We start from the raw sequence: 263829 nt of genomic DNA, 5'->3' as shown, positions 1-263829 counted from the left end.
GGAGATGTGCAGAGGATGATTTCTAAAGGGAGGTCGCTGTGTTTTTCAGGCCGGGCAGTGACAGGGACCAGACCCAGGTGGACGCCGTGTGCACCTACAGCAAGGAGCCCTGGGCTGCGCCTTTGGACAGGGTGGGGCTGTACCACCAAGTGAGCAACAAGACCAGAGGCATCACCCAGCTGGGCCCCTACAGCCTGGACAAGGACAGCCTCTACGTCAACGGTGACCGCCGCTCCTCCCTCGGCCTCCTCTGCTCTCCCATGGCAGCCCTGCCCCAGTGCTGCCCCTTGCCCAGCCCCAGCTCCTGACCCTCTGTCTCTCTCTTTCCCCAGGATACAACGAGCAGCCAGTGCCGACCAGTGAGTACCTTGCAGGAGTAGGATGGGATTAGAAGGTCACAAGTTCTCTGCTAGGGTCTTCCCTCAAACAGTGGGCCTGTGGCTTTGTCATCCTTGGGGAAAAATTGGGATCATGGCAGCCATTCCCATGGACAACAGGGCTGGCATGGAGACCTCTGTGGTTTTCAATCCAGAGCCCTGGCACTGAGTCTCTTGCCCCTTGTCATTCCTTATTTCTACTTCTTCCAGCTCCCACCCACCCAACAACGACGACAGCGGCCGCCCTTGAGCGTTTCACCGTCAACTTCACCATCACCAACCTGCCCTACACTTCTGACCTGGAGAATCCTGACTCGGCCAGGTTCAAAGCTTCACAAAGGGTTATGAACATGCTGGTAGGTGAACCACCACTAGGACATTGCTGCACCTACTCTGACCTCATCAGCTTGGAGAGAGCACAGAGAGATGGTCATGGATTAACTGGGAAACATCTTCCCTTGGCAGCTTGACCGCCTGCTGAAGGACAGCAGCATTGGCCCTGTTTTCCAAGGATGTGAAACAACAGATTTCAGGTATGGGTCATGGTCAACTGTCCCTGCAGGACCTCTGGTCAGATCCATAGGCTGTCTGAGATCCTCTGTCTCTTGCTGCCCACCCTATGGGCTGGGAGCTCCCACTTGATGCCCTTCTTCCTCAGAGTATCCCCTCTCTTCCAATACTCCACCTCCCAGATGATTGTATTGTTAGTCTAGAAGTTGACTCTCAAGTATTCCCTGGAAAACCAGAAAAGCTCAGAAATCCAGTCATGAAGGGAGAATTTGCAGAAGTGGGTGCTCAGGGAGGTCGCTGTGTTTTTCAGGCCAGGCAGTGACAGGGACCAGACCCGGGTGGACGCCGTGTGCACCTACAGCAAGGAGCCCTGGGCTGCGCCTTTGGACAGGGTGGGGCTGTACCACCAAGTGAGCAACAAGACCAGAGGCATCACCCAGCTGGGCCCCTACAGCCTGGACAAGGACAGCCTCTACGTCAACGGTGACCGCCGCTCCTCCCTCGGCCTCCTCTGCTCTCCCATGGCAGCCCTGCCCCAGTGCTGCCCCTTGCCCAGCCCCAGCTCCTGACCCTCTGTCTCTCTCTTTCCCCAGGATACAACGAGCAGCCAGTGCCGACCAGTGAGTACCTTGCAGGAGTAGGATGGGATTAGAAGGTCACAAGTTCTCTGCTAGGGTCTTCCCTCAAACAGTGGGCCTGTGGCTTTGTCATCCTTGGGGAAAAATTGGGATCATGGCAGCCATTCCCATGGACAACAGGGCTGGCATGGAGACCTCTGTGGTTTTCAATCCAGAGCCCTGGCACTGAGTCTCTTGCCCTTGTCATTCCTTATTTCTACTTCTTCCAGCTCCCACCCACCCAACAACGACGACAGCGGCCGCCCTTGAGCGTTTCACCGTCAACTTCACCATCACCAACCTGCCCTACACTTCTGACCTGGAGAATCCTGACTCGGCCAGGTTCAAAGCTTCACAAAGGGTTATGATCATGCTGGTAGGTGAACCACCACTAGGACATTGCTGCACCTACTCTGACCTCATCAGCTTGGAGAAAGCACAGAGAGATGGTCATGGATTAACTGGGAAACATCTTCCCTTGGCAGCTTGACCGCCTGCTGAAGGACAGCAGCATTGGCCCTGTTTTCCAAGGATGTGAAACAACAGATTTCAGGTATGGGTCATGGTCAACTGTCCCTGCAGGACCTCTGGTCAGATCCATAGGCTGTCTGAGATCCTCTGTCTCTTGCTGCCCACCCTATGGGCTGGGAGCTCCCACTTGATGCCCTTCTTCCTCAGAGTATCCCCTCTCTTCCAATACTCCACCTCCCAGATGATTGTATTGTTAGTCTAGAAGTTGACTCTCAAGTATTCCCTGGAAAACCAGAAAAGCTCAGAAATCCAGTCATGAAGGGAGAATTTGCAGAAGTGGGTGCTCAGGGAGGTCGCTGTGTTTTTCAGGCCAGGCAGTGACAGGGACCAGACCCAGGTGGACGCCGTGTGCACCTACAGCAAGGAGCCCTGGGCTGCGCCTTTGGACAGGGTGGGGCTGTACCACCAAGTGAGCAACAAGACCAGAGGCATCACCCAGCTGGGCCCCTACAGCCTGGACAAGGACAGCCTCTACGTCAACGGTGACCGCCGCTCCTCCCTCGGCCTCCTCTGCTCTCCCATGGCAGCCCTGCCCCAGTGCTGCCCCTTGCCCAGCCCCAGCTCCTGACCCTCTGTCTCTCTCTTTCCCCAGGATACAACGAGCAGCCAGTGCCGACCAGTGAGTACCTTGCAAGAGCAGGAAGGGATCACAAGACATCAAGTACCTCAAATTGGTCTTCTCTATGATGGTCTTGGCTGGGGGCTGGGGCATGAAATTCTTGGGGCATGGGGAGCCTCCCGGCCATCACCACTGAGAATAAATCTGGCAGGGCCCGTTGTCTTTGTCCAAAGATATGCTGGGCATACCAGCTCTTGACTTTTCTTATTCCCCATCTGTGCTTCTTCCAGCTCCCACCCAGCCACCAACAACGACAGCTGCTAGCCTCGAGCATTTCACTGTCAACTTCACCATCACCAACCTGCCCTACACTTCTGACCTGGAGAATCCTGACTCGGCCAAGTTCAGAGCTACTCGAAGGGTTATGAACACCCTGGTAGGTGAACCACCACTGGGACATTGTCTTACCATCCCAGTGCCCTCTATACTTGGAGAGTGTGCAGTGAGATTGCTGTGCCCTAATTGGTAAACCTCTTCCCTCGCCAGCTCGACCGCCTGCTGAAGGACAGCAGCATTGGCCCGTCTTTCCAAGGATGTGAAGCAACAGACTTCAGGTATGAGTGGCCCTCCAGTGTGCCCTTGCAGGGCCCTCACTTATGTAAGAGAACCAGTCATGGGCATGTTTTCCACCTTTATGAAGCAAGGGCATTCTCTGTCCTTCCCAGGAGCTTTCTCCTGTTGTAACTCTCTCAAATTTCCCCCTCATCTGCTATATTCTACTGTTTGGGTAGTGAAGACTCAATGCCAAGGTGACTCAAAAGTTCATCCAGGCCCTCTCTTTCATAAACATGTCCAGACTGATATTGAAGCTGGAGAAGGGTTTACTGAAACCAAGAACACACTTGACTATTTTGGGAAGGCAATTCTTGCATTTCAACTCAGAAATGACACCATGGCAGTTTCAAGCCCAGCCTTGAGAGGAGATGTGCAGAGGATGATTTCTAAAGGGAGGTCGCTGTGTTTTTCAGGCCGGGCAGTGACAGGGACCAGACCCAGGTGGATGCCGTGTGCACCTACAGCAAGGAGCCCTGGGCTGCGCCTTTGGACAGGGTGGGGCTGTACCACCAAGTGAGCAACAAGACCAGAGGCATCACCCAGCTGGGCCCCTACAGCCTGGACAAGGACAGCCTCTACGTCAACGGTGACCGCCGCTCCTCCCTCGGCCTCCTCTGCTCTCCCATGGCAGCCCTGCCCCAGTGCTGCCCCTTGCCCAGCCCCAGCTCCTGACCCTCTGTCTCTCTCTTTCCCCAGGATACAACGAGCAGCCAGTGCCGACCAGTGAGTACCTTGCAGGAGTAGGATGGGATTAGAAGGTCACAAGTTCTCTGCTAGGGTCTTCCCTCAAACAGTGGGCCTGTGGCTTTGTCATCCTTGGGGAAAAATTGGGATCATGGCAGCCATTCCCATGGACAACAGGGCTGGCATGGAGACCTCTGTGGTTTTCAATCCAGAGCCCTGGCACTGAGTCTCTTGCCCCTTGTCATTCCTTATTTCTACTTCTTCCAGCTCCCACCCACCCAACAACGACGACAGCGGCCGCCCTTGAGCGTTTCACCGTCAACTTCACCATCACCAACCTGCCCTACACTTCTGACCTGGAGAATCCTGACTCGGCCAGGTTCAAAGCTTCACAAAGGGTTATGAACATGCTGGTAGGTGAACCACCACTAGGACATTGCTGCACCTACTCTGACCTCATCAGCTTGGAGAAAGCACAGAGAGATGGTCATGGATTAACTGGGATACATCTTCCCTTGGCAGCTTGACCGCCTGCTGAAGGACAGCAGCATTGGCCCTGTTTTCCAAGGATGTGAAACAACAGATTTCAGGTATGGGTCATGGTCAACTGTCCCTGCAGGACCTCTGGTCAGATCCATAGGCTGTCTGAGATCCTCTGTCTCTTGCTGCCCACCCTATGGGCTGGGAGCTCCCACTTGATGCCCTTCTTCCTCAGAGTATCCCCTCTCTTCCAATACTCCACCTCCCAGATGATTGTATTGTTAGTCTAGAAGTTGACTCTCAAGTATTCCCTGGAAAACCAGAAAAGCTCAGTAATCCAGTCATGAAGGGAGAATTTGCAGAAGTGGGTGCTCAGGGAGGTCGCTGTGTTTTTCAGGCCAGGCAGTGACAGGGACCAGACCCGGGTGGACGCCGTGTGCACCTACAGCAAGGAGCCCTGGGCTGCGCCTTTGGACAGGGTGGGGCTGTACCACCAAGTGAGCAACAAGACCAGAGGCATCACCCAGCTGGGCCCCTACAGCCTGGACAAGGACAGCCTCTACGTCAACGGTGACCGCCGCTCCTCCCTCGGCCTCCTCTGCTCTCCCATGGCAGCCCTGCCCCAGTGCTGCCCCTTGCCCAGCCCCAGCTCCTGACCCTCTGTCTCTCTCTTTCCCCAGGATACAACGAGCAGCCAGTGCCGACCAGTGAGTACCTTGCAAGAGCAGGAAGGGATCACAAGACATCAAGTACCTCAAATTGGTCTTCTCTATGATGGTCTTGGCTGGGGGCTGGGGCATGAAATTCTTGGGGCATGGGGAGCCTCCCGGCCATCACCACTGAGAATAAATCTGGCAGGGCCCGTTGTCTTTGTCCAAAGATATGCTGGGCATACCAGCTCTTGACTTTTCTTATTCCCCATCTGTGCTTCTTCCAGCTCCCACCCAGCCACCAACAACGACAGCTGCTAGCCTCGAGCATTTCACTGTCAACTTCACCATCACCAACCTGCCCTACACTTCTGACCTGGAGAATCCTGACTCGGCCAAGTTCAGAGCTACTCGAAGGGTTATGAACACCCTGGTAGGTGAACCACCACTGGGACATTGTCTTACCATCCCAGTGCCCTCTATACTTGGAGAGTGTGCAGTGAGATTGCTGTGCCCTAATTGGTAAACCTCTTCCCTCGCCAGCTCGACCGCCTGCTGAAGGACAGCAGCATTGGCCCGTCTTTCCAAGGATGTGAAGCAACAGACTTCAGGTATGAGTGGCCCTCCAGTGTGCCCTTGCAGGGCCCTCACTTATGTAAGAGAACCAGTCATGGGCATGTTTTCCACCTTTATGAAGCAAGGGCATTCTCTGTCCTTCCCAGGAGCTTTCTCCTGTTGTAACTCTCTCAAATTTCCCCCTCATCTGCTATATTCTACTGTTTGGGTAGTGAAGACTCAATGCCAAGGTGACTCAAAAGTTCATCCAGGCCCTCTCTTTAATAAACGTGTCCAGACTGATATTGAAGCTGGAGAAGGGTTTACTGAAACCAAGAACACACTTGACTATTTTGGGAAGGCAATTCTTGCATTTCAACTCAGAAATGACACCATGGCAGTTTCAAGTCCAGCCTTGAGAGGAGATGTGCAGAGGATGATTTCTAAAGGGAGGTCGCTGTGTTTTTCAGGCCGGGCAGTGACAGGGACCAGACCCAGGTGGATGCCGTGTGCACCTACAGCAAGGAGCCCGGGGCTGCGCCTTTGGACAGGGTGGGGCTGTACCGCCAAGTGAGCAACAAGACCAGAGGCATCACCCAGCTGGGCCCCTACAGCCTGGACAAGGACAGCCTCTACGTCAACGGTGACCGCCGCTCCTCCCTCGGCCTCCTCTGCTCTCCCATGGCAGCCCTGCCCCAGTGCTGCCCCTTGCCCAGCCCCAGCTCCTGACCCTCTGTCTCTCTCTTTCCCCAGGATACAACGAGCAGCCAGTGCCGACCAGTGAGTACCTTGCAGGAGTAGGATGGGATTAGAAGGTCAGCAAGTTCTCTGCTAGGGTCTTCCCTCAAACAGTGGGCTGTGGCTTGGTCATCCTTGGGGAAAACATGGGATCCTGGCAGCCATTTCCCATGGACAACAGGGCTGGCATGGAGACCTCTGTGGTTGTCAATCCAGAGCCCTGGCACTGAGTCTCTTGCCCATTGTCATTCCTAATTTCTACTTCTTCCAGCTCCCACCCACCCAACAACGACGACAGCGGCCGCCCTTGAGCGTTTCACCGTCAACTTCACCATCACCAACCTGCCCTACACTTCTGACCTGGAGAATCCTGACTCGGCCAGGTTCAAAGCTTCACAAAGGGTTATGAACATGCTGGTAGGTGAACCACCACTAGGACATTGCTGCACCACCTCTGACCTCATCAGCTTGGAGGAAGCACAGAGAGATGGTCATGGATTAACTGGGAAACATCTTCCCTTGGCAGCTTGACCGCCTGCTGAAGGACAGCAGCATTGGCCCTGTTTTCCAAGGATGTGAAACAACAGATTTCAGGTATGGGTCATGGTCAACTGTCCCTGCAGGACCTCTGGTCAGATCCATAGGCTGTCTGAGATCCTCTGTCTCTTGCTGCCCACCCTATGGGCTGGGAGCTCCCACTTGATGCCCTTCTTCCTCAGAGTATCCCCTCTCTTCCAATACTCCACCTCCCAGATGATTGTATTGTTAGTCTAGAAGTTGACTCTCAAGTATTCCCTGGAAAACCAGAAAAGCTCAGAAATCCAGTCATGAAGGGAGAATTTGCAGAAGTGGGTGCTCAGGGAGGTCGCTGTGTTTTTCAGGCAGGGCAGTGACAGGGACCAGACCCGGGTGGACGCCGTGTGCACCTACAGCAAGGAGCCCTGGGCTGCGCCTTTGGACAGGGTGGGGCTGTACCACCAAGTGAGCAACAAGACCAGAGGCATCACCCAGCTGGGCCCCTACAGCCTGGACAAGGACAGCCTCTACGTCAACGGTGACCGCCGCTCCTCCCTCGGCCTCCTCTGCTCTCCCATGGCAGCCCTGCCCCAGTGCTGCCCCTTGCCCAGCCCCAGCTCCTGACCCTCTGTCTCTCTCTTTCCCCAGGATACAACGAGCAGCCAGTGCTGACCAGTGAGTACCTTGCAGGAGTAGGATGGGATTAGAAGTTCACAAGTTCTCTGCTAGGGTTTTCCCTCAAATAGTGGGCCTGTGGCTTTGTCATCCTTGGGGAAAAATTGGGATCATGGCAGCCATTCCCATGGACAACAGGGCTGGCATGGAGACCTCTGTGGTTTTCAATCCAGAGCCCTGGCACTGAGTCTCTTGCCCCTTGTCATTCCTTATTTCTACTTCTTCCAGCTCCCACCCACCCAACAACGACGACAGCGGCCGCCCTTGAGCGTTTCACCGTCAACTTCACCATCACCAACCTGCCCTACACTTCTGACCTGGAGAATCCTGACTCGGCCAGGTTCAAAGCTTCACAAAGGGTTATGAACATGCTGGTAGGTGAACCACCACTAGGACATTGCTGCACCTACTCTGACCTCATCAGCTTGGAGAAAGCACAGAGAGATGGTCATGGATTAACTGGGATACATCTTCCCTTGGCAGCTTGACCGCCTGCTGAAGGACAGCAGCATTGGCCCTGTTTTCCAAGGATGTGAAACAACAGATTTCAGGTATGGGTCATGGTCAACTGTCCCTGCAGGACCTCTGGTCAGATCCATAGGCTGTCTGAGATCCTCTGTCTCTTGCTGCCCACCGTATGGGCTGGGAGCTCCCACTTGATGCCCTTCTTCCTCAGAGTATCCCCTCTCTTCCAATACTCCACCTCCCAGATGATTGTATTGTTAGTCTAGAAGTTGACTCTCAAGTATTCCCTGGAAAACCAGAAAAGCTCAGTAATCCAGTCATGAAGGGAGAATTTGCACAAGTGGGTGCTCAGGGAGGTCGCTGTGTTTTTCAGGCCGGGCAGTGACAGGGACCAGACCCGGGTGGACGCCGTGTGCACCTACAGCAAGGAGCCCGGGGCTGCGCCTTTGGACAGGGTGGGGCTGTACCACCAAGTGAGCAACAAGACCAGAGGCATCACCCAGCTGGGCCCCTACAGCCTGGACAAGGACAGCCTCTACGTCAACGGTGACCGCCGCTCCTCCCTCGGCCTCCTCTGCTCTCCCATGGCAGCCCTGCCCCAGTGCTGCCCCTTGCCCAGCCCCAGCTCCTGACCCTCTGTCTCTCTCTTTCCCCAGGATACAACGAGCAGCCAGTGCCGACCAGTGAGTACCTTGAGGGAGCAGGATGGGATCTGAAGGCAGGAACTGCTGTCTTGGGAACTTTCCTCTTAAAATAGAAGTTGAGGGCCTGGGATCCTAGATAAAGGCATGGATCCTGCCAGTCTTTGTCCAAGGAGACAGGGGCTATCAGGAGACCTCTGCACTTGATCAGGCAGATCCCTGTCACCTTGGGCCATTCCCATTTTCACTTCAAAATTGTCCTTTTTTCCAGCTCCCACAAGCCCACCAACGACGACAGCGGCCGCCCTTGAGCGTTTCACTGTCAACTTCACCATCACCAACCTGCCCTACACTTCTGACCTGGAGAATCCTGACTCGGCCAGGTTCAAAGCTTCACAAAGGGTTATGAACATGCTGGTAGGTGAACCACCACTGGGACATTGCTGCACCCCCTCTGACCTCATCAGCTTGGAGGGAGCACAGAGAGATGGTCATGGATTAACTGGGAAACATCTTCCCTCTGGCAGCTTGACCGCCTGCTGAAGGACAGCAGCATTGGCCCTGTTTTCCAAGGATGTGGGACAACAGGCTTCAGGTATGGGTCATGATTAGCTGTCCCTATAGCACCTCTGGTCAGATCCATAGGCTGTCTGAGATCTCTTGTCGGGTGGTGCCCACCCTATGGGCTGGCACGTCCCCCTTGTTGCCCTCCTTCCTCAGAGTATCCCCGTCTGCTGATATTCTTCCTTCCACATTGTTTTGTTAGCTGACTCTCTAGTCCTCCCTGAAAAGACCATAAAATCCTCCAGAATCTAGCCTTGACGGGAGCCTGAATAGAGGAGGATTTCTGAGGGAGGTCTCTGTGTTTTTCAGGCCGGGCAGTGACAGGGACCAGACCCAGGTGGACGCCGTGTGCACCTACAGCAAGGAGCCCGGGGCTGCGCCTTTGGACAGGGTGGGGCTGTACCACCAAGTGAGCAACAAGACCAGAGGCATCACCCAGCTGGGCCCCTACAGCCTGGACAAGGACAGCCTCTACGTCAACGGTGACCGCCGCTCCTCCCTCGGCCTGCCTCTGCTCTCCCATGGCAGCCCTGCCCCAGTGCTGCCCCTTGCCCAGCCCCAGCTCCTGACCCTCTGTCTCTCTCTTTCCCCAGGATACAACGAGCAGCCAGTGCTGACCAGTGAGTACCTTGCAGGAATGGGAGGAGATCTGAGGGAAGCAAGTGCCACACTGGGGTTTTCTTGAGGACAGTGGCAGTTGGGGGCTGGCACTTGAAATCCTGGGGACATGGGGTGTTTCCGTGCTTTTGCCTTGGAGAGGAGACTTGCCTGGAGACCTCTATACTCGTCCAGCCAGAGCTGTACCAATCAAGATTTTCCCATTTGTAATTTCCCAACTGTGCTTCCTCCAGCTCCATCCCATCCAACAACGACGGCTGCAGCTCTTGAGCATTTCACCATCAACTTCACCATCACCAACCTGCCCTACACTTCTGACCTGAAGAATCCTGACTCGGCCAGGTTCAAAGCTTCCCGGAGGGTTATGAACATGCTGGTAAGTTGACTATCACTGGGAAATGGTCGTGCCCTCCCTGATATCCATAACTTGGAGCATGGGCTGTGAGAGTGCCATGCCCTAAAACTGCTAAATCTCTTCCCTTGTCAGCTTGACCGGCTGCTAAAGAAAAGCAGCATTGGCCCTGCTTTCCATGGATGTGAAGCAACAGACTTCAGGTATGAGTGGCCCGCCAGTGTCCCTTTGCAGAGTCTTTGCTTACATAAGGGAATTATTCGGGGTCGTGTTCGTGCTTTTTTCAGGAGCAAGGACATTTTCTCTTCTTCCCAGGGTCTTTCTCCTGTTTTAGCTCTCTCCTATATCACCCCCTAATTTCCTGTACGCTTCGCTTTGGCTGCAGAAGGCACAGTCCCAAGCTGACTCAAAAGTCCTTCTAAGCCCTCTCTTTCATTAACATGTCCAGACTGATATTGAAGCTGGAGAACAGTGTCCAAAAGAAACGGAAATATTGGGAAGGCAAAGCTTGCATTCCAACTGCAAATTGACCATGGCAGTTTCAAGCCCAGCCTTAAGAGCAAATTCGGCAGAGGAGGGTACTCAGGGAGGTCGCTGTGTTTCTCAGGCCGGGCAGTGACAGGGACCAGACCCGGGTGGACGCCGTGTGCACCTACAGCAAGGAGCCCGGGGCTGCGCCTTTGGACAGGGTGGGGCTGTACCACCAAGTGAGCAACAAGACCAGAGGCATCACCCAGCTGGGCCCCTACAGCCTGGACAAGGACAGCCTCTACGTCAACGGTGACCGCCGCTCCTCCCTCGGCCTCCTCTGCTCTCCCATGGCAGCCCTGCCCCAGTGCTGCCCCTTGCCCAGCCCCAGCTCCTGACCCTCTGTCTCTCTCTTTCCCCAGGATACAACGAGCAGCCAGTGCCGACCAGTGAGTACCTTGCCAGAGCAGGAAGGGATCACAAGACATCAAGTACCTCAAATTGGTCTTCTCTATGATGGTCTTGGCTGGGGGCTGGGACATGAGATTCTTGGGGCATGGGGAGCCTCCCGGCCATCACCACTTAGAATAAATCTGGCAGGGCCCGTTGTCTTTGTCCAAAGATATGCTGGGCATACCAGCTCTTGACTTTTCTTATTCCCCATCTGTGCTTCTTCCAGCTCCCACCCAGCCACCAACAACGACAGCTGCTGCCCTCGAGCATTTCACTGTCAACTTCACCATCACCAACCTGCCCTACACTTCTGACCTGGAGAATCCTGACTCGGCCAAGTTCAGAGCTACTCGAAGGGTTATGAACACCCTGGTATGTGAACCATCACTTGGACATTGTCTTACCATCCCAGTGCCCTCTATACCTGGAGAGTGTGCAGTGAGATTGCTGTGCCCTAATTGGTAAACCTCTTCCCTCGCCAGCTCGACCGCCTGCTGAAGGACAGCAGCATTGGCCCGTCTTTCCACGGATGTGAAGCAACAGACTTCAGGTATGAGTGGCCCTCCAGTGTGCCCTTGCAGGGCCCTCACTTATGTAAGAGAACCAGTCATGGGCATGTTTTCCACCTTTATGAAGCAAGGGCATTCTCTGTCCTTCCCAGGAGCTTTCTCCTGTTGTAACTCTCTCAAATTTCCCCCTCATCTGCTATATTCTACTGTTTGGGTAGTGAAGACTCAATGCCAAGGTGACTGAAAAGTTCATCCAGGCCCTCTCTTTCATGAACATGTCCAAACTGATATTGAAGGTGGAGAAGGGTTTACTGAAACCAAGAACACACTTGACTATTTTGGGAAGGCAATTCTTGCATTTCAACTCAGAAATGACACCATGGCAGTTTCAAGCCCAGCCTTGAGAGGAGATGTGCAGAGGATGATTTCTAAAGGGAGGTCGCTGTGTTTTTCAGGCCAGGCAGTGACAGGGACCAGACCCGGGTGGACGCCGTGTGCACCTACAGCAAGGAGCCCTGGGCTGCGCCTTTGGACAGGGTGGGGCTGTACCACCAAGTGAGCAACAAGACCAGAGGCATCACCCAGCTGGGCCCCTACAGCCTGGACAAGGACAGCCTCTACGTCAACGGGTGACAATTCTTTTGGATTTCTTTAGTTTTAATATTCTCCATTATCTATACCTAAATAATTTTCCTACATTTTCATATTCAGTCACTAAATAATTTCTTTTTTTTTTGAGTATTTTTCATCCTTCACTCAGTTCTATCTCTCATTCTTTTTGCTGGGTTTACAGTTTTTTTCTCATACGCTCTGCATAACATTATAGTTTTTATCTCCTTCAATTGTTTTTTTAATATAGTAACAATTAACCTTTTTCAAGTATTCTTTTTCTGTTACAACACTAATTCTAGGTAATTCTATTTATGAACATCTTGGAATATATAGGGATTGATCATCTCAATATCAAGGAAGAGCACTACAACTTAGCACCACTTGATAAAATTATGCATAAATTTTCCATGTAGAAGTTAAATGATTCCTTGACCATGACACTGTGGTTAGAACTTGATCATCTCTAAGTTCCCTTCCACCCCAAAGTATTCTGTGGTTCTAAAACTGTGTTTATGGAATAAATTCCCATCTAAATATCCCTTGTAAAGGGAGAATTCAGTGCCCTGCTATGAAAAGCAGCAGCTTGCCAAACAAGTGTAATTTGCATTTATGCCTGGACAGTCACCAAATCAATCTTTCCTAGGAATGTTTACACACGAGCTCTCAGACATGTTCTGTATTCTAGTCTGTGCCACACCTTCCCAACTGTAAGGCACTTCTTCAAATCCTGTCCCTTTTCTTTCACCCCCCACAGGTCATCCATGAAGTGCAGCCTGAACTATGTAGTACTGTTAAAGAGAAATTGAGGGGCAGGGAGATTTTGCTAATTTCGCAACAGCCAAAACAGCAAGTTTGGATTAATCAAGCCAGAAGAGCACTGCGCTGTGTTTTTCAGGCCGGCAGTGACAGGGACCAGACCCAGGTGGACGCCGTGTGCACCTACAGCAAGGAGCCCGGGGCTGCGCCTTTGGACAGGGTGGGGCTGTACCACCAAGTGAGCAACAAGACCAGAGGCATCACCCAGCTGGGCCCCTACAGCCTGGACAAGGACAGCCTCTACGTCAACGGTGACCGCCGCTCCTCCCTCGGCCTCCTCTGCTCTCCCATGGCAGCCCTGCCCCAGTGCTGCCCCTTGCCCAGCCCCAGCTCCTGACCCTCTGTCTCTCTCTTTCCCCAGGATACAACAAGCAGCCAGTGCCGACCAGTGAGTACCTTGCAAGAGCAGGAAGGGATCACAAGACATCAAGTACCTCAAATTGGTCTTCTCTATGATGGTCTTGGCTGGGGGCTGGGGCATGAAATTCTTGGGGCATGGGGAGCCTCCCGGCCATCACCACTGAGAATAAATCTGGCAGGGCCCGTTGTCTTTGTCCAAAGATATGCTGGGCATACCAGCTCTTGACTTTTCTTATTCCCCATCTGTGCTTCTTCCAGCTCCCACCCAGCCACCAACAACGACGGCTGCTAGCCTCGAGCATTTCACTGTCAACTTCACCATCACCAACCTGCCCTACACTTCTGACCTGGAGAATCCTGACTCGGCCAAGTTCAGAGCTACTCGAAGGGTTATGAACACCCTGGTAGGTGAACCACCACTGGGACATTGTCTTACCATCCCAGTGCCCTCTATACTTGGAGAGTGTGCAGTGAGATTGCTGTGCCCTAATTGGTAAACCTCTTCCCTCGCCAGCTCGACCGCCTGCTGAAGGACAGCAGCATTGGCCCGTCTTTCCAAGGATGTGAAGCAACAGACTTCAGGTATGAGTGGCCCTCCAGTGTGCCCTTGCAGGGCCCTCACTTATGTAAGAGAACCAGTCATGGGCATGTTTTCCACCTTTATGAAGCAAGGGCATTCTCTGTCCTTCCCAGGAGCTTTCTCCTGTTGTAACTCTCTCAAATTTCCCCCTCATCTGCTATATTCTACTGTTTGGGTAGTGAAGACTCAATGCCAAGGTGACTCAAAAGTTCATCCAGGCCCTCTCTTTCATAAACATGTCCAGACTGATATTGAAGCTGGAGAAGGGTTTACTGAAACCAAGAACACACTTGACTATTTTGGGAAGGCAATTCTTGCATTTCAACTCAGAAATGACACCATGGCAGTTTCAAGCCCAGCCTTGAGAGGAGATGTGCAGAGGATGATTTCTAAAGGGAGGTCGCTGTGTTTTTCAGGCCGGGCAGTGACAGGGACCAGACCCAGGTGGACGCCGTGTGCACCTACAGCAAGGAGCCCTGGGCTGCGCCTTTGGACAGGGTGGGGCTGTACCACCAAGTGAGCAACAAGACCAGAGGCATCACCCAGCTGGGCCCCTACAGCCTGGACAAGGACAGCCTCTACGTCAACGGTGACCGCCGCTCCTCCCTCGGCCTCCTCTGCTCTCCCATGGCAGCCCTGCCCCAGTGCTGCCCCTTGCCCAGCCCCAGCTCCTGACCCTCTGTCTCTCTCTTTCCCCAGGATACAACGATCAGCCAGTGCTGACCAGTGAGTACCTTGCAGGAGTAGGATGGGATTAGAAGGCAGCAAGTGCTGTCTTGGGACCTTTCCTCATCAAATAGAGGTTGAGGGCCTGGGATCCTAGATAAAGGCAGGAATCCTGCCAGTCTTTTTCTAAGGAGACAGGGGCTATCAGGAGACCTCTGCACTTGATCAGGCAGATCCCTGTCACCTTGGGCCATTCCCATTTTCACTTCAAAATTGTCCTTTTTTCCAGCTCCCACAAGCCCACCAACGACGACAGCGGCCGCCCTTGAGCGTTTCACTGTCAACTTCACCATCACCAACCTGCCCTACACTTCTGACCTCGAGAATCCTGACTCGGCCAGGTTCAAAGCTTCACAAAGGGTTATGAACATGCTGGTAGGTGAACCACGACTGGGACATTGCTGCACCCCCTCTGACCTCATCAGCTTGGAGGGAGCACAGAGAGATGGTCATGGATTAACTGGGAAACATCTTCCCTTGGCAGCTTGACCGCCTGCTGAAGGACAGCAGCATTGGCCCTGTTTTCCAAGGATGTGAAACAACAGATTTCAGGTATGGGTCATGGTCAACTGTCCCTGCAGGACCTCTGGTCAGATCCATAGGCTGTCTGAGATCCTCTGTCTCTTGCTGCCCACCGTATGGGCTGGGAGCTCCCACTTGATGCCCTTCTTCCTCAGAGTATCCCCTCTCTTCCAATACTCCACCTCCCAGATGATTGTATTGTTAGTCTAGAAGTTGACTCTCAAGTATCCCTGGAAAACCAGAAAAGCTCAGAAATCCAGTCATGAAGGGAGAATTTGCAGAAGTGGGTGCTCAGGGAGGTCGCTGTGTTTTTCAGGCCGGGCAGTGACAGGGACCAGACCCAGGTGGACGCCGTGTGCACCTACAGCAAGGAGCCCTGGGCTGCGCCTTTGGACAGGGTGGGGCTGTACCACCAAGTGAGCAACAAGACCAGAGGCATCACCCAGCTGGGCCCCTACAGCCTGGACAAGGACAGCCTCTACGTCAACGGTGACAATTCTTTTGGATTTCTTTAGTTTTAATATTCTCCATTATCTATACCTAAATAATTTCCTACATTTTCATATTCATTCACTAAATAATTCTTTTTTTTTTGAGTATTTTTTCATCTTTCACTCAGTTCTATCTCTCATTCTTTTTGCTGGGTTTACAGTTTTTTCTCATACGCTCTGCATACATTTATAATTTTATCTCCTTCAATTGTTTTTTTAATATAGTAAAATTAACCTTTTTCAAGTATTCTTTTTCTGTTACACTAATTCTAAGTATTCTATTTATGAACATCTTGGAATATATAGGGATTGATCTCTCAATATCAAGGAAGAGCACTACAACTTAGCACCACTTGATAAAATTATGCATAAATTTTCCATGTAGAAGTTAAATGATTCCTTGACCATGACACTGTGGTTAGAACTTGATCATCTCTAAGTTCCCTTCCACCCCAAAGTATTCTGTGGTTCTAAACTGTGTTTATGGAATAAATTCCCTCTAAATATCCCTTGTAAAGGGAGAATTCAGTGCACTGCTATGAAAAGCAGCAGCTTGCCAACAAGGTAATTTGCATTTATGCCTGGACAGTCACCAAATCAATCTTTCCTAGGAAATGTTTACACACGAGCTCTCAGACATGTTCTGTATTCTAGTCTGTGCCACACCTTCCCAACTGTAAGGCACTTCTTCAAATCCTGTCCCTTTTCTTCCCCCCACAGGTCATCATGAAGTGCAGCCTGAACTATGTGAGTACTGTTAAAGAGAAATTGAGGGGCAGGGAGATTTTGCTAATTAGCAACAGCCAAAACAGCAAGTTGGATTAATCAAGCAAGAGCACTGCTGGCCTATAAAACAGTGTTAAGAGAATTTGTGAGCCTGTTAGGGAACAACAGCTTACATTGCCTTGAAGCCACCTAAAATATATGGGAATTTTACCCAGAGTGTTTCCTCTTGGGATGTTGAACATAAATTGTATTTTCAAGCAATAACTTTCCCTGCTCACTACAGCTGCTGATCAAAGCACCCAACCTCTGGCACCAGCAGTAAAGAACTTCACCCTGAACTTCACAATAACCAACCTCCAGTTCACTGCAGACCTGCAGAAACCCAGTTCCAGGAGATTCAAGTCGACAGAAAAAGTCATGTACCACTACGTGAGTCTTGCAAACAATGCCCTGCTGGGGCACTGTTCTCTCAGCATCTCTTATCTCTTACCTTCACCAGGATATTTTGCTTACTTCCATGTTGTTATTCCATTTCCAGGTTGATTCTTTACTCCAAAGGAGCAGCATTGGCCCAGCTTACATCGGCTGCAAAGTAATGGCATTCAGGTGAGAGCACGTCTGGAAAAGTCCCCACTCCCTGCTTCTTAAAATTCCCATTTCTCAGCATCCAACTCATCTCTGGGTATTTTCTTACATGGTAGCAATGTCTGAGGGGTTTTTCTGGTCCCTCTCTTTGTTTATTACTAGAAGTTGAGATAGATTTCTCAAAAATAACTAAACCAATGGCTCATTTCCTAGGTCCACGAAGAACAGGGATGACACAGGAGTAGATGCCATGTGCAGCCGTAGGGATGAGCCTTCAGATCCCAAATTCAACAGCACAACTGTTTACCACGAGCTGAGCAAAATGACCAATGGCATCACCAAGATGGGGCACTACAGCCTCAACAGCCAGAGCCTCTATGTCAATGGTAATGAGACCTTCCCAAGGCATTTTTCCTAATGAAAGTTGAATTCCCTGTTCCTGGAGGTGTTTAAGGCCATGTGGGATGGAGCTCTGAGCATCCTGGTCTAGTTAAAGTTGTTCCTGTCCAGGGCAGAGAGGTGGAACTGGAGGGTGTTTAAGGTCCTTTCTGTTTCAAACCATTCTGGGATTCTGTGTTGGAATTATGGAATCATTATGGCTGGAGAAGACCTCTGAGATCAAGCCCAACCTTCAAGGTCGACACAGACTAATTTGAAATCAGAATGAAGAAGATTTCATTTACCTCTCAAAACAGTGAACAAAAATTAGTGGGCAAAACCCTGTTAGTCACCCAGTTAAAAGTCCTGAATTCAGGAACCACAATCTTGTAATAAAATCCTGTGTATTTTGTCCTGCTGAGACTTTCTTGGAATATTTTCCTAATAATTTTCCACTTGTTTTTCAGGTTACAATGAACCTCCTTACAGTCCATCCTGTAAGTATATTTAAAACCAATTACAGGTTAAGGCTACTTAAAGGCATAACTTGATTTTCTGTCCTTCTGATTTGGCAATGTTAGTGACACTGCAAAATGTCTGAAGGGTGGGATCTTGTTCACGTGGGTTTTTTCTCTAAGAAACCCACTAACAGCAACGTCTCATGAAGATCCTGTTCTTATTTCAGCATTGTCATTTCTGTTCTCTCTTGCAGCAGTAAAATCAACCACCACACAAAGCCCAGGAGCAATCACAGAACACTTCACCCTGAACTTCACCATAACCAACCTCATGTTCACCACAGACCTGCAGACACCAAATTCCCGCAAATTCCGGTCCGCTGAGAAAATCATGAAACACTACGTGAGCCAAAATTCTGTTGTTTTTCACTGAAATCACCCAGGATTTTGGGGTTCCTGTATTCACAAAGACTTTTCCTTGCCAGACTGACTCCCTGCTTCAGAAGAGCAGCATTGGTCCCCATTTCACTGGCTGCAAAGTGACGGGATTCAGGTGAGCAATAACCACAGGGATCCACTTGGAGCTGCAGCAAATTAATTTCCTCACATTTGACTGACACTTTAATAACTGTTCTCCTTTTTCAAGTCGTTGCTTTCATTATAATAAATGATGCCACTTTGTGTGGTCTTTATCTTACAAAGCCTTTTTCTTTGTAAGGTCATTTCTTGGTGATTTCTGCAGCTTCTCTGAGAACTGTGGGCAGATTTATTTGGAGGGGTTTTTAATATACATCAAAACAAACAAACAAATAAACAAACACACCCAAAATATTTTAATAACTAACAGAAGCTCCATGATATTAAATTCCTCAGGCCTGGGAAGAACAGGGATAGCACAGGAGTGGACACCCTCTGCAGCTACAGAAAGGGGCCCAAGTTTAGCCCAGCTGAGGTTTACCAGGAGCTGAAGCCAATGACAAGTGGCATCACCCAGCTGGGAGTCTACAGCCTGGACAACAAGAGCCTCTATGTCAATGGTGAGTGTTTGATTTTCCCACTCCTCCAGGCACTGGAGCAGTCTGGGACCACCTTGGCTCTCAGGGAACCTCTCCTTGTTAAAAAAGTCACCTTAAGGAGAAGGTTGAGAGTTTTCTGCATAATTTTTCTGTGTAAGATTTAAAATCTTTCCATGTCAACATTTTTTGAAGATTTTAATTTTTATATTACATTGAAAAGTGAACTTAATTTTAGTCTTGACCTCAATCATTCACCTGCCTGTGAACATTTCACCTCATTCCTGTCCCACAGTGCTTAATTAAACCTTGGCACACACATTTTCTCATTGTAGCTGCTCCCCCAAAGCACCTTGTTCTGGCTGAGCTTTGTTTATTTAATACACTCACACCCTTGGGGCCTGGTTCTGATGATTCATTCCCAAATCATCCTTTTAATCACCTCCTCTCCACTTCCATTCTCCAAAGCTGATGCTCTTTTACATAACTTTTTCTCTTGCATTTCCTTTCCAGGTTACAACGAACCCCTTGAGAGATCCCGTAAGTATTTTGCCAAATTCATTTTTGCCACGTTCATTTCAAGGGAAGCTCTCACAGGAGAAATTCCCTGAGAAAATCAGAGGGGAAGAGATTATTTAGAGTAGCCTTGAGGTGTGCTGGGATTAGGAATATTTTGAATGTGAAAACAGCTTTTTTTTTTTGGGTAGGAAATTCCTAATCTTTCTCCCCTTTGGTTACAGCCCGGAGCCCCACAGCTGCACCAAAACCAACATCCAGGAATTTCACTCTGAACTTCACCTTGACCAACCTCCGCTACACGGCGGATCTGGAAGCCCCAAATTCCCGCAGGTTCCTCTCCACAGTGAAAGTGATGAACCACTATGTGAGTCTGGCTCTGCTTGTGCCCCTTTTGGGTCTTGGTGGTGACCTAAATCCACCTGCTTAAACTCAGGGTGTGAGTCCCAGCTCTCACTTGTCCTTTTTTTTTTGACAGCTCGACCCTCTTTTCAAGAGGAGCAGCATAAGCTCTGCCTACACAGGATGTAAAGCCATGAGATTCAGGTAAGATTTGGAATTCCAGAATCACAGGATGGGTCAGGTTTGAAGGGACCACAGCGGGTCAGCTGGTCCCACCTCCCTGCTCCAGCAGGGTCATCCCAGAGAGCACATGGATTGTGTCCAGATGGCTCTGGAATATCTCCAGTGAGGACTTTCCACAACTTTTCTGGACAATTTGTTCCAGTGCCTGGCCACTGCACAAGGAAGAAGTTCTTCCTCGTGCTCATCAACTTCCTGGGCATCAATTCCTGCCTTTTTCCTCTTGTCCATTCCTCAGCACCAAAGAGCAGATCCTGGTCCCTGCTCTGAGCCCTCCCTGCAGACACCAAAAATACACTGAAAAACTGAAAGAATACTAAAAGTGGTCTGAAATACTAAAGCACCTAAATATAAACCACCAAAAATACTCCTAAAATTGCAATGAACCATTTCTTTACCCACTCTCACACACCTTCAATTCCTGGCTGTTCTGAGGCCAGGAAACAGCAGCCAGTGACACCTCCCTGCCCAGCCTGGATTTTTTTTTTAGCTGGTAAAATCATTTTGCTATCTAAATATCATCACCCCAATTCTGGAGAGCCTGGTGAAGGATGCAGGAGCCCATTGGCTCTGGGGGTTTGGTGTCTGCCCTTAAAACCCCTCCAGAAATTCTGCCAGCAGAGCAGTGTCCCAAAGAACGTGTGTGGCATTTGTCCCCAGGTCTGGAAGGCACAGGGATGACACCAAAGTGGACGCCGTGTGCAGCTACAAGGACAATGCCAGCCTGGCCAGGTTTGACAGGGAAAAGCTTTACCAGGAGCTGAGCACCATGACAGACAGTGTCACCACACTGGGCCCCTACAGCCTGGACAGGAGCAGCCTGTATGTTGATGGTAAGCATCCATGGGAGAACAGGATTTTGGGATCTCCTGGAGATCATTCCTCATCCCTGGGGCCTGAGCACTGATGAACCCTTTAGCTGGTTGGTTTTCTTTAAGTTTGACAATACCAATCCTACAGGACATTGTCACTGTCATCCAATGATTTCAGCATTCACATGCCTGAAATCAGACAAATTCCTGGTGAATTGCACTGTTACAGTGTATGATCTAAGCAGGGATGTATCTTATTGCTTTTATGATGTGAACAGATGTAAAAAGGAATTAACTGCACCCTTTTTATTTAGGTTTCACCCTCACAGACACCGCTGCCACCAAAAAGCCCCTCTCAGCTCCAGTCAAAGTTGGCTACAGACTGAGCTTTAGAATAGTCAATGAAAACCTCAGCAACCCTGACTCCCAGTCTCCAGAATACAGAGCAGCAGTAGAAAGCATCACCAACAAGGTAAGGAGCTGTTTGAGACTATGTCTGGCTGGTCAGTTTTTGAAGCAGCTACCAAAGATTTACATCTGAATTTAAAAAAAACCCCAAAAAATTTAAAAATCAACATTTGGAAGCAAAATTTCTAGAATCTGAAAGATAAGATTGGCCTTTTTCAGTGTTGGTTTTAAGTTGTACCTGGTGGCTGTGATCCCTGCCCATGGCAGGGAACTGGGACTGGAGGATCTTTAAGGTCCCTTCCAACCCAAACCATTCAATGATTCCATGTGGTTTGATGAAATTCTCTCCAGCCAAAGACATGGACTGCAAAATGCCAGAACTGATCTGTTAAATGAACACACCCCCAGCACTTCACTCCCAGCTCCAGAAGTGCATCCAAGGCCAGTCCCTGCTGGCCAATCCATGCCCAGCACATCCATGATTCTTTCTAGAATCCAACATTTTCTCTTCAGCACCAATCCAATTTATCAACCTGATAAGGCCCTGGCTGGGTGGGTTTTGCTCTCTTTGAGCTCAGGGTCTGTGAGGCTGGGATGTCACTCAGGACACTGCTCTCCCACACTGGCATCCTGGAAGGAATTTCAGGAAGGAAACATTCCTAAGGCAGGAATGTTTGCCAGGCTGGGAGTCAGAACCCACCACCAGAAGGTGCCTATTCCAGAGTAAAATCCAACCCCCATGAAATCCAACCTGCACAAAATAACCCAGAGCTCAAGTCCCTCCTGCTGACCCAAAGCCTCCAGCACATTAATCACCATTAATGAGTTGCCCAAAGTCACTAATATTTAATGTGACATTTTAATTTCAGATGAATCACTTGTACCGCCAGAGCGACCTGCGGGAGCAGTTCCTGACCTGCAGGATCACCGGGCTGAGGTCTGGGATAAAATTCTGATTTTGGTTCAAGATTGCTTCACCCTGGCACTGCTCCCCCACGGCTGAGTGCCACTGGCCCCACTGGAATTCCTCCCTTCTGTTCTCCTGTTGGACACTGATTTCCTAAGGAGGCATTTCCAGGCCTCCCAGAATTTGTCCGTTTGAATTTTTTTTGGACCAGGGTTTCTGTAAGGCACTCTGAGGTCTCTGAGTATCCCAGGAATTACAGATCCCATCCCTTTACTGGGAGCTGGTGACCCTGTGACCTCTGCACTCCTCTCAACCTGAACTCCACTAGATTTTAAAAGTGAGCCGTGGGGTCCTGCTCAGGATGGAATGAGGCTTGGACAAGGGACCCTCCCACACAATGAAAGCTTTAAAAAAACAAAAAATACTGCTCTTTCCTTGAATTCAAACAAAACAACCTAAATTTTTCCAGAGAAGAGGTAAAATTTTAATTCCTGTCCCTGTCCAAAGGAAAAGCCCCACCCAGCCCATTCCACCACGTTACTTTAAACCATCCAACCTTCAGACCAGCAGGGACCCTTCAGGAAACTCCTTCCCACACGGAGCTTCCAGCCCATCCTGTTCATCTCCAAACCTCTGTCCCTCTGCCCACAGGCCTGGATCCATAGTGGTCGACTGCCAGTGCTTCTTCCAGCCTGACCCCAAAATCAGCAGGGCTGTGGTGGAAAGGACTTTCCAGGACAGGAGCTCCAACAGCACGGGGCTGTGGCTGGGGAGCAGCTACCGACTGCAGGAATTCTCAGTGGACAGTACGTGGATCAAATCCCTTCCCAGTGTCCCCAGGGACAGCTCACTTTGCCATAGCACACTCAGAATCGCCCAAATTCTGCTCTGTCAGAGCACAAATAAATCTCTCATTAAGTTGGGTCACTGGGCTTTGAGTCAGGCCATTCAGACATTCAGTCCTCTAGTCATCGATGGCTTAAGGGGTTGTTCAATATTAAGATGTTCTGAAATATTAAGGTGTTCTTCAAAATTAAATTGTTATTCAAAATTAAGGTTTTTTCAGTATTAAAAAAATCAGAAAATGAAGTGTGAACTGCTCACCACAACTTCAACCATCTAGAGCTAAACAGACCTTCAGCTTTTTTTCCCAATGTGCAGCATCCCAAAGAAATGAATGGCCTGGAACATTTGGAGTTTCCTGTCAGACCCCAGTGAAACTCAAGTTCTGCCAATTTAAGACTTCAGGTTAAAAAGCTGCAGCTCAGTGCTACTTGATAGGAAAGCCTCAGTTTCTCTCTGCTAGAATTTAATTTCCCTCTCCATTTCCAGCCTTGGAGCTCTCAGTTGAGGCAGCAACTCAGAAGACACCCCTGGAGTCTGGCAAAGAAAAATTTGGATTAAATTTCCAAATCACCAACCTTCCCTACTCTCCTGAGCTGCAGGACTCCAGCTCCCAGATGTACCAAGAGACCAAAGAGAAGATTGAGAAAGAGGTGAAATGAACAGCAATGGCTTGAGCTCCCTGTCCAAAGGATGTGTTAAATTAACTCAGCTTTCCTCAACTCTTTTGTTTCTCCCCATCAGCTCGAGGTATTCAGGAGCAGCCACCTGAAGGACCAATTTGTTGGCTGCACTGTGGAGAGCTTTGGGTATGTCCAGTGCTTCCTGAAGCCCCAAAAGAGCAGCTGAGGAAGACATTTAGGGTGTCCACCCCTCCCGGCCAGCCTCTGTGCCCCCAGTGACACATCAGAGTCACCTCATTGTCCCTCAGTCACTTTTTGCCTTTACCACAAAAGGTTTCTGTCCAAACAGAGCTGGTTTTGTTTTGGGGCTTGCAGGGCTGTTTTCATGCATGAACAACCTCAGGGTAGAGCAAACACGTTCATTCTCTCTTTTAACGTGTTCAAATAAGCTCAGATTCCACTGACACACAGCCCTGACCACACAGCTGACCAGCCTGAGGACAAACCCTGCCTGTGTGAGGGTCCTCCTCTTCGGAGGAACAAAGCAGCAGAGTAGATTTAACTTTGAGAAACAGAGCTGATTTGACTCTTTGAAATAGAGTTGATTTTCCTCTTAGAGCTGATTTACCTCTTAAAAACGGGGATTAAATCAGTGGATGGATTTCACAAGGCTGCAGGAGTTCCTGTCTCACCCAGACCAAGCTGCTAAAAGTGATCCCACCCCAATAAAACATCTCTGGGACATCTGCAGACCTGAGGCTCCAAATCCCTCTCCCTGCTCTGCTCAGCTCTGTTCCATTTTCTCTCCTCCATCCAGGCCTGTCCATGGCAAAGGACACACAGAGGTTGCCTCAACCTGCAAGTTCACCCTGGATCCCCTCTCAGGGACTTTACAAGAGCAGGAGGTGTTTGAGGAGCTGAAACTCCTGACCCAGGGCTTCACCAGGCTGGGCCCCAGCTATGAGCTGGAGGAGCAGAGTCTGGTGGTGGAAGGTGAGAGCTCCTGGAGGGACATTTTGGGGAATTCTTCCTAATTTTGTTTAAATCAGCTCCAGGGTTGCATTCCTCATCTGTCCCACTCCTCATTTCCAGGTTACTCTCCACTCAAGACAGAAGAACCAGAGTCCAAAAGATCTGGTAGGTGGTTTTTTTTTGGCAGGGATTGACCTGACAGCCACTGAATACTTGAGCTCTAATCAATAACTGAACCCAGATAAATACTTCAGCTGTAATAAATTAGCATCAGATATCTTGGAATGGGACTAAACCCATGGAAAAGACCAAAAATCCAAGCTCTTGGTATCAAACAGCAGGTGCCATCAGCCTGAGGGGAATGGAATTGAAGGACAGGCAAAAGCAGCAGTTTGGGAACTGTTTGAAAACTCTGGCACCAATAAATTTTGATAACTGCAATATTTTTAAAAAAAGGCCAGACCAGATATGGTTTAGCTTAGCTACAACCCCAGAACAAACAGGAGAGAGAAGAAAAACACCCTGAACTGTTCCTTTCCCATGCACCACACACACTCTGGAGAAACAGCCACAGCTTTTGCTGACACCCTGAGCCCTGTCCCTGTCCCCAAAAGAGACCAGAAGCAGTTAAGACAGAACTTTATCACTGTCACATCCCAGAACTTTGTCACTCTGAACATCCCTGGAATCAGCTGGGGGCATTTAAGGACATGGATCCCTGAACCCTCACCCCATTTCCCCAAATTTCTGTAATTTGCCCTCACCTACAGAGTGCTCAGCACCTCTGAACTTGGCCAGGGTGAGATCTCCCTCTCCCAATCCCACCTGGAAGAGTCTGTAAACCTGACATGCTCCTTTTTCTCCCTTTTCAGAGCTTCAGTTCTGGGCCATCATCCTCATCTGCCTTTTCACCCTGCTGGGCTTCATCCTCCTCCTCTTGTTGTGCTTCCTGGTGAGTGTCCCCTTTGCTGGCCCACCTGTCCCTTGACTCCTGCAGAGCCCCAGGAGGGACATCCAGACACATTCCCAAGGATCCCAGTGGGAGCAGTGCCTGAAAACAGCAAAAACCACCCCAAATCCTTCACTCCCTTCCAGCTCTTCCAAGCACTGGGGATGGGGAAGGGAATTTAGACTCAGCTGAGCAGATTTTTAGAAAAGGGAGCAGAATTTCCCTTCTAGAAAAGCAGCAGGATCGTGGCTGGCACAGGGTTTTTACAGAGGGAAAAACACAAACCCAAAGGTGAGGCCAACACCAAGAGGAGGAGCAGGAATTAGGGAATCCCCAGGTGGAAACAGGGAATCCTCTGCAGCATTTCCTAAACCTCTTCCCTGCCCAAACACCTGCAGGATGGGCAGGTTCCAGGTGAGGAAGTGCCAAACCCAACATTTTTAACAGCCTGTGGGAGCCACACGGAGAATTTTGTGCTCTTTAACTACAATAAATATAAATTATGAATTATTTCAGTGCTTTTAGCCTACAGATTGCTACAGCCTGGCAGGGTTAAAGTTAGGGATAGGCCATGCTCCAGCTGCAAATCCCTGGAAAAGGCAGAGCAGATCCTCTCCCACCTCTGGTGGTGTTTTGATGGGGAACAACACCTTAAAAGCACTGCTTGAAAACATTGCTTTGCACCAGCTGAGGAGAGCAGATAAATCTGCAGAGAGGTTCAGGAGACAAAATTACAGAGGAAATCCCTCTGCTGCAGAGCTGCCTCACAGCTTCAGGCATTTGGGGGTTTTTATTCCCAAAATCCCTCCCTTCCCACCTGGCAACACCTGGGGACACCTAATGGTGGGCAGAGCATGGATTCAACATTTTTTTGCCATTAATTTTAGTCTTTTTGTCATTAATTTTGGTCTTTTTTGTCACTAATTTTGGTTCTTTTTCCCATTAATTTTTGTTCTTGTCCCACCAGGTCCTCTCCTGCCTGAGGAGGAAGTCCCACTTGTACCAGGTGCAGCAGGACCTCTGTGGGTTGTACTTCCCCCACCCCAGCACAGGGAAGGTTCACTGACACCTCAGCTTGGTCTTCCCAGACCTTTTCGTCCACTGATGAAGGAAAAATAGTTATAAACCCTAGAAAATATTTCTTTTATAAATTATTTCAACATTTTCTCTCGCCTTGAGACAAATCTTTGCACTATTGCCATGATTCTTTTCATACTCCAGGAAACTGCCAACAGTGCAGGTGCTGAGGAAAATATATATATTTTTTTAAGCACTGCAGTGTTTTATAGAAATGTAAATTTTATACAAATATTACACAACCAAAGGAAAATAAAAACTACCAGGAGCTGCAGTTTGCAAAGCCCTTCAGTGTTAACGTCAGTTTTCTGAAAAATAATTATACTAATTTAGAGATTTTTGGGGACTGACTGCTGTAGAGTTAGAAATCCCACCTGGATTTTAGCTTTTTCACCACTGAGCTTGAAAAATGTAAATACCTTAAATTAATTGAAATATTTAATCTATTTATAATGATGACATTTTGATGTAAAGAGACCTTGTTAAATCTGAGTGTGACACAGCCAGGCTGTGTTTTTTGAGATTTCTGCTGATTTCAGTTCAATAAATGCCATGTTTTACTGCCATGAAGTTGTGTTTCCTCTGTAGCAGCATTTTTATCATCCCAGATCAGAAACTCTGCAGAAATCCTGGAGGTTTTGCTCCTCAGCTCCCATTTCACAGCACAGGATCTGTTTTTAGAGTTCAGCACCTTTTCCTGCCCCTCTCACCCAACCAGAATTGCCCAAAAACCCCCAATTCATGCCCCAGTTTCCATGGAGCACAAGACTCAGGGCTGTTTCTCTGCAATTATTTGATCCTACCGTTGAAAGAACTCCCTGAAAGTGAAAGCATTCAATTAGAATTACCAAAGCCACGATTAGTCATTAATCCTCCCACTGCAGGCAACGTTTCCACGCAACCCAAGTGGGTTTTGCTTTCAAAGCCAAGCTCCTCCAGGGCAGGTCCAACCAGTTCACCCCCAGCTCAGGGCTCCCTGCAGAGGATTAGGATCTGTTTGCTCGCTCCAACAAAGGGCTTGGAGCACCGATTATGTCAGCAAACATCGATTAAAAGCTCTCAGAGCTCTTGCAAAACACCTCTGCAGTGTCCCTGTCACCCTGAGTGTCCTGAGTGTGGCTGCCACCCTGTGACAGGGACGTGGGGAGGGGGAAGGAATTCCCAGCTCCCCAGTCTGACCTAGAAAAGCTGAGTGACCAAGCAGGGCTGAGAATCATCAAATCCTGGAAGATTTTATGAGAAAATAATGAGAATCATAAAATCTAGGAAGGGACTCTCAGGGATGATCAGCCCAGCCCCTGTCCCTGCACAGCCACCCCAACACCCCCACCCTGAGCAGCCCTGAGAGCTGTCCCCTGCAGGGTTTGGTGCCACCTGCAGGGTTTGGTGTCACCCCCACGATGCCAAACATCCCAAGGGACACCTACCTGTGCTCAGCCAGGGCAGCTCAGCCATGCCAATCCCCAGCAAGGTGACACCTGTGGCTCAGGCAGGGCCACTTGGTGGCAGCGGGTGGCCAGCGCAGCCCCGGGCAGTGCCCAGCAGGGTCTCACAGGACGTGCTGCTCCCTGCAGGGACTGTGACACCTCTGGGGCAGGGCTGAGGTGCCCAGGGACCCCCAACACCGGGGTTGCCAGGGCAGGGCTTCCACTGACCTCAGCCAGACCCCAGTGATGTCACAGGGCCCTTGGGGACACCCAGTGCCAGGGGATTCCATGGGGGTTCCTGCCCCAGGGAATTGTGCTGCCCCAGCCCTGCAGGGACACTGCCATGGGGCTCCCCAGTCCCTGCCCTGCCCCAACGGCCCCAGGAGCTCACAGGCTCTGGCATCACCCTGGCAGCACCACAGCAGCAGGACACCCCTCCCAGAGCATGGGGAACATTCCCAGAGCTGGCCCAGGAGCCAGGAAAGGCCCTGGGCACTGCAGGGAATGTGGCAGGGCCGTGGGATGGGGCAGGGGTGTCCCAGGGACAGGGCAGGGGCAGAGGGGAGGCTGCAGGAATGAGGGAGGGATGCAGCCTGTCACCCTGAGTGTCCTGAGTGTGGCTGCCACCCTGTGACAGGGATGTTGGAAGGAGGAAGGAATTCCCAGCTCCCAGTCTGACCTAGAAAAGCTGAGTGACCAAGCAGGGCTGAGAATCATCAAATCCTGGAAGATTTTATGAGAAAATAATGAGAATCATAAAATCTAGGAAGGGACTCTCAGGGATGATCAGCCCAGCCCCTGTCCCTGCACAGCCACCCCAACACCCCCACCCTGAGCAGCCCTGAGAGCTCCTGCAGCTCTGGCAGCCTTGGGACCATTCCCTGGGGAGCCTGGGCAGTGCCCAGCACCCTCGGGGGGAAGAACCTTGCCCTGAGCTCCATGCCAAGCCCTGGCCCAGCTTTGTGCCCTCAGAGCAGCAGCTCCTGCCTTGGCAGCCCTGGATCTTCAGCTGACTGTCCCTGCTGTGCCTCAGTTTCCTTCCCCAATTCCCCTCTCCCCTGGGGAATCTCTCACTCCCAAAAAGCCACGAGTGAAGCCCACAGTGGAGATGAGAAGCTGACTTGCACTGGGAGAGCTGGAAGGGCCTCAGCACCTGCCCCCCTTCAGGGAGTCTCACACTCAGACCCCTCGGCCACCTCCTGCTCTCAGCACCAGCCCAGCCCCACTTCCCAGGGCCACAATTCCACCCTGACCCACCTCTCATGGAGAGAACAGGGGCAACCTGAGCTGCTGGCCCAGAGCAGGCTCCAGAGCACCCAGCCCCAGCTGGGATTTACAGCTCTGGGGGCAAGAGCTCATCCTTCCTGCTCCTCCCCTCAGTCCTTCCTCTAAAGAGTTAATTATTCTAATTGCATCTCATTAGCATTTCTCCACTGGAGCCTCATCCTGGGACAGCCAGGAGATCTCCACCAGGCCCAGCCAGGAATTTAATTTGGGAACTTCTTGTTGTAGCAGCAAATGCATCATTTGTTCAGTGGCAGTCATTGAATTTACTGGCAAGCTTGGGTGTCACCTGAAGAGTTTGGTGTCACCTGCACATCTTGGTGTCACCTGAAGAGTTTGGTGTCACCTGCACATCTTGGTGTCACCTGAAGGGATTGGTGCCACCTCCATAGCTTGGTGTCACCTGCAGGATTTGCTGTCCCCTGCATGGCCTGGTACCACCTCCATGGCTTGGTGTCACCTGCAGGGTTTGGTGCCACCTGCACATTTTGGTATCACCTGCATGGCTTGTGTCCCCTGCAGGGTTTGCTGTCCCCTACAGGTTTTGGTGTTACCTGAACATCTTGCTGTCCCCTCCATGGCTTGGTGTGCCCTGCAGGGTTTGGTGCCACCTGCACATCTTGGTGTCCCCTGCAGGATTTGCTGTCCCCTGCAGGGTTTGGTGTCACCCCCACGATGCCAAACATCCCAAGGGACACCTACCTGTGCTCAGCCAGGGCAGCTCAGCCATGCCAATCCCCAGCAAGGTGACACCTGTGGCTCAGGCAGGGCCACTTGGTGGCAGCGGGTGGCCAGCGCAGCCCCGGGCAGTGCCCAGCAGGGTCTCACAGGACGTGCTGCTCCCTGCAGGGACTGTGACACCTCTGGGGCAGGGCTGAGGTGCCCAGGGACCCCCAACACCGGGGTTGCCAGGGCAGGGCTTCCACTGACCTCAGCCAGACCCCAGTGATGTCACAGGGCCCTTGGGGACACCCAGTGCCAGGGGATTCCATGGGGGTTCCTGCCCCAGGGAATTGTGCTGCCCCAGCCCTGCAGGGACACTGCCATGGGGCTCCCCAGTCCCTGCCCTACCCCAACGGCCCCAGGAGCTCACAGGCTCTGGCATCACCCTGGCAGCACCACAGCAGCAGGACACCCCTCCCAGAGCATGGGGAACATTCCCAGAGCTGGCCCAGGAGCCAGGAAAGGCCCTGGGCACTGCAGGGAATGTGGCAGGGCCGTGGGATGGGGCAGGGGTGTCCCAGGGACAGGGCAGGGGCAGAGGGGAGGCTGCAGGAATGAGGGAGGGATGCATGACAGAGGCCGGAGGGATGCAGGGAGGAGGGGTCAGGGATGCTGGAGGAATCTGGCAGGACACTTTCCCAGGGATTTCTGACCAGCAAATAGTGTTTCATTCTCAAATAGACTCCAAGTGATCACTTCATTCCCCCTGAAACTTCCAGAGAAAAGCAGTTCATTCTCCTTACAAACACAGCCCCAGTCTGAGCTCTCTGGGGGAAGGGGGTGTTCCTGGGAGCCCCCAGAGCCACTGCCTGCCCTGTGGGATTTTCTGAGACCCCTGTTGTTTCAAGGAAAGGAAGGAATCTGACTCCACGTTTGTAGAAGGCTCATTTATTATTTTATGATCTATATTATATTAAAGAATGCTATACTAAACTATACTAAAGAATAGAGAAAGGATACAGACAGAAGGCTAAAAGATAATAATGAAAAACTCGTGACTCTTTCCAGAACCTCGACACAGCCTGGCACTGATTGGCCATTAAATAAAAACAATTCACATGAAACCAATGAAACAATCACGTGTTGGTAAACAATGCCCAAACCACATTCCAAAGCAGCAAACCACAGGAGCAGCAATCAGATAATTATTGTTTTCATTTTTCTCTGAGGCTTCTCAGCTTCCCAGGGGAGAAATCCTGGCGAAGGGATTTTTCCATAAGATATGACAGTGGCACAGCCCCCACAGCCCCTGGTGCTGCCTGCCCAGGGCTGTCCCTGTGGCTGAGCTGTGGCACTGTGTCACACAAACCACGGCCCGAGGAGCAAAGAGCTGCAATTCATTTCCTGTGGGCTGCAGGGGAGCCACGGGGTGGGACCAGGGATGTTGTTGTGCATCACTGGTACCAGCTGAGGAATCACACCTTTGTTTTTCAGACCGTTCCTTTTTCTGGTAAAGGTTTATCAGGGTCAGGGCTCTTCTTGTGCCGTGGTCACCCCTGCCATGACCACAGCCCTGAGCTGGCACAGCTGCAGCCACAGCACAGCTGGCACAGCTGCACTGATGCATTTACACCACAGCTGCAGCCCTGCAAATCCCCTTTTTCCTTCTGCTGCTGCTGTAGCAGCTCCTTTCCCTGGATCCACCCCATGGGGATGGAGGCAGGGGCAGGGATTTCACCTCTGCTTTCCCCTCTCCACCCCCACGAGCTGGGAGTGCCCTTGGAGCAGCTGCTCTGCCCACTGTGCCCCATCCCCTGCGGCTGCCTGGGCACTGCCAGCACTGCAGGTGATCAAACACCTCCACCACCTCTTTATCTTCCCTTTCCCAGGGAGGAGGATGGCTCCTCTGAGTATTTGGGAAGAGGTTTCATGGCTGCAGTGATTGTCACAGAGCTTTTGGGGACTGTCAATTAAAGCAGAGACAGAGCCCCCCCAGACCTCTGTGCCCTGTCCCCTGTGCTCTGTGCCAGCACTGGGGCAGCTCCTGTGGTAGAACCTGCACAGAAACACCCACCTGGTGCTCTGCTGAGCCTTAACTTCTCTTTGCCAGGGTTAAATGCACGGGATGGTATTTCTTCTTGGGACTCAGATGTTTATTAGTTCTTATCCATGTCACAGCCTCACAAACCCTGAGTTCTGCAGCACTTTAACAAACTAAAAATGGAGCCCCATCTCTCTCTCTACAAGGCCTTCTAAGGATTAACTGCCCAATTCAGAAATGACACCGAAATTATTTTTACTTTTAACCCAATAACCAACCACCCATGGCCTGCAAGGGGGACGTTTTATCCAATTACACAAAACCACCCAAACCATGGAGAAGAAGGTGAAGAAAGAGGAGAAGAAGATGAAGAAAAAGATGATGAAGAAGAAGAAGAAGGAGAAGAAGAAGAAGAAGAAGCAGAAGAAGAAGAAAGAAGAAGGAGCAGCCTCCACCCTAAAACCTCCATCTTGCTTTATATCCATCACTGTATTCTAAACCCTCCAGCTCTGAGTTTCCCACCCTGTGCTATCACACACTTCAATCCAAACTCCACACCCACAATCCCAGTTCTGTCATTCCATTCTGGAAGCTTCTCCACATCCCCAGGTCAATGCAGTGTTCTCTTGGGGGTCAGTGCCTGCCAGCACAGAAAGTCTGAAATTCCCAGCAGCCAGGGCTCCAACAGTGCTCTGCATCCCTGCACATCAATGTGCAGATGGGAATTTGAGGACAAGGGCAGAGCACAGCAGGATGACAGGGGCTGGGGGAGATGGGCACAGCCCAGCAGGATGGCAGGGGCTGGGGGTGACGGGCACAGCCCAGCAGGATGGCAGGGGCTGGGGGTGACGGGCACAGCCCAGCAGGATGGCAGGGGCTGGGGGTGACGGGCACAGCCCAGCAAGATGGCAGGGGCTGGGGGTGACGGGCACAGCCCAGCAGGATGGCAGGGGCTGGCGGAGATGGGCACAGCCCAGCAGGATGGCAGGGGCTGGGGGAGATGGGCACAGCCCAGCAGGATGGCAGGGGCTGGGGGTGACGGGCACAGCCCAGCAGGATGGCAGGGGCTGGGGGGAGATGGCACAGCCCAGCAGGATGGCAGGGGCTGGCGGAGATGGGCACAGCCCAGCCGGATGGCAGGGGCTGGGGGAGATGGGCACAGCCCAGCAGGATGGCAGGGGCTGGGGGTGACGGGCACAGCCCAGCAGGATGGCAGGGGCTGGTGCTCAGGTTCCCATCAGGGACAGCAGCACCTTTGTGCTGCAGGGACTGCTCCGGCTCCGAGCTCACAGCAGCTCCCAGGTCACCCCGAGTCCTTTTTGCTGATAAAAAGCAAACACCCCCTAAACACACCCCCTGCAGCTCCTCCTGGCTCAGAGCCTGCAGGGCCCAGGGCACTTTTGGTGCTCAGAGCCCTTCACTCCTCACTCACAGAAACACTGGGTGTGTTTTCAGTGGGATGCAAAACCCCCGATGCAACAGGGACGGGAGAGAGTGGGGAGAAAGGCATGGTGTGATTTTTGAGGTCACTCAAAACATTGAGGTAATTCAATGGAAAGTCTTTTTCTGCTGTAATCTTGCTCTCCATGCCAGGTTGTTGCTGCTGTATTAGAGAAAGGCAGTGTGTGTGGGAGGTGTGAATTAATGTTACCACACTGGGAAGGTGGTGAGCTCACAATGATGCACATCAGGCTCCCTCCTCAACAGGGCTTTGAGCGAGTGCAGTGGAAAAAAAGGGACATAATTGGTCTTTTAAGAAAGACTTGTGAGACACCAGCGTCAGCAGATGCTATTTCAGAGCACAGACACTCACCTCCTCTCTCCCAGGACAAGTGTTAACCTTTAAATGCACCCTTTCCACTCTCTTCCCTTTCACTCATGGGCTCTGGGGCTCTTTTTTCTGTTCCTGTGAACTTGTGCAGAATTTCGGGGCTCATACACAAGTCTTCCACTTCTCTTCCACGCTGAAATTTTGGATTTCACAGTGGTGCTCACCAAAAAGGATTATATTGCCCCTGTTCCTTCAAGGCATGGCATAAATAATGCAACAGCATTTCCATTCCCTTCTGGATTTGTGTTTTGCTCTTTCTTTTTCTTCTCATTTTCAAGCTTTTTTCCTCCCCCTGCTCCCCACTTGCCAAAATCACTCCAGTTTCCCCACTGAGAGCTCGTGGCTGTCGTGTGCTGGGAGCTGCTCCATCCACACCCCCCACACCCAATCCCTGTGCTGCCACAAGCTTTTCCAGCAGCAAAATCTCCCTGTGGCACCCAGGACTTGCACATCAGCCTCATTTCTTGTCCTTCCTGGGCCAATTCTCCTGGGATGTGGCTGGAGCTGAAGCTCCCCAGCTCTGGTGCCAAGGGGAGATGGCCAGGAGCAGCTCTGATCTCTGTGGTGAGCAGGGACAGGAGCCCAGACACAGCTGGAGCTGGGCCAGGGCTTGGCATGGAGCTCAGGGCAAGGTTCTTCCCCCCGAGGGTGCTGGGCACTGCCCAGGCTCCCCAGGGAATGGTCCCAAGGCTGCCAGAGCTCCAGGAGCCTTTGGACACAGAATTCACAGGATTCACAGAATTCCAGAATCACTGGGTTGGAAGAGACCTCCAAGCTCATCGAGTCCAGCCCAGCCCCAACACCCCAACTGACCCCTGGCACCCAGTGCCACATCCAGGCTGTGTTAAACACCCCCAGGGATGGGGACTGCACCCCCTCCTCAGCAGCCATTCCAGAACTTCATCACCTTTCTGGAAAAAACTTTTCCCTGATACCCAACCTGAATTTCCCTTGGCCCAGCTGGAGGCTGTGTGCTCTGGTTCTGTCAGTGCTGCTGGAGACAGAGCCCAGCCCCAGCTGAGCACAGGCACCTTTCAGGAGCTGCAGAGTGATCAGGGCACCCCTGAGTCTCCTTTTCTCCAGGCTGAGCACCCCCAGCTCCCTCAGGGGTTCCTCTCAGGGTTTGTGTTCCCAGCCCCTCCCTGACAGAGCTCCCAGGGGGGCTCAGGGTGGGGGTGTTGGGGTGGCTGGGCAGGGCCAGGGCTGCACTGATCATCCCTGAGGGTCCTTTCCCACTCAGGATATTCTGGGATTCTGTGGATTATTTTAACTCTCCTGGCATCCCATCCTCCCCGATGTTTCCAGTTCAGGTGCTGAGGCAGGTCTGGAGAACAAGGGCTCTGTGACCCACAGGCTCTCCTGTCCAGGAAATGTTACTCATTTCTTCAGTGCTCTTAACACCCCACAAAATATCACATTTGGGTACCTCTAGGGTTTAATCTCCCGGGGCTGAATCACTGGGTCACAGGGTTCTTCCAGTCAGGCTCCAGCACCAGCTGGGGGTGGCTACTGGGAGCCCCTGCCCCAATTTTCCACCCCACCACGGCATCCCTTTTTAGGGGAAATGAAAGTTCCTGTGCACATCCTGTGCCCAACCTGCAGCAACTCAGGAGAAGTGGGATGAGGCTGAGCCTCCTCCTGCAGCCAGCAGCTTCCAGGGGCCAGGCAGGACCAGGGCTGAGCCTGGGGAAGGACAAGAGGTGCTTGGGGAAGGTGGAGAAAACCCCAGGTGAGGATCCCTGTGTGATAGCTGAGTAATACAATATTTGACTTTCACAATTAAAAGGCAAACATCCTATATATGTATTAAGAGAAGTTTATAGATTTATAGTTGTTTTTCACCTCCATTTGTGCTGTTCTCAGGGGGACCTGGGTTTGGGACATTTGGGAGGGTGGGACTGTTACTGTGGCAATAAAAACCTGACCTCCAATCGAGATTCAAGGAAGTGAACTCCACCACTGGACAGCAAAGAAGGAGCCAATGGACAGAACTTTGGGAGGGGCTAAAGGGTTAAAAGGCAAAACCTCCATTGTGTGGGTGAGCACGTGGGGGAAAAATCCTCTGCTCCAGGTGCTGCAATATTCTCTCTATTCAGTCTCCTGTTGTATTTTTGATAAGGTTTTAATAAACATTTTACGTTTTTGGAAGTGAGTATCATTTCTCATACCCAGGATGCCAAAGGGAATTGTGCACAATCCCAACTCTGCTTCCCGAGGGAGGAGCAGGGGTGGAGGGGAATGTGCAAACCCCCCAGGCCTGGAGGAATCTCCGTGCTGCTCCTCATCCTCCCACTGCCACTCTCTGGGCATCCAGCTCCCTGTTAATTTGGAATAAGAGTGTTTAGTGATCAAATTGCTTTTTAATGCTGAAGTTGCAGCCTCTGCTTCAAAGGCATTAAGAACAAAAATAGGTTTTTTTCTGATGAAAGTGCCTGACTCACTGGGAGTTCTCAACTGCTGCTTTAGGGCCAAGAGTCTCAGAAAATGAGAGGAAGCTGCTGTGAGAGATTCAGCTCTCAGCACTTGTCACCAAACGTCCCCAAAGACTCCCCTGTTCCATCCAATGGAGCAATCCCTAGCTCTTCAGGATTTGGGTCAAAAAGCTTATTAAAAATTAAATAATTTCAATCTTACAGTGTTTGGTTTCATAGCCCCAGGCAGGGCAGAGTATCAATATTTGCCCCTAAATCCAGCTCAGATTCTGAACTTGGGCAGCAAAGGCTGAAGAGCAGCACCCAGCAAGGGGCACCTGGGCTTAGACTGAGACTCAGAAATGAAATAATAATAGATAATAAATGGTACTAAATTAAACCCAAGCCCAGAGTGTTAACAAGAGGCAAATCCCATCTCTCAGGTGCCATCCAAGCTGCGGGGATGTGGTCAGTGAGGTGCTGTGACAGGTCCCACCTCAGCCCCTCCCCAGGGCAGCCACACTCAACATCCTCTGAGCACCACCAGCATCCTCCAGCCACTGAGAAAACAACACCTTTTAACTGAAATCTCCCAAATTCAGCCCAGTTTGGCAGGCAGAGTCCTTGTTCCCACAGTGAGGGGCTCAGGAGCTCCAGCCCTGTGGTTGTGCTGCTCCCACAATGAATCATTGAGGGACAGACCTGTGGCCACAGGGACTCTTTTTCTGTTCCTGTGAAGTTGTGCAGAATTTTAGGGCTCAAACTCAACCCCCCCACATCTCTTCCATGCTGAAATTTTAGATTTCTCAGTGGTGCTCACCCAAAAGGATTATTTTGCTGCTGTTTCTTCAAGGCATGGCATAAATAATGCAACAGCACTTCCATTCCCTCCTGGATTCTGTGTTATGCTCTTCCTTTTTCTTCTCATTTTCAAGCTTTTTTTTTACCCTCTCAAACACTGAGGAATTCAGGAAGGTTGTTTATGCCACAGGGAAATGCAGAAACAAGTAGGAAAATTAATTGGGTTACATTAAAACTTTCTAATTTTGTCCAATTTGTGGGACCAGGTCAGATTGGGGATGAGTCCTGGTGCCCCTCAGCTCTGTCTCCCATGGATGCATTTCCATTTTCTCCAAGGGCATTAGGGAATTAATAAAATCATGCCAGCCAGCTCCAAACATTTCCTAGAAAGGTTATTTTATCTTGAAAAAAAGCCCCCAGTTTTTTTTCAAGTAAATTCCAATGCAGAGATTCCTCTCCTTTCATTTTGGTCACAGAAATAAGACCCAAAAGTGCAACTTAAAATCTAAACCTTTGACATTCAGTGGGGTGGAGGGAGGGAAATGCTGACAATAAAAAAAGCAAGATCAGGTCATGCCTCTCTCACCTGCCAGGGAGGAAAAAAGGAATTCCCTGAGCTGCTGTAATAATTGCTGAGGAGCAGGAAAACTTCCTGGGAAGGATTTTCCTGACCTTCAGCTGGGGAGCAAAGAGAGCAGAGGCAGCACATCTGGAGCTGGGGGTGACCAGGAGGCCACATCTGGATGGCTGCTCTGACATCCTGTGGCTGCATTCCGGAGGAAATCTGGGGGGATCAATAAAAGCCTTAATTTTTTTCCTCTGATCTCTTCCAGAAGAGGAACCTCTGGCAGCTGAAGCAGCGATTTTGTGTCAGCAGAAAATACTCAGAATTTCTGACATGGGAACCAAACAGAGATGGCAGAGCAGGGAGAGGCTCAGGACATCCCACCCATGGGAAGGGACAATCCTGGAGCTCAAAGTCTTGACCAGCAGAGGCTCCTCTGCAGGGTTTGGTGGCTGTGGGGAACATGGAGGGGTCTCAGAGATGTAACAAACTCCTCACACCTCTTGTCACTGCTTCATCTGCAAGGAAAAATCTTCCCCTCTGCCTGGGCAGCACTTTCCTCTCTCCCAGGGCACAGAGAATAAAGCTGGACTTCCCAAAAGCTGGGCTTTGTTGGGCCAGAGCAGCACTTGCACAGAGAAAAAAGTTGGAAGGGACCTTAAAGTTCATCCAGATCCAACCCTCAAGCATCCAATATTGTCCCCCACACCTCTGTGACCCTTCCAGCTGTGCGCCAGATGTGTGGGGGGTGTTGATCTCTGCATGCACCAGGGCTGAGCCAGCCCCGGTGCTCGGGGTCTGTGCAAAGGGAGGGATAAACCAGCAGGAAGAGCAAACAATTCCCAGGCTTAAACACAGTAAACCAAGAATTCTGGGGAGACTGGGGGGATTTTTACCCAGAAAAGTGACATTTGGGGGTGTAGGTAGATTTGGTTCACATTTCAGGCCAAGCCATGGATAATTGAGGGAGTTTGGGCAGAAAAAAACCAGAAATAAAGACCACACAATGCTGAGTGAGGTCTGGGGAGTTCAGCACAGCTCCACCTCAGCCTCCTGCAAAACAGAGAGGGGGAAAGTCAGGGAAAAACCAGTCCTGAGCTGGGCACTGGGGCTGTGCCTGCTCCAGCAAGGCAGGGCTGCACCAGGCCTGAGGAGAAACTGGGTGGAGACACTTGGGCCACTTGGTGAGAGGTCTGGGGACCGAGGTCGAGCTGGGAGCAGTTTTTAGCTGTTCCTTTGCCCCACCCAGCCCGAACAGCTCCCAGCTGTGACGATTTTCAATACCTGAAAAGAACAAAATCAGAACCAGGCCAGCTCAATTCAGCCTGGAGTGCTGCTCTCTGAACAGCTTTGAGGTCAGGGAGTTGCCAAAGCTCCCCTGCTCCCTCTGATGTTTTAACACTTGCCAGGTTTGAGTAAAGCTGTGAGAAATGAGAGCTTGTGGTCTTCAGGAGAATTGAGACCACAAACCTGGCCTGGGATGAGCAACTTGGCTGTAGCATTCAGAAGGTTCCTGGAGTGATCTCTCTGTTTCTCTTTGTTTTCTGCAACAGGAAATTGAAGATGTGATAAGAGAAAGATGGAAGCTGGAAGACAGCTCCATAAATCTGAGTGTCCTGAGCCCAAAGAATCCCTTCATCCCAACACCTTGCTGTGAATGACTGCACATGGACAAGGATTTGGGGGGGAATAAGGAATTTAGGCAGCAACTCCCAGCTTTTTGCACCACATTGAAAGATTGGCTTTTTCCTTTTGGCAAGCCAAAGGACAGAGCTGCAGTTGAGGGGACAAGGGGGGCTGAGGTCACCCCAGGGGATGGTCAAGGGGTGACCTCAGCTCTGTCCCAGCCTGACCCTGCTGTGGAAGGACAGATGGACCTCACAGACACTTTGAGGTTAATCATCACAAAATCCCCGTTGGATAAATCAGGCTGAGAATTCCATGGTTGAGCACATCTCCAGCCCTGGAAGTCCAACAGGCACCAGAACATTGTCCTGTGCAGTTTCCTCTGCACCCAGCAGCTCCTGAGGTGCTGATCCTCAAGTTCTGTCCCTTCCAAAACCAGGGATGTGGGTGGGATCATAAAAATCCTCCACTACCCTTAAACCCCCCTCCAAATCCCTTTAAAATACTTTCCAAAGCCCAGCTTTTCCCAGCACTTTTCCAAGTTTGCCCAGACAGTGCCTGAACAGCCCTGGGGTGGCTGAGCCAGGCAGGAAACTGGGACCAGTTTGCACAAAAGAGGGGATTTTCAAATGGGGAGGGTGTGAAGGAGAATATATATAACATTTCCCCCTCTTGTTTGAATTATGATTGAAATATATATATATATATATGTATCATATCTCACCCTCTTGTTTGAATTATGATTGAAATACACACACACACACCACACACACACACACATACATATATATATATATATATTATATATATATATATTATATATATATATATATATGTAATAACTCCCCCTCTTGTTTGAATTATGAATACTGGTTTGACTGTTTTGTTGAACTTCTGCTGGATACACTGAAGTAGATAAAGTATAAATACTATGATAACTATGATGACAATTAGTACATGGATGTTTATTTTTAAAAAGTTTTCTTTAAATTGTTGTAAGGTTTAGTTAATCAAATAGATTATTGTTAATCAATAGGTTAATTAATCAAATAGATTATTGTAATCAAATTATTATTATTATTATTATTAACTATGATCTTATTTTGACTTTGAGTTTGGTTCTATTTCCTTGTAATTGTTGTGTGTTCTTATGTATAGATATTAATGGTTTGAGAGATTCATACAATGCATTTTATCAAAGTGTTTATATTTATGTCTGTGTACTAACAAAAGAAAACTCATAGTTTTGTTTTGTAGAGTTGTGTGCCTTACACTTTGAACATTAGTTAACAAATTGTTCAGTGTAAGAGAAATAGCACAAATTGCTTACTTAGTTAACAACTTAGTTTATTAAATTCCTTCAAGGGAGACATGGGGGGACAAGGCTCAGCAGGGAAGGGGACAGGTCCAACAGAGCTGGCCCAGCAGGCAGGGAGCAGCTGGTAAGGCCAGCAGAGATAAGGAGCAGAAAAGCTGCCTGTGGGCAGCACTCAGCCAATCTCCACAGCATCTCTGTGTAGGAAACAGCAAAGCCCAGCCTAAACCCCAGTCCAGAGGCTGTGACTCACCCCAGGGTCAGAGCAGGTTCACCAAGAGCTCAGAGAAGGGATGCTGCATTTCCTCCCCACTGCTGCCCAACCAGCCCCTTCCCTGTGCAAACCCCCAGGCTGGGATTTGGGAAGAACCCCAGCCCTGTGTCCTGCAGGGACCCCAGCAGCTCCCCCTGAGCTGCAGCTCAGGCCTGACCCTGCCGAGCTCCCCTGGGATTTGATGGTGCAAACACCAACCCAGGGCATGATGATTATTTTCTGTTCCACAAAAAGATCAATCCACTTCTCTAGAAATGCTTCTAGGAGTGGGGAAACTTTAAATGGAAAGGATTCTGTGGGGTGGGAATGGGGAAATTCAGTTTGATGTGAGCAGTGTCTGATCTCCTGGCTGAGAGGGGCCAGGATGCAATGCAGGGTGCAGCTCATTTTCAGATGGTTCATGCTGCTTGTGCTGCATGGTTTGGAATTTTCCCTTCTGATTATTTTATAATGCTAGAAATAGAAGCCAAATTGAATTACAAACTGATTTTAGAATTAGCATTGCCCTCCCAGGGATTCCCCAGTGTGTGAGCAGGGCACTGTGAGGGCAGCACCTCTTTCCAGAAGTCATTGTTGACTTTTTGTGCCTCAGCAATGATTCAGTCTGAGGCCTGAGCCTAAGCTAAAGGTCAGGATTAACTCATGCTCTGAAGGGAAGGCTCTGTTCTCCTCTCTTAGCCCAGCTCTGCAGTGTGTGACACACAGACACACAGTGCCTGAAATGGGTGGGATTTGTTGAGTGTTTTTGGAGTTCACTGTGTCTGGCATCAGGGAAATTCCCCTTTCTGAGGCTCGGGCATGGAGAAGATTTTGGATGAGGCTTTGGCTCCAGCCAGGCTTCTCCCCAAAGCTGGGGGGTGCTCAGTGAACCCCAGGGAGAGCAGCAGCAGCATCATCCACCCCCAGCTCCCCTGAGCCAGTCTCCCTCCAGCTCAGTCTCCAATTCCTCCCAGCAGATTCATCCTTCCTGAAATCTTCTCCTTGTTTTTTGACCCCTGTGGTTCCTTGCTGCAGGGTTTAGTCACGAGCTGCATGAAAAAAACCCATCCTGCAGCTTTTGCAGAGCCTCTGCCAGCTTTCCCTGGGTGCCAGCTCGTTCTGAGGTGTGGAAAGCACTGAGCAATTTTCCCCTGCTCCCATTCTCCAAGTCCCTTGTGGTATATTTAGGTGTCTGCAGCGTGTCCCTCTCAGGTACCTCCTGCCAGCTCAAAAGCAAAACCTCCCTGTCCTGGCAGACAGATACAGAATACTGGAATAGTTTACCCAAGAGGAAATATCTCCCTTGTCTCCCCCTCTTAAGACACACAGAGGAATTTTTATTCTATAATGCACAGCCCAGTAATTACTCAGCTTGAAAACTGCCTGAAATTACTTTGGAACAAAGACTAATTAAAGAATGAACTAAGCCTAAGCAGAGGCAGGAACAGCTCAGCTCACTTCCAGCCCAGCCTCACAATTGGTGCAACAATGGATCTTTCATGGGGGTGTTACTGGATGTGGAACTTGGGATAGTGGATAGGGATGGATGGATGGATGGAGATGGATGGATGGATGGATGGATGGATGGATGGATGGATGGATGGATGGATGGATGGACGGAGGGATGGACGGAGGGATGGATGGATGGATGGATGGATGGATGGATGGATGGATGGATGGAGCTGGGATGGATGGGGGAAGTATGGATGGATGGAGCTGGGATGGATGGATGGAGGGAGGGAGGGATAGATGGAGGGAGGGATGGATGGATGGATGGATGGATGGATGGATGGATGGATGGATGGATGGATGGATGGATGGATGGATGGATGGAGCTGGGATGGATGGAGGGAGGGAGGGAGGGAGGGAGGGAGGGAGGGAGGGAGGGAGGGAGGGAGGGATAGATGGATGGATAAAGTATGGATGGATGGATGGATGGATGGATGGATGGATGGATGGATGGATGGATGGACAGATGAAGCTGGGATGGATGGGGGAAGAATGGATGGATGGAGCTGGGATGGATGGATGGAGGGAGGGAGGGATAGATGGATGGAGGGAGGGATGGATGGATGGATGGATGGATGGATGGATGGATGGATGGATGGATGGATGGATGGATGGATGGATGGATGGATGGATGGATGGATGGATGGATGGATGGATGGATGGATGGATAAAGGATAGATGGATGGATGGATGGATGGATGGATGGATGGATGGATGGATGGATGGATGGATGGATGGATGGATGGATGGATGGATGGATGGATGGATGGATGGATGGATGGATGGATGGATGGATGGATGGATGGATATTCCCCACACAGGATATTTTCTAGGACAAAGCAGCAAAGGAGCAGTGAAGATGTGGAAGGAGGGGAAGAACCATCTCCACCTGAATCTCCTCCAGGTGAGTGACCCTGGAGGGGAGGAAAGGAAAACCTGGAGCAGGGGAAAGAGGGCAGCAGGTGTGGGAGCAACTGTGAGGTGAGGCAGGTGTGGGACAAAGGCTGGCTCACTGTACATCCTGTCCCCATCTCCTCCTGCTTTTCCTGCTGCTGTCCCACCCTCCCACTCCCTCCACAGGCACCCAACAGCTCCCAGGGCCACCAGCCCTGGCTCCAAACCAGGTTTGGCCCCTGGTTTGTGTGAGAGCAGGGACACAGCAAACAGGAAATGTTACTCATTTCTTCAGCGTTTTCAACACCTCACAAAGAATCACCTTTGGGCACTTGCAGGGTTAAATTTCTCGGGGTTGAATCACTGGGCCACAGGCAGAGGGATGGGGGGGACAGGAGGGTTAGGAGGGACAGCAGGATTAGGAGAGACAGGAGGATTAGGGGGTGCAGCAGGGTTAGGATGGAGAGCAGGGTTAGGATGGACAGCAGGATTAGGGGCTGCAGCAGGGTTAGGAGGGACAGCAGGGTTAGGATGGACAGCAGGATTAGGGAGTGCAGCAGGGTCAGGAGGGACAGCAGGGTTAGGATGGACAGCAGGATTAGGGGCTGCAGCAGGGTTAGGATGGACAGGAGGGTTAGGATGGACAGCAGGATTAGGGGGTGCAGCAGGGTTAGGAGGGACAGCAGGGTTAGGATGGACAGCAGGATTAGGGGGGGCAGCAGGGTTAGGAGGGACAGCAGGATTAAGGGGTGCAGCAGGGTTAGGAGGGAGAGCAGGGTTAGGATGGACAGCAGGATTAGGGGCTGCAGCAGGGTTAGGATGGACAGCAGGATTAGGGGGGGCAGCAGGGTTAGGAGGGACAGCAGGGTTAGGAAGGACAGCAGGATTAGGGGGTGCAGCAGGGTTAGGATGGACAGCAGGATTAGGGGGTGCAGCAGGGTCAGGAGGGACAGCAGGTCCTGGAGGCCACATGTGAACCTCAAACCCATCCTACAGACTAAACTGAGCTCCCTCCCACCCCCTCGCTGCATCCCAAATTCTTGGCAAGCACAGCAGGGGGAAAAAGCTGATCCCGCAGGGACTGAGAACAGCAGGAATGGGAGGGAGGTGATTTCTTTCAGTAAAATCATTTCTGTGCCTCCTCCTTGCCGTGGGCTGTCCCTGCCCCTTGTGAGGGGAAGAGGGGACAGCCGGAATGGGGCAGGAAATGGAACCACGTGTGGTTTCCTTTAATCTGCAGAGCATCACTGCCTCTGGTTTCACCCTGAGCAGCGACTGCAGCTCTGGTTTCCCCTCATGCCAGGGGTACAGGAGAGCCCCCCTTGTGCCCTGGCAGCTGTGCCAGGAAGCTCTGCCCATTTCTCTGCACTGATCCTGGCCCAGAACAGGAGGACAAGGCCAGTTTGGGCTGATCCTTGTGGGGTGTCCCCAGAAACAGTGGTGAGCCAGGACAGAGCCCCACAGCCCAGTGCTGGAGGGTCTGTGCTGGGAGCTGGGGTCCTGCTGTGGGAACAGAGGCACAGACAGAAGGAAAACACCTTCGTGGACAGAGGAATGGGTGCCCACAGCTCCCTGCTTGTTCCCACTTGCTCTGACTGGATGGATTCATCATGCTGGCTGTTCCTGAGGGGGAGAGATGCAGATCCAGTTCCAACAATCAAACCAAGACACCTTTTGCAGCTCCTGCAAACAGAGTTTTATTGAGCACCTCTTGGTCCCTCCCCAGTTCAGATCCCTTGTACAGCTCCCACTCAGGGCCCTCTTTTCCAAACCAGTTTGAAGGATTGTTCCATCCTCTGTCAGGCAGTGTGGGATGTCCTTCTGCATGGTCCTATTATTGCTGCATTCCTTTATTGGCTATGAAATGATTCCTAGAAAAACACTCTTGTCAATTGTCCTTATTCTCCAGAGCCTGAAGTTTTCATGCATCATGGGATGGTTTGGGTTGGAAGGGAACTTAAAGCTCACCCAGTGCCACCCCTGCCATGGCAGGGACACCTCCCACTGTCCCAGGCTGCTGCCAGCCCTGTCCAGCCTGGCCTTGGGCACTGCCAGGGATCCAGGGGCAGCCCCAGCTGCTCTGGGCACCCTGTGCCAGGGCCTGCCCACCCTGCCAGGGAACAATTCCTGCCCAAAATCCCATCCAGCCCTGCCCTCTGGCAGTGGGAGCCATTCCCCTTGTCCTTGTGAATTGTCTCTTTCCATGTTTCCTGCAGCTCCTTCAGGCCCTGGAAGGCCACCATGAGCTCATCCCAGAGTTTTTTCTTCATCAGGTGAACAATCCCAGCTCTCCCAGCCTTTCCTCCCAGCAGAGCTGCTCCATCTCTCTGATGGTGCCTCCTCTGGATTTTCTGCAGCAGCTCCAGGTCCTCCCTGTGGTGGGCCCAGGGCTGGAGCAGCTCTGCAGATGGGGTCTCACCTGAGGGGACAGAGGGACAGACACACAAAGGAACAGGGGAATCCCTTGAGCTGGAACTGAGGAGGGGAGACTCCCAGGGGATCTGAGCCAGGATGTTGAGTTTCACTGTCAGCTCTGGCTCCCAGCAGGGCCCTGCAGCTCTTTTGTCTTTTGGGACATAGGACACAAATGTCCCAAAATGTGTGGTTGGGGCAGAGGAGATCAGCTTGAAGTTGTTTATTCACTTTGAGATCTTCTTCCATCAGATTGGGGCTGATGGAATCATCAGATTGGGGTGGTCTTGTCCAACATGTCAAAAAATGTTTTGGACTAACAGACACAGCAACATCAGAACTGCAGGATCATCCTTTTCTTGGGAAAAGAGACAAAGCAGGAAAGATCTGAGGAGAGGAAGTCACAGCTGTACCTGGAGTGCATCCCTGAGAATTCTCTTTGGCTTGAAAACTGAGGAACAGCTCCAAGCAGGCTCCAGAGCCCTGCAGGAGGCTGCTCTCCCTGAGGCTTTCCCAAAGGAAAAGAGGCAGAAGTCAGGATGGACAGGGACTGGGTCCCAGCAGATGCAGGAATACAAACACCATGTGCAGGTGTTTGATAATGAGTTCCCAAATACACAAAGTTCAGGCATTGTCAAGCCTTTTTAAAAAGAAATAAGCAAAACTAAAATATGTTTTTGCATTTCAATAATAATAATAAAAAAATATTTAGTCTTCCATAATAACAGTAGCAAAGATAAATGAAATCTTCTGGACCACAGCATGTCTGGTCACAGAGAAAGACTTTTTTCTCTCTGGAGGTAAATTATGGTAAACTGGAATAAAGCGCAGGAGGTCCTGCTTTCATTTCATGTCAGTGTAAATCCACACTCCCAGAGTCACAAGCCCTTTTTATTTTCTCCAGACAGCTGAGAGCTCTGAAACTGGTTCCTTCAACAGTTTCCTGTGTCAAGTAATTCTGACTTCAGGCACATTGGTGAGGATGAAGGTGGTGATGAAGCAAAGGTGACTACAGGAGTTGATAATCCCACCAGCTGTAGTGGTGTCACACTGTGTGACCATCTCCCTGTCTTGGCCCCTTCCTGCTCCTTCACACCTCCAGTCTGAGCTTGCTGTGGTAGCAGAGCCACCAGTGAGACCAGGGGGTGACCACAGGGTGCTGGCCAGCTGCAGTTGTGCTGTAGTGATGCAGCCCCAGAAACTCCCTCAACCTCTACACAGAGCAGGGAAAATCATGTCCATCTTTGGAGGAAAAGACATTTCCCTCTCTCCTTGTCCTTCCAAACCCTTCATTTCCTTGGAATGTCTCACCCTGGCCCTACAGCAGCCGTTCCTGTGCTGCCTCAGTGTGAGTCCAGCCCAGTCTCCTCCAGAGTGCCCAGGGCTTTGCTCTTAATCCGGAGCTTGTGTGGGAGGGCAGCAAAGCTCCGTCCCTTCAGCTGCTCTTCTGAGGGGCAGGGCAGGCTGCAGGAGGGCACAGGAGAAGTTTTGGGCACTTGTTGCTCGTCATCTTCATCTGACACCACGGTGCTGCTCTCCTTCCTGGCCTCGGCCATGCCGGGCGATGGGCACAAGAAGCAGGCACTGCCCAGCCAAGGGCAGGGGAAGGGGTGTTTGTCTGGGCAGGGGTAGCTGAGGAATGGAGAGCAAGCTGTGGGGCTGAAGGGTGCATCAAACCTTTTGGGGCTGAAGGATTCCTCAAACCTTTTGGAGCTGAAGGATTCCTCAAACCTTTTGGAGCTGAACGATTCCTCAAACCTTTTGGAGCTGAAGGATTCCTCAAATCTTTTGGGGCTGAAGGATTCTTCAAACCTTTTGGAGCTGAAGGATTCCTCAAACTTTTTGGGTTGCTGGAGGCCACGTTTGTCCATGGCAATGGGTTTGGAGTCGCAGCCCAGGATGTTTGTGGAGGGGTTGAAGGTTTTGCAAGGAAACTCAGTCGGTTCCAGCACCTTGGGCACAAAACTCTTCTGGGCAGGGCAGCAGGAGTCACCAGCAAAGGGCTCCACACCCAGCAGGGGTGAGGCTGCCCGGTGGCCCCTGAGGTAGAGCCCGAGGGGGCGGCCCTGGTAGGGGCTGGGCACGGGGCTGAGGAGCCCGAAGTGCAGCTTGAGGGAGAGCAGCTCGGTCCTGAGCACGGCGTTCTCACGGCTCAGCGCTGCCAGCTGGCTCTCCATGGCCACGTCGTTGAGGCGCCTCTTCTCCCGCGAGCGCTTGGCGGCCTCGTTGTTCTTGCGCCTCTTCTCCCAGTACATGGTGTCCTTCTTGTCATCAGGCATGAATTCCCTCTTCCGCCGGGAGTGTCCGCCTGCCTTCCCCAGCAGCAGCTGGGCCTGGCCCCGCTGCAGCACCAGCTCGCTCGGAGTGGCCAGGAAGTGCTCCATGGTGGTGGGGAAGGCAGCTGGGGTTCTGTTGGAATGAAAGAGCTCGTTAGTTGCCTCTAATGGTGCTGTTAATTAGTGCCATTGGGTAGATTCATATCAGAATGGGGTTGGTTTTTGTCTCTGTGTCTTAGGCTGGAAGTGGGGTTGTGTGTTCTATTCCCATCTGTCAGAGCTGGGCAGTTCTCCTCTGTTCACTGGGCAGTTTTCTTTGTCTCTCCCACAGCCAATCCTCCCTCCAGGAGATCTCTGCTGTCCATGGCCACTGAGTGTCCCTGCAGGGCTGATCAAATTCCACCATCCCATGGGAGATGCTCTGCCCAGGGGAGGAGCCAAGCATTCCTACCTGGATCCAATCTGCCCTGGGAACAGCCCAGCAGCCTTTGCCCACTGCATTCCCAGAGGAGCAGCTTTCTGCTGCCCTGCATTCCCAGAGGGAGAGCAGGCCCATCTCCAGCAGCCCTGGAGCTGCAGAGGAAAACTCCCCCCTTGTGCAGGATCCCTGCTCCAGCAGAGCCACAGCTGGCACTGCAGGAGGGCTGAGACCCCTGGGATGGGACTGTGCCACCACCCTGAGCCCCCCTGGGATGGGACTGTGCCACCACCCTGAGCCCCCCTGGCATGGGACTGTGCCACCACCCTGAGCCCCTGGGATGGGACTGTGCCACCACCCTGAGCCCCTGGGATGGGACTGTGCCACCACCCGAGCCCCCTGGGATGGGACTGTGCCACCACCCTGAGCCCCCTGGGATGGGACTGTGCCCCCCTGGCATGGGACTGTGCCACCACCCTGAGCCCCCCTGGGATGGGACTGTGCCACCACCCTGAGCCCCCCTGGGATGGGACTGTGCCACCACCCTGACACACAGGGGGACAGGGCCTGCTCTGACTCTGGCAGGGTTGTTTTGTATTACTGCATTTTTATCTTTTTAAAATTTTCTTCCCTAATAAAGAATTGTTATTTCTATTCCCATATCTTTGTCTGAGAACCCCTTAATTTCAAAATCATAATAATTCAGAGGGAGGGGTTTTACATTTTCCATTTCAGGGGAGGCTCCTCTTGCCTTCCTTAGCTGACACCTGTCTTTTCAAACCAAGACACTCTGCTACACACACATGAATGAGGACAGTTTCTCCTGCTTATTCCTGTCATCTTGGAGCTACCTTGGAGCCCTCTGTAACGTTTTCAAGATATCCAGGTTGTGATGTGTCAGTACATCAATCAATCAATCAATCAATCAATCAATCAATCAATCAATCAATCACATCTCACCCAGGATATCCAAAAAAAGTGCACGACTGAGCAAACCCACACATTTCATCAGTGAACTGTCACACTTTATCTAAGTAGCTTCAATCCAGATGATAAAAATTGGTAGTGATCTCCTACTCATCTCAAGCTGCCTTACAGCGGAATAAGAGTCATTAGCTCTGTTTGGGAGATAAGGAAGGCACAGGGAGAAGAACTGATTTACCTCAGTCACGGATTCTGGGTAGGAGCTGAAGCAGGTTACAAAACAGCTTTGCTGTCATGGAATGGTTTGGGTTGGAAGGGACCTTAAATCCCATCCAGGGCCACCCCTGCCATGGCAGGGACACCTCCCACTGTCCCAGGCTGCTCCCAGCCCTGTCCAGCCTGGCCTTGGGCACTGCCAGGGATCCAGGGGCAGCCCCAGCTGCTCTGGGCACCCTGGGCCAGGGCCTGCCCACCCTCACAGGGAGAAATCCCTGCCCAAGATCCCATCTAAACCTACTCAGTGTCCATTTAAAGGTATTTCAGAAAATCTGATCCCTTTTTAAGGTATCCCAAGCACCCAACAAATGAAGCAGGAAAGATCTCTGGAGGATTTTGAGAATCAAGCAATGTGAGAATGGATTAAATTAACTCCATCATACATACACAGAGTTACACAAATATTGTACGGCAGGAAGGTGAGCCCTAAAATGCTGTTCAAGGCCTTTGATTCAGTGTTCCACTGCTTGTAGATGAAATCTTTATTTATGCAGATAAATAAAGTTTATGGTTAGGTTTAGAAACCTTCAGTACTGGCTAGTTGTAATCACCAGTGACCTCTGCACAACTCAGACCTACAAACCTGACCAATTCACATCTATTCCCTCTCCCAGTTTGCCTAGTGGGACCAGAGTTTTTTTCAGGTTTAAACAGGACAAGTCCCACCAAAGTGCTCTCTGCACAAATCAGTGAGATTTTTTAAATTAAATACATTTGGAATGCATTTATTTTAATTTCTCCCTAAGCCCTGGAGATGTCAAAGAGTACACAAAGGTTACAAGCATAACTCAGAATGAACAAAACCAAACCAAAACAAAGAACGTCCTTTAGCATGAATAAGTTTGGGGTAATTCCTCCAGCTTGTGATCAAAATTACTGCTGACCTAAAAGCATCAAAAGGAGACTTTCAGCAAGTGGATTTGTGGTTTTTCACAGTGTCAAGAGGCAGAAATGCAGTTTTTTCAGGGCTTAGTCACTTAGCAGGAATGTTTCAGGTTTGGAGGTGACGTGAGTTGTTTGTTGAATGAGTCAAAGATGTACAGGTGGCTTTTTCACTGAGTAAACCCCTCTCCCACAGTGGGCAGAGCAGGTTGTTCTCTCACCATCCTTCCCTTGCTCCTGGTGCCCATCACAAGGAGATCCCATGGGAAATTCCAGGATTACTGTTCCAAATATTCCCTGTTCAGTCAGCCTGGGAAGCATGGGGGGGAAAGGAACCCAAACCAGGCATTTGTGAGACAGAACCTGAGCAATGAACCTTCCTGAAAACCAATTTTGTTGAGCTTTTCCCACATGAATCCAACCCCTCACACTCCAAGTGACAGTGCCACGGTGGGAATTTCCTTCAGAACTCAACACTTGAAGCACATGGACATGAAATGGTGAGAAGTGAGGGTTGAACCCGGGGTGAAAGGGAAGAATCAAACATTTCCACTTCCTCGGAGGTGGGGAAGGCCGGGAAGGAGGCCGGGTGTGAAGTGGGAGGCAGGGGAAGAAGCTCTTATCAGAGGCAGGATCTGGCCTTTTAAGGTCAAGGAATGAAGCCTGAGCTGGGCCAGTGTGTGAAAGCATCAAGGTTTAGGCCACAGAGTCTCAGCCCTACCTGTTATTTTTATCTGCAGCCCACAAAGTCACACCTGTGCCCACACGAGCCTCGGGGCTCCTGGCGAGCGCGGCCTCAGCAGCGGAGAGCGCAAAGCAAGGCCGGGCCCGTCCCCACAGGGCCCCGTGGAAATATTGATATTTACAGTGACATCGGAGCGACCTGGTCAGGGGAATTATGCAACCAAGAGTTTCTAAGGTGCTTTGGTGTCTGTTGTTCCCGCAGCTGGAAGTGTAAAAGAGATTTACCAGCGTCTTGCTTGAATGTAGGCCGAGCTCTGTGTTATCTGCATCCCGGTCAGAAAGCACCAAAATATTTGTAAAATGATGCTTTTTCTTTGGTTTTCACCTCTATGTTGAACTAAATCTGCTGGTTCTGTTCAGGCAGAGCATCTCTCAGAAGCTGTTTCTCTAGAGAACAGCCTTTGAGCTTTACTCTGAGCAAGCCGAAAGCAAGGCACGTTTTTATATAAAGATTGTTAAATGCATGAAGATAAGCAGTAAAACCCATCCTAATCACTTCTATGATGCCTCTGATCAGCTGGGAAGGGCTGAATGTGCAGTGCCCTGGTTTAATGTGCAGCCCTGTGAGGGCTGGGCCGTGCTGTACTCAGGGGTTTGCATTTGCTCTGCACCGCCCTGCTCAAAAGATCCTCATTTTTGGTAAAAAACTTCTCCTCGCACTAAAAGAAGGCCCTTGTAGGGTTCAGCACTATCTCCCCTCCTTTCCCTTATCTCCCCCCTGAGCCACAGATCAGAGGGGACTCTGATGAGTTGGACTTTCCAGCAGAGTGTGCAAAACCCTCCAGGAAAAACTCGATATCTCAGCGGAACTGATTCAGTGCTGAGCCCTGCGCTGATACACAACCAAACCACCCCGAAATCAGCTGCTCCATCTCCCTTTGCTTCAAGCCCAAGGCAAGCCCTCGACCCTCAGATTATTCTTTTTGTTTCAAGGGTGCAGTAAAAAAAAATAAATCCTGCGAAGGGCAACCAGAACAGTTTCTCCAAACAGAAATTTTAACTCATTATTTGTCAGGAGTAAAGAAAATAAACTGGGATTATCACGGTGTGGATTTCAAAGGAACAAAGGGAACCTTCACACAGCACAACTAAAATTTGGAGTTCTTTGCCTCAGGAGAATGTAGTCAGCAAAAAAGGGACAAAGATCAGGCCTTGTTCAGCAGCAAGTGGTTATTGATACAGAATTGAACAGTCATGGTTTTACCGTGGACTTAGAAAAGATGACATGGATTAAATACAAAATTCAGTCCCTGTAATATCATATCTGCATTTTATTATTCTCAGTTTCCTCCATTTTTAATGTGTGACCCTAAATTTTGCTACGTCTCTCAATGGCTTCTCTAAATTGCAAAATTTTTCTTAAATCTTCACACCTGTTTGTCTTTATATAAAAAAATTTATATCTACAACAGTCAATAAAAATTTGGTGTTTGAAGTCTCATTTAAAAGCACAGCTGAGAGAAGCATTCATCACTAAAACATCAAAAATAAAAATCCAAGCCTTAGTCTACATATATTTTAATTAAATCGGACAATCAGTTTAATATAAAAGGGCACAGCGGGACTCAACAGAACTTCCCTGTGTTGGAGATTTCTGTTCATGGCTCTGAAGTGAAAATGGTCGATTTTAAACAAGCAGAGGGAAGGAAACCTCCAATTGTTTTTCATGAAACAGCCAATTCCATTATGAAATGCACTGCCCCACAGACAACCTTTGGATCAAATTTTCATTCCCGATTTCCTGGTCCCACTGGCTTCATCACCCAGATATATAAACACCAATCCATGGGATCATCACTGGAATTTACCTTTGTTAAACTGGGCTCAGAATCCAGAATCTGGAATTTGGAGTTTAAATCACACAGTTTGAGCCAAGATCCCCTTGCTTCTCATCAACATAAAGGAGCTTGAGAGCTGCCTATTTTTTATCTCGTAAATTATCTCATCCTAAAGTAAATCAAAATTCAGCTCTTAATCTCAAGCCACTCCAGCACATCAATATCAAACCCGTAGGAGTTATTGAGAATTTGCTCTGATAAAATGAGATAACTCTGATATTTTTCACTGATATGAGAACTTACAGTGATAAGATGAGGCCCAGGTGCTGATTTACATCAGAAAACTTCTGATGTAAACTTCTCTGAAAACTTCTCCCAGGGACACTGTGCTGTACAAACCCTGCAAGCAGCAAGCAATTTTTGATCCCTGCTGCTGCTGCTTCTTCACCTGAGTAGTAAGAAAAAAATTAACCCTGTGGTTTGGTGGTATCTCAGGGTGCTCTTTAAAGCTCCCAGCCTGTTTAAGATAAAAGGGCTCCACTCTAATTACTCATATTCCTGAGTATTTGACATTCACACGGCACAGTGGTTAACAGGAGCTGTTGAGGAACACCTATTACTCACTTCTTATGTCTCAGTGGGAAATAACGTGGTCTGGTGATGAAAAGAGGCACAAAAGGAGCAAAAAACAGAACCCAATGACCTGTGGCAGCCACTGCCGGAGGACTGGAAGCTTTAAACTCAAACTCAAACCAAAGCTGACTCAGAAACAACCCCAGTGTCCAAAGCCCCAATTTGCTGCATGTCTATTTTGAAAACAGAAAAATTCTTGTTGGCTCCAAGTGTTAAATATTGCTGCAGGTCTGGCAATGGATTGCAGGGCATTTAATTTCCAAAATAAGGCATTTTCACCTTCAGCTTTTCTAAAATCATTTAAGCTTTGCATTCCTTTCTTGGAAGTTTAGATTTCAAGATCCCAGAAGGATTCTCTGGATCAGATTACTATTAGTATTCATTGTTGTTGTTGTTGTTATTATTATTATTATTATTATTATTATTATTATTATTATTATTATTATTATTATTATTATTATTATTATTATTATTATTATTATTATTATCATCATTATCATCATCATTATCATTATTATCATTATTATTATTACCATTACAACCATGGATGCTGAAATCCCCCAAATCACCATCTCCTCTACAGATTCCAGGTCAGAAGGACAAGCTGATGTGCTAAATTTTAAGCTCTGAGCTATTAAATGGCCATCTCCACATCCTAATCACAACATGTGGTTTGTTGGAAGCTCAGTAGAATTAATTTTGTCTTTTTGGTCTTGAGGTAAGAGATTTTAAAGCCTGGGAACCCCCCATGAGTTACCAAAGCAGCTGCTTCCTTGATTCCTCAGGCCCTGTGGTCCAACCCACAGCTCTGAGGCTGCTCTGCTTGGGGTCAGAAGCCTCAAAAGCAGCTCAGGTATTCCTCAGGTTGGAACAATCTGACCTCTAAATTTGACTGTGGGTCTGTGACAGACCATGAGGCTGCAAAACGCCGAAAAGCCCTGAGGTGCTGCTGAACATTTACGAATGGCAAAGTTTTGCATTTCTTGGTCTGCAAATGCCTCAGTGAGAGCTGCTGAATAATCACAGAATCAGAAAATAATGAAGTTTTCACAGTGTTTGCTCCTTTTCAGTTGCTTCTGCACCCCGAGAAATCTGACCTGGCCCACCCTGATTCAATGCAAGATATTCAAAAACGTGGGTGGTGGATTTTCTTCTGGGAAAGGGCTTTCAAGAAATCCTTTTTATTCCCCTGTTTTATTTCATAGTTTGGATGGATAGCATTGACTCTGGGACAGTTTAGAAATAGTAGATTCAGAGATTTGAGTATTTCAGCCAAAAACTGAAATCAGCCCTGGAGTCCTCAGGATGGGATGGACCTGGAGCTGCTGGAGTGAGTCCAGAGAAGGTACCAGGATGGTCAGAGGGGTGGAGCAGCTCTGGGAGGAAAGGCTGAGAGAAATGGGAATGTTCAGCCTGGAGAGAAGGTAAACTAATAGTATCCTTCCAGGACCTGAAGGAGCTCCAAGAAAGATGGAGAGATAATATTTCCAAGGCCTGGAGGGACAGGAGCCAGGGAATGGCTCCCACTGCCAGAGGACAGGGCTGGATGGGATCTTGGGCAGGAATTGTTCCCTGGCAGGGTGGGCAGGCCCTGGCACAGGGTGCCCAGAGCAGCTGGGGCTGCCCCTGGATCCCTGGCAGTGCCCAAGGCCAGGCTGGACAGGGCTGGGAGCACCTGGGACAGTGGGAGGTGTCCCTGCCATGGCAGGGGATGGAATGAGGTGGAGTTTAAGGTCCCTTCCTGCCCAAACCATTCCATCTTTCAGTGGTTCTATGAAAACTCAAAACAATTCAGATCTCGGTACTTTCATACAATTTCTGCTTATTTTTTTAAAGAACTAAAATTCTCCTTGGAAGTCAATTATGTCAGGAAAATCAACATGGACACTAAGGAGCACTTTACAAACATCTTTAGTTGTTCCTTCAGCTTCAGCACCCATTTGTTGGACCCTGCCCCAGGAACACAGAACATGAATAACAGAATTATTCTTTTTCCCCTGGCCATTTCTTCAAGATATCTGAGCTCTTTCATTCACATCAAATGCTGCTGAGAGAGGCTGGAATTCCCCTGAGCTGACTGATGCCAACCAACCCAACCTGGCCAAGAACTCCTGACACTGCCCCTCACTGAGATCAGCCTCGAGCACCATCACAGGGACCAGATTGCAGGAGCAGCCCCTCCATATCAGACCTTCTCATTGAAAATATCATCTATAATATCATCTCTGATATCACCCATGAGAAAGGAAAGAAGACACAAAGCCTTTGTGCCCCTCACAGAGGGCAGGGCTGAACCTGGCAATTCCTGGGATATTTCCAGCAGCTGCTCTGGGGCTGCAGAAGGGACCTGCAGGGTGTGGCTGCATTTACCTTGATGGGACTGCAGGAAAGCTTTTCCTGGCACTGGATCTTCACTCTCACGATGGAAGGAGAAGAGAAGGAGCCCAGGAGCTGAAGGAGCTCCTTGGAGGAGCAGTTGGATGCCCACGAGCGACGTGCAGCGAGTGCAGCCCGGCTTCCGCCCTCCTCCCCTCTCTGCCTACCCAGAGGGATGGAAAATTCCATCTGCTTCATGCTGAATGTGACCAAAACTGCTGTCACAAAAGGGTTTTTTATAAAAGTGGAGATCGATGGGCAGAGATAAAGCTCATTATTGTCTGAAGGTTACCCCACAGGTTACGGCGATGCCTCGGCAGGAGGAAGAAGAGAGAGGCCAAGGTAAGTCCCTTCCTCCCCACAGAACGTCACTGCAGGCCCTGAAATCCAGGAGGCCTAAACTGAAAGCTAAAATTAAGCACAGCCTAAGAGGTTTTCTTTCTGAGACAAGGCCAGAAATGCTGGCTCAAGCAAGAGCTGCCATCAGCCTTAACAAGTCAGGGGAGTCTATCTTGGAATTCCTAAGAACTCCAATTCAGAAGTCAAGACCCACCAGGAAACAACTGACCACATTTCTACTCTTTTGGAGGTGCCAGCAGGTCTTGAGGGCACAAGAAATCCCTGTTTTAAAAGCAGACTGGAATTCTGTCATTTTGGTCATTTTTCTTATTATTTGCAAATGACAAAATCCCCAGCTCTGCAGCAGCTGAAAAGGTGCCACTGTCACCAAGTCCATGACAACTCTTCCAAAGGAAAAGCAGAACAAATCCTTATAAAAACAAGGACTTCCCCTCATTTCCAAACCTATCCAGCAAACACCAGCCAGGAAAGAACCTTCTCCTATATTTGATATTCCCAATTTCTTCTTTCATTTTCCATTAATCTCTTTCACAATGCCCAACCCAAAATATTTTGTATGGCCCATAAAACTTGCAGGATCCCCATCCTCCTGCTCCTTGTGTGGTTCCTCACAGCAGCAGCTGCAAATTACTCCTGATTTACCAAACTGAACCAGGCCCTGACCTTATCCCTGAGCCCCACAGACACACAGGCAGTGGATCCCATGGGATTTACAAACCCAGCCAGATTCCAGCCCTAAGAAATTATTTAGCTTTAAGCAGACAAGATGAAACCAAGTCCAGCTCTCCCTCTCTTTCTCCCAGGCTTTTCCTGTGCCTAAGCCTGCACAAGCACTTCCAGAACTCAGGGCTAGAGGGTCCCATTTACAAGAGTTTCTGCAGGACCTAAATGAAAACTCCCTTCATTGCTTCCCTGTCTGCTCCAGACCATTCCCACTGAGATGTGCAGAATATTCAGCAGATTGGGACTGGAGCATCTCAAGGACCACGAATTTCTGCACATGGCACCTTTGTCATTGTCTCCTTAAAGTTACAAACTGGGGCTGCCCCTGGATCCCTGGCAGTGCCCAAGGCCAGGCTGGGCAGGGCTTGGAGCAACCTGGGATGGTGAAGGTGTCCCTGCCATGGCAGGGGTGGCACTGGGTGGGCTTTAAGTTCCCTTCCTACCCAAACCAGTCTGAGTTTCTGTGATTTTATGATAATTTCCCAGCAGGAACACTCCAATCCTTGAGTTCTTTTGCAGAAATCCTATCACAGGACCTGAAATGCTCTAAAAACTTTCTTTTTCTTTTTGGAAGGAAGCAAATCATCCCCAGCAGCCTGGCCTGGAGGCTGCCAGGCCTCCTCCACTCCCACACGTGCCAAAAGCGCTCTCAACCCAGCCTGATCACATCTCTCACTCATTAATTGCTAATATCAAGATTTTCTCTCAGAGGTTTCCCTTTCACTCTGCTATCACAGGAAATAAATGAAACTTCTGAAGATTTTTCAGGCACAGTCAGTGCTGCTGAGTTTCCGTAACACACAGAGCTGCTGGCAACCCACGAAAGCTGAAACCGCTCACTTCAACCCCAAATCTTGGTTCCTCTGTGCCCAAGGCAGCAGGGGCCTTATCAGGGCTTTATCAGTCTCAAATTGCTGGCTAAATAAAGTCAAGGCTTTAAATTAGTATTTGGGTTTTGTCTGAAAGTGCACTCGAGCTAAATCTGGAGTGTTTCCACTAAAGCTGCTCAACTCCTTCCAGGTTTGCACTCAAACAGCAGAAATAAACAGCCAGGCCATGAGGGAAAAAAGCAAAAACCAATGAACTCTCTCCTCCATCCCCTGCTTATCCCAATCTCTGCAATATCCCAATTATTGCAATATTAAGAATTACAGTAAAAATGCACAAGGTGGAAGCAGGAGGAGTTTCTTGACTCCACAAGACAAAAAAATACTTTTCCTTTTCAAGACACAAAGGCAAAATCTGCTCTTAACTCCACCTTACCTGATTTTCTGCTCTTAATTACACCTCACCTGGCTCATTTTAATTACCTGAATTAGTGCACAGCTTTGGAAAAGGAGGGAGCTGTGGCCTGGCACCAATTTCAGCAGACTCAGGGCAGGTTACTCCCCAAAAAGGTTTCACCCACCCCATCTTTTAGGTCTGAGGGACCCCCAGGAGATGGGATGAGTCCCCAACTCCCCAAAATCCAAATTTAAGGGGACACTTCAGCCCCATTTGCTGAGGCCACACTGATGTGGTAGCACAGTAAGAGTCCCCATCAAACAAATCCAGTGAAAACACCCCTGAAACCAGGGCAAGCTGCAAGATCAATTATGAATTAATTAATTAGAGTGAGAAACAGAAACAGTTTGTGAATAGCAGAACTTCTAGAGGTTTCTGCCCCAGGAAAAATCAGGGCAGGGACCCCAAGGGCAGGGCTGGGACCTGGTCTTGCTGCTTCCAAGAAGTTTTACAGCTGCTCAGGAAAAAAAATGTGGAATTTATAAGATTTTCCCAATATCTGCTGTTTCTCTGGAAGCCTCTGTGAGCTAAAGGTGCCTCATTATAGAAGTCTCAACTTTTAATTAAAGAAAAATGTGGGGACTTAAAAACCTGACAGGCAGAAAACAACAGAAAAAGCTGACCCCACAAACAAAAAAAAAACAAAACCAAAAGTTCTTCACATTTGACTTCCTACCCCAGTATCATGTGAATTTAACTTTTAAGGGCACACCATAAAGAAATTCAAATTGGATTGGAATATTTTCTGGGTACAGTTGGTGGTTTAGACTCTTTATAAGAGAACTGAAGTTCTGAGGCACCCTAAATTCACCTGAATTTTGAAAGAGGTGGCTTTGAAGTGAAACCTTCTGCATTTGGCAACCAGAAATGCCAGAAATTTGAGGAATTCATATTTTCTGCCTCAGATCTGCAGGTTCTTCCACTTGTGCTGGCATGGAAGTCACCCTATAATTAATTAGTGCAATAATTAGCATGAGCAGGGCTCTAATATGGGATAACTGGCACGTAGGACCCTTAAGAAATGTATTTCCTTCATCCCAACAAATCCTTGGCTGCCCCAAGAAATCCAGCCAGTGACAAGCCAGAGAACAATCAAATTCTATTTTAGAATGGCCAAAATTAATAAAACTTAAATATTTTTTAAAATTTAAGTCTTTTATTCCCTCTGCTCCAACCAAGGGCTTTTGTCACCTGTGGAACTGGGGGTTCCAACCTTTGGGTGGGTGCCCAGTTAAGATTTTTTACTCTGGGAGAACCCAAGAAATGTCATTTTTTGGAAGGTTTTTTTATCAACAGAGTAATTATTTAACCTCCAACTTCCTTGAAATCCAAAGCAATGCTGGCTGCTCAAATAAGCACAGTGGAAAGTAGAGGCAGCAAAAGTGTCCGACTTTTACAATGAGGAAAATAAAGTGGAATAATACAAAAAAATCAACAAATATCAGCATTTCCATCTGAGGATGGGAAAAGGAATTAGGGAGGGAGATATTGGCCATGGCAGAACAGGGAATATTTGTGCATCCAGGTGTCAGCAGGGAGGGAGGGTGCTGGGTGCCAGTTTAGAGACAGAAATTCAGGGACAGGTGGGAGAAAGCAGAGAATGCAGAGAGGTATAAAAAGAGGGGGGAGAGAGAAAAAAGGAGGGTGGAAAAAGTGAAGAGAAAAAGGGAAAGAGTAAAAAAAGAAGTGAGAAAGAAGAAAAGAAAAAAAAGAGAGGTTAGAAAAAGACTTCAGAATATGGAAATGGAAAAGCGCGGGGAAAATAGAAAAACTATTTTAAAAGAAAGAAAAATATGAAAAATATGAAAAATATGAAAAATATTTAAATATTGAATAAAATATAAAATATATACAATATAAAATGTATACAACATAAAATATATAAAATATAAAATATATGGATATAAAATATATACAATATAAAATGTATACAACATAAAATATATACAATATAAAATATATGGATGTAAAATAGAAAATGGGAAATATGAAAATATATAAAATAAATAGAAAATAGAAAAATAGAAAATACGAAATAGAAAATATAAAAATAAGAATATTTTCAATATTTTCAAATATTTTTTAAAAATTTGAAATTTAAAAAGCAGCGATTTTCCTGCCACGAGCCAGCCCCATGCCAGCAGAGCCCCGGCGCTCTGGGGACAATCCCAGCCGTGGTTTCCTCCTTTGCCCCCCAACACCTGGCCAAGCCCCAGTCCCTGGGGTTCCCCAGCCCCACCTGGCAGGACTTACCTTGAGGATGGCACCCAAGCCCTGCAACCACCCGGGCAGGGCGACAGGGGGACGTGTCCCCAAGTGTCCCTCACCTCCCGCCCCTGTGACAGCCCCGCACCCCCACACATGGCCCTGGGTCCTTTTTTGGCTTTTTTTTTTTTTTTTCACTTTTTTTTTTTTTTTTGTTTGTTTGTTTCTGTTCGAGCAGCCCCGGGGAAGCTGCAGCGATGTCGCGATTACGTAAGAGGCGGTGACACGCGGGGACAGAGGGGGGGTGGCAGGTGGCTCCTGCAGCAGCGCCGCTGCATTCGAGCTCCAACATCTGCAGGCAGCCAGGGGAGGATTCTGTGCGGAACTGGGGCCACCCAGGAGAGAGCGAGGAGCCCCAGAGAGGGGACCCCCGTGGGCTGGGACACTGTCTGTCTGTCTGTCTGTCTGTCTCTCTGTCTGTCTCTCTGTCTGTCTGTCTGTCTGTCTGTCTGTCTGTCACAGAGGCATTTCTGAAAAATGCTCTCGCTAGGAGAGGAACGGTGGATTTGTCTTTCCAAACCAAGCTGTGGGGCTGCTGGTGGATAAAACCAGCGCTGGGAGAGAAAAGAAATAATGGGAAGGAGTCCACTGAGTGATGAATGGAAAAAGAGATTTGCCTTTACAAATAAACTTCAGGTTTGCTGATAAATGAAATTAGACATTGAAAGGTGAAAGAAACAATGGGGGAGAAAAACCCCTAAATTCAGTAAGAATTAAAAATGAAAAGGGAGGGTTGTACATTAGAGGGGAATCTCTGGGATCAGGCACATCAGGAATTCTGTGCCTCTCAAGTACCTCAGAAATGGGGAAAGAGAGAAGGGAAATTGGGATAACAAGGAGGCTGCATCCTCCAAAAATCAGAGAGATCCCAGGGGAATGTCCCATGGCCTTTCCTTTATTGGAATAAAGCAGAAAGAACTCCTCTGTCTCCTTTTTGGACATAAACCTCTGGTGTTTGGGGATTAATTTTCCTAACAGTTAGGATCTTTTCTCCTGAGAAGCTGGGAAGTTTCAGCTTCTCCACGTTTTGCTGCTTTGGAATGTGATTTGGAGAATTGTTTACCCAGCTTGTGAATTGTTTTTGCTTGATGACCAATGACAGCCAGCTGTGTTGAGGCTGTGAGCAGCCACAAGATTTTATTATCATTGAAATCCATTTCTTCTATTCCTTTGGCATAGTTTTAATATATCATTTTTTTTTAATATAATACATATCATAAAATAACAAATCAGCCTGCTGAAACATGGAGTCAAGATTCTCATCTCTTCCCTCGTCCTTGGACACCGGTGAATACCCCCACATCTGTCACCCTGATTTTTTAAGTTTTTCTAAGCCTTCTGATGTTTACATTCTTGTAGCAAACTTTCTCACACACTTTCTATAAATAAATTATTGTTTGCATTCTTTTATGGAGGAGGAGAAATCTGATGGACTGTTGGTTTGTCCAGTGTCGTGGCACTGTCACCCTCCAATCCACTGTCACTTTTGGAAATCTGTAAATATTGGAGTCAAAAATTAAACTTCTCTTTTTTACCTTAGAAAGCTGCATGTCCACGTTGTTTTATTTCGTGTCCTATAGCAACAGGACATGGAAAGGAAGAGGAGGAAGGGGAGAAGGGCTTGGTGGAAACAGCTATAAAAATAAAATAAATCTCAATTTAAGTCTTAATTTAAGGAAGATTAGCAACACAGAGTGGCACGAACAAATAGTTGAAGTTTTGAGATGTTTCATTGTTGACAAATCAACCGTTGGGACACAGCAAAATCTGTGCTAAGGACAGCCCCACTTGATGAATTGATTCCAATTAATTAAATTCCTGCTCTGAATTCCCCAGCTCAGAGGGTCACAGCACCTCTCCCTGGTCCAGAGCAGCTGGGGCTGCCCCTGGATCCCTGGCAGTGCCCAAGGCCAGGCTGGACAGGGCTGGGAGCAGCCTGGGACAGTGGGAGGTGTCCCTGCCATGGCAGGGGTGGCACTGGATGATCCCTAAGTTCCCTCCCAGCCCAAACCATTGAATAAAAACTTCCTCTGCAACTGGGATGATTCAAACCCAAGTATGAAATATTCCACTTTTTTTTCCAGCCCAGGTGCAGCCCAGGTCCTGTTTGGTGTCCAGCAGGTGTCAGAGGGTCCTGGCAGGGGCACAAAGAGGGAAAGGGGAAGCAAAGCCCAGAGGGAATTTCTTCTTCTCTGCTCTGCACCCAGCCCTCAGCAGAGCCAGCTCCTTGTCCTCAGGTGGGCACAGGTTTTACACTCCTGGCAGCTCCTCCATCCCTGCATTCCTGCAGGATGGAAAAGAGCCGAGAAGATCCCAGTGCTGCCAAGGCAGGAGCAGCAAGGAAAAATCTGCCAGGTAATAATGATCAGCTTCACTGGATTGGTCATGGAATCATGGAATGGTTTGGGTTGGAAGGGAACTTAAAGCTCATCCAGTGCCACCCCTGCCATGGCAGGGACACCTCCCACTGTCCCAGGCTGCTCCCAGCCCTGTCCAGCCTGGCCTTGGGCACTGCCAGGGATCCAGGTGATGCCTCAGGTTTGAGCTTTTCTATTTTTCACACTCTGTGCTGCTTTAGTGTTTGGGTCTGGGTTCACATTATGGGATGGTGAGCTCTGTGCACAGAGCAGGGAGACAAAACAATTCCTGCTCCAGCTGGGCACCAAGGACAAATGATCCAAATCTCAGCCCAGGAGCACAAACCCCGTGGGCTGGAGAGAGAAAAACAAGGGTGGGACTGGATGGGCTGGGGCTGGAATGGGACAATGAACTGCAAGGTGCAAATGGAGCAGAGCTGATCCCAGGGAGAGACCCTGTGACCTGGTGTCCATTTTGGGACCATTTTGGTTCATCCTGGGTGCAGCCCTGGCTGGGCTCTGGTGCTGCCCAAGGTGGGTCCACTGAGGCCTTTTAATAAATCCCTGCTTCATTCTTTAGCTCTGTTTAGTCTCTGTTCTAGCTCAGCCTTCACAAGGCATCACAGGGCAGCCCCAGCTGCTCTGGGCACCCTGTGCCAGGGCCTGCCCCCCCTGCCAGGGAACAATTCCTGCCCAATACCTGATCCAAATCTCTGCAGAGATTCCAGTTTCATTCACAGCATTGAGAGTCAACTGATTCTTTGTTATTTTACTTTATTCTGTTTTATTTTACACAGGTTCTGACAGGATGAGTGTGAGCAAGGAAGAGAGAGAATCCTTTTTCCCAGGAAATCAGGGCTGGGCTCTCGAGGTAACTCTTCTCTCTTACTGCTCCCAAAAGTGGGAATTGGGAGACTCCTGGTTGCACTGAACTTTAGATATCTGCTCTTGAAAAGCTTCTCCATATGGAAAGATCCTGTAAGATTGGCCTTCTAGTGAATGGAGAGAAACAGACTTCTGCAAGGTTCTGATCTATTTTAGATTTTTATCTTGAGAAGAAGAAACACATCCTGTCATCTCTTTATTGGTAATATAATACAATATGATATGATATGATATGATATGATATGATATGATATGATATGATATGATATGATATGATACGATACAATATAATACAATACAATATAATACAATACAATATAATACAATACAATATAATGTAATGCTTTAAGGGTGTGTTGGGCTTTAGTTTTGTTTGTTTGTGGGCTTTTTTTTTTGGTTTGGGTTTTTTTTTTTTTTTGTCTGGCAATATAGAAATTTTCCTTCAGAAAATGCCAATTTTGCAAGAAATGGTTTTTATCTGTGAAGGAATGAGATTGTGACATAAAGATCCTTGCTAGCTCCAAAAACTGGAGTTGAAATTCAACATTTAGAATGGATTGCTGTGAAAAGAGGAATAAAAAGCATTTTTAAGGAAATACAGTGATTTTAAGAAAGTGAAGGGAACAGGGATGAGCCCATGACATCCAGCTGTAAAAGGAGATTCCCTGCATTTCAGATATTCAGGGATCAGGTAACTTCATCACTGGGCAGTCTGTCATGAAAAAGAAAACATTTTGTTCAAAACGGGTTTTCCACAGAAATGTGAATTTTCACCAAGGAGAATTTTCCACAGCAACCCTCAATTTTCAATTCAAACTGAATTTCATAACAGCAGTTGGGGAACCACCCTCAGTTGTTCTCCCTCTCCCCAGTGGTTTCCAGCTTGGACAATCAAAACATCACAGCCAAAAAAAAAAAAAAAAAAACCCAAATAGCCTTTACTTCCCAGATGTATTGTTTGAAGAAACCCTCCAAATGTTGCAAAGAAAAATTCTCCAAACCCAAAACAGTTCTTCTGTTTTCTGTTGACAAAATCATTGCCAGGAGCTGAGAATTTCAAAGCAGCTCCACAAAGTTGTGGCACCCCCAAGACTTTTCTCTGCAGAAATATTTCCCACCTCCCCCAGGGGATTTTTGTGGTTCAGGTCATGTGGCCCTGCTCTGTTTCCCCTCCTAACTTAAGGCAGGCTGAGATGCTCCTTTTCAAGGTCAGGTCTTGTGGAAGAGGTTTTACAGCCACATCTGGGAGCCAGGGAGAAGTTTGATCAGAGGATCCCTGAAAGAATTTCCTACCAAGGTCGTTGACACAGAAACCAAGGAAAAAAGAAGGAGAAATAAGAGAAACCTGCACCTATTCCAATAAACACTTTGCAATAAACACTTTGTTTGTCTTTCCTGACCAATGAGTAAAGTGTAAACTTGTGAGTTTTGTAAGAATGTATAAAAAGCATGGAGGCTAGAATAAAAACAGTTTGAAGCCTTCTGGAAATGGAGTGCTGCTTTGTACTGTGTCCGTGGCAAGGTCTCACCTTTCCTGCTGAGATGTTGCATCTGAATCTCAGCCTCAAACCCTCACCCAATGTCCCCAGTGGCTCACCCAGTGTCCCCAGTGGCTCACCCAGTGTCCCCAGGAGCTCACCCAGTGTCCCCAGTGGCTCACCCAGTGCCCACAGGAGCTCACCCAGTGTCCCCAGGAGCTCACCCAGTGTCCCCAGTGGCTCACCCAGTGCCCACAGGAGCTCACCCAGTGCCCCCAGGAGCTCACCCAGTGCCCACAGGAGCTCACCCAGTGTCCCCAGGAGCTCACCCAGTGCCCACAGGAGCTCACCCAATGTCCCCAGTGGCTGACCAATGTGTCCCCAGGAGCTCACCCAGTGTCCCCAGTGGCTCACCCAGTGCCCACAGGAGCTCACCCAGTGTCCCCAGGAGCTCACCCAGTGTCCCCAGTGGCTCACCCAGTGTCCCCAGTGGCTCACCCAGTGTCCCCAGGAGCTCACCCAGTGTCCCCAGTGGCTCCCCCAGTGCCCACAGGAGCTCACCCAGTGTCCCCAGGAGCTCACCCAGTGTCCCCAGGGCTCACCCAGTGTCCCCAGTGGCTCACCCAGTGCCCACAGGAGCTCACCCAGTGCCCACAGGAGCTCACCCAGTGTCCCCAGTGGCTCCCCCAGTGCCCACAGGAGCCACCACAGCCCAGCACCTGGGGCTTTCCTCCCTCTGCCCTTCTTCACCCTCTTGCCCTGAACCCTCAAAACCAAATCACTGCTCTGCCACCACCCTGAGTCCAGCTCAGCTGGGGTTTATCATTTTTTACCTTTCTTTTAATGTTTCACTGGGTTAAGAAGGCATTATTTGTGTTTTGGGAGGGACTGGGAAGTGCCACGATGGCATTTTCAGTGCTCACCCACCCCAGCTGCCCAGAAGAATAGAGCCTGTCTGCAACTCCTCAGCCCATCCTGCCAATTCCTGCAGGGCTTTAATAACATTTTATCCCAAATGAAGCCAAGCCTGTCCTGCAGGAAACAGCTCTGGAAGTTGCTGCCATAGGAGAAAAAGAAACTCAGCCAGAACTGGAGAGGGACCTTCAACATCCACCCAGCTGGGGAAGGTGATTTGGGTCTGGGCAGCAGGGATGATCCAGCACTGAGCTGGGCTCCCACTCCTGTGCTCCTGGAGTGTCGTGGTTGAGACAGAGACAGTACAAAGCAGCACTCCATTTTCAGAAGGCTTCAAACTGATTTTATTCTAGCATCCATGCCTTTTGTACATTCTTACAAAACTCATCAGTTTACACTTTACTCATTGGTCAGAAAGACAAATAAAGTGTTTATTGGAATAGTTGCAGGTTTCTCTTATTTCTCCTTCTTTCTTTCTTGGTTTCTGTGTCAATGACCTTGGTAGGAAATTCTTTCAGGGTAAACATGGATCCTCTGATCAAACCTCTCTCTGGCTCCCAGAAGTGGCTGTAAAACCTCTTCTCCCTCGGAGGGGTTTGGAATTGGGATGGATTTGCTGGCATGCACAGTGTGCTGAGCATTTTGGCAGGACCCATCCCTGGGGAATCGCTGGCCTGAGGGGCTGGAAAGCTCCCTGGTCCCTTCTGTCACGCCTGAGCCATTGTTTGAGGGCTGGCAGCTGTTCCTGGGATGAAACCACTGTGACATCTGTGGTGTCACCCTGGGCCTGGGCCGGGCCAGCACTTTACTCCCTGGTTACTCACTGGAGGATGATTCCCTTCCACCCCTGGACAGGGAATGGGGCAGCACAAGAGCCCCGTGGCTCCCTGACTGCAGCAGCTTTGGGAGCAGAGGGGATTTCACTGGGTTATTCCAGAGAGTCCCCTTGGCCATTCCCCAGCAGAAGGGATGCTGTGGATCTGGGGATTCAGGAATGAAGGTGCTGCAGGAAGGAGCACAAACAATGTGAGGGTGGGCAGGCCCTGGCCCAGGGTGCCCAGAGCAGCTGGGGCTGCCCCTGGATCCCTGGCAGTGCCCAAGGCCAGGCTGGACAGGGCTGGGAGCAGCCTGGGACAGTGGGAGGTGTCCCTGCCATGGCAGGGGTGGAGTGGGATGAACTTTAAGATCCCTTCCAACCCAAACCATTCCAGGATTCCATAATAACACCTCGTGCCAGCAGAGTCCCAGCTCTGTCCCTGTGTGCAGGACACTCAGCCCTGGGTGACTTTGGACCCACAAAACCTTTCCTACACACACCAGGACACACCAGGACACACCTGACAGTTCCCAGGTGCCCCGGGGATGTCATTCCTTGCTCTCAAGGCTCCAACTCAAAAATACCAGAAGGGAAAATGAGGATTAAATCTGGCCTAAGTGCCATTGTCCTTTGGAAACTGCTCCAAGGGAACACTGACATCCTCCTTCCAATGACTTGCTGGGAAGAATGACCTCCACAAATTCCCATCACTTCATTCCCTCTTCATTTCACTCTGCCTGTGGATCTGATTTTCCCTTCCATTGGTTTTCCTGAGCCTGGGGCTGTGCTGAGGCATCTTGTTCCATCTTGGTCCCAGGGACAAAGGGACAGCTGTGGTAGGAGTGTCCTTCTCCAGCAGTGAGCTCCCATTTCCATCCTGTCCAGCTGGATTTCTCCATCCTCTCATAGGCAAAAGCAGGTTGGATGTGGAGGCAAATGTGACCCATTTCAGGGAAATGGCCTTTGCCTGTTCTACTGCCAGAGAAAAAAGGTAAAAAATCCCTAAATCCTAATGAAGAACTCTTGATTAGGGGCTACAATCAAACCTTGATTTAGAAGAGCCAATTGAGAAAACCTAGAGGAGAGGTTTTTGGTTGATTCCTAAAGTTAAAATAACAGATTAACCAGATAATTTGACATGAAATCAGAATTAAACACAGCAAACTAAAATTCAATATTTCCTTTAAAACCTGCTTCCTGTAGTTTATATTTGGAACAACCTCTGAGATATTCCCTGTGCTGAGGCTCCTCTGCCCTTTGCTCAATTCCCTGCTCTGTCTGTGAGCAGATTTTTATATTCCACCCCAAGAATTCCTCCCTTTGCTCCACTTTCAGTACCTGAGCCCGTGTCATTATTTCTGCTCTTTCTCAGCAGCTGCTCTGCCCCTTTTCCACCTTTGCTGTGTCTTTGCAGCTCCTCCCAGTGTCAGCTCAGTTGTGATTTTTCTGACTGTGCCAGCACAGCCCTGGGGTGTTAAACAGGCTGCCCTAAATAGCAGCTCTCAGCCTTCTGTACAGAATTTTTTCCTCTTTGCTGAGTCTTTGCTGCCTCACATTTGGGAAAATGGGTGCTGGATTTGGGGATCTGCTGGCAGGATTCAAAATCTGCCTTCCTGTCTCTGTTTTTAACCCAGTTTTGGTGCATCAGACACTTTTTCCATCCTTTTTTTCTCTTCTCTGTAGAAGCAAAAACACATGAAAGAAAATACTTTCCCCTTTTCCACTGGCTGGAGGAGATGTTTTATCTTTTAATTAATCATTGCAACAGCTTTTTTTTCCAATCAGTATTTTTATTTTTCCTTTTAATTTGGTGAGTATCTACCAGTTAAATTTTCAATTTAAAAAGCTGGAGCAAGACAGGGGATTTTGTGATTCCCTTATTTCTGTGATTCCCTTGTTTTGGTGATTCCCTTACATTTTTACCACAGACACCTTGAGTTCCTTCCTGAAGGTGTCTCTTGCACAGGCGCTTCTTACTAGCAAATAAAATCATAATTTTCTGTGGGATTTGCTACAGTAGAGCAAAATGTGCTAAAACCTGCAAATTGATGAATTTATTTATTAATTTATTAACGTTTATTAATGTAAATGTTTCTTTTATGTTGAGGCATTGCTGTGCAACAAAGAGGCCAATTCCCAAAGGATCAACTGTGAATTTCTGGAATCACAGCTCTGGGAGCAAGGAAGGCAGAGGGATAAATCAGAGGGCCACAGAATTCCACAGAGAATCATGGAATTAAGGTTGGAAAAGACTTTCAAGATCATCAAATCCAAGCATCAACCCAACAGCACCATGGTCACCACTAATCTGTGTCCCCAGGTGCCACACTCAAAGGTTTTTTGAGCACTTCCAGGGATGGTGACCCCACCACTGCCCTGGGCAGCCCCTTCCAGTGCCTGACCACCCTTTCCATGAAGAAATTCCACCTAATATCTAACCTAAACCTCCCCTGGAGCAGCCTGAGGCTGTTTCCTCTCCTCCCATCCCTGGGAGAAGATAAGGAGGTACCAACTCTCACCTTGATGATTCTCACCTCAATGGAATTTTTTATTCTTTTTTAGGTCAAGGGCCGTTGACTATTTGTCATTCCAGCCCATTGCCCAAAATTCACATGGCCAAAATTGTGCCCAGGATGATGTGGCATGTGGATTTTGTAGATCTGGGGAAAGATCTGGCCCACCACATCCCTGTTTCCATCACGTCAAAGGATGTGGGGAGTGCCACAGCCCTGCCAGGACCATGCTCTACACCCACTCGCTGACCCCAGCAATAAATTACTTGGGTTGGATGGGAATTTTCCAACAGAAGAGTTTTCCACCTGAGAACGTTGACAGGGCCCAACCAAAGAGTTCTGGGGAAGGTTTTTGTTTCATCAGAGCTTTCAGTGGAAACAAAGCAAGGCCTGGCCAGGTCCTCAGGTGGGCCTCAAACCCTGCCAGCTCAACCCCCTCCCCACACACCCTGGAGCTGTGGCCGCAGCATTTCCCAGCTGATGGATGGCCAGGGCACCAAAGAGAAGCAGTTCCGTCAGCAATGACTTTGTAGATCAATTAATTAATTAATTCAACAACAAAATGTGTTTTTTGAAGGCGTTTTTTAACCTGTTGGCACACAATTGTTTCTACGCCCAGTTTGAGGATCCCTCTGGCTGGGCCAGAGCCACAAGCCCAGGCTGGGGGTCACAGGAGGGAGAGTTGGAGGTCACAGGGTGGAGAGCTGAAGGTCACAGGGCACAGAGCTGGAGGTCACAAGAGAAAGAGTTGGAGGTCACAGGGGGGAGAGTTGGAGGTCACAAACAGGGAGAGTTGGAGGTCACAGGAGGGAGATCCCAGAAATGGAGGAGAGAAGTAGGATGGGACCCAAGTGGACCTCAGATCAAGAGCCAAATTCCTGGGTACCCACAAATCCTCCAGGCTGTAAGAACAAGGCCCCAAAAGTGCCACCTCAGCAGAGCAGAGGCTTTGAGCGGGCCAGGGGGACACCAGGCACTGTCCCCTGGGCACATCTCCCAGTGACCAAAGCTCGTTGGTGATGGTGCCAAAAACCAGTGCAGAGAATCAGCTGCTGGAACCACTGTCACTGCCTCTGCTGGCTGGTGGCACTTAGGGACACAGTCCCTTTGTGCCATGGGTGTCATCGATGCTCTCTGCACCTCCTGGCTCGCTGCAGGACCTGCCAGCAGTGTCCCAGTGTGTCCCCACGCGCCAGAGGTGCTGCAGTGCCCTTGTCAGCTTCGTGGCTTCCTCTGGCCTTGTTCCAAGGACAGTCTGTGTCCTTCTCATGCTGGGAGCACCAGAACCATGCAGAGAATTCCAGGTGGGACCTCCTGGGAGCACAGCAGAGGTGGCCATGGCTCAGTCCATGGATGCACTGGTTGTGCTGGCCGTGGTTTGGCTGCTCTGAGCTAGGAAAGCCTTGGAATAGAAAAAGGAGGGGGGCAAAGCAGGAAAAAAAACAAAGGTGGGTGGGAGGTTTTCTTCCAGGCCACTGACACCCCCTGAGAAGTCAGACCCTTCCCTCCCTCACGTCCTTCTCATGGATTTAGGAACAAGATGATCTCCTGTCCTGCAGGGAGAGGAGGGAGCAGTGCAGGGTCAGAGGTTCACCTGAATTCCATGGAGAAATGAGAGATTTGGAGGTCTATTTTTGGCAGGCCCAAAGCTCTCTGTGCCTTCATGGTCACCAGACATTTCACTGCTGGCCAAGGAGGGAACAGCCCAGTGAGTGAAGGGAAAATAGCTTGGAAAATCTCCTTTTCTGTGAGTTCAGGGAATTCCTCAGGGCTCTGAAACAGAAGTCAGGGAGCCCAGAGCTGGGTTTGGTCCCATTTTTGTGCTGCTGAACAAAACCTGAGAGGGATGGAGAGGTCACTTTGTGCTTGTGCTGTGTACAACTGATAACCAGCATGTCCTGGTGATAGGATAGGGGTCCTGGTGATAAGAGAGGTGTGCTGGTGATAAGATACGTGTGCTGGTGATCAGATGGGTTGGGATGAGCTAGATCAGGCTGGAGGATGTGATGAGGTGTCACAGTGATGATCAGATGGGTGCCAACACTGTCACGTTAGTGCTGTGGGTGCTCAGGAGGTGAAGTTCAACCTCACAACACAGAGAGTGGAAAATTCCAAAGATTTGGGTGAAACAGAGGGAGATGGACAAGTGCAGGGAAGGAGGGAAGGAAGAAAAGAGCATTTGGGGAAGTTTCTGGAAGAGCAGCAGCTCTGAGTCTGTGCTCTCCAACTGCTGCCTTTATCAGTGACACAGCCCTTATCTACCCCAGATCCCTGGGGTCACACAGGGAAGGGGCTGCAGGTCCAGCAGGGCGCTCCACCTGCAGCAGGGAGAGAGGCAGGGCTGGATAAATCCCTGCTGAGGATGGCAGAGAGAGGCTGCAGGGCCTGGAGACCTGGAGATGTCCCCACTGATTGTGCTGACGTTTTGTTACTGAGTCAGGTGGTCCTCCCATTCCAGTGAGAAATATCCTCTCCTTTAATTCATCATTTGTTGAGTATCGGAGTTCAGGTGGCTTCTCAATTCCAAGGAAATTCCTCTCTGGAATGGCAGAGTGGGGATGATCAGGGCCTCAATTCCAAGGAAATTCCTCTCTGGAATGGCAGAGTGGGGATGATCAGGGCCTCAGTTCCCAGGAAATTCCCCTCAGGGGTGCCTGCCAGACCCTGCACATCCTAAAAGCAGGAATCACAAACATTCACAGGAGCCCTGTGACTTCAGGTCCTGCTTCTCTCACTCTTTTTTCCTCTTCCAGCAACTTCTGGTATTTTCCAATGCTCTTGGAACAGCTTCCAACCCAAACCATCCCCAGCCCAGGAAGGATAAACCCTTTCCCTTGGTCCTCTGGAATAATCCCAAGGGATTTATGTCCTGTCTGTCAGGGTGTGGATAAACTCAAAACTGTCTCCAGCTAAAGCAGAAGTTTCTCTGGGAATACTTCTCTGGTGCTTTCCTTCCCTGTTTGAAAAAAAAAAAAAATAAAATAAAATAGCAGCATCCAGTGAACTGAAAATTTATTGCAAGAAACCATTTCAAACCAGAAAATGGATTTGCTTGGAAAACAAAGTCTAAACAAAATGCTTTGGCAGTGGCTTTCAAGTAGTAAACACATTGAGCCTTCTCTTTTCCAGCTGAAGAGCTGCTCTCTCTGGGAGGAAAACATGACAGAGAGGAGAATTTTCTCCTGTCTCTGCACTGAGCAAACAGGAACAAGGCAGGTTCTCCTGGATCCCTGTTTGCCTCTCCAGAGTTCAACATTCTGGGCAAAGGGATGGGCTTGAGAGATAAAATGCCACCTGAAGAGTTGGTGGCTCTGGAGGCTTCTGTGTAAGCAAGGAAATTTAGGATTTTTTTATACCAAACCTGGTTCAGTGACTGCTGGGACAGAGGTTAATTCTGATGATAAGGTTAATCATCTAAATGCTCCTCAGAACTTTGTTTTCAGCCCAAATCCCACCCTCACCAAGGCTTTTGGCCATGCCCTGGCCTGAGGCTGTTTGTTTTCCCCAGGACAAGGTGCTGGGGGAGAGCTGCTCTGTGGCTTTAACTACCAGGAGATGGTGAGAGATAAATTCTTGTGTTCACAGCATCGCAGGGCTCCCACCTCCTCCTTCCTCCCTGTCCCAGCCTTCTCAGCCTCTCTGTCCTCTGCAGCACAGCCCCCACCACGGCCCATCCCCTGCACTGGGGATCCACAGCACACCCAGCTGAGCAATTTTTTTTGCAAGAAAACATGCCAAAAACCTCCCAGCTGTGCAGCAAAACCAGCCCAAAGAGTGCCAGGTTGGGCAAGGGGAGCATCAAGGAGGGAAATCCTGCTTTCATAGAGGGAAATTGCATTTATTCTCTTGTCAGCCTGTTGGAAATGATAAAAGTATTAAAATAAGTTTTAGTTAGCTAATCATAACCAATATATTAATTACAGACAATGTGTTTTTCTTAAATTACTCTTAGCATACAGCAAAGCTCCTTTTGTGGGAACACAGCCTGGATAAATGACTAAAACTGTAAAGTTTGTTGAGCTAACCTTGCTATGCTGCAATGAACATTCACTGCTTTGTTTGCTAAAAATGGATGAAAAGGTGAGGAGGTTTTGGATCGGGGGCTGTGTGGAGGCTGGGATTTTGTCAGCCTCATCCACACCCCGAGCTGAGAATAAAGCCATTTTCTAACACTAAAAATGCAGCACTGGAGGGTTCTCTAATCCTGATGGGTTTGGGGGGTTTTGGGAACAAGCCTGCAGCAGTTGCCAGCATTTCTCAAAGTTCAGTGATCCAAGCCATGGGATGTCAGGACATGGAATAGTTTATTTATAGGGTGACCAGTTTTTAAGCTTGAAAAACAACATTTCATCAGCACAGAGGGGCCAGGTGGGATCCAGGAGCTGAGGGATTGGTCCTGGAACTGTTTGGGAGCCACCTTGGAGGGCTGGGTGACACCTGCTCTGTGCTGGCAGGGCGTGCAGGGGTACAAACCAGTGGGACCAGCTCCTCCACATCCCAGTTGCAAACCAGCTGCTTCTTGCCCTAATCCAAGGGGAAAAGGCCACCACAGGTGGCTCCCTGTGCTGTGTCCCACCCCCTGCAAACCCCACCAGAAATGTGCACTTGGTGGTTTCCTAGGAAAGCATTGTTTGTTAGAGAATCTGGAAAAATCCAGATTTTCTGGAGCCAACACAGTTCAACCTCAGCAAGCCTGGGAGGCACAAAGCTCTGGGGCCTTGGGACAGCTTTGGAATTGGGTGGGAAGGAGCTCTGGCAGTCTGTGCTCCTGGGCTGGGTCAGGCTGGAGGAGCTGGGGGGCACAGCTGGTGTCCCTGTCTGGGGGGACACCAACAGCCTCCTCATCCTCAGTTCTGCAGCTGCTGAGGAGCGTTGGAGAGATTAAAGCAAAACTTCACAAAGAGCCTTTCCAGGTCCATTCAGGGCAGGTGGAGAGAGGAGAAGGAGTCTCAAGGAAGAGCTGCCTTGGGCCTGTCCCCTGTGTCTGGCCCGTTTTCGGGCTTGGCAGCAATGCTGTAGTAGTAGGAGCGGATGGTGTTTTCCACAGCCACAAACCCTGGACGTTCTTCCCATCTGCAGGGGCAGAGAGGAACAAATAAAGTCAGAGAGGAATAAATAAAGTAATCAGAGAGGACAAAGCTGGCCTGATGCACTGAGAGGACACAGAGACCCCGGGGGAGAACAGCAGCCTGGCTGCCAGGGCTCAGGAGGCAGCTGAGACTTTTCAGGGACAGAGAGGGTTAAAGACACAGAGCCTTGGGGATCTTCCAGGATTGGCACAGGCAAATAGAGAGGTCTGATAGCAAAAAATTCATTTTGGGCTGGGGAATCATCACAAACAAAGGCAGGAGTCACCATTTGCTTTGTGTTGCCAGCATGCAAACTGTATGGTGAAGGTGTCCCTGCCCATGGCAGGGGGTTGGACTGGATGGGCTTTAAGGTCCTTTCCAACCCAAATTTCCAACCCCATTCTGGGATTTGGTGACTCTGGTGGAGCTGACACCGTGGTGAAAAGCTCACCTGTATGTCCAGCACTGCTGCATCAGGGAGTACATCTCTGCTGGGCACTCCTGGGGACAGTCCATGCGCTTGCCCTGCTCTATGAAGCTGATCACCTCAGGGCCCTTCATTTTCTGGGATGGGAGCAAGGGGAAAGGCATTAATGTGCTCAGAGCTGGCAGCAGGGCTACAGGAGACAGGTTAGAGCTGGGCCTGGGGTGGAGCTTTGGTCCCAAACCCCCCACACAGAGCAGTCACTGTTCCCACCCCAGCAGCCAGAACTGGTGTCCCATGCTGGGGCCAGGCTGTCCTGCAGACCCCATCCCACAGACCCCATCCCAGCCATCCTGCAGACCCCATCCCACAGACCCCATCCCATCCCATCCTGCAGATCCCATCTTGTCCACCTTGTCAATTCCATCCTACCCAGCCTGCAGACCCCATCCTGTCAATCCTGCAGACCCCATCCCACCCACCCTACTCATCCCATCCCTCCTGTCCTACCAACTCCATCCCACTCAGCCTGCCCACCCTACCCCACCCACCCTCCAGCTCCCACCACAAGTACAGGTCCAGCAGTGGATGTGACTTTTTTATCTCCCAAGTGAGCAGAAGGATCAAAAACCTCTGCTTCGATTCAAACCCAAATTAATTCTGTTTGATTTCTATTTCTTCTCTCTCAAAACGAGCACAAAGTTGCAGGATCCACCCTCGTTTGTGCCTTTCCCAAAGGGGAGTGGGGCTGTGACACCCATGGGTGACAGAGCCAGCTCTGCTTTACCTTGTAGGGTTTCCACTTCACCTTGTAGGGTTCCTGCCCCGGCTTGTAGGGCCCTGACTCACTTTGTAGGACCCTTCCTCAACTTGTAGGATTTATGCCTCACTTTGTAGGGTTCCTGCCTCACCTTGTAGGGTTTCTGCCCAAAGCTGAAGGCCTCCCACATGGTCACACCATAGCTCCAGACGTCACTCTTGCTGGAGAACTTGTGGAAGAGGATGCACTCGGGGGCGTACCACTTCAAGGGCCACTTCCCTGCTGTCCTGGCCTGCAGCAGAGCAAGGAGGGGCATTTGCAGCCTGAGATTGCTGGGAGCTGCACCTGGATTCTGCTTGGTGTTTGTGTCAAATCTCACATTGCTGAAAATGTCACCTAAAATGGGAGCTCCAAAGCCCAGTCCAGGCCCTGGTGTCCTGTTGTGCAGGTGCTGAATGCCCGTGGTGCCACCCTCCTCCTGCCACCTGCCCCCAGGGCTCGGTTAAACCATGGTATCATGGGATGGTTTGGGTTGGAAGGGACCTCAGAGCCCATCCAGTGCCACCCCTGCCATGGCAGGGACACCTCCCACTGTCCCAGGCTGCTCCCAGCCCTGTCCAGCCTGGCCTTGGGCTGCCAGGGATCCAGGGGCAGCCCCAGCTGCTCTGGGCACCCTGGGCCAGGGCCTGCCCACCCTCCCAGCCAACAATTCCTGCCCAAGATCCCATCCAGCCCTGCCCTCTGGCAGTGGGAGCCATTCCCTGGGTCCTGGCACTCCAGGCCTTGTCCCCAGTCCCTCTCCAGCTCTCCTGGAGCCCCTTCAGGCCCTGCCAGGGGCTCTGAGCTCTGCCTGGAGCCTTCTCTTGTCCAGGTGAGCACCCCCAGCTCTCCCAGCCTGGCTCCAGAGCAGGGGGGCTCCAGCCCTGTGACCAATTTAGTGGCCTTGCCTGGACTCATTCCAACTGGCCCTCATCGTTCTTGTGCTGGGGGCCCCAGAGCTGGACACAGAATTCCAGGCTGGGTCTGTCCTTTAGTTGAGCACCGCTGGGAAGGTCAGCCCTGGCTCACTCTTCATCACCTTCTCTCATCTCTGGCTCCTCTTATCACCTTGTCCCACACCCCCCTGGCTGCCTCTGTATCCTCCTTGTCACCAGAGCCCCTTTTGATGCCACAGCAGTGAGGCACAGCCTGATGTGCAGAGGGGTCTGTGAACAGCCCAGATCTCAGTCTCTGGGGGTCTCATCCTCCAACCAGGAGGGCTCCTGCTCCAGAGCTTTTGCTGTGCTCACACCCACCTTGTAGTAGCTGTCATCAGCTCCCAGAGCCTTGGAGAGCCCAAAGTCACTGATCTTGGCGTAGTGCTGGTTGACCAGCAGGACATTCCTGGCTGCCAGGTCCCTGTGGACAAAGTTCTTCTCCTCCAGGTACTTCATCCCCATGGACACCTGGTGCATCAGCTCCACGATGTTGCTCGTTGTAATCTCATCCCTGGGGAGGGTGAAAGGAGATCTCAGTCATAAAGGACCTGCTGTGGTCCCCTCTGACTTTTCCAGCTGCAAAGGGAAAGGAGCATGGAAATCTCTGCTCCAGAAGCATCAGCCCCTGGAGCCTCACATGAAAGATTTCTTTCTGCTTGTTTCAGTTTTCCTGCACCTACAAGGGTGTGGATGTGACAGCCTGGGCAGAGAGAGAGAAAGCAAGATAAGTGTCCTGGATCTCCAAGAAAATTGTATTCTATTTACCATCTGTATGGCTAATTGCATTCTATTTACCATCTGGGTGCCAAATTGTATTCTATTTACCACCTGGATGGCAGTTGTCTTCTGTTCATTGGGCAGTTTTCCTTATCTCTTCCACAACTGGGCAGACACCTGCTGATAAGAGGCTGTGGAATGTCCCTGCATGGCTGATAAGAGCTACAGCATCCCATGGGAGATGGGAGCCCAGAGGGAGGAGCCAGGCATTCCTACCTGGATAGAATCTGGAGATTCTGGAACACCAGCACGGCTTCTGCACTGGATTTCCCAGAGGAGCAGCAGCTGCCTCTTCCCCTGGATCTCCAGAGGCAGAGTGCACCCTTCTCCAGGATCCCTGCTCCAGCAGAACCAGCCCTGGCACTGCAGGAGGGCTGAGCCACAATTCCAGTGGCACTGCTGCCAGCCCCCTGACCCACAGGGTGTCAGGCTGTGCTCTGCCTCTGGCAGGGTTTCAGTTCACTGCATTGTTTATTTTATCCTTTTATTTCTTCCCTATTAAAGAACTGTTATTCCTTGCTCCCATATTTTTTGCCTGAGAGCCCCTAATTTAAAATTTATGGCAATTTGGAAAGGGGGGATGGGGGGGTGTTTTACATTTTCCATTTCAGGGGAGGCTCCTGCCTTCCTTAGCAGGCACCTGTCCGTCCAAACCAAGACAATAAGTTTTCCCAGAATCGGCCTGGGAAGCTTTAGGGAACTGGAGATAAACAATGAGAGCCAAATGATAAAAACAACCCGCAGGTGGTGTTTCTCTAATAATCTGTTTTTCTGTTTTTTCATAAGATTGTTTACAAATGGGTGCCTTGTTAATTAGCCAATCATGTGAAATGCATTGATTAAATGACCAATCAGGTCCACCTGTAGAGAACTAAGCTATAAAAGAAGGGAGGATAAAATTAATGAGGCTTTTTGCCATTTTGCCTTCTGATCCAACTACGTGTCATCTCTCAATGGTGACACAAGGCTTTTGTGGGGCTTTTGAACTAGATTTTGAGAAGAAACACAGAAAATCAGCCACGCTTTATCCAACACTCACTTCTTGGAAGCCAAGAACCTGTTGAGGGGCCCTCCAGAAGCCATTTCCATCACGAGCATCAGCGACTCGGCCTCGCACACCCCAATCATTCTCACAATGTAGGGGTTGTCCAGCTGGTGCATGATCTGTGCTTCCTTCATCATCTCATCCTTCACTGTCTTCTCGTTGTTGCTCTTCAGCACCTTGATGGCCACGTCAATCTGCTTCCTGCATGGGGGAACAGCCGTGGTGTCACTGCCATATTTTCTGACAAATCCCCTCACCAGGATTTCTTCTCCTGGGAAGATGAGAAGCCTCAGCTTCTCCTGTGTTTGCTGCTCCGGAATGTGGTCTGGAGATTGTTTAGCCAACCATGTGAACTGTCTTTATTTAATGACCAATCACAGCCAGCTGTGTCAGACTCTGAGGAGTCAGCCATGAGTTTTTTATCATTCTTGTTAAGCCTTCTGTCTGTATCCTTTTTCTTTAGTATAGTTTTAGTATGGCATTCTTTAATGTAATATAATATCATATCATAAAATAATAAATCAGCCTTGTGAGAACATGGAGTCAGATTTCTCATCTCTCACCTCGTCCTGGGGACCTCTCAAACACCACACCGTGGGATGGGCTGAGCACAGGTGGAATCAGGAGTCACAGCCAGGAATGGAAACCCCTTCTCCTGGGACACTGTTTGACCTCTCAATAGCCTGTTCTGGCAGGGCCCTGCACCATCCTGGTGTCCCAGCATGGAGAGGAAAGGTCACCTCACCCTTGTGGGTGTAGCCAGAATTTGCCATCCCTGATCTGGAGGCACCTCCCCTCCCACACTGGGCCCTCAGTGCCGTTTTTCCAGGAGGAAACTGAGGCACAAGTGGGTAAAGACCACCACAGACAGCCAGCAACAGAGCCAAGGGTGGCACAACTCCTCAGTGCCACTGCTTTGGCCTGACACGGACAGAGGTGGCCTCAGGAATGTGGAGCTGTTCCTCTGGGCCCAGCAAGTCCCTTTGGAAGTGGCAGCAGCCTGCCTGGGAATGTGGAAATTACACACCCAGGGCAATGCAGCTGTCAGTGAAAATCCATGGGAAGCCATGGAATTACAGCGTCATATTAGAATATCCAGGGATGGTTGGGGTTGGAGAAGACCTGCAAGACCATCAAGTCCAACCCCTGGCTGAACATCACCGTCCTCACTAAACCCCACCACAAAACCTGCTCATTTTCTGAACACTTCCAGGGCTGGTGCCTCAGCCATCACATCCATCACCCCTGACCTTCCAGATCATTTCCAATCCCCTCCATTGTCACTTTGGGGCCCACCTAGTGACCAACAGGACAGCTGGGGACACCTCAAGCCCAGCCAGGTCCCTCTCCTCCCCCCTCCCCAGCACCCTCACTCACTTCCTCATTTTGTACACTCCCTTCTTGACACAGCCAAAGTTTCCTGCGCCCAGCTCCACCTCATCAATCATCAGGTGGTCCCTCTTCAGGAACAGCTTCTTGTCCTTCAGCTCCTCGGGGTCGCTGTAGGGGCTCTCGTAGACGCTGGTGTCCATGGGCAGCAGCCGGGATTTTCCTGCCCCTTCCCAAGAGGAGCACTTGGTTATGAACCTGCCCTTCCCCATCCCCCTGTCTCTCATGGATTGGGAAGGGTTTCTCTGCTCTTTTGGCCAATTCACCTTCACCTCCAGCACTTCTGGTCCCTCCTGGGCATCTCCCTTCCTTTCCCAACCCAGGGCCCCTCCCAGTCCTGTCTCTTCACAGAGAGCATCAGGCACAACCCTCCCAGGATTTCACCTGGGGAAGGCAGGGAGAATGCTCAGAGAAAGAAGAGAAAACAATTCTTATCTCCACTTGCTGCTCCTGTTGTTTGGCACATGTGGAATGGGTTATGGAGATTGTTTACCAAGATTGCTTTGTTAATTGGACTCTGCTGATGGTTGTTTGGATTGATTGACCAATTAGGTCAGAGCTGTGTCGTCACTGTCTGCTAAGGGTCAAGGGGTTTTTTTTAGTATAATATGTATAATGTAATGTAATGTAATGTAATATAATATAATATAATATAATATCTAATATAATATAATATAATATAATATCATATAATATAATATAATATAATATAATATAATATAATATAATATAATATACTATAATGTGTCATATAAGATAATATAATGTGTCATATAAGATAATATAGATTAATAAAGCAATATTATATTATATTACACTTACTAAGATATTATTATTAAGATATTGTCCAGCCTTCTGAATCTTGGAGCCATTGAAATTATTTCTCTGGCTGAGGGTTGTCCTGCATTGATACAGTCCTGGCTGCTGAAAGAGGAGGGATGTAGAGAGGGGTCTGAGCATTCCCACTCCATGTATCTGCCCTGCCAGGCCTGGGCAGGGCTTTACCCCTCTGAAATGCAACTGAATCCACTGAAAAATGTAAATTTTGGTGAAAAATGTAAATTTTAGTTTAAAAATGTCAATTTTAGTGAAAAATGGGGATAGGACAGGGTTTCACTTCCTGGCTAAGGCAAGGAAAGGGAGCTTGATTTCCTGGGAGCCCAGTGTGGGTGCAAGGCCCCAAAATGTCTGGGGTGCTCCTGATGCTTTTGTAAGGCAGGGGCTTTGTAGCAGGGCTCCAGGGAAGCCCTGGGCTCCTGGGACATCCCCAGTCCTGTCCCCAGTGGGGAGGAGAGGGCTCTGGAGGTGCTCACCAACAGGGTCTGGGGTGTATCCATCTGCATTGAGAGGGCCCAGGTTTCTCTGGAAAAGAAACGAGGAGAAAGTGGAAAAAGGAGAAATTGCTTCATTTGCAAATAGAGGGGAAAGGGACAGGGAAATGCACCCCAGCACAGCCCCAGCTGGGGATCCCTCTGAAAGGTGAGACTGGAGTGGTCTGGAGCCAACACTCCTGTTCCAGTCCAATTCCAGCAGGGATTGGGGCCAGGCACCCTGAGCACAGCACCCTCCTCCAGGGCTGGGCAAGGTGAGGGCTCTCTGTCCCCTCTGCTGTCCCCATCCCAGCCAGGACTCACGTCTGCAGTGAGGCAGGGAGGGGAGGGAAGCCTGGAGGCAGCTCAGGTCACAGCCAGCACAGGAGAAGTGGCCTTGTGAGCACACAGGGACACTGTGCAGCCACTGTCCCCAGAGCAGAGAGACACAGGGTGGCACAGCTTGGAATGGCAGAGCCACAGAATCCCAGAGCTGGAAGAAGAGCTTGGGAAGAACTGGGTCTGCCAGAGCTGGGAAGAGCTTGGGAAATTCAGTAAGGCCCCAGAAAAGGCCAAATCTGCAGTGTGAGCAGGAGGGCAGTGGCATTGCTGGGCCAGCCAGGAAGGAGTTTAGGCCCTGATGTGTGAGATCAGTCCTGAGAGAAAGCAGATCCTATTCCCAGAGGAACTCTGGGGTTTGTTCCATGGATCACAGGCAGGTTGGGATGGCAGCACCACTGGATGCAGCACAGAGGGGACATCACTCAGCCTGGGGACAGCCAGCCCAGCCCAGGGACACCAGGCTTTCCCTTCCCCTCCTGCCTGGCTCAGATTTCAGCTGCAATCGGGAGCCTGGCACAGTTTGGGCCATAAAAATGCCCCCAAACCTGATGGCAGCACCACTGGATGCAGCACAGAGGGGACACAATCAGCCTCACAATATCCTGAGCTGGGAGGGACCCTCAGGGATGATCAGCCCAGCCCCTGTCCCTGCCCAGCCACCCCAACACCCCCACCCTGAGCAGCCCTGAGAGCTCCTGCAGCTCTGGCAGCCTTGGGACCATTCCCTGGGGAGCCTGGGCAGTGCCCAGCACCCTTGGGGGGAAGAACCTTGCCCTGAGCTCCATGCCAAGCCCTGGCCCAGCTCCAGCCCTTCCTGGCCTCCTGTCCCTGTCCCAGAGCTCAGCCCCTGCCCCTGTGCCTCCCCTGGGGAGGAGCTGCAGCCCCCAGGAGCCTCCCCTCAGTCTCCTGTGCTCCAGCTGAAGGAGCCAAGTGCCCTCAGCTGCTCCTCAGCCCCTTCCCCAGCTCTGTGTCCCTCCTTTGGGCACTCTCCAACACCTTTGGATCCTGGGCAGTGCCCACCTCCCCGGAGAGGTGATGGGTGAGCCCCCAGGCCTCGCTGAGCCCCCCGGGATCCCCAAACCTGCTGCTTTCAGCCCAGCCCAGCACTCAGGGCCGAGCAGGGACATTCCCCAGGGCAGGGTGAGCACAAAGCCCTGGCTGGGGGCCAGTGGGAGCAGCAGGGCTGAGCATTCCCAGAATCCCAGCACGGCTTCCTCGCTGCTGCCTGGCCAGCAGGGCAGGGATGGAGGGCTCTCCAAGGACAGCCCCCCGTGTGGCAAGGAGCTCTGGATGAATGGGAACCCTTCTCAGCTCGACCAGGGGCTGTGCCCAGCCATTCCCCACCCCCATCCAAGCTGGGAAGGGAACAACATCCCAGCTGGGCTTAATAAAGTCCAGTGCAGTTGCTGAGCTTTTAGACAGAGCAGGGTTGGACCAGCCAAGCTTGAATTGCAGCAACATTAAACCCTCAGAGTTCCCAATGAAACAAAGCCTCCCCCAAACTCACGCTCACGGAGGGGTGGGTGGGTGGAACTGGTGCTGCAGAGGCTGCAAAACGAGGGAGAGGATTTGTTATCAATCAGGATTTGTTATCAGGATTTGTTATTAGGATTTGTTATCAGGATTTGTTATTAGGATTTGTTATCAGGATTTGTTATCAGCAGTCTGCTATCAGGAGTTTGCCCCAAGCAGGGCCAGAGCATGGGCCCTTGACGGACCCTGTGGGTCTGATCCCATCCCCTCCCACCCCCAAAGGAAAATTTCCCCAGCTTTAGCCTGAAAAGGTGTGGAAATGGGTCTGGATGTGTCTGTTATTCCCAAATTTTGTCATGGAAAGTGCCACCACTGGAGCAAGCCATAGGCAGAGAGGGGCTGGGCTGTGCCCCCGGACAGGGCAGGCCCTCAAGTGACATTTGTGACATGTGCAGCCAAAGGGGCCCCTGGAAGGAAGGGAGATGTGGGCTGGCACTGCTCCAGCTGGCACCAGGGGGTGGCAAACCGAGGCCAGGGGTGGCACTGGGAGGTGTCAGCTCACCTGGCATGTTGGGGTTGGGGCAGGCTTCCCTCAGGTAGAAAATCAGCCCGTCTGGTTTGAGTTTTAGGTACTCCACCAACTGGGAAAGGGATGGGAGGAAAAAGAGATTATTGTGAGGAGAAAAAAAAAAATTATAATATAGAATAGAGTTTCTAGAATAATTAGTATATAGTATATATTTATATTCTAATATATATGTATATCTTTATATATTGTATATAATATATACTCCTATATTTATAATATGAATTTAATTTAATTATATAAATATAATTCTATATAAATTAATTCTATATTTTATATATTTATATATTGTATATGATATATAAACTTATATTTTATATTATTATTAAATTTAATTATATTAATATAACTAATATGATTTTATAGAATCTAATAAAAATAATTATGCATTATATATAAATATATTATATCTTTATATATAATTTTATATATTATATATTGTGCATTTTACATTATATATTATATATTAAAGTAATACCATATTATTATATTATGATATTATTTCATAATATCATAATATGTTATATTATTAATATTTATTATTAGTATTACTATTTTTTTTTAATTTTTATTTTTATTAACTTCTGTGGCTTAGGACAATGAATCCTCTCAGATTTATGGCAGTCAGGGACCAGACTCTTTCTGTCTTTTATGTGTGTCCTTAGGGATGTCCCGGGGTGTGATTTCATCCCTGGATATCTGCCAGAGCTGGGAAGAGCTTGGGAAATTCAGTAAGGCCCCAGGAAAGGCCAAATCTGCAGTGTGAGCAGGAGGGCAGTGGCATTGCTGGGCCAGCCAGGAAGGAGTTTAGGCCCTGATGTGTGAGATCAATCCTAGGAGAAAGCAGATCCTATTCCCAGAGGAACTCCAGGGTTTGTTCCGTGGATCACAGGCAGGTTGGGATGGCAGCACCACTGGATGCAGCACAGAGGGGACATCACTCAGCCTGGGGACAGCCAGCCCAGCCCAGGGACACCAGGCTTTCCCTTCCCCTCCTGCCTGGCTCAGATTTCAGCTGCAATCGGGAGCCTGGCACAGTTTGGGCCATAAAAATGCCCCAAAATCTTTGTTTTCAATACAATTCTGAGTGAAAACAGCCCTGGGAATTCACAAAATTCAGCAAAATGGGGTTGTCGTCCCTCAGACAGCCCGAGCCAGGAGGAAGCTCTGGCATCCACTCCCTTAGTTAATGGTTTAACTCTTCAATGACTTGTTTTAATTAATTAACCCCAACCAATACATGTATCAATTATAAATAGTGTGTAAGTGCACATGTATCAATTATAAATAGTGTGTAAATGCACAAGTATCAATTATAAATAGTGTGAAAATGCTCGTGTATCAATTATAAATAATGTGAAAATGCTCGTGTATCAATTATAAATAGTGTGTAAGTGCACATGTATCAATTATAAATAGTGTGTAAGTGCACATGTATCAATTATAAATAGTGTGTAAATGCTCGTGTATCAATTATAAATAGTGTGAAAATGCTCATGTATCAATTATAAATAGTGTGTAAGTGCACATGTATCAATTATAAATAGTGTGAAAGTGCTCATGTATCAATTATAAATAGTGTGTAAGTGCACATGTATCAATTATAAATAGTGTGAAAATGCTCGTGTATCAATTATAAATAGTGTGTAAATGCACATGTATCAATTATAAATAGTGTGTAAATGCTCATGTATCAATTATAAATAGTGTGTAAGTGCACATGTATCAATTATAAATAGTGTGTAAATGCACATGTATCAATTATAATAGTGTGTAAATGCTCATGTATCAATTATCATAGTGTGTAAGTGCACATGTATCAATTATAAATAGTGTGAAAATGCTCGTGTATCAATATAAATAGTGTGTAAATGCTCATGTATCAATTATAAATAGTAAACAGAAATTTATATTGTATGACATGATATTATATGATGTTATGTTATGTTATATAATATTATGTTATATTATATTATATATTTTATCATATTTATATATTAAATAATATTATAAAATAAATATTAAATATACTATTAAATTATGCTGTTAAATATCATAATATTATGTTATACTGTAATAATATTAAATTAAAATATATCATATTATTTTATAATATTACAATACTGTAATATAATATTGCATTATTATATTTATTATAAATATTAAATTTATTATATTATCTATAAATATTTATTTATTATATAATTTTATATAAATATAAATGTCCAATCAAGTAACCACCTTTTGGATCAGAGTCTGTGTGGAGGCCAGAATTTTGTCAGCCACACACACAACCCCTGGCCAGGAATAAAATAATTCCCAAGTTGCTGACACTAAAAATTGGTGCTAGAGGGGTTTATTTATCCTGATGGTTTTGAGGGACTTGGCAAGGAAAAGGTGCCTCATTTCCTTGGTACCTGCCAGAGTGTGTCGAATTTGGTGCCCTCAGGAATGGAATATTTCCCGGATTTATCGTGCTCCACCCGGTAGTGGTACACGGTCTTGCCATAGACGAGGGACAGGGCGTAGGCGCGGTTCTCCTTCTTCTCTCGCAGCCTGGCACGGAGCAAATGAGTCACAAATTAGGAAAGCAGCTCTTGGTTTTACTCTGAGGATTGTCACTGCCAGTGCTGAGTGGGCACCTTTGTGTGGAGAGGTGTCCCTGCATCCCTGGATAAAATTATACATATTATATTAAAAACTGTACATGAATATTTACTATATACTATCTACTACATTATAGATATTATATAATAAATATATAATATATAATAAATATATAATGTATAATATATATTTTTAATATAATATGTATTATATATTATTTATATCTTGTATATTATATATTATATATTATATATAATCTATAATGTATAATGTATAATAGATAATGTATAATGTCTAATATATAGTATATACTATATACTATATATTTTGTATTATACATTATACAGTATAATATATATCATATATTCTATATTTTAAATAATATATATTACATATAAAATTTTATGAATTATATAGAGTAAATTATATTATATTGTATGATATGATATGTTCTATGATATGATATGTTCTATGATATGATATGATATGATATGATATGATATGATATGTAATGATATGTAATGATATTATTTGTTATAAAACTATATCATATCTATTTTTAAATTATATAAATATTAATATAATATTGTATATTATATATTAATATAGTTATATATAATATATAATTCTAACATTATATATAATATTATAATATTATATCATAATATTTATAATATATTATATAAATATTCATATATTTTCTATATAAAATGTTATATATTCCAGTCCAAAATAAAATGCAGGAGGCTGTCGGGAGCTATTTTTAAGTTTAAATAACAGATCTAAACCTGTACTTGCTACCTCAGGCAAAAATCTCCTCCCTGAATGCAAAAACCCCCACAGAGGCCAAAACCCCACTGCAAAGATTGAGGCAGGCCTGACCTTTAGGCTTTTGCCTGCAGCTGGGTTCTCTGGAATTGTCACCCTGCCAAGGGCCTCTGCAGGGCTGAGGAGGGACCCTTCACCTCCAGCTTTTTGCCCCTCTCACAATAATTCTCAGAGAGTCTCAGAATCATTTCGATTTGAAAAGACTTTAAAGGTCACCCAGTTCCAGTTCCTCCCACTGTCCCAGGCTGCTCCCAGCCCTGTCCAGCCTGGCCTTGGGCACTGCCAGGGATCCAGGGGCAGCCCCAGCTGCTCTGGGCACCCTGGGCCAGGGCCTGCCCACCCTGCCAGGGAACAATTCCAAGATCCCATCTAAACCTACTCTTAGTTTCAAACCATTCCCCCTTGTCCTGTCGTTCCAGCTCCTGATGAACTGTTCTCCAGCTAATTCTTTCTTTCCCTAACTCATCTGGGAGAGAATGAAATTGTTTTAATTTAAAATAATTCATCTCACCAGGGCAGAGAGGCAGAGCAAAACTCTCTCCTGTGTTTTCTGAGCCTTGCATTGCCAGCCTGGCAGTGTTTAATATCTTCCCCCTCATCCTCTGCAGCAGCAACCAAACTTTACAGAGATATTGAAACATGAGAACCAAATAAAACTCCAGACTGGCTCTTCATGGTGGGGCAGCTCTTGGAGCCCTGGCTGCTGAGAATTTCAGATTTCTGTGCTGGCAGGCACTGACCCCCAAGAGAACACTGCATTGACCTGGGGATGTGGAGAAGCTTCCAGAATGGAATGACAGAACTGGGATTGTGGGTGTGGAGTTTGGATAGAAGTGTGTGATAGCACAGGGTGGGAAACTTAGAGCTGGAGGGTTTAGAATACAGTGATAGATATAAAGCAAGATGGAGGTTTTAGGGTGGAGGCTGATCCTTCTTCTCCACCTTCTTCTTCGTGAGTTTGATCACTATTATGTAATTAAATAAATAAGTCCACATTACAAGTCATGAGTAGTTAGTTATTAAGTTGAAAGTAAAAATAATTTAGGTGTCATTTCTTAATTGGGCAGTTTATCCTTAAAAGGCCTTGCAGAGAGAGAGAGAGGGCCCCATTTTTAGCTTGTTAAAGTTAAGTACTATAAAACTCAGTTTACAGAATCCCAGAATCCCAGAATCCCAGAATCCCAGAATCCCAGAATAATGAGGTTGGAAGAGACCTCTAAGATCATCAAGTCCGACCTGTGCCCTGACACCTCAACTAGACCATAGCACCAAGTGCCATGTCCAGCCTTTTTATAAACACACCCAGAGATGGTGATTACAGCACCTCCCTGGGAAGAGCATTCCAGTACTTTATTATTCTTTTGGTGCAAAATTTCTTCCTAAACTATATTTTTATGAAACTATAATATAGATAAGAACTAATAAACATCTAAGTCCAAACAAAAAACCATCTCACACACTTAGTCCACACCTTAACAATAAAAAAACCCCAAAGAATCCACATAGTGGTGCCCTGTGTGAGGAGGAAGAGATTTGGGGCTCAGCCCATCTTTGAAAGATCTGTAACCACTCTGAGAAAATTCAGCTACACCTCCTCTGTGACATGAAGCCAGTGGCAGCAGGGCAGAGGGGGTGGGAAATGGTCAGAAATCCAGGGATGCCAGCACTGGATACTCACAGGAATTTCCCATCAGGCTGTGCCCCCGAGTAGAGTCTCCGCTCCGCCTCCTCCCTGCTGATGTTGCCGTGGTACCAGGGCATCCTCTCGTGGGCTGTGGTGGCCACCAGCTTCTCCACCTGGGGAGCCTGGCTGATGATGGCCTGTTCCAGGGCATCTCCCTGGGAAAGAGCAGGAAAAGAGACCTCCTGCCATCCTGCTGCTCTGCTGATGGCTTCAGCACAGCTCACTGGGGACACATGGCACAGGAAACCTGGAAAGTCTCCTGATTAATCGAGACCCAATAGGAGATAAATTCTGTTCTGCTGCAGAGCAGAATTCCTGGCTTATCTCAGCTGACCTAACCCTTTAAATCCAGCTGAAGTCCTTTGACTTTGCTGAGGGAAGAGAGAAGGCACCATGTTTATGTGGAGAATCTTAATGCTGGGCTTGTGGGGTGTCATTCAGCCTCGTGTTCCTGGCTGGTGGCAGGTTGGATCTGAGTCACTGCTGTGTCCTGGCAGCTCAAAGGGCCACCCTGTCCTGGGGGCACCAGGCCCAGGGAGGGATTGGATTGTCCCACTCTGCTCTGCCCTGGGGCAGCCTCACCTCCAGGGCTGGGGGCACTTTGGGCACCACAAGATCAGAAGGATCCAAAGCTGTTGGAGAGTGCCCAAAGGAGGGACACAGAGCTGGGGAAGGGGCTGAGGAGCAGCTGAGGGCACTTGGCTCCTTCAGCTGGAGCACAGGAGACTGAGGGGAGGCTCCTGGGGGGCTGCAGCTCCTCTCCAGGGGAGGCACAGGGACAGGGGCTGAGCTCTGGGACAGGGACAGGGGGCCAGGAAGGGCTGGAGCTGGGCCAGGGCTTGGCATGGAGCTCAGGGCAAGGTTCTTCCCCCCGAGGGTGCTGGGCACTGCCCAGGCTCCCCAGGGAATGGTCCCGGCCCCAAGGCTGCCAGAGCTGCAGGAGTGTTTGGACACAGAATTCTAGAATTCCAGAATCACTGGGTTGGAAGAGACCTCCAAGCTCATCGAGTCCAGCCCAGCCCCAACACCCCAACTGAACCCTGGCACCCAGTGCCACATCCAGGCTGTGTTAAACACCCCCAGGGATGGGGACTGCACCCCCTCCCCAGCAGCCATTCCAGAACTTCATCACCTTTCTGGAAAAAACTTTTCCCTGATATCCAACCTGAATTTTTTCCTAATATCCTAATTAGTTTTTCCTAATATCCTACCTATAGGATAGGATCTCACCAGCTTCCTAATATCCAACCTGTATTTTTTCCTGATATCCAACGTGAATTTCCCTTGGCCCAGCTGGAGGCTGTGTGCTCTGGTTCTGTCAGTGCTGCTGCAGACAGAGCCCAGCCCCAGCTGAGCACAGGCACCTTTCAGGAGCTGCAGAGTGATCAGGGCACCCCTGAGTCTCCTTTTCTCCAGGCTGAGCACCCCCAGCTCCCTCAGGGGTTCCTCTCAGGGTTTGTGCTCCCAGCCCCTCCCTGACAGAGCTCCCAGGGGGCTCAGGGTGGGGGTGTTGGGGTGGCTGTGCAGAGACAGGAGCTGCACTGATCATCCCTGAGGGTCCTTTCCCACTCAGGATATTCCATCTCTCCATGATTTTCTCGGTGTCCCTGCCCTCCTGGCTGCCCACCACCCACCGGCACCAGGATCTGGCAGGGTCGGTGCTGTCTGGCAGTCACGGGGGAAGGACCCCGAGTTCCTTTCCCCGGGGCTCACGCCGGTGTTAAACCGCTACTGTCCCTTTGCCAGGAGGTGGCGATGTCCTTTGTGCCATCTGCAGGTGGCCACGGATCTGCTCTGGGGGAAAACCTACAGAAATCCTACAGAAAACCTACAGAATCCCCGGTTCTGGGGGAGAATTCTGCTACAAAATACCTCATTTCAGCACAAAACACCTCATTCGGCTACAGAAACCCTAAAAACACCTCGTTCACCCTATTAGATGCCTCATTCTGTCAAACACATTTGGTGTAAATAGGCCAAATTCAGGAAGCTTCTGTGGAAAGGCTCCATACGGGCACTGCCTGGGCCATATTTCTGTGAGGACTTAAAAGAAAATATAAAATCCCAGAATGATTTAGGTTGGAAAAGACCTCCAAGGTCACTGAAGCCAAGTTGTGCCCCTCCCCAGTTTGTCACCAGCCCAGAGCACTGAGTGCCACGTCCAGACCTTCCTTGGACACCTCCAGGGATGGAGACTCCAAACCTCCCTGGGCAGCCCCTTCCAAGGAAACAGCAAAATGACCCCTGGAAGTGTCTGAGGAGCCAAGCTGGCAGCAGGCAGAAAGAAATTAAGTCCATGGCTGCCAGTGGGACCGTTTAGAGTTCTGATTTTATGCAGATATTGTAGGTATTCCAGTCTGCAATAAAATGCAGAAACCTGTTTGTGGCTATTTTTAATTTTAAATAACACACAGAACTCATCCAGCACCCCTTGCCTTGGTCTCATGGGTAAAACCTTCACTGGCAAAAAAAAACCCTCCCAAGAGGCAAAAATACCACTCCAAAGAATGAAAAAGACCAGAGCAAAAGCCTAGGTCTGGTTTCATTTCATCTTCAGCACAGTGTTTGGAGGCACAAGGCACCTCACGTATGGAGAGATGTGCCCAGAAATCACAAATATTCTGAGCTGGAAGGGACCCATAAGGCTCATCAAGCCCAATTATTAAGTAAATGGGCCCATTTGGGGATGGAACCCAAAACCTTGGCATTATTAGCACCATGCTCTGACCAACTGAGCCAGTCCCAGGATTGGGATGGACAATCTGCTGCCAGCAGTGCCAGGGACACATCCATGGCATGGGGGTCATGTCTTTATGTGCCCCTGGAGCTCTGAGGTTGGGTTTTGGGATGGGTGGGTTTCGGGATGGGTGTGTTTAGATCTGCGATGAGTCATTGGGTCTTGGGATGAGTTGGTTTAGTTCTGGGATGGGTTTGCTAGGTTTTGGGATGGGTTTGTTGGGGTTTGGGATGGGTTTGTTGGGGTTTAGGTTGGGTTTGTTGGGGTTTAGGTTGGGTTTGTTGGGGTTTAGGTTGGGTTTGTTGGGTTTTGGGTTGGGTTTGTTGGGGTTTAGGTTGGGTTTGCTAGGTTTTGGGATGGGTTTGTTGGGGTTTGGGATGCGTTTGTTGGGGTTTGGGATGGGTTTACTGGGTTTTGGGATGGGTTTGTTGGCATTTGGGATGGGTTTGCTGGGTTTTGGGATGGGTTTGTTGGGGTTTAGGATGGGTGGTTGGCATTTGGGATGGGTTGTTGGGGTTTGGGATCAGAGCTCTGGTCTAAGGCAGGGAGCATCCCATGGGCTGCAGAGGAGAATGACACTTGGGAGAAGGCCTGCAAAGTGAGCTCCAGCTGTTCCAAGGATGGCTCTGGAGGCTCGGGAAGATGTTTAGACCAGTGTGTGGAGAAGAAACTGAGAAAGAGGAGGATTCAGAACCCTCACAGTGCCAGCACCCTCCAAGGAGAGGAACCTCACTCTGCTGTGCTGCAAATGGGACACAACAGTGCCCCAGGGATCACATCTTCCCACCCTGTGGGAGCCCTGGCTGCTGGGAATTCCAGACTTTCTGTGCTGGCAGGCACTGACCCCCAAGAGAACACTGCATTGACCTGAGGCTGTGGAGAAGCTTCCAGAATGGAATGACAGAACTGGGATTGTGGGTGTGGAGTTTGGATAGAAGTGTGTGATAGCACAGGGGGGGAAACTTAGAGCTGGAGGGTTTAGAATACAGTGATGGATATAAAGCAAGATGGAGGTTTTAGGGAAGAGGTTGGTCCTTCTTCTTCACCTTCTCCTCCACGGCTCTGGGTGGTTTTGTGTAACTGGATAAAAATGTCTGCATTGTGGCCATGGGTGGTTGGTTACTGGGTTAAAATTAAAAATATCTTAGGTGTCATTTCTTAATTGGGCAGTTTCTCCTTAAAAGGCCTTGTAGAGAGAGAGATGGGGCTCCATTTTTGAGTTTGTTAGAGTGAAGTGCTGTAGAACTCATGGTTTGTGAGTCTGTAACATAGATAAGAACTAAAAACATCTGAATCTGAACAACAAATACCGCAATCAATCCTGACCCTGACAAAAAAAAAAAAAAAAACAAAGAGAAGCAAAAAAAAGAAAAGCAAAAAAAAGAAAATAAGAAAATCAAACAAAGAAGAATCCACACTGCCCCACGCCTGGAGAGCACCGGTACCTCCAGTTTCCAGGTCTGCCGCACGTATTCCCGCACCATGTTGTCCCTCATGCTGTCGAAGACGCCGGGCTGGGGCTCCACGCCGCTGGGGCGGTTGCAGGGCTTGCGCAGGGGGCAGCAGAGCCCGTCGGCGTCCTTGGAGTAGAACTCGCAGAGCTCCTCGGGGCCGCAGTGCGCCTTGCCCCCCAGGATGGCGTAGGTGCCGTTGAGCTGGCGCTCGATGGGGTAGTGGTAGAACTGCAGGTCGCACACCATGGAGAGCACGTAGCCGCCCAGGCTGCGCAGGCACTGCCGCAGCAGGAACAGCCCGTCCGCCATCCCGCCCAGCTTCAGGTGCTCCTCGGCCTCCGAGCGCGCGATGCTGCCGTAGTAGAAGGGCAGGTGGGCGGCCGCGTCCGGCATCTCCCCCTCCGCTCGATGGCTCCCGCGCTGGGGAGGCTGCTGGGCCAGCAGGGAAGAAGGTGACAGCGCTCCCCAGGAGGGAAAAGCCTTCAAGTTATAGCCACCTATGTTAGAACGAGGAAAAAGGCTTCTCCCAGCACACCTTGCTGTGGTATGCAGATTCAGTGTGTCCCATTGGCCCTTCCTCCTCGCTCCACCCCTCTGCCCTCATCCCATTGGGCCTGGTGTTGTGTCCCACCCCTTGAGATCCCCATATGAACCCCTGCTTTCCCTACTGGAGCGTTTCTTTGTCCCTGGATCCCTTTGAGGAAGGAGCTCAATAAAAGCTCTTCTTGGAACCCCACACCAAACCCCGTCTCTCATTCTGCATCACCTGGATCTACTGGAGCGTTTCTTTGTCCCTGGATCCCTTTGAGGAAGGAGCTCAATAAAGGCTCTCCTTGGAACCCCACACCAAGACCCCATCTCTCATTCTGCATCACCTGGATCTACTGGAGCGTTTCTTTGTCCCTGGATCCCTTTGAGGAAGGAGCTCAATAAAAGCTCTCCTTGGAACCCCCACACCAAGACCCCGTCTCTCCTTCTGCATCGCCTGGATCACAGAGGAGCTGAAATCACTCAGCGTGAGACCAGATGTGCTGTGCCCCCGAGGTGATTTTTCAAGACACTTCTGAGCAATACCTGCTGCAAGAACGCACGCCTGGGGCCCAGCCTGGCAGGGAAAATTGGTCCCTGAATCATCATTTGGCAAAATGTTTTAATTGGGGTTCAGACTTCCATGTCTAGAGGTTCTCCTGCTGGCTCTCTGTGGGGTCATTTCAAACTCACAGCATCCCACATCCCTCTATTCTGCCCTTACTGGAGCTGGGAAGTATAAATAAAAACCCACCTGATTTTGATTAAAGATCCCAAGCAACAGAGCAACCCCTCAATCTTGATTTATAGATGCCAAGGAATAGAGAAACCACCTGAACCTGATTTAAAGATCCCAAGCAAGAGAGAATGCCCCAAATCCTATAGTGAGTTCCTCCAGTCCTTGATTGCCTTCACTATTAAAAATGTGCTCCTTAAATCCGTCCTGATGTTTTTAGCCTTGACTTCCTACCATTTTCTCTCCAGCTCTATTCACAATAAAAGGAAATTCTTTGGCCTCTCTGAATAAATGAGCTTTGCCATGGAGGTCTAGAAGGCCAAAACCTTAAATGCATTGAGATTAAAACATGAGATGGGTGTGAAACATCTAAAACAACATTTAGATAAACTGCACCAAGCACAGCGAAAAGGAGAGAAACCCAAGTGCTTCTGGGCAGACATCAACCATCAGTCAGCAGAAACAAGAAGACACCTTCCTTGAATTGTTTTTTAAACAATCTGTGGGATTTTTCCCTACAATACCTGGCTCTGGCTGGTTCCTGGTGCTCTAAACCCTTTGGCAGAGAGGGCCCTTCGTTGACCAAGTTCCTGCAGAGCCCCTGGAGCTGAAGAGCTTTAGGGCTTGTCTCTGTACAGGGCTTGTATCTCTATCTGGAATCACCTAAAATCCCACCCAGAGGGTGTTGGCAGAGCCCAGTTTGCTGTAATCAAAGGAAACATTATCATGACCGAAGGTCTCATTTGTTCTTGGAGCCTGATTTTTGGGGCTGCTCCTGTGCAGACGATGACCCCAAAAAGATCAGAGAGATTTTCTCCACCCGCACCTCCTGCAAACTCGTCACTCATGTAAGGAGCAAAGAAACACCAGATTTTGGGGCAGCACATTGGGTATTTGCCCTGATTCTTCCCAATCTGACTCTTCTGGACGTGGTGGGAGAAGTTGTTTCCCCATGGGCTGAGCACACTGCTGTGGTCTCTGCTCCCAGGCAGTGGCTGGAGCTGTGCCTGGGCATGTGGTCAGCCCTGCCCTGGTGGTCAGCCCTGCTCTGGCTCATGCCAGCCTGGTTCCTCCCTCCCAGCAGCACAGGGCCCTCCTGCCACCCCCTGGCATCACTGGAGCTGGGAAGGGCTCGGCTGGATCTCTGTGTTGGAAGGGCTCAGGTGGAACCGTTCTGCCCTGTGCACCCTGCCCTGCTCAGCCTCAGCAGCAAAGGGCTGCCAGGAGCTGCATTTATGGCCACCAGAGCCTCCTCTACCTATCTGCTGTCCCCATGAAGCTCTGAAATGGCCCTGATGAGAACAGGAAGGGAGAGCAGAGAGGAGGCGTCTCAGCTGAGGCAGGAAACCACAACAGGAAGCGTCAGTGGTTCGCAGCCAGGGTGAGGGACCAGCAGAAACCATCCCAGGCTCAGCTCAAATCAGCCCAAAGGCCCCGTCACCAAATTCACCAAATGGAGCAAAGTGGGGTCTGGGCACCGCTGCCAATCTGGAACGTGGAGGTGAATGGGAACACCCTGAGGCTCAAACCCAAACTGGAGTTGGTGCTTGGGACCAAAGCAAAGCATCCAAGTCCTGTGATGCCTCCAGACATCGAAGCCCTGACTGGTTCCCTGAGCTGATTGCCCAGGTTCAGCCCCTGAGACCAGCTGGCTGCCAGCTCTGCCTGACCTCAGCCTGCTCCCAAGAGGGCAGCTCCCAGGAAAACGGGCTGAAGGAGATGGGCAGTGAGGACTGCAGCTCTTGGGTTTAGCTGCAATCAGGTTCATGAGTCACGTTCTTGAGGAACAGGAAACACTGAGTGGGCAGAGGGACGTCAGTGGCCTCCTCTGTGAGCTGCTGCTTTGCACTGGCACAAACAGCCATGACATCTGCACCCAAACCTGCTGAATCCCTTCTCTGGAAAGTCCAGGAGCAGAACATCACAGCAAGTGGAGCACCTGTGTCAGTAGCTCAGCCAGGTGAAAGTGAGAGGGCAGAAGTTATTGATGACATGTGAGCCCTCACAGAATTTCCAGCTGCCCACACAGGGTGCTCTGTTATAAACAGGATGTTTTTCCGCTCCAAACACCGAGCTGGGAGTGAAGAAACCCTCACAGAGATAGGAGAGGGACCCAGGTTCAGAGGTTGGGTCAGGCAGTGCCACCCAAGCCTTGCTGACACAGATCAACCCTGTAGGAAATTACTCTGCTGAGAAAAACCTTCCCAGTCCTGAGACACGAGGGAAAGTCACCCCCTGAAGCCTGAGAGCAGATTGGAACTGGAAGATTTATATTAAAAATATTTTGATTTATATATATATATGTAAAGATTTATATAATCCCTGTAAAGCTCTTACTTTTAAATATTTGTCCTGGCTGGTTTTATTGCCCACCCACCAGCTCAGGGTCTCCTCTAATTCCTCTTCCAAACTCCAGCTCTGTTCCTTGGCACCAGCTCTGCATGGACCTGAGCAACCCTGAACAACCTCAACAGACCTGCACAAATCTCCTTCAGCTTTGTTCTCCCACGCTGCCAAATGCAGCCAAAAACGAGCACCAATTTCATGGACCAGCACCTGAAAGAACCTGTGCAAGGGACCCTCCACCATTATTCATTTCAATTAACAGGACCTCGTTTTTCCAGTTTAATCTGTGTCCCTGGGGCTGCAGGTGCTGGGCATTCCCTTGGGTTTGGGTGGTCCCACAGGTTGGGCACAGAATTCCCAGAATCACAGAATTCACAGAATTCCAGAATCACTGGGTTGGAAGAGACCTCCAAGCTCATCGAGTCCAGCCCAGCCCCAACACCCCAACTGAACCCTGGCACCCAGTGCCACATCCAGGCTGTGTTAAACACCCCCAGGGATGGGGACTGCACCCCCTCCCCAGCAGCCATTCCAGAACTTTATCACCCTTCCCATGAAAAACTAAAGGAATAATAAATTTTTCCTAATATCCAATCTATATTTTTTCTAATATCCTAATTAGGTTTTTCCTAATATCATACCTATAGGATAGGATCTCACCAACTTCCTAATATCCAACCTACATTTTTTTCCTGATATCCAACCTGAATTTCCCTTGGCCCAGCTGGAGGCTGTGTGCTCTGGTTCTGTCAGTGCTGCTGGAGACAGAGCCCAGCCCCAGCTGAGCACAGGCACCTTTCAGGAGCTGCAGAGTGATCAGGGCACCCCTGAGTCTCCTTTTCTCCAGGAAGGGCTGGAAGCCCAGGGCTCCTCTGGTGATGACCACGTTGGCAAGCTGCTGTGATGACACGAAGATGCACCCAAAAAAACAACTCCCACATGAAATCAGTTGGGTCTGTGCCCCAAGGCACAGGAAAGGCAGACAGGAAGCCCTGGAGATGTCACTCAATCTCATCTATTTATAGCTGGCCACTCGTTTTAACTCAGATCAGACAAGAACCAACAGGAACTGGTTTGATTTGATAATTTCCCAGAAGAGCACTTGGTGCCAATCCAGACCAGTTCCTGAGAGCAGGCAGTTGTACTGGTGAGACTGGAGGCAGCACTGGAAGGTTCAGCATCGTGTTAGGACCATGTTTTGTGTCTCCTTGTCCTGGCAGCAATAACCCCACACAGCACAAATAATCCCTGATAACACAGCCGCAACAGGGTGGCTGGGACAGTCTGGGGGGAGCAGGTGGGAAAGGGCTGAAGGATGGGAATTGTGATGGGGAACCAGCCTAGCGACGGAAAAAGGGGGGTTTGGGGGGCTTCTCTCCTGTGGGTGTGGTGTAGTTTGTGTTGCCAGTGTGGGGTGGTTTTAACAAATCCCTAAAAGGAGTTTAACTGGAGAGGGCAGCTCAAAGGAAGTGCCAGGAAAGTGTGCCTGGGGATGGCCCAGAGGGGAATTCAGCCTGGCCTGGGGCCTGGGGGCTCTGAACTGCTCCAGGGGTTCCTTGTGCTGCTCCTCAGAGCTGGGGTGTCCTGTGGAGAGGCTCTGGGGTGGGTTCTGATGGGCACGGGGATGGACCAGGTTGGGATTGCTCCAGAGTGGGATCCTGATGGGCAGGGGACAGCCTGGGTTTGGGATTGCTGATGGGCAGGGGGACAGGGTGGGTTCCTGCTGAGTAGGGAACAGCCCAGGGTTTGAGATTGCTGATGGGCAGGGGGACAGCCCAGTTTGGGATTGCTCTGGGGTCATTCCCAATGGACAGGGGACAGCCCAGTTTGGGATTGCTCTGGGGTCATTCCCAATGGACAGGGGACAGCCCAGGTCGGGATTGCTCTGGGGTCATTCCCAATGGACAGGGGACAGCCCAGTTTGGGATTGCTCTGGGGTCATTCCCAATGGACAGGGGACAGCTCAGGTCAGGGATTGTTCCAAGGTCATTCCCAATGGACAGGGGACAGCCCAGGTCAGGGATGTCCAGGTCTTCCATGGACAGGGAGCCCAGGTCAGGGATGTTCCAAGGCATCCATGGACAGGGACAGCCAGTCAGGATGTCAAGTCATTCCCAATGGACAGGGGACAGCCCAGGTCAGGGATTGTTCCAAGGTCATTCCCAATGGACAGGGGACAGCCCAGGTCAGGGATTGCTCTGGGGTCATTCCCAATGGACAGGGGACAGCTCGGGTCAGGGGTTGTTCTGAGGTCATTCCCAATGGACAGGGGACAGCCCAGGTCAGGGATTGCTCTGGGGTCATTCCCAATGGACAGGGGACAGCCCAGGTCAGGGATTGTTCCAAGGTCATTCCCAATGGACAGGGGACAGCCCAGTTTGGGACTGCCCATCCTGCAGCAGCACCCCAGGTGGAGGCACAGGGTGGGTGTGGGGCACCAGCTCTGCCCTGAGCTCCCCCAGCCTCTGCTGCCACCTTGTCCCCTCCTGGTGCCAAATGGCCACAAAGCTGCTCCTGGCAGTGCCTTGCCTGGACCCACCTGCATTTAATGCAGAATAAATGCACTTTGTTCTGGTGCTGCTTGCTGCAGAGGTGGTGGCCCAGCCAGGGACCTCCTGCCTGTCCCCAACCCTTCCCTGCATTTCATTCTCTCATTTCTGACTTGTGGTTGAAGATAAGAAAAAGGCTGGAAAACACCTGCAGTGTCCAAGTTGCTTTTGCAGATTGTTCATCCCAGGACTGGCTGGGACCGTGCAAGAGGAGGAACTGAGGACCTGATTCCTGGAGGATTGCTGGGGTTTTGTTTGGTTTTTAAATCTTAAATATTTTAATCTTTAAAAAATAAGATTTTTTTTATTCTTAAAAGAAAATGTGCAATAATTTTGATTTAACTTGCAGTAACTTTGATTCAATGCAATGTTCCTAAGTTCAAAGAAAAAACCTGAAAAACTTCACTTTGCCTTGACCTGGCTGCATTCTTCTAATTACTAATGTTTAATTATTTATGCACTCCATGGCGGCTCTTCCCAACATTTAGGAGCACTCAGATTCCTGGCTGGAGCTGCTGTTCTGCCCTCCCTGCTGGCTGCTAATTAAAGCCAAAGCTGCTCAGCTCTTGATTAACACTTGAGCTGTGTGGGAGTTTGTGAGAGCCTGTCTGTGTTTGTGCTCACAAACACGGGCTGTGTGCAGATAACGATCTGCTCCCCTGCTCGGGGAGCTCTCTGACTCACAGCTGCCTGAGATGGGTGAGTTTACAGCAAATCTGCAGGTCCTGATTCCCACCAAGGACCTGCTCTGCTCCTGCTGCCCCTGAACAAGCGGAGTCCTCACTGCCCCAGCGCTGCCTGATGCAGAAATGCTCCAGAAAAAATCTCCAGGGGTGGAAGAGACCTCCAAGGTCAAGCCCAGCCTTTGACCAACACCCAACCCCAGCACTGAGTGCCACATCCAGTTGTTTCTTCAGCACCTCCAGGGTGTCTCACTGCTGCCCAGGGCAGCCTCTTCCAGTGCTTGACACCTTTTCCGTGAAGAAACCCTCCCTGATATCCTCCTCCCCCTCTGAAGTGGAATGTGGGAGCCACCTGGGCCCCAGGACCATCCCCAGTCCTTTTCAGAAGGAAAAATATTGAATTCCACAGCACTGGCAAGGCCCATGGAGGGACCTGGTGATGTGGGAGAGCTCCTGGCAGTGGCAGGACTGGGGAAAAGCTGGACCTGGGGAGCTCAGTGTCCCTCTACCCCTTCTAAATCCCTTCCAGAGACCTCGTGTCCCTCCAGCCCTTTCTTAAATCCTTTCCAGACACCCATCCCAGTGTTAGTGGAGCTCCAAAGGAGAGGGGATGGTTCTGTTCAAGTGCTTGTGAGAATAATAATAATGATCATCATCATCATCATTATCACCATAAGTATAATATATATAATATAATATAATATAATATAATATAATCTATATCTATATATATAATCTAATATAATATAATCTAATATCATACTATCTACTACTATCTAATATCATATAATCTCCTATATATCCTATAATCATATCACTCTACTATCCTACTACCTATACTCTCCTATATCTACATCTTACCTCTATCATCACTAATTCCCATACCTCCTACTATATTTGTCTATCTCTTACTCCTCTCTTATCGTCTCGTCTCACTCTATCTTCTCTCTCTCTCCTCTCTACTCTATCTCTATTCTCATCTCTTCTCTGTCTGCTCCTTCTACCTCTCATTCTCTATCCTCATCTTCTCTCCTCTGTATTGCTCATCCTTCTTCCTCGTCCTTCTTCCTCCTCCTTCTTCCTCCTATCCTCCTCTCTTACTCGTCTCGTATCTCTCTCTTCTCTTCTCTTCTCTCTATCTCTATTCTCTTCTACCTCTCTATTCTGTTCTCATCCTTCATACCCTATCATCTTCTCTTCCCTTCCCTTCCCTTACTCTTCTCTTCTATTCTCTATCTCTTTTCATCTGTCGCTATTATCTAGATGTATCGAATATCTATCAATGTTGTTGTAAAATGTCATCTCATACTCATCTTTCCCTCCCCCCCTTGTAACAGACTTGCTAGTCCAGACATTTAGAGGAGCTGGTTGTAACCAGAGTGTGGCATAACCACCCTGACCTCCAGTCAAGGTGTAAGAAGTCATTTCCATCAGTGGCTGGCACATAAAGAGTTAACTGACAGACCTTTCAGCGGGCTGAGGGTACAGAAGGCAGAGCATCCATTTGTAGATGAGCACATGGCTGGCAGTCACAGGGGCTCCCAGGGCTGTCATTTTTCCTTCTTCCATCCTTTGTTGCTGTGTTTGTTAAAGTTTAATAAATGTTTGAAAGTGAGCAGTCATTTCTCACATGTTGGAGGGGTCAGAGCGCTCACAGAGCCCTTCCTGACACCTCTGCCCTGTGCCACCTCTGCCCTGTGCCACCTCTGCCCTGTGCCACCACTGCCCTGCGCCATCACTGCCCGGTGCCACCTCTGCCCTGTGCCACCTCTGCCCAGTGCCACCACTGCCCTGTGCCACCTCTGCCCTGTGCCACCTCTGCCCTGTGCCGCCTCTGCCCAGTGCCACCACTGCCCTGTGCCACCACTGCCCTGTGCCGCCTCTGCCCAGTGCCACCACTGCCCTGTGCCACCACTGCCCTGTGCCACCACTGCCCTGTGCCACCAGTGCCCTGTGCCACCTCTGCCCTGTGCCACCACTGCCCTGTGCCGCCTCTGCCCTGTGCCATCACTGCCCTGTGCCGCCTCTGCCCGGTGCCACCTCTGCCCTGTGCCACCTCTGCCCTGTGCCATCACTGCCCAGTGCCACCTCTGCCCTGTGCCACCTCTGCCCTGTGCCACCACTGCCCTGTGCCACCTCTGCCCTGTGCCACCTCTGCCCAGTGCCACGTCTGCCCTGTGTCGCCTCTGCCCTGTGCCACCTCTGCCCTGTGCCGCCTCTGCCCTGTGCCACCTCTGCCCTGTGCCACCTCTGCCCTGTGCCATCACTGCCCAGTGCCACCGCTGCCCTGTGCCACCTCTGCCCTGTGCCACCTCTGCCCTGTGCCACCACTGCCCTGTGCCGCCTCTGCCCGGTGCCACCACTGCCCTGTGCCACCTCTGCCCTGTGCCACCTCTGCCCAGTGCCACCACTGCCCTGTGCCACCTCTGCCCTGTGCCGCCTCTGCCCGGTGCCACCTCTGCCCTGTGCCACCTCTGCAGATCCTCCTGCTGCCCTGCTCTGACTCTCCTGTGCTGAGGATGCTCCTCCTCCCCCAAAGGCAGAGCAGCTGTGGCTGCCCCTGGATCCATGGAATGTTCCAGGCCAAGCTGGACAGGGATGGGATGGGATGGGATGGGATGGGATGGGATGGGATGGGATGGGATGGGATGGGATGGGATGGGATGGGATGGGATGGGATGGGATGGGATGGGATGGGATGGGATGGGATGGGATGGGGTCGGGATGGGATTTAAGGTCCCTCCCAACCCAAAGCATTCCAGGATTCCCTGAGCTCACAGCCTGGGAGGGCCAGGCCCAGGGACAGCTCTGCCCCTGCAGAAATGGGATTAATGTTCCCTTTCAAGGTGGTTCTTGCTGTGTGTGAACAGCTGCCTTGGTTCCAGACAGTTTTAAGAGCTGGACATCCTAAAATTACTTCCCTTAAAATTTTAACCCATTCCTTTAAGGTCCCTCCAACCCAAACCATTCCATGGTTCTGGGACTCCCTGTTCCAACGCTCCTCTCCAGGAGGGACCTGTGGATGATCCCTGCCAGGTGGGCCTGGTGCCCTCAGATGGCCCCAAAGGCCTGGGCTCCCCTGATCCTGCAGGGATTTTTTTCTCTCAGGGTTATTTGTTAACAGAAGGAAGCTCCAGAAGAATTGGGGCAGGGGAGAGGAGGGACGGGGCCACCTGCACGGGGGCTGCTGGGGACACCTCTGTGCCTGCTCCCTTCAGGCTGGGCTTCTGTAACGGCTGGCACTGCAGAAAGCAGTGGTTGGTTCCCAGAAAGCAATTTTTTGGTTTCACCCTGCTTCCTCTGGGTTTTCTCAGGTGCCTCCCCACAGAGGCTGGGACAGGAATTTCTGTGAGGTCACAGCCACCAGAGGAGGTTGATGCCTCACAGCTTTAGTTTTTCTATTTTTCAGGCTCTGTGCTGCTTTAGTGGGTGGGTCTGGGTTCACATTATGGGATGGTGAGCTCTGTGCACAGAGCAGGGAGACAAAACAATTCCTGCTCCAGCTGGGCACCAAGGACAAATGACCCAAATCTCAGCCCAGGAGCACAAACCCCGTGGGCTGGAGAGAGAAAAACAAGGGTGGGACTGGATGGGCTGGGGCTGGAATGGGACAATGAACTGCAAGGTGGGAATGGAGCAGAGCTGATCCCAGGGAGAGACCCTGTGACCTGGTGTCCATTTTGGGACCATTTTGGTTCATCCTGGGTGCAGCCCTGGCTGGGCTCTTGTGCTGCCCAAGGTGGATCCAACAGGTTACAGCAGGGACAGAAACCCTTGGAGCTGTCCCTGGTTTGTGGAAGCATCTTCTCTCATGTCCCTGGTGAGCAGCTTCCCCCTGGAGCAGGAGTGTGCTGGGCCAGGGTGGCACTGCTGGGACACTTCTGTGTGAAGCCAAGTCACTGTGCTGTCCTGAGGCAGCCTGGGCTCCTCTGCTGGCCGTGGACTGAGCTGTGAAAACAGCCTGCTGAGCCTTTGTGGGGCCACTGGAAACACTCCTGGTTGCAGAGCCATTGATCCTGAACAGTTTTTAATGAGGGGCTGGGGCACAGAGTTAAACACAACCCCCCCTTTCCTGCCTGGCATCCCCTGTGCTCCTGTGAGCTCAGAGCTCAGCCCTGGCACCCAGCAAATGATGCCAGGAGCTTTGTCCTGGGGCTGGAGGAGCACAGAGCTCATCCCTGCCACCCAGGAGCTGACAAGAAATGGAGAGCAGTCAGAAATGCTGCAGCTCCTCTGGCTCTGGGGTCAAGCAGGAAACTGCAGCAGTTTGTGCACAAGTTGGAGGGAGAAGGGCTCTGGTTTTTCCTTGGCTTCTCCCTGGCCTCCCTGCACCACCTTTTGCTGAAATTACAATTTATACACAACATCAGGGGCCTGGAGACTGACCCCTGCCAGTGCAGAGGATCTGGGGAGTGTCAGAGTGCAGGAAGATTAAATGAGATATTTATGCGAGGGAATTGTGGCTGAGCCCATTCCTTGGCTGCTTTACTCCCTCCTTACTCCTGCTAGTAGCACAGCCCTGAGCAGGCTGTAGGAAAGGGGGAGGGGGCACAGAGGGCTTTGAGAGCACTGAAAATAAATTTACCCTGGCCTGGTTTGGGTGCTGAGCAGGTTCTGAGCTGCCCTGAGCACCAGATCCTTCTCTCCCTGCCTCAGGTGCTGCAGGGCTCACGGCTCTATTTCCAACCACAAGTGACAGTGGCTTTGGTGCATGCACAGCTGTGCTCTCGCCTTGCCTCTGCTGTTTGAAAATAAAGGTGATGCATGTGTGAAGCTATCAGCATGGCTGGGCTTCCTTCCTTCCTTCCTTCAGCAATTCTGCCTTCATTTGCTTCTCTTTTAATGTTACTTAAGTTTGCTAAAATTTAATTTTAATTCCTATTAAATTCCTCTTTAATTTACTTTCAAGTAATATGTAAATACTTCCATTTACTTCCATTCTTCTTTAATTTACTTCCAATTTGCTTCCAAGTAGAAGTAATTTACTTACACTTTGAACTGGTGGCTGTGTCTCCCTGAGTGACACCTCCCTGCTGAGCACAGCCTCTGCTCTGGCTCTGGGTGCTGCCAGACACGGGTGGCTCTGCCCAAAGCCACCTCCCTTCTCCTCTCTCTGCTTCCCAAGGTGGGATTTTAAGGAATTCTCACTCTGGGCAGCACCTCTGTGCAGATGTGGACATTTCTGGTCCACAGTTCTCCACTGGAGCCACCCTCACAGGTCCCCCCTGGAGAGGAGGATTGGAACAGGGAGACATGGATGGAATGACAGAACCATGGAATGGAACCATGGAATGGAACCATGGAATGGAACCATGGAATGGAACCATGGTGTGGTTTGGGTTGGAGGGACCTTAAAGGAATGGCTTAAAATGGGAAGGGAAGGGAAGGGAAGGGAAGGGAAGGAAGGGGAAGGGAAGGGAAGGGAAGGGGAAGGGAAGGGAAGGGAGAAGGAGGGAAGGGAAGGGAAGGGAAGGGAAGGGAAGGGAAGGGAAGGGAAGGGAAGGGAAGGGCAAGGGAAGGGAAGGGAAGGGAAGGAAGGGAGGGAAGGGAAGGGAAGGGAAGGGAAGGGAAGGGAAGGGAAGGGAAGGGAAGGGAAGGGAAGGGAAGGGGAAGGGAAGGGAAGGGAAGGGAAGGGAAGGGAAGGGAAGGGAAGGGAAGGGAAGGGAAGGGAAGGGAAGGGAAGGGAAGGGAAGGGAAGGGAAGGGAAGGGAAGGGAAGGGAAGGGAAGGGAAGGGAAGGGAAGGGAAGGGAAGTCATTTTAGGATGTCCAGCTCTTAAATGTGTCTGGAACCAAGGCAGCTGTTCACACACAGCAAAAACCACCTCAAAAGGGACCATTAATCCCATTTCTGCAGGGGCAGAGCTGTCCCTGGGTCTGATCCTCCCAGGCTGTGAGCTCAGGGAATCCTGGAATGCTTTGGGTTGGGAGGGACCTTAAATCCATCCATTCCACCCATGCCATGGCAGGGACACCTCCCACTGTCCCAAGGCTGCTCCCAGCCCTGTCCAGCCTGGCCTTGGGCACTGCCAGGGATCCAGGGGCAGCCCCAGCTGCTCTGGGCACCCTGTGCCAGGGCCTGCCCACCCTCTGAGTAAGGAATTCACCCATTATCCATCCCAAACCCAGCAGCTGCCACCCAGACCAGCACTGAGCTCGTTGTGCTGCTGCTGTGTCAGTGCCACACGTTGGTCACCTCAGCTTGGACAGCACAGAGGTTTCCCTGAGCCCTGAGTTACCCCAAAACTGCCCACGGCCATTGGACAGGGGGTGGCACTCACACTCTCTGGAAAAACCCCTTCACCCAGGATTTCTCTCCTGGGAAGCTGAAAAGCCTCAGAGAAAAGGAAAACAATTCTGATCTCATTTGCTTCTCCTGTGCTGTGCTCATGTGGAATGTGTTTGGAGATTGTTCACCCACAGGTGATTGTTCCATTGCATTCTGCTGGGAGTTGTTTTGGCTCTTTGGCCACTCAGGGCTGAGCTGTGTCAGGGCTCTGGAGAGAGCCTTGAGTTTTCATTGTTATCTTTGTAGCATTCTGTCTGTATCCTTTCTGTATTCTTTAGTATAATATAGTATAGTATCCTTAGTATTCTTAGTATTCTACATTCTAAATAGTATTCTTTAGTATAATATAGTATTCTTTAGTACAATATGGTATTATAAAGTAATAAATGAGCCTTCTGAGAACATGGAGTCAGATCCATCATTCCTGCCTCCAACAGGGCATTCCCTGTCAGTGCAATGCCAGGGGTTCTGCCTGGGGCAGTGCCACGTGGAAGTTCCAGCTCCCCCAGACCACTTTGTACATCTCTGAACATCTGCAGCAGATGTTGGAGCTGCTTCACCCTCACCTTCCAGCGGGGCACAGCAGCTGCTGTGCTCCAGGAGTGGCTGGAACAGGGACACAGCCTCCTGTAGCCCTGCTGGAGGGGCTTTGGGCAGGTTAGAAATATAAAAATACAGAAATATGCAGCTCTGGAGTTGGCTGAGACACCAAAGTGAATTCCCTGTGCCTGCAGTGCTGGGGGCTCTGCTGTCTGTGAGTCACAGTCTGAAATCTCAGGTGAAGGGCCCACAGCAGCTCCCAGCACCACAAAATGAACGTGTCGGGTTCATTTTACAGCCAGAATATTGCTGTGGGCACAGAGGGTGAAAGCTGCTGCCAGGTGGGCAAGAGCTGGAGGAGCCCTGGGTGCTCTCACTGCTCCTCAGACACACCACGAGGAGCTCAGGCTGCACAGACCAGACCTAAACATTCCCTGTGGTTTGAAAATTAAGGAATAAAGCAAATACCACCCCTGGGGCTCAGTCCCATGATCCCAGCACGGTGGGGAGGTGGAAATGAGTTATTTTGGGGGGTGATTTGAGCCTCAAAGGGTTGGAAATGTGACAAGTTCAGGAAAGAGCAGTGGAGGAGATGAAGGGCCTGGCTGGGCTGATTGATGGGCTCAGCCCTGGGGGATGGAGACAAACATTAATTGTTAGGCCAGGAGTGATGGGGGAACATCTGAGAGCAAAGGAGAAGCATCTGAGGAGCACAAGTTTCCTTCAGAGAGGAAAAACTGGTTTTGGATGTGCTGCTAAAATGGAACAGGGGGAAGGCAGAAGAAATTAATCAGTGGAAAGGAAGTCTGGGTATCAAGGAACGTTTCCAGGCAAGAAGATTCATCAGGATGTGGGGCAGGGGGAGGTGGAAGTGCCATTGGCAGGCCCTCAGCACTGGGTCAGGAAATGGGAACAATCCTCCCCAGGCAGGAAGAACCCCCAGGGATGAGCTCACAGGACTTTCCCATTGCTAATTCCTGCAATCCTGAGTTCCACTAGGGAAAATCCTGCTTGCAGTTTCTTTCTGGGGCCAATGTGATTTCCAGTTCTGTCAGTCTTTTGTGGAAAACTGAAAACCCCCGAGCACGGGAGGATTTTGTGACATTTTTGGTGGTGTTTTTGTGTGAAAGGAGAGTGAAACCCTCCCTGTGCACAGTGAATACTCCCTGGCACAGATTTGTAACTCAGTGATCAGGACTGAGGTGAGAAAACAACTCATTCTCCATGGTCTGGTGAGTTCCTGGTGTTTGTCCTTCCTGTGCTCTCGAGGGGAGGCTGCATTAATCAATAACTGCCCATGCTCAGGCTGTTCCCACATGGGCACTCTTCACCTCTCCCTTCACTTTTCCACCCAGGAAAAAATATCTCTGGGGTGACCTTGCAGCTGAGCACCCAGAGCAGGCAGAACCCAGCATTTCCCTCCTGGAAGGGACCCGAGAAGGAGCAGAAGGGGGAAATGCTGCCCCACAGAAAACCTTTGGGGCCCTCGTGGTCTGCTCCCCCCAGCTGGACCTGGGGGACAAGAAGAGCCCGTGGATGTCAGAACCCAGGACATTCCTCTGGCTGCCCTGGAGGACTCCAGACCCTGGCAAGGGGCTCAGAGACCTTGGCGTGGAGTCAAACACACCTGTGCCTTTGATTTTAGCTCATGGAAACAATTCCAAAGCTGTGTGAGGAGTTACAAGGCACAAGAGTTCAAGTAGAATGACAGTGAATTTGTCACAGGGTGAAAAAGTAGAATTTTGGGGATTTAGAATGGGGGTTCAGGAGGCAAAATGGAGGAATCTGGGTGTGTCCTGTCCTTCTTGTCCTCCATCTTCTGCTGGGATGGTGGCACTTCTGGATTGGTTTAGAGTAGAGACTGTCTAACAAAGGTGATAGGGATTGGAAAATTATTGTCAATAAAGTACACACAGTTCTTAGCATAAAAAGCCAACACCACCCCAAGGGCAGGGACTGTGCCACAACCCGACCTGCTGGACTGACCTCAGCAGGTCAGAGACAGAATGGAATAGATAAGAAAAAATAACCTTAAAAAGCAGAACCAACAAATCTCAACTTCTTCTTCAGCCATAAGGCTAAGAAAAAAGAGACTTTCTAACACCATGGGGGTAATCTCAGCCACAGAAACCCAAGACACAGACACAGATCTCACTGGACACAAATTTCCCTGTGCTCACAGGAGTGGGGATTGGTGCTGGAGGTCCCTCTCAGCTCTGGGGGATGTTCCTGGCTGTGTTTTGGGGCACTGAGAGCAGAGTTATTATTTCCCCCACAGCCTCTTCACAAGGCCAGCAGATTTTATTCAGCACTTCCAGCAGAGCCAGGGTGGAAATGCCTCCACATCCCAGGGAATGGCAGCTGAGCTGGGCCTGTCCTGCCCTGCCCAGAAAGGCCTGGTTTAAACCCTGGGAGTTGATTTTGGGAAGGTGCAGACAGCACTGACAGCACTGAGCACCTCTAAACCTTCTGCTCATCCCTCTGGCTTCCCTCACCCTGCTCTGCTGTGCCTGTGGGGCTTTCCTGCACCCTCTGGTCTGCCTCCCCATCCCAACAATGTTCCTTGGGGCAGGATGTGGGAATGTGCCCCCTGTTCACAGAGTGACCAAATTATTCTTTGTCTGCTTAAAAAAGCAAAAAAGCCCCCAGGTTTCTCTCCCAGACTGGCACAAAGACACCTCACAGGACCTTTGGGATTCACCTCAGACCTGGGGCTGTCCCCTGGACAGAGGCCAAGAGGTCCCACCAGGGTAATTCACTGAAAAAGGAAGAGAACAAAATAAATAATTGCTTTTGTGGGGTGTTTAGCAGGAGCAAGAACCCCTCACCCCTAGCTCAGTTTTTCTCTGCAAGAGCTTTGTTATTTTGCCTTTCATTAAACCTTTTTCTGTTTCCAGCACTAGCTCAGCAGCCATCCTGCTCATTTGATGCCATGCTGGGCTATCTCAGGTGTGATGGGTTCTCTGAGAGCTCAGAAAACCTGGCTCAAAGAGAAACACATCAGCAGGATTTGCAGGATTTGCAGGATTTGCTGGACGCTTTCCAAGCTCAGCCCCAGCTCTGGGGTCTGTGCCCAGTTTGCCCAGTTTGGGTCTGGCAGAACCCTCCTCCATCCCCCCCCCTCTGTACTGGAGGTGACAACAGGACCTTGAGCATCTGACACAGGAATTGGGAGATGCTTTCCCACTGGTTTGTGCTCAGTCTCACCTTCCTCCTTGGGGCTGCATCAATAAAACAGAGTTTTGTTGGCTGTGATATTTTATTTCTGGGGGTGCTCCCACCTCTGCCTCTGTGTGTGAAAGATCAGAAGCCCAGATAAAAACTGAGGGGCAAAACAGATGTGGATGTACTCACAGATAATCTGCTGGATCTGCACAAACAACTGACAGGAAAAAAGTTGTGATTTTCACTAAAAAAACCCAGCACTTTCCACTTGCCCTGCAGATCTCAGCAGCAGATCCGGGTGTGAGCTGCCTCAGGGTGCTCAGTGCTGACTGCACCTTTCCAAAATGAAATTAGAAGGGTTCACTCTGCTTCAGAAACTAAAACTGGGAGTTTTCTGGTGAGGTGGAGAGCAGGAGAGCCAAAATCCTGAAGGATCTGCCCTTCCCTGGCCCAACCTGTCCCACCTGAGTGACTTCAGAGGCTCTGGCTGGGGAAGGTGTTTGGAAATTCTCAGAGGCACAACACAGTTGGTTTTCTAAGAGACTTTTAAGGTTTGAAATACGCATCCCCTGGGGGGTTTTGACCAGAAGAAGAGAGAACCTGGGCAGAATGTGGCTGTGTTGGGCACCTTGGAGGCAGAAGGATTTTCTGTGAGATCTGAGCTGGGGTTGGAGTCAGTCACTGGGAGATGCTGGGGCTGGGGTCTCCTCCAGCCCTGCCCCTGCCTGTGTTTCCTGTCCAGTTAACTCCTGACAGGCAGAAACATCCCTGAAGTGCTGGGAGAGAGTGCCTGGCTTGGTGAAATCATCATAGAAGAAGATTTGAGACTTCACTTATTGCAGGTGCTGGAGTACTCCTGGTGTAGTTGGTGGATAAAATAACCAAAAATGCTGGGTTTTGCTGCTTTTTGCTGCTTTTTGCTGCTTTTTGCTGCTTAGTGATTTCTGCTTTGCAGTTTTGCTCACCCAGTGCTGCCCACCCCAGCCCTGGGCAGAACCCAGAGTGTCCCATTTCCTCCACCCCATCCACTCCAGACCGTGCCGAAGCTCCTGGTGGATGAACTGGGAGGCTCAAGGTTCTGCTTTGGGATTTAACTCTTGAAACAGAAGTTCTCTGAGCATCCCAGAATATCCTGAGCTGGGAGGGACCCTCAGGGATCAAATCCAGCCCCTGGCCCTGCACAGCCACCCCAACACCCCCACCCTGAGCCCCCCTGAGAGCTCTGTCAGGGAGGGGCTGGGAGCACAAACCCTGAGAGGAACCCCTGAGGGAGCTGGGGGTGCTCAGCCTGGAGAAAAGGAGACTCAGGGGTGCCCTGATCACTCTGCAGCTCCTGAAAGGTGCCTGTGCTCAGCTGGGGCTGGGCTCTGTCTCCAGCAGCACTGATAGAACCAGAGCACACAGCCTCCAGCTGGGCCAAGGGAAATTCAGGTTGGATATCAGGGAAAAGTTTTTTCCAGAAAGGTGATGAAGTTCTGGAATAGCTGCTGGGGAGGGGGTGCAGTCCCCATCCCTGGGGGTGTTTAACACAGCCTGGATGTGGCACTGGGTGCCAGGGCTCAGTTGGGGTGTTGGGGCTGGGCTGGACTCGATGAGCTTGGAGGTCTCTTCCAACCCAGTGATTCTGGAATTCTGTGAATCCTGTGAATTCTGTGTCCAAAGGCTCCTGGAGCTCTGGCAGCCTTGGGACCATTCCCTGGGGAGCCTGGGCAGTGCCCAGCACCCTCAGGGGGAAGAACCTTGCCCTGAGCTCCATGCCAGCAGAAAGTTGAAGAGCAGGAAGGTTTTTTGAGCATCAGATGCTCTGGTTGGAGTTTTAAAAGAGGAAAGATGAACATAAGGCTGAAATCAAAACTGCAGCAAGGAAAGGAATTCTGCAGGATCCAGCTGAGGGGCCAAAATCCCATGTGTGGAATGTCCTGTGGTGGGTGATGCTCTGGAAGGGTCTCCATGGGACTGGGAGCTCCAGCTTTGCCTGAGCATTGCTGGAACATTATTTCAAAGCAGACAGGAACCATCCCTCTATTAATCTGAGTTCTGGGGATCAAACAGAAAATTGAACTGGGCATGGTTACAGGGTGGCCAGAGGAAATTCCTGAAGAGGAAATTCTGAGGAGAAAAATGAAGACAACTGGGAAGTGAAAGTGTTGGACATCAGCTCTGAGGGGTCAGGACAGCCCTGCATGAGAGCAGTGATTGTGAGGGACAATGGGAATTTGTTCCCACGTTCCCTGAGTGTGGAAATGCTCCACTCACAGGCAGCTTGGGATCCCTCTTCTCCAAGTATGAAACTGAGCCAGGATTTTCTGAGGCAGAAATAAAGGGTCAGATGTGCCCAGGGCATTTTGTTTCTTTTTAATTACAGCAGCAAAGGGGTTTTGTTCCAATGATGTGGAGATGTGGGGAAATGGAGTTATTTCGGGCTGGTTCATGTTTTATCCTTGCTGCCTCCCTCACTGGGGCTGGAATTTGATTCCTGGCTCTGTGTGGAGTTTGTGGGAGCTGCCCATGGTCCCCATGGCCCCCTGGGATCTGTGCCATCCTCTGGGCTCTCTCTGCTGTGCCCATTCAATTCCACACCCAGCAGAGCCTTTCCTGGCACCTCTGGGATATTGCAAGGCTAAATCAGCACATTCAGGGGTCAGAGCTGTGTTTAAAAATGCACATTCCTGCACAAAGCACTGAGCAAGGGTTACACTTCAAGCTTATCTTTAATTATGTTAAACATTCTATTGTTATATTTCATTCTATTCAATATTAATGTATTTCTTGTGTGTACTTACAGTCTGTTTTATATTAGCCAGCATTAAACACTGGTGATGTTCACCTGGACAAGAGAAGGCTCCAGGGAGAGCTCAGAGCTCCTTGCAGGGCCTGAAGGGGCTCCAGGAGAGCGGGAGAGGGACTGGGGACAAGGCCTGGAGGGACAGGAGCCAGGGAATGGCTCCCACTGCCAGAGGGCAGGGCTGGATGGGATCTTGGGCAGGAATTGTTCCCTGGCAGGGTGGGCAGGCCCTGGCACAGGGTGCCCAGAGCAGCTGGGGCTGCCCCTGGATCCCTGGCAGTGCCCAAGGCCAGGCTGGACAGGGCTGGGAGCAGCCTGGGACAGTGGGAGGTGTCCCTGCCATGGCAGGGGTGGCACTGGGTGTGCTCTGAGGTCCTTTCCAACCCAAACCATTCTGGGATTCCATGGCTTTAATTCCCAACCCACCCACTTGCAGTTACCACCTAATTCTCCCTAGGAACCCACAGAGATTCCCAAGAAATCAAGCACTCAATAGACTGTGTGAGCCTTTCAATCACCTGATTACAATTATTTGCACTTTTGAGTATTTCCAGCCCTCCAGAACGTGCTTGGCCCCACAAGGAGCTGCTCCCTGCTCGTTACCCAGCTCAACCCCAAACGTTGTCAGAGGTGAAAAAAACCCTTTCAGTGCCACTCTTTGCCTCGAGCCTCTCTGGTTTTGTGCCTCCAGTCCCACCTGCCTGGGGTTTGTGAGAGGAAAAGCTCGGCTTAACTGACACCTTTGTCCTTCCTGACCTTGGCTGCTCAAGCCCAGCTCTCTGTGCTTGGCTGGGTGGGTTTGGAGCATGGAGGGAACCTGGGCGTTCCCAGAATTTCTGCTTTTCGTGGAGGTGGCTGCTTTACAGACAGACTATAGACTGTCCTGGTTACCTGGGAGTTTCCAGAGAGCCTCTTCCCTAACACCTTAGTGGGAATTCACTTTTAAAGTTGTATATGAATAGGTGCAAATTCAAAATCCTGCCATGGCAGCACCCAGGTTTCTTTAGGAAATCCTGTTCCCAGCAGCATAACCAAACCTTTCAGAGAACTGGGTCCCTTTTCCCAAGAGGAAAAAAGGAGGATGAGGGGCTGAAATCAGCAGAATCCTAAATAAATCAGGAAGCAGAGCATCACAGATCCCTTTGTTCATCCCCTGCCACCGAGGAGTCTGATCCCTTCTCCTGTTCCTCCCTGGGATGGCTTTCCCTGCTGTTCCTGTGGGGTTTATTCCAAGTCTAATGGATAAGAAAGGTTTTCTGAGGTTCAAACCCACGTCTCCTTAGTGCCAGGTTCTTCCCTACCACCCCAGACTGTGTTTGGAACTCGCCTGTCCTCACCCAGTGTCAGCAGAGGAGATGCTAAAGAAACCCAAGGAAATAAAAGTGAGTTTGCCTCTGGATTCCAGCCTGTTTATCGCTGTGATGGCCAGCAGCAAACCCCTGAAGTTCTTCTGGAGTGTTTGGAGCATTGTCCAGCAGGTGCCAGGTACCCTAAACCTTCCACAGTGCCACTGAGATCCTAAACCTCCCCACGGTGCCACTGAGATCCTAAATCTCCCCACGGTGCCACTGAGATCCTAAATCTCCTCACATTGCCCCTGAGATCCTAAATCTCCTTACATTGCCCCTGAGATCCTAAACCTTCCCAAAGAGCCCCTGACATCCTAAATCTCCCCACGGTGCCACTGAGATCCTAAATCTCCTCACGGTGTCACTGAGATCCTAAATCTCCTCATGGTGCCCCTGAGATCCTAAATCTCCTCACGGTGCCACTGAGATCCTAAATCTCCTCATGGTGCCCCTGAGATCCTAAATCTCCTCACATTGCCCCTGAGATCCTAAATCTCCTCACATTGCCCCTGAGATCCTAAATCTCCTCACATTGCCCCTGAGATCCTAAATCTCCTCACGGTGCCACTGAGGCTCACAGGAAATGTAAAGAGAAACTTCCAGAGCTTTGATGCCGTCTCCAGAGCCGAAGGGAAGGGGATGTCTGGCCAGGAGTGCTGGACCACAAGCCATCATCTCGTTGTCTTCTGACCTGTCTAAACCCCCTCAGCTTCAAAAGGAACGTCATGGCCCCAACTCAACCCCGTTTTTCTCCAACGGAGCGATCAGTAAGAAAACCAAGGTCGAATGAGGAATCAGTCTGGAATCTTGACACCAACATTTCACAGGATCTTCCCTGTGAACGCCCTGGTGCTGCAGGAAGGCACCAGGCAGGAACAAAGCAGCCATGATGCACCCGCCACCCAAAACAGCAGCAGCCAACAAAAGGAGCCTCTTACCTGCTCTGCCGAGGAGCACGGCAGCTTTGGGGCTTCCCTACAGCAGCTGGGGAGCAGGAAGGGAAAAAAGAGGGAAAATGATCCCTGTGGAGTGAGGGTTGTGTCGATTTTGGGAAAGAAGAGGCCGCAGCATCCAGCGAGAGCTCTGGCATTCGCAAACCACCACCGGCGGGGTTTCTCTGAAATGTGACCCCGTTTCCTTGTTGCACAGGAAAGGAAAGGAGAGCAAACAAAAGCTGTGCAGCTCTGAAGAGTGAGAGAGCTCAGAGATCTTCTCCGTGTCAGGGCAGGGGTCTGCTGTGGGAGGGAAGGGGTCAGAGGGAGCTGGTGAGGAGCTGTGGTTATTTAAATGGATGTTTTAGGGGAGACCAAGCAAAGTTCTCTCCTTGGACAGCTCCCACAGAGCAGATGTTGGTGGGAAAGGGAATCTCTGTGCATGGGGGTCTTTGCCACAGGATCACAGAATCAGCTGGGCTGGAAAAGCCCTCTGAGGTCATCGAGTCCATCCTGTGGCCAATGCCCACCTTGTCCCCTGCCCAGAGCACCGAGTGCCACCTCCAGGCCTTCCTTGGACACCTCCAGGGATGGGGACTCCAAACTTCCCTGGGCAGCCCCTTTTGATTCCTGACCACCGTTTCCATGGAGAAATTCCTGATGTCCTCCAAATTCCTCCTGGAGCAGCTTGAGGCCATTTCCTCCACCCTGTCCCTGTTCCCTGGCAGCAGATCCCGACCCCCCTGGCTCCCCCCTCCTGTCAGAGCCGTTGCCATGCCAGGCTGGGCAGCCAGAGGAGAAAGGAAAACTGGATTTCTTTGGATTTTCCACATCCAAGCCAGGAGTTACTGAGAAAGGCCCTCTGTGAGAGGCTGCCTGGGAGTTGTGGTTTGTGATGGGCCGGAGCAGGCTCAGGAGCCCAAGAAGCCTCTCCTGGCCTGGTTCTGATCAGGGATCAGCTCTTTGTGGTGCCAGAGTGGCCAGAATGTTGTCATTGAGCTGGGGACCTTCCATCCGCAGTGCCACCACTGCCAGCAGGGCTGGGGACATTCCTCCTGCAGTGCCACCACTGCCAGCAGGGCTGGGGACATTCCTCCTCAGTGCCACCACTGCCAGCAGGGCTGGGGACATTCCATCCGCAGTGCCACCACTGCCAGCAGGGCTGGGGACATTCCATCCGCAGTGCCACCACTGCCAGCAGGGCTGGGGACATTCCAGCTCCAGTGCCACCACTGCCAGCAGGGCTGGGGACATTCCTCCTGCAGTGCCACCACTGCCAGCAGGGCTGGGGACATTCCATCCGCAGTGCCACCACTGCCAGCAGGGCTGGGGACATTCCACCTGCAGTGCCACCACTGCCAGCAGGGCTGGGGACATTCCACCTGCAGTGCCACCACTGCCAGCAGGGCTGGGGACATTCCAGCTCCAGTGCCACCACTGCCAGCAGGGCTGGGGACATTCCTCCTGCAGTGCCACCACTGCCAGCAGGGCTGGGGACATTCCACCTGCAGTGCCACCACTGCCAGCAGGGCTGGGGACATTCCAGCTCCAGTGCCACCACTGCCAGCAGGGCTGGGGACATTCCACCTGCAGTGCCACCACTGCCAGCAGGGCTGGGGACATTCCAGCTCCAGTGCCACCAAAGGGTGCTGATGTTTTGCAGGATTTCCAGCTGCTCCTCAGGGCCAGGTCTCCCTTTCCAGGAGGAAAAATTTCCATGTTTCACCCCCAGCTCGCTGCCACCCATCCTGGAATTGTTGGGTACAGGGACAAGGCTGTGGCACCACGGAATCATGGAGTGTTTTGGGTTGGAAAGGAGCCTTAAATCCCATCTTTCCAACTCCCCCACGACAGGGATACCTCCCTCTGGATCAGCCCCATCCACAACTGATTCCTGCTGGTGCAGAGGTGTCCCAAGGAGATGGATGGACAATCCCAAATTTTCTGAACTTTAGCTGGCAGAAAATTGTGCTGTAGAAGGGGGGACTAAAGCCCTGTGATAAGCAGGATGAGCTTAATGATGTTCAGGACTGATTGAAATTTTAAAAAAATGGGAATAGGTTGGATTGGCAGAGTGGAAGGTACCCCTGAGCATCCCTCAGCCCCGTGGGATGTTCCCTCAGGAGCTCTTTGTTTCAATTTTTTCATGGAGTTCTTCATGGCCTTTACCCAAAAATCCACAACAAAACTTTTTCCAAGAACAAGGTGAGATCCTGAGGTGAAAATGCAGCACCCCACTGCAGTGCCCTCAGCAAAACCCACCTGAGTATTTGTCCTTTGCCCCAAAATCCCCCCAAAATTCTGGGATCAGGCACGAGGATCTTGATAATCACTTCTTGATGGCTCTGCTCTCCAAGGAGCCTGTGCCTCCTTCAAGCCAGAGTTACACTTTTGGGAAACACCAACCCCATTCTATTTAACACCTGGGACTAATTAAGCCTGGCTTTACTGTTGGGCAATTAGTTTACACGTCTGTGCCCCTGTGGAAAAACAAACCCGTTTGTTTCCAGCTGGTTTCACTCGCAGGTTCTCAACCTGCAGCCTCTGGGCTGCAAACAAAGCCCAGCACTTTGTTTATTGCTGCAGTAGCTGCAGGGCTGAATGGAGCTTTGTTGTGTTGGGTGCTGAACAGCCATAAAAAGGGTGAGTCTGTGGCCAAGGAGCTTGTCCCAGCACGGACTTGGGGCCAGGCTGTGATGTAGAGCCAGAGCTGGGAACTCTGCCCAGGCCTTGCAGTCCAGACATAGCAAGGCAGGGAGAATATTTCATTTTATGTACAAAATGCTTACACAGAATTACCCCGTCAGGCCTCAGCAGCCTTCCCTGCGTGTCCTGATGGCAACCAGGACAGAGGCTGCAGCCTTGTCAAGCCTTCAGACGAGCCCTGGCCTTGGTGTGGTGCAGGTTGGATGTGCTGGGCACCATCCAGCACCCCCAGAAAGTGCCAAATCAGCCTGGAAGTGTTGGGCTTTGTGCTTCCCTGGGGTTCAGGCCAGCATCCCGTGGAGGTTCCAGCATCCTGGGGGAGTTCCATCATCCTGAGGGGTTCAGTCCCTCATCCCAGGGGGGTTCCATCATCCCAGCAGGGTTTCAGTCTATCATTCCAGCAGGATTTCCATCATCCTGAGGGGATCTCCATCATCCTGGAAGTGTTTCCATCATCCTGGAAGAGTTTCCATCCTGCTCCCAGTGTTTCCATCATTCTGGCAGGGTTTGCAGCATCCCAGTGGGATTTCCATCATCCTGGGGGGTGTCAATTATCCAGAGGGGTTTCAGGATCCTGCCGTTGCTTCCAAGATCCCGGTGGGGTTTCCATCCTGAGGGGGTTTCCATCATCCTGGAAGTAGTTCCATCATCCTGGCAGAGTTTCCATCATCCCAAGGTAGTTTCCATCATCCCAAGGTAGTTTCCATCATCCTGGAAGTAGCTCCATCATCCTGGCAGGGTTTGCAGCATCCCAGGGGTTCCAGGATCCTGTGGGGTTTCCACCATCCTGCCGTTGTTTCCAGCATCCCAAGGGTGTTCAGGATCCCAGCAGGGTTTCCATCATCCTGGAAGTGTTTCCATCACCCCGTGGGGTTTCCATCATCCCAGGGGGTTCCAGGATCCCACTGTTGTTTCCATCACCCCAGGGGGTTCCAGGATCCTGTGGGGTTTCCAGCAATCCAAGGGGTTTCAGGATCCCAGCAGGGTTTCCATCATCCTGGAAGTGTTTCCATCACCCCAGGGGGTTCCAGGATCCCGCCGTTGTTCCCATCATCCCGGGTCGTTCCCATCCTCCCGGGGTGTTCCCGTTCCTCCCGGCGGCCCCGGCCGCTCCGAGCAGCCACAGGAGGGTGCAGTGACACCGGGCTGCTCCCGGCTCCTCTCCATCCCCCCGCACAGCGAGGATTTCAAATCTCTGCTGCAAATTCAGCCTCCTCTCCTCATCCTAGGGAGAGGAAGCATCCGGGTGATTTTGGAGATTTAATCTGGGTTTGTTGGTTGCCCCACGAAATCATTTTTTTCAGGCAGTTTTTCAGATTTTTCAGGTATCAGATTTTTCTGATACTGAACCCATCTGAAAAATTAACTTTCTAGCAATGTCAGGGACTGAAAATTTCTCTTCTTTTCACCATTTATCACCACCTCCTCTTTGCTGTGAGCCTCTGGCCATTCCCTGTGTTGCAGGATTTGTGCAGGGGGTGGAGAAGACCTCCAGGCTTGTCAGGGTGGTGCTGCTCCATCCCCTCCTCAGAGGCAGGCCAGGACTGGAGTAAAGCTCATTTTTGGAGCTGGTCTGGTACAAACCTGAGGGTGCTCAGAGCACTGCTGGGTTGGGGTGCAGGGCTGGGGGTATTTGCTTTGTAAGGGAGGAGTGTCTGACTCTGCATTTACCACCCAGGAGGGACTGGAAACCCTGGGAATCAGGGAAAAACGAGTTTTCCAAAGGGTCTGGCAGGACAGAGCCATTCTCTGGGGAAGGAAATCTGCCCCTCCATCCCGTTTATTCCACACTGAGTGTGTTTGAGACAAGCCCCAGCAGACAGAACACCCCTGGAATGGCACCAGGCCACACTTGCAGCAATTAATTTTTCCTTGGCCGGCAGCAGCACCATTCAATTAAACCCCAAATATTTTGTTCAGTTGCTCTTTTCTGGGTGTGCTCTGGGGGCTCAGACAATGGCCAGCGTGGCCTGGGGAGGAAGGAAACCACTCTGTCCACCCAGCCAGGGAACTGGCCCAAAATCCAGCCCAGCAATCAATCCCAGTCCCTTTTGAACTCTTTTTTCCAGTGCAGAGCCAGCCCTTCCCAGTCTGCACAGGGAGAGTGGCTGGAGTGGAGCTGGGGGCTGTGACCTCCCACCCTCAGCCAGCTCCTCCTGGGAGCAAAGGATGTTTTCCCTGGTTTTTCTGGGCTATTTGGATGAGCAAACCTTCCAGGCAGCTCAGGGGGACTCAGGTGGTCCCTCCTGGGAATCTCCTGCTGCTCCATCCCTGGAGGGGAGTTCAGAGGGGTCCAAAAAATCAAATTTATGGCAGAACATGAATTAGGGCTGGTCAAGCTCCAGCCAGGTTCATCCTGCTTTGCTTACAGCAGAGGATTTAGGGGCACCCACCACAAAAATGCCACAGCTTCTTGCTTTTTCCTTCTTCCCTTTTCTTTTTTTTTAGCCAGCATGCCATCAGGACGTGGGGCTGGCCAGGCCTTTGAGGCTTTTTTCTTTCTGCAAGCCTATCTCATGGTCTGGTGGCTGCTGGGGCAGCCTGGGTGGCACCAGGGACCGTGGCCAGCAGCTCTGGCTGCCCAGGGCTGTGTCCCGTGGCCTTGGCACCGGCTGTGCCTGCAAGGGTCAGGGCAGGACACGAGGCTGCCAGGGCTGTCCTGCCCTTGGCATCCTCACCAACTGCCCAGGGAAGGAAACCCTGTCCTGCTCTCCCAGGATTGCCCCCCTGCAATCCCCTCCTGGGGTCTCAGGTTCAGGGAGTTTGCTTTAATGCATATAAAGTATGTTTTAATCTATATTTGATATACTATGTAATTCACTTATTTAATATATATTTGTGTTTAATTTATTTAATATTTAATATATAATTTTTTTTGCATTTTAGTACATTTTAATGTAATAGTTAATATATGTATTTACTACCTGTTTAATTTTTTATTTTATTTAACACTTAATATATATTTGGTTTCTATTTTAATATATATTCATATATATTAAAATAGAATACATATAGTATTATATAATATATATTATATTATATACTATATAGTATTATATAATATAATATATATATTATATTATATTTTATATATATAATTATATATATATTATATATATTTATGCTATTAATTAAATATATAATATATATAGAATATATGTATGTGCATGTATACATACACATATATACATGCACATACACATATATATAATTAAATAGAATATATATAGTATTATGTAATATATATTATATTATATATAATATTCTATATAATATATAATTATATTATATATTATATAATATTTTTGATATTAATTAAATATATTATATATATATGTATGTGCATGTATATATATACATGTATTCGTGTATGTATGTGTGTGGGTGTGTATATGTGTGCATATATATATATATATACTTATATATATGTGTGTATATATATATATATATTTATATATACGTGTGTGTGTGTGTGTGTGTGTGCGTGTATAAAATATTTTTTATATGTTACGTGTCCCCCTGGCAACTTTCCACCCCTCAGCTCTTCATTCAAGCCCTCCTGGAATGAAAAGCACCTCCAGGGTGGCTTTGGGCTCGCTCTGCCCCACCGAGGGCTCAGCCTGGGGGTCCATCCTCACCTGGTGCTCCCCTCCTTCCCCCGTGTCCTTCCCCAGGGCCCCTCTCCCTTCCCAGGCAAGGGCAGCTCGGAACTGGCTCATTTTTCCAGCCTTTGCAGCCCTGCCAGGTAATTCTCCCTCCACCAAGGCTCACAAATTCAGCTCTGAAACCCCAGAGCCGCCTTCAGAAGGAAGGAGGAAATGAGCTCCTGCCTTTCATTGTGGAGGTGTCCTGCGAGGGGGTTGGTTGGAGAAGGCAGACTTTGGTTATTTTGGTTATTCCCAGGGGTTTTTCTTTGCTCGGGAGGGGGATTGTCCTGAGTGGGACCGTCCACGGTGGCACGGGCAGGAGAACGCAGCGATCCCCGCAGCCAGCGGGGCAGGAATGATGTAACTGCAGAGGGAAGGGACTGCTGAAAACACTGGCGAGTTCTTGAGGGCTTTTTTTCGGTTCACAGCCAGTCCCTGCCATCGCTGTGGAGCCTTTCAGGCCATTTCCTCACACTCTCCCTGAGTTTTTAACAGCACAGGTTAAAAAGCTCCGGTTAAAATGCACGATGGTGTTTGTTGTTTGTTGGTGGGGGGGAGAAAACCATCGAACCAAACCCAAGGCAGGTTTGTTTTATCTGCTTTGTGTGCCGCTGCCAGCACGGCCTCTGTCCCTCCTGGCTTTTCCTGGGATGTTTGATCCACAGGGGAGCCCCAGCATCGCCTCCAGGGCTGCCCCGAGCTCCCTCCCTGCCCCTCCGCAGAAAGGCTGAGTAGTTTTATACCGCTTCAGCCAAGACCTGCCTTCTGCACTGATGTCAGCAGCCAGGGAGGGACTTTTCCAGCCTTGTGGCTTTGGGGATTTTCTTTTTTTTTTTCTTTTTTTTTTTTTTTTCTTTTGGATAATCCTGGCAAAATTCCTGAGCAAAGTTTTTTTTTTTTTTTCTTCTCCCTTCTTTTTTTTTTTTTTTTTCTCTCTCTCGAGCAGCCCCTATCCATGTGCTGCCTCCGAGCCGCTCTCTTATTACTCCTCACTTCCTGAAAGTAGACTTTTTAGCAAAGCCTCCAACTCCAGCTCTGCCTGGGTCTGACAGAAGAAGTTTCTTAAGGAAGGCGACACAAACCCTCAGCCTGGAAACTTTCTGACACACGCAGGGCTGAGGGGGAGAGAGGAGCTTTTGGCTGCTGCTGGGAAAAAGAAGAGGAAAAAAAAAAAAAGAGAAGCTGAAGGAATTAAAAGGGGAAAAAAAAAAAAAAGAAGAAAGAAGGGAAAGCACTCGAAAAGGTAAAACGCTCTTTAAAATAATTTTTCCAGAGGAGACTCTTTGAGGTTGGAGTGGGGTGGTCTGGGGTGGAGGGAATGCGAATGTTCTTTGAAATCAGAACCGTCTCCCTGGAGAAGGAATGAGCCCGGAGAGCCTTGCACGCTGGAAAAACATTTATGAGAATGAAAACCATGTTCACCCTTCTCCAACATTCAGAGTTTCCATAAAAATGCAGGCTTGTGTTTCAAAGTGGCTGCAGGCAGCGGGAGCTGGGCTCTGCTGCTGCCTCCCTCACCTCCCCCAGCCCCTCTTTTTAATTGCATTAACCCCAGGATGGAATGTTTGCCTCTCTAAACCCCAAATCTGCTCTGCTGAGCTGCCCGGGGCCAAGCTCTCAATTACAGAGAGCAGCAGCTCCAAGCCCTGCTGCAGAATGAAACGTCCCTTGCTGCCTTCATTCCTGAGAATAAACACAGCCCGCGCTCCCTCTCCCTCTTTCCCTGTCTCTCTCTCCATCTTCAGGAGCTGCCAATGCCTCTCTCCCTCCTGATGTGCTCAGAGGATTATAAAGAGTCTGCCCTGAAAAAGTTGCAGTGTCACTGACTCCGTGTGCATCCCCGGGAGCTCGGCCCCACTGCTCTGCTCAGTTCTTTCTTTGCTTTGATTATGCTTTAAAGGTGGTTTTTTTATTATTTCTTTTTTAAAAATCAATCCCTCAGAAGATGTTATTTTAAACATCAAAGTAAATATTAGTGGTGGTGAGATGCCAGAAGATTATCTCATTAGAGCTGAAGGAGCTGGGCTATAAATAGAAAGGAGTTTATAAAATAACCTTGGCAAATATCTTCCAGAGGGGAAGAACCAACCAAGAGGGAAGTGTGGAGCGGTGCTGGGGGCAGGTAAATGTAAAATTTCACAGCGAGGCCCATTTTTGGGGACTTTTTGTGGCAGAGATGCAAAGCTCAGGAGGCATTTGTGTTCCTGCTGCCATCCCTGCCAACATCCCCGGGGCTGGAGACCAGCAGAGCTCTGGTTCTGCTCGTGCTGGGTTTTATCCTCCTTAGCAGCACCCAGTGGTGCCAGGACGGGATGCTGGGCATGGCAGGGAGGGTTTGGGGAGCCTTTGTTCCCCAAAGTGAAAGGGGAATGGTTCTGTGGGACACCCAGGTGATTCCCAGCACCGGGATGTTCCCCGAGCTGGGACCAGCCTTGCCTCCATCCCTGAGGCTCCCCGCAGTCCTGGGGAGGTTGTTCCCGAAGTTTCTCCATATATGGAACGTGCTGAGTGCTCCAGTTGCTCCATCCTCAGCCTCCCACTGTTCCTGCTTCGCCCCAGGGCAGCACCCTGTGCTCCCCCTCCTCCTCCCGACATCCCAAAAACCTCCCGGCGCCTCTTTGGGGCGGCTCCAGCCGCATTCCCCACGCGGGGAATGGGAAAGGTGCTGTCATCTCCTGCAAATCAGCTCTGCCCGGATAAGGCTGGGGGGGCTGAGCTGTTTCCTTTGGCACCGGGAGGCCCCGATAAGCCGGGCCTGAGCAGCCGCCGAGAGGCTGAAGAGGAGCCCCGAGGGGAGGAAGGTGGTGCTGCTCAGCATAAACAGTGTCTGTTCCTCCAACCTGAAACATGAGAGCCTCTCTTATCACCCGTGGCTCCAGGCCACCCAGGGACTGCTGGGGAGGAGCTGCTGCTCTCACCATTCCATGGAATCCTGGTGCAGGGACAGCCTGGGCTCCTCTTCCCTAAGGAGCAGCTCCATGGAGGGTCCTCAGCACCATAAGATAAGGAGATTCCCTTATCTCCAGCTTATCTGAAACCTCGGACCCCAAACCCCACTTTTCTTGCCAAGTTTCCAGCAATGAATTCCTTCTGAGCTGGGAGCAGGGCAGGATGTGTTTGTCACGTCCTGCCCTGCCTCGATCTTGGGTTAACACAAGATGAGCTTAGAACAAACAGGATTGGGACCAAACCCGTCACGTTTCCAGCAACGCTTGGCTGGGTGATGTCAGCTCAGAGGTGCTGAAGACACCCAAGGCAGAGAGGTCTTTCTGACCCCACCACTGTAGGAAATGTTTGCAGGGGGAGGAGTTACAAAGATTTCCCAGGAATCTGTGAGCAGGTTGGATCCCATGTGGGAGAGACACGTGGAAAACCACCAGCCTGGATGCAGCCCTCTTTTGCAGCACTGAGGGAGGTTTAAAGGGACACCATCCACCCCAACTTTCCCATCTTGATTATTGTGAGGGCCTTCAAGGAAGTCTGCAGGCAGCTGAAGGGTTGGGAGTCTCCACTGGGAAACTGCTGGAATATTTTAGCTCTGTCTGACTTCAGTGGAGCAACATCAGTGCAGGGTCTCCATCCAGCTGCTCCATTGCTGTTCCTCTCCCACCTTCTGCATCCTCCCAGGCTGGGAAATGCTTGGGATATTCCATGTCTGACTACTCAGAGTCTTTCATGGAATCATGGAATGGTTTGGGTTGGAAGGAACCTTAAAGTTCATCCAGTCCCACCCCTGCCTTGGCCAGGGACTCCTTCCACTGTCCCAGGCTGCTCCTAGCCCTGTCCAGCCTGGCCTTGGGCACTGCCAGGGATGGGACATCCACAGCTTTACACTTCTGCTTATCACCCATTATCAATATTGTGTTTCCTACTCTTACATCATTGCTTAATTTAAAAGGAAAAATTACTTAAAATTAATCTACTCCTGCGCAGTCCTGCAAATTTTTCTGAACTCAAAGACTCCTAAATGTTGGTCCCAAATGAGCTAAACTGGCAGGTGAAGTCCTGGCCTCCTGCTGTGGGATTTGTGCCCTTGGTGGGAAGTGGCTTTGACCAAAATGTAAATGCAGAGGATGAGTCAGTCCTGTCAGGGTTAGGGACTCTTCATGCCCTGGCTGTGGAGGAAGGAGCTGCATCTGGGCCACTTTTCCCTGAGTAAAGAACCTACAGGGAGGGGAAGAGGGCCCAGAATCTCATCCCAGCAGATCTCCTGGAGCTCCGGAGGAGCCAGAGCCTGGACATGACCTGCAGGTCTGTAAGGGCTGGAAGGATCCCACAGCTGAAGTGTTCTGCAAGGCTTCATCCCACAGGAGGCATCCCTGCTCCTGCAGGGCTCCCCTGGCACGGGGGTGATGCCTTGAGGAGCTGCAACAGAGGCTGGACAGAGTTCAGAGGAATAAAGTGGATATTTACTGCAGTGCCACAGCCACAGCCCTGGCTCTGCCCGGATGGCTCCAAGATGGAACCAAAAAGGGCTTGGCCACGAGGTCTCACATTTGTATAAGTTTTAGTCCATTTGCATAGAGGAGTTAACTGTCCAATTAACAACTTCAAATGATGAAGTTTCATCCTCCTTGCTTGCCTGCCCACCCTTCTCTTTTCACGTTGTTTGTGTTTTGGGCCTGAAGTTTGGAGGGATTGTCCTTGAGCCCAGCTGGAACAGGATTGTTTTGAACTCACCAGCCTGTGAAAAGATCCCAGTATAAATCCTATATCCTATATATATATCCTATATATATACCCTATAGATAGGATATAGGATATATAGAGATATACATATATATATATATATATATATATATATATATATATATATATACACACCTATATATATATATATGATAGAGGGTATATATATGTAGGATATATATAAGATATATAGAGATATACATATATATACATGATAGAGGATATATAGAGAGGATATAGGGTATATATAGAGAGAGGATATATATAGGACATAGGATATATAGGATATGGTGTGTATATACATAGCGGAGATATATATGCGTATATATTATATATATAGGTTATAGGATATATAGATATATATATGATAGAGGAGATATATATATAGGATATATATAGGATATAGGATATATAAGAGGATATAGGGTATATAGAGAGGATATATATAGAGAGAAGAGATATATATATAGCGGATATAAGATATATGTATGTATATATTATATATATATAGGTTATAGGAGATGATAGATGATAGATAGATAGATTAGATAGATAGATTGATAGATAGACAGATAGATAGATAGATAGATAGATAGATAGATAGATAGATAGATAGATAGATAGATAGATAGATAGATGTCCTATATATATCCTTAATATAAAGCTAAAAGCTGCACACCAAAACAGAACAGAAAAACTTAAACCCAGGGTATCAGGGTGACCTGTCCTGGGGTCTGTGGGTGCCTCTGCCATGGTCACTGCCCTGGGGATGGTGCCATGGCCTTGCACCCACTGTCACCTTGGCTGTCACCAAATCTCTCCCTGGTTTGTCCTGCTCTGGAAGGACACTTCCCCTGTGTCGTCCCTTCTCTGACTGGTTCTGGTTTCCTGGGGTGGACAGGCAGGTCCAAACTGGCTTTGCTGCTTTAGAGTGCCACTCTCAGCTCCCTGCATTTCCTCCTGTGTCCCTCTGGACAGGCTGGGCTGGGAGGTCCTGATCTGACACGAAGGGAACTCAGTTCTGAGGGGGGGATGGGACCAGAGGCCTCCTCATGTCCCTTCCAACCTCACTTATTCTTTAATTCAGCCTGGCAGGACCAGCTCAGCCTGAGGGGAGCTGGAGCTGAGCCATGCTGTGGATCCACCCCCCTGGGCAGGACTGGGCCATTGCTGGGGCAGTGCTGGATGAGGCTGTGCTGTGACAGTGACAGAAGGAGCTGCTGAGCCCTGCAGGTCCCTCTGTGCTTCTCCCAGCTCTGCTGGAGTCACCGCAGAGACTGTTCTTGGGAAGCTCAGCAGAGTTCTCCTGTCTCTCCAGCTGCAGCCTGAGACTGTGGGTGCACGAGGCGTGGCACCTGGTGACAGGGGCTGGAGGGGGACTGTGCCCTCCCCTGTAGCACGTCCAGCCTGATAACCAGACATGCCTTTGTTCCCTGGGAGGGCAGTAAGACCCTGGCCCAGGGTGCCCAGAGCAGCTGTGGCTGCCCCTGGATCCCTGGCAGTGCCCAAGGCCAGGCTGGACAGGGCTGGGAGCAGCTGGGACAGTGGGAGGTGTCTCTGCCATGGCAGGGGAATGGAACTAAATGAGCTTTGAGATCTCTTCTCACCCAAACCATTGTGTAGCTGGTGTATGGCCCTGTCCTACAGCCTGGCTGACAAAGAGCCAAATTTCGGGTGTGACACTCGGTGTGAGAGCTGTGACAGCTGGAGCTGCACCAGCCACGTAACCCTGCCTCAGCTGGGGCTCACAGCACAGAGCAGCTCCTTCCTGGAGACGGCCGGGCTGGTTATGCAGGTGAGCCCAGCTCGCTGCTGGCACACGAGGGTGTTTGTCTCAGTGCAAGCCCAGGGCTCGGTGCCCTGCGGGGATGGGTTGTGTAAGCACCGGCAGGGCTGGAGGGGAGCTGCGGGAGCCAGCACCGCCGGGATGGAGAGAGGAGCCAGCAGTGCCGGGATGGAGAGAGGAGCCAGCAGTGCCGGGATGGAGAGAGGAGCCAGCAGTGCCGGGATGGAGAGAGGAGCCAGCAGTGCCGGGATGGAGAGAGGAGCCAGCAGTGCCGGGATGGAGAGAGGAGCCAGCAGTGCCGGGATGGAGAGAGGAGCCAGCAGTGCCGGGATGGAGAGAGGAGCCAGCAGTGCCGGGATGGAGAGAGGAGCCAGCAGTGCCGGGATGGAGAGAGGAGCCAGCAGTGCCGGGATGGGGATGAGAGCCAGCCCTGCCAGGATGGAGAGATGAGAACCAGCCCTGCCGGGATGGGGATGAGAGCCAGCCCTGCTGGAATGGAGAGAGAAGGCAGCCCTGCCGCCCTGCCAGGATGGGGCTGAGCCAGCCCTGCCGGGATGGAGAGAGGAGCCAGCCCTGCCGGGATGGAGAGGAGCCAGCAGTGCCAATGGAGAGATGAGAACCAGCCCTGCCGGGATGGGGATGAGCCAGCCCTGCCGGGATGGAGAGAGGAGCCAGCCCTGCCAGGGTGGAGAAGAGCTGGCAGTGCAGGGATGGAAAGATGAGAACCAGTCCTGCCGGGATGGAGATGAACCAGCCCTGCTGGAATGGAGAGGAGCTGGCAGTGCCAGGATGGAGATGAACCAGCCATGCCGAGATGGAAAGAGGAGCCAGCCCTGCCGGGATGGGGATGAACCAGCCGTGCTGGGGTGGAGGTGCCCAGGTCTGGCTCTGCTTCCCTGCCTGCTCCGAGGTGGGAGCAGCCCTGGCCTTCCCCGGAGCCCTTTCCTGGCAGGGCCCTGGTGCTGCTCCGTGCCAGGAGGAGCAGCAGGAGCACAGGGAGAGCTGCCTGTACACAGGCCCAGGAGGTCTGGATTCTGTCCTGGCTGTGCTGAACCCCACACAGAGGGAGCATTTCATGGGGGCAGAGGTGGCCACGGAGATGCAGGGTATAAAAATGGCATTTGTGCATGGAATATCTGTATTCCATGGATGGCAGGGCACAGGGAGGTGGGCACCAGGCCTGTCTGCAGGTAGTGTGTGCCGACAAAGTGTTATCAACGTGTATCCATGTGCAGATAACATCTGTCCCCACGCAGATAATGTGTATTTCCATGCAGATAGCATGTATCTTCATGTTGGTAACACATTATCACATGCAGATAACTTGTATCCATGCCCAGATAATGTCTGTACCATGCAGATAAGTTCTATTCCATGCAGACAGCGTGTGTATCCTCATGCTGATAACATGGCATCACATGAAGATAATGAGTATCCATATCCAGATAACATCTATGCCCATGCAGATAAGATCTATTCCATGACCTATACCATAAAATCTATTCCATTATCTATTCCATAAGATCTATTCCATGAGATTTATTCCATGATCTAGTCCATAAGATTTATTCCACCATCATGGAGATGACGTGTTATCCCTGTGCAGATGACATCTATCCTCATGCAGATAACATGTATCCTCATGCAGATAACGTGTTATCACATGCAGATAACGTGTATCCATGTGCAAATAGCGTTTAATCCGCATTAAAACTCCACCTATCCCCATCCCCTTGTGCCCAAGCAGCCGCAGCTGTGCCCTGGGTGCATGTGGGTGACACGAGTGTCCCTTCATTCGTGGGACATGAGTGTCCCTGTGTGCTGGGGAATGCACTCCGTTAATGACTAACACGCCGTTAATGACTGGCACGCCGCCGTTGTTAATGACTGGCACGCCGTTAATGACTGCCCGGCCTCTCTCTAATCCCGCCGCTCTGTGCCTGGCTGCAGCCAGCGAGGAGAGCGGTGGCAGAGCGCCAGCAAGTCTGGGTCACATGGAGAGACTCCAAACTATTGCATAAGTCCCGTCTGAGAGTGGACCTGCCTGGTGGAGTCCTCTCCCGAAAGCAGGAGGAGTCCCGGGTTGGGAGCGCTGGGACGCTCGGTGCCCGCCTTCCCCCGGGCTGGAATTGTGGCACTGCTCTGGCAGCTCCAGCCCTGCCCCGGGCCCAGCTCCCCGTCCCGAGCAGGATCCGAGCTGGCACTTCCCTCCCGCTTTCCTGCTGAGGACCTCCGAGCATTTTACCACACTTGGAGAAGTGCAATGACCCCGGCGTTCCAGATAGGGCCAGGTCCTTATGTAACGCAGGGATAGGATTTCCAGAGAGCCAAGCAGGCGGTGTCAGAGCGAGGTCGCTGCTCCCAGCTCTCCTCCCCCTGCCCTGGCTTTGGCACAAGCTCCCTTTGCCCCTTTGCTGGCAAAATTAAAGATTTTGGAGAGGAGTGAGAAGGGGGGTTTGGCCCTTTCCTCACCAGGATTGCACTGAATAGATTTGACTGTAAAATAATTATCGTGTTTTTGAAAAAAAAAAAAAAAAAAAAACCAAGAAAAAACCCAACCAACCCTCCTCCCACACACAGTGCTGGAGTGAGCCCAAAGCCCCGTGAAGCTGCTGTACAAAGGGATGCAGGGTGTGCCCGGCCAGAGCGCAGCAGGGCCGGCTGTGGAGCACCACAGAGAGCCTGGAAGAGGGATCTGGTTCTGCAAAGGCAGGGAGACTGTGCCCCTGGCACCCAGGCTGGCACCAGGGTGCTGGCAGGGGGACAGAGATATTGGAATATTACCAATAGAGCTGGACAGGACATGCCTGAGCTTGTCTGGCCCTGCTGCTGAACCAAACAGTGGCACTGTGGTGTTTCACCCCACAGACACTTTTGGCCATGGCTGGGTGGTGTTTCACCCCACAGACACTTTTGGCCATGGCTGGGTGGTGTTTCACCCCACAGACACTTTTGGCCATGGCTGGGTGGTGTTTCACCCCAGGGACACTTTTGGCCATGGCTGTGTGGTGTTTCACCCCAGGGACACTTTTGGCCATGGCTGGGTGGTGTTTCACCCCAGGGACACTTTTGGCCATGGCTGGGTGGTGTTTCACCCCAGGGACACTTTTGGCTGGCTGGGTGCTCCAGCTGGGCACGTGGGGACAAGTCCAGGCCTGCAGGAGCTCAGGTGGTGCTGGGATGGAGCTTCCCCCTGTATCAGGATCTGCTCCTCAGGTTTCCCTCTGTGGAGAAGCTTTAGGGCAATGGGGAAGGGAAGGAGTCGGTTCTGATGGAGGGTTTGGGTCCAGAGCTTTGTTCTGGCCCACAGCCTCTGAACCCAGCCCCAGCTCCAGCAGAACTCCTGAGCCCGTGGGTGCTGCTCCTTTTAACCCCGGGGAGAGGGCAGGAAAGGGACAGGGAGCCACCAGCCAGGGACAGGAGGGGAGGTCTCAAGGGACAGAGGACACCTGGATGGCCCAGTGCCCCCGGGGGTAGAGGGCATCCTTTGGATCTGCCAGTCACTGATGCCCTTCTGGAATGCCAGGACTGACAGACAGTGCTGGGAGGGGAAAGGAGAGGTGAGTGACACACCTGGGAGGGAATTATCAGGGGAGGGACCCGAGGTATCTGAGGCAAACCACGACATCACACCCCAACACAGAGACCCGGCTCAGAGCCCTCAGCTCTCAGGGTCCCGCTGGCAGTGTGGGTCTGCATTTCCCACATTGCTGGGGAGCACCTTTGGATGGGGCTGGATCTGATTTTACTGGTGTGAAAACAGCACCTGCCTCCTGGGAAGCTGAAATGGGACCCGCAGTCACTGGGGTGTGCTAAGAGCAGCTCTCAGGAGGAGGTGAATCAGCCCTGGAAAGGAGAGGGGCTGCACTGAGCATCCCGGGCCCCCTCCCTGCCCCGAGAGGGTCAGCAGGGAAGGGACAGGCTGAGTTGGCATTGCACCAGCTGGGACTGGTGGCGGGGCTGAGCAGAGGGGGTGCAGGGCAGCCAAAGGGTGGCTGTGCAGGCAGGAGCCACCCCGGGGCTGGAGGCTGCAGTGTTCTGGGAACGGGGATAACTCCATGTTTCTAATTCCTCACTCGCCGTGGCCTCAGGGAGGCCACACTTGGAGCAGCAAAGCAGATTATGGCTCAAGTTCTTATTCTGTGTTCTGCAGACCTGTGACTTTAACCCTTTTCTTGCAGTTTGCAGATGCTCCTGGCAGCAAAAACACAGATTTCTGTGGGTTTAACCCCTAGTGCTGCCCTAGAGCTGAGAAATGACTTCCCAGTGGAAGTCCTGTCATGCTGGCAAGATGACTGCAGGGAGACTTCTGCCATCTGCAGCTCAGCATGTTTTCCACTTGGCAGCCCGGCCAAATATTTTGTCGGGACTCTCAGGACGTTCTCCTGCTGGGAGCCAGGGAGGTCTCCGGGACAGTTTTGCATCCCCCACGTGCTCAGCCCGTGCCGGGAGCAGCCTGCGGGAGGAGCGGGGCTGAGTGTTCCATCCCCGGGAACGTGCAGGGACCTGCCCGGAGCTGCCAGCTGGGAGCTGGGAGGTGCCTGAGCAGGCAGGGAACACCCGGAGCCCCGGGGAGTGCAGGGGCTGAGACCCCCGCAGAAAACACAGAAATGCAGCAGCAGCTGCGAGGGACCTGCCCTGCCAGGCCCTGGGGGTGCAGAGAGAGGGTGAGGAGGAGCAGGGATGGAGGGATGATGAGAAGGTTTTGGACATTGCTGGTTGGGCCAGGGAGGGATTGTCCCACTCTGCTCTGTCCTGGGGCAGCCTCACCTCCATGGCTGGGGCCACTTTGGGCACCACAAAATCAGAAGGATCCAAAGCTGTTGGAGAGTGCCCAAAGGAGGGACACAGAGCTGGGGAAGGGGCTGAGGAGCAGCTGAGGGCACTTGGCTCCTTCAGCTGGAGCACAGGAGACTGAGGGGAGGCTCCTGGGGGCTGCAGCTCCTCCCCAGGGGAGGCACAGGGGCAGGGGCTGAGCTCTGGGACAGGGACAGGGGGCCAGGAAGGGCTGGAGCTGGGCCAGGGCTTGGCATGGAGCTCAGGGCAAGGTTCTTCCCCCCGAGGGTGCTGGGCACTGCCCAGGCTCCCCAGGGAATGGTCCCGAGGCTGCCAGAGCTGCAGGAGCTCTCAGGGCTGCTCAGGGTGGGGGTGTTGGGGTGCCTGTGCAGGGACAGGGGCTGGGCTGATCATCCCTGAGGGTCTCCCCCAGCTCAGGATGTTCCATGATCTTTGATTTGATAATTCTAGAGCACCAGGAGAGGCTGAGGGAGCTGGAAAGGGGCTCAGCTGGAGAAAAGGAGGCTCAGGCAGGACCTTGTGGCTCTGCAGAACTCCCTGACAGGAGGGGACAGCCGGGGGGGTTGAGCTCTGCTCCCAGGGAGCAAGCAATGGGACACAGCCTCAAATTGCCCCAGGAGATGTTCAGATTGGATATGAGGAAAAATATCTTCACTGGGAGGGTGAAAGTTGATTCCAGCTGAGGCTTTACAGCAAAAACCTGTGGCCCTCTGATGCCTTGTAAAGGCTGACCTAGAACAGAGAATAGACAGAGCTAAAGAATGAAGCAGGATTTATTAGAGGCCTCAATGGATCCACCTTGGGCAGCACAAGAGCCCAGCCAGGGCTGCACCCAAGATGAACCAAAATGGTCCCAAAATGGACACCAGGTCACAGGGTCTCTCCCTGGGATCAGCTCTGCTCCATTTGCACCTTGCAGTTCATTGTCCCATTCCAGCCCCGGCCCATCCAGTCCCACCCTTGTTTTTCTCTCTCCAGCCCACGGGGTTTGTGCTCCTGGGCTGAGATTTGGGTCATTTGTCCTTGGTGCCCAGCTGGAGCAGGAATTGTTTTGTCTCCCTGCTCTGGGCACAGAGCTCACCATCCCATAATGTGAACCCAGACCCAAACACTAAAGCAGCACAGAGTGTGAAAAATAGAAAAGCTCAAAGCTGAGGTGTCACCTCCACAGAGCAGCGATGGCAGGTGACAGGGACACTGTTCTTCAGGTGACTTTAGGAGCAGCACCCAGGAGCTACAGGCACTCAGGGGCTGTTGTGTGTGCTGGAGGGCAGCTGGGAGCCCAGCAGAAGGAGAGACCCCACCGTGGGTAGCAGGGGACCCATGTGGGTGGTGGGAAAGCCTAAAAAACCTCCTCCTGCTGCTGCTGCTGCTGCTGCTGCCAAGTGCCCTCGCTGCCCTGGCACAGCTCTGAGCCCAAATGCCAGTCCCCTGCAGGACTATTTCCTTTCCATTTCCCTAGAATTTCTATTTCCATGGAAAATGAGGCCATTGGGGCCAGCCTGGGGCTCACAGCTCTTCCCCCAGAGATAAACTTTGACCTGGTGGAACAACTCCCAGGCTGGAGCAGCTGGAGGAGCAGAAACCCCTGTGGTGCTGTTTGTAGGGGCTGCCAGGGCTGCTGTGGGGCTGGGCAGCCCCTTGGAAGGGTCAGGGGGCACCTGGGGCCAAAAGGGACCAAGCTGTGAGATGTGGCACCATGATAACCCCAATAGCCCCGGTGTGGTTATAGGGTGGTGTCAATTCCCCAGTTTACACAAGAATAAAAGAACGTTGAGGCTTTCCTTCCTTAAAATAACTCAGCCCAGAAATGCTGTTGGGGTGGTGCAGCTGTGGGGTCCTGCTCCCACTGTTTTCCCACTGTTTTCCTATTGCTTTCTCACTGTTCCCAGCGCTCCCCCTGAGGTGCTGCTCTCACTTCTCCCAGTGCTCCCATGTCTGAAAGACGTCAGTGGAAGGCCTGGCAGGGGGTGCACTAAAAGTATTTCCTCTCCCCCGGGGTAAGTTGGAAGCAGAAATCTGTGTTTGTATTTATTTCTCCGTCAGAAAAAAAAAAAAAAAAAAAAAAGGAAAAGGACACCTGAGCTCATAATTTGCAAAAGTTGGATGAGAAACCTGGAAGCTGCCGGGCCCTGCATCTTTAAAAGCAGTTAAATTCCTCTTCCCTGCACTAGGAGGCACCTTGAACCTTCCTCTTGGCCCCGAGCATCGCCCATCTGCTTCCTATTACCTTCCCCTGCGCTGCTGGAGCCGGCCCAGCAGCCGGGGAGTTCTGTCTGCAGCTGCGAGCAGCTCTCATCTGCCCCGCTCCTTCTGCTCTTCTCGCTTCATCCCAGCTGGAATGTCACCCCCTGTCCCAGCCCCTTCCTTCCCGGCGGTGTTCGGGGTGGCAGGAGGTGAGCTGGCCGCTGTGGTGGCCTTGTCCCCCGGTGTCGCTCGGGTTCACGCGGCCAAAGCCACCCTTGGCACCGGCAGCCGGGAGCGTCAGCCCGAGCCGAGCCTGCCAAGGACAGCGAATTCCTTGGGAAGGAGCAGATCGGAAGCGGCCCAAGCGAGGCAGGCACGGGACCGGAGAGGTCACGCCGTGTCCCTGAGCTGTCCCCGAGCTGTCCCAGCCCGGCCCGTGGCACCCCCGTGTCCCGCCGGGGCTCCGCCATCCTGCAAAACGAAGTTATGGAAAACTTGATCGGGATGGAAGCACCAGAGCTCCTCCGGCTCCTGGTCCTTCCTCCGGGTGCTCCTTCTACTCCTCGGAGCTGGATCCACCTGTGAGGAGAACACATTTCTCTAGGTGCTACTCCTGCTGCTCGGAGCTGGATCCACCCATGGGGAGAGCTGCAAGTTTCACCTGTGAGGAGAACACCTTCCTCCAGGTGCTCCAGGTGCTCCTCAGAGATGGATCCACCCATGAGGAGAACACCTTCCTCCAGGTGCTCCAGGTGCTCCTCAGAGCTGGATCCACCCGTGAGGAGAACACCTTCCTCTGGGTGCTCCTCAGAGCTGGATCCACCGGTGGGGAGAGAACCTTCCTCCAGGTGCTCCTCCTGCTCCTTAGAGCCTGATCCACCCATCGGAGCAGGATCCACCTGTGAGGACGACACCTTCCTCTGGGTGCTCCTTGGAGCTGGATCCACCCATGAGGGGATGAGCAGGATTCACCTGTGAGGAGAGCACCTTCTTCCTGCTCTTCCTGCTCATTGGAGCCTGATCCACCCATGGGGAGAGGAGCAGGATTCACCTGTGAGGAGAACGCCTTCCTCTAGATGTTTTTCCTGCTGCCCAGAGCTGGATCCACCTATGAGGAGAACACCTTCTTTCAGGTGCTCCTTGGAGCCTGATCCCCCCATGGGGAGAGGAGCAGGATTCACCCATGGGGAGAAAATCTTCCTCCAGGTGCTCCTCCTGCTCCTCGGAGCTGGATCCACCCGTGGGGAGAGAACCAGGATCCAGCTGTGAGGAGAAGGTGGATCCTTCCTCACCTTCCTCCAGGTGCTCCTCCTGCTCCTCGGGCTTTGAGAATGCAGCCCCGCCGGGAAGGGGCCGTGTTTTCCCCGCTGCCTGCAGGGAGGGATCGCAGCCGGGCCCTTCCCCCAGCCCGGCCCGCAGGAATTTTGCAGCTGTAATTCCTGCCTTGCGCTGCTCCCAGCGCGTCTCCTTCCCCCAAGGTCAAGGCTGTGGGCTCCTGGCGCCGGGGCTCCTTCCCGGCCGGTTCCGGGGGATGCTGAGCGGCCGGGAAGGGCAGGGGGGACACGGGGAGAGTCAGGGAGAGGAGGGGGGAAGACGGAAAGCCTGGAGGAAAAGGGTTTGACAGCTGGAAAACAAGGGAGATCAGTCGTGTGAAGCCCAGGAGAAAACACACTTTAGTTGGCTCCGTGGGTTTTGGAGCCGTGACAGGATTGAAAAGTTGGAATTGTGAGCTTTGGGACATGCTGAAAAATGCTGGCTTGGGAGAGGGCTTTGCTTTCAACTTCTTGCTTTTCCAGTCCAATTCCCACAGCTGGAGCAGGCACAGAGCAACCCCCAGGTGCCTTTCCTGGCCCTGGCTGTGCCCTCTCTGTGCCACAGCCCCTCTCTGTGGCACCACGGGGGATGCTGTCACCGGGTCTCAGCATCATCTTTTGGGGGTGGAATGGGGCAGAATTCCTGCCCCAACCCTCTTCCCCCCACTCCCTGATTCCCCTTACCTGTCCCAGGGAAAAGGAGCAGCCCAAGGTGGGAGCTGCCCCTCTATTCTCAGGGCCACTCACAGGATGCTCAGTTTTGGAGGCCACCTCGTGTTGTGTCCGGACTTTGCAGAGGAAAACCTGGCAAGTGGCCCCAGATGGGACTGGGGAGTCCAGGCCGAGGCCTCACTGAGGATCTTTGGCCATTCTTAACTGTAAATAAGCAGTGAAAAATCTTAAAGTTATGCAACTCTGAATTGTGTTTAAAGCTGAGTGTTTCATCTCCCACTGTTTCTGCCTAGTAGGGGAAAAAAGCATTAATTTAGGTTACTGGCTTGAAGCTGGAGGAGGGGGGATTTAGATGAGATTTTAGGAAGAAATCCTTCCCTGTGAGGTTGCCCAGAGCAGCTGTGGCTGCCCCTGGATCTCTGGAAGTGTCCCAGGCCAGGCTGGATGGGCTTGGAGCACCCTGGATTTGTGGAAGGTGTCCCTGCCCCTGTAAAATGAGATAAGCTTTAAGGTCCTTCCCAACCCAAACCATTCTGTAACTTCCAAGATAAATTTGGGCAGGAATCATCTCCTGGATTTCCCTTTGTGCCTCCCCTACACCACCTCTGGGCTGTGCCAGGTGTCATTCCTGCAGCACAAATACCATTCATGGCACAGTAAAGATGGGAAAACAGGAGCAGAAATTCACTTCCAGGGATTCAGATTCCCATAAGGACACGGAGGGGAGTGGGGCAGACCCCAGGAGGACCCAGCTCCCCTGCCCTGGGCAGTTCAAACCAGCCCAGAGCACAGCAAGGTGAGGGTTAAGCGTTTCCTTACTGGATGAGGACCACACACGGGCCCTGGCTGCTGACACCTTTGCAAAGAGAACCCTCCTCCTGTCTCCAGCCTCTTCCCATGCTTGGGAGCTCTTCCTGCTTTTCCCAGGGAGCTCATTCTGGGGAGCTCATCCCTCCTTTCCCAGGGAGATCATCCCACCGTTCCCAGGAGTTCATCCTGCCATTCCTGGGGAACTCATCCTGCCTTTCCCGGGAGTTCACCCCGCCATTCATGGGGGGATGCTCCCCGTTTCATGAGGAGCTCATCCCATCTTTTTCTGGGACCTCATCCTGCCATTCCCTGGGAGTTCATCCTGCCTTTCCTGGGACCTCATCCCCAAGGAACTCATCCCGCTGTTCCTGAGATCTCATACTGCCTTTTCCAGGATCTAGTCCTGGGGACCCCATCCTGCATTTCCCAGGAGCTCATCCTGCCTTTCCCAGCCCTGCTCCAGCCCGTGGGATCTGTCCTTCTGCTGCAGGTCTTTATCTGCCACCCCTGCAGGGAGGTTTGCGTTTGCCCAATGGGTCGTGCCCTGCAGCGTCACCGCTGGGATATTTGGGATTTTCTAGGATGTGCTGCACTCCTCCCCTACTCATGGAGTGGGTGGGCAAGAAGAAAACCCCACAGGCTTTGTGCAAGTCCCCAGCTCGATTCGAGCTTGATGTAATCGCCTCAGACTGAGTGGAAATTCTCAGCAAGCCAGGAATCTTTCACCAGAGCAATTAGCAGAGGGCTTTAAAGAACAAATGCGATTGGAATCTCGGGATCCATTTGTGGATGGGGTTGAGGGTGAGTTTCTTGAATGGGTTCTTTGTTTTCCATCACTTTTTTAGGTTCAGCCAGTACACTTTGAGAGCAAGTGCTCTTCCCTCAGTGCAGTGACAGTCCTTAAAGTATGTTTGAAATCCAGGGAAGCCTCAGAGAGGATTTCTGGGTTGCTGCTCACCACCACCCTGCCAGTGCCGTTATTTCCTGCTCGCTTTAAGGGATCAGGTGACCCTGGGCACTCTTGGGGCTGCTCTTCCCAGAGGGTGCTGCCACAGGATAAAGGATTCCCATTGATCCTGAGCTCCTTTCCGCAGGTACCAGCTGGGAGAACCCACACGAGTGCAGTGCAGAACTGATGGGATTAATCCATCCTCAAACCCTTCCCATCCTCTTCTCCTCTTTTCCTCTCCTCAATCCCACTCCTGCCTTCTCCAGCACCCCGCTTTCCTCATTCCCCTGCCCACCTCGAGTCCTTCTCCATCCCATTGCTCACCCCCCTCTCCCCCGCAGGGGCGATGCCGGGGCTGGGGACGAGCCCGTGCTGACCCCGCGGTGCTGGCCTGGCACTGCCCACCCCCACCGGCCTCGGGAGAGCACGGAGCGGCCGAGGATGCCTGCGGAGGGACCCGGGACTCCTCTCTGGACATAAGGGGTGGCCGAGGGAGAGACATGTGGGGACAGCGCCCTCCCAGCCGGCACAGATCTCCCTGCTCCGACACGAGCGGCGCTGACCATGGCCACAGCCTGGAGGCTCCTCACCTGGACCGTCACCCTCGGCCTGGCCGGGGGCACCTTCCCTGGCTTCCCCTTCCAGTCACAAGGTAGGGATGGGGTGGGGTGGGACGGGATCGGACGGGACGGGATGGGATGGGATGGGATCGGATCGGACGGGACTGGATGGGATTGGATGGGACGGGACGGGGTGGGGTGGGATGGGACGGGACAGGACGGGACGGGATGAGATGGGATGGGATGGGATGGGATGGGATGGGACGGGATGGGGTGGGGTGGGGTGGGACGGGACAGGGTGGGATGGTGTAGTGTTTAAGAGCCTCAAAGAGAGATTCGGGACTCCAGGCAGCTCTTCTAAATGCAGTTTCTTGTATCCAAGACCTTACAGCAGTCCAGGGTTGTGGGTGACAGAGCCTGTGCCCTCAGCTGTCAGCTCCAGCTGCAGGCAGGACTGGAGACCTGTATCCCTCATTCAGGCTCTGACTAATGGTGCCTCACGTTGGGCGCCGCTGTAAGAGCCTGAATGAGGGATGTGGGACTCCAAGCAGCTCTTCTAAATGCAATTTATTGTATACAAAATGCAGTTTATTCCATCCAAAAGTTACAGCAGTCCAGGGTCATGGGTGACAGAGCCTGTGCCCACAGCTGCCAGCTCCATCTCCAGCAGGCCTGGAGACCCTTTGGTTTTTGTTCCAATGCATTATCTACTTTTCTTTGCTGAGCATCTTCATCCAGTAGAACCAATCTATCCCTTAACTATTATCTATAGCCTATCATAACTGCTGTAATTACCACATTCATGTCACTGTTCTCCAGTCACTAAAAGTCAGTACATTACAGTTTAAGCTAGAAGTTGTTTTTCAGTTTTCTTGCAGTGGAAAATTCTGAGACCTTTTTTTCTACTTGCAACATTTGCTGACTTCTTTGCCCGTGCTCTCTTTCTGCTTGGTAAAAACATCTTCTTGTTTGGGGTGGGTTTATCCTTTGCTCTAAGCCATAAAACCCCTTCTAAGTCACACACCCTTTGCCTCCTTGGTTATCCACTAAGACTGGCTCAGCAATTCTTTTCTTCTCGATCAAAACTTGCTTCCATCTTTATTCCTTCGTCAAACTCTACATCCAAAAATCTTTCTGCCAGGCCTAAGTATCTGTGAGACTTTCTCATCAAAGTTTCATCCTTCCCAGCAGCAGTGGTTTTGGTTGTGTCCAGAGTGACATCCCTGAGGAGATGCAGTGTCCAGCCCACAGCACCACCAGCTTCTCACACACCACCCCACCCTCAGCTCTGGACATGTTTTTCCTCCTGAAGAGCCTTTCAGATCAGGATCAGAGCCTGCAGCCCGAGTCCCAGGTGTTTTGTAGGCACAGTGGGCACAAACCACCCTCTGATTCACTCTTTTCCAAGCCCACGTGGACTGCAAAGAGGCAAAAAGGAAAAAAAAACACTTCCGACAGCAAATTTTTCCAAGCCCGAAGTCATTTCTGAGTGCAAAAAGTCACCCTTGTTTGCCCAGCCCCATCACAGGGAGGTGCTGGGATGGAGCAAAAGCTGGAGCATGGGAAGTTAAAACCCTAATAATTAATTCTGGCAACTCAGAGGTGCCAGGAGGGTTTATGGTGGGGAAGGATGGGAGCTCAGCCCTAATTCCAGAGGGTGGAAGGGCCATCCCATTCCTGGTGGCCAAGAAAACCACTCTGTCAGGCTCCCACACTGGAAAACAGAGGAAAAGGAAACTTCCCAGTGCTGCCCTGTGGTGAGAGTGCAGTTTGGAGCTGGCTGAGTTTCTAATGGCCGGGAAGGCTCCGTAGGTGGGGGCTGGCAAAATTCAGCCACCCTGGAGCAGCCAGGCCTCTCCTGCTGGCTTAGGAAACAACAACAAGTGGGATGCAGAAAGCACAAGAAGACTTTTCCAGAGGGAACAGAGGGAAAATCTCCTGTGAGGGCTCAGGAGGCTCAAACCCCCCCAGGCAGGAGGGGTTCAGGAGGACACTCAGTGAGGAGGAGCTGTCCTGCTCCAGCACATGGATATTTCCCATTTCAGCTCCAGCCTCTGGGGCTGAGGGCTGTCAGACAGAGCCAGATTGTCAGTTCCTTTGCTTCTTTTCTGCCTCTCAGGGTTGGGAAAGAAAGCACTCAAGAGAGTATTTCTTGTTGGGACTCAGGTGTTTATCAGTTCTTATCCATGTCAAAGCCTCACAAACCCTGAGTTCTGCAGCACTTTAACAAACTAAAAATGGAGCCCCATCTCTCTCTCTACAAGGCCTTCTAAGGATTAACTGCCCAATTCAGAAATGACACCGAAATTATTTTTACTTTTAACCCAATAACCAACCACCCATGGCCTGCAAGGGGGACGTTTTATCCAATTACACAAAACCACCCAAACCATGGAGAAGAAGGTGAAGGAGAAGTAGAAAAAGGAGAAGAGAAAAAAGGAGAAGAAGAAGATGGAGAAGAAGAATGTGAAGAAGAAGAAGAAGAAGGTGGAGAAGAAGGTGAAGAAGAAGAAGAAGAAGGTGGAGAAGAAGGTGAAGAAGGAGAAGAAGAAGACGGACCAGCCTTCACCTTAGAACCTCCATCTTGCTTTATATCCATCACTGCATTCTAAACCCTCCAGCTCTGAGTTTCCTACCCTGTGCTATCACACACTTCTATCCAAACTCCACACCCACAATCCCAGTTCTGTCATTCCATTCTGGAAGCTTCTCCACAGCCCCAGGTCAATGCAGTGTTCCCTTGGGGGTCAGTGCCTCCCAGCACAGAAATCTGAAATTCTCAGCAGCCAGGGCTCCAACACCAGATCTCTGCTCAGATCCAATCTGGCAGTCTCTGGGACATTTTCCTTTAAAAAGGAGGAGTTTCTGCTGAGGTTGTTCCAGTTTGTTTGGCAGCCTGCAGAGCTGTGTTGCTGTGCCAGCACAGGTGGAGGGGCTGGGGACAGTACCCTTGTCACAGCACAGCCTGGATGGCACCACCTGGGCTCAGCTCAAGGGCCCTGCTTAGCCAGGCTGGGGTGATAAAACCAATCCAGGGAGCTGGGGGGGCAGGTTGGGGTCACAGAGAGAGACCTGGCTGGGGAATTGGGACATCTGACTTCTCCTCCTGCTCATTTTCTGCACCACTGGAGGAATTCTGCTTTTCCTCTCTCTTATTTTGATGTCAGGATTGGCATTTCAAGGACCCTGTGCCCCTGCAGCCCTTGCAGCTCTGACTGCAGAGGAGGTTGGGGTGGGGCTGTTGTTTTGTGTTCTCAGAGCCAGCAGCTCCCTGTAGCAGCTGCAGATGTCCTGAGGAACTCACAGGGAGAAAAATTAAATAAAATTTTCCCCTGAGTCATTGTCACCCCAAGGCTCCTTCTGCCTCCTTTTGAAGAAACCTCACTGCTGGGTCTGTTCCTGGAGGGATTCAGGTTAAAATAACCCTGCAAAGCTCAGAGCTGGACTCTGCAAAACTGGGATTCCCTCTGCCCAGTGGAGATGAAAGGACCTGGGACACTCCAGGTCCAGAGCCACAACTGGGGTGTCCTGAAGGGCCCTTTGGGCCAGGCTCTTCCTCTCCATCACCTGCAGAGGAAAAAGTTGCATTCCATAAGCTGCTAACCCAAGGTTCTGCAGGCTGCAGCGTTTGGGGAATTTCCCAGGATTCTGCAGGCTGGGCAGAGCCTTGGGATCCCAATTGTTGGAATGCTGTGGCAGGACCATCACCCTCCACTTGCAGTGCACTCGGGCTGGCATTGCTGGGTGTCCAACTCCCTTTGCAGGCTGTGCTTGGTTTGGACAGACAGGTGTCTGCTAAGGAAGGCAGGAGCCTCCCCTGAAATGGAAAATGTAACCCCCCTCCCTTCGAATTGCTAAAAAATTTAAATTAAGGGGCTCTCAGGCAACAAATATTGGAGCAGGAATAACAGTTCTTTACTAGGGAAGAAAATAAAAGGATAAAATAAACAATGCAGGAAACAACCAAAACCCTGCCAGAGGCAGAGCACAGCCTGACACCCTGTGGGTCAGGGGGCTGGCAGCAGTGCCACTGGAATTGTGGCTCAGCCCTCCTGCAGTGCCAGGGCTGGTTCTGCTGGAGCAGGGATCCTGGAGAAGGGTGCACTCTGCCTCTGGAGATCCAGGGGAAGAGGCAGCTGCTGCTCCTCTGGGAAATCCAGTGCAGAAGCTGTGCTGGTGTTCCAGAATCTCCAGATTCTATCCAGGTAGGAATGCCTGGCTCCTCCCCCTGGGCTCCCATCTCCCATGGGATGCTGTAGCTCTTATCAGCCATGCAGGGACATTCCACAGCCTCTTATCAGCAGGGGTCTGCCCAGAGGGAGGAGTGGGTGTGGAAGAGAAAAGGAAAACTGCCCACTGAGCAGGATACAGCTGCCATCCAGGTGGCAAATAGAATAGAATTTGCTTGACACTCCTGGACACGCAGGATCCTGCAGGCTGGGCAGAGCCCTGGGATCACAATTGTTGGAATGCCGTGGCAGGACCTTGACCCTCCCCCTGCACTGCGCTCGGGCTGGCATTGCTGGGTGTCCAACTCCCTCTGCAGGCTGCCATTCCCATGCGTGTCCTTCCCTCCCCAGAGGAATTCCTCTCCAGCTTGGATCACTATGAGATCGCCTTCCCCATCCAAGTGGACCAGAACGGCGATTTCCTCACCTTCGACATGCGCCGCCAGCTGAAGCCGCGGCCGCGGCGCTCGCTGCCCTACGAGCCCTCGCAGCAGCAGGTCTTCTACAAAGTCTCTGCCCACCACACCCAGTTCCTGCTCAACCTCACCCTGCACTCCAACCTGCTGGCCGAGCACTTCACCGTGGAGTACTGGAAGCGGGATGGCATGGACTGGCAGCACGACTTCCACGAGGACTGCCACTACGCCGGCCACCTGCAGGACCAGTACCTCAGCTCCAAGGTGGCCATCAGCAACTGCAACGGGCTGGTGAGTCTGCCTTGCCTTGGCTCGGCTTGATGGGGGCAGTGCCAGCTGCTTTGGTCCTCCAGCAGGTGGATCCATGTGGTGGCAAAAGCTTGGGGTTGGTGGCAAGCTTTAGATTTAATATATTAATAACATTTTTATATATCTATCTATATATATAGAGATATATATACTTATTTATTTATTTATAATTTTATATCTTAATATTTTATCTATTTATACATTCATTTTAATATTTTATATTTATATATTTTATATATTTATATATAGCATATTTTATAGAATTATAGATTTATATTATATTATATCATTATATATTATATATTATATTTATTTATTTTATATATTTATATATACATTATATTTGTATTTTTATACAGACTGCATATTCTTTATATTATATATTTTATATAATACTATATACAAAATTTATATAATATATTTATTAAATATTATAATATACTATATTTATATGTCAATATATTTCATATTATTTATATATATTATATATTATGATATATTATATATTTAATATTTTAGATGTATAAAATATACAAATAGTCTAAAATATTATATATAATATATTAATATATTGATATAATATTAATATATCATTTTACCTATCAATACAATATATTATTAAAATATAGTATATTTTAAATCTATAAAATACATATAATATTTTTCTATTATATATAGTCTATTTAGAGAGAGAGAGAAATTATATTTAATATATTTTATATTTAATATTCCACACTGGCATTGTGATTGGTAGAGGTGCAGACATCCCTCAGACATCCATGGGTGTTCCCATGGGGGATCTCTGTGTTACTCCAGTCCAGTTTCTGGGCATTTCCCATTGACTTTGGTGGGAATGGGATAATCCTGGCTCTCTGGGGATACCCACACCTGGCTCTCACCAGGTTTTTCCAACAGCAACAGCAAAGAATGTTTGGCTGAGCTGGTGAGGAAGAAGTGAGGGAGGGCAGGGATTTCACAGGGCCACAAATGCACCCAGATCCTTCCAGCTGCAGATGCACTCCTGGGGATCTCATTGCTTCTGCCCCTGTTTCAGGAGATAAAAAATGCCACCTCTGAGGGAAAAAACACCTGAAATAATCAGTCTTTAAACATGAAAAATAGAACACCAAAAGGGGGCAAGGTGGCATTTCCTTGAAGCCAGCAAGGCTGCAGGAAGGAGGGTGGGAATGTTGATTTTCCAAGTCCTAAATATCAGCAAGGAATCTCAGTGGTGGACATCAGCTGAGCTCTGGACTAGATTGCTTGGAGAGAGCGAGATCTTGGAAGGTCTTTAGAACAGGCCAGACAAAAACCTCTCAAAACCTTTCAGGTATGATTCATTAGCTCTCCCAGCCCTGGGAATTGACTGAGGACTTACATCCCTATTTCTCTGTGATTTTCTGATATTTCTGGCTCGCACAGCTCACTTCCTGAGCTGCCAGATGGAGGGATGGAGCAAACATACCCCGTGAGTGGATCCCAAGGCTGATGGCTCCCTTGGAGGGGTAGAAAAAGCCTCTCCAGGCCAGGTTCATATTTCTGCTCCAGCCCCACCTCCTTGCAGCATTCTGGCAGCGTGGAGAAGCTTCCAAAGGGGAATGAATTCCCATTTGATTTATTGCGGGGTGACCCTGCCAGAACAGTGCTGTTGGTTATTAACAGAAATGAGAATCTGACTCATTAGATCACAGAGTCTAAAGTTTCCAGCTCACAGCCAACGACCCGAGCTGCACAACCTCCTGAGCTGCACAACCTCCTGAGCTGCACAAACTCCTGAGCTGCACAAACTCCTGCTTCCCGAGCCCTTTGTTTGGACACGGGAGCTCTGCTCTAGTCCCAGGGAATTTCGTGGTGCTCACAAGAGCTGAGCTGGGTGCTGCTGGCTCTGGAGGAATGTGGCATCCCCCTGCCCTCCCACTGCTCAGGGCAGCAAGGCCAGGGCAAGCACTGGCCCAGCAGCCCTTGGAACTGGGAGAGTTCCATCCCCAGGCCGTGTTTAGCTCTGGAGAGGCACCAAGGGCTGTCTGGAGGAGAATGCAGCCAGGCACAGAGAGGGACAGAGGGTCATCCAACGAGCTCCCCTCTGCCTGAACTCTGTCCTTCTGCCCTCCAGAGCTACGGACACAGCGAGGATGGGGGAGGAAGGCTTCGAGGTCACTGAGGACAGTGGGGCTGGGGATTGGGGCAAGAGGAGCCTGGAATGTTCTCAGCTGGATTGGGGCAGGAGGAGTCTGGAATGTTCTTAGCTGGAATGGGGCAGGAGGAGTCTGGAATGTTCTCAGCTGGATTGGGGCAGGAGGAGTCTGGAATGTTCTTAGCTGGAATGGGGCAGGAGGAGTCTGGAATGTTCTCAGCTGGATTGGGGCAGGAGGAGTCTGGAATGTTCTCAGCTGGATTGGGGCAGGAGGAGTCTGGAATGTTCTTAGCTGGGGCTGGACTTGCCATGGGAGGTGTTTTTTAGTGCTCTGGGTGACCAGGAGCTTCTCGTGCCACCCCTCATCCCCAGCAGGCTCCGTTCCATCCCCCATCCTGGAAGGGACAGAAGAGGGCCCCAGGTGCAGGGTCCTGCTGAGGGGACACCGCACTGCCCCACCTCTGCCCAGGTGGTGCTGCACGGGCACCTGGCACTGTGCTGGTGACTGGGCACAAACTGGGACCTGAGCTGCTTACGGGGTGAGCTGAGCATGAGGAGGAGGGAAGGGGTGACTGTGAACATGGTAACGAGCTCCAGGCCATTCTGCTCTCCAGCTCCCACATCCCTCAGGAACTCCTGTGCCTGCAAGGTTTAGTTTTGAACCCCTTTGTGTCCGAGGAGCAGCCAAAAGGCCAAATCTCCATCAGAGAATCCCAGAATGGTTTGGGTTGGGATGGACCTTAAAATTCATCTCATCCCACCCCTCCCATGGGCAGGGACACCTCCACTGTCCCAGGCTGCTCCAAGCTCTGTCCAGCCTGGCCTTGGGCACTGCCTGGGAACCAGGGGCAGCTTTCCTGGGGAGTCCCTGAGCCCAGCACAAACAGGAGTGCCCGGAGGGACCCAGGCACCACGTTCCTTGATGTGGACACCACATTCCTTGGAGAAACAGTGCTAGGAGCTGGTGTTGGGCTCCCAGAAACTTCTGGTACTGCTCAGACCTTTCAGGTAGAGGGCATGTTGCTGTGAGGGTGGAGAGGAGGGACCCTGCAAGTACCTGGTGGGTTTGGTGACGATCCCACGGGGATCTGCTCCTCCTGGCTGCCACTGGACAGATGACAGATGTCCTGCCTCACAGGACAGATGAGGAGGCAGGGAGGAGGATGGACCCAGATGGGCAGGATGGACACAGATGGGGAAGATGGACCCAGACGGGCAGGATGGACCCAGATGAGGAGGATGGACACAGATGAGGAGGATGGACACAGATGAGGAAGAGGATGGACACAGATGAGGAAGAGGATGGACACAGATGGGCAGGATGGACCCAGATGAGGAGGATGGACCCAGATGTCCCCTCTGTCACACAGCTCCGGCCCCAGGCCATGGCTGTGCCTTTGCCAAGTGTGGTATGAGCTGACAGTGCAAACCCTCCTGGCTCTGCAGCTGACCTGTGTGAATCACACACAGGATATCCAGTGCAGCTCCCCCACAAACCACAGAGCTCTCTCAGGACCTCTCACCACCCCCTTCGCCAGCCCTGCCCCGCAGAGCTCAGTCCTTGGGGTCAGCGATGGGACAATTCCCAGACTCCTGTGACATTGCCCTCGCTGCTGGAAGGTGCCAGGCAGGCGTGGAGGCTCTGCGAGGCTGCAGTGAGAACATCCCTTTGGCAGCGGGATGGATTTGGGGCAGGACTCGCTCTGCCCCCGGGCTGGGGGTGACCTCCTTCCCCCCATCCCACAAAGCCTTTCCAGCTGGCTCTGCCGGAGCCTGGCCACGGGAACCTCACAGTACCTCGCTTGTGCTTGGAAAGGTGGAGCCGAGCCAAGAGAAGCAGAGCCCGAGGCAGGAGGAAATCCCCCGGCACTCGGGCACTGCTCACACACTGCCCCATTGAGCTCGGCCGGGGAGGGGACAGCGACAGCCGGGAAGGGAGGGACAGTCCCCGGAGAGGGGACAGGGACAGCCCAGCAGGGAGTGACAGACCCCGGAGAAGGGACAGGGACAGCCCAGCAGGGAGGGACAGACCCCGGAGAGGGGACAGGGACAGCCCGGCAGGGAGGGACAGACCCCGGAGAGGGGACAGGGACAGCCCAGCAGGGAGGGACAGACCCCGGAGAGGGGACAGGGACAGCCCGGCAGGGAGTGACAGACCCCGGAGAGGGGACAGGAACAGCCCGGCAGGGAGTGACAGACCCGGAGAGGGGACAGGGACAGGCCAGCAGGGAGGGACAGACCCCGGAGAGGGGACAGGGACAGCCCGGCAGGGAGTGACAGACCCCGGAGAGGGGACAGGGACAGCCCGGCAGGGAGTGACAGACCCCGGAGAGGGGACAGGGACAGTCGGGAAGGGAGGGACAGTCCCCAAAGAGGGTGTCCCACCCACAGCCAGCACAGAAGCTGCTCCAGGGGGTACCTCCGTGGAGGAGCCTCGGGATGTTTGCCATGGACAGAATTCCCTGCTGCCCACCCGGGCAGGGCTCCTGGGGCACAGAGGGAGCTGGACAAGGGTGGTGTTTTCTGGGACCCCCGTCGAAGGGAGGAAAGGATGAATCCGACTCCACTAGAAGGCTAATTTATTGTTTTATGATCTATATTATATTAAAGAACACTGAACTAAACTATACTAAAAAGTAGAGAAAGGAAACAGACAGAAGGCTAAAAGACAATAATGAGAAACTCATGACTCTCTCCTCGGAGTCAGACACAGCCTGACTGTGATTGATCATTAAGTAAAAACAATTCACATGAAACCAATGAAACATTCACCAGTTGGTAAACAATGTCCTAACACATTCCAGAGCAGCAAAACACTGGAGAGGCAAATCAGATAATTATTGTTTTCATTTTTCTCTGAGGCTTCTCAGCTTCCCAGGAGAAAATCCTGGGCAAAGAGATTGTTCAGAAAACATGACAGTGACAGACAAACGCTGTCACATCCAAAGGACACTGCTGGTGGCAGGGCAGGGGTGTGCCTGCACCCAGCGCTGGGCTGGACTTTTGGGACTGGAGCTCAGCTGATGGGACACCACATTCCTTGGAGAAGCTCAGTGCCAGGAGCTGGGATGGAGCTGGTGTTGGGCTCCCAGAAACTTCTGGTGTTGCTCAGGCTGAGGGAATGTTGCTGTGAGGGTGGAGAGGAGGGACCCTGCAAGTACCTGGTGGGTTTGGTGACAACCAGCAAAGCCTGGGCTCACAGCTGAGGCTGAGTCAGGCAAAGAATAAAAACCTAAAGCAACTCAGGGAGCAAACCCGAGGTGATCTCACTGAAGTGGCCAGTCTGAGGCGTACAAGGGGCTGGGATGCCTCCTCCAGGCTCCAGAGAAGGGGTTTGGCTCTGCTGGTGGCCTCTGCCTAATCAGCCCTCAGATTTTAAACGTTTGGGTGTTTCCCAAAGCCTCTGGGGATTTACCCCTCCCTGCAGCTCCGAGTTCCCAGCTGCTGGGGATGGTCCTGAGCTGCTTTTTGGCTTTTTGGGGAGGCCGAGCTCACAGCTGAGTGCTGCCGTGTTTGAAGGGGTTTTGGGATCCCACAGGGATCCCACTGAGGCCGAGTGGGTGGAATAGGAAACAGCTCATTCATAACTCAGCAAGGCAAGGCAGTGATTTCCAGAGGACTTTAGTGAACACAGATGTCCCAAGGCATCCACCACCATCTGGCTGGGTTTGCTCTGCTCTGTGGCTTCCTGTAGCTCAGTGTTTGGGCAGGATTCCCCCTCAGCTTTTGTCAGTCCCCAGAAATTCGGGGCTGATCAGCAAAACCTCACCAGGAGAAGCCACCAGGTTCTCTGTGCACCTCTGTCATTGCCTCCCCTCTTGCTGTAGTTGAGACAGAGACAATGCAATGCAACACTCCATTTTCAGCAGGCTTCAAACCTGGTTTTGTTCTAGCATGCCTGCTTTTTATACATTTTACAAAGCTCATAAGTTTACACTTATTGGTGATGAGAGACAAACAAAGTGTTTATTGGAATAGCTGCAGGTTTTTCTTGTTTTTCCTTATTTCTTTCTTGTCACCAACCTTGGTAGGAAATTCTTTCAGGGGTAAACAGGGATCCTCTGATCAAACTTCTCCCTGGCTCCCAGAAGTGGCTGTAAAACCTCTTGCACACCCTCTGTTCCCTCCTGCAGCACGGGGTGATCGTGGCAGATGAGGAGGAATATTTCATCGAGCCCCTGAGCCCTGGAGCCAACGTCAGCATGGGGGGAGAGGGCAAGGGCAGCCCCCACGTGGTGTACAAGCGCTCGTCCCTGCAGTACCCTCACATGGATGCAGCCTGTGGAGTGCTGGGTAGGTGCCCCCACCTCCCCCTCCTCAAATCCAGCCCAAAACCCCCTGGGGAAATCCTGGCAGAAGAGGCTCCCTCTCTTCCGTGTGGCAAAGAACCAAATTTATCTCCTGAATTTGGGATTTTCTTGGGTTTGGTTTCACCCATTTCTGGTGGCCTGGGCTTTGGGAAGCTCCCGTGCTCTCCTCCTCGCAGCAGGGCTTGAGAATTTGTAAACAGAGCATGGAATAGAAGAGGGAAAAAAACCCACCTCTTGTTTTTCTTCAGAAGAATCCTCCCAGATTTGGCCAATTTGCAGAGGATTGGAAATCACAGCTCATGTGTGCTCAGCACAGCCTGGGCTTTGGGGTTTGTGTCCATGTTGGGATAACTCTGCTGCTGGTGGGGACCAGGTGGAAAAAGCCCTCGGAGGGGGGGATGTGGGGCCTGGCCCGTCACAGGGGATGTTTAGGGACAATGGTGACAGCTCACCAGCCCCATTGCTGCACCTACAGGGCTTTGACCTCCAAAAGGACCCACAAATACCAGCCCTGGCCTCTCCCCATGAGACCTCCAGGTCCTTCCTCTTCCCACCAGTCTGTCCCAGGGCCTGGCTGGAATCCCTCGTGGGCAGGCAGAGTTTCTCCATCTCCCCAAAACGTGGCAGGCCCAGAGGATGCCCCTCCCTCAGTCCAGGGAGGCTCTGCAGGGCTGAGGGGACGTGCCCTCCCTGCTCAAGGGCTTTCCATGGATCAGTTTGTGGCAGCAGAGCAGGGCTGGCCCTGACTGCTCCTGTTTGGGGGTCACTTCAGGGTGTCCATCCACTGCCCCAGCAGTGACACTTGGCCAGATGAGGAGTCACTGCTGGAAGGCACTGTCACCTTCTCTGAGTGTCCCCAGAGCCACCAGCACCTCTGGAGGCACCCTGTGCTTCCCTGGCCCTGCCCATCCCGGCTCCCAAAGCCACGCTGGATGCAGACTCCCCTCCTGCTGACTCTTTGCCACATTCCCCAGCTTCCAGAAATAATTTCGCCCTCTCCTAATTGCTTCTTGGAAAACAGAGATGTGCAGGGGGAGCCAAAGTTTAGAACAACCACAGCACAACAGCTCCAGCAAGGCCACCCTGTCCCCTCACCCCGCTGGCTGGACGTGCCCTGCCCTGCCCTGCCCAGCACCCCTGGGCCCTGAACACCCCAGGAGCTCCCCTGGATCCCTGCAGGAGCTGGAGCTGGCAGGTTTGGGGGCTGCCTGAGGCTTTGGGGCTGCCTGAGGTCTGTCCCAGGACTGGCTGTGATGAACCTCAGAGCAGGGGAAAGGATCCAGCTGGATCTGCTGGCAGGGCAGGAGCAGGGCTGGAGTCCCCCAGTCACTCCCCTGTCCTCTTGTGGTCTCCAGGCAGGGAATTGGGAGCTGATGGCTCTGCTGGGGCCATCCCCAGGCTCGGCTCAGCAGCACTTGGAGCAAAGTCCCACAAAGCTGCTGCAGAGACTGAGCCCTTCCTGTGGTGGAAAAGCCAAGTCCTAAATCCAGGTCCTTTCCTGGAGAAAGGAAAGAGGAATTTCCAGGAAAAGGAAAGAGGAAAGAGTCTGCAAGGGGTTCCTTTTCAGGCTGTGGCTGTGCAGTCTCTGAGCCCAGCCTGGGGCAGAGCTGAGGGCAGGGCTGTGCAGCCCAGAGGGTTTGGGGCTGAGGTGGGCTGGGCACAGATCTGCTGGGCAGGAGGGGACAGGAGGGGACAGGAGGGCAGGGGAGAGGCCAGGAGGGCTGGCAGGAGCCTGGGGACAGCCCTGGGCTGCCTTTGGGACATTTTCTGGGTCCCCCCAGAAATCACAGAACCACAGAATGAGCGAGGCTGGAAAAGACCTTTGGGGTCAGCCAGTCCAAGGTGTGACCAGCACTGCCCATCAGCTGAGCCCTGGCACTGGGTGCCACCCCCAGGCTCCCCTGGGGCACCCCAGCACCGCCCTGGGCACACAGCTCCACTGCCCAAATGCTCCTGCAGGGAAGAATCCTGTTCTGACATCCTGCCTCAGCTTCCCCTGGGGCAGCTGAAGAGCTCCTCCATGGCCTCCCCCACTGGGAGGGACTGGGACAGACTGGGGGGGACTGGGGCAGAGTGGCTTTGTACTGGGGGGGACTGGGAGGGACTGGGAGTGACTAGGGGGGACTGGGAGGGATTGGGACAGATGGGCTTGTACTGGGAGAGACTGGGAGTGACTGGGGGGACTGGAAGGGACTGGGATAGAGCAACTTTGTACTGGGAGCTGGCAGCTCCTGCCCAAGGGCATCCCAGCCATCCCGAGGGCATCCCAACCATCCCGAGGGCATCCCAACCATCCCGAGGGCATCACAGCCATCCCAAGGGCATCCCAGCCATCCCGAGGGCATCCCAACCATCCCGAGGGCATTCCAGCCATCCCAAGGGCATCCCAGCCATCCCGAGGGCATCCCAACCATCCCGAGGGCATCCCAGCCATCCCGAGGGCATCCCAACCATCCCGAGGGCATCCCAGCCATCCCGAGGGCATCACAGCCATCGCATTCCCTCCCCAGACGAGAAGCCCTGGAAGGGGAGGCACTGGTGGCTCAGGACACTGAAGCCCTCCCCCCTGAAGCCATCGGGCAACCACAGCCAGCGGGGCCAGCTGCCCCTGAAGAGGTCGGTGAGCACCGAGCGCTACGTGGAGACCCTGGTGGTGGCTGACAAGATGATGGTGGGCTACCACGGCCGCAGGGACATCGAGCAGTACATCCTGGCCATCATGAATATTGTAAGTGTTACACCCACACCAGGAGCCTCAAGGGCTGCCAGAGAATTCTTGTTCATCACCCTGTCAGGAAAATCAATCCACAAACACCAGAGGTTAATGTCCAAAAAGGAGACAGAGGAGTCCTTTCTGCTTTATTCGAATAAAGGGAGAGGCCATGGGGCATTCCCCTGGGATGCAGCCTCCTTTTTATCCCAATTTCCCTTCTCTCTTTCCCTGTTTCTGAGGTTCTTGAGAGGTTCAGACTTCCCAGAACCCCTGATACCAAAGATTCCCCTCTAATGTAGAACTCTCCCTTTTCATTTTTAATTCTTACGGAATTTAGGGGTTTTTCCACATTTCTGAGGTACTTGAGAGGCTCAAACTTCCCAGAACCCGATACCAAAGATTCCTCTCTAATGTAGAACTCTCCCTTTTAATTTTTAATTCTTATGGAATTTAGGGGTTTTCCCCCATTGTTTCTTTCATCTTTAAATATCCAGTTTCATTTATCAGCAAGCCTACAGTTTGTTTGTGAAAGTCAATATCTTTTTCCACTCATCAATCAGTAGAATCCCTTCCCATTGTTTCTTTTACCTCCCAGCACTGGTTTTATCCACCAGCAGCCCCACAGCTGGTTTGTAAAGACAAACCTGTCATTCCTCTCAACCCCAAAAGTCCATGGTGGGAAAAGGAGATTTTCCTCCATGAAGCAGGATGGGGAAATGGCATCTGTCCCAGCCTGGCAGTGGCTTCTGCCCAGGCTCAGAGCAAGGCTTTGGGGTCAGAAATCCTGCCGGGCTGGCAGTGGCTTCTGCCCAGGCTCAGAGCAAGGCTTTGGGGTCAGAAATCCTGCCGGGCTGGCAGTGGCTTCTGCCCAGGCTCAGAGCAAGGCTTTGGGGTCAGAAATCCTGCTGGGCTGGCAGGCTTGCCAGGCTCAGAGCAAGGCTTTGGGGTCAGAAATCTGCTGGCTGGCAGTGGTCTGCCAGCTCAAGCAAGCTTTGGGGTCAGAATCCGCCAGGCTGGCAGTGGCTTCTGCCAGGCTCAGAGCAAGGCTTTGGGGTCAGAAATCCTGTGGGCGGCAGTGGCTTCTGCCCAGGCTCAGAGCAAGGCTTTGGGGTCAGAAATCCTGCCGGGCTGCTGCTGCTGAGCAGAGGGACCCCGGAGCCTGCAGAGGTAATCTCTGGCCAGTCTGACCCCGGGCTGGGAGAACAAAAGCCTTTCTTAGAGCAGCATCTCTCAGCTCAAATTAGCATTTCAAAGGCGGCCAAGGCAAGCTGAGAACCACATGGGAAAGCAGAAGGACCCGCAGCTCTCACGCTTGGGGGCTGAGCAGAGAGAGGGGCTCAGGAATGCCCCCAGCTCTGGTTCTGGTCTGGGGCTCTGCTGGCGGCAGGGTACCAGGCTGGGGGCATTAACAGCCTGAATTGGCCGCTCTGGATCCTCCTGTGAGGTGAGATGGGCTTGGAAGTTATCCATCAACCCTCTGAAAGCCCCTCTGTGACGGCTCTTTGTCCCGTCCTCCGCAGGATCGCGTTGCACGCTTTGCATTTCTAAAGCCCGACGCCAGATTCTCAAACAATCCCGGTTTCATCTGCTCCCAAACTTTCCTGGGGGATGCTGTGCCCTTCCCGATCCCCTCCCGAGGGATGCTGCGGCCTCCCCTCAGCAAAACTCCATCCCCGGGGCTGCACAAAATGCCAGCGGTGGGGGCTGCCCCACCTGGGCTGTGGGATTTTGGCTTCTCTGTTCTGAGACAGCCAGCCCTGACCGTGGTTTTGGGGATTCTGCTGCTCAGGTGCTGGTGTGGGGTCCCATTCTCATCCCTGCTTCCCAAAAATGTTGGGTTCAGACCGCCCCCTGCAGTGCCCAGCTCTCCCCAGCTCGCCTGGCCACAGAGCTCATTTTTAAGACTCCTCTTTTCTTGTTTCTTGGAGGTCAGGTTGCCAAACTTTTCCAGGACTCGAGTCTGGGCAATATTGTCAATATCCTGGTCACCCGGCTGATCCTGCTCACCGAGGATCAGGTAAGCTGGGCTTTGCTGAGCCTGTCCTGTGTCTGCACTTCCCTCCAGGAGCTCTGTGTCCCCCCTGGATGTCACTCCCAGGAGTTCCCCCCAGTAGAAAATCCTCCCAATGCCCCCTGAGGACTGGGCTGAGCAGACCTCTGGGAATCTGATTTTTTCCATGATAGGGTGACTTTGGGGGGTTTAAGCAGATTTAGCTCTCCTAAAGTGATGTTGGGGCCCTGGCTGCTGGGAATTTCAGACTTTCTGTGCTGGCAGGCACTGACCCCCAAGAGAACACTGCATTGACCTGGGGCTGTGGAGAAGCTTCCAGAATGGAATGACAGAACTGGGATTGTGGGTGTGGAGTTTGGATTGAAGTGTGTGATAGCACAGGGGGGGAAACTTAGAGCTGGAGGGTTTAGAATACAGTGATATACACAAACCAAGATGGAGGTTTTAGGGTGGAGGCTGCTCCTTCTTCTCCTCCTTCTTTTTCACCTCCTTCTCCTTCTTCTTCTCCATATTCTTCTTCTTCTTCACCTTCTTCTCCATGGGTTTGGGTGGTTTTGTGTAATTGGATAAAAAAGTCCACACTGTGGGCCATTGTTGGTTATTGGGTTAAAAGCAAAAATAATTTAGGTGTCATTTCTGAATTGGGCAGTTTGTCCTTAGAAGGCCTTGTAGAGAGAGAGATGGGGCTCCATTTTTAGTTTGTTAAAGTGCTGCAGAACTCAGGGTTTGTGAGGCTTTGACATGGATAAGAGCTGATAAACATCTGAGTCCACACAAGAAATACCATCCCATGATTTAATCCTGACCCTGGCAAAAAGAAGTTAAGACTTGACAAAGTCCCACTTTTCCTGCTTTCCTATGGCCTCCATGAGGAATTGGGGCTGTCTGCAGTGGTGCCAGTGCTCTGCTGGCACGGAATGGGCAGTGCCTCCCCCCAGAGCTTCCCTGGGAGCACACTCTGCCATTGCTTCCATTCCAGCCCACGCTGGAGATCAACCACCATGCCGGGAAATCCCTGGACAGCTTCTGCAAGTGGCAGAAATCCATCGTGAACAGGAACGGCAACGGGAACGCCATCCCGGAGAACGGCATCGCCAACCACGACACCGCCGTGCTGATCACCCGGTGAGCGCTGTGCCCTGGGGGCGGCACTGTCCCCTGGGGGCGGCACTGTGCCCTGGGGATGGCACTGTGTCCTGGTGGTGGCACTGTGCCCTGGGGGTGCCAACTGTCCCCTGGGGGTGCCAGCTGTCCCCTGGGGGCGGCACTGTCCCCTGGGGGTGCCAGCCGTCCCCTGGGGGTGGCACTGTGTTCTGGGGGTGCCAGCTGTGCTGGGCGCCCAGCTCATCCAAGTTTCCTGACTCTCAGTGGGTGCAGATTATTATAGTTCCGATTGTTGTCACCCTCCAGCTCGGTTTATCTATCTCCACTCCAGTTTGTTGTCACCCTCCAGCCTTCACTTAGTCTTTGTTGGGGTGGATGGATGGATGGGTGATGGATGGATGGATGGATGGATGGATGGATGGATGGATGGATGGATGGATGGATGGATGGATGGATGGATGGATGGATGGATGGATGGATGGATGGATGGAGGACACAGAGGATGACAGGGACAGTGGAAGGAATGGCAGAGCAGCTGAAAGGCCACAGGATGCTGCAGGGATGGAGAGCACAGGGAGTGCTGAATCCCCAGCTGCTGCTGCCTGTGTCCAGGACTGTCCCCCCAGTGCCCACAAATTCCTGCTTGGACAGAGACAAAACCCCTCGAGAGAGGCCAAAGGCAAATCCAACTTCATTTTGTGCCTTTCCCCCTCTCCTTCAGAGAAAGAAAGTCAGGAAATGAAAGTGCTGTCAAGGGGACACTCCAGGTCGGAGCTGCTTCCTTAATCCATGTGCTGCTCTCCTGCTCCAGTGCGAGCCTGGAACACCCCTCTGATGAGACCCCACAGAGGAGCGACAAAAGGGCCCCTCAGCCCCAGATTTGCCCCCTCCCGTGGGGCTGCAGCTTTTTCCTGCCCTCCCTCCACCCGTCTGGGATGCAAACGCCGGCTCCGAGCTCTCCGAGCTCTCCGTCCTCCCTCCAGATGTTGGAGCCAGCCCGGAGCCGCTGCTGAGCCTGGACAGCGCCCGGCGCATCCGGCCCCGGCCCCAATAAATTCCCGGTGTCCCGATAAGATCTTGCTGAGCTCGGGACTTTTTTTTTCTCCTGCAGGGACGTGTCAAAGCAGAGCCTCCGAAGGCTTTAAAGGCATTCGCTCAAAACAAAGCAACAAATGTTTTGCACTCGCTCGGTTTCCTGCCGAGAGGAGGGGAGAGGTTTGGGCACTTCCAGGGGCCAAAGGGACAGGAGCCATCCCCGGGAATGTGTCGCACTTAACCCTTCGTGTGCTGCCACTTCTCACCGCCCACCCTCATCCCCGAGGGTTCGGGGGGGGCGGTGCTGAGGGGTCCTGCCCGGTGTCCCCAAACCCACTCAGCAGTCACAATCCTCAGCCCTCACCCCACGGGTGTCCCCAAACCTGCTCTGGGGTCACAATCCTCAGCCCCCACCTCGTGGGTGTCCCCAAACCCACATTGGGGTCACAATCCTCAGCCCCCACCCCATGGGTGTCCCCAAACCTGCTCTGGGGTCACAATCCTCAGGTCCCACCCCGTGGGTGTCCCCAAACCCACACTGGGGTCACAATCCTCAGCCCTCACCCCACGGGTGTCCCCAAACCCACATTGGGGTCACAATCCTCAGCCCCCACCCCATGGGTGTCCCCAAACCCACTCTGGGGTCACAATCCTCAGCCCTCACCCCACGGGTGTCCCCCAACCCACTCTGGGGTCACAATCCTCAGCCCCCACCCCACGGGTGTCCCCAAACCCGCTCTGGGGTCACAATCCTTGGTGCCACCCCAACCTGGCTCCGGGGTGGCCCAGCCCAGCTGGCCCTTGGTCCCCCAGCTGACCCCACCCTAGCCAGCTCTCAGCCTGGCCCCTTTCAGCCCAGGCTGGCAAACCCCAAATGCTGACCTCTGCAAGGAAATGAGAAAATTCCCTCTCCAACCCAAACTGGTCTCGTTTGGAGCTGCCACCTCCGCCCATTTTGAGGATGTTGTGTTTCCATCTGGAGGAGGTTTTTGCTCTTCTTGTTTTGCCTTTCCTGGTACAAACAGAAGATTCCTTCATGCAATGGCTGGAAGTCGAGGCCAGGAGCAGAGGGAAGAGTTACCTTGAATCAACCCAGATTGGATTTGTTTGGAAAATTCTCAGTAAAGAACTGAACTGAAAAAAAAAATATATATATAAAAAACCACTTGAACGTTTTCATGAAACCACAGCGGGGTTTGAAATGGAACATGTTTTCAAACTGAAATGTTTTCTTTATTTTTGTTTTGTTTTTAATCAGAGTTTCATATGCCCTATCCCTGGCAGTGTCCAAGGCCAGGCTGGAGGGGGCTTGGAGCACCCCGGGGTAGTGGAAGTGTCCCTGCCGTGGCAGGGGGTGGAATGAGATTCTTTTTAAAGTCTTTTCCAACTCCAGCCATGCTGGGATTCTGTGTTTCTGTGTTTGATTGATGCAATTTCCTGCAAGAGACCTGAGCAGAGGTTGGCCCTGTCCTCTTCCCCCTGTGCCCGATGCCTCCCCGGAGTGCTGGGGAGCAGAGCTGGACCCACCCAAACCCAGAGAGCTCCAGGTCTGGAATAACCTTGGACAAGGAATAACCTTGTCCCTGCTGATTTATGGAATCATTAAGGTTGGAAAAGGTCTCCAAGATCATCAAGCCCAACCTTTGACCGGATCCCCTTGCCCACTAAACCGCATCCTGAAGCGCCACATCTGCTCTTGTTTTTAACACCACCAGGAGTGGTGACTCCACCACTGCCCTGGGCAGGCCCTTCCAATGCCTGACAATCCTTTCCATGAAGAAATTTTCCCTAAAATCTGATCTAAACCTCCCCTGGCACAGCTTGAGGCTGTTTTCTCTCCTGTCCTTGTTCCTGTTCCCTGGAGCAGAGCCTGACACCCCCAGCTGTCCCCTCCTGTCAGGAGCTGTGCAGACCCACAAGGTCCCTCCTGAGCCTCTCTTTCTCCAGGCTGAGCCCCTTCCCAGCTCCCTCATGGTGCTCCTGGTGCTCCAGACCCTTCTCCAGCTCTGTTCTCTTCCCTGCTCATGCTCTACCATCACATTTCACCAAAACCAAACCTCTGGCTCATCCCTGCCTCAGAGTTAAAGGGCAGGAAATGTCATTAAAACCCTCAGTGAATCTCAGCCTGGGCAAAGTGAGTGTTGTCCTACTTGTCACCATTGCTGTTTCCATCCCAGAAGTGTTCCAGGGACTGGTTTGGAATGGTCTGGATGTGAACACATGGGCAAAATGAAAACCCCCAAAATCAGAAGTGTCCTCAACGCTGCCTTCTCTCCTTCACAGGTACGACATCTGCATCTACAAGAACAAGCCCTGTGGCACCCTGGGTGAGTCAAATTCTGACACCCCCTCAGCAGCCCCCAGCAGCACACAGAACTTCGGGAATGTGATGAGGGTGGGCTGTGCCACCCCCTTTCCAGCTGTGCCACCCCCTTTCAGCTGTGCCATCCCAGCTCTTCCATTCCCCTTTCCCATCTGTGCCACTCCTTTCCCACTTGTGTCATTCCCTTTCCAGTTGTGCCATCCCCATTCCAGCTGTTCCATTCCCTTTCCCAACTGTTCCATTCCCTTCCCACCTGTTCCAGCCCCTTTCCCAACTGTTCCATTCCCTTTCCCAACTGTTCCATTCCCCTTTCCACTTGTGCCATCCCCATCCCAGCAGTTCCATTCCCTTTCCCAGCTGTTCCATCCCCATGCCACCTGTGCCACTCCCTTTCCTACCTGTGCCACCCCCATTCAAACTGTTCCATTCCCCTTTCCCACTTGTGCCATTCCCATCCCACCTGTGCCACCCCCTTTCCCACCTGTGCCAGCCCCTTTCCCAACTGTTCCATTCCCTTTCCCAACTGTTCCATTCCCCTTTCCACCTGTGCCATCCCTTTCCAGCTGTGCCATTAGCATCCCACCGGTGTCATTCCCCTTTCCAGCTGTGCCATTAGCATCCCACCGGTGTCATTCCCCTTTCCAGCTGTGCCATCCCCATCCCAGCTGTTCCATCCCTTCCCAGTGAAGGTGCAGCCCTTGCCCCAGCACCAGACCAGTGCTTCCCAGCCTCCTGTCCCTTCTGTGAGCACTAAACCACCAGCCCTGAGCTCGGCTGAGCCCTGGGACTCCTCTGCTCCATCCCTGGAACAGCTCCAGCTCCAGCCTGCTGATTAAGAACCACTCACATTTTTAGGGCTTGTCCGTGGCCTGCTGCAGTTCCAGGCTGAGCAGGGAGAAATCTGACAGTTTTGTGATGACTGCAAAGGGAGTTTTTATTGTCACAGCCAGAGCCTGCAGCCCTGTCTGGCTGGAGGTCCCCTTTTGTCTCACCCTGGTCTAGACTGGGCAGGCAGGGAGGGATTTCTGCTCTGCGTCACTGTGGGGAGAGCTGGTGGGTCTCTGACCTGAGGCTGGAGGTGCTGGGATGGCTGAAATCATTCCCTGGCACAGCCAGGCCCTGCCCTGGCCCGGGGCAGGGGCACACTTTGTGCTGAGGGAATTTGCTGTCACAATTCAGGGGGAATTTCAGCATCACCCAGTCCTCCAAATGAGCCATGCTGGATTCCTGGTGGGAATTATAAATTTATAATTCCTGATGGGTGCCAGGCAGAACCGAGGTTGGATCCTGGTTGGATCCTTCCTGGCCAGGTTTGGATGCCCCAGAGCTGGTGCAGCCCATCTGAGATTCCCCCACCAGGACTGTGCCAAGGGCTGCTCCCCTTTGCACCATTTGGACATGAAATTGAGAGGATTTTTAGCATTTCTGAGCCTGACAGTGTTAATTCATCATCAGTGCTGAGTGACCATGTCCTGTAAGAGCCACCAGTCCATCCCAAAGCTCGGTGCAATGGTGAGAAGAAACTGCTTTCAATAGAAACAGGTGATCCCCAGCCAGGGAATAATGTGCATGACTCCAAAGATTTCAGAGAGCTGGACAATGGCTTTGTTAAGCTATACTGTATTACACTAATACCGTATTAAATTACAAACTAAAGAGATAAAATACCAAAGAACACTAAGGAAAAACCCGTGACTGTCTCCAGAGAGTGGATCCCATTGGTCAAAGAATCAGAATAACCCTCACTGGTGTCCAATTACCAAATCAGTTTGGGTAAGCAATCTCCATAACACATTCCACATGTGCCAAACAACAGGAGCAGCAGGCAGAGACAAGAATTGTTTTCTCTTCTTCTCTGAACTTCCCAGTATTAGAATATAATCCCAATATTGCTGAGAGGAGCGTGCCTGGGCTTGTCTGACCTTAGTGCTCAAAGGTGGCAGCTGTGGTTTTTCACCTCAGAGCCACCCTTGGCTGGCTGGGAGTCAGGCACTCAGAATGAGTCCAAGCAAAGTAGAAACTCAGTTTACCTCTAGTGGAAAAAGTTCAGGTGATGGTGAAGAGAAAGAGAGCGGGTTCTGCCAGAGGGTTAAATCCAGAATTTACTCCAGGGTCACAGAGCTCTGAATATCAGTAACAGCTCCAACAGAATCCCGACCACATGGTTCCAGTGCCTTTTAAACCCACAGGGAGGGGGGAGGGAGAGGATAGGTGAGGAGGGGGCAGGGTCTCAGGGGACAGTGACACCTGGACAGGCCAATGACCCCAGGTCTGAGAAGCATCTTCTGAACTTCTGCCAATCCCACGATGCCCTTGCTGGAATGTGGAGCTGGACAGACAGCACTTGGAAAGAGGGCAAGGGGGCAGGGGGAGGGAAGGAAGAAGTTGGCACAATATCCTATCCCTGTATCCGGAGGGACAGGATAGAGCTTCACGCCACAAGATCCCAGGGAAAATCCTTGGGAAGCCGTGCCTGCTGCTCCCTGTGGAGAGGCTGGGGCCACAGCTGCTCAGTGCTACAGAGCATGAAGCACATCAGGCAGCCCCAAACGCCCCCCAGCCACGCAGTGGTGGCCCTGTGTGACAGCTCTGTCCCCTCCCCAGGCCTGGCCCCCGTGGGGGGGATGTGTGAGCGGGAGAGGAGCTGCAGCATCAACGAGGACATCGGGCTGGCCACGGCCTTCACCATCGCCCACGAGATCGGCCACACGTGAGTGCAGCTCCTGCAGCTCCTGCTGCTCTGGCCCTGCCACCAGGGCCTGCCTATAGATACATTTAATCTATAATCTATAACAGATTATATCATACAATATAATATATATAATATATATATAATATATATGTATATATATAATATATATAGATATAAAAGAATAAATAAATAAATATATAATATATATCCAATACTGTATATCCAATATGACATATTATATAATATTTATATAATATATATTATTTATAATATCATATATAATATTATATTATATATTGTCACATAATTATATTATATTAAATTTCACCACATTACATTACATTATATTATATATTATATATTGCATATTATATATACATTATATTATATATAATATCTAATAAAATATATATACTATAATAGATCATATAATATTTCATTAAAATATCAATAATACATATTGATATATATTATAATGATATATAATTATGTTTATAATGTATTAATTAAATTTAGAATTATATATAATTGTATTATAATAGATATTATATAATAATAAATATATTATATTACATTATATATCATATAATATCTAATTATTAATTACATTATAATATATACATATAATATATATATTATATTATATATCCAGTATTATATAAAATATTATATATAATATAATATATAATATATTATATTATATATCATATATTAAATACTATATAATATTGGCTTTTCACAAATATTAAAATGGATTTTATATGTGTGGTGTTAAAGTAACTTTGTTATAAAGATGTTGTTTTTATTTCTGCTGTTAATTAAGCTCAGTGAAATAGCTGATATAAATGGTTTTGTGTTTAAATGTCTGCTGGGGTGGGATAACATCCAATAAAAATATAATGAGGGCACCTGTACAGATCTGCCACCCATCAGCACTCACTGACTGAGGGCAGTGAGGAACAGAAACTGGAGGTGATAAAAAAAGGACTAAAGCCACACCCAAGGAATACACCTGCTCCTAAAAGGAGGACCCAAGAAGACAGACTAAAGAGTTCTTGGAACATGTAAACTAGTGTGGGGACAGTTTACTGTGCATGAGGGTTTATGAATATGCAACAGGCTGATGGAAGGGAAAGGTATTTAAGGGGTATCCCCAAAGATTACAGGGTGCTCTTGGCTGAGTAATAACCTTTATAATAACTCAAGTAATAACCTTTGTCTGTGGTCATTGTCTCCTGTTGTCCTTGACTAAACTTCTTAAACTTTCACAGCAGAGTGAAGGTGTTTTTCACAGGCTGAAATCCCTTCCTTTATTCAACTTTTTAAATTTTCACAGCAGAGTGTACATGCTTTTCACAGGCTGAAATCCCTTCCTTTATTAAACTTCTGAAATTTTCACAGCAGAGTGAAGGTGTTTTTCACAGGTGTTTTTCACCCTTCCTGTGGACCATCCAGGTGTGTCCAACCCCAGGTGGATAAATTTTCCCAATAACTGGGTCTTAATGAAAAAAAAATCTGCAAACTTTATCTCCTTATTGAGAAACACCTGTTTCATAAAGGAAGTTGAGTTTGTCATTAGACTATCAGCCATAAAACACATTATTGATCCAACACAAGGAATTTAAACTATTTTAAAAATTCGCTTTTTTCACATCAAGCAGTGTGAATGCTCTTGAGAGCTGTTGTTAAGTTGTGTAAAGGATTAGTTTGAGTAGCTTTTTTACTAACTGGAGGAAGCAGTTTTGCCCAGGTGTGTGCTGTGGTGCTCCCCAGGTTTGGCATGAACCACGACGGGGTCGGCAACAGCTGCGGCTCGCGGGGCCAGGAGACGGCCAAGCTGATGGCTGCTCACATCACCATGAAGACCAACCCCTTCGTGTGGTCCACCTGCAGCAGGGACTACATCACCAGCTTCCTGGAGTAAGGAACCCACCCCTCCCTGCCCCCCCTCCAGCCTCCCCCAGCCTCTTGTGAGGAGGGGGTAAAGCCAAAGCAAAACCCCCCCCAAACCCCCCAGAACCTTCTGCCTTGTCTCCCAGAGTCACATTCTTTCCTTCCTTTAGACTTTCCCAGGTTTTTAGTTTTTCCCATCCTGTTGAACATCTAAACCCATTTATGTTGTGGCTGGGAGAGCTTTATTTATTTATTCTATTATTTATTATATATATTATATTATTTGGCATTTCCTATCTTAGGCTGCTGAATGCCAGGGGGCCCTTGCAGGCCCTGTGCCTGCTGCACATCCCTGCTCCTCGTGCTCTGTGCTGGCCACCCCCAGCTCCAGGAGCCTCTGGTGGGACGTGGTGTGAGCAGGATTTGGGGCTGGGGGTGATGACAGCAGCTTTGATTTAGGGGGAGCTCAGAGAGCAGTGAGGAAAGGGGAGGGAAAGGTGGTTCTGGACAAATTTGGATGTTCCTACAAAGCTCTGGCAAGCAGGAGGTTGGGCTTGGAGAGGGGAGCTGGGGCTTCACAGCTGGGTGGGAGAGCAGCCCTTCTGCCCACCCAATGCCCACCTGAGGTGCTGGGCACACCTGCCTGGGCACACCTGTCCGGGCACACTCACCACGAGGACAACCAAGGGCTGGCAACAGCCTGCAGAAGGGCTGGAGCTGGGCCAGGGCTTGGCATGGAGCTCCGGGCAAGGTTCTTCCCCCCGAGGGTGCTGGGCACTGCCCAGGCTCCCCAGGGAATGGTCCCAGAGCTCCAGGAGCGTTTGGACAGCGCTCTCAGGGCTGCTCAGGGTGGGGGTGTTGGGGTGGCTGTGCAGGGACAGGGGCTGGGCTGATCATCCCTGAGGGTCCCTCCCACCTCAGGATCTTCTGGGATTCTGTGAACCCTCAGATCAACACTTCCAGAGTTACCTCAGAACCAGGATGTGCTTCCCAGCCCGGGAAGGATTTCAGAGCACTTTCCCTCACCCAGAGCAGACCCAGATTTGTCCCCTCAAGCAGCCAAGCTCAGCCCAGCAAAGCCGGGAGTATCAGCTGCCGATCCCCCACCTCAGGCTCTCTCTCTCCCCTCATCTTTCTCAGCTCTGATTGTCCCTCTGTGCTTCCAGCTCGGGGATGGGACTGTGCCTGAACAACGCTCCCCCCAAGCAGGATTTCATCTACCCCACGGTGGCCCCGGGCCAGGCCTACGATGCCGACGAGCAGTGCCGCTTCCAGTACGGAGTCAAATCCCGCCAGTGTAAATACGGGGTAGAGAGCCTTCCTGCTTTACTATCGGTTCCAGGGCTGGAGGAGGGGGCACGGGGCCGGGGAAGGTCCCTGGGGCTGTCCCTGCTGCTCACATCTGTCACTGTCACCCTTAGAAACGGAGGGATGGGGCTGTTTTCAAGCTAAGAATGATTTATTGCTCAGATAAACATGGGGCTCAGAGGCTGTGAGGTTTTAGAGCAGCCAGCAGTCAGGCACAGCTCAAAGTAGTCAAAGTTCTTCATTATATATAAATTTCTAAACCAATAGACAGTTGCCACAGAATTTATTTTGCTTTTCTAACCTATCACTTTCACATCTGCTGCACTGTGGATGCTTTTGTCCAGTGGCTTCTGTCCTATGTACACCCATAGGCTTCTATTATAACTTCTAAACTCAGTTTTTCTATACAACCACACCTTTATAAACCCTTCACCACCTTATCAATACAATTTCCTACATTATAAACCCTTCACCACCTTATCAATACAATTTCCTACATTATAAACCCTTCATCACTTTATCAATAGTTTCCTACATTATAAACTCTTTACCATCTTATCAATGCAGTTTCTTACTTAAAGCATATTTTTACTTATAACTATTGGAACACAAGTTTATGATTTTTCTGCTTAATGTCTGTGTATTGTATTTTTACATCAATCCAAACTTCTTCCAAGGCTGCAGATCAAACCCTCCTGTGTCTGTGGAAGTTTCTTTACAAACCCTTCACCATCTCATCAATAGTTTCCTACATTATAAACTCTTCACCATCTTATCAATACAGTTTCACACTTACTTAAAGCAAATTCTTACTTACAACTATTGGAACATAAGTTTATGATTTTTCTGCTCTAATGTCTGTGTATTGTATTTTTACATCAATCCAGACTTCTTCCAAGGCTGCAGATCAAACCCTCCTGTGTCTGTGGAAGTTTCTTTATAAACCCTTCACCATCTTATCAGTTCAGTTTCCCACATTATAAACCCTTCTCCATCTTATGCCACAATGAAACCGCAGGAAGTTTTATTGATTTATTTTATCCCAGCAGTCCCATCCTGTTTGTGAAAAACCCCCACACAGACAAGGACAGGTGGGATTAGCTCAGGTGTCACCAAGGTGACACCAAGGAGAGGTGGCCTGGGCTGAGCCACCTGAGCCCAGGGAACCTCCACAGCCAGAAGGGTTTAAGGGTTTTTTTGAGCTTTAAGTGTTAAAGTTTTGGGAGATTTGGTGTTACAGTTCCCCCTTAATTGGTTAAAAAGTGGAGTAAGTTCATTATTTGTAATTTTTAAAATAGATCTGATTTAATTGATTTCTCTTAAAAGCTGCTGCAAATCTTGCCAGGTGTTGATATTGGTTTGAAGTTGTCTTTTCTGTGGTTTGATTGTTCTGTTGGATTAGGGTTTTTTTTTCTTTTACTTAGAGATGGGACAACTTACTGGCATTTTAAAAACTTTCATTCTATTTTTAGTCTCATGTGAAGAGTGAGATTATATAGATAACGTATATATTTTATTTATATATATATATATAAAATATCTAATTATAATATATAATTATATAAATATATAGTTATATATATAGTTATATAATTATTAGTTATATATTTAGTTATAACTATTAGTTATATTATATTATCGTTATTATTACTATATATAATAATTATAGTATAGTATAGCATAGTATATTAATAATAATATGTTATATTTAATATTTAATATATTAAATAATATATATTTTAGATACATGAATAACATATAAAATACATAATATATATTATATTAAATATAATAAATACCTTAATATAGAACTATAATTTGTGTTATTACTATCAGAAGCTAACTATTTCTTAATTACAATATATTATAAGCATTTCTTGGGTTATCAGTTTTTGCTACACTATGTTGTAAATACTTTTAAGCCGATTATTTAGAATCACTCTTTGTGGGTATTGCTATAATGTATTTTTGAAGTTCCATTTTTCTGAAGTATCTAGTCTTTTTTGTAAGCTCATCTTTTGAGACTTGTTTCTAGTTTAATTTTTTCCTCCGCAAGGCTTGCTCAGGTGCTTGTGCTTGGTTTGCTTAGGCTGAGCCCAGAGAAGGGGACAGGGACAGCCCTCAGTGGCCCTGGGGTGGCTGCAGGGGCAGGGTTTGGTCTCTCGCGGTCCCCACCATGCTGAGGACGCTCAGTGTCCCCGTGTCCCCGTGTCCCCCCCAGCTGGTGCCTCCCTGGCAGGAGCCAGTCCTGATCTGGGTTCTGTTTCTGTGTCTCTCCCCAACCCGGCTGTCTGCAGGAAGTCTGCAGCGAGCTGTGGTGTCTGAGCAAAAGCAACCGCTGCATCACCAACAGCATCCCCGCGGCCGAGGGCACCATCTGCCAAACCAACACCATCGACAAGGGGGTAAGGCAGCCCTGGGCACGGGCACGGGCACGGGCACGGCTGGCAGGGAGGGCTGGGCCCCTTTTCCAGCTGAAAAGGGATCACTGTCCATGCTGGGGCCGGGGGGTGGTTTAGGAGCACCCAGCAGCCTGCCCAGCCCTGAGCCGCAGGGCAGAGCCGCCCTGGAGGGAGCTGGGACCGGCCAGGGAGCCCAGAAATCACCCCAAGGTCTGGTCCAAAGTGCTGGAATGTGGAATGTGGAATGTGGAATATGGACTGTGGAATGTGGAATATGGACTCTGGAATACAGAGTGTGGAATGTGGAATATGGAATGTGATATACAGAATATGGAAAGTGGAATGTGGAATATGGAATGTTATGGAATGTGGAATATGGAATGTGATATATGGAATGTGGAGTGTGGAATATGGGACGTGGAACGTGGAAAGCGGAATATGGAATGTGGAATGTGGAATATGGAATGTGGAGTGTGGAATATGGAATGTGATATAGGAAACGTGGAAAGTGGAATAGGGAATATGGGATGTGGGAAATGGAATATGGAATGTGGGAAGTGAAATATGGAATGTGATATATGGAATGTGGAGTTTGGAATATGGAATATGAAATGTGGAATATGAGACATGGAATGTGGAATATGGGACATGGAATGTGGAGTGTGGAATATGGGACATGGAATGTGAAAAGTGGAATATGGAATGTGGAGTGTGGAATGTGGAATATGGACTGTGATATAGGGAATGTGGAAAGTGGAATAGGGAATGTGGAAAGTGGAATGCGGAATATGGAATATGGAATGCGGGAAGTGGAATATGGAATGTGGAAAGTGAAATATGGATTGTGATATATGGAATATAGAAAGTGGAATGTGGAAAGTGGAATATGGAATGTGATATATGGAACATTGAAAGTGGAATAGGAAATGTGAAATATGGAATATGGAATGTGGAATGTGGAATATGGAATGTGATATAGAAAACGTGGAAAGTGGAATAGGGAATGTGGAAAGTGGAAAGTGGAATGTGGAATATGGAATGTGGGAAGTGAAATATGGAATGTGATATATGGAATGTGGAGTGTGGAATATGGAATGTGGAATTTGGAATGTGGGCCATGGAATGTGAGTGGAATATGGGCTGTGGAAAGGGGAATATGGAATGTGGTTGAGAGTGTGGAATGCGGAATTATGGAATGTGGAAGGTGATATACAGAATATGGAAAAGTGGAATGTGGAATATGAAATGTAAATGGGGAATAGGAATGTTGATTTATGAATGTGGATGTGTGGAATGTGGAAGGGACAATCCCTGCTTTGTCCGCCAGTTTCTCCTTGGTGTTAACCCTGAGTGCGCAAAAGAGGTGACCTAACGCAGGAGTGGCAGCTCGGGGCTCTGCGGCCCATCCCAGTTTCTTCACTGACCAAGAACCTGCTGAACATTTCCTGGATACCCTCAGACAGGGCACGCTGCTCCTGAAAAGCAGCAAGGTTTCCATGGATTGTTTCAGGAGCAGTAGGGATCTCATTGGAAGGCCACGTCCTTAAATGAGCACCTTGTCCTCAGATCTGCTGGGATCTCCTGGGATCTCCTGGGATCTCCTGGCTGGTCTGAGAAAAGGGATTTTTTTGGTTTTTCCCCCAGTTTTCCCAGATTTTTGCTTTCAGAGGAACATAGGAAAAACTGGCTATGACGAAACCTTATTTTTTTACACTTGGCTGGGAGGGAGAGAGCAGGATTTTCCCTGACCATGAATTTTGCCTTGATTGCTTCACTCCCTGCTCCTCCTACACCCATTTTCCCAGAACAAAGTGAATGCACGCTCAAACAAAGCGGCTTTGCACACTGGGACAATGGAGAATCAGGGCTGGGATGTCCCCATTCAACTAGAAGAAAAGTAATTCCCAAGAAACATGTCAGATCCTTAGGAAGCTGGAGGAGTTGGTGTGCAGGGGAGATCATGGCTGTGACAAATCCACAATTATTTTCATTTTAGTTCTGCTGGGAATGGGGGCAGAGAGGAGCAGACAGCTCCTGGGGCCGCACATCCCTCCTGCTGCACACTCACAGGGACTGGGGCATTTTTTCCTCTCCTAGTCATGGCTTTTTCCCACTTTTAAATATCCCTTTCCCCCCACTTTGTGGCTGCTTTTTAACCAGGCTTCTTCAAAAACCTTGAGGGAAGGGAAATGAAGCAGCCACAGCACCCAGGATTTGTGGGAGCTGCTCCCTGTGAGGATTCTGGCTCCCTCTGAATCCCCAGTTACCTCCCTGAGCTTATCCTTTGGATCCATTAATTTTTTGGAAGTGGTTTGATGGCCTGCGGTTTGAAGGAAAGGGAAGATGCATTTTATATAAGGTCAGCGTGTCCCCAGCTGGAGCGATGGGGTGTCCCAACCTCAGCCCTGGCTGGGGGGCCAGCTCTCAAGGTACTTCCCTGGCTATCCTTTGCCCTGGGAGAGCCGACAGAAGGATCAGGGATTCAAAGTATGAATGAGAGAGAAAATCCTGATGCTCTGCCAGGGAAAGCGGAAGCCAAGCTCGGCTGTGCCCACATCCCAAACCTCTGGGTATTTCCTCCTCCCAGATCCTTCTATTTTAATGTAATCAATCTCCTGTGGTTGTTATGGCTTCACCTGTCCCATCCCAAGAACCCACAGTGGCATTTTTCCCTCCTTTTACCGGCTATTCCCACTTTTAACAATCCCTTTCTCCCAACTTGTAATGCTTTGTAACAAGGGGCTTCAGAGAGGGAAGGGAAGGGAAAGGGAAGGGAAGGGAAGGGAAGGGAAGGGAAGGGAAGGAAGGGAAGGGAAGGGAAGGAAGGGCAGGGAAGGGAAGGGAAGGGAGGGAAGGGAAGGGGCAGGGAAGGAGGGAAGGGAAGGGAAGGGAAGGGCAGGAAGGCGGAAGGGAAGGGAAGGGAAGGAAGGGAAGGGAAGGGAGGGAAGGGAAGGGAAGGGAAGGGAGGGAAGGGAAGGAAGGGAAGGAAGGGAAGGGAAGGAAGGGAAGGGAAGGGAAGGGAAGGGAAGGGAAGGGAAGGGAAGGGAAGGGAAGGGAAGGGAAGGGAAGGGACCCCCAGGATTTACTGGAGCTATTCCCAGGCTGTGGGAATATTGTGGAGTATCTCCTCCACATGGGATCCCCCTTTGGAGAGGCGCTGGTGCTCCCAGGGATGGTGAGCTGGGATTCCTGGGAAGCCACTGTGCATTTTTCCCAGCTGCCCATGCAGAGCTGGCTCGGGAGGAGCAGGGAAAGGCTGTGCCAGCAGCTCCAGGGTGGGTTCCCAACCCCTGGAAAGAGCACACAGAGCTTTCTTCCTTCCTGGGATTATCTCAGCCCCCTGGGCTCCGTGTCCGGCACCGCGCCCGGGCAGCTCTGGCCCCGTCCTACCCTCCCATGGCTGGGGACTCCAGGGGGTGTGGGACACGTGCCAGGCCTGAGGGAAATATTTCATAGGCAAATTTCCATGAGCATCTGTCTCCCAGTAGGAAGGGGACAGGCGGATTCTTTAAGGATCCTCAGCAGAACGATGACACAACGACGTTGATATTACAATTTAAACTTTATTTGAACTCCAGCTCTTTGCTGATCTGGACGTTTTGGACACACGAACCACAACCTGAGCTCTCAGTACAAACAAAACTCATTCTGTCCTGGCAGTGGTTGTGGCCATGTCCCCAAGGGATCCTGGCCCTCCCCAGCAGCAGCTGCTCCAATCCAAGATCACCTGGAACTCTGCTGAGGGCTTCTATAGGATGTGAGATGGGGACTCAGGAAATCTTTAGAGGAGAATCCCAGACTGATTTGGGTTGGGAGGGACCTTAAACCTCATCCATGGGCAGGGATGCCTTCCATAGCCCAGGGTGCTCCAAGCCCCAATGTCCAGCCTGGCCTCGGACACTCCCAGGGATCCAGGGGCAGCCACAGCTGCTCTGGGCAACACGTGGGATGTGACCCCTTGCCAGTGCCTGCCTGGATGGTGCCACAGGGGCTGGGGACATTGACCCCACTGACCCCAAGGGGAGGCGAGCACCCTTTGCCTTGGAGAATTTGGCTCCGGGGCCGGTGCAGCTCCGAGCTCAGACTCCTCAGGACCAAAGCAGATCCCAGCCCCGCGCTGGCTCCGTGGAGGCTCTGGCAGAAGGTGTCCCAAGCTCTGTGTCCCCGCAGTGGTGCTACAAGAGGGAGTGTGTGCCCTTCGGGACGCGGCCGGAGGGCGTGGACGGAGCCTGGGGCTCGTGGTCGTCGTGGGGCGAGTGCAGCCGGACGTGCGGCGGCGGCGTGTCCTCGTCCGTGCGCCACTGTGACAGCCCCAGGTACGCGGGGGTGGCCCTGTCACCGCGGCCCTGCAGCATCCCCAACCCTTTGTGCCCCTGGGGAGGCACATCCAGGTGCCTGTGATGCCTTGGGAAGGCTGACCTAGAGTAGAGGCTGGATGGATGGGGAGCCTTAACTTCTTTTTGCCAGGGTCAGGATTAAATGCACGGGATGGAATTTCTTCTTCAGACTCAGGTGTTTATCAGTTATTATCCCTGTCACAGCCTCACAAACCCTGAGTTCTGCAGCACTTTAACAAACTAAAAATGGAGCCCCATCTCTCTCTCTACAAGGCCTTCTAAGGATAAACTGCCCAATTCAGAAATGACACCGAAAATTATTTTCACTTTTAACCCAATAACCAACCACCCGTGGCCTGCACTGTGGCATTTTTATCCAATTACACAAAACCACCCAAACCTATGGAGAAGAAGGTGAAGGAGAAGAAGAAAAAGAAGAGAAAAAAGGAGAAGGAGAAGAAGAAGGAGGAGAAGAATGCGAAGAAGAAGAAAAAGAAGGTGAAGAAGAAGGAGCAGCCTCCACCCTAAAACCTCCATCTTGCTTTATATCTATTACTATATTTTAAAACCTTAAACTCTAAGTTTCCCACCCTGTGCTATCACACACTTCCATTCAAACCCACAATCCCAGTTCTGCAATTCCATTCTGGAAGCTTCTCCACAGCCCCAGGTCAATGCAGTGTTCTCTTGGCGGTCAGTGCCTGCCAGCACAGAAATCTGAAATTCTCAGCAGCCAGGGCTCCAACAGATGGAGTTAAAGAATGAAGCAGGGATTTATTAAAGGCCTCAGTGGATCCACCTTGGGCAGCACCAGAGCCCAGCCAGGGCTGCACCCAGGATGAACCAAAATGGTCCCAAAATGGACACCAGGTCACAGGGTCTCTCCCTGGGATCAGCTCTGCTCCATTTGCACCTTGCAGTTCATTGTCCCATTCCAGCCCCAGCCCATCCAGTCCCACCCTTGTTTTTCTCTCTCCAGCCCACGGGGTTTGTGCTCCTGGGCTGAGATTTGGATCATTTGTCCTTGGTGCCCAGCTGGAGCAGGAATTGTTTTGTCTCCCTGCTCTGTGCACAGAGCTCACCATCCCATAATGTGAACCCAGACGCAAACACTAAAGCAGCACAGAGTGTGAAAAATAGAAAAGCTCAAACCTGAGGCATCACCTGTTCACTCCACACTCAGCTCCTTTATCAGCCTCTGCCTTCCCTCCTCAGAGCCCTGGAAGTGCCTGAGGCTTGGCAAGGACTGAAACAGCAGAGGATGAAACATAAAGCTGGCACAGATGGCACAGCCCTGAGGAGACAGGAAACTTCCCAGGTGGAGAATTGGCTCACCCACCAATTTCTGCCTCCTCCATCCATGCATTTTTGGGAGGGGGTGGGGAGAGAAAAGGGAGAAGAGAAGGAAAAGCACCCTCAGGCCATTCTCAGTGGAGCAGGGACATTATCCTGTTAAAGATCCTGGCCATAATCCACTTCTCCATGCCACCCCAGCCCTGTGCATGTCCCTTCATGTCACCCGGGCAGCAGTGACAGCTGCTCTTAGGTCTATCTGCATAAAGCTGGGCCTGCTTCCATTTCAGTAATGACTCCTGGAAGGTCTGGCAGTTTTTAATGCCTTTGTCCAGCTCTGTGTTGGTGTTGGGGCTGCACCACACCCCAAACCCTCTGTGCAAAACCCTCTGTGCGCTCGGGGAGATTAAGGGGCTGGGCCCAGGCAGGATCAGTCCTTGTGGTACAGAAGGGTTGGGAAAAGCCACCTGGGGCAGCCACCCCAAGCTCCTCAGGGGAAAACCCTGCCCTGAGCAGTGCCTGGAGCTGTTCAGCACCTCCTTCCTCTTTGGCAGGCCCACGATTGGAGGGAAGTACTGCCTGGGAGAGAGGAAACGCTACCGCTCCTGCAACACCGACGTGAGTGGGGCAGAGGGGCTGGGAGGGATGGAGGGGGGATCTGCCCTGTCTGGGGTGGGATCTGCCCTGGCTGGGGTGGGATCTGCCCTGTCTGGGGTGGGATCTGCCCTGTCTGGGGTGGGATCTGCCCTGTCTGGGGTGGGATCTGCCCTCTCCAAATGGGATCAGCCCTGTCTGGGGTGGGATCAGCCCTGTCTGGGGTGGGATCTGCCCTGTCCAGATTGGGATGAGCCCTCTCCAATGGGATGAGCCCTCTCCAGATGGGGTTGAGCCCTCTCTGGGTTGAATGAGCCCTGTCAGGATTGGGTTGAGCCCTCTCCAAATAGGATCAGCCCTGTCTGGGTTGGGATCAGCCCTGTCCCAGTACCATGAGCCCTCTCCAGTTGGGATGAGCTCTGTCCAGGGTGGATGAGCCCTCTCCAAGTGGGATGAGCCCTCTCTGGGTAAAATGAGCCCTGTCCAAATGGGATCAGCTCGGATCAGCTCTGTCCAGGTGGGATGAGCTCTCTCTGGTTGGGATGAGCCCTGTCTGGATTGGGTTGAGCCCTCTCCAAATGGGATCAGCCCTGTCCAGGTTGGGATGAGCCCTGTCCAGGTTGGGATGAGGCCTCTCTGGTTGGGTTGAGCTCTCTCCGGGTTGAATGGGCCCTGTGCAGATGGGATGAGCCTTCTCCAACTGGGATAAGCCCTCTCCAGGTGGGATCAGCCTTCTGTGGTCAGGATCAGCCCTGTCCAGGTGGGATGAGCCCTCTCCACACAGGTGCGGGGTGCTCTGTGCAGCCGTGGGGGGGGGGGGGAGGAGGAGGAGGAGGAGGAGGAGGAGGCGGCAGGGCGGGATCTGCCAGCAGCGATCCCGCGATGGGGAATTCCGGGCAGGACCAGGCAGGAGTGGGAGCGGCTCCGGGGGCGGGGGGACTGCACGGACCTGCGGGGCTTCGGGATCCAGAGGGGCCCAAAGATAAGGAGGGAAAGGAGGGGAGAGAGAGAATTCCAGCTCTGCTTCTCCCAGGCTGCACCTGCACGGCTGCTCAGGTGAGGCTGGCTCAGACTCTGCTTCCCGGGGCTGGGGGTTAAACCCCAAACATTTACAGAAAAAACTGCTCTGAGGGGGTGATCAGAGAATCTTGGGGCCTGGGGGACTGCAGCTCTAACACCCACGGCTGCTGGAGAGGGAAACTGATGGGTCCTGTTCCTTCCCTGGGGTTTGGGGGATTGGTCCCAGGGCCACAGATCAGGCAGAGCTCCGGGCCCCCCCCCGTGCTCCTGGTCTTCAATTCGTGTCTGGCTCTGCAGGAGGGACTGTCCTGCCACCGTGAAGCATGTCAGGGCTGGTGTCCCTGTCCCCAGGGGCTGGTGGCAGTGTCCCACTGTCAGGGCTGGTGTCCCTGTCCCCAGGGGCTGGTGGCAGTGTCCCTCTGTCAGGGCTGGTGTCCCTGTCCCTGAGGAGCTGATGTCCCTGTCCCCAAGGGGCTGGTGGCAGTGTCCCTCTGTCAGGGCTGGTGTCCCTGTCCCCAAGGGGCTGGTGGTAGTGGCCCAGTGTCAGAGCTGATATTCCCATCCCCAAGGAGTTGGTGGCAGTGCCCTGTTGTCAGGCCTGATGTCCCTGTCCCCAAGGGACTGGTGGCAGTGCCCAGTTGCCCAGAGCTGGTGAGAGTGCCCCAGTGTCAGAGCTGGTGTCCCTGTCCCCAGGGGCTGGTGGCAGTGCCCCACTGTCAGGGTGGGTGTCCCTGTCCTTAAGGGGCTGGTGGCAATGTCCAGTTGCCTAGAGCTGGTGGCAGTGCCCAGTTGTCAGGGCTGATGTCCCTGTCCCCAGGGTCTGTGGCAGTGCCCAGGGCTGATGCCACTGTGCCCAGGGGCTGTGGCAGTGCCCAGGGCTGGTGTCCCCTTGCCCAGGGGCTGTGGCAGTGCCCAGCTGTGCCCCTGCCCTCCTGGCCAGGCCAGCCCAGCCCCAGGCTGACCCATGGCTGTGTGACCACAGGACTGCCCGCCGGGCTCGCAGGACTTCCGAGAGCTGCAGTGCGCCGAGTTCGACAGCGTGCCCTTCCGAGGGAAGTACTACACCTGGAAAACCTACCGGGGAGGTGAGCTGGGCTGGGGCTGCTGCCAGGGGGCAGGCTGGCAGGGGGCAGGCTGGCTGGGGGCAGGCTGGCAGGAGTGCTGACACCTCCCTCCAAGTGTCCCCTTCAGAAGCCACTCGGAGTAAGGCAGAGTGTGGGGGTGCTCGCAGGGGTCCCGGGGCCAGGGAAGAGATGAGAATCTTGACTCCATGTTTCAGAAGGCTGATTTATTATTTGATGATATATATTATATTAAAAGAAAATTATATACTAAAACTATACTAAAGAATAGAAGAAAGGATTTCATCAGAAGGCTAGCAAGGAATAGAAAGGAATGGAATGATAATAAAATCTTGTGGCTGCTCACAGCCTCGACACAACTGGCTTTCACTGGTCGTCAAATAAAAATTCACAAGCTGGGTGAGCAATTCTCCAAATCACATTCCAAAGCAGGAAAATGTGGAGAAGCTGAAACTTCCCAGCTTCTCATGAGAAAAGATCCTAATGAAAGGATTTTTTATAAATATGTCTGTGACAGCAGTGCTCTAGGCTGGGGATGGTGGGGCTGGACAGCGCCCAGGTGAAAGGGACCTGGGGGTACTGGTCAGCAACTGACTGAACACGAGCCAGAAGAGTGCCCTGGTGGCCAAGAAGGCCAAGGGCTCCTGGCCTGGATCAGGAATGGTGTGGCCAGCAGGAGCAGGGAGGTCATTCTGCCCCTGTCCTTGGCACTGGTGAGGGCACAGCTCGAGTGCTGTGTCCAGTGCTGGCCCCTCAAGTTGGGAAGGATGTTGAGATCCTTAAATGTGTCCAAAGGAAGGCAACGAGGCTGGAGAGGGGCTGGGAACACAAACCCTGAGAGGAACCCCTGAGGGAGCTGGGGGTGCTCAGCCTGGAGAAAAGGAGACTCAGGGGTGCCCTGATCACTCTGCAGCTCCTGAAAGGAGACAGAGCAGGCAGGGAAAGCTTCCTGAGCAGCAGAAGGGATGGGATCTGGTGGATCCTTCAAAGAGCAGCACTTCCTCTTCCCGAGGTCAGCCCTGGGTCCTGCAGAAGGGTCTGGAGGAGGCTCTGTGGCACAAATCTCTCAATAATGAGGAGGAAGAGCTCATCTCCTTGGAGGAGTCAAGGAACTGGACTGGGGAAATCCTTCCCAGCTGTGCAAACAAGCCCAGCTCCCAGCAGGGCTCCTGCAGCTGGAGCAGCTGTGCTGAGGCTGCAGGGGATGGATCAATGAAAATGTCATAAAACTGGGAGGCTGTAAAGTCACCCCGAGACCCCAGTGGATGCCAACGGGGAAGACAACCCTGCAGGCTGGAGCTGCCCTGGCTCAGACCTCTCTCCTCCCCAGGCATGGCCCAGGGCTTGGCTGGCCAGCTGAACATCACCCTTGAGGTGTCATCTGACCCTGACAGGGATTTTTTGGCTTTCATAAAGAGCCCCTTCCTCTCTCTGTGCTTCAGCTTCCTCTGCCACAAAATGAGTGAGGGAACCTCTCCCCTCATGGGAGGCTGGTGTCACCCACGTGTTTTATGAAAAATCCTTTCCTTAGGATTTTTCCTCCTGAGAAGCTGAGAGGCCTCAGGACCAAAATGTAAACAGTAATTATCTGCTGCTGTGGGATGCAACAGGGGGATCTGGGATTGGTCTTGTGTGGCTGTTTCTAATTAATGGCCAATCCCAGTCCAGCTGTCCAGACCATCTCAGTCAGAGACAAAACCTTTGTTACTCATTCCTTTTCTATTCTTAGCCAGCCTTCTGCTGAAATCCTTTCTTCTTGTATAGTTTTTAATATAACATATACCATAAAATAACAAACCAGCCTTCTGAGGCAGGGAGTGCAGATTCTCCTCTCTTCCCTCCTCCTGGGAGCCCTGCGAGCAGCGCCTCAGGCTGGCAGTGCTGGCAGTGCCGTGTTTGAAGGCACCTGGCAGCTTCAGCTCCTCTTCCCACAGGGGCTGTGGGCCATGCTCGTGAGGAGCACGTTTGTTTTGGTTATTCAGAGTCAAAGAGTGTCACTGTTGTCACCTGGGATGGCTCAGGGAGGAACCACGGAGCAGGGAAGGTCAAGGAACAACTTTGGATAAGTTTGGGATCTCTCTCAGAGCTGGGAGACCTGGTTTGTGCCCAGTGCCTAAAGGGGGCTGGAAAGAAAGAGAATTTTAGCAAGGCCTTGAAGGGCAGGACCCAGGGAATGACTTCCCACTGCCAGAGGGCAGGGACAGATGGGAAATTGGGAAGGGATTGTTCCCTGTGTGGGAACTTCATCCGGATATTTGGGTCCATCTGCATTTTGGGGGCTCATCTCCCAATTACAGCTCCAGGTAATGAAGTCATTTACCCCAAATTTGCTCTCCCCAGCTCACTTTTGTTTCCATTTCTGGAGCCTGAGACAGTGAGGTCTCCTTGATTCCCAGGCCTGGAGAGGAATTGTTGTGTCTGACCAAAATGGGGAAGCAGCAGCTCCCACTGTGTGTGGAGTTTGGAGTTCTGCACTAAAGAACTGCGGGATTACAAACATTAAAAATATAAAAGCTAAAATCCTAAGATGGGGTTGAGCAAAGCTTTATATGTCTTTAATTTCTTTAACAGCTCAGTTGCAGACCCTAACCCTCCAATTTTTAGGCACTTTCCAAATAGCACACAGGGAAAATTGAACGAAAACCCTCCAGTTTTAATGGGAAACCCTGAGACAGGACAAACTGGGGGACCATTTTCACTGATCCCACATGGAGCAGGGTGAGCACAGGACCCCAGTGCCTGCACCCCAGGGGCATCCCCTGCTCTCAGTGGGAGCTGCTGCTCCCCCTGCTCACAGCTGCTTCTCCAGGGGCTTGCCCGGGCATCCTGCTCCAGAAAATGCCTCCAAGCTGCTGAATTCCCCTCTCGCGTCTCCTCCTGCTCCTCCCTCTCCCAGCTTTGCTCTCTCTTCCCTCCAGCTGCTCTGGCACAGCTGGGCCCCCGCCCCTCCCCTCCTTTTACCCCTTTGATGTTCTGTATCGAGTTTCCCTTTTGCACATCCCCATTCCTCCCAGCTCTGGCACAGGGATCAGGAGGTGGGTGGTGCCTCCAGGAGGGAGCTGGCACAGCTCGGGCACTGCTGCCAGGCTCCTGCTGGGTCTCCTGGGATGCTCAGTAAAGCCAGCAAATGCCACAAGCCACACCAGGGGCTGAGGAAATCCAGTGGCAGCAGGCAGGGAATGCTGGACTGGAGCCACATCCTGCTCCAGGCACTTCACCTGGATATTTGGGGGCTGTTCCTGGGGTGATGCTTTGGAAAAGGTTGTTGGGAAATGCAGGAAATACAGAAATTTCAGCTGTGGCTCAAAGATCCTTCTCCTTCATCCTCAAACCACACAGGATTCACCTCGGACAGAAAGGAAGGGTTTGGGTTTCCCTGCCCTGTAACTTGGTTCTTCTGCTCTGGCAGCTGAAAAAAAAAGCCTTGGAAAGGTTCCTCAGGAGCTGCTGCCTCAGTTTCCCTGTTGGTAAAGGGGACTGAAGGGTTTTACAACCTGTGAGGTGCCAGGAGTGACCTGGATAAGAACAAATCCCTTTGTTTCCTTCCCTGTCACATCCAGGCCCTGTTCCCAGGCTGTGCAGGAGGGACAGTGTCCCCCCAGGGTCCCTGTCCAGCTCAAGGGCCTGGCTCCCTCCTCCAGGGGCATCCTCCTGGTTTTCCACATCCTTTCTTATGGGAATAAATCACACAGATTCCATTTTCTTCATGGTGGGAAAAAATCCCATTCTTTATTCACATAACTCCTTTTTATACCATTTTACAGACCTCAGGTGTGACTCCAATTGGGTAGTAGATTTCTTGCCAATTTATTGGTCAGTAACAAGTTGTTATTCTGTATTTATTGGTCACTCAAACCCTGGGGTGTACCTGCAGAAAAAGTTGTTTTTGATAAAAAGTTTTCATTTCTTTATCTAAAAACAGTTTACACAGGTTCTGGTTGGTTTTCACCCAGGAATAGATGGGTGTGCTAACAAACTGCTCACACCAGGATTGCTTTCACATGGGAACTTGCAAAGTGCTAACTTGGCTGATTCCAGGAGAGCAGGCTTGATTTGATAAAGATTTTATGATATTTCTACTGATTTCAGGAGAGCAGGTTTGATTTGATGAAGTTTTTATGATATTTCTACTGATTTCAGGAGAGCAGGTTTGATTTGATGAAGATTTTAGGAAGCCTTTATGATTTTTCTACCTGACTGCAACCCTTTAGCAGACGTTTGAAGCTGTGCTCCTTCCCCAGGGGGTGTCAAGGCGTGTTCCCTCAACTGCCTGGCCGAGGGCTTCAACTTCTACACGGAGAGAGCGGCGGCCGTGGTGGATGGAACCCCCTGCAGGCAGGACTCCAACGACATCTGTGTCAACGGGGAGTGCAAGGTGGGACAGGGACAGAGCCTGGGAATGGGGGACAGGGACAGATCCATGGGCAGGGGGGACAGGGACAGACCCCTGGGATGGGGGACAAGGACAGATCCATGGGCAGGGGGGACAGGGACAGATCCATGGGCAGGGGGAACAGGGACAGACCCCTCCCCGGGAATGGGGGAAAATGACAGACCTGAAACAGGGGGGGCAGGGACAGACCCCTGGGATGGGGGACAGGGACAGAGCCCTGGGATGGAGGACAAGGACAGACACCCCCCCCCCCGGGAATTAAGGACAGGGACAGAGCCCGGGGATGGAGGACAAGGACAGATCCATGGGCAGGGGGGACAAGGACAGATGTGAAGCAGGCAGGACAGGGATAGACCCTGGGATGGGGGACAAGGAGAGACCCCCTGGAATGGAGGGACAGGGACACAGCCTGTGATGGGGGGACAGGGACAGATCCCTGGGATGAGGGGACAAGGACAGACCCTGGGAATGGGGGACAGGGACAGAACCCAGGCCAGGGGACAAGGACAGACCCATGGGCAGAGGGGACTAGAACAGATCTCTGGGGACAGGGACAGGGACAGATCCCCAAGAAGAGGGAACAGGGACAGACCCCAGGGCAGGCAAGCACAGCCCTCAAACTGCTCACACAGACGTGGGATGGGTGGAGAGTTAAAAGAGCTGGGGGTGCTCCCCTGGACAAGAGAAGGCTCCAGGCAGAGCTCAGAGCCCCTGGCAGGGCCTGAAGGGGCTCCAGGAGAGCTGGAGAGGGACTGGGGACAAGGCCTGGAGGGACAGGAGCCAGGGAATGGCTCCCACTGCCAGAGGGCAGGGCTGGATGGGATCTTGGGCAGGAATTGTTCCCTGGCAGGATGGGCAGGCCCTGGCCCAGGGTGCCCAGAGCAGCTGGGGCTGCCCCTGGATCCCTGGCAGTGCCCAAGGCCAGGCTGGACAGGGCTGGGAGCAGCCTGGGACAGTGGGAGGTGTCCCTGCCATGGCAGGGGTGGAATGGGATGAGCTTTGAGGTCCCTTCCCACCCTGTAATTCCATGATTTCTCTGCCTGGACACCCAGTGGGAGCAGGAACATTCCCCTCCTCTCTGCATTCCCTGCCTCACAGATGGATCCCTGCACTCCCATCCCGGGCAGCCCCAGCCCCTTTGATGTTTCCCTTGCAATGGGATCTGGGGGGAGCTGTAAAAGTTTATTACAAGAAAACTCTGTGGGAGTGGCCAACATCCCCCGGCAGACAGACAGACAGACAGTCTGTCTGTCTGCCTCCCTTCCTGCATCTCTGGGATCTGCTTGTCTCCACGGGGCTGTGGAACAAAGGGGGATGGCACCCGAGGGAGCCACAGCTGTGCTGGTGACCTTTGTGCCACCCCCGGGGCGGTGGCAGAGGGACAGAGGCCACAAGGACACATCAGCTGCAGGGACAGGGCTTCCCTTGGGCTCCACTCGGGCATCCCGAGCTCTGCTTCATCCCTGCACCCTCCCAGGAGAGGGCTGGCGCTGCTGAGGGGACAGGGAGGGGACAGCAGGGTCCCTGCGGGCTGGCTCATCCCGCTGCTCCTCCCGCAGCACGTGGGCTGTGACCGGGTGCTGGGCTCCGACTCCAAGGAGGACAAGTGCCGGGTGTGCGGGGGAGATGGCAGCTCCTGCGAGACCATCGAGGGCGTCTTCAACCACTCCCTGCCCGAGGGAGGTAGGGAACAAACGGCCTGCTCACCCTCGAGTCCCTCCTCCACCTCACCTGCCCCTGGGGACAGGCAGGGACAAACCCCAGAGCTCAATCCCATGAGAGGCAGCAAATCCCTCTTGTCCACCAGCCAAGCCCTGCTGTGAAATAGGAGTCTCTTTGAGCCAGGTCTCACAAGCTCTGGGTGATCTATTTCACACCCGGGATAGCTCAGCTACCTTAGAAGGTGTAAAATCAGCAGGATGGCTTCGGTGGTAGTGTTGGAAACAAAAAGGTTTTAATTAAAGGCAAAATAACAAAACTCTTTACAGAGGAAAAACCGAGCTAAGTGCAAGATGTTCTTGCCCTGATTAGTTTCTTTGTTCTCTTCTTTTTCTAGTTAATTGCCCAAGCAGGACTTTTTGGCTCCTGTGCAATTGGCCATCCTTAAGTTTGAGGTGAAGTCCCCCAGGTCCTTTGAGATGTCTTTTCACCTAATTGAGGAGAGAAACTTCTGGGCTTGTTTCCTTTTTAAGGGGACAAAGGAAAGTTTTGTCACTCCATCCACAGGGGGAACGTTCTTATAGTGCCCCAGCCTCCAGGGGTGCCCAAATCTCTGACCCAGAGCTCCAAGCCCCTTCCCTGCTCCCAGGGGTGATCCCAGCTCCACAGCACGTTCCCAGTCCCACCACAAGAGCCCCCAGTGCAAACCCACTCCATTTTGGTGCCCCAAATGCTTTTTCCATCATTTCCCTGTGGACAAGGGGGTGGCTCACGCTCCCATCCAGCCCAGGGCAGCTCTGGCTCTGGGACTGAGGATGAAAATGCTGCTCACCTGCTTGTCCCACAGGTTATGAGGAGGTGATCCAGATCCCCAAGGGCTCTGTGCACATCGACATCCGGGAGCTGAACCTCTCCATCAACTACCTGGGTGAGCTGGGGCTGGGGCTGCTGGATCCCAGCCAGGCCCTGCCATGTCCCTGGGATTAACAGGGAAACGCAGGGAGAATTTCCCACTGCCCCTGGGAATGGGGATTTGGGGGTCCCAGGCTGGGATTTGGGGCAGAAGGCAGCAGGGCAGTGTGGGCTGTGTGTCCCTCAGTGTCCCTGTCCTCTGTTAGCACCACAACCCTGAGCAAACCCCACATCTGTCAGCTCCTGCCATCTCCCCTCTGCCATCCCGGGGATTAAAAACTCCCACATTTTCCTCGGGCTTGGTTTTCCAGCCTTGCTCAGTCCTGCTTTCACAACGAGGATTTTCTTTCCCCTGTTTTCCTCCCTGTCCCCCGAGCGATGCAGGGCAGGGCAGGGTGCTGTCCCTGGATGCTGCCGGGTGCCAGCAGGATTCTCCCGGCACCATCCCTCCCCTGGGATCGGAGGTGCCTCCATCCCTCCCTGCCCGCTGTGTGGGGATCCCTTTCTGCATTTCTGCGCTCTCAGAACCCCTCTGTCCACTGATCCCACTTTGGGATCCCTGCGATGGAGGAGCATCCTCCAGCCTCCGCAGCTTGCAGGATCCCCCATGTCCCGAGCGCGGCGGGGCCGGCGGGCAGCGGTGCCCGGAGCCGCTCCCGGAGCTCGGTGGAGCGGAGGGCCGGCAGGAGCAGGAGCGAGCGCTCCGATCCCCCTCTAGCGACTTTGCCGGGCAACCACAGCCCCAGCAGCCCCGACCCAGTGTGCACAGCTGGGTTTGAGCCTGGCTCCGTGGCCACAGCTGGCCCCCAGGCTGAGACCGCACCGTGGGTGCATCGGTGCCACCTTGCCGGTGACTCCGTGCCCTCCCTGGTGCCATTTAGCAAAGCTCTGAGCCCGGCAGGTGAGCAGCACCTGGCTGAAGTTGGGCCAGGTGCCCTGAGCTTTGTGCTGAGCCCCCTCCCCTGTGCTGGCAGCGCTGCGAGGGGACAGTGGGGAATATTTCATCAACGGGAAGCTCTCCATCGATCCCCCCCGGCGCTTCGACATCGCCGGCACCACCTTCCACTACAGGAGGTCCCCTGAGGAGCCCGAGTCTCTGGAGGCTTTGGGACCCACCAACATCACCCTCTTTGTCATGGTTGGTAACTTCCTACCCCTCCCTGTGGGCCTAGTTGGGCTGGAAGGATCTGCTGTGGCTACCTGGGGGTTGGAGCTGATCAACCCCTGGTGAGGCTGCTGGGAGTAAAGGGAAACAGGGAGCAGAGGTAAATTGGGCTGAGTTCATAGAGTAAATCACAGAATTAATTAGCTTGGAAAGCCCTTAGAGACCACAGGTCAACCCTTAGAGGTCACAGTGTCAGGTCACAGCTTGGTTTCAAAGGGCAGGTCACAGACCTGACCATGGCACCAAGTGCCACATCCAGCCTTGGAAGAGTCACCCCAGGTGGGACAGGAGCCCCCAGCCCCTGCCTTGGGGGGGCCAGTGCTTTATCCACTGGGCACTCCCAGATCTCCCTCCCTAATTCTCAGGTCTGCTGCCCTGATCTCTCAGGTTCTGGGAGGACTCCAGTCTTGAGTGCCTGGGAGCTCATCACTGTCACCACTGGTGGCTGCCTGGCCAGTACTGGGAGGGGCTGGAAGGGGACAGGGGAACATTCCAGCTGCCCTGGCTGTTAGGGAGGCTGTGGGATGCCACCTGGGTGGTCACTGTGGTGGCACTGATGCCCTGGGGGTGCCTTTCCTGCAGGTGCTGGTGAGGACAGAGCCGCAGGGGATCCGCTACAAGTTCAACGCTCCGGTGGGCAGGGATGGCTCCAGCCTGTACTCCTGGCACTACACCCCATGGACCAAGTGCTCCGTGCTGTGTGCAGGGGGTGAGCTCTGATGCTGGGCTGCTTTGGGGGGACATGTGGGACCCTCCCTCTGTGCTGTGTCTGGGCCTCTGGGGTGTCTACACGGTCCCACCCTGCACTCAGCCAGATGAGAGTTGTGTCAGGCAGTGCCAGGGCAAAGAACCTGGGTGCCATCTTCAGCTGGGCCAGAGGTATGGGTGGAAGGACCTTAAAGATCAAATTTTTCCAACTCCTGCCATGGCAGGGACAACTCCCACTGTCCCAAGCTGCTCCCAGCCCTGTCCAGCCTGGCCTTGGGCACTGCCAGGGATCCAGGGGCAGCCCCAGCTGCTCTGGGCACCCTGGGCCAGGGCCTGCCCACCCTGCCAGGGAACAATTCCTGCCCAAAATCCCACTTTCACTTTTTTAAATGTTGGTCTGTTAGCATATTAGAATTAATTGTCCAGTTACAGCTTAGGTTACAAAGTCCCACCCTTGTTTTTTCCTCTCCAGCCCACGGGGTTTGTGCTCCTGGGCTGAGATTTGGATCATTTGTCCTTGGTGCCCAGCTGGAGCAGGAATTGTTTTGTCTCCCTGCTCTGTGCACAGAGCTCACCATCCCATAATGTGAACCCAGACCCAAACACTAAAGCAGCACAGAATCTGAAAAATAGAAAAGCTCCAACCTGAGGCATCACAGCCTCAGCCTCCTCCTCCCTTTCCCCCTTCCCTCTTTTCTCTGGGCAGGCAGCCAGATCCAGTCTGTGGTGTGCAGGAAGCTCTCTGATGGCTCAACTGTCCCCAACCACTTCTGCAGTGCTGACACCAAAGTCCCCGAGCGACAGAGGAGCTGCAACACCGAGCCCTGTCCCCCGGCGTGAGTACCAGTGCGGGAAATGCATCTGGTTGTTTATTATTATTATTATTTTTATTATTATTATTATTATTTCTTTTTTTCTGTTACATTTTAAAGCTTAACAGAAAGTTTATATTGTATGGATTTGTGTTTAAAATTTGAGATAAGAAATTTTGATTTAGGAGATAAACATTTCTTTGGAGAAATAGAACTATGAAAGACAGACCCATGAAGAGTAATTTTAGATAATAATAGCTCTAGATAATTTTAGATAATAATATTGAAATAATATAATCAAATATAATTTTAGATAATAATATCTTGTATAATATTATAATTAAATATATAAAATTTGATTATAATATCAAATATAATATTATATATTATACTATTATTTATTATGATATATATTATTGATATTAAATACATTTTAGATAATAATAGCTTTAAAGCATTTGCAACATAGTGTAGCAAAAACTGATAAGCCAAGAAACACTTGTAACGTATTGTAATTAAGAAATAGTTAATGTCTGATTAAAATAGCATAAATTATAACATCTATATTCTCACCCTTCACATGAGACTAAAAATAGAAAAAAATTAATTTTTAAAATTAAATTAATTTTAAATTATTTTTAAAATTTAAATTTTAAAATGTAATGTTTAAATTTAAATTTTAAAATTAAATATTTAAATTTAAATGTAATATTTTAAATTTACATTTTTAAAACACCTCTCAGTTACCCCCATCTCTAAGTCAAAAATTACTTACTCCAACATCCTGGAGCCCAGGCAAGGAGGTGGCAGAGAGTGAAATTCCCCCTGGCTGCCCTCCCCAAATCACAGCCCCCACTGGTGACACTGCAGCTCTGCTGGGGAATGGAGTGAGGGTTTCTCCTCTGTGTCCCAGATATTCAGTGAGTCCCTGAGGAATTGTGCCAGCCCCTCCCTGGCTCCTCTCCTGAAGGGGAAGGGCAGATGTGCAGGGTCTCAGTGCTTCAGCCGGAGCTGCCTGGGAGGCTGTGGCTGCAGAAGGGCCAGGGCTGTGTGCAGGGCAGTGGGGACCAGCCCAGCCCAGCCCAGCCCAGCCCAGCCCAGCCCAGCCCAGCCCAGCCCAGCTCTGCTGTTCCCCATCTCCAGCTGGGCCATTGGGAACTGGTCCGAGTGCAGCCGCAGCTGCAACGAGGGCGTCCGGACCCGCAGCGTCTTCTGCAAGAGGAAGATCTCTGCCAGTGAGGAGAAAACCCTGGATGATGCCTCCTGCACCCAGCCACGGCCTAAGATGCTGGAGCCCTGCAACAACCAGACGTGTCCTCCCGAGTGGGTGGCCCTGGACTGGTCAGAGGCGAGTGCCAAAGGAGGGACACGGAGCTGGGGAAGGGGCTGAGGAGCAGCTGAGGGCACTTGGCTCCTTCAGCTGGAGCACAGGAGACTGAGGGGAGGCTCCTGGGGGGCTGCAGCTCCTCCCCAGGGGAGCACAGGGACAGGGGCTGAGCTCTGGGACACGGACAGGGGGCCAGGAAGGGCTGGAGCTGGGCCAGGGCTTGGCATGGAGCTCAGGGCAAGGTTCTTCCCCCTGAGGGTGCTGGGCACTGCCCAGGCTCCCCAGGGAATGGCCCCAAGGCTGCCAGAGCTGCAGGAGCTCTCAGGGCTGCTCAGGGTGGGGGTGTTGGGGTGGCTGTGCAGGGACAGAGGCGGGGCTGATCATCCCTGGGGGATCCAGCCCAGGATATTCTGATCCTGTGATTGACACTGTCCCTCCCCTCTCTGAGGACACTGCTCCAGGAGCACAGTGCCAATCACCAGTGACAGCCATGGAGAGCCCAGTGTGACAGTGTGGTAGCTCAGGAGCCAGGAGAGGTGGGAGCAGCAGGGCAGGAGCCAGAGCTGCCTCTGTGCCCTCCTTGACCGTGCCCCCTGTCCCTGCAGTGCACCCCGAGCTGCGGGCCCGGCTTCCGCCACCGCATCGTGCTGTGCAAGAGCGGCGACCACAGCGTGACCCTGCCCACCTCCCAGTGCCACGAGGCCACCAAGCCCCCCACCAGCATGAGGTGCAACCTGCGGCGCTGCCCCCCGCCCCGCTGGGTCACCGGCGAGTGGGGAGAGGTAGGGACAGCCGTCCCCACGGGGGCATTGCAGGAGGAGCCTCCCCAGCCCTTCAAATCCTGGCCTTCATGGGCCAGCAGGAGCCTGGGTGGCCACCACAACTATCCGGGGACCCATGGCAGTGTTCTTTGCCCCCTTTTTGGCTCGTTTGGGATGGTGACCCTGGGGGTGTCCCAGGCCTGGCAGGACCCCACAGAAGTCATTGAAGGGTCCCTATGGGTGGCTGGGAGTCAGCTGGGGTGAGCTGGCCCTATTGCCAAGCAGGACCACTGCTGATCCCCCCCAGAGCCCATTGGGGTGACCCTGGCAGTCCTCCCTGTATCAAACTCAGTGAGCCCCCAGCACAGGCAATGATGGGCATCTGACTCTACGATTCAGAAGGCTGAACAATTGTTTTATTAAAACTATTCTATATTACACTAATACTATATTAAACTGTTCTAAAGAGATACTATGCTAAAGAAAAACCCGTGACTGTCTGAGACAGCCAGGACACGGCTTTGAATGATTGGCTGATCGCTCAAAACTTTCACCATTGTCCAATTAACTAAATCACTTTGGGTAAACATCTCTGTAACACATTCCACATGTGCAAAAACAGGAGCAGCAAGTAGAGATAAGAATTGTTTTCTCTTCTCTGAGGTTTCCATTTGTGTTCCCCAGGACAAATCCTTGGGAAATTGTGCCTGCTGCTCTCTGTGAAAGGAGCTGAGGCCACACTCCCTGCCCTGAACACCCCTCGAGCTGCAGGGTGACATGGGGGTGCAGGAGGCCTGAGAAAGGCCAGGGGTTTAGGCTGGATGTGGGATCCTCCCCGAGCCCTGCAGAACCAAACCAAGCTTTTTTGGGATGCGGGGCCACAGCACTCACTCATGCCAGGAAGGGAAGGAACAACCCCTCCAGCACCATCTGCACCCCCTAACCCCCCCTGTGCCCGCTCCTGTCACCTCCCTAAAGCCATGGTGGCCATGGCAGTGCTCTGTGTGCTGTCCCCGCGGTGCTCTGTGTGCTGTCCCCACGGTGCTCTGTGTGCTGTCCCCGCAGTGCACTGTGTGCTGTCCCCGCACTGCTCTGTGTGCTGTCCCCGCAGTGCTCTGTGTGCTGTCCCCACAGCACTCTGTGTCCCCACACTGCTCTGTGTCCCCACACAGCTCTGTGTGCTGTCCCCGCGGTGCTCTGTGTGCTGTCCCCACACTGCTCTGTGTGCTGTCCCCGCAGTGCTCTGTGTGCTGTCCTCACACTGTTCTGTGTCCCCACACTGCTCTGTGTCCCCACACAGCTCTGTGTGCTGTCCCCTCGGTGCTCTGTGTGCTGTCCCCACACTGCTCTGTGTGCTGTCCCCTCGGTGCTCTGTGTGCTGTCCCCACGGTGCTCTGTGTGCTGTCCCCACGGTGCTCTGTGTGCTGTCCCCGCAGTGCTCTGTGTGCTGTCCCCGCAGTGCTCTGTGTGCTGTCCCCTCGGTGCTCTGTGTGCTGTCCCCACGCTGCTCTGTGTGCTGTCCCCATGGTGCTCTATTTGCTGTCCCCGCAGTGCTCTGTGTGCTGTCCCCACACTGCCCTGTGTGCTGTCCCCACACTGCCCTGTGTGCTGTCCCCACGCTGCTCTGTGTGCTGTCCCCACGGTGCTCTATTTGCTGTCCCCACAGTGCTCTGCCCAGTGTGGCCTCGGCCAGCAGAGGAGATCCGTCCAGTGCCTGGCCCACACTGGGCAGCCGTCCATGGACTGCGTGGAGGCTCTGCAGCCCCCCGGGATGCAACAGTGCGAGACCAAGTGCGAGTCGGGGCCGACGGACAACCCTGAAGGTGAGGGGGCTCTGCAGAGGGGACACATGTCCCACTGGGACAGGGACACTGCCGCCAGCACAGCGCCAACTGGGCTCCAGGGTGGGGAGACCCCATGCCTGGAAGTGTCCAGGGGGCTTGGGGCACCTTGGGATAGTGGGAGGTGTCCCTGACCATGACAGGAGTGGGAAAATTTGATCTTTAAGGTCATTCCACCCATACCTGTGGCCCAGCTGAAGATGGCACCCAGGTTCTTTGCCCTGGCACTGCCTGACACAACTCTTGTATGGCTGAGTGTGGGGTGGGGCTGTGTAGAGACCCCAGAGCTCCTCAGAGCCAAGCAGAGGCCCAGACACAGCACAGGGGGGGTCCCACATGTCCCCCCAAAGCAGCCCAGCATCACCTCCTGCACAGAGTACTTGGTCCATGGGATGTAGTGCCAGGAGTACAGGAGGGGTCTCTGTGGAGGGGACATGTGTCCCACTGGGGAGAGGGACATGGCAGCTAGAGTTGGGCTCCAGGGTAGGAGAATCCATCCTGGAAGTGTCCAAGGCTGGGTTGGATGGGGTTTGGATTACCCTGGGATAGTGGGAGGTGTCCCTGCCCATGGCAGGGTGGCAGTGGATGGGCTTTAAGGACCCTTCCAACCCAAACCATTCTGTTGAAAATGTGTCCATTTTGTGGCTCTGGTCCCAGGCCAACCTGGTGGGGCATGACCCCAAGAAATGAAGGAATTCCACCTTGAGAAATGCAGGAACTGCACCCTGGCAAAGGAGGTTTCCATTAGTGAGGTCCTCAGCAGCTTCTTCATCACAGCTGCATCTTCAGCTCCCTGGCAAAACCCCCCAGGATCTCCTCAGCCTGGCTGTATCATATTTTCAGGGAACTCCCAACGAGGGGAGAGAAAATTATGCATCTGACTCCAGATCGGAAAGCTGCGTGTTCTGATCACGTCGGGGTCACCACTCATTGAATTTGCAGGGAACCCCCAACAAAGGGGACAGAAATGATGATCTGACTCCATCTTATCAGAAGGATAATTAATTATTTTATTATACTACATTATTCTATACTATACTGCATTACATCTAAAGTGAATCTGCCAAGTACTCAACCCTGCACACACTGCCCAGAATCTCATGACTGTCAGCTCACAATTCCCCCCCCACACACACACCTGGCCCTGACAGGCCAAGGAAGCAAAACACCATCACTCTGGGTAGACAATCACCACATTGCATTCTGCTTTGGCACAAACACAGGCACAGCAAATGATAAGAATTGTTTTTCCTTTGTCTGAGGTTCAGAGAATGCAAAACCCAGAAATATTCTCGGGAAGAATTGTGCCTTGCTTAGCTCTGTGAAGAGCAATGTGGTGACATGGCTGTGACCCTGCTCCCCCCTCTGTGTCCCCTGCAGAGTGCAAGGATGTGAACAAGGTGGCCTACTGCCCGCTGGTCCTCAAGTTCAAGTTCTGCAGCCGGACCTACTTCCGACAGATGTGCTGTAAAACCTGCCAGGGCCACTAGGACACAGCGGGACACAGCGGGACCCCCGTGGCAAAACTGGAAGGCCAAAGCTTCACTGGAGGGCCCTGCCCTCCCCGGGAGCCTCCCCTGGCTCCCGCACAGACTCCGGTCACGCTCCCACGGGCGTCACCCAAACCCGTCCCCCACAGACCCCCTTGGCCCCCGAGCTTGACAGAGGCAGGTTCCCAGTTCAACCACTGCAGCCCCAGCTGGATGAGCGCTGGGAGAGGGGGGAGCTGGGCAGAGCAGGGACTTTACTTGAAATTCTGATGTTGTTATTTATTCGTAGCGGAGCCAGGTCCCTCTGGGGGAGGTGGCACCGCTCGCCCTCGCTCCTGCCCCATCTTGCTCCGTGTCCCCAGGGCACCATCACGGGGCTTGGGCACTCCAGGGGCTGCTGCCCGTCCCTCGGGACCCCAGGGGAGCCAGGAAGGAGGGTTCAGGGCCTGGGGTGGCTTGTGGCTCCTGGGTGATGGGTGAAGAGGAGCTGCTGTGGGGAGTGGGGCTGGAGCAGGGATTTTGTCCCTTTGTTTGCACCCTGTCACCTCGGGACTCGGATCAGGCCACCCCGTGAGCAGAGGGTGACACCCTCACTTCAACTGGGAGAGGGGGTTCTCCAAACTCCCATAGCCACCAGCTTGGATTGGGCTGATCCCCTGTTTGCCCTTGTCACTTTTAGGACCAGATTTTACCCCTTGAAGCACGAGCTGAGCTGGGGGCAGAGGCGTGCTGGGGGCTGCAGTCACTGCATGGGCATCCAGGCTGTGCCAGGCTCAGGGGGAGCAGCACAGGAGGGCGCAGGACATGAATGGGCCTGGCACCCCAGAGACAGCCTCAGCCTCACTTCCAAAGGTGCTTGACTTCCAAAGGTGCTTTGCCTCCAAAGGTGCTTTGCCTCCAAAGGCAGCCTGGCCACATGTGGCCGTGGCCTCGAGGTGCCAGTCCCAGTGCCACCCACCCCTCTGCCCACAGGAGGCCTCCAGAGATGAGGAAAGAGCAGGTTTGAAATTCCTCCAGGTCACCTGGTGGCCAAACCTGGGCCAACTCCTCCACGGGCAGCCTGTGGAGGAGACCTGACTTCAACTCTCCAAGGCATGTGCTTTGTGTTGGCATTGTAATTGTAATTATGATGATTATTTCCAGGCCTTTCCACATCACAGCGATGGGAAACCTTTGTCCAAAGCCATGTTTTGTTCCCTTGGGGCCATCCCTGTGGTGCAGGGAGGGGACATTCCCCTTGCCCCTGAGCAGAGCCCCCGTGTGCTCCTCTCCCAGCTCCGTTTTTGTGTCCACCTGCTCCTCGGCCGGTCGCAGCTTCTCTGGTGCTCAGCAAACCTCGTTTCTCTTCCTTCCTGGTGCCATGCTCCGTTCTGATGGTTTTGGGTGAGGGGAGGGGGTGTTTTCACCATTTTTATATCGATATATATCCTACTGACCAATGTTTAACATACTAACTCTGAGGAGGAGCGACATAAGGCATGAATTATAATAAAGGAGTAGCTACGATCCCGGGCACAGCCTCTGCTCCCACTGCTGTTCCTCCAGCCTGGGGTTGGGTTTGGGCACCCTCAGCACCACAATCCACCCCAAATCAAGAGGTTTGGAAAAAGGGGAGGGATTTCCCTGGGAAGCAGAGCAGGTGGGAGAGGTGGGGATTCACCCAGAGCTGCGTTAGGACATGGAGGAAGAATTTCCCCCATGGCACAGAGACCCCTCCAGTGCTGGTGGTGCTGGGCTGGGCCAATAGGGGAGGGTGGGATTCTGCCCCACTCAGGTGAGACCCCACCTGCAGAGCTGCCACAGCCCTGGGCAACAACAGCAGGAGAACGTGGAGCTGCTGGAGCCAGGCCAGAGGAGGCCACGGAGATGCTGCCAGGGCTGGAGCCCCTCTGCTCTGGAGCCAGGCTGGCAGAGCTGGGGCTGCTCCCCTGGACAAGAGAAGGCTCCAGGCAGAGCTCAGAGCCCCTGGCAGGGCCTGAAGGGGCTCCAGGAGAGCTGGAGAGGGACTGGGGACAAGGCCTGGAGGGACAGGACCCAGGGAACGGCTCCCACTGCCAGAGGGCAGGGCTGGATGGGATCTTGGGCAGGAATTGTTGGCTGGGAGGGTGGGCAGGCCCTGGCCCAGGGTGCCCAGAGCAGCTGGGGCTGCCCCTGGATCCCTGGCAGTGCCCAAGGCCAGGCTGGACAGGGCTGGGAGCAGCCTGGGACAGTGGGAGGTGTCCCTGCCATGGCAGGGGTGGCTCTGGGTGGGCTATGAGGTTCCTTTTAACCCAATCCATGCTGTAACTCTGCTGGGACAAGGTGGCCAAGAACTGTCTCAGGCCTCAGTTTCCTGCAGTAACCTCACTCTTCTCTGCACCTCAAGTGGGGTGGGAAAAAACCCCCATAAAACAACAACAAAAAATATGCAACCAAAACCATCTCATTCCTAAAACCACCTCCAAGCACTGACTGGCCAGCACTGGACAGGTGACATCCAGCTGTCACTGCAGGGTGAGAGGAGAGGTGACCGAGGCTCTGAGCATCCCTGCTGGGCTCTGTCCTGCATCCTGTCCCTCACCCAGCAGCAGCAGCAGAGGTGGGGACACCCTGGGCAGGGCCACCCCCAAGTCCCTGGTAGCAAAGCTGCCGTTGTCCTCCCCACCCCCAGGAAGGGTGCAAAATGAGGAAGTGGGAGGGAAAGAGAATTCGTCACTATCGTTGTTACAGCACAAAGACAAAATCCGAGTGCTCTGTGATGGCCCCGGGCTGTCGGTGACAGGAGCCAAGAGCACCTGGCTGGGGAGGGACACAGGGACATCATGGTGAGTGCCAGCAGGGCCCCACCCTGCTCCCCTCGGGCCCCCCAGGATGTCACCTCCTACTGCTGCCACCTCAGGGCCACCTCAGCCCTGCCCTCCTCACATCCAGCCTGGCCCCTGGCTGCTCTGGGAGCTGCCCCATGTCCCTGCTGGAGAGGGGACAGTGCTCCAGCTTGGGGACAGGGCTGGGGGAGGCCATGGGTGGGGTGCAGGGGGCTGGTGATCCCCAGGACAGGGTGGGGAGCACCAGGGGATGGCTCTGTGCTGTCACACAGAGGTTTGGGGCTTGCTGTCACTGCTGTGGTGCCCACGGGACAAATGTGTGTCCCCACTGGTGGTGCTGGTGGGGCAGAGGGTGGGGTGGGGGTGGCAGCCACATCCCCCAGGCTGAGAGGGACCCTCTGGGTGCTGGTGCCCGTGGTCAGGGGACAGGGCTGCAGGGAGGGCAGCAGCCACTTCTGGAAGTTGCTGTGGAGGCAGAAGAGGAAGGTGAAAGGGCTCAGAATCAGGAAGATGCTCAGACATGGGGTGAGGAGCTGCCACAGCTCTCAGCTCTGCTTCCTGCATCCCTCGGGCTGATGTGTCCCAGCTATTTCCACCCAGACAGGAAGGGGACAGTGGCCAGGCTGAAACTGAACCTTCTGCCACCCACACTTGTGGCTGTCACCTCCGAGAGGCTGCTCAGATGCTGTCCCCAAGGACATTTCCACTGCCCCCTCCTCCACAACCTGAAGCTGTTCTGTGGCTTCCTGGAGGACCAAAGGACTCTGCAGCCATGGCCCTGAGCCCTGCCAGCCCCATCCCCATCCCAGCCCTGCCGGGGCCTGCCTGTGACAGAGGTGTGACAAACCTGCTGCTCCTCTCAGGCTTCCGGTGGTTTTGGAGGTTTTGATGCTTCTGGGTTTGGTGCCACTTTGGGCTGCATCCACTCCCTGCTCGGGCCTGCAGGGTTCTGTTGTGGTTTAGCCAACAGCTTTGAAGAAAACACGATGTTTTCAAAGTGCTGCCACAGGGCTGCTCCCATCCCTGCCCTGAGATCCTCTCTGAGTGCCAGGAGCACGCTGGCCCCGGGCACAGGGGTGGGAGCAGTGCCCATCCCACAGCTGGGGGTGCTGAGGGGCTCCTCGTGTGTCACCTGCCCCCTTTGGAGCAGAGTCCCTCGTGCACAGGGGCTGCAAAGGGCACCTGGAAGGTGGAGGGGGGACAAAAGCTTCTCCCTGCTTGGCAGGAGGGTGGAATGGCTTGGTGCAGGTGCCCTTCCCTGGAGCAGGGCAGGGGACTGGGCAGAGGGGACTGGACAGAGCAGGGGATGGAGGAACTGCTGCCCCAAACCTCTGGAAGCAAATTAACTCATGCTCCCAGTCCCCACAGGGATGTCACCTGCAGCTGCAGATGTCACCTATGTCCCATGTCAGCTCTCTGGGCACCGAGCTCAGGCAACATCAGGGCTTTAAGGGATCCAAATTCCCCTTCATCCTGACTTTACTCTGATTTTTTAGTGAGCCCTGGCCCTGCAAACGCCCTGTGACAGGCTCAGGGAAGGCAGGAGCACCCAGAGCTCTGCAGATCATGACAAACCCTTCATTTCCCAGCTGTGAGCTGGTGTTTTCCTCCCAGCTGGGCTGCACCAGGTGCCCCAGAAGAGCCAGGAAAGCCCCTGAGCTGGCCCAGAGGAAGAGGTGAAGACACACTCACCGCTGACACCTCTAAGTAGCTGACAGAGAATCTCTGAGTGTCAGCTCAAAACCTTTGAGCTCTCAGAACAGGAAATTCTCCTTTTGCCTTAATTTGGCCTCCACCAGCGGCCCAGGGTGGCTGTGCCAGCAGGTTTGGGGTGGTTGGACAGGGCACTGAGGGCTTTGGCTGCCCATGGGCTCTTCCCACTCTGCTCATCCTGAAGCTCAGGGTTTGGGGTGAAGCTGGGCAGCCCTTGGGGTCCCTGGCAGCTCCCTAGGTGACACCACAGTGACCCATGGAGAGGCTGCCTGAGCCTGCCCGTGCTCTTCCAGCTGGATTTCCTAGGGGATATTAGGATGAAGGCAATAAAAAGGCCTTGAAAAGGAAGAGGAGAAGCTCCCTGGGTGATTTCAGGCTGCAAGAGCAGCCCTGGACTCCCTGAGCCCCTGAGCTGACCCCAAAAAAAGGTGGTGGGACAACACCAAAAAGCCCCTTCAGCAGCTACGTGGGCTTGGCTGGCATTTGGGGTTTGGAGAGGGGGCACAGGGGATGTTTGGGGCTGCAGAGCCCAGTGACAGACACCCCAGGGTGGCTCTGGGGGGCTGGGGACACCCAGTGACAATCAGAGGCTGCCAGGAGCCTGCAAAGGTGTCAGGATGCAGGGCCCTGAAATCTTGAGAGCCTGCAGGGAAATCAGGCAAAAGGGGAAGAGGAGAAGAAAGGGGAAATGGAAAGAGTAAGAGGCCAGGGCTGATGGGGGAGAAGTGAAATCTGTGACAGGAGCTTGGGGGTGAAAGAGGAACCGCGGGGCTGGGGAAGGAGGAGCCTCAGCCCGGTCCCGACGGGGTGTCCCCTCCTGGGGACGGCCACCACAGCTGTGCCCAGCCTGTCTGTGGGGCCATCGAGGGCAAGGGGGGGCCTCTGGGTGGTTTTTGCAGGATGAAATCCTCTCTCACATCTCCCTTGTTTACCCCACAAGGCTGAAATCACAGCCCAGCCCTGCTGCTGCCCCACAGCCCCCGGGGCACAGAGCTGGGCACAGCTGGGCACAGCTGGCAGAGGCTGCTGGCATCTCCTGCCCGGGGGAGCAGGGGCACAGGGTGTGAGGAGGATGTGGGGGTGCAGAGGATGCCACCACCACCCTTCCCCTGCCTTGCTCTGGCTCACAGTCAGTCTGTGCATCAACAAAAGTCCTTCCTTAGCCCTGGGGAGGAGCAGGGGCTGGGGCAGGTCCTGCCAGCTCCTCTGAGGGTGACAGGAGGCCAGGAGGGCTCCGGGGCGTTGGGACAATCCCCAGTGCTCTGAATTTCGGGATCTGTTTGGTCAGTCCTGGTTTGGGGTGAGGGCTGAGCCAGGCAGGGCTGCGGCAGCTCGGGGGGTCAGAGCCAGCCCTGGTGGCCAGAGGTGGCCCCGGCACAGCCGCTGTGTCCCCGTTGTCCCCTCAGGGCAGCAAGGAGCGCTTCCACTGGCAGAGCCACAATGTCAAGCAGAGCGGCGTGGACGACATGGTGCTGCTGTCCAAGATCTCCGAGGAGGCCATCGTGGAGAACCTCAAGAAGCGTTTCATGGACGATTTCATCTTTGTATCCTTCCCCAGGCAGCGGGGACAGGCACAGGGAGCGGCAGGGATGGGCTCCAAGGCTTTGTCAGCACATGGGACAGCGTGTCCCTGCCCTGCGGGGACAGATCTGCGGGAATGTCGCCGTTCCCGAGCTGAGCTGCGCTTGGCACAGACACAACAACCAGACCCCCCCTCCTGCCATGCTGCAGGACCCACTTTGCTCCTTCCTTTGCAGCCACAAAGCCCCTCAGCCTCTCCTCCCCCTGCTCCTGCCCACCGCTGTGGTGTGTCCTGCCACCCCCCTGCCGGGGTGGCAGCAGTGACATTGTCCCCTGCTGCTGTCACCCACCCCCAGCGATGCCCACAGCGTGTCCTGGCTGCTCTGAACCCGCCCAAATCCAGGCAAACCCTGGATGGAGCAGGACCATCCCTGCAGGTGCGGGGAGGAGGTGCCACCCCTGCTCCCCAGCAGTGCCAGCACATAGGAGACACCGTGCCAGCGCAGGGGACACGGAGCTGCTCCAGCCGAGCTGGCACTGCCGGGCACCACAGCTCTGCAGGAGGACGGGGACCTGTCCCCAAGCCCTGCTTACCCCACAGCTCCCTGGGGACATGGCCAGCTCGGTGCCCTGGGGTGGCTGTCCCTGCTGGGGACAAGGAGCAGGGCCCCGAGGGGCACAGCTGGGCACAGCAGGGCTCGCCGGGGTGGCAGCGGGGCTGAGGCTGCTGCCCACGCCGCTGCATTTCCCCTGCATGTGGGCATGTGGCCCTGTCCTTACAAGGCGATGCTGTCCCGGCTGTGACTCAGCCACCTCCCCCCGCAGCCCTGGGGCTTTGCATACGTGTGGAGTTGGATTTTTTGGGGTTTTGATTTTGTTTTTTGGAGGGGAAAAATACCCCACACAACCTCTCCCTTCCTTTTTTGCTGTGCTGCCGCACGCAGGGCTCTGTCCAGTCATGACTCAACATCCCAAGCTTCTGCATTTCCCAGAAAAGCTCCCTCTTCCTGCCCTCTGGCCGCTCTCCCCCTGTTTGGGACACAAATAGGATATCAAAGGCTTGGATAGCCCCACCTGCTCCATCCCCACCCTCCATCTCCTCACCCAGCTGGGGGCTCACCCCCATCCCGCTGCAATTCCCTGCTTTTCCATGCTCTGCCCGCACTGGGTGACTCGGGGATGCTGCAGGAAAGGCAGCAGGGTGGGCAGGGAAAGGCAGGAGCCGCGGTTCCTTTCCTCTTCATGCCTCAGTTTCCCTGGATGTAAAACTAGGATGGGCTCCTGCTGGAAAAGCCCCACATGGAGGGTGAGCAGAGGTTGGATTACAGGGATGCTGGAGAAGTTTTGGAGCCAGAGCAGGGAGCTGAGGGGATGCTCCTGCACCCATCACACTGCAGGGCCTGAGGGAGCTCTGGGAGTGCCCCGAATCACGGCAGCAGGGCAGCTCTGCCTGTGCCAGGCTGGAAATGCCACCCTCATGGCATCCCTGGACATGCCAGGGACCCCATAACCACCTTCCTGTCCCCTGGGTGGGAGGGGCAGTGGGCAGGAGGGACACGGGAAGGGACACACGGCCCTTGACTGCTGCCCAGACCTACATCGGGCCCGTGCTGATCTCTGTGAACCCCTTCAAGCAGATGCCGTATTTCACCGACCGCGAGATCGAGCTGTACCAGGGCGCGGTGAGGCTGCCCCGCGGGCAATCGGGGGTTAAATTTGTGCAACATCCCCCCAGGGGCGTCCCCTGAGGGTCCCCATCCTGCACAGCCCCTCAGCTGCTGCAGGGGTCAGTGCTCCCAACAAGAGACACAGCAGCAAATCCTGGGGAATTCAGCTCAGAATTGCAAACGAAAGAAATCCAAAGATGGTCAAATGCAGCTGGAGTGGCTCTGCCCCAGCCCTTCCCGAAGAGGAGGGGGGGTTAGAAATCACCAGACTCGCTGCTGATGAGCTGCTGTTTGTGGGAAAAGGCTGGTCCCCACAAGGGCGGAGTGAGGGGGATTTGGGGAGCTGGGGAGCTCTGTGCCCAGCCCTGCTGTCCTTGTCCCTTGTTTAAGATCAGTTTGAGGGGGCTGGTTCCCACATGGGCAGAGTGAGGGGGATTTTGGGGATTTGGGGGCTGCTTTGTGCCCAGCCCTTCTGTCCTTGTCCCTTGTTTAGGGTCAATGTAAAGGGGCTGGTTCCCACATGGGCAGAGTGAGGGGGTTTTGGGGAGCTGGGGGTTACTCTGTGCCCAGCACTGCTGTCCTTGTCCCTTTTTTAGGGTCAGTGTGAAAAGGCTGGCTCCCACATGGGCAGAGTGAGGGGATTTGGGGAGCTGGGGGCTGCCCTGTGCTCAGCCCCACTGTCCCTGTCCCCTGGCTAGGCCCAGTATGAAAATCCCCCCCACATCTACGCCCTGACTGACAACATGTACCGGAACATGCTGATCGACGGGGAGAACCAGTGTGTCATCATCAGGTACTGGGGGACACTGGGCCACAGCTGGGCTGTCACTGCCCCTGGGGACATCTGTCCCCACCAGCCCTTCTCCCCAGACCAGGGTTTCCCAGCTGAAGTGTTGGCTCCTGGGCTCTGGGGTGTCTGGAGGGACCCCCTGGACCACAAGCACCAGGCAGGGCTGTGACCAAGGGTGTCTCAGGCAGGGACAGAGCCCCAGAGCCTTGTGCAATGCAGCTCTGCAGGGCAGTGTTGCAAGGGAAATGGTCAGGATGTGGGGCAAGGCTGGAGACTTCCCTCTGAGGCTCCCAAGTCCCCTTCCTCCACTTCTAAACCTGGTGAGAACAAATTCAACATTCCTCACCGAGCCACGCTCTGCTCACAATGATTCCCCTGGGCAGCCCCATCCAAAGGGGTGGCACAGTCCCCAGAATTCACTGTCATCCTCTGGTCCTGCTCCAGGACCCAGCCCAAAGCCCCCCCAGGGGATGGGTGGCTCTGGTGGGGCCGTTTCACATCTGCTCTGCTTCGCCCTTTGCACAGCGGAGAAAGCGGAGCTGGGAAAACGGTGGCAGCAAAATACATCATGGGCTACATCTCCAAAGTGTCTGGGGGCGGGGAGAAAGTCCAGGTGGGTCTGTTGTCCCCCTTGCCACTCATCATTTCACCCCCCAACTGATCCCCACCACCCTGGTCCCCAGCATCCCCCTGATGGGGGCTGGTGGTGACACACGGAGCACCCTCTCCAGGACAGGGGACACGCAAAGCCTCAGGTCTGTCCCCAGGCCTGGAGTGGGACACAGCAGTGCTGAGCCCTGCCCTCCTTTGTCCCCAGCACGTGAAGGACATCATCCTGCAGTCCAACCCTCTGCTGGAAGCCTTTGGAAATGCCAAAACTGTCCGGAACAACAATTCCAGCCGCTTCGTAAGTGCCAGGGCAGGTGCAGGGGTCAGCACTGCAGCAGAACCATTGAAGCAGCTGGGTTCAAAGCTGACCTTTAGATCAAGTCCAGCCATTCCCCCAACACTGCCCCAAAAGTGTCCCAAGTGCCACATCCAGCTTTTCAATCCCTCCAGGGATGGTGACTCCACCACAGCCTGTTCCAGTGCCTGAGCACCCTTTCAGTGGAGAATTTTTCTTCATATCCAACCTAAACCTCCCCTTGGGCAATGTGAGGCCATCTCCTCTGGCCCTGTTGCCTATTACTTGGGAGAGGAGACCGACCCCACTGGGCTCCAACCTCCTTTTGGGCAGTTGAGGGGCCAATGAGGTCTCCACATAAACCATGAAGTCTTCAGCCAGGGGTTGCACACCTCAGCAAAGCTCCTGCTGTGGTGGGCAAGGGCTTGGGGGGGAATGAGGACTCCCCTGAGGCAGGGCCACAGCTCTGAGCAGGATCTGTGCTGGAGCAGGGAAAATACTTTGAGATCCAGTTCAGCCGGGGCGGAGAACCCGATGGGGGCAAGATCTCCAACTTCCTGCTGGAGAAGTCGCGTGTGGTGAGCCAGAACGAGTGCGAGCGGAACTTCCACATCTACTACCAGGTATGGTGTGGAATTTCTCTTCAGTCGGGGTCACCAAATGTGGTAGTGTTCGCAGGGGGTCCCAGGACGAGGGAAGAGATGAGAATCTTGACTCCATGTTTCAGAAGGCTGATTTATTATTTTATGATATATATTATGTTAAAAGAAAATGATGTATTAAAACGACACTAAAGAATAGAAGAAAGGATTTCATCAGAAGGCTAGCAAGGAATAGAAAGGAATGGAATGATAATAAAATCTTGTGACTGACCAGAGAGTCCAGGACAGCTGGACTTTGATTGGCCATTAATTAAAAACAACCACATGAGACCAATCAAAGATGCACCTGTTGCATTCCACAGCAGCAATAATCATTATTTACATTTCATTTCTGAGGCCTCTCAGCTTCTCAGGAGAAAAATCCTGGCAAAGAGATTTTTCAGAAAACGTCATGCCAGCAGTATGGGGGTGGCCTGGAGCCACCAGGCTGCAGGGGGGGACCAGGAGCTGGCTGACCACAGCCCCCTGTCCCCTCCCAGCTCATCCAAGGGGCATCCCAAGAGCAGCGGCAGAATTTGGGCATCATGAGCCCGGATTATTACTTCTACCTGAACCAGACAGACACCTACCAGGTGGAGGGCACAGATGACCGCAGCGACTTCCATGAGACCATGGTGAGTGCCTGAGAGGGAGGGGAGTCCCCAAAAGCTCTGGGGCCAAGTGGGGGCTCACAGGGTCTGTGCACCCCCAGAATGCCATGCAGGTCATCGGCATCTGCGGCGAGGACCAGCAGCTGGTGCTGCAGATCGTGGCAGGGATCCTGCACCTGGGCAACATCAGCTTCAGGGAGGAGGGCAACTACGCCCGGGTGGAGAACACTGACTGTGAGTAGTCACGGGGCTGAAGGGAACAGGTGGGGGAGCCTTGGGAATGAGTGGCCAGCTGACTGTGTCACAAATCCCCTGGCAGAGGAGGGAAGCAGCACCAGCACCTTCCACAGGTTAGAATGGGGAAACTGAGGGAGCAAGCAAATGGCTCAGCCAGAGCTTGATTAGCCAGGGGACAGATGCCAGTCACTTTGGGAGAGGTGTCACTTTTCCCTGTCATTGTCCCACTCTTGTCCTTCACACTTGGATGGGGCCGAGGGTTTTGACCGTGGCTGGAGCCAGGTGGGGACAACACAGCCCTGACCAGCCCCACTCTGCCCAGCCCTGGCCTTCCCTGCCTACCTGCTGGGGGTTGACCAGGAACGCCTCAACGAGAAGGTCACCAGCAGGAAAATGGACAGCAAGTGGGGCGGCCGCTCCGAGTCCATCACCGTCACCCTCAACGTGGAGCAGGCGGCCTACACCCGGGACGCGCTGGCCAAGGGGCTCTACGCCCGTGTCTTTGACTTCCTGGTGGAGGTGTGTGGGCCTCAGAGGGGATGGTCACCCCCTGCTCCAGGAGATGGCCAATCCCACCGCCCTGCAGCCAGCTTGTCCCCTCTGTCCCCGCAGTCCATCAACCGTGCCATGCAGAAGCCGTACGAGGAGTACAGCATCGGGGTGCTGGACATCTACGGCTTCGAGATATTCCAGGTGTGTGTGCCGGGAATGTCCTGCCCTGCTCCCACAGCAGGGACAGTGCCTGGGTCAGGTGGCCCTGAGAAGGGTTCCTAGAGCAGCACCCAAGCACTGCTGGTTGGGGTCCCCACGATGAGGCAGAGGAGCTGAAGGAGCTGGGGCTGTTTAGCCTGGAGAAGAGGAGGCTCAGGGGTGACCTTATTGCTCTCTACAACTCCCTGAAGGGAGGTTGGAGCCAGGTGGGGTCGATCTCTTCCACCAGGCAGCGCTGACAGAATCAGAGGACACAGTCTCCAGATACATCAGGGAAGGTATAGGTTGGATATTAGGAAGAAATTTTGCACCAAAAGAATAATAAAGTACTGGAATGCTCTTCCCAGGGAGGTGCTGTAATCACCATCTCTGGATGTGTTTAAAAAAAAACTGGACATGGCACTTGGTGCTATGGTCTAGTTGAGGTGTTAGGGCATAGGTCAGACTCAATGATCTTAGAGGTCTCTTCCAACCTCATTATTCTGAGATTCTGTGAGCAAAGGACAACTCAGCACCATTTTCTCTTCCATCTTTCATGCAGAAAAATGGCTTTGAGCAATTCTGCATTAACTTTGTGAATGAGAAGCTCCAGCAGATCTTCATCGAGCTGACCCTGAAGGCAGAGCAGGTACGGGGGGCTGGGCTGGGGGCTGTGGGGCTGTGCCATCACCCCAATTCCTGCAGCCCCCCTCCTCCCCAGCACCACAGCTGGAACAGGGGGTCTGCAGCACTTCCCAGGGGCTTGGGGCCCACCCAGCTCTCCCTGTGCTTCCCCAGGAGGAGTATGTGCAGGAGGGGATCAAGTGGACGCAGATCCAGTACTTCAACAACAAGGTGGTGTGTGACCTGATAGAGAACAAGCTGGTGAGTGGGGTCCCCTCTGCTGGGGAGGCTTTTTGGGGAGCAGAGGCACCCAGGGATAGGGGCTCGGTGGGTTGTTGAGGCAGCAAAAGCTGGTCCTGCCAAGCAGCAGAGAATCCCACACTGGTTTGGGTTAGAAGGAACTTTAAAGATCAGCTTTAAAGATCATCTCCCTGCCATGGGCAGAGACACTTTCCAGTATCCCAGGGTGCTCCAAGCCCTGTCTAGCTTGGCCTTGGACACTTCTAGCACCCATGCAAGGGCACCAGCTGTAGCTCAGTGTGAAGCAGCTGTGACCAGGTGCAGGATTGGGCCCTGACACACCCATGGCTTCCCTTTCCTTGTGGCAGAATCCTCCTGGCATCATGAGTGTCCTGGATGACGTGTGTGCCACCATGCACGCCACGGGCGAGGGCGCCGACCAGACCCTGCTGCAGAAGCTGCAGGCAGCTGTGGGCACCCACGAGCACTTCAACAGCTGGAGCTCGGGCTTTGTCATCCACCACTACGCTGGCAAGGTGGGTAGGGCACCCCAAAGCCCCCAGCCTGCGCCCCACAGCCCCACCCGCCACAGCTGAGGTCCCCTCCTGTCCCCAGGTGTCCTACGATGTGAATGGCTTCTGCGAGCGCAACCGGGACGTGCTTTTCACCGACCTGATCGAGCTCATGCAGAGCAGTGAATAGTGAGTCTGGCTGTGCTGGGGAGCTGGGGCACCCCAAAAGGCCTGGGGAAGAGGGCAGAGTCCTCAACATGCAGATCTGAAGGGCTGGTCCTGCCTTTGTGGGTTGGGGTGCTCAGTCCTGCATGACCCCAGGGACACCGGGGGCATCCCAGGGTTGCAGGGCTGGGCAGAGCAGGGTCATCCACCAGCTCTGCTCCTGCTCCTGCTCCTGCTCCTGCTCCTGCTCCTGCTCCTGCTCCTGCTCCTGGGGGTGGTCATGGAGGAGGCACTCAGCCCCCCAGTAGAAGATTTCCCAGCTGGCCCCAGCCCAGGCCGTGCTGGCAGCTCTCACCTGGGGACTGTCCCCTCCCTTCCAGTGGTTTCATCCGGATGCTTTTCCCAGAAAAACTTGATTCTGACAAAAAGGGACGGCCGACCACGGCAGGCTCCAAAATCAAGGTGTGTCCCATGGGCTGCAGAGCAGCAGCTGCCTCTGGGGCAGTGGCAGGGCCAGTGCTCCCACCACCCCCTTTGATGCTACAGAGGTCGATCCTTGCACCAGAAACAGGCCAACGACCTGGTGAACACGCTCATGAAGTGCACCCCACACTACATCCGCTGCATCAAACCCAACGAGACCAAGAAACCCCGGGACTGGGAGGAGAGCAGGTAACAGGGAGCCCACAGAGCCCAGGGAAGGGGACCCAGCCATGGAGGTGTGGCCAAGACCAGCTTTCCTCCAAAAACTGCAGCCCTCGGCTGGTGCCTCTGAGCTGTCCACTAACTTAGGGAAGCACAAGGAACATGTGAGGACACATTGTCCTCTTTAGGTGCACCTTTAGGTGCCCTCCCTACCTGTCATCATCCCACGTTGTTCCTCCCTGCTGCACAGGGTGAAGCACCAGGTCGAGTACCTGGGGCTGAAGGAGAACATCCGGGTGCGCCGGGCAGGGTTCGCCTACCGCCGCCTCTTCCACAAGTTCCTGCAACGGTGAGTGGCCACTGGCACAGGGCTGGCAGAGCTCACAGCACCTCCTCAGGAGGAGAGGAGGATGTGGGAAGCCCTGGCACAGCTTTGCAGGTGAAGAGAGTTGGGGGTGTTCAACCTGGAGAAGAGAAGGGGCCTTAGAGCCCCTTCCAGGGACTAAAGGGAGCAGCAGAGGGACTTAAGACAAGGGATGGAGGGACAGGACACAGAGAATGGCTTCCACTGCCAGAGGGTAGGGATGGATAGGATATTGGGAAGGGATTGTTTCCTGGGAGGGTGGGGAGGCCCTGGCACAGGGTGCCCAGAACAGGGCAATGTCCAAGGCCAGGTTGGACACTGGGACTTGGAGCAGCCTGGGACAGTGAAAGATGTCCCTGCTACGGCAAGACTGGATGGGCTTTAAGATCCCTTCCAACCTGAACTATTGTGGGATTATTGTGGGATTCTGTGAGCCTGCTCTGTCCCCACAGCTATGCCATCCTCACCCCCGAGACGTGGCCATCGTGGCGCGGGGACGAGCGCCAAGGGGTGCAGCACCTCCTGCGCTCAGTCAACATGGACCCAGACCAGTACCAGATGGGCAGGAGCAAGGTGTTCGTCAAGAACCCCGAGTCGGTGGGTGGCCCTGACTCCTGGGGGGCACTGCCCGTGGCTGGGCAACACTGGGGAGGGTTTTTAGGGTGTCCTGGCTCAGCACTGCCTGTCCCTCCCAGCTCTTCCTGCTCGAGGAGATGCGGGAGAGGAAATTTGACAGCTTCGCCCGCGTGATCCAGAAGGCCTGGCGCCGGCACATTGCCATCCGCAAATACGAGCAGATGAGAGAGGAGGGTAAGGCTGGGCAAGGACAGGGACAGTGCCACCCTTTTAGGGTGCTTTTCACTGGGACAGCCCAGCTGCCAGAGCAGCAGCCTGGCTCCTAATCATGGCACTAATGGTGATTAGGTGATGGAGGAACCGGCCCATGAGTTGTTAGGAGCCTTTTCCCAACAACTTTGCTGTCAGGTGTCATTTCTGAAAGGAGAGCACTGAGTTCCTGCTCCTTTTTCCAGCCCTGGGAGCCTTGTGCTCTCTCACTCTGCATTTCATGGCCTGCACAGGGATGGAGGGGAGTAGCTGGGATGAGCTGGTGTTTGTGGGAAGAGGCTGATTCCCACAACGGCAAAAGGATGGGACAAGCCACTGACCCCATGATGGGTTTTCCCACCCTCCCAAGCAAGCAGGAAAAATCAAGGAGGAAAACCCAGAACACAGCTGGGTCCATCCCTCCCTCCCACAGCATGAGGTTTTTTTGAAGGCAATTAATGGGTTTCAAAGCCAGCCAAGCTCAAGCAGCTGGGATTCCTCCCATGACATAAAACAATGCTGCCATGACCCATGTGACATTCTGGGGGGCTCTGAGCCACCAGCACAGAGCCATGTCAGACCTGCACCTCTTTGGGGTCCTTCCCAGCCGCCAGCATCCTCTACAACTTCAAAGAGAGGCGCAGGAACAGCATCAACAGGAATTTCGTGGGGGATTACCTGGGCATGGAGGAGCGGCCGGAGCTGCGGCAGTTCCTGGCCAAGCGGGAGCGCGTCGACTTCGCCGACTCCATCACCAAATACGACCGGAGGTTCAAGGTGCAGGGACACACCTGGGGCTGGACCAGCTCCTGGTGGCTTTCCTCGGGTGGGATGTGTGTTTGTGGGGTTTGTGCCCCGCCAAGCAAAGCCCCCTCACCCCTTTCTCTTGCCCTTTCCCAGCCCATCAAGCGGGATTTCATTCTCACCCCCAAGTACTTCTACCTGATCGGGCGGGAGAAGGTGAAGAAGGGGCCTGAGAAGGGGCAGATCAAGGAGGTGCTCAAGAAGAAGGTGGAGCTGCAGGCAGTGAGCGGAGTCTCGCTGAGGTGCATCCCTTACCAGGAGTTCTGCACGGGGGGTCCCCATGGCTGGGCTTCCCCTCTCTCCATGCCCTGCTGCTCCCCAGTCCCTCATCCATGGGGGCATCCAGGCCTGAGGAGGAGGCTCCCCATGGGTGCTTTGCAGAAGCCAGGGAGTTTTCCAGCCAAATCACCCTCCAAATTTTCTTGGGGTGGGCCCAAACCCTCTGGGGTCCCCAAATCTCCCCCAGCCCAGCTGGCACCAGCCTTCGTGGGGTTGACACCCCTGGTTGCTCCCCCAGCACCAGGCAGGACGACTTCTTCATCCTCCACGAGAATGATGCCGACAATTTCTTGGAGTCCATCTTCAAGACGGAGCTGATCAGCCTCCTGTGCAAACGCTTCGAGGAGCTCACACGCTCCAAGCTGCCCCTCTCCTTCAAGGACACGTAAGGATGGAAGCCAGGAGAGGTGACAAGGCAGGACAGGGTCCTGTCACCGCAGCCTCATGGCTTCTCTCGCCCCCAGACTACAGTTTCGGGTGAAGAAGGCGGGCTGGGGCGGCGGTGGCACCCGCAATGTCACCTTCGTCAGAGGACAGGGTGACGTGGCCGCCCTCAAAGCTGGAGGCAAAACCCTTACGGTCAGCATCGGGGATGGGCTCCCCAGGAATGCCAGTGAGTGCCAGGGCACTGGGGGGTGGCAGAGGGAGGACACAGGAGCGCTGGGGTCACAGGGCACAGCTGGAGGCCTGGGAGCATTGGGGTGAGCTGGGTGTACCCTGTGGGGTTTGTGTCTCCCCAATTTCTGCTCTGGTGATGGGACCTTTGAGGAACAAGGTTCAAATGGGGGGACAGCCCCTACAGCTGGCTCTGAGGACTGTCACCTAACTGGGGGCTTGTGTTCCCCCAGAGCCCACAAGGAAGGGGGCAGCACAGGGCAGAGGTGGCAGCAGGTGTCCAGCACCTTCCCGAAGTGCCCCATCAGCACCCAGAGGTGAGGAGGGGGTACGGGGTGGGGAATAGCCAGGGGTGCAGGCTGTGCATGGCCCCCCTGTAATGCACCCTCCTGGGACGGGCTGTTCCAGGTGCCTGCAGGAATGGGGGTCCCCAGATCCCCCGAGGGGATGGCCGGACGCAGAGGGACACCTACAAGATGCCCCAGAAGCAGACGCGGGGCCCCCCGGCCACAGCGCTGCCCGCCCGCAACCAACCCAAGGCACGGCCCCCATCTGGGCACAACATGGACTTCCTCAACGTGCCCGACCAGGGGGTGGCCGGGTAGGTCCTGTCCCACACCCCTGTCCCTGCCCCACCCTCCTCTCCCACTGCCACCAGCGCTGGGAGATGCTTTCTCCTCTGAGGAGGGGACCAGATGTGTCCCCTCCTTGGAGAAAGGGGAAGTGCCCTGGCTTTGCTGGCAGGACACATCTCTCAGGCTCTTGTGCATCCCAGTCCTCCCAGTCCCTGAACTGGGAGAACCCACCTGCAGGCACAGAACACTCCATGGTGGGGGGGAGCTCATCCTGCCCCAGTTCCCCCAGTGCCCAAATTGGGAGCACTCCACTGCAGGCACAAAGCACCACATGTGGGGGCAGCAGCACATGCCATCCCATGGGTGTGTGGGGACAGCAGGGTGGGCAGGGGCCAGCAGCACATGCCATCCCACGGGTGTGTGGGTGTAGGGTAGGCAGGGGCCAGCAGCACATGCCATCCCATGGGTGTGTGCGTGCAGGGTGGGCAGGGGGCAGCAGCACATGCCATCCCATGGGTGTGTGCGTGCAGGGTGGGCAGGGGGCAGCAGCACATGCCATCCCCGTGCCCTGCCGGTGCAGAGCCCGTCCCTCCCCGCTCAGGGTGCAGCGCCGCCGCAGCGTGGGCCAGCGGCCGCCCCCAGCGCGGCGCCCCAAGCCGCAGCCCAGGGCGGAGGGGCCGCGCTGCCGGGCGCTCTACCAGTACATCGGGCAGGACGTGGACGAGCTCAGCTTCAACGTGGGGGACGTCATTGACATCCTGATGGAAGGTACCAGGCTCCTGCCCTACCCGCCTCCTCTCACTGCCCTGCTGGCACCGCAGCTGATTGTTTGTCTCCTCCCCAGATGCCTCTGGCTGGTGGAAAGGCCACCTGCACGGCAAGGAAGGGCTTTTCCCTGGGAATTACGTGCAGAGGATCTGAGCTGGAGGAAAAGAGGAGGTCACCATCCTCCCACCCCACCTCCAGAGGCTGTGCGCAAGGTGCCAGGGCACCTGAAGTTTTCCCACCAACTTCAAAACTTCCCAAAAACTTCCAAACCGTGAAGTTTTCCCAGCAATGCTGGCACAGAGTGAGGGTTTCCTCAGAGCCCCCCGGACTGTGCCGGTGCCAGGGGCTGGATCCCACAGCCCCTTCAGTAGGGGCACCCCACAGCAAGGACAGGCTCTCGGCTGCTTGTTCGTACCCTGGGACTCAAACTGCTCCATGGTATGAACAGAACCGTTGTTCATAATTATGTTGTTCATAAATAAGCAGACTCAGCAAAGCTGACTCACATTTTGAGTTTGGGGGTTGTATTTCACCCACTGAGGCTGTGACAAAAGCTGTGACGTGGGCAGGCACGGATCAGAGGCAGCGCCGTTCCTCCCACCATGAGCCCTCCAGAAAATGCTGAATACACCAACCAGCTCTGCCAGGCTCCAGCTCAGGCACCTCCAGGCTCCGCTGTGGCTCGGGATCCCTCAGCGCAGCCGGCAAAGCAGGAGCAGGGCGCTGCTGCCGTGTTCGGCAAAGGAACAGCTCCGAGGATCCCTCAGGCAAAGCCCTCGGAGCTGTCACTGCCTTTCCTGGCGCTGCTCGGGGGAGCTGAGAGCCCCTCAGCGTGTGGGGTCTCAACCCTGTGGGACGCTTGGGATGGCATCTGAGACCCGCTGTGGCAGGGGCACAGCCGGGCTGGGCTGTGGGCTGGGGGCAGAGCCCCACCCGGGCCTGCCTCAGGAGGGTTCACCAGGAGAGGGAGGAACAGGACCCGAATGTCCGCCTCATGTCCGGCCCCGTGTCCGGCCTCCCCGCCAGGCCTGCGCCAGAGGAAGTGACGACAGGCTGAGCCCACAGAGCCCGACCCGGCTATTCCTCCCTGATCCCACAGAGCCCGGCCCTCCTCTTCTTCCACCCTGTTCCCACAGAGCCTGGCCCGGCTATTCCTCCCTGTTCCCACAGAGCCCGGTCCTCCTCTTCTTCCTCCCTGTTCCCACAGAGCCCGGCCCTCCTCTTCTTCCTCCCTGTTCCACAGAGCCCGGTCCTCCTCTTCTTCCTCCCTGATCCCACAGAGCCCAGCCTGATCCCACAGAGCCCGGCCCTCCTCTTCTTCCTCCCTGTTCCCACAGAGCCCAGCCCTCCTCTTCTTCCTCCCTGTTCCCACACAGCCCGGCCCTCCTCTTCTTCCTCCCTGTTCCCACAGACCCCGGGCCGGCTATTCCTCCCTGTTCCACAGAGCCCGGCCCTCCTCTTCTTCCTCCCTGATCCCACACAGCCCAGCCCTCCTGCTCTTCCTCCCTGATCCCACAGAGCCCAGCCCTCCTCTTCCTCCCTCCTTCCCTCCAAGCCCCCACTGGAGCTGCTCCTCTGTCATGCAGACCTTCCTCCCAACTCAGATTTGGGGTCCAGCACTGGTCAGGGGACCCTGTGTCCTCCAGGGAGGGATTAACAGAGGGCAGAACCCCACTGGGGTGGGAAATTCCCCATGGGATTTCAAGTTCCTCACAGCCCCACGCTGGAAATTGTGGGTGTGTCGTCCCCCCCCTTCCCCATGAGGGGGTTTTTTAGCCCCTGCACTGCTCGGGATGATTTTCCTGTAAATCACAGCTTTTTAGGAGTCCTTGCACTGCAGAGTGCAAGAGGGAAGTGTCTGATGTTATTTTCATGAAAAATAATGGCTTTGGGAACTCTGGGGGTTTAGGAAACTCCTTCCTGCCCCTTCCTGGGGGTGGGGAATGGGGAATGGGGAATGGGGGGCAGTGGGTGCTGCCAGGGGGATGTCCCTGCTCAGCCCTGCAGGGACGTGGGAGCTGGGCCAGCTCAGGCACCCCTGGGCTGCTCCAGAGTTCTCCAGGTGCTCCAAAGAGCTCCAGGGTGCTCCCAAAAATCCAGGGTGTTCCCAGGAGCTTGGGGTGTTACCAGGAGTCTGGGGTGCTCCCAAAAATCTGGAGTGCTCCCAAAAATCCAGAATGTTCCCAGGAGCTTGGAGCGCTCCCAAAAATCTGGGATGATCCCAGAAGCTTGGGGTGCTTCCAGGAGCTTGGGGTGCTCCAAGGGCTCCAGCACTTCCCACAGGACTCAGAGTCTGAACAGCCCAGGATGCTCTGGAGCCCCCCGGACACTGCAAAGCCCCAGGAGCTCTGAGGAGTCCAAGGCGCTCCAAAGCCCCCCCAAAAGCTCTGAAAGCCTCAGGATGCTCCATCAGCCCTGGACTGTTCCAAAGCCCCTGAGGTACTTGACAGACTCCCTGGATGCTCCAAAGTCCTGGGATATTCCAAGGCCTTCTGGAGGCTCAAGGCCCTGGGATGCTGACGTGATCCCAGACCCCAGGATCCTCCAAGGGCCCTGGGATCCTCCAAAACCCTGGGATGCTCCAAAAGCTTCAGGAACTGATGATGCCTTTCCCTCTCTGGGATGTTTAGAAATCCCTGGGGGCTCCAAAACCCTGGAATGTTCCAAAACCCCTGTGATGCTCCAAAGCCCTGTGATGCTCCAAAACCCTGGAATGCTCCAAAACCCTGGAATGCTCCAAAACCCTGAAATGCTCCAAAACCCCCGAGATGCTCCAAAACCCTGGAATGCTCCAAAACCCCCGGAATGCCCCAAAACCCTCAGGATACTCCAAAGTCCCGGGATGCTCCAAAAACCCCTGGATGCTCCAAAACCCCCGGGATGCTCCAAAAACCCCGGGAAGCTCCAAAACCCCCGGGATGCTCGAGCTGCCCGCAGACGCTGGGATGCGGGGTGCGGAAAATCTCCCGGGAAAAGGAGCCGGGGGAAGGGGGAGAACTGGGCGGGGCGGAGCCGGGTCCCCCCCCGAGGCCTCCGCCCGCCCTTCCGCACGTTCCTTCCTCCCCCCCGTCATCCTCCTCCTCCTCCCCCCGCTCTCGCGACAGCTCCGCACAGAAAATGGCCCCGCGGCCGCCCCGCCGCTGATGCGCGACCCGGGCGGCGCCGGCCCCGCCGCAACCCCGGTACGGCCGGGAGGGACCGGGAGGGACGGGCGGGCCCGGGGGAGGACCGGGATCGGGGAATGGACCGGCACCGGGGATGCGGGGACAGCGGGAGCTTTACCGGCACCGGCGGGGGTGTACCGGCACCGGGACCGTATTAGCACCGGGGGTGTACCGGCACCGGAGTGTACCGGTATCGGGGCTGTACCGGTATCGGGACCGTACCGGTATCGGGGATGTACCGGTATCGAGGGTGTACCGGCACCGGGACCGTACCGGTGTCGGGGATGTACCGGTATAGGGGGTACCCCGGCACCGGCGGGGTGCTGGCACCGAGAAGGGAGCACTGGCACCGGGGGATGTACCGGGTCAGAGGTGTGCTGGCACCGGAGCTGGATCGGTTCCGGGGATGAACCAGCACCGGGGCTGTAGCGGTACCGGGGCCGTAGCGGTACCAGATGATGGACCGGCACCGGGGCTGGAGCTGCACCAGGGACAGCAGCGGTACCGGAGCGGGGCCCGGGGCACCGGGGCTCTGCAGGGAGCCGGGACCTGCCCCAGCCCCGGGGCTGCTGCCCGCGGGGGCTCCGGCTGACGGGGCCACTGCCCATGGGGTGGTGGCCGTGGGTGTCACTCCCCCGTGGACTTGTAGCCATGGGTGTGTGGCCCGTGGGGGGCTACCAGCTCCAGAAACCAGTGGCCATGGGGGTTACCCTGGGATTACCCCTTGTGGGGCTGACAGGGAGCCACAGGAGCCACTAGCCCTGGGTCCTGACAGGTGTGTGGCCTGTGGGACAGCAGGGCCCCCTCACATCCCGGGATGCACCTGCCAGGATCTGCCCGTGCTCCCTCCATCCTCCCACACCTCTGGGAGCCGCTCCGTGGCTGGCAGAGCCGGGGGCTCCTGCCCTTGGCCATGGGGCGAGCTCGCCTGGTGCTGGGCTTAGCTTTGTCCAGGCTCAGGGAGGGAGCTCCAACATCCCCAGGTGGCTCCTGAAGGCAAAGTGGGGTTTTCCCATGGGCCGTCCACGGGCAGGCAGGTAAAGGTGGGCACCGGAGTGGTGTGGGAATGTGAGGAAATGGCAGCAGGGCTTGGAGCGATCTGGGGGACAGTGGGGACCCTCCCCTCAGAGGGAAGAGGGGTCTGAGCTGAGCTGCCCTCGTGGATGTGACACCAAGGCCAGCAAGGGGTTCATCACTCGCCCCTCTGGATGCCCACCCGGGTTTTGGGGTGGGCTCCTCAGGCTCTGCAGGCAGATTCTGAGTTGGAAAGCAGGGACCCCCCCCCAGGGAGGGGTGGCACCCCGGCAGCAGCTCTGCTCCAGCCCATGCTGGTATTGGGGCACCAATATTGCATTGGACACCTGGAGCATCCCCCCCATCACCCCCAGCTCTGTGAGGGCTCCCCGCGGTATCTGAAGCTCCAGGAGAGCCCTCGGGGTGTGTTTTAGTCGGGGCTGGTGGCACTGGCAGGAGCGGAGCCGCTGGCACTGCCGGCGCTTCCTCCCTCGGCGCTCGCCGGCTGCGCGATCACATGAGCCCCTTGTTCTGAGCCTTTGTCTCATCTCCTGCGCCGAGGAGCCGCGTTTGGGGGCAGCCTCCTCATCCTCGGGCCTCAGAGATGCTCCAATCCGATTATTTGTCCCATTTATCTTCGCGGGGTGGGTTGAGCAAAGCCTCGGGGTATGGATAAAGCCCCCGGGTGGTTTGAGGGGGATAAACTGTGTTAATTATTCACTGAATCAGCAGCACAGCCTGCTCGGGGTGATGGGCAGCTGCAAACATCCTGCCCACCCTCATGGCTGGCAGCTCCTGGAAGGGTTTTTGGGGTCCCTGTTCATCCCACAGGGGTTGGGATGAGGGAGTTTTGTGCCAGCAGCTTTTTGGGGTGACAGGAAATAATAATAATGAGGACAATGACAGCAACAGTGGTGGCTCCAGGACTGGGGTTCCAGGGCAGCTTTGCACTGGTGGTCACATCTTGGGGGGTGCCATATTTCTGGGGGGGTCCTGTCTCTGGGGGAATTGTGTCACCAGGGGGGCGACATCTCTGGGGCAGTCACATCTCTGGGGCAGTCACATTTTTGGGGCAGTCACATCTCTGGGGCGGTCACATCTCTGGGGCAGTCCCACCTCTGGGGCAGTCACATTTTTGGGGCAGTCACATCGCTGGATCATTCACATCTCTGGGGCAGTGACATCTCTGGGGCAGTCATACCTCTGGGGCAGTCACATCTCTAAGGCAGTCACATCGCTGGATCAGTCACATCTCTGGGGCAGTCACATCGCTGGGGCAGTCACACCTCTGGGGCAGTCACATCTCTAAGGCAGTCACATTGCTGGATCAGTCACATCTCTGGGGCAGTCACATCGCTGGGGCAGTCACACCTCTGGGGCAGTCACATCTCTAAGGCAGTCACATTGCTGGATCAGTCACATCTCTGGGGCAGTCACATCGCTGGGGCAGTCACACGTCTGGGGCAGTCATACCCCTGGGGCAGTCACATCTCTAAGGCAGTCACATCTTTGGGGCAGTCACATCTCTGGGGCAGTCACATCTTTGGTGACCACAGGAGGTCACTGGGGATGGGGACAGTGGCACCTGGACCAGGGTGTCATGCTCAGGGCTGCAGAACAGACAGTCCTGGAGGAGGGGGGTGTTGGCCAGCATCCCATGGGAGGTAAGAAATGACAGCAAGATGATCCAGGTGCCACCTGCTCTCCAAAAACCTGGGCTGGGCACAGGGTGATGCCACAGTGCTGCCACCATTTCCTCTGCCATGTCACCCATGGGGAACCTTGGGGCCACAGGCCAGGTGTCCATCCCACCCGCCCTCACAGGATCTGCTCAAGAGGTTTCCCAGCTTTTCCAGAGAAAAAAATCCACTTACAAGGCATCACTGGAGTGCTGCAACAAGGAATGCCACTCTCCATGTGGCATCTGTGATCCCAGAGGGACAGGACGGAGGTTCCAAGACCCCAAGGCACTGCTGGCTTTGACCCTGGAGCTCCAGGAGCTCCTGTAGTGCTGGTGGGGAAGAATTTCCTGATTTCTTGGGCAAACTTCCCTGTGCTGCCCCTGAGCTCTCAGTGCCGTGGCCCTGCTCCCTTTGGGCTCATCTGGAGCCCATTGGTCCCAGGGCTCTGCCAGGGGATGCTGAGCCCAGTCTGGGCACCCAGCTTTGATCCAGTGGGGCATTTCCAGCAGGGCAGCAGGAATTTTGCTTCACTGCACTCTCCAGCACCAGTGGTTCCAGCTCTGACACTTCAGGGTTGTGCACCAAAATATGGCAGTGCCACAGGGACATTGTCCAGACAGCCCTGCCTTGACCTTTGCAGCATTGTCTCCCTGAAAAAGGAGATCCCCAAGACCTTTTTTCCCACCAAACCCCTCATTTCTACCTGATAAACAAAGTTGCATCAGAGCTGCCAGGAGCTTTCCCTGTTTTCCCCATGTCCTACAGGGATGAAGGATGGAGATGGAGCATCCCCCTCCATCCAGGGCTGAATTTCCCCTCCTGGGCCATGAGCAACCCCAGCCCAGCCCCAGATTCCCTTTTCCATGGCCAACCCCCCTCCATGGCTGGCTGATTCCATCCCGAGGCTGCTGAGCTGAGAAAACAACAACAAAAAAAGGCCCCACAACTGCCAGACAAAGCCAGGAGTCCGGGGGCAGCCACAGGAATAATCCCACATGGATTTTTTCCCCCCTCCCTGGTTTATTTCCTGCTGTGCTGTGATCCCAGTGTGCAGGGTGCTGCAGGAACAGCTGCTGAGCCCCTCTGGGCCAGACCCCTCCAGAGCCAAAAGCTGGGGAAGTGCCTCTGGAGCAGATGTTAATGGGAAGGATGGGGTGCCCCAGCCAGCAGAGCTGATCATTATTTTTGGGGCTGATCATTGTCATTATTATCAATATCATCATTATCACCGTTATTATAAATATTTTTACATTTTTATCCCTTTTATTTTATCCTTTTGTCCTTATTTTCATCATTGCTTATTATTTATTAGCATTATTATTGCCATTATTAGCACCATTTTCTCTCTCACTCCAACATTAAGACACCACAGAGAAATCTCCCAGACTGAGGGGAGTTCCAGATGATTTTCACTGGGAATTCCAGTTTGGCTCATCCATGTGGGAGCCTCCTGCCAAGCCAATGTCATTTTGGGCAAGAACCATCCCCACGTGCCCATCATCAACTGCCTGCACTCAGTGGGACCTGCTGCTCCTCCTGGCATGGAAAACCCTTATGGATTTTGAGGGGAGCACCCAGTGAGCCCCCGAGCCCTGGGAGCCGGAGCAGCTCCAGCAATCCCTGTGCCTTGGGGGGGATCCCCTTGGAGGAATCCCCCCAGTCTGGGGGAAATTTTGGCTACAGTTGCTGTGGGCTGGACAGGAGCAGGGTGCTGGTGATGCCTGGGGGGGATGTTTGGGGGCTTTGGGGACCAGCCTGGGGTGGGAGAGGCAGGAAGGGACAGTGACAGCTCTGGGATCAGCCCCGGGTGGGAAGGTCGGTCCCACGACCACGGGACACCGAGGAGGAGGAAGGAAAAGTACGAGGAGGAGAAGGAGAAGGAGGAGGAGAGGAGGAGGAGGGAGTCACTGTCCCCGGGCTGGGCTCTGACCTCCCTCCTGCTCCTGGTGCAGCCCCGCCGGGAGGAGCCACCCTGTCCCTGTCCCTGTGCCCGTGCCCAGCTCCGGCCAGGCCATGAAGACGGAGAAGGACGAGGCTGTGGCTGCCTTCTCCCTGCGGGGGAAATTCGGCACGGAGGGGACAGGTGAGTGCCCTCGGGGCGGGCAGGAGCAGGGGAAACCTTTGCTCCTGTGGCTGGGAGGTCCCTTTGGCCAAACCCCTTCCCCTGCCATGGGGATGTGCCCAGGTGTGCCAGGGCGTGCCTGGGTGTGAGGGTGGCATCACCCAGCGTGTTCCAGCTGCCATCAGACTTCACCTGCACCAGCACAACCCCTCCCAGCCCTCACACCCTGGGGGGCTCCGGCCCCCTCCAGCCAGACCCCTGGCCCCATTTTTCTGCTCTGAAGGGTTGGGGAGGGCAGAGGGCTGGCTTGGCAGGGCCGAGGGATGGGGAGGGCAGAGGGCTGGCTTGGCAGGGCCGAGGGATGGGGAGGGCAGAGGGCTGGCTTGGCAGGGCTGAGGGATGGGGAGGGCAGCGGGCTGGCTTGGCAGGGCCGAGCCTCACCAGCTCTCCCCGCAGGCTGCAGTGACCCAGCCCTGCCCGGTGCCCCGATGCCGGTGGCGGGGAGCGGAGGGACCCCGGCCCCGGAGCTGCGGCCGCTGAAGCGCAGACCTGTCCCAGGTGAGGCCAGTCCCGCCCTGGGGAGAGGACAGCGACAGCCGGGGCAGGGACGAGGCCGACAGATCTGTGTCCTTGCAGGGAAACACTACCAGTGCTCGAGCTACGGCTGCAAACTGGCCTTCCCCAGCATGCAGGAGCTGATGGACCACCTGAAGGTCCACTACAGACCCACGCAGTCCCTCGAGGGTAAGGCCAGGACATGCCACGTGCCCTTTTTTTGGCTGGGAGGGGGCAGAGCAGGGCTCAGAGGGAGGCAGTGCTGGTGGTGGGAGATGGGGTTGCAGGCAGCTGGGAGGTGCTGCAGCCCCAGCAGCGGGGCTGTCCCCCCTGGGCTGGTGCTGAATCTCTCTCCGAATTCTTCTGGCCAGGCAAAACCTTCCAGTGCCCCACCCTGGGCTGCAGTGAGACCTTCCCCAGCATGCAGGACCTCATGGCCCACATGAAGGTGCACTACAAACCCAACCGCTACTTCAAGTGAGTCCCGCTGCTCCCTGTGCCCCTCCTGTCCTCTCTGGGGACACCTGGCCAGCAGAGCTGATCTCCAGGGAGATTTCCCAAGGAGTTATCGTGCTCCTGGGGAAGCATCTGCCAGTGCTCACTACATAGCCCCAGCACTGATATTATTGTTGGTATTATTGTCATTATTATCAATATCATCATTATCACCGTTATTATAAATATTTTTACATTTTTATCCCTTTTATTTTATCCTTTTGTCCTTATTTTCATCATTGCTTATTATTTATTAGCATTATTATTGCCATTATTAGCACCATTTTCTCTCTCACTCCAACATTCAGACACCACAGAGAAATCTCCCAGACTGAGGGGGGTTCCAGATGATTTTCACTGGGAATTCCAGTTTGGCTCATCCATGTGGGAGCCTCCTGCCAAGCCAATGTCATTTTGGGCAAGAACCATCCCCACGTGCCCATCATCAACTGCCTGCACTCAGTGGGACCTGCTGCTCCTCCTGGCATGGAAAACCCTTATGGATTTTGAGGGGAGCACCCAGTGAGCCCCCGAGCCCTGGGAGCCGGAGCAGCTCCAGCAATCCCTGTGCCTTGGGGGGGATCCCCTTGGAGGAATCCCCCCAGTCTGGGGGAAATTTTGGCTACAGTTGCTGTGGGCTGGACAGGAGCAGGGTGCTGGTGATGCCTGGGGGGGATGTTTGGGGGCTTTGGGGACCAGCCTGGGGTGGGAGAGGCAGGAAGGGACAGTGACAGCTCTGGGATCAGCCCCGGGCTGATCCACGTGGGACCCTCGTGGCGAGCCAAAGTCATTTTGGGCAGGAGCCATCCCCACGTGCCCAACACCCACTCGCGGCTCTCTCCCCACCCCAGGTGTGAGAACTGCCTGCTGCGCTTCCGCACGCACCGCTCGCTCTTCAAGCACCTGCACGTCTGCTCGGACAGCGCCAGCGGCCCCGCGCCGCCCCCGCGGCCCGACCGGCCCGTCCTGCCCCCCGCTACCTCCACCCCGGAGAAGGAGCCTCCGGCCAAGCCCCCCGAGGGGCTGCCCAAGCTGCCGAGCGCCCTGCGGCCCCCGGAGAAGGAAGCGCCGGCGGCGGGCGCGGACTCTGCTCCGGCGGCGCTGCCCGGCTCGCTGGAGCCGCTGCTCTCGGGGGCACCCCACCCCTTCCCGCTGCTGGAGCCCGCCCTGTTCGGGCCCTCGTCCTTGACTCGGTTCTCGGGGCCAGCCCCGTCCTCGGTGCCGGGACCGTTCCTGTCCTACGTGCCCCCCTCGCCCTACGGGCTGGCGCAGCCCCCGGCTCAGCACCGCCTGCGGCCCTTCCTGCCGGGCCACGGCCCCCCCAGCGTCTCCAACGCCGTCTGGAAGAAAAGCCAAGGTGAGAGCGCGGAGCCGTGCGGGACAAACCTTCTTCTGCTCCCGCCTTGACCAGCAGCAGCTCCCGAGGAGGACCCGCCGCCGCCCAGCCGAGGATCCGGCCCCCTCCTCCCCCTCCGGCCCGGCCAATCCCCCCCAAAAAAGCCCCGTCCCGCCCGTGCCACCCCTTGTGTGATGTTCGATTGGGCAAAAGCACCGGCGAGCGCCGAAAAACGCCTCCAAATTCTCCTCCAAATTCTCCCGACCGGCCCTGCTGCTCCCCGACGTGCTGGGGGGGCCGGGCCAGGGCTGCCCTCCCATGAGTCCCCCCCCAGGGAGGGGAAGACCTAATGCTTGTCTCGGCCCTCGATTCCCTCCGCAGGTGTGAGTGTCAGCCCACTCCTCCCATGCTTTGGCTCAGGAGTGACTCCAGGTTAGTTTGGCACCTGCTGGGTGGGGGCTGCTTTCTGTCACTGGGGGGTTTGGGGGGCGGCGGGGGGGGGCACAGGGGACGGGAGATGCCCCAGGGGCACTGCAGTGCTCCCCGGAGGGCAGAGGGGGAGGGCGGGCTCCCTCCTTTTTGGGAGCCACGCGGAGAGGGGATGCGGCCCAGGTGGGCTCCGAGGCAGGGGGGTTACCGGCTGCACCCCCCCAAAACCCCCCAGCCTGGCCCCGAGGGCAGAAGCAGCAGGAGGAGCAGCAGCAGCAGCTGCCCGGGCTCCAGTGCCCCCAGTGTGAGCCCAGAACCCGACGTGCCCTGACCAGCCTAGCCCCCTGCTCCCACATTCGGGGTTCTTCCCTCGGGAAGGGAACCCCTGAGCGAGTGGGGGGCTCCAGCCCCCACAGCCCCGCGGCACCGCCCGGCTCCGGGCGATCCCTGTGCTTCCCTGCCCGCCCGTCCTTGCAGGGCACTCCTCCACCAGCCGCATCGTCTGGGAGCACACGCGGGGCCGCTACAGCTGCACGCAGTGCCCCTTCTCCACCGCCTCCCGCGAGGAGATGACCCTGCACATCGAGGACCACCGCAAGAACCCCCCGCCCGGGCGCCTGGAGGCAGAGATGGGTACGGGAGAGACCCCCCAGCTGCCGGGATGCTCCCGGGGGTGGCAGGGATCCGCAGGGATAAGGCACATCCTGCTCCTTCTGGCCTGGCACAGCCTGGCTGGGTTCCAGTCCCTGCTTCCCAAACCTGCAGCAGTGCCCTGGGGGTGTCTGTGTGCCCTCCCAGTGCCCCCAGCTCCTCAATGCCCCTGGGGGTGTCTGTGTGCCCTCCCTGTGCCCCCAGCTCCTCAATGCCCCTGGGGGTGTCTGTGTGCCCTCCCAATGCCCCCAGCCCCTCAATGCCCCTGGGGGTGTCTGTGTGCCCTCCCAGTGCCCCCCAGCTCCTCAATGCCCCTGGGGGTGTCTGTGTGCCCTCCCAGTGCCCCCCAGCTCCTCAATGCCCCTGGGGGTCTCTATGTGCCCTCCCAGTGCCCCCAGCCCCTCAATGCCCCTGGGGGTGTCTGTGTGCCCTCCCAGTGCCCCCAGCCCCTCAATGCCCCTGGGGGTGTCTGTGTGCCCTCCCTGTGCCCCCAGCCCCTCAATGCCCCTGGGGGTGTCTGTGTGCCCTCCCTGTGCCCCCAGCTCCTCAATGCCCCTGGGGGTCTCTATGTGCCCTCCCAGTGCCCTCCCAGTGCCCCCAGCCCCTCAATGCCCCTGGGGGTGTCTGTGTGCCCTCCCAGTGCCCCCAGCCCCTCAATGCCCCTGGGGGTGTCTGTGTGCCCTCCCAGTGCCCTCCCTGTGTCCCCCAGCCCCTCTGATGCCCCTGGGGGTCCATGTCCCCCCCTCAGGAGGTGCTGACACTTCTCTTCCCTCTCCCTCCAGATTTCGGGGTGGGGCTGGCCCCGTTCCACGCCAAGCTGCCGCCGGAGATGGAGAACTCCCTGTACTCCCAGCTTTGATGCCCTCGGCTCCCAAGGGACTCTCCTGCACCTCCCGTCCCTCCCCTGAGCCGGGCAGGGGGCACAGCACAGCCCTGAGCTGGGACAGGCAGCCCTCCCTGGGGACAGGAGCAGCAGAGGGGCCGATGATTCCCCTGGAATTTCCTCTCCCCTTCCTTTTTATTTTCGGGAGCTCTCCAGCAGCCGGAGCCGCTGTTTCTCCCTCCCTGTAAGGTTTTGTTGCTTCAGCCCCGAGGGCTCTGCGGGGAGCCCGGTAGGTTCTCAGGAGTTAGTGGACTTCTCTGGAATGAGATCTCGAAAAAATAAATGGGAATTGTACAGAAGTGGCAGCCGGGAGAGACTCTGTCAGTCCCCGTGGGGCGGGGGGAGCGGGGCTGGCACTGAGGAGCCCCCCAAAACCAAGGGATGGGGACATGGGGACACGGGGGGTGTGACACTGTGCTCCTGGGCTGGCCGTGCCAGGGGCTGGCTTGGGGAAGGGGAAAGGGAAGAGTTTGGGAAAGGGGAAAGGAGAAGGTCTGAGGAATAGGAAGGTCTGAAGAAGGGAAAGGGCTACTCTGTCGTACCCCTGCCCCCCACCAGCACATCCCAGAGCACGCAGGGCTGGAGCCTCTGCAGCTGCACCCCAACAACCAGAGCAGGGTGGGACCCCGAGACCCGGGCAGCCGCCGTGCCTGTCCCAGCCGTGCCGCAGACAGAGGGCATGGAATGGCACAGCAGAGCCATTGGGAGGGGCACGGGCCCAGGTGCCAGCCTGGGGGGGCTGCACCTCCCGTGGGAGCAGCCTGGGGCTCCCCCAGTCCCGCTCTGCCAGGCCCAGCCCAGCGGGGTGAAAAGTTTGCTGCAAACTGGTTGGAGGGGAGGCGTGCTGGGACCTGCTGGTGCCCACGCCAGCCCTGGCTGGGAGCGAGGGATGGGAGCGAGGGAAGAGCCGGCAGCCCCTGCTCTGCTCTGCTCCCAGCGCTGGGAGGGGCCACAGACACCGGGAGAGGGCTCAGAAAGGCCCAATGGCCACCTGGGCGGGGAGGGCATCCCCTCCTTCCTCCTGCTGCCATCCATGCCTTTCCTGCTGCTGCTATCCCTTCCTACCATCCCTTCTTCCTCCTGCTGCCATCCATGCCTTTCCTGCTGCTGCCATCCCTTCCTACCATCCCTTCTTCCTCCTGCTGCCATCAAACCTTTCCTCCTGCTGCCATCCCCACAGGGTGGGCAGCACCCCGGGATGCCCCGGGGCTCTCCCCTTTGCTGGCACCGTGCCCTCCCCAGTCCAGCCCGGGCCCCTGATGTGTCCCTGAGCTGCTGAGACCTGGCAGAGTGACAGCTCATCACAGAGCCAGCACAGGGTCACAGAGCACCCCAAAGGGACCCCCAAGTCCCAAAGTGGGGCAGGGGGCACAGCTCAGCCCCCCAGTCCCCTCCAGGACAGTGCCACCCCAAAGGGAGGAGGGAGACCCTTCCCAAGCTGTCGCTGACCCTGGGTCTGGCTCTGCCCCCCCAAGGGCAGAACTGACCCATGGAGGGCCCACAGACCCCAGCCCACAGCAGAGCCCCCCCTCTGTCCCTGCCAGACCAGGACGAGCCCAACCCAGCCCTCCTGGGGACAGGGGACAGTCCCTGCTCCCAGCACAAACCCGAGCATTCCTGGCTGGTCCCAAGGCAGAGGCAGCCAAGACAAGCTCCATAGCAATGGATTTTTAAAAACTGAAGTCTTTATTAAAGTTTTATCCAAATTTTGTAACAAAAGATACAAAAGGGCTGGAGATCCTTATTTCTGGGACTAGTCTGACCAATCAAAACCTGACAGTTACTAGGCTAATATAAAATCCATACAATCTGCTAAAAATGCAGGGAAAAAATTAGAAGTAACTGCTGCTCTTTTTTTTTTTTTTCTTTTTTAAAATTCCTTAAACATTTATAAGTTACTCAGTTTGCATTTTACAGGATTAGTTCTTCTCCGAATGGTCACAGCGACTGTACAATGCAAGAGACACCAGCGAAGCGAGGCAGGAGGGGGGGGATGTGCTGCTGAGCACACCCCACACCCCCCGGGAGAGGAGGGAAGGGCTGGAGCCTCGGCCCCGGGGGCACACGGAGCCCCAGCGGGAATGCCACAAAGTGCCAGTGCTTGTCTGCACCCCCGGGCTGCCCCACCCCGAGATCCCTCCCTCCCTCCCCGGGCCCTTCTCCCCAGGGATGCGCTGGCTGGACACCTCTGGGATGGCAGGGAAGGTGGGAATGGGGTTGGGAATGCTGCATGCACCTGCCTGGCTCCCCCAGATCCTCCCTCCAGCCACCAAGGGGTACCCCGAGGGGGGAGCTGGAGCTCTGCTCCCTGCTGGGAACCCAGGAGGAGGATGAGGAGGATGCCCAGGCCAGGCTGGCACCAGGGGCCCGTGCAGAGGTGGCACTGGCTGGCAGAAGGACCCTGAGAATTTCCAGGCTAACACGGTCTGCAGGAGCATCAATCACAGTGATGGTGGCTGCACAGGGCTGTGCAGTGTGAAATGAGGGGTGGAGGAGCAGTACCCCTCACCTGCATTCCCTATCCCTTCCCACAGCAGCTGCAGGGCTCCCTGCAGCAACGACACAGACACAGGAACCCCCCTGACCTGGGACAGCCCAAGGGAGGGTTCTCGAGTGGCCAATGGGAAAAATGTTCCAGTTCATAAAATAAAATAGGAAAGCAAGTGCAGGGTTACTGCAAGGTGCATCGGCAGAGGTACCAGGTCATGCAAGCAGCCCCTCCCTCCCTCCCCCAAAACCCCAGGCACCCCCATCCCCAGCACCAAAGCATCTTCAAGCATGTCCAGAGATCACATCACCATGATTTCAGATCTGAGATACCCTCAGGATCCTCGTGAGTCCACGCAGATGAACCAGATTTTGCACCCGAGGTGGCTCAAAAAGCATCTTCAGAGCCCTGGGCTGAGGGCACGAGGGTGGCAAAGGCCTTCCGTGCTGGCAGGGTGACAGCTGGAGCTCTGAGTCCAGTGTGGCACAGCTGATTTGGGACACACAGATACCCTAAGGAGGAGATTATTTTTTTTCCTCTTTTTTTGATTTTTTTTGGCTTTTTTTTGCTTTTTTTTTCGCTTTTTTTTAAGCTGCTGCACAAACCACTGAACGGAGAAAAGCCTTTGGTCATGAGATACTTGTGAGAAAAAAAGTGAGCCTTGTATGGAAGATTCCCCTGAATGCCTACAGTATTCTAAATCTTAAAAAAATATATTGTGGACGCTGCAGCCATACAAAGGGGGAGGAGGAGGAGTGGGAGACAGGGATTTACAGTCTCACACAGACACAACGGGGAGGTTAAGACAAGCACAGTCAGAGTCTGTAAAACTGATTGGCTCGCTGGGATCAGTCATCCTCATCATCCTCTTCATCCTCTGCATCTTCCTCTCCTTCATCCTCTAGACTTCGTTTTCTCTTCTGCCCACACGGGTGGTCTGCAAAGAGAGAGGGGATTCACTCTTCCAGCCCAGGCCAGGGACAGCAGCTGAGCTCTGCAGCTGGCAGGGGACAGACTGGCACCACTTGGGAGCATATCCACTGGACAGACTGGCACCACTTGGGAGCAGATCCACAGATCCACCCTGCCCTGCTCCTCCTGGAAAAGCCTGGGCTGACACGAGACACCAACAACTTTCTCTGCCCTCCAAGCATCCTGGACAACAGCTGGAAAGGGGATTTTGGGTTTTTTTTTTGGCTGAGCATCCTCAAAACCACAGCACCTCAAAAATCAGGCATTCCTGACCAAGCTCAGGGCCCCCAGGGCTGGCACTGCTGAAGCCTCAAATCCTGGGGCAGTTCTGGGCCCCTCCTGACAGGGAGGATACTGAGAGGCTGGAGGGAGTCCAGGCAGGGAACTGAGCTGGGGAAGGGTCTGGAGCACCAGGAGGGACTGAGGGAGCTGGAAAGGAGCTCAGCCTGGAGAAAAGGAGGCTCAGAGGGGCCCTTGTGGCTCTGCACAGCTCCTGACAGGAGGGGACAGCCAGTCTTGTTCCAGGTAACAAGTGACAGGGTAAGAGGAAATGGCCTCAAGTTGCACCAGGTGAGGTTTAAATGGGATATTGGGAAAAATTCCTTCAAGGAGAAGGTGGTTAGGCATTGGCACAGGCTGCCCAGGGCAGTGCTGGAATCACCACCCCTGGAACTGCTCAAAAAAATGTGGATGTGGCACTTGGGGACAGAGGTCAGTGGTGAACATGGTGGTGTTGGACTCAGTATTAGAGGGGTTTTCCCAGCCTTAACAATTCCATGATTCATCCAGGATCACTTCAATTCACACCAGCCACAATAATCTGTCAACTTTCATCTGGGTGTTTGTTTGCACAACCAGAGGAGCCTGGCCCCAAGCTCAGATCTGAGAGGGGAATGTGTCCCCAAGAGATTCCCTCACACCCTCCTGGGACAGAAGCCCAGCTCCTGCATGGCCCATCAGTTCCCAGAACTGCTTTTCTAAGCAGCTGACCTCTCACATTTCCCAGAATTACCCAGCATGGTTGGAATTTCATCCCTTTCCCCCCTGTGTGACCCTTGGTGATGACACTGCTCAGCACCAGCTCAGGCAGAAAAGCTGCAGCAACAACAGCCCTGCACTGAGGCTGAGGAAGCTCCAAAAACACCAAATATTTGACTGCTGAGGGAGCTCTGCAAGAAATTGAATTGTTAGGACTCAACTCACCCTCTTCAGCTTCATCTTCTTCATCCTCCTCACCATCCTCCTCCTCATCTTCCTCCTGGAGTGAAAACAAGAGGCTTTGTAGCAGGAACCCCAATCCCAGGGGCAGTAATCCCAGTCCTGCTCCCCTGTCCCACCCCACTGAAGCCTGAGGGTGGCAGGAGAAGCTCTGGATCTCCAAGAGCTCCTCACATCCCAGGGATGGGGCTGCAGGGATCCATCACCCAGAGCCATGGAAGGGCCAGGCCAAGGCTGACCTGGAAACTCTCTGCAGTTTGTGACTCTCAGCAGCCCAGAGTGGGCGGCAAACTCCTGAGATCTGCCCCCAGGAGGCTCCTGTGACACCTGGGTCACCAGACAAGGGACAAAGGTGTGACCTGGTGACAGCTTTACCTCATCATCTACTCCATCCTCCTCCTCTTCACCTTCCAGATCATCGTCTTCATCTTCCTCGTCGTCGATGACTTCTTCATCCAAATCGTCTTCCTCCTCATCATCCTCCTCTTCCTCACCTTCTACCAAAAAGGGGGAGGGAGGGAAGTGCCCCAGGTCCCAAACCCAGGCACCCCTCACCCCTCAGCGCTGTGTGAGCAGCAGGCAGAGGTCACAGAGGATGAGGAAGGACAGCACCAAGCCCTGTCACCTCCCAGCAAGTCCCACTCCCTGCCAGGAGTGGGGTGGGGCAGGGAGAAGGGGTGAGGGACCCCCACAGCCCCTCCTCCAGCGGTGGAACCCACCCAAAAGTGCAAAAGGGGTTGTTACCAAGCAGGAAAACCAGGAGGAGAAAAAACCCTCACCTTCCCCATTCTCATAATCATCTTCCAGTGCATCCCCATCTGCTTCAGGGTCTGAGTCAGGGGCCTCCTGCTCGTCAGCATCAAAGCCATCCAGGTAGGTGAGCTGGGGCAGGAGGGCAAAGACGCTCTCCCGGTAGTTGATGAGCATCGTCACCTCACAGTTGAACAGGTCCAGACTGTGGAGGTTTGGCAACTTTTTCTGCAAAAATCAATTTGTTAAGGTTATTTACAGTGCTGTCTGAAGATCAGGAAGGCAAGGCAGGGTGGCTGGGGCACTGCCCAGGTCCAGCACAGAGCTGTTCTGCCCCACATGCTCCTCGGATGGACAGGAGTCACTGCTCCTCTCCTTGTGGGCACAAGAAATTTCTGTCCAGCTCCTCTGTCCTGGCTTCCCTTTCTGGAACAAACTCTCTGTGTAACTGCAAATCTTTCTTTCTTCTGAGCAGGCCCAGCAAGCTCAGGAGTAGCTGAGCTGGATTCATCCTGCTCAAAAGATCAGGCAGAGCTCAGGGAGAGCTGCAGCCTGGGTGCCCTTGGCACAGCCCAGCTCAGGCCATCACAGTGGGCACCACGCCAAGGAAAGGAGGAGCAAAACAATCCCAAACTCCTTCTGGAGGGAATGGACGGACAAAACAGCCAGTGAGACAAATGTCCTGCGTCAGACCTTCCAGGTGTCCCTCACAGCCTTCCTGGGGCAGCTCAGGTGGAGCCTCAGAGGCCTTTTCCAGCCTCACTGACCACTGTGGGAATGGGAATGGGAGCCCTGCAGTGCTGGGGCAGCAGGACCTTCAGGCCGATGGGACAGATGCCCTCAGTGCTGCCCAGTTACCTCATTCCATGACACCCCAGGTGCCACCTACCTCCAACTGCCTCCGACCCTTTCCCGGTCCCTTCTCAGCTGGGCACTGAGCATCCACAGTTTTACTCATCCAGCCCCATTTCACGCTTCTTTTAGCAACTGGCTGCTGCTTTTCCAGACTGAGGAACCATTAACTACTGGCCCAGCCTCAAACTGGGATCAAATCTGTTCCCATCAGAACCACGAAGTGCTGTTGGAACAGTTACCAAGACGTTGGATTCCTGCTGCACAGACCCAATCCCCAAAGGAAAAGCAATCCCTGGGATTCCAGCACAGCCTCCACTCACCAAGGGCTCCAGGGTATTGATGTCTTTGATCTTGTTGCCACTTAGGTTCAAGTGTGTCAGGTTGGGAGTTTTCTCTGCTAGAACTTCAAGGCCACCAGAAATCCTATTATCACTCAGCTCCAGCTGAAGGGAGGGAATATCACATGGTCACCAAGAGTTTCAGCTTGTGATACAGGGAAGGAAATTGCACTGAGAATTGGGCTACAATGAGCACCAAAATTTCAGCTCACAGAGCAGCAGGTCAAGTTTGCCCTTAAAACCCCTTTTCTGCAGGGACACAGCACTGCCAGCCACCCCCATCCTGGTAAGTGCTCCAAACCCCAAAGTATTTATGGTGTCATGAAGCTTCTGACAGCAGCACAAGAGCAGAAAAACAAGACAGGAAGGGCACTAAACACCTGAAGAGCTCAGAAGGGTTTTGTTGCACATTAAAACTGACCCCTCTCACTTGCTCAGATAAAAAGTGAGGAGCAAAATTCAAGATATTTTCTGGCAAATACAGAAAAACCAACAGCCACCAGGGGCAGCACAAGGCCAAGGGTGCTGGAGATGGGAGCAGAGTCCAGACTCACCTTCCGGAGCTTGTTGAGTTTGGGGAGGTTGGACACGGAGAGCAGGTTGATGTTGATCATGCTGAGGAACTCCAGGTTCTCAAAGTCTGAGGAGAGGCCGGCCACCTTGCCATCCTCCGAGCGACAGTTGTCCAGGACCAGCTCCTTCACCTGCACAGGGACACCCACAGCTGTCACCACAGCTGCCACCGTCCCGCTGGCCTCGAGGTGACACCACCAACACACCCAGAGCCCAGCTGAGCCTCCAGGTCCTCCTCACTCAAATTTAGGACCTTAAAGCCAACTAACTTTTGGTGACAGTCCCTCACCGTGGTTGGGTTTTACCCTCTAAGCACAGGCCACCAACACACTGCTGCTGTCCCCACCAAGTCCCCATCCTCCCTCCAGGGGTTTGGAACCACGAGGTCACGTCAATAAAGCTTTCAGAGTCAGCTTCAGTCTCTGCTAACGAGGGGCCAAACGAGGTCAGCTGGGTTTGTCCCCTCTCATTTTGTCCCCCACACCTCTGGGGTGCCAGAAAACCTGTCCCCACAGGACTGACCTCCCTGTGACAGTGTCAGTGAGGTGGCACAGGTGCCTGGGCAGGGCTCAGCACATGAGCTCAACCTCAGGCTGGTGACACAAGGCCTCTGATGGCACCAAACATTGTGCCCAGCACGGATTCCACATCCAGGAATTCAGCACAGGAAGGAATCAACCCCCCTGTGCCACCAAGACCACCAAGCACCAGCAGAGAGCTGCTGTCCCCAAACACCTGGGGGAAAACACCCCTGCCCCCCAGACACAGCCCCAGCTCTCACAAACCACTCCCAAAACCTGCTTTTACCCCACACATTCTTGACAGCAAGATGCAAAAACAAGCCTTGGCCAGAAGGCTCGTGGTGCTCTCCAAATTCCTCCTTCTCAGCACTCCCATTTTCCCTCTCCCGCTCACACCAGCCAGCTCCCAGAGTCATTTTAAACCCTCTGCCTTCCCAGAGAGAGAGCCTGGGGCTGGGGGCAATCTCTGCCACCTTCACAGCACAAGCTCAGAATGAATTATGGCCTCAAACTCCTCAAGTGGCATCGCTGCTTGGGGGTTTGAAGTGAGGCTCTCAGAAGTTTTGGAGCTGAGTGTGTTTTGCTCCCCAACATGTCAGAAACCTGATGTGCTCCAACCAAAGTGGGTCTGGGCAGACCTGGGTGGCTGCTGCTATGAGGTGTGGACACAGAGCTGAGCCTGAACTCCAGCAGGTTATCATGGAATCCTGGAATGGTTTGGGTTGGAGGGGACCTCAGAGCCCATCCAGTGCCACCCCTGCCATGGCAGGGACACCTCCCACTGTCCCAGGCTGCTCCAAGCCCTGTCCAGCCTGGCCTTGGGCACTGATCCAGGGGCAGCCCCAGCTGTTCTGGGTGCCCCAAGCCTAATCCAGCCAAGCTCAGCTCTACCCCAGGCCGGGCCCTTTCTGATGTCCCAGCACACTCAGCAGGTCCCAGGACACGCAGGGACACCCAGCCCCGACCACGGGCACCAGGCGCTAGCAGCTCCTCCTGCTCAGCCGCTCTGCTCCTGCAAATCCCCCGGCCGTGCCCGAAGCTGCTTTAATCTCCACCCAAAGCCCCGCTCAGCGCCCGTTCCCCCCGAGCTCGGGGCCACGGCCCGCGGCTGCCACGACACCGAGTGTCCCCGGGGCCAGGGAGGGACCGGGCACGGCCCAGCGGGGCGGCCCGGGACGGGGAGACCCGGGAAAAAGGGGAGATCCAGGGAAAGGGGAACGGGGAGATCCAGGGAAAAGGGGAGATGGAGGGAAAAGGGGAACGGGGAGATCCGGGGAAAGGGAGATCCAGGAAAAAGGGAACGGGAAGATCCACGGAAAAGGGGAGATCCGGAGAAAAGGAGAGATCCAGAAAAAAGCAGAGATCCGGTGAAAGGGAAGATCCAGGGGAAAGGGAGCTGGGAGATCCGGGGAAAAGGGAAGATCCGGGAAAGGACGGCCTGAGGAGAAGACCCGGGGATGAGGCGGCCCCGGAGAGGGTGAGGAGCACCGGGCCCGGCCCCGTGACCGCCGGCTGAGGGGAAAGGGCGGCCCCGGCGGCACCTGAAGGTTCATCCCCGCAGCCCCCGAGCCTTTGCCCGGGCGGAGGAGCCCGCGGGAGCCGCTCCGGGCCCGGCCGGGCCCCGCTAACATGGCCGAGCCGCCATGGCCGCGCGGGGCCGCCCCGGCCCGGCCCGGGCCCGCTGACTGCGGCGGGGCCTGGCCAGGCCCGGCCCTGCCCGCTGCCCGGCCCGCTGTCCCCCGGGCCCCTCCGCGGGCCGGACCGGGCCCCGCCGCCGCCTCCAGCGCGGCCCCGGAGCGGGCGGGCCCCGCCGCGCACGTGCGCGCCGCCATGCCGGGGCTGCGGGCCGGGCGGGAGCGCTCCCGCCGCCGCGCTCCGCTCCCGCCACAACCGCCCCGTCCCCACCCCGCCAAGCCCGCCCGGCTCCCGCCGTGCGGGAACCCAGCGGGCCGCTCTCCCGCCGCCAGCCTCCCCCCGCCATCCCGCCCGCAGCACGTGCCGCCCCGCTCCCCGCCGCACCTCGCTCGGCTTCTTATTGCGCAGCTCCAGCGTCAAGCGCTTCTCCATCTCCATGCTCCCGCCGCTCCGCTCCGCTCCGCCGAGCCCGAGCCGCGCTGCACTCCCGGTGCCGCTCCCGGTGCCGCCGCCGCCGCCGCTCCCGGCCCCGCCGCGCTCGCGCTCCCGCTCCCGCCCCCGCCCGCGCGCGCCGCCGCCGCCGCCGCCCGGCGCAGGAAGAGGCGCCAACGGCAACAAAGGCGCGCGCGCCGCGCCCGGCCCGCGCGCGGCAGCGCCCTCTGGCGGCAGCGCCCCCGCACACACTCCGCCCTCCAAAGGACCCGGGTTCGAGTCCCGGCACCGCACGGCCGCGGCCCCCGGGGCTCACCGGGCGCTGCCCACCCGCGGCACCGCCTTCCGCGGGCACGTTTCTGTCCCCAGGCACCGTGCTGCCAGCTGTAGTGGCACATTCCGATCCTCAGGTGCTGTGTTCCAGTCTTCAGCAGCCTGTTCCAATCTCCAGAGCTACATTCACACCCACAGGCGCTGCATTCCAGTCTCCAGCACAGTGTTCCCATCCTCAAGAACCAGGATTCCTTCTCCAGAGTCACTTTTCCTATCTCCAGAACCACATTCCTATCTCCAGAACCACATTTCCAACCCCAGGCAATGGGTTCCAGTCTCCCTACACCATCCAGTTCCCATCCTCAAGAACCAGGATTCCTTCTCCAGGGCCACATTCCCATCCCAAGTACCATGGTCCCATCTTCAGAGCCACATTCCCATCCTCAAGGACCATGTTACCACCATCAGGCATTGTGTTCCAGTCTCCAGCACTGTGTTCCATTCTCCAGGGCCCCATTTTCAACCCCAGGCAATGTGTTTCAGTCTCCAGTGCTGTGTTCCCATTCTCAAGCACCACAGTTCCTCCTCCAGAGCCTCATTCCCATTCCCAGGTACCATGGTTCCTTCTCCAGCAGCTTCTTTCCATCTTCAGAGCCATGTTGCCATCCTCAAGCACCATGTTCCCATCCCCAGGCACCCTGTTTTCCTCTGCAGTGCCACATTCCTGTTCTCAAGCACTGTGGTTCCACCCCATGGCACTGTGTTCCAGTGTCCCTATCCACAGTGTCCCTGTCCTTAAGTACCATGGTTCCTCCTCCACAACAACATTCCCATCCCCAGGTACCATGGTTCCTTCTCCAGCAGCCTGTTCCCATCTCCAGAGCCACATTCCCACCCCCAGGCGCAGTGTCCCAGTTTCCAGCACAGTTGGAAAAGAACCAGGATTCCTTCTCCAGAGCCCATTTCCCATGCCCAGGTACTACAATTCCATCTCCAGAGCCATGGTGCCATCTCCAGAGCCACATTCCCAACCTCAAGCACTGTGTTCTGTTTCCAGCATCCTCAAGCACCATGGTCCCTTCTCCAGAGCCACATTCCCATTCCCAGACACCATGGTTCCATCTCTAGAGCCTCATTCCCATCCTCAAGAACCATGGTCCCTTCTCCAGAGCCACATTCCTGTTCCCAGACACCATGGTTCCATCTCCAGAGCCTCATTCCCATCCTAAAGAACCATGGTCCCTTCTCCAGAGCCACATTCCCATTCCCAGACACCATGGTTCCATCTCCAGAGCCACATTTCCATCCTCAGGAACCAGGATCCCTTCTCCAGAACCACATTCCCAGACACCATGGTTCCATTTTTCCGTCTCCAGAGCCACATTCCCATCCTCAAGCACTGTGTTCCCATCCCCAGGCATTGTGTGCCACTCTCCAGAGCCACATTCCCATTCCCAGAAACCATGGTTCCATCTCCAGAGCCTCGTTCCCATCCCAGATTCCATGGTTCCATTCCCAGATTCCATGGTTCCATCTCCAGAGCTGTGTTCCCATCCCCAAGCACCGTGTTCCCATCCCCAGGTGTTGTGTTCCTCTCTCCAGAGCCACATTCCCACCTCCAGGCACCGTGTCCCAGTGTCCCAGTCCCCAAGGGCTGTTCCCATCCCCGGGCACCACAATCCCTTCTCCAGCCCCGTGCTCCCACCCCCAGGTGCCTCTGGACACGTCCTGAGGCTGCAGCCGGGTGGGGGTTGGGATCTTCTCCTGAGGCCGAGGCACAGGACAAGAGGAAATGGCCTCAAGCTGCTCCAGGGGAGGTTTGGAGTGGAGAGCAGGAGAAATTCCTTCACAGGAAGGGGGCTCAGGTCCTGGCACAGCTGCCCAGGGCAGTGCTGGGGTCACCATCCCTGGAGTGGTCAAACCACACGTGGATGTGGCACTTGGGGACATGGATTAGGGGTGGCCTTGGCAGTGCTGGGGTCATGGTTGGACTCAATGATCCCAGAGGGCTTTTCCAACCTCAGCAATTCTCTGATTCCATTTCCTGTCCTCAGGGCCACCTTCCCATCCTCAGTGCCCCTTTCCCACCCTCAGTGCCACATTTCCAACCCCAGTTCCACTTTCCTGTCCCCAGTGCCATGTCCTTGTCCCACTGCCATATTCCCATTCCTAGAGCCACTTTTCTGTCCCAAGTGCCACGTTCCCATCCCCACTGCCATGTTCTTGTCCCCAGTGCCACATTCCCATCCCCAATGTCACTTTCCTGTCCCCAGTTCCATGTTCCTGACCCCAATGCCACTTTGTTGTCCCCACTGCCTTGTTCTTGCCCCCACCACTTTCCCATCCCCAGGGCCATATTTTTGTCCTCAGTGCCACCTTTCTGTCCCCAGTGCCACTTTCCCATCCCCAGGGCCATATTTTTGTCCTCAGTGCCACCTTTCTGTCCCCAGTGCCACTTTCCCATCACCAGTGCCACATTTCTGTCCCCAGTGCTACTCTCCTGTCCCCAGTGTCACTTTCCCATCCCCAGTGCCATGTTCCCTTCCCCAGTGCCACATTCCTGTCCCCAGTGCCATGTTCCTGTCCCCAGTGCCACGTTCCCTTCCCCAGTGCCATTTTCCTGTCCCCAGTGCCACGTTCCCTTCCCCAGTGCCATGTTCCTGTCCCCAGTGCCACGTTCCCTTCCCCAGTGCCACTTTTCTGTCCCCAGTGCCATGTTCCTGTCCCCAGTGCCACGTTCCCTTCCCCAGTGCCACTTTTCTGTCCCCAGTGCCACTTTTCTGTCCCCAGTGCCATGTTCCTGTCCCCAGTGCCATGTTCCCATCCCCAGTGCCACGTTCCTGTCCCCCGTGCCATGTTCTTGTCCCCAGCGCTATGCTCCCATCCCCAGTGCCACGTTCCTGTCCCCCTGCCCGGCCCCTGTCGCTGTCGCTGTCGCAGCCCCTCCCTGCCCGCGGGCCGTGCTGATAAAGGCAGGGTGTGTGTCGGGCTCTGGGCTGCAGGCAGGACGAGATAACAGCGGCACCTCCCTCGCTGCGGGGCTGCGCTGCTGTTTGTCCCTTCCCTCGTGTGACAGGGACACACGGAGCCCTGGGCTCAGCCTGGAACCCTGCTGGCCTGGCAGGGGACAGGACAGGGCCAGCAGGGCGGTCACTGCCCCTGGCCCAGGAGGTGGCCTCGGGTCCTGCTGTCCCTCCAGGGGGTGACAGAGCTGGTGGGACCCCCCCTGCATGGCTGGGGAAGGTCCCCACTGAGGACACAGAGCCACCAATGCCAGGCAGCCACGCAGGAGGAGGATTCCTGCAGGATCTGGCACTGCTGCCTGGCACTGCACTCCAAATGGCTGAGAAAGGAACCGGGGCAATCTCTCTGATCCAGGAGCAAGGCTCCAAGTAAACAGGAACACGAGGGCTCGCAGGCCAGGCCCCACCATCCCTCATTGTCCCCTCTGGCACAGGGCCACCAGCCTGCCTTGTATGGCAGGAAATGGCTTTGTGGGCCACCGTGGGTCACTGCTGCCACTTGGCTCAAACGCCAGCCTGCTCTCACTGGGAGGAGCAGAACGTTCAGCAGAGGGGCTCCGCTCCAAAGGGACCAAACCCAGGCTCTTTCAGAGCTGATAAGGGCTATCTCCGGGGAGGAAAAGTGCCTTTAACGCGTTTTTGGCACCTCTGTGACTCCTCTTGCTGAGCACGGCTCGGGTTCTCCAGCCAGAGAGAGGCACCACACCAGCTCCCCCTCCTTGGGGGGCCCTAAGGAGACCCCAAACCCACCCAGTTCTGGGGCTGTGTGGAGCTGGGCAGAGGGGATGGGTTTGGGGGATGGATGGAGGAGGGGGTGGGTTTGGGGGATGGATGGAGGATGGCATGGGTTTGGGGGATGGATGGAGGAGGGGGTGGGTTTTGGGGATGGATGGAGGAGGGGGTGGGTTTTGGGGATGGATGGAGGAGGGGGTGGGTTTTGGGGATGGATGGAGGAGGTTGGGTTTTGGGGATGGATGGAGGAGGGGATGAGTTTTGGCGATGAATGGATGGAGGATGGGATGAGTTTTGGGGATGGGGTGAGTTTTGGGGATGGGATGAGTTTTGGGGATGGGATAAGTTTGGGGGTCCTAGAGGAGCAGGAGAGCAGCCCAAGGCTGGAGTAAGGACAAGCTCGGAGTGTCCCGCCCAGCTCAGTCACACCCCGTGAGAATGAAGGAATTTGGAAGGGAAGGAGGGTGGAACCGTGGAAATTTTTAGGTTGGAAAGGAGCTTTAGGACCATTGAGCCTAACCATACGTTCAAGGCCAGGCTGGACAGGGCTTGGAGCAGCCTGGGACAGTGGAAGGTGCCCGTGCCATGGCAGGGGTGGCACTTTAAGGTCCCTTCCATCCCAAACCATTCCTTGAGGTGACGATTCTACAACCATCGAGCCCGGCCACAATGGGTGGCTCCGGGTGATCCCAGGCTCCTCTGACCCTTTTCGGCTCCATCCTGGGGGAAAAGGCAGGTCCAGCACCCGAGGGGTCCCCGGCTCCCCGCTCCGAGCCCCGCAGCTGCCCAGGGCAGCGCAGGCGGGAGATGCTCGGAGCCATCCCCGCTCGCTGATCTGCATTTGTTTTAAGGTTCTTTCATGTCCCCTTTGAGGCTCGTTTCCTGTCCTTTGTAGCAAACAATGGCCTGTCCCCCCCTCCCCGGGCCGGGGTGGGTTTATCTCCCCTCCCCTGGGCCGCGCTCCCTCGGGAGCTGAGCTTTTCTGTTTGCCCTCCAATAAAACCCCGGCCCTGCTTCCCCCGAATGGATTTTAAAGCTGCGGCTCGCAGGGGATGTCTGGGAGATGCATTTGCAGCGATCTCGGCTCCCTGCGCTCGGGCAGATTAACGCCAAGCCGGTAATTTACTGCGGGTGACAGCGCTGCGAGGCTGGACTGGAACTGCTGACAGGGGTTGAAATTCAGGTCTGGAGCTTTTCAGGCAAGCTGGAGCACAGATGCCGGGAAAAAACATATTATCTGTCTGTTATACAACACAACATCACCGGCCTGTGTTTTATACAGAGTTTAACTGCTTCACTCCTGGCCCGGTGGTTCCTCAGAGTCCCTGGGGAGCCCTGGCTGTGCCACAAGGAGCTGCCCACCACAGCTCTCCTGTCCTCAAAGAGCCACAAGGATCCCCCAGGTGTCCTGTGTCCTCCAGGAGAGCTGGGGGTGTCCAGCCTGGAGAGGAGGAGGCTCCAGGGAGTGCTCAGAGCCCCTGGCAGGGCCTGAAGGGGCTCCAGGAGAGCTGGAGAGGGACTGGGGACAAGGCCTGGAGGGACAGGACCCAGGGAATGGCTCCCACTGCCAGAGGGCAGGGCTGGATGGGATCTTGGGCAGGAATTGTTCCCTGGCAGGGTGGGCAGGCCCTGGCCCAGGGTGCCCAGAGCAGCTGGGGCTGCCCCTGGATCCCTGGCAGTGCCCAAGGCCAGGCTGGACAGGGCTGGGAGCAGCCTGGGACAGTGGGAGGTGTCCCTGCCATGGCAGGGGTGGAATGGGATTGTCCTGTACCTGGATTGCACTGTGCCCAAAGCCACTTTCCCGTACCCAAATTCCCTGCAGCCCAATCCCATTCCCTGCAGCCCAATCCCTTTCCCATACCCCAATCCCTTTCCCCCATACCCCAATTCCCTGTACTCCAATCCCATTTCCCTGTACCCCAATCCCTTTTCCCATACCCCAATTCCTGTTCCCCAATCCCTTTCCCGTATCCCAATCCCCTTTCCCGTATCCCAACCCCCTTTCCCGTACCCCAATCCCTTTCCCGTATCCCAATCCCTTTCCCGTACCCCAATCCCATTTCCCTGTGCCCCAGTCCCTTTCTCTGTGCCCCAATCCCCTTTCTCATACCCCATTTCCCATACCACAATCCCTTTTCCTGTACACCGTACCCCTTTCCCTGTACCCCAATGCATTTCCCGTACCCCAATCCCTTTCCCCATACTCCTTTCCCCGTACCTCTTTTCCTGTACCCCATTCCCATTTCCCTGTACCCCAATCCCTTTCCCTGCACTCCAATCCCCTTTCCCGTACCCCAATGCATTTCCCGTACCCCAATGCATTTCCCGTACCCCAATCTATTTCCCGTACCCCAATCTATTTCCCGTACCCCAATCCCATTTCCTGTACCCCGTACCCCTTTCCCCGTACCCCAATCCCATTTCCCGTACCCCAATCCCTTTCCCATACCCCAATGCCCGTACCCCACTCCCATTTCCCGTACCCCAATCCCTTTCCCGTACCCCAATCCCCGTACCCCACTCCCATTTCCCGTACCCCAATCCCCGTACCCCACTCCCATTTCCCGTACCCCAATCCCCGTACCCCACTCCCATTTCCCGTACCCCAATCCCTTTCCCGTACCCCAATCCCCGTACCCCACTCCCATTTCCCGTACCCCAATCCCATTTCCTGTACCCCGTACCCCTTTTCCCGTACCCCAATCCCTTTCCCGTACCCCAATCCCTGTTACCCCACTCCCATTTCCCGTACCCCAATCCCATTTCCTGTACCCCGTACCCCTTTTCCCGTACCCCAATCCCTTTTCCCGCTCCCCGCCTGCACCGCGGCCCCGTCACCCGCAGGGGGCAGCACCAGCACGGCCACGGGCCGGTCCCGGGCCATGGGGGGGCCCGGCGGGTTCGGGGGTCCCGGGATGGGCCGGGGGGAGCGGGGGAACCCCTCCCTGTGCAGGAGGGCTCTGAGCACGGCTGGGCCCGGAGGGCACCCCGGGCACGGTGCCCTGCTCTGGGATAACGGCTGCTCCCGAGGCAAGGGACAATAAACTCCCCCACGATCCCCCAAAATCCCCTCAGGACACCCCAAAACTCCATCAGGATCCCATAAAATCCCTCCAAACCCCGTCAGACCCCCCCCAAACCCCCCAGGCCCACCTGTCTCCAACGGGCAGGACCAGCGTCCCCGAAGCTGGCGTTCAGCACGGGCACCGCTGGGGCGTGGGGGGGTCCTGGAGACGCACCTGGGGCAGGTAGGGACAGGTGGGGACGCGTGGGGACAGTTGGGGACTGCCAGTGTGGGACCTCCAGGCAGCTTTTTGTGACTCGGATGAGGCGGAGGCGCCCCAAGGGTTTGGGTGGCACCAGGGTCCCAAACAGGAGCTGTAGAGTCCAACCATTAACCCAGCAGCACCACAGTCACCATCAGGCCCTGTCCCCAAGTGCCACCATCCCCACATCCCCTTTTCCCCATGTACCTCAACCCCCCCTTTCCCAACACCCCAATTCCCCTCTCCATACCGCTTTTGAGCACCTCCAGGGTTGGGGTCTCCAGCACTGCCCTGGCAGCTGTGCCAGTGCCTGCCCACCCTTCCTGTGAAGGAATTTTCCCAATTCCCAACCTGAACCTCCCCTGGCCCAGCCTGAGGCCGTTCCCTCTGCTCCTGTCCCTGTTCCCTGGAGCACAGCCCGACCCCCCCCGGCTGTCCCCTCCTGTCAGGAGCTGTGCAGAGCCACAAGGTTCCTCCTGAGTCTCCTTTGCTCCAGGCTGAGCCCCTTCCCAGCTCCCTTAGCCCCTTCTGGAGCTCCAGACCCCTCCCCAGCTCCATTCCCTCCCCTGGACACGCTCCAGCCCCTCCAGGTCCTCCTTGTCATGAGGAGCCCACACTGTCCCCAGGACCTCAGCAGTGCCAGCCCAGGGGACAGTCCCTGCCCTGCTGCCCACACTCCTGGTCCAGCCATCAGCCCTCCTGCTCCCCTGGGCTCCTGTTCATCCCCTGCCTTGCTGCCCTGCAGTAATTAGCCGTGCTCTGCAGTAATTAGCCGTGCTCTGCAGTAATTAGCTGTGGATTCTGGCATCCCTGTGCCTGTAACCATGAAGCAGCAGCCAGCCCCTCTCTCTGAGCAGATCTGGAGGCACCTGGCAGGTCCCTGCCTGATCCCCCAGCTGAGCTGTGCAGGGCAGGTGTGGGTGCAGCACCACCCTGCCCAGAGCCAGGGCCCAGCTGCTCCAGCATCACCTCCATGCCTGGGAAAGAGGGTGGGAATGGCTCTGGCTGCAGCCCAGGGAGAGACAGCAGGGACGTGCCTGGGGTGGCACTTGGGGAGCCAGGGCTGCCCTTAGGGCGCTGTCCCCACCTCAGCTGCACGTGGAGTTGTCACCTCCAGCTGCCCCCAGCGCCTCCCAAGCCATTTGCAAGATTTGCAACAATTAATTAAAAAATACTTACTGATTTTATAATGTCCCTCAGCTCAGCCAGACCCAGCAGTAACATCAGGAACAAGCACAATGGCAACTCCTGCCTGGCACTGCCAGGGGGCTCTGGATCCCCTGTAAAGGAACCAACACAGAGAAACCTCCTGTCCCAAGGAGCTTACACAGGTGGGAAATGGACTCCAGGTGCCTCAGGCCCCAAGGTGCAGCCCTGATTAGGGTTAAAGAATGCTGCAGCTGCTGGGGTGGCATTTCCAGGGACCCCAGGAGCACCAAAGAGCACCTCAGTCCAGGATTACAACAAGTTCAAGCAAACAGGCAGGAGCTCTCTGTGTAGGATCCTCAAATGTCACCACTTTGGGGTTCACAGCTCTCAGATGGGGTTTGGAGCAGCACTCACATCCTCCTTGGAGCATCACCCTGGCCTGTCCCTGCACCCCTTTCCTGCCACCTGGGCTGTGCTCCAGCTGCATCAGGTCTCAGCCAGCTCATGACATTTCTGCTCAGCACGGCCATGGACAGCTGAACCCTGAGGTCTTGCCCTTCTCTGGCCTGGGCTTGCACTTGTCTGGAGAATTTCTGTGAACAGAAATGTGAACAGGTAGGAAAAAAATCAGGATTTCTGTGTTTGCTCAGTCACAGCTGCACTTGCTCCTAATTCACAGATTATATCCTCTCCACAAATTATATCCTATTCACAGTGCTAATATCCTCTTTTTTTTGCAGAGAAACATTGGAGTGAGAGCATCCCTGGGCAAGCTGGAGCTCCTCCTCATCACCTCCGTGGTCCCAGAGCACCAGGGGGCTGCTGTGCTCGCTCCCTGCCTGCACTGAGAGTTCAGGACATGACAATGAGATTTGGGAAACATCTGTCTGGGAAAGAGCAGCACAGGGAGAGGCACACTGTGGGTGGGATGGCTCCCTCTCCCAGTTCCCATTCCAGTTTCCCAGTCTCAACAACAGGGGAGATAGGCACGGGCTCAGCCTGGAGGCCAGAGCAGCCTCCTCCTCCTCCTCCCCCTCCTCTGTCACCAGCCTTGTGCAAGGCTCTCGCCCTCCCTCCGAGGGTGTGGGAGAATTCCTGGCAGGCAGGAGCTGCTCGGGGTCCAGCTGGGCTTGGGAAACAGCTCCAGGAGCACGGGAGAGCCCCCAGGCTCCCTCCTGCACCTTCTCCAGTCTCCCACATCCCCCCTGAAACCCTCCAGAGCTGGCATGGGCTGGGCAGACCCTCCTCAGGGCTGATTTGACAGCTCAGAGCTGTTGTGATGCCAAACTCCATCCTGATGCAAGCAGGAAGTCGAGGGAGTTGCAGCAGCCAGGGGTTATTTTGGGCCCTTCAGCTTCACCTAGGAGTTGCCTGAAGACTCAAACTCTTGGGATTAGTTGGTTTTATTAGCTGGAGATGGGTTTTAGTTCCTGCAGGGAGAGGCAGAAATTAAAAGAGCAACAAGGTAGTGAAGAATCGGGAAGTTATTAAATGAAGGAAGGAAACATTTCTGCAGGCGAGGGCTACTGAGGGCCAGGGTGGATGTTCAGCAAAAGGAGTGCTCCCAACTTCTTCTCCACAGACACCTGGTGGCCTGACAAATTGTACCAGGGGAAGTTCAAATTGGGTGTTAGGAAAAGTTCCTTTTGGAAAGAGTGTCCAGGCAGTGGAACAGGCTGTCCTGGGAAGTGGTGGAGTTGCTGTGGCTGAAAGTGTTCAAAAAACCTGTGGAGGTGGCACTTGGGGACAAGGTTTACCAGTGGCCTTGCCAGTGCTGGGTTGATGGTTGGACTTGATGGCCCTAGAGGGCTTTTCCAAGCCCAGGGATTCTGTGATTCCTGTTTGGTGATTCCCAGTGTCCCTGGGGTGATCCCCTGTGAAGGCTGGCCTAGAACAGAGACCAGACAGAGTTAGTTAATAAAGCAGGGATTTATTAAAAGGCCTTAATGGATCCACCTTGGGCAGCACAAGAGCCCAGTCAGGGCTGCACCCAAGATAAACAAAGATGGTCCCAAAATGGACACCAGGTCACAGGGTCTCTCCCTGGGATCAGCTCTGCTCCATTTGCACCTTGCAGTTCATTGTCCCATTCCAGCCCCAGCCCATCCAGTCCCACCCTTGTTTTTCTCTCTCCAGCCCACGGGGTTTGTGCTCCTGGGCTGAGATTTGGATCATTTGTCCTTGGTGCCCAGCTGGAGCAGGAATTGTTTTGTCTCCCTGCTCTGTGCACAGAGCTCAGCATCCCATAATGTGAACCCAGACCCAAACACTAAAGCAGCACAGAGTCTGAAAAATAGAAAAGCTCCAACCTGAGGCAGCAGGGGCAGCCCTGAGAATTGGGCACAAGTTTGCCAACAGATCAGCACAACCCTGGAAAAGGCATCAGGACCTTCCTATGGAATGTGCACGGAGGGGAAATCTCCAGGGACACTCCTGCACCTCCCTGCCCTCCTCAGGCTTTGCCAGTCTGGGTGACAAACTCTCCCAAGAGGTTTTCCCAGTGGCTCTTCAAGGTGTCACCATGTCCCTGTCCCAGCAGCCCCTCTGTGCCCTCGAGGGGCACAGACTTGTGTTCCCAAAAGGGAGAGAGTCCCAAATACCCACCTTCCTTTATTTGTGTAGGGAGACAGAGCTGGAAAACACCTGGGATGGGATGTGCTTCTCTGAACAGAGATGGGAAACTCCACAAGGCTCAGGGAATGCACTGGGAATGAGCAGGAGGGACCTGCAGGATGGGAACAGGAACAGGGAACAGCTTCTTGGGATTTTCTTTCTAGAAGGGAAGGGCTCCCAGTGCAGCCATCAGGCAGCAGGTGGGCAAGGGGACACTGATTTTACACTGCCAGAGGGCTGGGTTAGATGGGATATTGAAGAAAAATCCTTCCCTGTGAGGGTGGTGAGGCCCTGGCACAAGTTGCCCAGGGTAGCAGGGCTGTGGCTGCCCCTGGATCCCTGGCAGTGCCCAAGGCCAGGCTGGACAGGGCCTGGAGCAGCCTTGGACAGTGGGAGGTGTCCCTGCCATGACAGGAGGATGGAATTGGAAGCTTTTTAGGGTCATTTCCAATCCAAACCTTCCAGGGTTCTAAGAGGAGGTGCTTTTCCAGCCAGCACCTAATTAAACACAACCTTGCTGCTGTAAAAATTACCATAAAAATAATCTTTAAAAGGCTCAGATAAGCATGGGCAAGACTGGCCTGTCCTGACAGGTTACAGGACAGCCCAGGACCTCCACCTAAGGAAGTATTAAATCAATGACCACCAGAAGATGGGGCAGGAGGCAAACCTGTGTCTGCCTTCTTGGGAACTTCCTCAGACCCTAATTCCCCTTCCTGAAGCAGAGGCAGCAGCTCCTGCTCTCTGCCCAGCAGGGAACAGGGAGCACAGAGGGGCTGGGGGGCTACTCCCTGAGAGCTCAGAGCCAGCCCTGCCTGAAGGAGTCTCTGGTTCCCAGGGCTGCTTGCAGACTCTGCTATCAAATCTCTCCCAGGACTTGCACAAACCACCGGGGTCTCCTGCCAAATCTTTGCACCACTCTGGGATTGCAGCGTGGGATAACACAGCTCCTGCTCTGAGCTGCTGCCAGCTGGGATGGGGAGCTGCAGGCTCAGCCCAAGCAAAAAGGAATTTTCTCTGCATCCCCTTCCATTTTTCACATCTCTTCAGAGTCAACATTCCAGCAAATGTCCCATCCTGGAAGGGTTCAGGGCCAGGAGCAGGCTGGGGTAGTGGAAGGTGTCCCTGCCCATGGGGATGAGATGGGCTGTAAGGCTGAGGGTTTTATGAAATAAAGGTGACAAGTTGCTGGCTGCAGGGGTTAGGTTTGGTGAGAGGAGCCTTCCTGCTCTGTGGCTGCTAAATCCAAAACCTCCTGGGACTCCAGGCAGCCCGGTGGCTGAGAAAGCCCAGTTTGTGCTGTGCCTGGCCAAGAATAAGGTGATTCTTGATTAAATTTCCTGATTTAGATATTTTCATCTCCAAGGTAAGGAGAGTGGGGCAGGGCTCTGCTCAGCCCCTGCAGGCCCAGCAGCTCCCAGTGAGTTACACAAGGCACAGCCTCTCCTCACACCTCGCAGTGCTGGAGGCACATGTGACAGATGACAGCACTGGGAGAATGTCCTTTGATTACTCCTGTTCTCACTGTCACCATCAGCAATTATGGCATTTGCTTTAAACCTGCCAGGATTTCAAAACAAGCCCGGGGTGGTCAGATTGACAAAGCCTCCTGGGCTGCCTGGTATGGCATCCTGCCTGGAGTGCAGATCACGGGCTGCCTGGGACATTGCTCAGTGCTGAGGGATTGCTGGGGAATCTCTCCTGGACCCTGAGACCAGCCCTGTGGGGCCTGACAAGGCTTGTGCTGTGCCCTGTGGAGGCTGACTTGCACAAGGTGTTGCACACAGCAGGTGTTTCAGGCACTGGAGGCTCCAGGGCCACACCTGGCGTGGGGTGCTCCTGCCTTTGCTGCTCTTTCTGCTGCTGGATTTTGGTTGCCTGGAGCCCTTGCCCTGCCTGGTGAGGAAACACAGAGATATTTGCAGCTCTGCAGAAGGGAAAGGAGTGGGGACATTGCTCCTGAGGGGCTCTGAGGCAGCCACAGAGGCAAATGCTCCCATTTGGCTGAGCAAGGCACATCCAGCAGTAGCACATCTCCTGCTGCTCTTGTTATCTCTTCCTGACCACAACTTGTGAAACAGCTTCCCAGCCAGGCAGAGGACAGACTCCTGCCCTTTGGAGCCAGGAAGGAGAGGGATTATCTGCCTGTTCAGCATTAGCAAAGCTCCCAGGTCACCTGCCTGTGGTTTTATACCTGGAAGCAGGAAATTGCAGCTCTGGATTTGAAGTACCAAAAGCTAAGGATGGCAGTGGGATGGAGCCTGTCCAGGCAGCTCCAGGGCCTCCCTGGGCATGGACAGAGTGCTGCAGCAGGGCAGCAAGGAGCCAAAATGCCTGAATTCCCCTCCTGACTCTCCCTCTGCCTCTCTCTGAGGATGGAGCAAAGTCATTTGTCTCCATCCACCCCAGGGCTCTGACTCACTCTGCTGAGCCAACAGCAGTGGGAATGTGGGATGCCAGCACTCCCACCTCATCCTCCCTGCCCTGCTGTTGCTGCCCCTCTGCCCACAGCAGCCAAAGCAATAAATAAACACACGTGGCCCTGAACCACAGTGTAATTGGTATCTCGTAAAAAATCCCTCCTCAGCAGCAGTTTGGGTGGAAATCTCCATCCAAAGTGCCACAGGACAGAGCAGGTAGGACCAGCCTCGAGTTAAGCAACTGGATTTTCCCAAACTCACCTGCCAGAGTCCCCTCTTCCCAGTTTTTGGCAGCAGCAGCAGCAGCAGAGCTGCCTGCCCAGCATGGCTTGTGGGCACACAGCAATAAAACCCTGCCAGCTGGGCCCTGAGCTGGTCCAGCTCCTGGGGAGCCTCTGCTCCATCCCTCAACTTGGACAAGGCTTGGCTCAAGGACAAGGTCCTTGGCTTAGGCAAGGCCCCCTGGGAGAGTGGAAGGTGCACAGGGGGTGGCACTGGATGGGTTTTAATGTCCCTCCCAACCCAAACTCTCTGGATTCTGTGGCTCCACTGCCTGCTCTCAGCTGTCCCAGTGAGAACCTCGGTACCCAGTGCCTGCCCCAGGGGTGACAGAGAGGCAAAGGAGCTGGGATGAGGCTGTCCAGGTTAAACCCTGCCCTGTGTCACAAAGCCTGGTACATTGCCTGGGAAGTGGGCCCTTGCAAGAGGGCATCAGTGCCAGGGAGCAGGAAGGGAGCAGCTGAGGGGACAGGACAGTCCCTGTGTCACTGACCTTCACAGAGCTGAGCAGAGGTGAGGTGTGAGCAGCCAGGTAGGGAGGAGGCACCAGGGCTCAGCAAGGAGGTGAGGACTTCAGGGAAGCTTTGAGAGAAAGCATTTTCAGATACAGGGAGGTTTAGAATCACAAGAGTCCTTAAGGCTGGAAAAGCAAAGATGATCAAGCCCAACCATCAGCCCAGCACTGCCACTGAGTTCATCACTGTCCCATGTCCCCAAGTGCCACATCCACGCTGCTTTTGAGCACCTCCAGGGACGGTGACTCCACCACTGCCCTGGGCAGCCCATTACAATGCTTTACAATCTTTGTGTCAAGAAAAGGCCTCTAATTTCCAGTCTAAACCTCCCCTGTGGCAACTTGAGGCTGTTTCCTCTTGTCTTGTTGATTGTTGCCAGAGAGCACAGCCTGACCCCCCTGGCTGTCCCCTCCTGTCAGGAGGTGTGCAGACCCACAAGGTCCCCCCTGAGCCTCTCTTTCTCCAGGCTGAGCCCCTTCCCAGCTTCCTCAGCCTCTCCTGGTGCTTCAGACCCTTCCCCAGCTCTGTTCCCTCCCCTGGACACGCTCCAGCCCCTTCAGGTCCTTCTTGTCATGAGGAGCCCAAATCTGCCCCCAGGATTTGAGGTGGGGCCTCAGCAGAGCCAGCACTGGGGGGTCTCTGTGTTACTCTCACAAGCAGAGTAACACAGAGAAGTTTCACCCTGTGCTCCCTGGGCACCCTCCTGTCCCCAGCCCACCCCCGTGTCAGCATCCTCAGCATCCTCAGCATCCCAGGCCCTGCTGACCACAGGCAGGAGGATGTAAACATTAACAGGAGTGTGGAATGAGGACTCAGCAGGAAACCAAGCTCTCTTGATGACCTAGTTATTGATGAATCAGGGGAGGTGCAGAGCCGTGACACCCTCCCCAGTTATTTACCCACTGGTGGCACAGGATGTAGCAGGGATGTTTGGACACTTTGCTCACCCCAAGGGTGCCAGAGGTTTTGGGGTGGGAAAACTCATTCTTTTCAAAGATGTTCACACAGACCAGGCATCACCTGTGTGGGATCTTCTTCCCAAATCCATCTCTGCCACCTTCCCTGCCTCTCTTCCCAGTGGGGTGGGCAAGTCACCACTTGTTTCTCACTGAGATTCCTTGAGGAACTGGGGAGCTCCTTTCAGCCTGGGAGCTCGGTCTCCTGCCTGCAGAGTCCACTGAGAGTTCCAAGAGAAGAAAAAGCAAATCCATCCCAGGCCCTTCACCATCCAGGGGTGGGAGCAGCGCTGTGGGATCCCCTCAGATCCTCTGCTCCAAGTTTGTCCTAGAAGGACACTGAGCCTGGACTTGGTGACATGTAACGGAGGCTCCACCATGGTGCAACACCAGCTGCTGCTGCCGTGCTAATTACCCTCATTTCCAAAGCCAGGTGGATTTGTGAGGCTTTTGTAAGCCCTGGCACAGCCCAGGTCTCCCAGGGGTGCTCTTTTTCATAGGAGTAGCCAAATAAATGGCTGAAATTCCCAAAGAGCTTCTCCCCATGGCAAAGGCTTGATCCCTACTCTTCAGAAAGCACAGGGACAAGGACAGGGACAGGGACCAACCTTAGAGCTTGGTCTCACCCTGCCTGTGGGGTCTCCACTAGGAAGTAGTGGCTAAATAATAAGTTTCATGTTTAAGAAAACAACATATTTCTCTCAATTCTACACGGAGGGAAAAAATGTTGTTTTGGGGGAAAAAGTTTAATTGCTGCCAAATTTCTTGAACGCCTGAATGAGGTCCAGGAGGAAAATATTTGCAAAGCAGTCACCCAAAGGTGTCCTGTTCAGATAGTTCTTTAACTAAATAACAAAATAAAACTGCTAGAAGAAATGAGATCTGATAACAACATTCTTTTTGATAATAATAAAACAGCATTTGGGGAAAAAAACTGAGAAGCGACCTGAATTTAAATCCTGGAAGAGGCAGCATCACCTTGCTCCACACTTTCTGGTGCAAACCCTTGCTCTGGGTTTTCTCCTTGTGCAGGGGAGTTTGTGGGGATGTTCCCTCCCCTGGGAGAAGCAGGGCCAGGTCCAGGTGCGTGCGCCTGCGCAGGGAACCTGCCCGGGGGCACTCCGATGATTTCAGGCTGCATTTCCACCCTGCTCTTCCAACCCTTCCAGCTCACGCTTCCCTGCCCTGCCTCCTTGCCCCTGCCCATCTGGGGGCACGGATATAAACCCCTCCAGCCAATATGTTTCCTGTGGGGACCCAGCTTTGCCTGGAGGGTGCACATGACTCCTGTCCCATCCCAGCTCTTTCCCTAGGGACAGAGAGAGGGGATTTTCTGGAGGCTGCTGGCAGTGAGCTCACACCGTGGGCATTCCTTCGGAGCTAGAGCGGCAGGGCAGGTTGCTGCTCCAGCTTTGCTGGAAACCTTGGAGCTCCCAGAGCGTGTGGAAGCAGTGCTGGTCCATCCAGGGATCACAGGTAAGCCAGGCTGGGAGGAGACACCAGCAGCCAGTGCTGGGCACTCCATCACTGCTTCCATTTTTCTGCTTCTTGTTCTTGTTCTTGTTCTTGTTCTTGTTCTTGTTCTTGTTCTTGTTCTTGTTCTTGTTCTTGTTCTTGCTCTTGCTCTTGCTCTTGCTCTTGCTCTTGCTCTTCTTCTTCTCCATCTCCTTCTTCTGCCTGTCCATCCCTTCACCATCTCTCCACTGACATCTCTTTAGCCATGAGCTGGGATTTGCCATCCTGGCTCTGATTGTTTCTTCCCCTTGCATCGCTGTAGAAGCGATGAGGGATGAGGAGAGAGTCCCTGTGCTCTGAAGGAGCACATGGAAACCCAGGAGCGTGAAGAGTCAGCCCTCAAACCCTTCTGCCTGCCACCTATTTGCCTCTGGTGGCTGTGATCTCAGCTGCTCTGGGAAGCAGCCAGCCTGGATTAAGGAGAGGCCATCCTTAGCAGTCGGTCTGTCTGGTTGGAGCAGGAGCTGCAGAAGAGCTCGTTTGTGTTCCACTCCTGTGTTTTCTCCCTTTGAACTGCTTGGGAAGGGAGGCAGAGGCAGCCTCACCCTGCTGCACACCCAGGGGACTGCTGGACACGGCGGTGGCTCAGCCCACCCCCTGCAAACGGGGAGCTTCTCCTCAAGGACATCATCAAGTGATGAGTGGGTCTGAGAAAAACTTCCCTTCCCTGCATTAGAGCTGGAAAGATTTTCAAAGAAAAGCTGTTTGCCACCTGTGTCTCGGGAGCTCAGAGATGCCACTGAGGCAGTGTCACCTGCCTGGTGTCACCCCAAACCTGCTCACTGTGCAGGGCTGGAGCAGCACAGCTGACTGGGTTAGTCCCACACCACATCCAGACACGGAACTGCTCAGCTCCACTGAATTCCTGTCTCTGTTTTGTACCAAAAATCCAGCTACCATGGGTTTGGTGGTGCTTCCAGATGCCTCTAAGGTTGGCACCTGTCTTCAACAGCTCTAAAGCCTCAAGGATCTGAAAAAAAAATATAGCAAATAGGAAACTTCTGATCAAAATAAGATCAGAACTCCTTTTTCAAATTAATAAAAGTGCTGAGAAACAATGAGGAGAGGAAAATCTTTAACATGGGGGAAAAAACCAGGCAGAAGGTTAGACCTTTTTTTGTTTGGAGTCCCATTTGTAACTGCAGTGCTACCAGAGGCTGGGTCTGGCAGTGGAGAACCTACTGGAGGTGTCAAACTCTGATCCCTTTCACTGGTAAACCAGGGTGGAGATTGCCTGGGAGTGCACCCCAAGTGAAACCCAGTTCAGAGGAAAGAGGCACCTCCCAGTGCTCCCAGTGCCCCAGGACTCCAGCAATGCCCAGGGTCTGTGCTGATCCTCCAGGCCCGAGCTCCCAGGAGCCGAGTTCCAGCCCTTGGGAAGATGCTGAGGAACGACGGTGGAGAACAGAGCCAATGAGCACCAACCTCTGCAGGGCTGTCCACTCCCCAGAGGTAACTCACAGAGCACAGGGAAGTCTTCCTGGCAGGAAGGTCTGAGTCATAAAGAAAGTGAGGAGAAGGGAGAAGATGAGGTGACCAGGACTGGGCTGAAATGGGGAAGAGTCCTCTGGCAGCAACGGCACCTGACAAGAGATGTTAATGCCATGGATTGGTGACCATCCTCAGAGTCCAAGAGCATTTTCTGAGGCAATTTGCAACTCCTGCATCGAGGGCAGAGATGAACAATTGAGCAGTAGGATGTGTGTTGGGAAGAGGATGAGCCCTTGGTAGCCGGGTAAGGCGCTGTGCTTGGCTGGCTGCTGCCACACGTGTGAGGAGCGGGGTCCCCTTTGGGTGTGCAGCCCTCTCCTCCCCTGTGCCCACCACTGACCTGCTCCTCTCCTTTTCCCCAGGGTGCTGAGGATGCCGAGCATATTTTCCTACCAGAGTGCCGAGGTGGATTGGTGTGAGAGCAACTTCGCGCGCTCGGCGGTGATTGCCGAGTACTACAACACCGTGAGTGGCTCAGGGAGGCTGGGGCCGGCTCCAGGCACCCAGGAGCTGCTTTTGGGATCCAGACAGGATGGGACATCCCTGTTTTCTTTCCTCCTCCTCGCTCCTTTGAACTTCCTGGTGCTGGAGGGTGCTGGTATGGGGAGTGTTTTCTGAGCTTCAGGTCAATCAGGGGACTTTTCGTTGCTTGCAATGGTCGCTCCCCAAAATGTGCAGGGGTCAGGGGCACTTCTGTGTTGTGTGTGTGGGGTTGATTCCCAGTGAGAAAACTCTGGCAGAGCTCCTTCACAGCCCAGATCTGTGAGATCCTGTTATACCAGTCCTGCAGCTCTGCTGCCAGCCGGGGTAAGTCCCACACAGGGCTCATATATTCCAGCTAAATGTACAGGAGTGGCAAAATGAGAGGCAGCACTTCCATGAACCGTGTCAGGCAGGTTGGGAACACGGAACTCAGCGCAGAGGGAAGCTGGAGCATGAGCCAGTTTCACCTCCTGTGATCCTTTATCACCCAGGCTGCACCCAGTGCCAGTGCCTTGGCTGGAGCATCCATATCTGCCTGCAGAGGGCTGGGAGATAAGCAGCCTCTCTGAGCATGTCCTGCTCCCTCAGAGCAATTAAAGGCTCCCAGGGGTGTGAGGCATGTGGATTTACAGCCTTCCACTAGCCTTGTTTACAACTTTTGGCAATTGCTGTCTAACACTAGAAGATCTTGTTCTCATGGAAATGACTCTTCCTCTTTTTTTAAAGCATTTCCTGTTTTTAATAAATTACCTGTAATAACGATAATTCCCCAGCCCGAGTCCTGCAGGCTCCAATTGCCTGGCCAGGGTCTAAGAGGAGGGGGCTCTGTGTACTCACTGCTCTTTGAGGCACTCAGCAAAGAAAGATCTGCCAGTCCAGACCAACCCCTGCTCCCTGGGGCACCCAGCTGGGTGTTTTGAGCTGTTTGCTGTTTAATGCTGCTGCTGCATGGGCTCAGAGGTGCAGAGCAGGGCATGACAAGCAAGGAGATGCAGAAATCACTCCATACTCACATCAGCATCTCAGATTTCAGGGCTTGGAGCAACCTGTGTGAGTGGAACATATCCCTGCACATGGCAAGGGGTGGAAGGAGATGATCTTTAAGGTCCCTCCCAACCCAAACCATTCTAAATGCAACTGGAAGTACCCAAAGCCTCTGGGTTTGAGAGAGTCACTGCTAACACTGGAGAGGGGCTGATTTCCACCAAGAGTGAAGGTTTTGGTTTTGGTCTGGATTCCTTTCTTCCAGGAGGTAAATTTGCCTCATGTCCCAGTTTTATACATAAGGCAGCATTTTTTAAACAGGTCTTTGGAGCTGAGATACCATTGACACCAGGCTTACAAAGTGGCTCAGCGTCCTTATCACACCAACAACTATCTCAGGAGCCCTTCAAAAGCACTTCAGTGTCTGACTCCTCTGCTGGACACCAGCTGGTGTGGCCAGATGCATGACTAATTCTTGTAGGCCCTGTAATTCCCATAAAACATTAACTCTCAGCTGCCTGGGTCATTTTGTGGCACAGGTTTCTAAATTCTGTGGCTACTCTTGAAAATCTCACCCAGGTACCCCGTCCTGGAGGGAGGCCCCTGCTAGCCACAACCATCTCCCAGGTTTCTATTCCACACCACTGGGTTTGTTGGGATGAATTCTCACTGTGTGGGACTCAGGCACAGTGAGGAAAACCTCTCCAATGCATGTCTCAATGCAGATTAAAAGGAGTGTGATACTGAGGGACAGAGGGGTATGGACGAGCAAACTCTGCAGGATTTTTTCCCAGCAGTTGGACTTGCCCTTGTTCTCCTCTGTATGACACTGGGCACGTCTTCCTCAGCAGAGAAAGAGCTTTTTATGGTCCCTGCACTGATATCCTTTTTGCCAGGCTCAGGAGATCAGCAGAGTGCCAGTGCAGGAAGAGAGGGAAACAATTCTGTCTTAGGATGTGATTCCTGAGCAGCAGGAACCTAACCCTGCCATGTCAGCTGCCTGCCTCAGGCTGGCTGGTGACCCCCTATCCACACAAGGGGTGGCAGAGGAGCAAACCCTCCTAAAATCTGCCATTATCTGAGCATCTGACAACAGCCCAAATGCTGTGCCATGCTCAGGGCCAGACCTTGTCCCCAAAAGTGGGCAGGAATATCACTGACATGGGCATCACCCCTTCCTCAGTAGCACAGCCTGGCTGGCACTGCCTGGGTCCCTCCTTCAGCCTGGCTGGCACTGCCTGGGTCCCTCCTTCAGCCTGGCTGGCACTGCCTGGGTCCCTCCTCAGCCAGCACAGCCTCTTTGGCACTGCCTGCATCCCACCCTTGGCTGGCACTGCCTGGGTCTCACTCCTGCAGCAGCACAGGGACCCCCATTCCTGCTCTGGGATCTCCCCCAGGATCAGGCTCCTTGTGATGTGCCCTAAAGGGGGGATTATAGAAATCTGAGCAGGCTGAGATCTGTAGCTATCTCCTGCTGGCTGCATCCTGCAGATCCAGCTGGGGCTCAGGGCACTATCCCAGGTGAGACCCTAACAGCCTGCATCTTCTCTTCTTCTCCCCATTCATTTGTTCCCTACATTCAGGTTGCTGCCTCTCTGCAGCAAGCCTTACTGCCCTGAATTAATTATACCAATATTTACCTCAGTGTCAATTTTCTGGAGTTTTAGGCTAGCTGGGAACACAGCCAGTTCCTGCCCAAGCCTCCTGGATCACTAAATCAGCAGGGTTTCCTCACAGAGCATCCTCTTCAATGTCTTCCTCCCAGCCCTGCCTGGGGCTGGAGCAGAGCTGTTCTGTGCCAGCAGCAGCAAATGTGCTGCTGGGGATTGCTCTGTGCCAGCCACACTCTCTCAGGCCTGCTTAGCTTGAATGCTTTTTATTGGAAATAAGCACCAGGGGTATGAGAAAAGAATGCAAACAGTACCTTTAAGTACCTAATAATACATGGTGGCTCATGGCTGGGTGCAGTTCAGCAACAAAGCTCTATTTATAGTGACTCAGTGACCCAGAAATTTATTGTCTTCTGGCTGCTCAGGGGAGAGCAGAATTGTGCTCCAGGAGGTCATCAGTCAGGGATTTGTCTTTCTACCCTCGTTTCTTTGCTGAAATGACTGATCCAAGATGCTGGTAATGACACCCACATCCTCTGCAGTGTCTTTGCAGCAGCTCTAAGGCTGCTCACACCTGGAAGCTCCATGGAGTGGTGAAATCAAGGGTTCAGTGGCAGTGGCAGGGCTGTGTGGGGTGTCCTGGCCCTCTCACATTCTCACTAATCCCATGGCTCTCCTGCCTGCCCAGAAAGTTGTGCTCAGGATGCTGCAAGCACTCCCCAAACTGCTGCTTTCTAGCCCAAAACAGAGGCATTGTGATGTCAGCACCTGCAGCCTTGTCCCCTACAACACAGGCCTGGCTTTAGGAACTTGCTGCACAGCTCTGGAGAGCCTCAGAGGCATTCACTTCTGTCTCTGGCCCTGTGGGCTCCTCTGTCAGCTAAAGCTGCTTCACTGTGAGTGAGAATGAGCTCCCTGCCACGAGTCTTTCCCTGCCAGGAATCTCCTTCCACTGCAGAAAGTGCCTGGCTGGAGCATTCATTCTGTGAATTCTGTGAATTCTGTGAGTGAGCAGCAGCCTCTGCTGCCATTGCACTGCTGCTGTGCTTAAACCAGCAGCTCCTGCCTCAATCCATATCAGAGGCTGATCTCACCTGTCACAGGTGAAGGTTCTGTCCCTCTGTCTCAGGCTGGAGTTGCTGAAGTTGGGCTCTTCCCAATGATTCTATTTATGCACCAGGATTTGAGCTGTATTGCTGATCCTAGCCTCACTTCTCTCCTAGGAAAAGAAGCTCAGCTGAGGCACCTGGAGCAATAACTCACATTTACTGGGGAATGGGACAGGCTGGGAGCTCAGACAGGAGGACTCTCACATGTTCTATCACACCTTGGCTCCAAAACCACTCCCTTAACTCCCCGACATCCTGGGCAGAGGGAGCTGGTGCCTCCTGGCCAGTGTGACCAGAGAGGTTGAAATAGAAGCTCTGCTAGCGGGTCCCAGCCTGAGCAGAAACTCCAGAAAAACTTCTAATGGCTGTCCTGGGAGCAAAACCATCCTAACCACGTCTGAGATGGAGCTTGCCACATCCTAGAGGGAAGACAGAAAGTCAGCATTTACAAATCAGAGTGATGAAAACCTCGTGTCCCCCACGGGGGTGGGAGCTGTCCCCTAAACTCCCAGCTTGGCTGCTCTGCAAGGAATCCCGTTTATCTCCCTGACCCTATTGGCACGGTTCCCCTGGTTATCCCTCCCCTCTGCTATCTGATCTTGCACATCTCGTCCCGAGTTAATGAACTGATAACACAGCTATCATGTAATTAATGGCGCTGTTGCAATGCCCGGTGCTCAGGGATGCAGGGCTCTCCTCTCCCGCGTTTCCTCACTGAAGTGCGTGCTGGCACTTGCACTCTCCTGCCTTTTCCCCGAGCGTTTTCCCTCTCCTCGCTATCCCTGCTTGTCTTCCAAAAGCCTCCTTAATCATTTCAAGGGAAAAGAAATGTTTGAAGCGTGGCTATTGCTTGAAAACATGGTTTGATTTCTCAGTCGTTTCTGAACAATTTGACCTCGAGGGTGCAAGTGGGAGCAGCACTTCTCTTTTCACGGCTGGAATGGGAATTGGCCTGGATTTGGCTCTAAGCACCTATGGAAAACAAATCCATTCAGCCTGAGAACTGCTGCTAATGGGAGCATCAACTTGTCTCATGGAAGTCTTAGTGAAAATCAAGATGAATCTCCGGTGTTTAAGGGAATAGAGACCTCACATTAGGTATGAATTGTGTTTCCCTCTGGAATAGGAGAGGGTGTGTTCCAGAGAAATGACAACATCCCAGTGATTTGCAGCCCTGTTACCATAAACTGGGATCCCAGGGGATCCCAGCACCGATTTTGCAGTTTACCTGGTGCTGCTGAGGGGGGGAGACTCCAACTGTGGATGCCAAATTCCAGGGGTGGGGTCTGGGTCAGCGTGGAGCCGGAAGATGAAAGGAAAAGGAATGTCAGGCTGAGATAAAAGTCACCCTGGTGCTGTGCCAAATGGCACTTCAGCAGATGGCTCCAGAGCCCCAAAGAGCTGTCTGGCAGGTAAATGCAGCACCACAATCCCAACCTTTCATAAGCAAGAATCATTTTCACTGGGGAGGCCGTGCTTCCCAATGATATCCCTTCCCTGAGCTTGCAAAGTCAGGTGAAAAAGGCAAGGTAGGAATCCACAGAGGGTAATTAAATTAGTTCAGATTTCCCTTCCCTGTGCTGCAGGGCGGAGTAGGCCTGGCCCAGAAGACAGCTCCAGGCTTTGGGCACTCACTGCTCCTCCCCAGCTCCCACATTTTGCCCATCAGCATCTCCTCTCTCCAAAGCACTGGCACCTTCAGCCAGCCCAGCAAGAGGCTGAGCCCCAGCACCATCCCCTCTTCCTCAGCACCATCCTCTCCTCTTCCTCAGCACCATCCCCTCTTTCTCAGTACCATCTCCTCCCCCCCAGCACCATCTCCTCCCCCCCAGCACCATCACCACTTCCCCAGCACATCTTCTCCTCCTCAGCACCATCCCCTCCTTCCCAGACTAATCAGTCGGTCAAAGAAGGAATTTTGCAGAGTTGGAAACCAGAGCAGAATAATTCCTCTGTGTTCATTTGCCAGGTGTGTTTAGAGGAGGATTATGACCTCATGTAATTACCAGTGTCCAGAACACCTCTCGTCCCCAGGCCAGGTGGCTTCACTCCTGACACCACAGGATGTCACCTCAGTCCTGCTTGTTCCCACCTACTGATGTCCTGCTCATCCTGCTGCTCCCCACCACACCCACTCCCAGGTCAGGATGTTTTGCTGACCATGCCTTGCTGTGCTGGCCGAGCTCCTCACATCCTTCCAACCCCTCACAGGGGAATCACTGCTGGCTGGAAGGGTCAGGAGCCACTCCAGCAGCTCCTGGAGGCTCTGGGTTGACATGAGAGGGAGATGGCTGCAAACAGTGGAGTTGTTGGAGACACCAGGCAGCTGAAGATAAACCAGCATCACCAAATGGGACACAGCAGCTCCCCCTGGGCTTGCTGACCCTGAGAGAGGGCAGAGGTGTCTGCAGCCACTGCTGGGTGTCACAGCAAGAGCTGCCCTTCCAGTTCCAGCCTGGCTTCTGAAGAAACACCTCTGCCCTCTCCCTGTGCCAAGAACAACTCCAGCTTCCTGCTGGAGATCTGGATCCTCCTCACACACAGAGATGCTGAGGCACGTGGTGGGATGGGGCTTGCCCAGGAGCTGAGTGTGCCTCTTGTTTTTCAGATCAGCAATGTGAGCTTCTTTGTGCTGTCTCCTGCACTGCTGTACCTGAACAGGCAGTACTGCCAGAAGAAGGCTGTGCCCCTCTACTTTGTCTCAGGGCTGCTCCTCCTCGTAGGTGGGTGCCAGCATTGTGGGAAAACCAGACAGGTTGCCAGACTACCCAACATGAGACCTTTGAAGGGTCTCAGTGGCCAAAGCACAGGGAAAACTCGAGTGGGCAACCAAGCAGCCAGGTGTGTTTGAAGCCTGCAGCCCATGGTTGCTGCCAGCTGTGGATATGCAGCTTCCAGCACTGTAATCCCTGTGGTGTGACTGGACTGACTCAGTCCAGCCCCCCTTGAACACCAAAATCCACACCCTGCTCTTCAGGAATGGTGGATCTTGGGGAATGGTGGATCTTGAGGAATGGTGGATCTTGGGGAATGGTGGATCTTGGGGAATGGTGGATCTACAGGAACAGCCCCCAAGAACCTCCCAGGGCTGGTGGGAGGATGGAGCTTTGTCATCTCAAGGTGCCCTTGCTCCTTGCAGGTGTCTTCTCCATGTACTTCCACATGACCCTGAGCTACGTGGGACAGCTCTTGGATGAGCTCTCCATCCTCTGGACTCTGGCTGTGGCTTATTCCTTCTGGTATCCACAGGCTTACTTCCCCAAGTGCATCAAGACCAGGTATGAGCCAGAGGGACACGGTGCAGGCTCTGAGGGGAGGGATGGGACACTGGCACTGAGGTGTAGTGACCCACAGATACCCCAGTTCCCCTGCAAGGGGTCAGCTCCGAGGTCACTGAAGGGCTTTAGGATCAGGCCTTCCTTCTTATGGTGCTGACAGAGGAAGAGTCAAAACCCTCCTCTCAGCTGGAGCTGTTTGTGTTTGTGTCGCTGCAGAGAAAACTTTGCATGGAGAATTTCAAAATTAATTAGGAAATGAAACGTTCCTGAACATTAACATTCAATTACTCGTGCTGTCAATCTGTTCCAGCATCCTCTATCATCCATAGAGAGCTTTCCCTCAAGGCTGAGGGGGTTTCCCACAGGACAAGATGGTTACACCCCTCATTTCAAGGAGGGCTGGCTGGGCTGGAGGAGCCCAGCAGAAAGGATGGGGCCACTGGGAGAGCATGGACCAGCAGAAACGGGAAGCCAGCAGGGCTTTACTCAGAGGATGTCTCCTCCTGGCTGGAGCCCTCTGAGCCAGCCTGGTTCCCTGCAAAGACCCGCTCCAAGTCTTCTCTTCCCATGCCTAACAGGAGGTCACCAGGAGTTCATCGAGGAGACACAGCTGGGGGAGAGCAAGGGACTTGGGAAGGGATTTGCATGTGAAAGGCCCCTCTGAGCCCTATTGTTGCTCAGGGAGCCCAAACCGGTGTTAGCACAGTCCTGCCTGGCAGCCCTTCCCTGTGCAGAGTTCCCTGCCTGTGCCTCATCCCTGGCACCCCAGGAAAGTGCAGGAGCTGCCTCTGGGCTGTGCTCGGGTCTGTCACGGACCCACTGGGGGCTGTTACCTCAGCCTCCCTGCCAGGACCCCACAGACACTGAGGTCAGCCACATGCAAACAGAAGGGAGGTGATGGAGACGCTTTGCCCCTCTCAGGACCTTTCCCATCCTTACTCTCCCCTCCTGTGAGCCCTGGGGGCACTGACACTCTCTCTCAATTCCCCTCAGGAGGCATTTCTTCTGGCTGACTGGTATCACCACCGTGACCAGCACCCTGATGTCTTTTGTCAAGCCCACCCTCAATGCCTATGCTCTCAACTGCATCGCCTTCCACTTGCTGTACATGACCTGGAAGGAGCTCAAGAAGTAAGGAGGGGGCTCAGGGGTTACCTGCAGCTCCAGCTGTGCTCCTGTTGGGCAGTGACTCTGTCCTCAACAGTGAACTGAGCCCAAGTCTTCACCAGCCATGTGTACTTGGGAGGGAGCAGGCAGAGGCCCAGTGGGCAGGGAGGTACAAGAAGGGCACCTGGCCCAGGTGGCCATGCAGAATGGGGACAGCCCATGGGACAGTGGTGGGGTCATCATCCCTGGAAGATTTCAAAAACCCGTGGAACAGTGGTGGACTCATCATCCCCAGAAGGGTTCAAAAACCCTGTGGTTGTGGCATTTGAGAACAGGATTTTGTGCTGAACATGCTGGCGCTGCTGGGTTAAGAGCTGGCCATGATGATTTTAGAAGTCTTTTCCAACCTTCACAGTTCTATGAGTCCATGATTCTCCCCCTTGGCTGCCATCTCTGCAGCTCCTTCCCCTTTGTGGGGTGTTTGGGAACTAGTGTGGGGCTGGGAGAACCCACCAGGGTCTGGAGAGAAAGACAGGAGTGCTTTGGCATCTCCCAGCACCATCCTCAGACCCAGTCAGAAATCCTCTCCCCAGAGCCACACTTCTCCAGTTCCTGTGGAATTCTGAGGAGTACTCTCCAGAAGGAGCTTGCTGGGGTTTGCACTGCTGCAGGTGCAGGCAGGAACCAGCCCTCTTTAAAACTCCCTTTCTTCCCAACATGATTACTCTGCTCGCTGTCCCTTGCTGTGTCTTCCAGGTGCAATGACAAGCGGGTTCACCGGATGGCCGCAGTCATGGTGATGTGGTGGGCACTGGCCATCACCAGCTGGATCAGTGACCGCTGGCTCTGCTGGCTCTGGCAGGCCATCAACTTCCCCTACTTCCACAGCTTCTGGTAAGGGCTCCAGGAACCCCAGCCCAAACATTTCCTGGGCTGAAAGGTCCACAGCAGAGAAATAGCAGCTGAGATGAGACACTCAGCTGCATTATTACCCCACCCTCTCCCCCTTTCCTGTCACTATTGGTGTTTCTCCTCACTCAGCCCAAGGATTCAGCCCTAACCACTGTTTAATGTCCCTCTCCTCCTCCACACCAGCCAAGCACTGTTTTGCAAGTGAAATGGTTCCAGAAGTCCCTCCAGGTGGGCTCTCAAAGGGCTGTGGCTGCTCCCAGGCTGCTGTGTGAAGTGCAACATCCTCGGGATTCTTTCAGCAGCCAAACTGAAAGGCAGGGCTTTGTTTGGACCTGACATTTCAGTGCCTGCCCAGGTGGGGCTGCAAGTGCTGCACACTCAGATCCATCCCCACAAAGCACTGGGGTGGCTGGGACAGCCAATGCAGCCAGGAAATGGGGAATGGTTGGAACGAGTCCCCTCTGTCACCCCAGCCCAGCTCACAGAGTTCTGCCAGGATTTCTATGTAGGCACAAAGCCTGCAGGACACACACTCCACTCCCTGCATCCCTGGTGGGGCCTTTGGGGGCTGCAGCCTCAGGGTGACCATGCCACGACCCTCTGTCCAACACACATTTTGGTTTCCTTGCAGGCACGTGCTGATAGCCATGTCCCTGCTGTACTGCTGCCCACTGGTCATCTACTTTGACGTCAGCTACGAGATGCCCTCGTTCAAGCCAAAGCTGGAATACTGGCCCAGTGACTCATGGCCTGTTGTGGTGCCCTATGTCACCCTGGAGGAGCCCCACAAGCAGTGCTAGAGCTGGGTGCCCTCAGGCCTCCCTGGGCACGGGGTTTGTGATGCTCCCACAAGGAACATCTCGGTTGTGTTCCTCCTGTTGCTCAGGCAGGGGCAGCGTGGTAGTGGAGGGGGCAGGGAGCAGCTGAGGCCTCGTGATGCTGGGCATGAAGCAAGGTGGGAGCCCACAGGTGCCTCAGAAGGCTCTGCCCAGACTGGTGTTCAGGGAGCTGGAGATTTCCTCCAGCAGATCCTCACGAGGTGGGGAGGGACACAGTGCTGCTTCTGTGTCCTCTATGTTAGTCAAGCACCAGCACCCCTTGCTGACAAGGGCACAGCGGAGAACACTGAAGCCAAACTGGTGACAGCTGGGTTTGTTGGGGCTGCTCTAATTATTATCATTAACTCTATTTATTGATATATGTGGTCTTACTCAGGACAGCTGTGCATTAAAGCTGTGGACACTGACTTATACTGAAGCCTTTTTTTTTCCCTCTGAATGCACCACATCCTCTTATCTGCCAGTCACTCCCATAGACAGGGTGGCCAAAGCTCTCTCTGACCCAGGGAGAGCTGTTCATAAAGAAAAATCCTGGGTGAGAGCCCAAAAGAGGCTCTGCTGGCCCAGGCTCTTCCCCTTCCTCAAACCCCAGTGACCCATGTTCCTCCCAAGCTCTGAGTCTCCAAAGGCCACAAAGGTAACTTGGAGATTCCTCTGCCTTCTGGAAGGGCTGTCTGGGGGCAGGATGAGGCAAGGAGCCAGGATGGTCAAAGCTGGCTGAAGGAGGGGATTGTCCCACTCTGCTCTGTCCTGGGGCAGCCTCACCTCCAGGGCTGGGGGCACTTTGGGCACCACAAGATCAGAAGGATCCAAAGCTGTTGGAGAGTGCCCAAAGGAGGGACACAGAGCTGGGGAAGGGGCTGAGGAGCAGCTGAGGGCACTTGGCTCCTTCAGCTGGAGCACAGGAGACTGAGGGGAGGCTCCTGGGGGCTGCAGCTCCTCCCCAGGGGAGTCACAGGGGCAGGGGCTGAGCTCTGGGACAGGGACAGGGGGCCAGGAAGGGCTGGAGCTGGGCCAGGGCTTGGCATGGAGCTCAGGGCAAGCTTCTTCCCCCCGAGGGTGCTGGGCACTGCCCAGGCTCCCCAGGGAATGGTCCCAAGGCTGCCAGAGCTGCAGGAGCTCTCCGGGTGGGGGTGTTGGGGTGGCTGTGCAGGGACAGGGGCTGGGCTGATCATCCCTGAGGGTCCCTCCCACTCAGGATCTTCTGGGATTCTGTGACATTAGATAAAACTGTCATTACCTTTGCAGGAACAAAGAGGTGTAGAGCCTTAGAGAAGGACACTGCTGTGCTTTGCAGGTTGTCCCTGCTGTTGCTCTCACAGCCGTGGGACACTCTCCTGTTCCCTAAACCTTGCTGCTCACAGTGACAAGCTGAGCATTGTGGTGGGTCTGGGTCCTGGCCCAGCCTACAGGGACTGTCACTGGGGAGCACCAGGGCTAGCAGGTGCCTGAGGGTGGCTCCCTGCAACGCAGCCACACCAAGGTAATGTCACTCCAGGGACCATTTTTGGGCCCCGGCGAGTAAAGCAGCAGCAGAAGCACTCTGGATTTTATCTCTGCCGAGAAAGTGACCGGCAGTGCCTTCTCCCATGGCAGCGACTGCCTCGTGGCTCCCTCTGCAATGGCCCCCAGGGCCACTAGATGGCAAATTTGGCTCATGAACCCCGAGCAATATTTCTTCCTGGGAGAGGAATGCCTTGCCATGGACTGGGCTCCCAGGCCTGGTCCCTCTGATCTCTTCAGCCCCAGCACTGGGGTCAGACACCTCTCCTGCCGCACGGCCACCGCTCAGACACCTGCACAAGGTGCAGAGCACCGGGAACTCGCATCTCCAGCCTGTGCATGCCCCTGTCCGCCCGTCCTGGTGCCCATCCCGTTTCTTTGCCTCTTTGTCTCCCCTGTGTGCCACCACTCCCACCTCTCCCCTCCATCACCCCGTCTCCCTTTCGCTGACCCTCCCTGCCGCTCTCCCCCCTCCCCACCCTTTCCCCGGCCCATCACATTCTTCCCCAGCCTATTAATAACTTCTGGGCAATTGCACCGGGTCCCCGCTGGGCCCGGCCCCGCCGCCGCCGCTGCCCCGCGCAGCCACTGAACGCGCCGGCAGCAAGTTCAAAAGTGCAGCGGGGCTTTCACAGCCCCGAGCCCCGTCAGGGGGTGGAGGAGGCCGCTTCCAAAGAAAAGACGGCGTTGCCAGGGAGCCCCTGGCACAGGAAAAGGGGGTCACCTTCACCTCCGGCAGGACCCGCCGAGATGGACAAGCGCCAGCAGCCCCGCGGCTGGAGGTGCTGAGAGCGGCCGGGGGGATGAAGGGCTGGGCTGGGGGCGAGCGGGGCTAATTGGCCACCTCCGGCCAGCGAGCCCCGGTGGGATGCTCGGCCCAGTGGCCAAATCCCCCCGTGCAGTATGGAAATAAGGGAGGTGTCCCCGGCGCTGCTGCCGGGAGAACAATGTTGCTGCAGTTGAGTGACTGTAACAGGCCCCGATGACAGCCGGGGCCGCGTTAAAAATGCCTATTCAAGCAGATCAAGACATTGAGAGGCCTCTTGGGGATCTGAAACCCTCGGGGATTTCTGGATGAGGCCAGAAGCTGAATCCCCAGCCCTGGGAACCTGCGGGAAGGAAAAAAAAAAAAAAAAGAGAGAGAGAAAAGAAAAGAAACCCACAAAGCAGCTTTAAAAGGGCGGCTGTGCCCAAGGCTGGGCCTCCTGCTCTGAGCAGGGCTGCAGCCTGAGAAAGCAAAGCAGCCCCAAAACCAGCCTGTGACGGTGGTCTGGGCATCCCCAGGGCTGCACAGGGTTATCTGAGGCTGGGTTTGCACCTCCAAAATGCCCCCGAGCTGCTGGGAATGCTCTGTGCTTCCTGCCAGGGAGCCACGGCCGCAGTCTGTGGGGCAGAGCTGACAAACACCCCTGAAAGCTGTCGGGGGATGAAGGGACAACCAGAACAGTGAGTGGGGAACTCCTCAGGGGGTGAGAGGCTGCAGTGGGCCCTTCTCAACACCCTGGGGAGTTGTGAGGGTCCCCTGTGCCCTGGGCCTTGTGGGTGTGACAAGTGTGACACCAGCTGAGCACAGGACAGGAGGACCTGCAAACCTCTGTGCACAGGGGAACGGGCTGGGACTGGCCAAAAAGAAACCTCTCCTTAATTTTGCCACATCATGTCCCTGCTTTGGTTCTCCACTGCAACATAAACCACAAGAAAGAGAAGCAAGGGAAGGAGTGGGAATGAGGAAGAGGATGGAGGCTGCTCCTGTCGGATGATGCCAGATTAAAGAGGTTGGGAAACAACAGCATCAGTTGAGTCTATTTGGTGCAATTGCAAAACAAATGAAAGAAAAATGTTGATAAGGCACTAGTCCTGCAGCATCAAGGATTAACATTTACCTGTTCTGCTGCACCAGTTGCCTCCTGCTGTTTCAGATTCCCAGGATTTGGCTGGCAGACTGGAAACTTTTCAAGGCAGAGTGATTTATCTGTAAAAGATATTGCACATTCGAGGACCTGCATAAATAATGCAAAAGTAATTAATAATAACTCAGTCCCTGCTCTTAACAGTGCCAGGAAAAGAAATTGCTTCACTGGAGTGTCGCTTATGCCTTTTGGAAAAGATCTTTATTTGTAAAGCATCTCAGAGAGAAAGGACAGGGTAGTTTTGAAACAGGGAGTGGATGCCACAAAGTCCTGGGATTTTAGTGCCAGCCTGGCAATCTCAGGATTGACTTAGAGTCAGGTGAAACCAACATTGGTTTTATGTTCAGTTTTAATCTCCCACATCTGCAGTCAAAAGTTTGAAACCATGAACACAAAGGGCTGAGAAGCCCAGGAAGGAAAGAGATTAGCTCCAAGAATTATTACTTTTAAAAGTCTTGTCCTTTCAACTCTCAGTGTAACTTTTGAGGTTTGACACAGGATTTCCAGCTTGGGGTCTGGCAGCCCTGTCCCTCCCACTTCACAACTGCTAGGAAAGATACTCCTTTTTTTTTTCTTCCTCATTGTTTTCCCTACA

General features: G+C 53.2%; 8 protein-coding genes across 18 annotated transcripts; 4 read left to right on the top strand and 4 right to left on the bottom strand.

The window, feature by feature from the left end:
- Positions 1–38585: 38585 nt before the first annotated feature.
- On the bottom strand, positions 38586–60574 carry NFILZ (NFIL3 like basic leucine zipper). The gene is made up of 3 exons (XM_050985944.1): positions 60493–60574; positions 47062–47974; positions 38586–38609 (listed from the first exon to the last, which is right to left on the bottom strand). The coding sequence occupies exons 2-3, from the start codon at positions 47947–47949 to the stop codon at positions 38586–38588; spliced, it is 912 nt and encodes a 303-aa protein (XP_050841901.1). The 5' UTR covers positions 47950–47974; positions 60493–60574.
- An 11890-nt stretch (positions 60575–72464) lies between these two features.
- LOC103821913 (tyrosine-protein kinase ZAP-70) lies at positions 72465–115023 on the bottom strand. Of its 4 annotated transcripts, none has more exons than XM_018921632.3 (13): positions 114838–115023; positions 92923–93428; positions 88735–88895; positions 86039–86177; positions 83598–83676; positions 83070–83110; positions 81224–81272; positions 79899–80079; positions 78516–78722; positions 77018–77210; positions 75874–76014; positions 74990–75102; positions 72465–74542 (listed from the first exon to the last, which is right to left on the bottom strand). In XM_018921632.3, the coding sequence occupies exons 2-13, from the start codon at positions 93322–93324 to the stop codon at positions 74419–74421; spliced, it is 1830 nt and encodes a 609-aa protein (XP_018777177.1). In that variant the 5' UTR covers positions 93325–93428; positions 114838–115023; the 3' UTR covers positions 72465–74418. The 4 variants fall into 4 exon arrangements, with proteins under 4 accessions (XP_018777177.1, XP_009095106.1, XP_030089313.1 ...); XM_009096858.4 differs by having other exon boundaries at positions 79899–80073; XM_030233453.2 differs by having other exon boundaries at positions 92923–93360.
- Positions 115024–122095: 7072 nt separating this feature from the next.
- ADAMTS10 (ADAM metallopeptidase with thrombospondin type 1 motif 10) lies at positions 122096–192732 on the top strand. Of its 2 annotated transcripts, none has more exons than XM_050986195.1 (25): positions 122096–122427; positions 138729–139039; positions 143528–143883; positions 150169–150328; positions 152856–153073; positions 155010–155075; positions 156049–156194; positions 159492–159535; positions 162136–162241; positions 163997–164143; positions 165283–165424; positions 167722–167829; positions 171997–172142; positions 174011–174074; positions 176053–176155; positions 180394–180527; positions 182105–182228; positions 183052–183132; positions 184091–184254; positions 184864–184990; positions 185696–185825; positions 186945–187149; positions 187734–187910; positions 189556–189712; positions 191111–192732. In XM_050986195.1, the coding sequence occupies exons 2-25, from the start codon at positions 138952–138954 to the stop codon at positions 191218–191220; spliced, it is 3303 nt and encodes a 1100-aa protein (XP_050842152.1). In that variant the 5' UTR covers positions 122096–122427; positions 138729–138951; the 3' UTR covers positions 191221–192732. The 2 variants fall into 2 exon arrangements, with proteins under 2 accessions (XP_050842152.1, XP_050842151.1); XM_050986194.1 differs by having other exon boundaries at positions 154992–155075.
- A 1156-nt stretch (positions 192733–193888) lies between these two features.
- On the top strand, positions 193889–209721 carry MYO1F (myosin IF). Its single transcript, XM_030233035.2, has 28 exons — positions 193889–194024; positions 197144–197281; positions 198851–198940; positions 199624–199718; positions 200241–200328; positions 200533–200622; positions 201111–201242; positions 201761–201895; positions 201973–202105; positions 202431–202627; positions 202721–202801; positions 203361–203447; positions 203597–203683; positions 204031–204198; positions 204278–204363; positions 204720–204801; positions 204905–205011; positions 205235–205333; positions 205801–205945; positions 206044–206158; positions 206781–206950; positions 207074–207219; positions 207495–207641; positions 207721–207869; positions 208105–208188; positions 208280–208472; positions 209048–209214; positions 209291–209721. The coding sequence occupies exons 1-28, from the start codon at positions 194022–194024 to the stop codon at positions 209365–209367; spliced, it is 3291 nt and encodes a 1096-aa protein (XP_030088895.2). The 5' UTR covers positions 193889–194021; the 3' UTR covers positions 209368–209721.
- Positions 209722–212325: 2604 nt separating this feature from the next.
- ZNF414 (zinc finger protein 414) lies at positions 212326–221784 on the top strand. 3 transcript variants are annotated; one of them, XM_050986226.1, is made up of 9 exons: positions 212326–212396; positions 217027–217157; positions 217593–217694; positions 217773–217880; positions 218063–218168; positions 219038–219543; positions 219904–219954; positions 220429–220584; positions 221385–221784. In XM_050986226.1, the coding sequence occupies exons 2-9, from the start codon at positions 217088–217090 to the stop codon at positions 221459–221461; spliced, it is 1176 nt and encodes a 391-aa protein (XP_050842183.1). In that variant the 5' UTR covers positions 212326–212396; positions 217027–217087; the 3' UTR covers positions 221462–221784. The 3 variants fall into 3 exon arrangements, with proteins under 3 accessions (XP_050842183.1, XP_050842182.1, XP_050842184.1); XM_050986225.1 differs by lacking the exon at positions 212326–212396 and having other exon boundaries at positions 216462–217157; XM_050986227.1 differs by lacking the exons at positions 212326–212396; positions 219904–219954 and having other exon boundaries at positions 216462–217157.
- Positions 221785–223148: 1364 nt separating this feature from the next.
- On the bottom strand, positions 223149–231389 carry LOC103821915 (acidic leucine-rich nuclear phosphoprotein 32 family member B). Of its 4 annotated transcripts, none has more exons than XM_030232912.2 (7): positions 231220–231389; positions 228661–228810; positions 228089–228211; positions 226943–227141; positions 226539–226660; positions 226149–226203; positions 223149–224910 (listed from the first exon to the last, which is right to left on the bottom strand). In XM_030232912.2, the coding sequence occupies exons 1-7, from the start codon at positions 231271–231273 to the stop codon at positions 224822–224824; spliced, it is 792 nt and encodes a 263-aa protein (XP_030088772.1). In that variant the 5' UTR covers positions 231274–231389; the 3' UTR covers positions 223149–224821. The 4 variants fall into 4 exon arrangements, with proteins under 4 accessions (XP_030088772.1, XP_030088773.1, XP_050842188.1 ...); XM_030232913.2 differs by having other exon boundaries at positions 226539–226657; XM_050986231.1 differs by lacking the exon at positions 231220–231389 and adding an exon at positions 230742–231061.
- A 2259-nt stretch (positions 231390–233648) lies between these two features.
- On the bottom strand, positions 233649–235371 carry LOC127060943 (putative per-hexamer repeat protein 5). The gene is made up of 2 exons (XM_050986233.1): positions 233977–235371; positions 233649–233916 (listed from the first exon to the last, which is right to left on the bottom strand). The coding sequence occupies exon 1, from the start codon at positions 234978–234980 to the stop codon at positions 234033–234035; it is 948 nt and encodes a 315-aa protein (XP_050842190.1). The 5' UTR covers positions 234981–235371; the 3' UTR covers positions 233649–233916; positions 233977–234032.
- A 12246-nt stretch (positions 235372–247617) lies between these two features.
- On the top strand, positions 247618–260228 carry ACER1 (alkaline ceramidase 1). Of its 2 annotated transcripts, XM_018921655.3 has the most exons (8): positions 247618–247969; positions 249351–249743; positions 249862–249964; positions 256294–256408; positions 256825–256963; positions 257957–258094; positions 258827–258964; positions 259614–260228. In XM_018921655.3, the coding sequence occupies exons 3-8, from the start codon at positions 249872–249874 to the stop codon at positions 259780–259782; spliced, it is 792 nt and encodes a 263-aa protein (XP_018777200.2). In that variant the 5' UTR covers positions 247618–247969; positions 249351–249743; positions 249862–249871; the 3' UTR covers positions 259783–260228. The 2 variants fall into 2 exon arrangements, with proteins under 2 accessions (XP_018777200.2, XP_009095110.2); XM_009096862.4 differs by lacking the exon at positions 249351–249743 and having other exon boundaries at positions 247619–247969.
- The last annotated feature ends 3601 nt before the right edge of the window (positions 260229–263829 follow it).

Source organism: Serinus canaria, chromosome 28 (assembly GCF_022539315.1).
Source record: "Serinus canaria isolate serCan28SL12 chromosome 28, serCan2020, whole genome shotgun sequence".
NCBI classification, from domain to species: Eukaryota; Metazoa; Chordata; class Aves; order Passeriformes; family Fringillidae; genus Serinus; species Serinus canaria.
The sequence above is the reverse complement of the archived record's forward strand: the minus strand, read 5'-3'. Positions and strand labels throughout refer to the sequence as shown.

Excerpts from the sequence above, each read along its gene's own strand:
- ZNF414 (XM_050986226.1), top strand. The coding sequence starts at position 217,088 with ATGAAGACGGAGAAGGACGAGGCTGTGGCTGCCTTCTCCCTGCGGGGG. Across the intron at positions 217,881-218,062 it reads ACCCACGCAGTCCCTCGAGG|GCAAAACCTTCCAGTGCCCC; the intron begins GTAAGGCCAGGA and ends TCTTCTGGCCAG. Across the intron at positions 219,955-220,428 it reads TGGCTCAGGAGTGACTCCAG|GGCACTCCTCCACCAGCCGC; the intron begins GTTAGTTTGGCA and ends CCGTCCTTGCAG.
- LOC103821915 (XM_050986231.1), bottom strand. The coding sequence starts at position 231,032 with ATGGCGGCGCGCACGTGCGCGGCGGGGCCCGCCCGCTCCGGGGCCGCG. Across the intron at positions 228,811-230,741 it reads CTGCGGGGATGAACCTTCAG|GTGAAGGAGCTGGTCCTGGA; the intron begins GTGCCGCCGGGG and ends GTCCCTGTGCAG. Across the intron at positions 226,661-226,942 it reads TGATTATGAGAATGGGGAAG|AAGGTGAGGAAGAGGAGGAT; the intron begins GTGAGGGTTTTT and ends CCTTTTTGGTAG.
- MYO1F (XM_030233035.2), top strand. Across the intron at positions 206,951-207,073 it reads AATACGACCGGAGGTTCAAG|CCCATCAAGCGGGATTTCAT; the intron begins GTGCAGGGACAC and ends GCCCTTTCCCAG. Across the intron at positions 208,189-208,279 it reads TGCCCCATCAGCACCCAGAG|GTGCCTGCAGGAATGGGGGT; the intron begins GTGAGGAGGGGG and ends GGGCTGTTCCAG.
- ACER1 (XM_018921655.3), top strand. The coding sequence starts at position 249,872 with ATGCCGAGCATATTTTCCTACCAGAGTGCCGAGGTGGATTGGTGTGAG. Across the intron at positions 256,409-256,824 it reads AGGGCTGCTCCTCCTCGTAG|GTGTCTTCTCCATGTACTTC; the intron begins GTGGGTGCCAGC and ends TGCTCCTTGCAG. Across the intron at positions 256,964-257,956 it reads CCCAAGTGCATCAAGACCAG|GAGGCATTTCTTCTGGCTGA; the intron begins GTATGAGCCAGA and ends AATTCCCCTCAG.
- NFILZ (XM_050985944.1), bottom strand. The coding sequence starts at position 47,949 with ATGGAGCACTTCCTGGCCACTCCGAGCGAGCTGGTGCTGCAGCGGGGC. Across the intron at positions 38,610-47,061 it reads ATGAAGATGACGAGCAACAA|GAGGCTGAGGTGGAGCTGTG; the intron begins GTGCCCAAAACT and ends TCTGTTTTGCAG.
- LOC103821913 (XM_018921632.3), bottom strand. The coding sequence starts at position 93,324 with ATGCCGGACGCGGCCGCCCACCTGCCCTTCTACTACGGCAGCATCGCG. Across the intron at positions 77,211-78,515 it reads AGGTTCTTGGCTTCCAAGAA|GGATGAGATTACAACGAGCA; the intron begins GTGAGTGTTGGA and ends CACCCTCCCCAG. Across the intron at positions 76,015-77,017 it reads CTGATGACAGCTACTACAAG|GCCAGGACAGCAGGGAAGTG; the intron begins GTGGGTGTGAGC and ends GCTCTGCTGCAG.
- LOC127060943 (XM_050986233.1), bottom strand. The coding sequence starts at position 234,980 with ATGAGGGATGGTGGGGCCTGGCCTGCGAGCCCTCGTGTTCCTGTTTAC.
- ADAMTS10 (XM_050986194.1), top strand. The coding sequence starts at position 138,952 with ATGGCCACAGCCTGGAGGCTCCTCACCTGGACCGTCACCCTCGGCCTG. Across the intron at positions 153,074-154,991 it reads TCCTGGCCATCATGAATATT|GTTGCCAAACTTTTCCAGGA; the intron begins GTAAGTGTTACA and ends CTTGGAGGTCAG. Across the intron at positions 156,195-159,491 it reads ACCGCCGTGCTGATCACCCG|GTACGACATCTGCATCTACA; the intron begins GTGAGCGCTGTG and ends TCTCCTTCACAG.